At 45.4% G+C, this 284,509-nt stretch overlaps 8 protein-coding genes and 3 long non-coding RNA genes across 34 annotated transcripts in view; 8 read left to right on the top strand and 3 right to left on the bottom strand.

Moving 5' to 3' along the window:
* RASGRF1 (Ras protein specific guanine nucleotide releasing factor 1) overlaps positions 1-15,527 on the top strand; it is a 59,353-nt gene extending 43,826 nt beyond the window's left edge. The window contains exons 16-27 of the mRNA XM_083713071.1: positions 222-347; positions 734-904; positions 2,598-2,704; positions 3,099-3,211; positions 4,119-4,179; positions 5,727-5,830; positions 6,180-6,264; positions 9,286-9,483; positions 10,839-10,918; positions 12,744-12,861; positions 13,104-13,172; positions 14,004-15,527. Of these exons, the coding sequence (XP_083569197.1) occupies positions 222-347; positions 734-904; positions 2,598-2,704; positions 3,099-3,211; positions 4,119-4,179; positions 5,727-5,830; positions 6,180-6,264; positions 9,286-9,483; positions 10,839-10,918; positions 12,744-12,861; positions 13,104-13,172; positions 14,004-14,096 (1,325 nt within the window). The 3' untranslated portion in view covers positions 14,097-15,527. The remainder of the gene's footprint in view (positions 1-221; positions 348-733; positions 905-2,597; positions 2,705-3,098; positions 3,212-4,118; positions 4,180-5,726; positions 5,831-6,179; positions 6,265-9,285; positions 9,484-10,838; positions 10,919-12,743; positions 12,862-13,103; positions 13,173-14,003) is intronic.
* Positions 15,528-18,515: 2,988 nt separating this feature from the next.
* Positions 18,516-40,157, top strand: CTSH (cathepsin H). 2 transcript variants are annotated; one of them, XR_014558047.1, is made up of 13 exons: positions 18,560-18,724; positions 25,020-25,051; positions 26,613-26,718; positions 26,814-26,884; positions 30,113-30,217; positions 30,974-31,060; positions 32,456-32,511; positions 33,158-33,239; positions 33,337-33,405; positions 34,048-34,154; positions 35,283-35,408; positions 37,434-40,008; positions 40,055-40,157. XR_014558047.1 is itself a non-coding variant. In XM_083713265.1 (12 exons), exons 1-12 carry the CDS (start codon positions 18,646-18,648, stop codon positions 37,507-37,509), a joined length of 996 nt encoding a protein of 331 aa, XP_083569391.1. In that variant the 5' UTR covers positions 18,516-18,645; the 3' UTR covers positions 37,510-40,157. The 2 variants fall into 2 exon arrangements, 1 of the variants encoding a protein (XP_083569391.1); XM_083713265.1 differs by having other exon boundaries at positions 18,516-18,724; positions 37,434-40,157.
* LOC310831512 (uncharacterized protein) lies at positions 19,121-21,974 on the top strand (the record flags this gene model as incomplete). Its single annotated transcript, XM_083712124.1, has 3 exons — positions 19,121-19,130; positions 19,746-20,530; positions 21,432-21,974. 3 exons carry the CDS (start codon positions 19,121-19,123, stop codon positions 21,468-21,470), a joined length of 834 nt encoding a protein of 277 aa, XP_083568250.1. The 3' UTR covers positions 21,471-21,974.
* A 159-nt stretch (positions 40,158-40,316) lies between the features above and the next one.
* On the top strand, positions 40,317-58,455 carry BLM (BLM RecQ like helicase). Of its 3 annotated transcripts, none has more exons than XM_083710801.1 (22): positions 40,317-40,468; positions 41,847-41,962; positions 42,751-43,460; positions 44,168-44,333; positions 44,567-44,676; positions 45,083-45,215; positions 45,952-46,649; positions 47,505-47,696; positions 48,779-48,897; positions 49,796-49,909; positions 50,914-51,012; positions 51,118-51,266; positions 52,280-52,386; positions 52,784-52,944; positions 53,270-53,465; positions 54,314-54,504; positions 54,843-54,978; positions 55,469-55,668; positions 55,944-56,139; positions 56,824-56,946; positions 57,377-57,575; positions 58,200-58,455. In XM_083710801.1, the coding sequence occupies exons 2-22, from the start codon at positions 41,865-41,867 to the stop codon at positions 58,354-58,356; spliced, it is 4,254 nt and encodes a 1,417-aa protein (XP_083566927.1). In that variant the 5' UTR covers positions 40,317-40,468; positions 41,847-41,864; the 3' UTR covers positions 58,357-58,455. The 3 variants fall into 3 exon arrangements, with proteins under 3 accessions (XP_083566927.1, XP_083566926.1, XP_083566928.1); XM_083710800.1 differs by having other exon boundaries at positions 45,952-46,673; XM_083710802.1 differs by lacking the exons at positions 40,317-40,468; positions 41,847-41,962 and having other exon boundaries at positions 43,325-43,460; positions 44,173-44,333; positions 45,952-46,673.
* A 3,700-nt stretch (positions 58,456-62,155) lies between these two features.
* WDR76 (WD repeat domain 76) lies at positions 62,156-91,774 on the top strand. 4 transcript variants are annotated; one of them, XM_083713142.1, is made up of 15 exons: positions 62,157-62,572; positions 64,866-65,225; positions 65,360-65,455; positions 66,418-66,473; positions 67,355-67,481; positions 68,283-68,384; positions 68,486-68,529; positions 68,615-68,768; positions 69,328-69,483; positions 70,419-70,636; positions 72,754-72,906; positions 73,568-73,621; positions 73,961-74,161; positions 90,567-90,663; positions 91,680-91,774. In XM_083713142.1, exons 1-14 carry the CDS (start codon positions 62,486-62,488, stop codon positions 90,589-90,591), a joined length of 1,833 nt encoding a protein of 610 aa, XP_083569268.1. In that variant the 5' UTR covers positions 62,157-62,485; the 3' UTR covers positions 90,592-90,663; positions 91,680-91,774. The 4 variants fall into 4 exon arrangements, with proteins under 4 accessions (XP_083569267.1, XP_083569268.1, XP_083569266.1 ...); XM_083713140.1 differs by lacking the exons at positions 90,567-90,663; positions 91,680-91,774 and adding an exon at positions 76,126-76,386; XM_083713141.1 differs by lacking the exons at positions 90,567-90,663; positions 91,680-91,774 and having other exon boundaries at positions 62,156-62,572; positions 73,961-74,796.
* On the bottom strand, positions 75,009-203,208 carry FRMD5 (FERM domain containing 5). 7 transcript variants are annotated; one of them, XM_083713158.1, is made up of 15 exons: positions 202,808-203,208; positions 102,948-103,052; positions 101,482-101,524; positions 99,873-99,951; positions 93,823-93,920; positions 93,137-93,260; positions 92,297-92,384; positions 88,722-88,810; positions 84,983-85,046; positions 84,253-84,344; positions 82,274-82,348; positions 81,195-81,263; positions 80,676-80,782; positions 78,038-78,390; positions 75,009-77,858 (listed from the first exon to the last, which is right to left on the bottom strand). In XM_083713158.1, the coding sequence occupies exons 1-15, from the start codon at positions 202,907-202,909 to the stop codon at positions 77,811-77,813; spliced, it is 1,536 nt and encodes a 511-aa protein (XP_083569284.1). In that variant the 5' UTR covers positions 202,910-203,208; the 3' UTR covers positions 75,009-77,810. The 7 variants fall into 7 exon arrangements, with proteins under 7 accessions (XP_083569284.1, XP_083569285.1, XP_083569288.1 ...); XM_083713159.1 differs by having other exon boundaries at positions 84,998-85,046; XM_083713162.1 differs by adding an exon at positions 85,666-85,726 and having other exon boundaries at positions 75,009-78,390; positions 202,808-203,068.
* A 6,661-nt stretch (positions 203,209-209,869) lies between these two features.
* Positions 209,870-213,511, top strand: LOC310830953. Its single transcript, XR_014557713.1, has 3 exons — positions 209,870-210,413; positions 210,447-212,018; positions 213,399-213,511. It is a non-coding gene; the product is annotated as an uncharacterized lncRNA (long non-coding RNA).
* Positions 213,512-217,241: 3,730 nt separating this feature from the next.
* Positions 217,242-235,996, top strand: GOLM2 (golgi membrane protein 2). 9 transcript variants are annotated; one of them, XR_014558039.1, is made up of 12 exons: positions 217,281-217,447; positions 218,582-218,954; positions 222,352-222,406; positions 223,756-223,858; positions 224,961-225,051; positions 225,774-225,921; positions 226,235-226,315; positions 227,164-227,259; positions 228,478-228,636; positions 232,159-232,326; positions 234,289-234,482; positions 235,153-235,996. XR_014558039.1 is itself a non-coding variant. In XM_083713212.1 (11 exons), the coding sequence occupies exons 2-11, from the start codon at positions 218,628-218,630 to the stop codon at positions 234,357-234,359; spliced, it is 1,299 nt and encodes a 432-aa protein (XP_083569338.1). In that variant the 5' UTR covers positions 217,242-217,447; positions 218,582-218,627; the 3' UTR covers positions 234,360-235,996. The 9 variants fall into 9 exon arrangements, 5 of the variants coding, with proteins under 5 accessions (XP_083569338.1, XP_083569341.1, XP_083569340.1 ...); XR_014558040.1 differs by adding an exon at positions 233,258-233,316 and having other exon boundaries at positions 234,289-235,996; XR_014558041.1 differs by adding an exon at positions 233,258-233,316 and having other exon boundaries at positions 217,302-217,869; positions 234,289-235,996.
* On the bottom strand, positions 223,752-225,063 carry LOC310831986. Its single transcript, XR_014558090.1, has 2 exons — positions 224,933-225,063; positions 223,752-224,828 (listed from the first exon to the last, which is right to left on the bottom strand). It is a non-coding gene; the product is annotated as an uncharacterized lncRNA (long non-coding RNA).
* LOC310831963 lies at positions 233,029-241,153 on the bottom strand. Of its 2 annotated transcripts, none has more exons than XR_014558065.1 (3): positions 241,018-241,153; positions 240,448-240,680; positions 233,029-237,213 (listed from the first exon to the last, which is right to left on the bottom strand). It is a non-coding gene; the product is annotated as an uncharacterized lncRNA (long non-coding RNA). The 2 variants fall into 2 exon arrangements; XR_014558066.1 differs by lacking the exon at positions 233,029-237,213 and adding an exon at positions 237,382-238,765.
* A 505-nt stretch (positions 241,154-241,658) lies between these two features.
* Positions 241,659-281,340, top strand: CTDSPL2 (CTD small phosphatase like 2). Of its 3 annotated transcripts, XM_083713200.1 has the most exons (16): positions 241,840-242,116; positions 247,799-247,976; positions 254,536-254,741; positions 259,878-259,921; positions 260,314-260,521; positions 262,815-262,953; positions 264,897-265,046; positions 265,271-265,486; positions 266,874-266,952; positions 268,085-268,196; positions 268,405-268,491; positions 273,532-273,594; positions 273,682-273,761; positions 276,090-276,216; positions 276,982-277,077; positions 278,537-281,340. In XM_083713200.1, exons 3-16 carry the CDS (start codon positions 254,712-254,714, stop codon positions 278,600-278,602), a joined length of 1,497 nt encoding a protein of 498 aa, XP_083569326.1. In that variant the 5' UTR covers positions 241,840-242,116; positions 247,799-247,976; positions 254,536-254,711; the 3' UTR covers positions 278,603-281,340. The 3 variants fall into 3 exon arrangements, with proteins under 3 accessions (XP_083569327.1, XP_083569328.1, XP_083569326.1); XM_083713202.1 differs by lacking the exons at positions 254,536-254,741; positions 259,878-259,921 and having other exon boundaries at positions 241,740-242,116; XM_083713201.1 differs by lacking the exons at positions 247,799-247,976; positions 254,536-254,741; positions 259,878-259,921 and having other exon boundaries at positions 241,659-242,116.
* Positions 281,341-284,509: the final 3,169 nt, after the last annotated feature.

Raw genomic sequence — 284,509 nt, 5'->3', positions numbered from 1 at the left:
AAGGGGGTAATAAAATTGTAGAACTGTAGGATCATCTAGTCCAACCCCCTGCAATGCAGGTATCACAGCTAAAGAATCCCTGGCAGGTGGCCATCCAACCTTCCAGTCATAGAGGCTCCACCACCTTCCAATGCAGTCCATTCCACTGTCGAGCGGCTCTTGCCATCAGAAAGGTCTTTTGAGTGAAATCCTTAAGTAATGCCTCTGCTTGCTCCAACCAGGCCCAGAGACGTCTGTCCGAGAAGAGTCTGACATGGATCCCAACCAGAGTGATGAGGCAGAAACGGAGACCTCGCCAACCAAATCGCCCACGACCCCAAAACTGGTCAAAGGCAAAAACTCCTCAGGTAATGCTAGCAGCCACTGAGAGCCCTCTCCTCCATGAATTTGTCCGGTCTTCATCCAAAACCATCCAAGTGGGTGGCCTTCACTGTCTCCTGCGGAAGTGAGTTCCACAGTTTACCTATGTGTTGTATGAAGGAGGACTTCCTGTTGTATAATATGGTGATGAACATCAGCTCTCAGCCACGCCTTTCTGAACACCATTGCACAGACCACTTGAGAGAGGCTGTTGACTCTTGTCGATGAGTGTTTGCCAGTGCAGTTCCTGGGGAAGGATCTGGCCCTCTCTGAGTCTCCTTTAACAGCCAGCAAGTGGGGAAGGAGCCCTTGGGGAGTGTTTCATGCCAGAGGAAAGCTCACTGCGAATTTTCTCTCCCCCTTCCTGATGCAGAATTCCCTTTGTTCTCCTACAACAATGGGGTTGTGATGACATCCTGCCGGGAGCTAGACAACACTCGCAGTGCCCTCTCGGCTGCTTCAGCCTTTGCCATCGCAACCGCAGGCGCCAACGAGGGCACGCCAACCAAAGAGAAGTACAGGAGGATGTCCCTTGCCAGTGCAGGTGAGAGGATGGGGATTCCTCCCCTTCTTGGGGGCCCCACCCCATTTTCTCTGCAGAAAGAAGAGGCCATGGGGACACTTTGCAAAAGCCTCATTGCTTTGCATACTCCCTTTGCAGGGTTTGTATCCTGAAACGTAGGGCATAAACACTTGCATTGTGCTGCTGAGGGATTTATTTATTTAATATTTGTATATCACTATTATCATGCTTGTGTGTGTTTTTCACAACACACCAGTCTCTAAGCAGAGTGAGGTTCTAGGCGCTTACCCAGAATTTGTGTTTGCTTTGGAATGAAGTACAGCGGAAATTGTGGTGTCTTTATGATATATGGTTTATTTACACATATATACAACCTGAGCCTGTGATGGATGGGTTCACAACATTAATACCCCAAGACAGTCTTGCTTTTCCTATAGCTACAGCCATGGATTCCCACAGAAGTCAGGCATGGCTCTTTCTCTCTGCCTTTGCAACCTGCCCGCTTCCTCCAGCTTCTAGCTCACATAACTCAGCTCTCAACTCTGGCCTTTTGCCTTTCTAACTGGCAGCCAGTTGAGGGAGTAGAGTCCACCCTTTTTCTATCTAGCACAGAACCATTCCCTTTGTTTCCTTAATGGCTCATTTCATCACCAGGAAGCTCGACTGGCTATTCCAGGACTTAGACAGGCCTTGACATACAGCCTATTCCCCACCCCGTGCCCCCAAGCTATACATATACTGTATTTTCCCGTGTATTGGACAAGGTTTTTTGACTCAAAAATCACATCAAAAAACTGGGGTCACCCAATACATGGACAGTGGCATGGGGATGTGTGGAGAAGCTGTGCGCCACCAGCCAGCTTGTTGGTGGGAGCGCAACTTCCCCCAATGCAGCTGTGTGCGGCGGGTGATCCCTGGATCATTTTCCGCATGGCAGCATCACAGGAGGTTGTGCTCCTGGGAGCGCAACTTCCCCCAATGCTGCTGCATGTGGGAAACGATCTAGGGAGTGTTTCCTGCCCACAGCTGCTGGGGGGGGGAGAGAGGCTTAACAACTTTGGGCCATCTCCCCTCATTTTCCTAAAATTGAGTCCCTCAAAATGGGGGGGGGGGGACGACTTATACAAGGGGGTGTCCTATAGATGGAAAAATACGGTATATGCTGTTTCAGCAATAAAAACATAAAACCATACAATAAAAACCATATACAGTGGTACCTCGGGTTAAGTACTTAATTCGTTCCTGAGGTCTGTTCTTAACCTGAATCTGTTCTTAACCTGAAGCACCACTTTAGCTAATGGGGCCTCCCACTGCCGCCGCACCGCCGGAACATGATTTCTGTTCTCATCCTGAAGCAAAGTTCTTAATCTAAGGTACTATTTCTGGGTTAGCGGAGTCTGTAACCTGAAGCATCTGTAACCCGAGGTACCACTGTATAAAAAAGTAAAAGCAGACATCAATTAACCATTGTGGGAGGATGTAGTCTTAAACTGGATGGAACAGAAAAGTTTTCAGCTGGCATTTAAAAGTTGGCACAGAGGTTGCCTGCTAAATCTCAACATCTGGGAGAACTTGCTGGGTCTTAGAAGGCAGGGTCTGGGCAACCCTCCTGACCTCCCAGCTAAGTTGGAGCTTATTCTCCCAGGCATCCCTGCATGGCCTCTTCCCCTCCCCTGCTCTGAAGCTGACTTGGCCTCCTCTGTGCTCCTTCCAGGCTTCCCCCCTGACCAAAGGAATGGCGACAAGGAGTTTGTGATCAGGAGGGCAGCGACCAACCGGGTCCTCAATGTCCTGAGACACTGGGTCTCCAAGCACTCCCAGGTATGCTGCTCCCAGAACAAGTGGAGGCAGAAAGTTGCACTGGTAGCAGTTTAATTAATTCAACGAGATGGATGAACTTGGTCCAGTGATTCCAGCTTCTCAAAGTCTGATAATCATTCACACCTCCTGCTACCCCCTTGCCTTTTGGTGTTCCCCATAGATAACCCCACCGTCCTCCAGGGGGCAATGCCACCTACTTTGGGAGCTGCTGCTCTGACTTGTGAAAATGCAGAATTGATATAGAGGCTGGTTTTTTAAACTACCGGTAATTCTTAGAGTAGATTCATTGAAATGAGTGAACAGGACTAAGTTAGGCCCATTAATTTCAATAGGTATACTTTGAATGTAGCTTAGTCGATTAACACCCAAACATTTCTATTTTTCTTTTTTGCAGGATTTTGAAACAAACGATGAACTGAAGTGCAAAGTGATCAGCTTTCTGGAGGAAGTCATCCATGACCCAGAACTGCTGACACAAGAGAGGAAGGCGGCAGCCAATATCATCAGGCAAGTTACCCTCCTGCAGATCTGTGGTTGGCTGGCAAATGAGCTGGGCCAAGAGCAGGGCCGAATCCCTGGCCACCCGACTCTTATCCACTCCCACACTCAGTGTGGTGTGGGTAAGACTGAGGGTGCTTATAGCCCAGGGTACAGTTAAGCATTAAGACAATGGGCTGGGCTGGGCCTGTGAGTCGGCAGTTGCCACCACTTAAACTAAAGCAGCTAGAGGGTTCTTCATGGTAGTTCCTCAGAAGTTGGTGGATGCAGTGGCGTAGCGTGGGGGGTGCAGGGGGGGCCAGCCGCACCGGGCGCAACATCTGGGGGTTAGGGTAAGGGGGTGCAAATCCACGGGTTAGGGGGCACAAATCCACGGGTTAGGGGGCACAAATTACTTGCCTTGCCCCGGGTGCTGACAACCCACACTACGCCACTGGGTGGATGAACTACCAAGAGGGCCCTCTCCCTTCTTTTCACTGGTAGCTGCTTAGGTAGGTCTAGGTGGTGGCAACTGGTGGCCCATAGGAAGTAGCCCAGGGGAGGGCCTTCTCTGTGGCAGCCCCTCAATTGCGCAATTCCCTTTCCACAGAGGTGCATCTGAAACCTTCATTATACAGCTTCCAGGGAATGCTGAAGATGCACCTCTTGATGCTGGCCTTTGCCATTTGAGATGTGTATTTTCAGGACCCACCTCATCCCTGTGACTACAATTTGTTTTAGTTTCTGGATCATAAATTGCTGTAATCCACCTGCTGAAGGGTTGACAGTACATTATTATTTTAAAAGAGAGGGAGTGATGCTTTACCTAGGCTTTTCCACCTCGATGCAAATAGGCTTCAGCGGGGAAGCAATGAAAATCTCCCATGTGCTTTGGGCTCTTATATTCCAATGCTGCCATTTTTCTCTTGCACCTCAGGACCTTGACTCAGGAGGACCCTGGAGACAATCAGATCACACTGGAAGAGATCCTGCAAATGGTAATTGTCCTCCCACAATTTCTGTCCTCTCGCAACTGGATCGCAACAAAGAGCTGTGCTTATTTTGTATTTCCCTTCTGCCTTTATTTCCCTCTGATCCCTTTGTGTTTTGTGGGAAAGAGATGCTTTCATCGCCCACTAGTGAGCATTTCACAACCCAACATAAATTACGAGAGCCTGCTGGGCTTTTTCTAAGTGTCTTTGGGTGGTTTTTGTGTAACTCCCTGGTCGTCATGCAAAATGGGGCCATTTTAAGGATATGCCTGCTTGCACCAGTGAGTCAATGCTGGAAGTTTTGGGGCAAAATTATTCAACAGCCACTTTAGAAATGAAGCAGAGAACAGGAATGTCCCTCCTGGATGGCAAGTGGGCTGCCTGCCCAGGAGTCAAGTGGCTTATCCGGGAACATCCTGCACTTTTCTCAGCAAAAAGGAAAAGGGAGTGAGGGCTTTCTAGTCCAGAGCCCCACTGAAGACAAAACCACTTTGGGAAATTCCTCCAAAGAGAAGAGCAGAACAGAGCAGGTGTCACATTACTTTGCAAGAAAGCAGAGTAGCAGGAGGCATTTTTATCTGCGCAGGAAGTTCCTGCTTTACCTTGATCCATCTAGGCCAGGGATGACCAAACTTGGCCCTTCAGCTGTTTTGGGACTACAATTCCCATCATCCCTGACCACTGGTCCTGTTAGCTTGGGGTGATGGGAGCTGTAGTCCCAAAACAGCTGGAGGACCAAGTTTGGCCACCACTGATCTAGGCCATATTGTTGACACTGACTGTCAGCAGCCCTCCAGGCAGGGAGTCTATCCTCACCTTTACCTGGAGAAGCCAGGGTTTGAACCTGTGATTCTGTGAAGGGAAAGCAGATGCTCCACCACTGAGCTAGATCCCTTCCCCTTCTTGTGTGTGCAAAGAGGCAAAACTGGTGCAGAGTGCCAAGCATTTGAGGAGCCCCTTGGAGTGCAGGCTTGAGGCTGCATGGAGTGCAGAGTGGCATTCCCCGCCCCCCTGCACGTCAACAAACTTCTAAGGTAGGGCTGCCATACATCCGGACATTACCAGGATTTCAAAGGAGGAACTGACATCCAGGGGAGAGAGGATCCTCAGCATGAAGCAGGCCTCTGCAGTCCAAGCTCAGCACTACTGTCATGCTGCCTCTTGTTCCAAGATGTAGATGCTGCCACTCTGTGGCACCTGTAACAGTGCCGGTTCTGTGAATCGAAGCAGTGGAATGGGCATATTTAGGGTAAGGCAATTTGTAGGTATCGCCCGCCTGGCCTCCAATGTCAACAGGCCTCAGGGTGAGCCCTCTGTGACTCTAGCTGGTGCTCACAACACACACACACACACACACACACACACACACACGTGCACATATGCATAGATGCTCACCCCATTGAAGAAGAGGCTGAGCAAGGCCTGGGAGGAAAAGGGACCTCCCCATAGTAGCTCTCTGAGTCTTTGCTTGCTACCAGCAGATTCTGCACGTGTTGTCTTTGCTTCCATTGAGGGGCTTAAATAAATGCTGGGGCTGTCTTCTTTCTCTCCAGGCTGCGGGAGTCAAGGCGGAGCCCTTTGAAAACCACTCTGCTTTGGAAATCGCAGAGCAGATGACTTTGCTGGATCACCTGGTCTTCAAAACCATCCCTTATGAGTGAGTCACAAAGAGGCTTCTGTTTTCCTCCTTTCCATCTCTGGCATGTATGGAGAAGGCAATATTTATTTATTTCATTTCATTTCATTATTTCATTTCTCTTCTTTGCCTGTTTCTCCAAAGAGCTCAAGGTGGCATACATGTTTCCCTGCCCCCCTTTTAATCCCCACGACATCCCTGTGAGGTAGGTTAGGATCCCAATCCTAGGCTCAGATCCTGCTGGCTGGTTTCCCATGGGGACATCTGGGTAGCCACTGTGAGAACAGGATGCTGGACTAGATTTGGCCGTTTGGCCTGATCCAGCAGGCTCTTCTAGCATTTTTATATTCTTGCCACTTTACATTTTCAGAGAGTTCTTTGGGCAAGGCTGGATGAAGTTGGAGAAGAATGAGAGGACTCCGTACATCATGAAGAACACCAAGCACTTCAATGATGTGAGTTCGGTCTCTAGGGCTCTGAACAGCTTTGGAGGAGCCCAGATGCAAGAGGGACTGCTCCCAATTTGGGGAAGAGGGAGCGGTATCGCATAGCATTGCAGTCAGTGGGTGGCCGGGCTGGGGAGGTCCTTGTTCCTAGATCTGCCTCTGTGGTATAGTGGTTAAGAGTGGTGGACTCGTAATCTGGTAATCTGGTGAACCGGGTTTGCGTCTCCACTCCTCCACATGCAGCTGCTGGGTGACCTTGGGCTAGTCACACTTCTCTGAAGTCTCTCAGCCTCACTCACCTCACAGAGTGTTTGTTGTGGGGGAGGAAGGGAAAGGAGAATGTTAGCCGCTTTGAGACTCCTGAAGGGGAGTGAAAGGCGGGATATCAAGTCCAAACTCCTCCTTCTCCTCCTGTGAGAATCTGGACCTGCTCTCCTTTTCAGAAGGAAAGCACTCAGGCAGAATTTGACTTTGGCAGGATTTCAGAGGGTCTGCTTGACATGGAATGGCTGGAAAGCTTTGATGTTTGTTCAGCAGATGACCAACTGGTCAAACCAGTCTCCAGAACCACCACCCTCCCTCTCTCTTCTAAATAGCATTAGCACTTGTGGATTACAGTCAAAGTTTTCTCCTGACGTGCCGGAAATGCACATGTGGTTGGAAAGGGCAGAGGCAGATGCAGGGGGCAGGGCAGGGATTGTTAAAACTGAGGCCAGGTGAAAATCTAATGCAGAAATACAGATGGCCATAATGATAGCATGATCATTTCAACCTCCCAGAATTCTCTGAAACTGACCTTACCACTTCGAACTGAGGCTGCCATGTTTAAACTGTTTGGGAGAACCCCAAAGCTTGCCACACTTTGTGACACTTTCCTCCTTTGTCCTGATAAAAGGTATTATTATCCTACTGAAGACTGAAGCTCCACCCCCCCTTATTGACCTCCCTTTTTATGCTGAATTACAGTTCACCAAGAGGTTCAGGGCAGATAAAAGAAAGTCCTCCTTCACGCAATACATAGTTAGACTGTGGAACTCACTCCCACAGGAGGAGCTGATGGCCACCAACCTAGATGGCTTTAAAAGAGGGTGAGGCAAATTTGTCAAGGAAAGGGCTATTGATGCCAACCAGCCATGCTAACTCTGCCTCCACAGTTGGAGGCAATTGCTGGAAAGGGAGAGTGCTCCTGTGCTCTGGCCCTCCTTGCTGGTTTCCCATAGGCATCTGGTTGGTCTCTGTGAGAACAGAAAGCTGAAATAGATAGGGTATTGGCCTGATCCAGTAGGCTTTTGTTCTCTTCTTATGTTCCAAGCTATTTTTTGTGGATGGAAACAGGACAGAGGTTTTTATAACATGATGTGTGTAGTAGTAGTAGTAGTAGTAGTAGTAGTAGTAGTAGTAGTAATTTATTTATACCCTGTCCATCTGGCTGGGTTTCTCCAGCTACTTTGGGTGGCTCCCAACAGAATATTAAAAACACGGTAAAACATCTAACATTAAAAACTTTCCTAAACAGGGCTGCCTTCAGATGTCTTCTGAAAGTCAGATAGTTATTTATTTCCTTGACATCTGATGGGAGGACGTTCCACAGGGTGGGCACCACTACCAAGAAGGCCCTCTGCCTGGTTTCCTGTAACCTCACTTCTTGCAAACTGCCAGAAGGCCCTCAGAGCTGAGCGATGGGGGTGGAGACGTTCCTTCAGGTATACTGGGCCGAGGCCATTTAGGGCTTAAAGGTCAGCACCAACACTTTGAATTGTGCTCGGAAACATGCTGGGAGTCAATGTAGGTCTTTCAGGACCAGTGTTATATGGTCTCGGTAGCCACTCCCAGTCACCAGTCTAGCTGCCGCATTCTACATTAGTTGTAGTTTCCGGGTCACCTTCACAGGTAGCCCACTTAAAGCGCATTGCAGTAGTCCAAGCGGAAGATAACTAAAGCATGTACAACTCTGGTGAGACAGTCTGTGGGCAGGTAGGGTCTAAGCCTGCGTACCAGATGGAGCCGGTAGACAGCTACTCCGGACGCAGAACTGACCTGCACCTCCATGAACAGCTGTGAGTCCAAAATGACTCCCAGGCTGCACACCTGGTCCTTCAGTGCCAGGATGTCTGTTCATCTGGGCACTGTTCATAACGTCATTATCCCCATCTGTACTTTCCTGTGTCTCATTTCTTTCTGACCTCCCTATTTACAATCCTGTGTAAGTGTGTGTAGATAGTTAGGTAGCAATAGACCTGCAACTCTGGATAAGACTTCATGCACCTGCTGAAAAAAACAACAACCTTATGCCATAATGAATTTGTAAGTCAGCTGAAGCAAAACAGCAACCAAGGTTCCTGCGGCACCTTAAAGACGAACATGGAAAACATATGGATTTCAAACTCTTTACCCATCTTAGTTACAGATAGATGTGCAGTAAAGGTAAAGGGACTCCTGACCATTAGGTCCAGTTGTAACTCTGGGGTTGCGTGCTCATCTCGCTCTATAGGCTGAGGGAGCCGGCGTTTGTTCGCAGACAGCTTCCGGGTCATGTGGCCAGCATGACTAAGCCGCTTCTGGCGAACCAGAGCAGTGCACGGAAACGCCGTTTACCTTCCCGCCGGAGCGATACCTATTTATCTACTTGCACTTTGACATGCTTTCAAATTGCTAGGTTGGCAGAAACTTGGACAGAGCAACGGGAGCTCACCCCGCTGCAGGGATTCGTACCGCCGACCTTCTGATCGGCAAGTCCTAGGCTCTGTGGTTTAACCCACAGCACCACCCGTGTCCCAAGATGTCCAGTAGGAGGCAGCAAAAATATGTAGCGAAACCTTGGCGACCTCAGGCTTTAGGAGCCAGCCTTGCGGACAAGTTCTGTGAACTCAGAGCCCTGTCAAGTCCATGCATGTGCCCCTGAGATAAAAGTACATTTGGTTTCCTGTCCTCATCTTTTTGTGCTTGAGCTTAGGGCTCTGTGATCCTTTTCAATGGCACACAGGCGGTCCTGATGACCGCCGGGCTGTGCGGCTCCTCTCCCTTCTGCAGATCAGCAACCTGATCGCCTCCGAGATCCTCCACAACGAGGACATCACCGCCAGGGTGAGCGCCATCGAAAAGTGGGTGGCCGTGGCCGACATCTGCCGCTGCTTGCACAACTACAACGCGGTCCTTGAGATCACCTCGGCCTTCAACCGCAGTGCCATCTTCCGCTTGAAGAAGACATGGATGAAGGTGTCCAAGCAGGTGGGTACGCCAGCAGGGAGCATGAGGCAAGGCTCTGGGGTCACTTTGGACTTGTAGAATTGTATAGTTGGAAGGGACTCCCAGGGGTCATCTAGACCCTGCAATGCAGGAACTGCAGCTAAAGAATCCCTGAAATGTTCGAGAGTTGTAGCAGTAGTAAATAATAATATAAGTAAATAATTGTGGGGTATTTTTTAATTTAAATGCATATGCTCAGCATAAAATCAGTAAAATCAGTGCAATAACAAACACAGTTTACAATATCTATGAAATCATTCAGGGGAAAGGGTTGTGGCTGAGCATCTGCTTTGCATGGAGAGGGTCAAATATTCAGTTCCTGGTGGCATGCCCAGGTAGGGACGGGAGCCCCCCCCCCCCCCGCAAAACAAGAACTTTGAAAGGCCATGGCTGCCAGTCAGTGTAAAGCTAGATTGGTCTGACTTGGTAGCTTCTGAGAATGCAGATTCCTTCAGAATCATGAGAACTGGGCACCGAAACACCCAGCCCAGCACAATGACTGGCTTTGTTTGATCTTTGACTTCTGCTGCATGCCAGTCTATGTGCAGAGGCGCATGCTAGCTGTGGAGTGCTGAGATTTTTTTACTATGTAGCCACCCCCCTCCTTCTCCCCCAGCCACAGCAGAGAGATTTGCTTGGCCTGTTCTCTACATCTCTTGCTTCCTCCTTTCATCCAGAACTCCCCTGCCAGACCACTTAGGAGGCTCAGTTTCCTTCTTTGCTGTGGAACTGAGACCTGGCATTCTTCCCGCAGATACTTATCATACGCTCAGATGGTTCCTCACAACACAAAAGTGCAGCCAAACCAGATGGAGCAGATTTCTTGCTCAGCTTCAGTTTCTGCAGAGGATTCACATAAAGAATATGTTAAGCTGGAACCTCTGTGGTCTGAAGGCAATTTCACAAGTGACCTCCACTCCGTTTTTGAACTTCTGTGTTGCCTTCAGCCCAGTTGTCTCTATTAGGCAACTTAGCTGTGATTCCAGCATTGCAGGGGGTTGGACTAGATGACCCTTGGAGCCCCTTCCAACTCTTACAATTCTATGATTCTAGGGTTGCAAGATGGGATTATTTGGTACAATTAATTGACCGAAGCTTCCCTGGCCAACTGATAATTTGCCCCACTTCCTGTTTTTGATTCCAGACTACTTTTTGAATTCGCTGGGCCTGCCTCTTCACCATGTTGACCAAAGCGCCCATTTGATTTTCAGTAGCTCAGAAGCAGATCCTTGGTATCATTCCCCAAAAAGGCGCCCCCCCACCCCCCACCCCAGCCTGGATTCTTCTTTCTTCCTTAACCAGAGTCTGCACTTTGTGCCTTATGTCTTTCTTTTCAGACGAAAGCTTTGATTGACAAGCTGCAGCGCCTGGTGTCTTCGGAAGGCCGCTTCAAGAATCTGAGGGAGGCCCTGAAAAAGTAAGTGACTGGCAGCAGAGCTCGTCTGCCTGGGGGTGGTGCCCATCATGCCTTTGTTTGCAGAATGTGAGACCTTGCGTGGCGTCTGAGGTATGTGCATGCGCACACAGAATGACAAAGCATGGCACACCTGTGAGCACCTCCAGTAAGTGCTCCTTCCTGCTAGGTATTTGGCTGATATTGCCAGGACCTGAGAAAGATCAGCTCTCTTTATTTATTTATTTATTTATTTATTTATTTATTTATTTAGACCAGATGTCAAAGAGAACAACAACTACCAGACTTTTAAAAGACATCTGAAGGCAGCCCTGTTTAGGGAAGCTTTTAATGTTTGATGTATTACAGTATTTTAATATATTTTTTGGGAAGCAGCCCAGAGTGGCTGGGGAAGCCCAGCCAGATGGGCGGGGTATAAATAATAAATTATTATTATTATTATTATTATTATTATTATTATTATTATTATTATTATATTCCACATTTTTCCTCCAAGGAGCTCCAGGTGGCTCACCTGGTCCTCCCCTTCCTCGTTTAACCCCCTAGACAACCCTGCAAGGTAGGCTAGGCTGAGAGGGAGAGTGGCTGGCTCCCAAGGTCACCCAAGTGAGCTTCATGGTTGAGTGGGGATTTGAACCCTGATCACCCAGGTCTTAGTCCTCACAACAGCCCTGGAAGGTAGGGATGTGAGCCTTGGTTTCTCCCAGGTCTTAGTTTGACACTAACCACTGCACAGCACTGTCATTTGCTGCTCAAAGCCTCAGCCGAGGAGGAAGAGCCACCCAGAAGCCCTCCTTCCAAGGAGGCTGAAGGTATCAAGGGTCGGGTCTCCAAAGGCCCAGGTCTGGAAATGTGGAGCTGAAGGGAAGAACTCCCATAGCACACTCCATGAGTGAGGAGTTGCTCTGGTGGAGATGGTGGGTGGCATGCTGCACAGCTGGGCCTCCAGCCCCTGGGACTTTGCACGCCCCTCGTGAGCAAGGGGAAGGGAAACCAGCTAATTAACCAGGCGTGAGAGACTGTGAAAGGGAAGAGGCCCTTCAGAGGGCAGAGAGGAATGCTTTGGCCTCTGCACTGAATGCAGAGAATCTCAGAGGTTCCAGAGTTCCAAGACATTCCTATTTGCACAAGGGAGAGGGGTCTGCGAAGCTGGAGACTTATTCATACTTGATGTGAAGGACTACACTGGAAAGTATGGCATGGAAACAGGGAAAGTTTTTGTCCCTCTTTTGTAAGACTAGAACTGGCGGGCATCCAATGAAGGGGAATGTTGGATGATTCAAGACAGATAATAGGAATCCCTTCTTCCCACATTGCATAATTAGGCTAAGGAGTTCACTCAGGTGGCAGTGGTGCCTTTCAACCTGGATGGCTTAAAAAGAGGATTGGACAAAGTCATGGAGGAGGAGAGGGCTATTGATGGCCACTGGCTCTGCCTCCACGTCTAGAGGCAGCAATGCTTCTGAATACCAGTTGCTGTAAGCCGCAGGAGAGGGGAGGACTCTTGTGTCCGAATCTTGCTTGCCAGTTTCCCACAGGCATCCAGTTGGCTTCTGTGAGAACAGGATGCTGGACTAGATGGGTCATTGACCTGATCCATCAGACCCTCCTTATGTTCTTAAGTACCAGACTTGATGTGAGGGTGACACAAAAGCTCTCCCTGCAGGGAGTAATCTGTGGTGACGGTTTATGAACCCATCTAAGCTGACATGGAGTGAGGAAAGTGCCTGTATGAACTGTGGCCAAAGAGGAAACTCAGGAAAAAGAGAGATTGGATCCTGTCTGAGGGTGCCCATCACATAAGTGGGACTTCTTTTCTCCCTTCCAGCTGCGATCCACCCTGCGTCCCATATCTAGGGATGTACCTGACAGACCTGGCCTTCATTGAGGAGGGCACCCCCAATTACACTGAAGACGGCCTTGTGAATTTTTCCAAAATGAGGATGGTAAGTTTCCTGGCACAGTGCTTTTTGGCAGGGAGAAAGGGCAAATCATAAGGTGGTTTCATAAGTCTGATCAGATGTCAAGAATAGCCTGACGAAAGGATAGTCCGTGAAGATGTGAACCACCTGATTACGCCACCCACCAGCATCAGGCTCTTTTATTTCATGAGCTTTGAGTGTTTCCCCAACAACTTTTATTCCCGGGAGCACAAACATAAGCACCAATTTGTTTTCTTTCTGCACAGATCTCCCATATCATCCGAGAGATCAGGCAGTTCCAGCAGACAGCCTACAAAATTGAGCATCAGGCAAAGGTAACTTCACCGCAGACCCTTTCGGGGGGGTCAGGCTTGTCCCTTGCACCCACTGCCCAGAGGTGAGGGTGTCAGAGAGCTCGTTTGAAAGCAGCCTTCTCCACCCTAGAATCCTCCAAATGTTTTGGAGGACATCTTCCTCTAGCATGGACATGGTGGCTGCAGTTGATGGGAGCTGTGGTTCAAAACATCTGGAGGGCACTAGGTTGGGGAAGACTGTTTGGATAAAAACAATGGCTGTAGCTTGAGATCCACCTTGCTGGCTTCCTATATATGAGTGGCCCCTGCGAGAACAGGATATATTCCTGAATAATTGTTCCTAGGTAACCGTTGCTGAGGAAGGTACTTATAACTTCATGGAGGAGAGGGCTATCAATGGCTACTAGCCAAGATGAATGCTATGTTCTGCCTCCACAGCTGGAGGAAACAATGTTTCTGATACTTCCTACAAAACTAGCTCCCATAAAGGGAGAGAAACTATAAGCAGAGGTAGTCTGCTTCTGAATAGCAGTTGCTGGAAACTGCAGGGGAGGAGAGACGCTATTGCACTCAAATCCTGCTTGTGGGATTCCCGCAACCATCTGGTTGGCCACTGTGAGAACAGGATGCTGGGTTAGACGGTCCTGATCCAGCAGGTGCTTCTTCTGAGGCCATTAAGAAACCCTATGGTTAGTTTGTTGCACGGTATCCCAAGACCAACAGATCTGTTCCCAGCCATCTGACAACAGGCTCACAGCACTGGGCTCTCTCCCCTTGGGTCCAGAGGGAGCAGCATTGACCCCTCGCTGCCTCCCTTTCCTTCACCCTCTCTCTGTTTTCTTTCTCTTCCAGGTCACCCAGTACCTCCTGGACCAGTCCTTTGTGATGGACGAGGAGGGTCTTTACGAGGCCTCGCTCCAGATAGAGCCAAAGCTGCCCACCTGAGCCCAGAGTGGCAGCAGCCCCCTGGGGGCCCTTCCCTGTACACCATGTACCATATTGTACATAGCAGCTGTTTGTTTCTTTTGGGAACCCTCAGTTGACTTCCTCGTATGTGCTTCTCCAAGACCCCACCACCACCACCACCCCTCTCCTTGTCTTTAGAATCTGACTAGCCACCGTTTGTCCTGGGGAGTCTGGCATAGACCACTTTGTTGACTGCAGTCCTGGTTCCTATTCAGCTATGTTCTCTTTGTTGTTGATTCTTTGCGTGCGTGCACTGGGGGCGGGGGGAGGGACGGAGGGGGTGGCAGCCGGGAAAGCCACCCATGGGGGCATGTGGGGCATTGCACAAGGGAGCCCCTCCTTACCTGAGGAACAGCTGCCTGCTTTCCAGGCCTCTGCAATCTGGGCACGGCCTTCCATTTTGCCGGGAGGGGGGCTACGGAACACACACACTCACTCCGAGTCATTTCGGACGGCAACCGCTAAGTCCCCCAATACAAGTCATGTAATAAGGGAAAGCAAATCCTTGAGGACGCATTTCACTGAGCAGCGGCAGGAGCAGAGAGCGCCAAGGGGACTCTGACCTCCTGTTGCCAAGGAGATAAGAGAGGCTTGAAGGAGAATCCGACCCGCTGGTGGTCAACTGGGCAAAGCAGGCTTGATAGGTAAAGATGGTGGCTCTCTTCAATGAGGCCAAGGTGGAGCAGTAGGGTTTGGGTGACAGAGTAGGAAGGAGACAGGCAGACAGGTCTCCCCTGGGGAACAGGTACTCTTGGTGCAAGAGGACTCCCTTTTGTGGGGGTGCTGTCTGTCCCCACATAAATGGGTAGGGAAGCAGGGCAGGGAGGAGACAACCACCATTTGGGTTTCCTGCCTCAGGCACCCAGGTGGCTTGGGCCAGCCACAAGAGGAAGACAGACAGAGACCAACCATATCTTTGAACCTTCCTGCTTCATCGCCCTCCTGAGAGGCTCTGTGTGAATTTCGCTCCTCCGTCCGTAGACTTTAGTGACTCTTCTTAGTAACATAATGTAGAATTAGAGAGGGGAGGGGAGGGGGGAGGGGAATGGCCAAGTGTTTTTATTACATATACTGTAATCCTGTCTAACCACTTGCTAGCAGGACTACAGTAATGTACTGCTTATTCTGTGAATATTATCACGTATTTTTTACATTGTACAGGATATAAGCCCAGGTGAATTTTTGAGTGGCAGGCATGCTCCACAGTAACGGAAAAACCAGAAGAAGAAAAAACAAAACAAAACCTTTTGCTGTAAGCAATACCTATTGGTATGAGAATTCTCTTTCAAGACCTAAAATATTTCGACTTACAGCTTGTTTGTTTGGGAAAAGGAAAAAATTTCCATTTTTGTAAAAATATATGTTTCCTGATTACCTCTTGCTAATAAATCTATTCTATCTCAGGGTGAACAGTGGCTTTGCAAAGGTGTATTTTGGACCCATCAGAGGGAGCTGTTTGGGATGGGCAAGTTTAAGCAGGGGAGCTTGCCTAGTTCATCAGAAAAGCCTGGTTAAGACCCCCAAAATATGGCTAAGCAGAAGGTCACCTGAGAGGAGGACGGTCTGCAGGAACTCTATGGGAAGACAGGGAGCAGTAACTGTCGTAACCCATCAATCACCAGTTACCAGCCATGCAGCAAAGCTGGGGCCATATTTCCTTATGGCAGAGGTTTTCAACCTTTTTGAGTCCATGGCTCCCTTGGCCAACTCTCTTCTTTCTGCGGCAGCCCTGTGGGGCTCAGGAGCCCAGTTATGTCACCCCTTGCTAGCAGAGCTGACAGCTTCTCATCCTTTCTTCAACATCCTCCCTTATGGAGTGTTCCCTCAACCTCCTCTCTTCTCCCCTCTCCTTGAAAGTCCTCTGGGCAGACGCTGCTTCTGCCCCTGGTCTCTGAGCTGCCCCTCCCTGCCCCAAAGAAACATGCCTCTCCATACTGCCCCACAGGGGCCTGGGACTTGTCAGCCCATTCCCAACAGCAAGGGCTGGCGGACTGGCTGACTAGACTGCCCTGCCCATCTGCTTGCTTACTCCAAGGCCGCCTCAGCTCCTGGCAACCAGCACCCCTTGGCCAGCCCCAGAGGCACAATTCACCCGCAGAGCTTGTAGCCAGGTCTGCTGCAACAAACCGCTGTGTAAGCCTTTGGAAGGCAGAGACATGAGAGGGGATTAGAGGCGGGAGGGAAGGAAAGAAAGAGGGACAGAGGCCGGTGTTGCCTGCGGCACCCCTGACCATCCTTCAAGGCACCTCAGGGTGCCACAGCACCCTGGCTGAATACCACTGCCTTATGGGTAACCTTCCAAGGCTCTCATCCCAGATGTGGGCGGGGCCAGAGGCAAAGGTGGGTGGTGCAATTAATGGAAATACTTCCTTCCTTCACTAGATCACTTTCTGCACACAGTTGCACATCCCTCTCTATCTTCCATCCAGATAAGCATGAGGCATTGTTTATTTTATTGCTCATTGTACTCCATTTATATCCTGCCCTTCCTCCTGAAGGAGCCCAGGGCAGCAGACACAGCAATTGTTTGTTTGTGTGTGTGTGGTTTGAGAGCAAGCATGGTGTAGTGGTTAGAGCATCAGGCTACAACCTGGGAGACCAGAGTTCAAATCCCCACTTGACCATGATACTCACTGGGTGACCTTCAGCCAGTCACTGCCTGTCAGTCTAACCTGTTGTGGGGATTAAATGAGGTAGGGAGGAGCCATCTACATCACCTTGAGCTCCTTGGAGAAAAAGATGTGATATAAAAAAAATTATGTCTCTCTCTGTGTGTGATTAAAAACCTAAAAACCCTATAAAAACATCCTAAAAAGTTAGAAACTATGGGTGGAATTCAACTGTGCTTACAAATGTTCTGCCTGCATAAGCATGTCAGGTTGCTAGAGGGAACTGTCCCCCTTCTGCCATGTACTGTTCTGGAGGTTCTCCCAAGCTGCCCATCGAGTCATTTTTTTTGGGGGGGGGGGGAATGGAAAAAGGGAAAGCTCTATTGCATAAGCAGAGGCCATTTCACTCAAGTTTGTTAGGTGAATTCCACCCACTATCTCAACGGATGATCTCAGGGTAACAGGACCAGTGTCCTTCAGCCACCACATTCAGCCGGGTAAATATGAATGCGTTTAAATTCCTCCTCAAAGTCAATAATGATGCTGGCAGATGCAATCTTGCCAGGGAAGGCATTCCAAAAACAGGGAGCCACCATGGAAAAGGCCCTGTCCCAGGTCAACGCCAACCAGATGGCACCACCAGTGAAACCTCACCTGCTGGTAATCAAAGGGTCTGAGATGGTTGATATCAGAATTCAAAGACACATGTTCCATCCCACCAAAAACACTTGAGGTTTGAAGGGATGTGGCCTGCGGAGAGTTCCAGGGGCCCAACAGAGGGGCTGGGGGGGGCTACACCTGGGATTTCCCCTGCGTAAGGGGGACTTCGACTGAGATGAATCGTTTGACTGGGATCAATCCCAATGGGAGAGGCAAGAAGGCCCTGGCAGCCAAAGGGATGAGTTGCTCTAACCTTCTGGTCCTGGCTGGGTTGATGGGAGTTGCAACTCCAAACAACGTGAGGGCAACAGGTTGGGGCAGGCTGGAGGTAAGCTGGGGCAGTAGTAGTAGAAGAAAACAGGGAGGGAGTCCAAGCTTGAAAACAAGTGGTCCAATTGGGTTCTCACTCTGCTTCTGCCCCCACCACTGAAATGCAATGTGGTGTAGTGGTGAGAGTCTTGGACCAGGTTTTAAATCACCACTTGCCCATTAAGCTCATGGGGGCAGGCACTGCATTTCCCAGCCTAACCTACCTCATAGGCAGTGCTATTTTTATGGACACAGAGGTGCCGGAACTCACCATGAACACCTGTCTTATTCACTTACAATGGCAATGGTGCGAGAACTGTTCTGGCTAGTTCCCCCTGGAAAAAAAAAACCCCTGCTCCCAGGGGTGCTGTGAACATAAGAAGAGGCTGCTGGATCAGGCCAGTTGCCTATCTGGTTCAGCATCCGTCTTCCACAGTGGCCAACCAGATGTCTGTGGGAAACCTGCGAACAGGATCTGAGCACAAGAGAACTCTCCACTTCTGTGGTTTCCAGCCATCACTGCCTCCAGAGTTTAACTTTGCGCTGCGTATGGGCCACGTGGGGATTAAATGAGATTGGGGAGATGCAGGTCCACCACCTTGAGCTCTTTGAAGAAGAATGGTGGATAAAGAAAGAAAGAGGGAGAGAGAGAGAGAGAGAGAGAGAGAGAGAAAGAAAGAAAGAAAGAAAGAAAGAAAGAAAGAAAGAAAGAGACTCCTTCTTGACAGCCTCCTTGGAAGCACCTGCTCTTTGTTGGGAGAGCAGCGGCGTTGCCTCTGAGCGCGGGCAGAGTGCGCCTCTCGCCTTCCCTGGCCACGGGCTGGAAGGGGCCGGCCTCTCCTCCTTCTCTGCCCTCCCTGGAGGCGGCCACTGCTGCTGCTGCTCCTCCTCCTCCCCGCCGGCGTCCCGAGGCAAGCAGTCCGACTCCGGCCGTCTCCACCGCGGGCGAGATGCGGGCGCAGCTGCTGCCGCTGTTCCTGCTTGCGGTGTTCTTCGCGCTCGGCTCCTGCCTGCTCAGCCACCAGGAAGGTACCGCGGAGCGCGAGCGCGGGGGGGGGGGGGCACGAGAGAGGGAGCCAGGACCCCTCCCCCAAGAGGAGGAGGGGGGAGGAGCCGCTGACGATTTGTGGGGGGCTCCGAAGGGGGCGGCTGGCGCAAGAAGCGCACCTCTATCTGGGGGAGTGAAAGAAAAACGGGGACGTAGGAGCCTCCGCGCCTGGCCCCGTTTCTCCCCACGCCACATTCCCTTTCGCTTTCACTACTTCGCCCTCGGAGGGTTTGGCCAGGAGCGCGCGTGTCCTCAGGCGCCCGCAGAAAAATGGAGGCGACTAGTGGGAGAGCAGTCAGAGTGCGCCTGCCTCCCCCCGCTCAGAGTTTTGTGTTTTTATCTTGTATTTTATGCTGTGAACCCCCCGAGATCTCCGGATGAAGGGCGGTATACAAATTTAATAAATAAGGGATTATTCATTATGTTATGTACTGAGTCGAATAGGATCCAAACTGCAGCAGTCTGATTGGTCCTAGAACAATAGGATCCAAAAGGCAGCAGTCTGATTGGTCCTAGAACAATAGGATTCAGAATGCAGCAGTCGGATTGGTCCTAGAACAATGCAGCAGTATGATTGGTTGGCAGGAACCACCCAATCATGCTCCAGATTTAAGTGAATCCACAACCTGATTGGCTTACAGTAGAATTCCGGAATTAGCCAATCATGTGCAGCCCATTGTGTAAATAATGTATATAAAGCAGATACCTTGAGGGGACTTTCATTCATTCCTCCTCACCACTATGAGCTGAATAAAGAGCATGAAATCACTTTGCGACTCTGAGTATATCTCACTGGCGACGAAGGTGGGATCCCGCTGAGCTGACTGCCACACACAGCACCGCAGCACCGCCACCTGCCGCACCGCTGCCTCGCACCGTGTATCCAGGCTTCAGCTCCGGGACACAAGGAACTCAGAATGGCAACCGACAGCAGCTTCTCGCCGTTCAACCCAGCAACGGGAGACTGGGAAGCGTACGCCTCCCGTTTCACTTTCCTCCTAGAAGCCAAAGGGGTCACCGATGAAGAAGACGCCAAGAAGAGGGCGATATTCTTCAGCGTCTGCGGAGAGGAGACGTTTGAAATCGCCCGGGCTCTCCTTGCGCCTGAAGACGTCGCTACTGTTCCATACAAAACAATAATGGAACAGCTGAAGGGGCACTTTTCGCCGCAACCCTCAGTGGTGGCTCGTCGAAATGCCTTCTATGCAAAGCGGCAAGCCCCTGGGGAAACCATAACTGGGTTTGTGACCTCTCTCCGCCAAGCCGCCCGGTTCTGCAACTTCTCAGAGCTGGAGAACATGCTTCGTGACCGCCTCGTCGGTGGCCTGAGGGATGAGAAACTGCAACAACGACTCTACGCTAAGAAGGACCTAACGTTCCAGGTCGCTCTGGAGGAGGCCCTGGCAACGGAAGCTGCCAAGAGGTCGACGCAAGAGGCACGGCCGAGCCTGCCATCCCAACCGAGGGTCCACCATGAAGACCTCACTGACGACTCAGGATCTGACAGGGAGGAGGTGCACCGAGTACAGCAGCGCACTCAAGCAGCCCACATACCACAGCTGCCTCGACGAGAAGGAGGGAACTGCGCAAGCTGCGGGGAAACTCACGAGAGGAGGACCTGCCGTTTCCGCAATGCAGAGTGCAGGCAGTGCAGAAAATTGGGACACATCGCCCGGGTGTGTCGGGCTCGGCCCACCCGACGCCAGGCATCAGATGACCAATCCAAGAGCCCCAGGTCCCGGGGCCCAACGCACCAAGGCAACTCGACGGAGCTCACGGACTTCCAGGTATACCAGTTGCCCTACCCCAACATAGAGAAAATTTATGTAGAGGTACGGATAGAGGGGGCCCCATGCCGCATGGAGCTTGACACGGGTTCAAATCTATCCATAATCTCGGCAAGGACCTTAAGGAAACTGTGTCCTACTGGGGGTCCCAAACTCAGGGCGGCCCCATTCACCCTCCGGGACTTCCAGAAACGTAAGGTCCCCACAATGGGGGTGGGGACCTTCAGGGTGCAATACCGAGGGCGGACGCGGCAACTGGACTTGCTTGTGGTCAAGGGCCCCTACATTAGCTTACTGGGATTGGCATGGTTTGGACCACTGGGACTAGCCATCACCGGAGTGAACCACACTACCTTACAAGTGGATGTGGACGCTATATGCAAGGAATTTCCAGGGGTTTTCGATGGGAAATTGGGACAGTATACGGGCCCCCCCATTGCTCTACAGCTTGACCCCGCAGTACGACCAGTCAGGCTCAAGGCCCGCCGGGTCCCGTTCGCCCTGAAACCACGTATAGACGAGGAATTGGACCGGCTAGTGGAGCAAGGAGTGCTGGAGCCGGTGCCTAATGCCCCCTGGGAAACCCCAATCGTCACACCCGTCAAGCCTAATGGTTCGGTCCGCATCTGCGCAGACTACAAATGTACTATAAACAAGGCCCTCACGGCCCATGCATACCCAGTGCCAGTGGTCAGCCATGTCCTTGCTACCCTGGCTGGGTCGAAAATTTTTGGCAAGCTGGACTTGGCCCAAGCATATCAACAGCTGCCAGTAGATGAGGCCACAGCAGAGGCACAGACGATTGTGACGCACAGAGGAGCGTTCAGGGTAAAGCGGCTGCAATTCGGTGTCAGCGTGGCACCAGGCATATTCCAGAATCTAATGGACTCGCTCCTTAAAGGGATTCCTGGCGTCACCCCCTTCTTCGATGATGTGTTGATTGCCGGGCCCACACCAGAGGAGTTTGAGGACCGCCTCCGCACCGTTCTGCACCGTTTCCAGACAGCGGGTCTCAAGGTGAAGCGGGAAAAATGTCTACTAGGAGTGCCTCAGGTGGACTTTCTGGGATTTATGGTGGACGCAGAAGGGGTCCACCCGACTGGGGACAAGGTACGGGCCATTTGTGATGCCCCAGCGCCCAAGAGCAAGACTGAACTTCAGGCCTTCTTGGGACTATTGAACTTTTACCATTCCTTCCTTCCCCACAAGGCGGCGGTAGCGGAGCCCCTACACAGACTCCTGGACAAGCGGGCCCCTTGGGTGTGGGGCCAGCGCCAGGAGGCCGCATTCCAGGCAGTCAAGGACTTGCTTGTCTCAAACTCGGTCTTGGCACACTTTGACGAGAGGCTGCCGGTGGTGCTAGCATGCGACGCCTCGCCCTATGGCATTGGCGCTGTCCTGGGACACCAACTCCCGGATGGGAGAGAGGTACCGGTGGCATACTTTTCCCAGACACTCAACGCAACCGAGCGGAACTACTCACAAATCGACAAGGAGGGTCTGGCAATTGTGAAGGGAGTAAAAAAATTCCATGATTTCTTGTACGGGCGGCCCTTCACCGTGGTGACTGACCACAAACCGTTGCTTGGCTTGTTTGCCCCCGAAAAGCAGACCCCCCAAGTGCTGTCTCCTCGTGTCCTCAGGTGGTCAATTTTCCTTGCCAGCTACCAGTATGCGCTGATTCACCGCCCGGGGAAGGCAATGGGCCATGCGGACGCCCTCAGCAGGCTACCACTACCGGAAACAGGCCCCGACCCAGCACCTGCACAAGAGGTTATGAGCCTGGAGCTGCTTCCCGACCGCCCCATTCAGGCACAAGAAGTGGCACACCACTCCAAGAAAGATAGGGTCATCTCCCGGGTCCTGGACTGGGTGTGGAGGGGATGGCCCAGCAGCAGGCCTGGGCCAGAATTCGCTGGCTACACAACCCGCAAACATGAACTGTCGGCCCACAAGGGGTGCCTGTTATGGGGAAGCAGGGTTGTTGTTCCCCAGCCCCTCCGCAAAAGGGTCCTCACAGCCCTACATGAGACACACCCAGGGGTAGTAAGAATGAAGGCCCTTGCCAGGAGTTATGTGTGGTGGCCGGGGATCGACGGAGAGATAGAGGCCTGGGTCAAACACTGCCAGGCCTGCCAAGAATCCCGCCCAGATCCCCCAAGGGCCCCAGTCCAGTCCTGGGAGTCCGCCCGAGCACCATGGTCACGCCTGCATGTGGACTTCGCTGGCCCCTTTCAGGGGAAAACATTCTTCATAGTGGTGGACTCCTACACCAAATGGCTGGAAGTCGCACTGGTACCGTCCACTTCTACGTCCGCAGCCATCCGGGTACTACGCAGGCTGTTTGCAACCCACGGGCTCCCTGACACTCTCGTCTCAGACAACGGGACTGCATTTACGTCAGGAGAATTCCAAACCTTCACAGCGCAGAACGCCATCCGCCACATCCGTTCGGCGCCATTCCACCCTGCCACCAATGGCCAAGCAGAACGCATGGTGCGGACCACCAAGGACACCCTTCGCCGCATGACGCAAGGGGATTGGGAGTACCGCCTTGCCACATTCCTCCTAGCACAGCACAGCACCCCCAGCTCAACGACTGGCCGGAGCCCCGCTGAACTACTAATGGGTCGGCGCCTTGCAATCAGATTGGACCGCCTTCACCCCGATAGAGCTCAGGATGAGGTAGTGGTGGGGGAAGGCAGGAACCCCCGGACCTTCGAGGCCCAGGACCCAGTGTACGCAAAGAATTTTGGGGCAGGCCCAGCATGGGTACCTGCCACAGTCACCAGGGTCACTGGCCCTGTGTCGTACGAGGTGCTAACGGATGGAGGGCAATGCTGGCGCCGCCACTGCGACCAGATACGGCGACGATTCCCGGGAGAAACCCAGGAGGAGGAAAGGGCAGAGGAGTCCCAAGGGAACAGTGGGGCAGTGAGGCCCATAGAGCAGCAGGGGCCAGCAGGAGAGGCAGAATCAGTAAATACAGAGAGGACCCGTGAGGCCGAAAGGACACCGGAACCAGAACCACGACTGAGCGAGCCGGTTGCGCCAGACCAAACAGCCCCATCACAGCCAGCATCCTTGGAACACGAGCCAGAACCTGAACACCGGACCAGGGAACACCACAGGCCGCAACGGACACGTAGGCCGCCAGCGTACCTTGAGGACTATGAATGCGACCTCCCGGGCAGGACTGGAACTTAGAGGGGAGGGGTGTTATGTACTGAGTCGAATAGGATCCAAACTGCAGCAGTCTGATTGGTCCTAGAACAATAGGATCCAAAAGGCAGCAGTCTGATTGGTCCTAGAACAATAGGATTCAGAATGCAGCAGTCGGATTGGTCCTAGAACAATGCAGCAGTATGATTGGTTGGCAGGAACCACCCAATCATGCTCCAGATTTAAGTGAATCCACAACCTGATTGGCTTACAGTAGAATTCCGGAATTAGCCAATCATGTGCAGCCCATTGTGTAAATAATGTATATAAAGCAGATACCTTGAGGGGACTTTCATTCATTCCTCCTCACCACTATGAGCTGAATAAAGAGCATGAAATCACTTTGCGACTCTGAGTATATTTCACATTATTATACTATTATCTTCTCTGCCTCCCTTCACCGGCTGGGATGGCAGGAACTTGAGTGGGTGGTCACCATATTCCTGGGCGAGGGGTGTGCGGAGGTGCAGCTTGCTTCTGTGCATAATGTGCGGTGTAGTGGTTAGAGTGTCGGACTAGGGACCTGTGTGAGCAGGGTTCAAATCCCTGCACAGCCATGAAGCTCACTAGGTGACCTTGGGCCTGACCGACCTCATAGGGTTGTGTGAGGATAAAGTAGTTATGCTTGCTATCTTGAGATCCTGGCAACAGAGGCAGGATATACAGGGTGAGTCTTTTAAAAGAGGCCCCGTGGAACATGTGTACGGTACAGTGGTACCTCGGGTTAAAAAGTTAATTCGTTCTGGAGGTCCGTTCTTAACCTGAAACTGTCCTTAATCTGAGGCACCACTTTAGGTAATGGGATCTCCCGCAGCCGCTGCACCACTGCCACATGATTTCTGTTCTCATCCTGAAGCAAAGTTCTTAACCCAAGTTACTATTTCTGGGTTAGCAGAGTCTGTAACCTGAAGCGTCTGTAACCCGAGGTACCACTGTACTCTGTATCCACCGGGCCTCTTTTAAAGGACTCAGCCTGTAAATGCTAATAATAAGATGTGAAACAGAATCTTGCTAATTAGTCGCTTAGGGTAGCATTTAATACACATCCAGGAAAGCAGATGACTTCCGCCAAAGACTTCAGGGAACTGTCATTTGTTAAGGCTGTTACAGCCCATATCTCTGTAAAGGGGAAACTACCATTCCCAGGATTCTTTGGGAGACGTTCGGTGGCTTAATGGGGAGTTGGATGTGCATTAAATGTATGGTGCGGATCTGCCCTTTCTTTTCTAAAAGTCTCTTGTTTGTCTTTTTCTTCTTCCCTCAACAGAGGAATTTCTCTTCAAGACATGGATGTCTCAGGTAAGGCCCTCCTGGCCATTCATAAGCCGCCACTCCCCCAAAGTTAGGTATAACCCCCTATGCTCAAGGCCTGTTTCACTTTCCCTTGGCCTGGTTCCACTGGAAGGGACTTTCCTGCTGGACTTTCAAGGGAGAGTGGGAGGGAAGAGAGCAAGTGCCGCCTTCATCTCCCTCCCGAGGGATTTTTTAGGTCTTTCTCAAAAAGTGCTGGATTCAGAGAGTCACTTTGAATTAAATTGGAACTAATGGGAAATATCTCCACAAGAGTCAGCATTTTGCATAACTGTCTTCCAAACAGCCACCTCCTTTTGTCACCTTTCAGCATGCAGTAAAAGGCAGCTCATTTCCTTCCCTCCAGGAAGCACCTCACCCTTCCTATTCAATCCCCCAGGGAGGGTGGCCTAAGCTGTGTGTGTTTTTTTCCACACAGGTGCCTGCCTGCCTGCCTGCCTGGAAACAAAGGTGCAAAGCCATGCAGCCCCAGTGAGCCAGTTGCTAGGTCTGAAATGATGACAAACTGGTTTCTGAGCATCTCTCTTTATTATTATTATTTTTATTATTATTATTATTATTATTAATAATAATAATAATAATAATAATAATAATAAATACTTAGGGTATACTGTTATTCATAAAAATATATCTAGAGTTATACATATAGCCATGCAATAAAAACTGAAATTTTAGATTTTTTGAGCATGTGGCCAAGAAGACTCCATGCCAAATTACAGGACCAGCTCAGGCAATCAGTGGCCTTTTAAACTGGGTTGGGGCGGGGTTATTGGTTTTGTTTGTTATTATGGTTTTTATTTTGCAATCTGCCCTGTGATCTTTGGATGAAGGACAGTATAGAAATTTAATAATAGTAGTAATAGTGGTTGTAGTCATTTAGTCGTGTCCGACTCTTCGTGATCCCATGGACCAGAGCACGCCAGGCACTCCTGTCCTCCACCGCCTCCCGCAGCTTGGTCAGACTCATGTTTGTTGCTTCGAGAACACTGTCCAACCAGCTGGTCCTCTGTCGTCCCCTTCTCCTTGTGCACTCCATCTTTCCCAACATCAGGGTCTTTTCCAGGGAATCTTCTCTTCTCATGAGGTGGCCAAAGTATTGGAGCCTCAGCTTCAGGATCTGTCCTTCCAGTGAGCACTCAGGGCTGATTTCCTTCAGAATGTATGGGTCTGATCTTCTTGCAGTCCATGAGACTCTCAAGAGTCTCCTCCAGCACCATAATTCAAAAGCATCAATTCTTTGGCGATCAGCCTTCTTGATACATAGTAGTAGTGGTACTAAATGGAATAAATGATGCCTGAAGAGCTGCAGGTTCACCACCTGCATCACAGCAGGCAGATTATGCCTTGGTCTCTTACCAGCCACCAGTTCCCATGTCTCAGTTCCATGACTGAAATGGATACTTGCAGATTGAAGTGGGGTTGGGGACTTCCAAAGAAGGTGCGGTTTGTGAGCAAGGGAGGGGGAGGCACTTCTCTGTTCTAAATCTGCCCAGGGTTGCACTTTCACTTCTGCGTCCTGCAGCTGCTGTGTCCTTCCTCTCTCCCACAGAACAACAAGCAGTACGGCCTGGAGGAGTATCAGCGGCGCTTTCAGATCTTCCTTAGTAACAAGCAGAAGATTGAGAAGCACAATGCTGGGAATCATACCTTCCAAAGTACGGACCCTGCTCTTGAGATACCTTTTAAAAGAGGGCAAGGTTGACTGCAGACCTGGCTTCACAACTCCCTCTTCTCTCTCTCCTTTCCTCAGTGGGTCTGAACCAGTTTGCCGACATGACATTTGCTGAATTCAGGAAAAAGTATCTCTGGCGCGAACCCCAGGTAAATGCGCCTTCCTGCCATTTCCCTCCCCACCCCACCACCCCCATCATACAAGGAATGCTTGGGGGCTCACCATGCAATCCTGGGCTTGCGTCCTTGCCATGTTCTCTATTGCACATGTCTTTCGGAAGTCACAGGTGTGCGTCCTTCAGACGTAACCCTTAAGCATGCTTGTGCAAGAGAGAAATCCTTTCATGGATTGACAGTGTGCCTTGGCCCCAGAGAATGCATCTAAGAAAGTTCAAAATCCAGGAAGCCAGACCCACACACAAAGCCTGGGATTGAATGCCAGTGCATCTGTTTATTGCAGCAGGTGGCGGGAGGGGTGGGGGTGGAGATTCAGTTTCACAGCAAGCAATGCACTGCAGCATACCAACAGAAATTTATTGTTGTACTTATCATTATTATGTTTATTTATTTATATCCTGCCTTTGCCCCAGAATGGGACTCCAGGTGGCATACCCAAATTAAAGCAACACAGATAAAATGCCAAAAGCTAAAAACATATAACATATAATAGTTAAAAAGTAATTCAACTCCAAAAGAATTAAAAATATATAAAAAACAAATATACAAAAATGCAAATAGTATAAACAGCACAGCAATACAGTTGTACTTGGATCCCGAACACCTTGCAAGTCGAACGTTTTGGCTCCCGAACACAGCAAACCTGGAAGTGACTGTTCTAGTTTGCAAACTATTTTTGGAAGCTGAACGTCCGCTGGGGCTTCTGCTGCTTCCGATTGGCTGCAGGAGCTTCCTGCAGCCAATCAGAAGCTGTGCTTTGGTTTCCAAACATTTTGGAAGTCGAATGGACTTCCAGAACAGATTCTGTTCGACTTTCAAGGTACGAGTGTATTGAAACCCTTTCCTTTTAAAAGCAGTCCTTTACCAAAGCCTGTCAAAATAAAACAGTCTTCCCCTGCTGGCGGAATGGCAACCAGGAGGAAGCCAGTCTAGTTTCCCTAAGAAAGGAGTTCAAAAGCCTGGGAGCAGTCACTGACAGAGCCCTCTCCCATGTCACCACCAAGCATGCCTCTGAGGGTGGCAGGACTAAGGGAAAGGCCTACTCCAAAGATCTCAGAGCCCAGGCAGCTTTGTATGGGAGCAGATGATCCTTCAGACAGCTTGGGCCCATGCCAAATAGGGCTTAATAGGTCCTAACTTGTGCCTTTTGCACCAGCGTTGAAGCAGTGATTCTTCAACATCAACTGGTGTTCAACAAAAGAGGTTTAAAGACTCTCTCAAGGCAAATCTTTAAAAATGTAGTATAAACGCACACCGACAACTGGGAAACGCTGGCCTGCGAGCGCTCCAGTTGGAGAACAGCCTTTACCAAAGGCGTCATGGGCTTTGAAGATGCTCAAACTCAGGACACAAGGGAGAAGCACACTAAGAGGAAGGCACACTTGGCAATCCACACTGTGATCAACTCCCACCCGGAAACCTATGTCCCTACTGTGGAAGGACGTGTGGATCCAGAATTGGCCTCCACAGTGACTTACGGACTCATTGTTAAAACCGTGTTTATGGAAGACAATCTTACTTGGCTACAAGTGATCGCCAAAAAGAAGACTGTGCTCTTCTACTTTCACAACCGTATAGAAAGAATAAATTCTCAGAAGAGCGGGAAAAACACATTGTCTTAAAGAAAAAGGAAGGAAGAACATCAGTTTGGTGCGAAGCTCTAGAAGATATAACAGAGCTTAAAATTTACCTGTCACAGCTGGAACAATAGTGGGTGTGTGCGTGCTGTATTTAATTTTTTAATTTCATAAAATTCATATATAGACAGTTAAAATGACTATTTAAAGCATACAGTAAATTAAAATTATCAGGGATAAACTAAACACAGATTAGAACACAGATCAACATTGAGCATACCTGGATAGGCTTTCCTAAATAAAAAATTACAGCAAAATTACAGTCAATTGGCAGGGAGTTCCAAAGTGTACAGTATGTGCTAAAAGACTTGAGTTTTTACACCTCTCTTTCCGAAGGATAAACATTGGACTTAGTATTTATATGGCCCCTTTTCAGGTGGTCAGTGTTAAATTGTGGGTGAACATATCAGACGACACAGCGATTCTTCAAACAGCTCTTGTTTATTCACAGGTTAGAACTGAACTGAACTGAAGGGTTCAGCCGGCCTGCTTATATAGAGCTCCACTAGAACGCAACAGTAACCACTTTCTGTAACTATCCAATCACTGAATGTCACTTTCAATCCCTTATTTGCATATGTGGACCTGAGTGAAAACTATCTACAGTCTCCCCCTGCTGGCCCGGGGTGAGAACTTCAGTTCATAACAGCCATAGTGATTCACTTATACTATCTCAAGCCTGAAATTAAAGGTGATGCTGAATTAGCAAGGACCCAACACCCAGGGTTTCAGGAGGTTCCTTCACCTCCGCATACCACATCCACGTGCCAGGGGATCCCATGGACCAGGCAGGTGCTGTATGGGGAGTGGCCGAGCACCCAGTTTAAATATGGAGTACTGCATTTTGAGAACACATTATTACCCAAATTGCATTCAAGTTCTGAAAATAGAGCTCTAACCGTCTAAAAATAAGACATCCTGGAAACACACAAAGTCTGGAGGAGGAAGACAGCGTGTTTTAAATAGAGGCTTTAAAAATATTTTCCTGTAAGCAATAAAATTCTGGGGTTGTGTTTTGTTTTTTCAAAAATAGGGACTTGAGCAGTTTTATTTCATTGCCTTATTTTTGCTCTGTAATGCACTGAAAGTGAAAAATATTTTTGTAAACCCTGGAATCGGAAAAAACAGGCTAGCCAACTTACTTGTGAATTTTACTCTCAAGTCATTATTGCAATTCCCAGTAGGCTTATTTTACATATAATGAGTGTAGTCCCTTCTATGGAAGGTAATAAAAAGAATAATAAGAGAATACTGTAATAAAAACAAGGGAAAATATATGGAGAAGGGTTGCTAAGCGTCATATGGTGAATTCAGGTTGGTGGTGGTGTCTGATACTATTTTGCTCCTGCAGCTGATGTGAGGCTGCAGGTGGGAGATGGTGGCTTGCAGAGGTGGCAATTGAGCCAGAGACTCCTCTGGCCTCAAAGCCCCTGTTCTTATTTGATATGCCACAGCAGATTGTGGCCAACCAGCCTGGCAACACTCACCACTTGTGCCTCAAGGGCTTCTGTGTCTGAAGAAGGTCAGCTGCCAGCTGAGTGAAGGGCTCTCTTGTTGTTTCCAGAACTGCTCAGCCACCATTGGCAACTTCATCAGCCGTGGTGGGGCATGTCCAAAAACCATAGACTGGAGGAAGAAAGGAAATTTTGTGACACCTGTGAAAAATCAGGTAAGGAACTGATCCTGAAGGCCACTCTCCCGCCCTCAACTGTTGGTCCCACAGAGCAATTGAAAATATGTTTCCACTGGAGGCCCAAAAGGGTTTTAAATGTAATTCCAGTTGTGGGCTTGTGTTTTCTTAAGGATTTTGCTGAAAGGGATAGTGTTACAGATATAAACGTGGTTTGCACATAACAGCTCAGTGTTATGCATAAACTATAGTTTCTCTACTGCCAACAAACCATGACCTGAAGCCATGGTTTGATGTCAACTTAAGACCTTGGGTTTAACCTTGGGCTTGGTGTTACATGTGAATGTAGCCCCTTTCCTTAACTATGGCTTGTTTGGCTCCCCTACCCCAGATGCTCACCGAACTACAAAGGCACAAGTTGCTGGAAAACAAGCTGTGAGGAACAAAACGTGGTTGGTTTGACTATCTGTGGCACAGCTTTTGGTTTGTTGAACAAACCATGGGTTAGAATTAGGTGTGAAACCAGGCCACTGTGCCTTCCTTTACCTGTGGGAAACGAGTTGTTGCTTTTTCTCATGCCTTCCCCTTCCTTCTTGTTATTTTTGAATTTACTAACTTGCTCTGTATGTTGTATATTTATATGACCAATGAGCTGTATTTTGATGTTCTGAATGTTTGCTGTAAGCTGCTTTGGGTGCAACTTATTGTGGAAAAGCGCCATATGTAAGTAAACTCAGTCAACCAGTCTTCTTCCTTCCTTCCTTCCATCCATCTGACTTCTCCCTCCTCCTCAAGGGTCCCTGTGGCAGTTGCTGGACTTTCTCAACCACTGGGTGCTTGGAGTCTGCTATTGCCATTGCAACAGGAAAGCTACTGGACCTGGTAAGGCTCCCCTGTTGAACTCTGGCCTTGTTGAACTCTGGCCTATCTGGTTCCCTCTGTTCCATGTCTGTGTGGCCTGTGTTAACCTCATGAAAGTCTAGGCCACATCCGGGTTAAGAAAAAGTGGCTTGCCTCTTCAGAACCAAGTGGAGACAAAAGGACTGGGCATCCACGGCAGCAAAAAGGGAATGTCAGAAGCTCAACATGCATTTAGAGTAGCTGAAAGCAGCAAAGCTCATGTACGCGCAGGAACACACAGTCAAAAAGCTGAAGGTCTTGCTCAAGGAGATTTGTCCACAGCCAGAGGCAGGCGTTACAAGTTAATTAACAGTTAATTCTCTAACTTGTAATGCCTGTTCCCTTTCGGGAGCCTCCCTCTGGCTGTGGACAAATCTCCCTGAGCAAGAAAAACATCTGGAGGGCCGCGTTTGCCTATGCCTGGATTAATTGAATGCAGGTTTTAGAAGGGACAGGCTTCCACTTCCTACTTTAAGGTGCAGGCCAATTTACCTGGAAACCAGGGATTGAAGAAACCCTTCTCAGGCTGTAGTTAATGTAATCTTTCTATAAGGTGTGACCGAAAAGTTCGGTGAATGGTCACAGAAATCGGACAGCAAGAAATATTTGAACCTACAACCTTACAGGCCTTCAAAGTAGCCCCCCTCTGATACAATGCACCATTGACAACGTTCGTTGGAAACTTCTGGAGAAGTCCTCTTTTTGTACTGCTTTTAGTTCCCTCGTCACAGCAGCTTGGACATGTGAAATGTTGGGAAATCTGTGCCCTTTCAGTGCAGATTTCAGTTTTGGAAAAAGAGAGAAATCCAGTGGGGCCAGATTGGGAGAATATGGAGGGTGGGACAACTCAGTAATGATTTCATGTGGAATATGTCATCATTTGGACGGAGAAATGCCGATCCCATATCAATAACTCATGAACTCTATCGTTGCCGCCGTTCTGCTTGTCGACGGTCTGCCAGACTGAGGGTCATCTTCAATGGTTTGCCGCCCTTCACAGAAATGCTTAAACCACTCATACACTGTCTTTTGAGTTACAGCTTCATCTCCGTACACAATTGTGAGCATTTTGTGGGTTTCCAGTGCCGACTGTATGTTTGAATATTTCTCGCTGTCCGATTTCTGTGACCATTCATCAAACTTTCCGGTCAAACATTGTGTATTTATAGTACTGAATTTTTTTTGTATGTTCTTATATTTGCTACTGTCCTGTTTTATTATGTTACTATAACATTGTTTTTGCACTGTTTTGATTTTGAAATGCATTCCTGTTTTCTTTGTTGTAAGCTGTTATGAGCTTATTTATTATTTTTTTGTGTGAAAAGGCAGTACACAAATAAAATTATAAATGAATACAGGAGTGTCTCCCTCCCCCAGGCTGAACAGCAACTGGTTGACTGTGCTCAGGCCTTCAACAACCATGGATGTAGTGGGTAAGTTCAAGGTGTTACTATTAGTATATAAAGCCCTTAACAAGTTAGTACAAGTTTACATGCGTTACCACTTTACCTCATATACACCCACTCAACCCACTTTGGTTGGCGGAACTGACACTGGTGCCAAGTAACTTGTTCTGCGTTTGTAATATTCATTCTTTTAGTGTGCCAGCACCTACACTTTGGAACTCACTGCCTCTTGATATCATTGGACATTTTTCGGTGCCAGCTGAAATCATTTTTGTTTAGATCAGCCTATTTAGACATTTAAAACATTGATGCAAGTCTTAATCTGTTTTTTAGTCTCTTTGTAATTTAACTTCCTGAAAGTGTTAAATTATTGTTAATTTTTCTTATGGTTTTGTCTTTTCTGTAAACTGCTTTGGGGATTTTCACAATCGAGCTGCATATAATTTTTATGGATTCTTATGAAAGATACGTAAGTAGCAGCATCTGGGAGACAACCCCCCCCCCCAAAAAAATCTTCTGAGTAATCTCAGCCCTTCCTTATCATAGTAATACCTTCAAACTCAGTGTTCCATCCCCTGCATCTCCCTTCCCACAACCTTCCTCAATCTCCACAGCAAGAGAGTAACTCAGAATGAGCAGGCTGATTTGTGCTGTTGTGTCTCTGCCTCCCCAGGGGACTCCCTAGCCAGGCATTTGAATACATCCTGTACAACAAAGGGCTGATGGGGGAGGATGACTACCCATACACCGCACAGGTATTGTTGCTAGGATTAGGACTGCAGAGTAGAAGAGGGCAGGCACTGCCCTCCACAATGAGCCATCTCTAATGGGCCTCCCTTGTCTCATGCACAGAACGGGACCTGCAAATTCCAAGGTCAGAAGGCCATTGCATTCGTCAAAAAAGTCGTCAACATTACGCTGGTGAGTGACTCCTCCTGCCATGCATTTTGCTTTTCCCAAGAGGTGAAAATAAAATGTAACTGAAATTCTACTGGACGTTTGAACTTGTCCGGCCCCTTCTTAGAAAGAGGGGTAACAGTAAACGGAAAACACCTGGCTGTGGGTGGCGGATTGCTAGTACTTTCCTACTTTGCACATCTTCTCTGGCCCTTAAGGAATGGGTCCCGAGTCTCACCACTGTTTGCTTTGTGTCCTGGGGAGTCCCTCCTCAGCCTTTGCTGAGCCAGGGCCAAGCATTGCATATTAAGACAGAGACAGAGAAAAGAAAGGACTTATTCACGCAGCACATAGTTAAACTCTGGAACTCCCACAGGAGGCAGTGATGCCCACCAACTTGGATGGCTTTAAAAGAGGATAAGACAAATTCATAGAGGAGAGGGCTATCAATGGCTATGCTCTGCCTCCACTGTTGGGGGCATCATTGCTTCTGAATACTAGTTGCTGGAAGCCACTAGAGGGAGGGGTGCTCTTGTGCTCAAATCCTGCTTGTGGGTTTCCCACAGGAATCTGGTTGGCTTATGTGATAACAGGATGTTGGACTAGATGTGCCCCTGGCCTGATTCAGCAGGCTCTTCTTATGCTCCTATGACTCTCTCCTTCCAGAATGATGAGCAAGGCATGGTGGAAGCTGTTGGGAGGTACAATCCATTGAGCTTTGCCTTTGAAGTGACAGACGACTTTATGTTATACACGAAAGGTGTTTACACCAGGTGAATATACTGAGCTGTGAACAAGGCAGTGTGTGTGCAATGGGACTGGTTTATAGATAATGCCAAGGGTCATTGTCATGGCCCCGTAGCTCATCTTGCATCTTTCAGGGCATGTTAGCATTTGTGTGGTTGCTCCATGAGGACTCGGTGTTTGTCGAGCAAAGAAGGGAGAGCAGGAAAAGATGCTTGACTTTTCATCTGCTCTCATACCTGGGTTACTTCAGTCTGTTCTGATTTGGTCAGATGACCTCACCTGGAGACTGCTGAAGCCATCAGGGTCAAGGGTCCACCAGCCTTTTCTCACCCACCCACCCCAGTCTGGGACCCTTATAAGGCAAAGATGTTGCTTCATATCCTTGTCTTCTCTCTTAACATTTTTGTAAGGAAAGTTCTTTGCCTTTTTGGCAGGAACATGAATGTGTTTGGTTTTAATTACTGTTGAAATGTTTTCTGTTTCTGTTGAAATGAATCTGTATCACGTCTGTATTTGCATTGTTGTATTAGAGCTGCCTTGGGAAAGCAGTATATACTGTAAATAAAACAGTAATTTAGCAGAACACTTTTGGGCATTCCAGTTTGAGAAGTACCTTGGCACCCTGGGATGATGTGTCCAGAGGAGAGCAAGTCAGGGCCTGGAGACCAAACCCTAGGAGGAAAGGTGGCAGGAGAAGTTGGGTATTTTTGCATGATGGGGTCTAATAATCTGAAGGGCTGTTAATATATAGAAGGGCTCTTACATAGGTAGGGGTCAGGGAAGGGGAACCTTTGGCCCTCCAGACGTTGTTGATAAAAAGTGATTGGAGTTGCACTCAGGCCACAAGATCCCCATCCTTGATGGACCACATTAGTTTTCTCTTGTTCCAGAGGTACAACCCAGAGCAACACGGTCAAATTGCAAGAACAAGTACTGAGATCGAACACTAGGAAGCCTCAGTCTTGATGGTCTGAGCTGCTGGACAGCGCAAGGGGCTGTCTTCGAAGGTGGTGGGCTCTCTTTCATGGGAGGGTTTTAAGCAAAAACTGCATGGCCCCTCCTCTCATGGATTCTGCAAGCGTAGGTTTCCTGGACAGTAGGTTCCATATTCAACACACAGTAATTTTTTTAAAAAAATTGTTTTCTTTCTACAGCAAACACTGTGAGAAAACTCCAGACAAAGTGAATCATGCTGTCCTGGCTGTAGGCTATGGAGAGGAGAATGGCCTTCTGTACTGGATTGTCAAAAATTCCTGGGGCCCCTCGTGGGGCATGGATGGGTAAAGTATTCCTTTTTAGTCTCTGAAACCACCTCCTTTGCTACAGACTCTCTAAGATGCTAAGATCTGCTGAAGATGGCCTTTTGGTAACTCCTTTGCCTTCAGAGGCATAGGGTGGTGGTGGCGGCGGCCCAAGAGATTGCCTTCTCTGTGGTGGCCCCTAAGCTGTGGAATGCTCTTCCCACAGTGGTTTGTCTGGCACCTTCATTATACAGCTTCTGGTTGTTTTAAATGGTTTTTAAGACTTCAACCCGCTCTGGTACCTTAGGGTGAAGGACAGATAATAAAATTATTATTATTAATAAACCAACCTTTGCGAACTTGGTGCTGTCCAGATGTTTTGGGTTACAATTCCCATCAGCCCCAGCTGGCTGGTGGGAGTTGTAGTCAGAAATATATAGCTAGACTCAATGGCCGTTTCGGGATTCTTAGCTGATTCTCTGGCACCATCTAGTGGCTTGCTTCAGGGCTGAGGATAATAATATCAAGAATTAGGTCGCCAATTCCATCCATAGAAAGCCCACAAAGGATCCTCCCTGCCAGCTCTCATTAGACTCGATCAGGCCATAAATATTAAAGATTTACTTGGGCATCATGAAAACCCCGCCCCTTCTCCAAAATCTGATTTATAATGCAAAAGATTCTTTGGAGTTTGTTGTAACATCTTAATCCTGCCTATGCACATGTGTCTATGTCGTCCAGGAGCATCATTGTTGTTGTTAAAATTTTCATTCTCATTAGACAGCTGGGATATGGGGCAAAAGAGAGTTTGGGGCTGGCAGCATCAGCTCGCGAAACTTCTAGGCTAGATTACTGCAGTGTGTTGTATGTTGGGCTGCCTTTGAAGACTGTTTGATGCTAGTACAGAATGCAGTGGCCAGACTACCAGTTGGGGCTAGGCTGGTTTGAACATAGAGCAATTCTGGCCTGGGTTCACTGACTGATCATTTGTTTCTGAGCCCAATTCCAAAGTGCTGGTTTTGAACCACAAAGCATTGCAGGGCTTGTGGTTCCAGTACCTTAAGGACCCTATTTCCCTATATGAACCTATCCAGCCAGACCCTCAGATTAACATCAGAGGCCTTTCTCTGTGTGTAGTGACCCATCAATTGCAGAATACCTTCCCCTGAGGCCCCTCTGGCACCAATTTTGTTATCCTTCCAGCACCAGGCAAAGATGGGTTTATTTTCTCAGGTATTTGGACAGCGCTAATGGTCTGGCTTTTGGACATCTATTTTTGGTACTCAGCCTTGTGGTAATGGGGTGGTTATTTTGCTGACTGGTTTTTGTGGAAGAACACTGTTGTATATTTGTTTCATTTTAATGGCTTTTTAATGCATAGTGTTCTGCTGTTAGGTCTGTAAATTGCCTTGAGACTCCTTTGTGTGAAGTGAGACACTTAATAAATTGAACTAATCTAATCAAGAGAAGCACCATCCTTCAAACTGCTTCTCATGGTCAGGGTGCATCAGGCCAATTTTCTAGGAAAGCCTCAAGCATTCCAAGACACACCTTGTCAAACAGAGTCTTAGGAACGTAGGGAGCTGCCTTAGACCAAGGGCTTGTCCACACTTCCACTTGTCCTGTGCCTAGAACGTATGGGTCTGAACAGTTTTGCTTTTGCTTCGATGGTTTTCTCCCTGGAAAACCAGCTCTCCACCTCTAAATCGGAGCAAACATTAATTCGGAGAAAACCCGATTGATGTTTCCTCCGATTCAGAGGTAAAGATTGTGTTTTCTCAGGGGAAAGCTGCAGGACAAACAGAAGTCTGGATGAGCCCCAAGTCAGAACACTGGTCCATCTAGCCCAGTGTTGTCTGCACTGATTGGCAGTGCCTCTTCAGGGTTTTAGACAGGGAGCCTTTCCTAGCCCTACCTGAAGATGCCATTGGGGATTGAACCTGAGACGTTATGCAAGCAGAAGCTCTACCCCTGAGCCACAGCCCTACCTGCAAAAAGGGGTTTTGTGTACTTTCCTCTCTGATAAGGCAACGCCTATGAATGAAAACCTGTTTTCTCTTTTAGATACTTCTATATTGAACGTGGAAAGAACATGTGTGGCCTTGCTGACTGTGCATCCTTCCCAGTCCCTCTTGTCTAAAGCTGTTCTGGATTTTGGTGCCAGAGAACTGGTAGTGATGGGTCACTATGCTGAAAATTGAAGCTGGAATGAAGTTCATCGAAGCCAAGAAGCGGGGCAATTTATCTTGTAATGGATTTTCAAGCACACAACTCCTCTACATGTGTGTCTGATACTGTGAAAAAGTTTTTGACCCAAGTTGCTGCACTTTCCTAGTTCCCTGTATATCTTGTTTTTCTAGCACAGTTGCTCACCTTATCCAAAATCATGCTCCTTTTCTTAAGATTTCTTGATTCCCTACCATTCCCCTTGCACGTGCTCAGGGCAACTCACACAATCATAAAAATCCAGCACTAAAACCAAGAGTAAAATCACAGTTTGCAACAAAATCCAGTAAAAATTAATGTATCACAGCCAGCAATAATTTAGGTAGGCCAATTGCACTTATGTTCTGTAGGCAATCGGACAACTTTTTAACTACTGTCTGAACACAGACCAACTGAAACAAGGTGGGGAAAACAAGTTCCCTAACTGGGGGTCGTGTGTACCTTTTACACCCTTAGATAACTTGTTGTTGGGCTCATTGTTTTGTCTCTGTGTGTCCCAACTCCACTTTTTCTGCTTTCCAGAAACACCTGTTAGTGACTGACTTGAAATCTGTTCTCTCCCTTTCAGCAACCTCAGTGAGGCCTCAACCCATATGCCAAGAAATGCTGAGTTCTGACCAATTACCGTACTTTACACTATTGTTGGTTATCAGCTGCTTTCCCACACTGCTGCCCCCCTCCCCACCACAAGGGTTGAGTGTCTTTCTAGTGCCTTTCTAGTAAATTCAGCTGGCATGTGGTATAATGCTCTGGAAGCCTTAGAGCATGGGTCAGCAAACTTTCTCAGCTGGGGGCCGGTCCACTGTCCCTCAGACCTTGTGGGGGACTGGACTATATTTTAGGGGGGAAATGAATGAATTCCTATGCCCCACAAATAACCCAGAGATGCATTTTAAATAAAAGCACACATTCTACCCATGTAAAAACACCAGGCAGGCCACACAAATAACCCAGAGATGCATTTTAAATAAAAGGACATATTCTACTCATGTAAAAACATGTTGAGTGCCAGATTTAGAAGGTGATTGGGCGGATGCTTACCCATGCCTTAGAGCAGGCATGGCCAAACTTGGCCCTCCAGATATTTTGGGACTACAACTCCCATCATCCCTAGCTAACAGGACCAGTGGTAAGGGATGGTGGGATTCAAAAAGCTTGGTTTTCTCATTCAGCTCAAGCTGCTTCGTATCTCCCAGTTCCCAGAATTTTGCACAGCTTTTGTTATCAGAATCCTACAATAAGAAGCCTTTGTGGAAGAGCTGGCTTGATTTTAAACCAATCTGTTATACAGATTAGCAAGGGGGGCACTTTTACAGCCCTCCCCTTGAGCAAGGGATCGCCTTGTTGATCACAAAAAGAACAAAACCCAGACAAGGCTGAATTTTTCTTTATTGTTCTCTTTGCAAGTGAGAGTCTCTTTCCACCCATGCCCCCAATGCAAGGGAGGTGAGAATTCTAGAACAAAATGAGAAACAACTTTAAAATACTTTAGAAATAGTCCCGCCCCTTAGCTAAGACCAATCAAAACCGTAATTCAAACATCACAGACGTGGGTTGTACATGTAAATCAGATCATGTTCAGGGTGTTGTGTTTATTCAACATTTTTACAAGTCTGTCGCTCAAGAGTTTTGAACAATACCTGCTAATTGCTTTTCCAGGCCAAGCATCTTATTGAAAAGGTGAAAACCTTGATGTCAGAGATTATTGACACATACTGGCCCCATTCAAGTACAGTATTTTCTTTTGACATGTTTAATTGAGTGCTTGCAAGTGTAAAGATTTGTGGGCTGTGAAGGAGTGATTTTATCTAGAACTTCCTGCAACCAGTTTGGAGGGGTCTCACAGTTCAACTTGAGGCTGAAGATTGCCTTGCTCTTGCTCTGATGATTTGCCTGGTTCATGTTTTATCTGTACACCTATTCCTGAGCACATTTATGTACATATAACCCAATTTTGTATAACAAGTGGTAATATCTTTGCACAGATTGTTTTTAAAATTACAGTATTTGAACTGTTCTGCTTGAATTCGGAAACTCCTGTATGGTGTTAATATTGTAATGCTGAAGAAATCTTTAAGATGTTGGCTTATTTGAAATAATCAGTTGCCTTTTACACAGTTTATTTACATTAATCCTGTGTTTAAGCCCATAGCAATAAAATCATGGGCTCCTGTAGGTGATGATGATGATCGTCATAGTCTTAGCCAAGTAAAACAATAGAAATGCTTAACTAACTTACCAATCACATCCGTTCTTCCCCCTGCCCTCAAGAAAGTCTTGCCTCCCCCAACAAAAATCTTGGCTACACCCATGAAGATGGCAGAGCCCCCTTGTTCCTTTAACAGTCCTAATGAAGTGCAAATTCCCGGAAGCTTTTCTGTCCTCTTTGCTAAAACACTGCATCAGGGATCTTGTAATCTGCATCTTGTAATCTGCCCTTGGTTTGCGGGGGGGGGGAGGGGCGGGATGTTAACAGTTTCTTTGCATTTAAAAGCCTGATTATTTTTGTAAGGATGATGTTTCTAGTTTTGACAAATAAAGGCTCATTGGATTAATAATAATTTTAAAAATGCTGGTCTTGAATTTGTTCTGGGGGCGCCGGATCTGCATCAGAATGAATTAGCCGGGGGAAATGAGGTTGGGGCGGGGGGAGCTCCTTGGGCGGAGCCATTTCCCCGACCCGCAAAGGCCCGGAGGTGTCCTTTTCCCACCGGACCTTCTGCGGGCGCTGTACATGACGTCACTTCCTTTGCAGCCGGGAAGGAGCTATTCCTTAGCCAATAGGATACTCGGGAGGCTGAGAAGGCGCTAAATGCGAAGAGGAGGGAAGAGGGAGCGAGGCGACTGCGGCGAGAGCCGCTTCTGCGGTGAAGGTAGGTCCTTGGGAGCGGTGAAGTCGTGCGGGGAGAGGGGGTTCCACGCGGACCGATGTATTGCAGGGGGTTGGACCTGATCATCCATTGGGCTCCTTTCGATTCTGCGAGAGGCCGCCTGCTGCTGGACGACCCCCAGGGCTCCCGCCCCACTGCAAGCAGAGCTGGGGGGGGGGGGGGGAGCTGCGCTGGCAAGCGCAGACTGGGATTGGGAGGGCGGCGCACGGAGCTGCTGTGCTGCTGGCAGTGCCGGATTTACGTATAAGCTAAACAAGCTATAGCTTGGGGGGCCCAAAAAAAATTAAAGGAAAAAATGGATATACATTTCCAAAACATAAGATAAAAATCAAATAAACAACAGCAACAGTGTTTTGTGTTGTCTAGGCTCCTGTGATGTAAATAATGGGCCCTGCCTGCTAACCTTTCGTTATGTGCAAATGGCTTTAGATACCTATTAGGTCCATAAATTACCATATAGCATATATTCAACACAAAAAACAGCAACAATTTGTTGTTGACAAAGGACAGCTGGACATATAAAGGGCCCCATTACCTTCAGTAGCTTAGGCCTCATCAAACCTAAATCCGGCCCTGGCTCCTGGCGCCATTGGCTGCCAGGCATCTCACTGGAACATGGGCAGCTGCTTCCTGCCGAGTCAGGCCATTGGCCCTTCTAGCTCAGCGCTGCCCACACTGACTGGCAGCGAGAGTTTCTCCGGGGTTTGAGGCAGGGAGGCCTCCCTGGAAATGCCGTTGGGGTTGTGGTGATTGTGGTTGTTATGTTGTGGCTGTTGCTGGGGTTATTGTTGTTACCTGCATTTATATACCACCTTTTTCTCCAAGGGGCTTGGGGCAGTTTGCACGCAAAGCAGGCATGCTGTTGCCGAGCTATTATGGTCCTTCGTCAGATCGTATTGGGATCATCTTCAACAGATATTCCCCTGCCTTTGGTGCTGCGGCAGATGGACTACCTGAAGCTGCCTTATTCTCCTAGAGCATCTAAGCTGGCAGTCAGAAGTCCTCCAAGGTCTATGGGAGAATCTTTCTCCCATCTTTTAATCTAGCAATGGCCTTATTATAAGTAAAGCAGGCACTCTGCCGCATAACTGGAGCCCTTCAGGAAAGCTTGAATGGGAATCTCAGCACCTTTGAACTGGCTAGTGATTACAATTGCTGGGGCATTTGTCTAGCTCAGCTTTGCTGGTTTTGCTTTGGATACCATTGTCAAAACAGAGGCTCAAGCTCCTGCTTCTGCCTAGAGTGGGGAACATGACTCCCCTTAAAGTCATTTTCAACTTTTTATTGACCAAAGTTTATTTTTGCTTATGATACTTATGTATTTCAAGTGTGTGGGTTTTGTTTGTTTTCTCTCCCCCAGCCTACTTAAAAAAACAGAATGGCAGCCGTTCCTCAGAATAACCTGCAGAAGCAGCTTGCACTTCATTCAGCCAAAGCCCCTCTAAAAAACCTGGCGCCTCTCAAACCCAAGACTATGTAAGTATTGCGCGCCCCCCCCCAGCATCTCAAACTGAACATCATCAAAAAGTGGCAATCAATATTTACCAGATATTGAGCATGTACTAGACATTAATGATAGTTACTTGGGGAAATATTTATTTTCCTCTTGACATAACATGGAAAATACCTTAAGAACTGCATAAAAATAAGGGGGAAAGTAACACTCTCTCTCTCTCTCTCTCTCTCTCTCTCTCTCTCTCTCACACACACACACACACCAAAAAAAAAAGTGAGTGATGTATACAAAATCCTTTTACAAATTTAAAAAATAGGAGTCCCGGAAATTTTGGGTAAATGTAAAACACATTTAAAGGTAATTTCTGTCTAATTTCAGGTGTTAGTAATGCTTAGAAATAGTTAATGAGCAACATGTTTGGGAATTTAAATACATGGCTTGAAATGAAATGAAAGGCTAATTTTTAAAAAAATCTGGGCATGCTCACTTTCCTGGTCCAATTATCTGTTTCCTGGTACATACTGTATATTGATTGTTATCTTTCAAGATACTTTGGTCCACTGTAAACATGAATACTAATTTGCTGTTTAAAATTTAAACAGAATAAGTGATAAGAAACTGAATGCCAAAATGAGACTAAAATTAAATCTCTCTCTCTCTCTCTCTCTCTCTCTCTCTCTCTCTTTTGCAATGTATGTATATAGTATTCAAGCATGTGTTTGAAAGCAGAGGAAAATACCCCTGCCTAAAGAATGCAGGACTTGATGAATCACTCAAAGTCTAAATAAACTGTTTGGCTCTTTTGTAGGGGATTTACATTCAAAAAGAAAACCTCTCTTGATAACTGTACACCAGTAAAATATTTAGCTGGAACAAAGGATTTGACCTTAAAAGAGAAGGATGCTAACTCTTCCTTGACAAATCCAAGTGTGTCAAAGGATAAGCAAATGAGAATCAGTGAAGTTTTTGCAACAACATTGAAAAAGCAGGAAGGAAAGCACAATTATCCAAATGAGCAATGTCGAGATGTTCTGGATTGTTTCCAGTCTTCTGTAAAAGAAAGTGGCGTGGGCAGCAAACCAGATGATCATCAGCTCCTGAAATCAGACCATAATTCTTCATACAATTCAGTTATTAATATTGATGATGTCTGGGATGACACTGATGACTTTGAAATATCTGGTCCACGAAAGGTATGCTCAAAGCGGCCTGGTTCCTTTTCAGACACCCAGTCTGTAAAAGCTAGGAAGGCTCCAAAAAACCATAGTCCCATCCCCAGTAAGTCATTAAAGGCAGATGGCATGGAAAAAGCTAACCAAGAATGTAATGGACCCTCTGTGCGTGAGAAGAACAAAATACAGATGTTTGACAAGGAACCAGATCCTGTTGGAAGCCAGTATGTCATTTGCCTTGATTCTCCCACACCCAGCCCTTGTGAAAGCTTTGTAAGTGAAAATCTTCAAGAGGAGAAGCCTGTGGAAAGTCCCTTTGGTGACAAAAAGGAAGAGCATTTGAAAGGTAAATGGCTTTCTTTCTAGTCAAGTCTATTAATACTATTATTTATTTTAAATGTTTATATAGCGTCCTTTGTCCAAGATCTCCATCTGAGTAACAAAGAATCATTAAACCACCCAATACAGAATAAGCCATAAAACTGCATATACTAGTTCATTTTCACATCATGAAAACAGATGTACAGTGGTACCTCGTGTTAAGTACTTAATTCGTTCCGGAGGTCTGTTCTTAACCTGAAACTGTTCTTAACCTGAAGCACCACTTTAGTTAATGGGGCCTCCTGCTGCCGCTGCACCGCTGAAGCCTGATTTCTGTTCTTATCCTGAAGCAAAGTTCTTAACCTGAAGCACTATTTCTGGGTTAGGTTAGCAGAGTGTGTAACCTAAAGCGTATGTAACCCGAGGTACCACTGTATTCAGTCAGTTATCAAATGCTTTCTAGCACATAGTTCGCTAAATATAAAGGAGCAAGGAGTTTTAAAACTGGGGTCCCACCATGGAGAAGGCCCATCTCCATCTGGGATACAGCACCCAAAGTTGGGGGGGTTTTTTGCAGGGGGGATAGGTGGCTGGGTTTTTAAGTTGTGTCTGTTAGATTTTTTTCTGGGTGGATTTTATGTATTACTGGGTGGGTTTTATTGATTTTTTAAATTGTCCTCAGTGTGTTTTAAAACTGTTGTTAGTCAAATATTCTTACTGCTTGTTTTAAAGCACAGAATGACGCTGACTTCAACCTAAATGAAAGTGAGGAACCAGATGAAGTGTGGAATGATCCAGCTATGTATGATGCGTTTGAGGATGAAAACTACGTAGACTGCATACCACCCTCTCCAGAGGAAGAAATACCTTCTTCTGCATCCTCTTTGAAAAGCATTAGGTATGATGGAAATGATAAGTCCACAACTTGGTTCTTTACCAGGACCATCTCTGGTAGAAGTAGCCCGGGTAGGATGGTGAAATCATGGATCTGGAGTTTTTTCATCAGTGAATGACCAAAATGCTGGTGGAACAAATAAGCTTAGTAAGAAGTGTTTTCTAGCTGATGCGAAAAACTTTATTCATAGCAGTGTATTTATACGGGATGACTTAACGACTTCTTTTTAATGTTAGGTATGTTTCCAGAGAAGCTGCTGTTGAGAAAACACTGGCCCTTGAAAGTTTGAAAAGCAGCCTTCCAGACTTTGGAGAAACCGCCCATGGAAACAGTGATAGGCAGGAAGGTAAAATAACTCCTCCTGAAGGGGCTTCACCTGCTTGCTTTCAGAAAGTGCAGACCTCATTGTGGTCTTCAGATACAGACCTGTCTGCAGCTGTGTACCTGACTAAATCACAGGACTGGGTAGTAAGTGCTTCAGCTTCTGTTAAGGTTTTGCAATGTGACTTCAGGTTTTTTAAAAAAACACCTATGAACTGTGTAGTGGGCATGTTTTCCTGTAAAACTTCCTTTGTTTCCCTTTGAATTACAAACATGCTTAAATTCCACTGAAGTCAGAATGAACTACTAGCACATGGGTAGTCCAAGGATTAGAGAATCTTAAGGACTTCCTTGAAAAAGCAGGTCATTTTTAAAGTTGCTGGTAGATTATGACTAAAGTGGTGCTTTAACCTTACTGTGTTTCATTTCAGAAAAGCATTCACTTTTGGGACGGTCTCTCTACAGTGTGATGGAAGACATCTGCAAGCTGGTGGATTCCATTCCAGAATGGGAGCTGAAGTCTTTGTCATGTGGAAAGGAGCTCCTTCAGCATAGAGATCGCAGGTCTGTCTTGAGATGCCACTGACCCAGAGTGTGTTCACAGGCTCTGTTTATCTCTTGTGTCTCTGAGATAAATAGGTAAAGGTAAAGGGTCCCCTGACCATTAGCTCCAGTCGTGACCGACTCTGGGGTTGTGGCGCACATCTCGCTTTATTGGCCGAGAGAGCCAGCGTACAGCTTCCGGGTCATGTGGCCAGCATGACTAAGCCGCTTCTGGCGAACCAGAGCAGCACACGGAAACACCGTTTACCTTCCCGCCGGAGCAGTACCTATTTATCTACTTGCACTTTGATGTGCTTTTGAACTGCTAGGTTGGCAGGAGTAGGGACTGAGCAACAGGAGCTCACCCTGTCGCGGGGATTCGAACCGCCGACCTGAACGGCAAGTCCTAGGCTCTGTGGTTTAACCCACAGCGCCACCACTGTCCCTTCTGAGATAAATACTCTCAAGAAATCTTGGTCTGGCAATTGAGGCAAGTTTATATCAAATTTTATGGTAAGCAAAGGTATCTTTATCTGGCTCTTTGGCTGTTAACCAGACCTATAAAGAAGTTGAAATAAGAGGAGACTGAGAGAAGATATGATAGCCATCTTCAAATATCTAAATGGCTGTCACATGGAGTAAGCTTGTTTTTGTTGAGATCCTTGCATTGCAGGAGGTTGGACTAGATCACCCTTGGGGTCCCTTCCAACTCTGTGATTCTGTGTATTAATAGTGCATATTTTTTCTTTATTTCCAGAAGAAAACTCTTAAAGAATGGCACTAATGGAAGTAGAAAGGACAGTGGCATATCTTTGGATGAAAATTGCAAACTTTATTCTGGACATGAAAGATCTATGGATGGTGGTGTTTCTTTTCAACTGGGAAAAATTTCTGCCACTGACCCTTGTAGGGAATTGTTCATGTCTAGACAACCTTCCCCAAAGGTTGCACCCCAGCATAACTTTCATTCAACCCCCTCCTTTGTACCAAGGACTCAAGACTCCAGTAATGCTGACGTGTCAGTTTTTTCCAAGACTTTTGCTATGGACAGTAGCATCTCGGAAAATGCAGGATTGTCTCTTTCTAAAAGAGGAGTAGATGAAAGAATCTCCTCTCTGAACTGTTCCATCAGAAACCCAAGGACAGAATGGGGAGAAAAGGGTTGGCTGTTTTCAAAGGGGAATCAAGACCAAGAGAAACTCACTCTACTTCAAAATAATTTGAGAGAGAATTCCTCAGCAACAGAGAATGTGGCCTTTGATGATGATTTTGATATTGATGACTTTGATGAGTTGGACAATGTAATAAACACTTCAGCTTTACAGCCACCTAGTACTTGCTACCAGCGTGCTGAGGAAGCACAGCCTGCCAAATCATTCCTGGAAAAAAGCTCCCTTACAGCTCAGGGAAATGGTCATTTTTCAAATCCTATTTTTCCCAGAGCAAACTGCCAAGGTGCGCCTGCCAAGAGCTGCTTGGGTAAATTATGCTAATTCTCTGTCACAGAAGCTAGTTGTGCCAGGGAGCTATTGTGTAGAGAGTAATTAACTAATCTGACACATTGCTTGAGTTGCAATGGGAATACTATTCATTGCTTCACCACAGTCACTTGGTAGCAGCTTTGCTTTTCCTTCACGAGGTCACACTTTTGTCACTGCATTTCAGAGTTCTGAAATACTTTGGGAAATGTGACACGCACACACACACACACACACACATGATTTTTCTTCTGTACCGATACCAAATTCTGCTGTAGGGAGTTTATAGCATTTTTCTTTTCAAACAGCAGGAATTTGCTCTCACATTAACTTGAGCAGTGAAGTTCTCTGGTTTTGCTTTGTGGTTATGCTGCTGCTGCTGCTGCTTTTGCTGCTTTTGTGGTGGTTAGGGCTGCTGTTGTGAAATGTCAGCTTTGCTGCCAGACACTGTTTTGTTTCGGAGATAAATTTTGAAAAGATTCACTGGGTCATGTTCAAAGTGAGAGTTAAGCAGGTGCCAAACTCTGCTGTTTTAAATAGCGGGGACCAAAATTGCTTTCATGTGTGAATCAATTACATTCAGTGAGACCAGAACCATGACTTTAAGTTGAGATTTCACAGGGTCCTATAGTTATATTATTAAGGAATCCAGGATAACTTCCAGCTCTTGGTTTTGCATTGCCAGCAGTTGAGGATCACACTCCACCTATCCAGCCACACTAGTATACTTATAATTATGCAAAATGAGTTAAGAGTAAGCTGTTGATATCCTACAGGGCACATACAAAAACAAAGCAATTGTTATTTATTCTAGTAACCTGTTTTCTTCTAGATCCACAGGTTAAAAATCCACCTTCCAGAAATCCATTGCTAGAGCACTTCAGAGGCTTAGCATTTCCCCATTCTAACGAAATGATGAAGATATTTCACAAAAGATTTGGTCTGCATCACTTCCGGACAAATCAGCTTGAAGCTATCAATGCTGCCCTGTTGGGCGAAGACTGCTTCATCTTAATGCCCACAGGTGTGTGATGGCAAGGGTGCCTGCCAACCTCATGTGGTCTAGGGGGCTAGTCTGGCAACCTGGGAGGTTTCAGAAGGCGTGCAATGAGTAAAAAGGTGTGGGAGACTCCTGGCAAATGACCTTTTGCCTCCTGAGGTGATGAAGTGCCACAACCTTTTATTGTGTATGTCAGCAAAGTGAAAGGTGCTGTCCTTAAGGACACACAATGTGCATTTGTATAGCAAAGTTGAAGACTGACAAACAGGTTGTGGGGAGATCTGGATCATAGTGGAGGTGTGGGGTTTGCTAAATGAAGGGTGGATTGATTTAAATCACTGAATATAATCCATGAGTTGAATCATTACTTGTACCCGACCCATCTGACTGGGTTGCCCCAGCCACTCTGGGTGTCTTCTAACAGAATATAAACAAGTTGCTAATATTTTCTAAGCAGGCATGCTTTCCCACTGGCTCTAACGATTAAGCATGCTGCTTTGGAACTGGTTAGAGACTTTATGTGACCTAGACAAAGACATGGATGAGGGGCTATCGGGGGCTACTACCCACGATGCCTGTGCTCTGACTCCACAGTTGAAGGCTGCAATGCTTCTGAATACCAGTTGCCGGAAACCACAAGAGAGGAGAGTGCTCTTGTGCTTTGGATCCTGCTTGCGGGTTTCCCAGAAGAGGCATCTAGTTGGCCACTGTGAGAACAGAATGCTGGACTTGATGGGGCCCCCTTTGGCCTGATCAAGCACAACTCTTCTGATGTTCTGATGTAGACAGTGTAGCAACTCTTAAAGCATGACATAATGAGAATTTTCGATTAAAAAATAAAAAACACTGTCTGACAAAAGTTACCAGAACTAAAATTCCTAATGCATCGATCATAAAACCTGTACTTAAATTGTGTTTGCAGTGACCCATTCTTAGCAGGAGTTGGAGGAGTGCAGAAAGTAATTTTTAAACCCAGATTGAAAATTTGTTGAAATATTCTAGGGTGGAGGTTTCTGGCTTTTGCTAAATCTCATCTGGACAACCTGCATTTGCTTACTGCCCAGGCAAGCTTTCCAACTAATCCTTGGTTTTTTCCCTTCCCATAGGAGGTGGGAAGAGCTTATGCTACCAGCTACCAGCTTGCGTTTCAGCGGGAGTCACCATTGTGATCTCCCCCTTGAGGTCACTGATAGTGGATCAGGTTCAGAAGCTAACATCAATGGATGTGAGTTCAACCCCATGGTTTTCTCATTGATTCTTTGCATGAGGAGAGTTGTCTGCATCTTTATTAGTCGTGACCGATTCTGCTCTTTGCTCTGGGGTATGACTTCATGCAAATTAGAAACTTCCGTTCTTTATTTCCAATATTTGGGCATTGCTATTCAGATTCAAGTTGATCCAAAGTTTGGGAGCTCAGCACCATAGCAGGCAAGGAAGGGAGCATGGACATACATTTAGACCTACCGTATTTTTCGCACCATAGGGCGCACCGGACCATAGGGCACACCCAGTTTTAAGGGGGGGAAATCAAGAAAAAAAATATTCCCCCCCCCCAGCCCCAAAGAGCAACGTACAGGCTGCACACAACCTCTCCCTGCCGGAGGGGTTGCGCACAGCTATGGAAGAAGGCAAGGCAGCGAGCGGGATGGATCCCGCTCGCTGTTTTGGCTTCCCCTTTAGCCCCGTGCAGCCTCTCCCTGCCAGAGGGGTTGTGCGCGGCTATGGCACAAGCCTGCATTCGCTCCATAGGACGCACACACATTTCCCCTCAATTTTTGGAGGGGAAAAACTGCATCCAATAGAGCGAAAAATACGATACATCACGGAAGTTAGTACTTTATTTGTGTGTACTGTTTTTTACTTACTGTAGATAATAGTGTAAAACGAGTGTTGAATTCACCAATCCATTTGCTGTTGCATCTGTTTCGTCTATCAGTGGTAGAACACCTGCTTTGCATGCAGAAGATCCCTGATTCAATCTAGGGCTGGGAGAGAACCATATCTGAAATCCCAGAGAGCCGCTGCCAGTCTTTGTAGATAATAGTAAACGGACTAATAGATATGACTCGGGAACACAGGGAGCTACTTTATACTGAGTGCAAACAGCTCCTCTTCTGTCATAGATTCCAGCAACTCACCTGACAGGTGACAAGACTGATGCTGAAGCATCCAGAATCTACATGCAGCTGTCGAAGAAAGACCCCATTATAAAACTCCTCTATGTTACTCCAGAGAAGGTTTGTATAAGGTCTAAGCACCATCAGCATTGGGTTTTATCATATATAGGATACAGCCCCCTAGGCAAAGGAAGCCAGCAGGTTTGGATGGAGGAGAGCTAGGCTTCCATCCCGGCTCAGACATGAACTCTGTTTGCATGACTAGAGCAGGCCTCTGCTTATCAATGGTGTAGAAAAATTGGGGTTTAGTTTTTTTGCTGCACAACTCCCCAAGGGACTGAGACTCCCGAGTTCATGATTGGTCAGAGATGAATGGATGGAGGCAAGGATCTAAAGAAAGCAAAGCAGATCCTTATTTATTTTTTTGCAACAGCGTTCCCTCCCCTCCCCGCAAAGGAGGTAAAAGAGACCAAGAGCAAAGAAAAAGCATCCCTTTTTAAAGGGCTGCATTTTGGCCCCTTTACAAACCAGAAATTACATCACACACAAGGTGGGGCTACAGTGGCTCAGGCAGGTCAAGGTGTGACATTCCTGAGGATATAGCAAATTTTACATAGCTCCAGACGCAGTTTATGCAAAATATTAGCATTTGATGAGACAATCAGGATGCCCAGCAGACATCCCTCAGTGCAGAGCATTTTGGCAAACCATGACAATTAACACAAAGGAGGTTCATAGATTTGGGAAAGGAATCCCTTCAGGAACTTTCCCTGGTTGCTATCTGCCTATGTGTTCTCGGGCAAGAGGGATTATGGAGGACTCGAATTACACAGTTATAAATGATTTTATACAATGTCCCATAGGAAATTCAAGTTGTCCTTGTTTTAACAGGCTAGAATGAAAGTATACTGGTTCTCCAAGCTATTTCTCTCAAGGTATTTTCCAAATGTTGAAGGATTGGTTTTCTGTGGACTGGGTGTCTGCTATATGTGCACCCTAAATTTTACAACACCAGGTCTATCTGAAGTGGTGGATGAGGGCAAAGGAATTTGCTATGTGTGAATATACAGTGATAGCAATTCTCCACTAAAGTTTCTGGATCCTTGGGTGTGGGTCTTCCTTAGGTCTGCTCGAGTGGCCGGCTGATGTCAACCCTGGAGAATCTCTATGAGCGGAAGCTGTTGGCGCGCTTTGTGATTGACGAGGCACACTGCGTTAGTCAGGTGACCTTCTCTTTTTTTTGGAAATGTCAGAGGTTGGTGAACCAGCTGAACCCTTGCATTGATCTGTAAGCAAATTAACTTTTTTAAAAAAAATCTTTTGACTAGTGGGGCCATGACTTCCGCCAAGACTACAAGCGGCTGAATATGCTTCGTAAGAAATTTGCTTCCATTCCTATGATGGCTCTTACTGCCACCGCAAACGCAAGGGTGCAAAAGGACGTCCTGAATCAGCTGGAGATGCTGAAGCCACAGGTGTAAGTTTGATCTACACCAGGAATTCTCCAGCTTACTATACCCAGTGGCCCACATGAGATTGCTGAAAACTACCGAGGCCCAAAATGGTGGTGAAGGGCAGGCAGCATTAAAATGGTGGCTAGTGGCATTTGCTGTGTCTGGCACAATCAGCTGGCAATTGCTGACATCTTTTTCTAAGTGATATCTAATCAGTCTTTGGAAATTCTCTGGCACAGCCTTTAGCTCATGAAAAGGAGTTCCATAGGTCAGCTTTCCTCAAGCTACCTGCAGGCATATGTTCTGGAGGTATTGTGACTCAGCCTTCCCATTTTTGTCAGAATTCAGTCCCATTTTAGCCGGATAGAGAAGGCCTTTTATTTTTATATTTTCCTTGCCCTGTCCCCAAGCATCCCAGAAGTTTTTTTTTTAATCCCATCTCCTATAATATCTCCCCCCTATTTTCCTTTCACACTCAGCTTGAATCTTCTCCCCACCCCACAAGCCCCAGCCACTAGTTTTTCATCCTTTTGGCCTACCGTATTTTTCGCCCCCTACGGCGCACCGGCCCATAGGGCGCACCTAGTTTTTTTTTGGGGGGGGAATAAAGAAAAAAAATTATTTCCCCCCCAGGCATGGGGCTGAGGAAGCCCGAGCTTCCCCCGACCCCAGCCCCCAGAACAGGCAGCTCTCCGCAAGCCGTGGGAGCCCGGCGGGAAGCGGGGCTCCCACGGCTTGCGGAAAGCTGCCCGAAGCCCGGGATGTGCAGCGCTGCGCTCCCCGGGTTTCGGGCTGCAGGCTGCTGTGCGCAAGCCTAGGGAGCCCTGCGGGAACTCCCACGGGCTCCCCAGGCTTGCGGATATCTGCCCTAAGCCTGGAGAGCGAGAGGGGTTGGTGCTGGAGTGTCCAGCCCAGATGCTATGGCATGGTGGGGGCACTGGTGGCTTTTCTTAAGATACCATTTAGGATACACATATCCTTTAGCAATTTACTGTTTTTTAAAAAAGAAAAAATTCTTGTGATGGATATTTTCCAGGTTTAGTATGAGCTTTAACAGGCGCAACCTGAAATACGATGTTTTGCCCAAGAAGCCCAAAAGTGTTGCGCTGGACTGCTTGGATTGGATCCGAAAATACCACCCAAGTGAGTTTAGTTCCTTTCCTTCCTCTGGCAGGATTTATTCGTGTGAATCGAGGCTTTTTCAAAGAATGAAAGAATTGTAGAGTCATGGCCCCACTAGTCAAGGGCCCCCTGAGGGTCATCTAGTCCAGCCCCCTGCAATGCCGGAATCTCAACTAAAGCATCCATGACAGGTGGCCACCCAACCTTTGCTTAAAAAGCTCCAATGAAGGAGAGGCCACCACCTTCCAACGGATTCCGTTCCACTATCAAACAGCTACCACTTGTCAGAAAGTTCTTCAGTTCTGTGAAATGCAGCTCAGAGGGGTGTGCGACTTCCGCTGTCACTTTTAATTTACTTTATTTGAGAGGACTGAATACTCCAGCTCCCATATTTTGCCTGTTTTTTCTTTTTCTTTAGATGACTCTGGGATAATTTATTGCCTCTCCCGATACGAATGTGACTCGGTTGCCAGCACTTTGCAGAGCTCTGGCCTTTCTGCACTTGCCTATCATGCTGGTCTCACGGACAGCACCAGAGACCATGTGCAGCAGAAGTGGATTAATCAGGACGGGTGTCAGGTAAAGGAGACGAAACTGTAGAAGGTGCTGATATCACACACAAGTAGAAATATTAAAAACGAACATAGGGTGTAGCCATCACAGATCTAAATGGTTGTTAGCTCCTGTGGCAAAACAAATGGCCCCGTCTGTTTAGCTGGTCAGTTTTCTGCGGCCTTTCTCAATGGATTTGTGTGTGTGTTCCTCTTTACACTCCTTGAGGTGAGCTGGAAGTCGATCAGAGTATCAAGCCAGAAAGCACTGTGTCAGTTCAGTGTATAAAGTGTGTTTGTGTTGCACTGCTTGCCCTTGGCAGTATGCAAATCCTGTTTTTGTTCTCTTCCAGATTATATGTGCAACCATTGCTTTCGGCATGGGGATTGATAAACCTGATGTGCGCTTTGTGATCCATGCCTCTCTTCCTAAATCTGTTGAAGGTTACTATCAGGAGTCGGGCAGAGCTGGGCGTGATGGAGAAATTTCTCACTGCCTGCTCTTCTACACCTATAGTGATGTCAACAGGCTGAGAAGACTCATATTTAGTAAGCATTTCTTTGCGACATCTCAAATCTTGTGACCACAATCATGCAAGAATGGGCTTAAATGTGTGTGTGTGGGGGGGGGTAATTTTATAATTGTTGTCAAAGAACAGTGTTAGCAGCCCACTTCAGCCATCATGGCTATAAAACATAGAAGCACCGCCTGCAATAGAATGACTTGGTGTTTGCCTCTCAAGTTTTAGGCTTTAAGTGTTTTCATTTAGGTTGCTTGGAACAAGCAGTGTGCAGCATCTAGCCATAGGAGACTAAAAATACTGTAAACTTCCTGAAGAATTCCTTTCTCATAAACTTCTCAATTTTTACAGTGGTGCCTCGCAAGACGAAATTAATCCGTTCCGCGTGTCTCTTCGTCTAGCGGTTTTTTCGTCATGCGAAGCAAGCCCATTGAGGGCTTAGCGGATTAGCGCTATTAGCGGCTTTTAGCAGATAAGCAGATAAGCGGCTTAGCGGCTTAGAAAAAGGGGGGGAGGAAAAAAACCCCGCAGGAACTCGCAAGACATTTTCGTCTTGCGAAGCAAGCCCATAGGAAATTCGTTTTGCGAAGCACCTCCAAAATGGAAAGCCCTTTCGTCTAGCGGGTTTTCCGTCTTGCGAGGCATTCGTCTTGCGGGGCACCACTGTATATGGAAAAAATGCTGCAGTGTCTCATTCCTTTCTCTTCTGTGTATCCTACTAAAAAAGGTTGAAACCCAGCTCACAAACTTAAAGTTTGAACCTTTTGGCTTCTTCTTCATACATGTCTGTAAATTATTGGTCAGAAGGAAAAGCAATCTCTCGCTCTGTGTGTTATGCTCCATAATAAGTCAAAAGGTGCATTATTTGAATTTCAGTGGAAAAAGATGGGAACAGCCACACACGGCAGACACATTTCAACAATCTCTACAGCATGGTCCATTACTGTGAGAATATCGTGGAGTGCCGGAGAGTACAGCTGCTGGCCTACTTTGGGGAAACAGGCTTCAACTCTAGGTTTTGCAAGGAACACCCTGAAGTCAGTTGTGACAACTGCAGCAGGAAGCAGGTAAGCCTGTTCTGCTTCTTAACTCTTCAAAATGTGTTATCTCTTTGGAGGTTAGAACACATGTATTTCTGGTAGCAGCTGGGCAGGAGTGATTTTTGGGCTGAAGAAACTAAGGATTGCAACTTGCGGACAATGACTTCCAGCTGTTTTCTTCAATGTATGACTTGTTTTTTTCTTGTATTTCCTTCAGATTAATCTCTCAAATTTAAACTAACACTTCACTTAGCTTGTATATCTTGAGTTTGGAACGGTATCCAAATTGGGGCCAATACTGTATTGTCAACAGCCAGGTGTAGTGCAACAAATCAATCTTTCCTCCTCAAAACTGTTTTTGTTAGGATTATAAACCACGGAACGTGACAGAAGATGTGAAAAACATTGTTAGGTTTGTTCAGGAGCATTGTGGCGAGAAGCGAGTAAGAAGGAATAACACAGGGAGGTACACCTTGAATATGATGATTGACATTTTCTTGGGTAAGTTGCAGTGTATGCTGTCAACACTCAGTGTTGGATTTGTTTCTTGATCACTGGTTCCCAAAGTGGGTGGTACCAGCTCCTGGAGGGCGGGGGATTACCCAGGGGAGTGCTAAGAGGCAAGGGGGAGGCAGAGAGGTATCACTGGTATCACTGTATTAATTTAATCAATTTTGTCAAATTAATTAAAAAGTTTTAATTGGATTTTGAACAAATGTGCAATTAGTTGTTACTGTTTTGACTTCTGTTATCTTCCTTAGTGGGTCATGTATGTTAAATAATAAGAAATATTCCTTATATAATTTTCTGGTGAGTGAGAAGTAGCTAGCCAACCTCCCATGTGGTTTTGGTTCATTTTGCCATCTGGCCTTGGTCATGAGAGGGAAGGTGGTTAAATCACTTGTGAGTTCTCACTCTGGGGATTCTTGTGCTGAAGCATCTTTCCTTCTTTTGCCTTTATCAAGAAGACACACTGTCTTTTTCTGTACAGGTACAAAGAGTGCCAAGATTCAGTCTGGCCTGTTTGGAAAAGGAGCGGCCTACTCACGCCATAATGCTGAGCGACTCTTTAGGAAACTGGTACTGGACAAGATTCTAGAGGAAGACCTTTACATCACTGCTAATGACCAAGCAGTTGCATATGTCCAGATTGGTGAGAAAGCTTATGCTGTGCTGAATGGATCTCTGCAGGTGTGTAAGAGCTAAATTCATCTACTTGCCTAAAGTGTCATGCCCTGTCTCCTCCTCAAGTAGGTGTTAGAAGCTTGGAGCCACCCAGGAAAATAGTTAAGAAAATCTCAAGGTCTTGCAGAGAATGGCTGAAAAAGGAGATGCTCCTTTTCCTCTAATGGGTGCCTTCATCCTCTTCCTCTGTTGCTGTCATAGTCTCAAGCTGTATAGAAGGAAACTGCACATCTTAGTTTCAGTTGTACATTAGTGAGATTTTCTTCTGTTGCTTCCTTCAGGTAGAGTTCCATGAAACTGAAAGTGCCAGCAGCATTCGCAAGCACCAAAGGGCATCAGTGATCAAAATTTCCCAGCGGGAAGAGATGGTTAAGAAATGTCTCTCAGAACTCACAGATGTCTGCAAAAACCTTGGGAAAGCGTTTGATGTCCATTACTTCAATGTTTTTAACACTGCCACGCTTAAAAGAATTGCAGGTAATGTTGGTGCTTATGGAGAAACGGTTCAAGTCTGTGTCTGTGAATGAAGCACAGTACCGCATGCACAATTTCAACCTTGTGTGGTTGAAAGCCAGCCAGCTGAAATCCTGGAAATTAATTGCATGCAAGCTCCTTTTACGCTACATTTCATGGCGTGGAAAGAGCTTTTAAGCTCTCAGACTTCCTTACTCAGCTGGCCCAGCAAGATTTTGTGAGAGCGTTCCAGAGCCCAGTAAGCTAAGCTTGAGCTTAAAACTACTCTGCCTTGCTTGGAAGGTGTAAGGATGATCATGCAGGGGTGATCCCAAGGGAGTGGTTCAGGTGTATGTGTTTTTGCATATATGCACCATCCCCAGAGCATATCCCCCACGCAAGACGTGGTTGTACTGTACCTCTTTCCCTCTGTGATATTCCTTGTGTCTGCCAGGTGGCATGGCTTGCATGGGAATTTCAGAACAACTCTCTTAATAGCAGAACTGAAAGATTTTGCTGTGCTCTTTTTGTATGAAGATAGAAAGCAAATGGACTGTTCTGCTTGTAAAAGAAGTCACCGCCTTGTGTGGTGATCAATCTTTTCAACAAGAAAAAATGTTCAGCATATGTATCCTTGTCCCTGCTTATACCAGACATTCACAGATGTCAGGCCATTTTAAAGATCTGTTTTTCTTTCCTGGTCTCCAGAGACACTGTCTCCAGACCCTGCAGTTCTGCTTCAGATTGATGGTGTTACAGAGGACAAGTTAGAGAAGTATGGAGCAGAAATCATTGAAGTGCTGCAGAAGTATTATGAATGGACACTGCCAGGTATTGTGTGACTTCATTTTCCGGTTATGCACGTTATTTATTTATAAGTGTAGTCTCTTCAGTTATTGTTTTTCTCTGCATGATTACCATTGGAACGAGGAACTCCTTGGGGAGCCCTTTATATGAAATGGCTTTTTAATGCAATCTCGGTCACTTCAGTCATGATGATGATACTCCCTCCCACCCCGCAATGGAAGCAACTCAAACCATGCCAGCAGCCATTTATGCAGACGGCTCAAATATTCCTTTTTCAGTGACAGTGGTGCAAATGGCACTGTCACCCTGAAGTGTTTTTCAGACCAGCAATTCTCTTGCTTTACATCATAACACTGCCTGTGCTAAAGGGAAGCAGAGAAGCTGCAGGGTTATGGTCTGTGTTTGGCAACATCCAAAGCCACAGGATTAAAGACACCTGGGTCTGTTTCAACAGCGGAAAACAAGCCTCTTTCGGCTACAGAAGCTGACGCTGAAAGAAATTCCAGTACTGATGAAGCAGAGGAGGAGCTGCATACAACATCTGCCTATTTCCACAACAGACCCAACAAGGGAAGGAAGAGGAAAAAGCCTCAGTTCTTCAGAGAATCAAAGAAGAAAATGAGGTCTGGAGGCCAGCAGGCTCGTTCTAAAGGGTATGGCTGTTTGTTTTGTAATCCTTCGGTAGCAAGTAAGCCAGATATAACAATGGGATTAAAGCCCTTCTACAGTGCCAGTTAAGAACACTTTTGCAGTAAAATAACTTTTATTGTGAAGACATCACAATGAGTGAGGAGCACATTGCCATAGTAGCAACATGGAATCACTTAATTTTAAGCCATTCCAAAAAATCATGACTGACAAAGCTGTGATGCCAGCCTGGAAGTGCTGTCCCTTTCAGGGCGTCCTTGTGGAACACAGCAATTCCCACCTTACTTATGTGTAAGGCTGGGTGTGTAGGGCTGGATGAAATGGACAAAAACAATTAGGAGAACTCTAAGTACCTAGAAGAGGGATGTGCTGGTGCTAAAGGGTTAGTGTCTCAGTAGTGAGGTCAAGAGCCCCAATGCCAAACTGAAATCACATTGGTATTCTGGTCTCCTCCTTATAACTGTACAAATGAAACATTTGGCCAAAATGCAGAGCAGAAATGTTGGAGGTGGTTTTTTAGGGATTTAAATCTTATAAGGCTCTTGAAACAACAGATAAAGTATATATGCATGTTTACAAAATTATTGGGGCCAATGACCTATTCTATATTTCCCTTTCTAATTTTCCAGGGGTTACAGAACTGGCAAGAAGGCATCATCTAACTCCAAAAGTTCCACATCTTACATTCCTCCTGCCAAGCCAGGAATTGGCAAAAGGCCTGCAATTATGGCACCACCAAAACCACAAAGCAGACAATACCTTAAACCTTCGTTCTCACTTTTGTAATATCCTTAGAGACTTTTTAATTTCTATGGAAGCTGTTTAACTAATTTTTTATTGAGGTATAACACTCATGCCTAATGTTAATAAATACATTTGCTTGAACCATACTGTGAGAGCTTCTAGCAAGGCACCTTGTGAGCCACGCTAATAGAGTGTTTGGTGGTATATAAATCCTCTGGTCCCCATTTCCCCAAATAGCTTGCTGACTTCAGTATTTTATTCTGAACATTTTGTCCATGAGAGATGGAGAACTTCATGCATTTGTGGATCACGCCACATCTATTTCATTTTACTTTGTATGTTTAAAACATTCAAAGCAGCCCACTGATAGGTAATGAAGCATGAGACTATTTTATTCCTAGTGGTAAGAAACCTTGCAAAATGTATGTTAGCAGACAAACTTCTGGTCTGAACAGCTGTGAAGACTAGAGTTTTGAAATTTGTCTTTGCAGAACTTTTTACACAGACGACAAGAATTAAATATATGAATACAAACTCTTGAAGAAAAAACCCCAATGTTATTAACTGATTAATAGGACCAGTAACTTCATGTAGTATTAGCTGAGGCTTGCATGTTTTGGGTAGGTGTACTGAACACATCCCAAGGCCTTCCTCACTCCCAGGTTTAGCCCTCAGGGCCTGTCTGAGAAAGCCTCCTTCAACCTCTCCAAAATATTTCTCAGGATGCTTGCCAGGGTTCCCATCTGCCTTAACCTGCTCCACATGGATTCTGCCACAGTGCAGAGCTGATCAATGCTCAGTTCCCTCTCTAGGTTTTCAAAATGATCCTTTGATTATATCAAAGAGCAAGATGAATCCTCCAAAATGTGGACTCCATTATTCTGTGGCTGCAAGTAGTGTGTGAGATCTGTGTGGAGTTTCTCTCTCCCCCCAAATTTGTAAGCCAAATTTGTAACTGAATTGGTACTCAATTCAGTTAACACTAAAATACAAAATAATAATAATATTAATAATAATAATATATTTATGCCCCACCCATCTGGCTGGGTTTCCCCATTAAATATAGCCTCATTAACCACATGACTAGAGGTATTAAACACATTTTTTGCTAGGATATCTCAAGTAAGTGTTCTAGAACAGGTAAATGCACTTAAAATGCTCCAAACCAATGGCTGCCAAACACCTAAGGTCTAATATTTATGTGACAATAAACAAATTGGTCATTTTACCTAAGTAAATTTGAACTTCTGGGTCACCATATCAAAAAGGCTGGGAACCACTAGTCCAGATGAATTCTAATGTACTGCAGATTTCACTGTGCAGCTGTACAAGCTAAGCTGCATCCCTCAGCTTGTCAGCATTAACCTACCTGGCTAGCAGCTGTTCAACTAGTTATCTTAAAATATCTTTTTAAGTTACACTCCTGCAAACATGGCAGGTGTTCTGTAAGCTGTCACGATAAGAACCCCCTTCCTGTGTTGTGTCAGGCCTTTCAGAACAAATGCATATGAATGCAAATACTGATGCTGTCTTTTTGTAAGTAATGAGAACACGAGTCTTGTCACAGTATATTAAGATATACATGTTACCTGAAGAGCCAAGCAAACAAAATTAATTTAAACATTAATCTGCAGAAACATCAAAGCATGTTGGTGACAAGTAAAGGTGGAAAATCTCTTTTGAAGGGATGGCAGGCTTGATGCCATCCCACTCGGCAGAATACTTGGAAAAAAATGTGTAAAATGTATAGTTTTAGCATTGAGTTCATAGCTCACTCTAGCCTGGACATCCAAATCTGAAATACAGCAGTATTGCATATTGCCATTCCTCACTGCTCAGGTTATTGTATATTGCAATCCTAGTTGCTTGCAATCCTAGTTGGCAAAGCCACCCCCTGGCTCCCCAGGAGGCTTATTCTTGCCCTATTTTACCACCATAACCTTTCTTCATGTGCTGCCAAACTCCAGCACCTTGTAACTGGTGCACAGGTGCAAAGAAGATGAGGTTCCAAGCCGAAGTTTGTGGGAGCCATTTCTGGTTGCATTCTTCCAGGGCAAGCAGGATGCATGCTGTCATAAGAAAAACTGCTCCCTTTCCCTTATGGGATATTCTGGAACTCGTATAGAGTCCTTAAGTGGGTTCCCTATCGGTAGGAGAAAATAACAGAGGCCAACCAGAGTATATTGAGAAGCAAAGAGGATGGTAAGCCTGACTTTTATTCAAGGAACTGTTGCAATAGGGTCCCCACTCACCACATGCAGGAGGGAGAACCCTGAACAATGGTGCACAAGCAGTTTTTTGAAATTGCCCACCCTGTAGCCCAAGACCACCACCCCTCAAAACATCATACATACATCACAGAAGGAGGTGGCCTATGGCAAAAATCCTGTCTGCTAGGATACTTGCTAATGGTTACTGATTGCATTACCTGGGCAGTCTCTTGCCATTCTTTTGTGATGGTTAATACTTAGTTCCTCAATCCGGGGCACAGGCTCACCCTATTCATACACAGATATGCCCTTAAAGCAGGATTTGTCAGTCCCATTTGCCTCCCCTTACTGCAGAGGAATATTTGAGGTCATTGTGAAGGACCCTTCCTTTGTTTTTTCCTTATCTGATACTAGGAGCATCAGAGATGCTGCAAGGAGTCAAAACGGCAGTAAAAGTTTATTTTGTCATGACAAAAATGGTACAGACAAGCGTTTGCCCGATGTCTGCCCCCCCCCCCTGGGCGTGCCAGCCATTTATACCCTGTAGAATGGACAGTTATCTGATTTCCGAGAAAACACATGTTTTACAAGAAATGCCATAAAAATTAGGTTTCGTTTTTCCATATTTGGATCAATTTCCTTATTTCACGTATTTCCAGCCCCTCCTTCCTCCTGTTTCAGCCTCCCTCCCTCTGGGGTTACAATAACACCCATTCAACCTTGCTCTTATCTCTACCCACCTAAGCCAGACATTCCTGAGAGAGGCCTATTTTCACTGTAACATCTAAAGCCTTGTTCTGGCTGGTGTAAAAACCTCCCCCCCCCCCCCCTTAGGGATAACATGAGAGAGGAAAAAATCCCTCAAAGATTTTTTGGGATCATATATAGAACAATATTTTAATGGCCCTTCACTTGGGAGAGTCAAAATGGCTTCAGGGTTGCTCTCCCATACTATTTCAGACACATGGTTCATATATGCAGATATGTGTGCATTTATGAATATTCTATATTTGAGACCTTAAAATTCTTATAGCCAAGGAGATAAACCTGGCATTGCTATTCATTCTCTCTCCACCCCACCCCCCCAATAGCTGCCACATGGACTTTTTAAAGTGGATGTCTGAGCCCCAGACTTTACCTTTTGCAAGACTTCCTGTGCCTTTTCAAAGCTGTTTGAGTAAAGTCTCTCCATATCTGTTCTTGAGGCAAGGCTGCTCATTCACTTGGGGAGACCCAAGTTCAAATCCCTCCTCCCCCACTCAGCCATGAAGCTCACTGGGTGACTGGGCCAGTCACTGCCTTTCAGCCTCACCTACCTCACAGGGTTGGTGTAGGGATAAAATGGGAAGAGAATTATGTATACTGCCTTGAGTTCCTTGGAGGAAAAGCGAGATAAAAATGCAATAAATGAACAAACAAAACTATACGCTTTAAGGGTCTAGTGGTGTGCATGTGCTTTTTTATTTTTTACAACCAGGTGGTATATAAATTTTATTAATAATAAATACGCAAAGTCAAAATGGGCCGAGTGTTTCCTCCCTGTACCTCTGCGTAGCAGCAACCAGCTCTCTCGCCCGCTTTGTGCCCAAAAGGCTGAAGCAAGAATGGCGGCATTTTTACTTATTTGGGGGTGTACGGTATGTGAGGGAGGGAGGAATGTCCCACATTTTAGCGAGGTGCTGCATTTGCAGGTGGCTTTTCAGCGTTTGACTCGTCTTTCGTTGCAACCCGCTTCGAATTTACACAGCATGGATTGGAATTTAAAAAATAAATAAATAACCACAACGGGCGCGCAAGGTTTTAGGAGTAGCCCTAGGCCAGAAGGCAGTAAAGGCGGGAAGCGACACAGCTGAGCGGGTCACGAGGAAGAGGAGGAGGAGGAGCAGAATTGGCGCCTTTTCCCCGCCCCGCGCGGAGCCCAGGAAGCTGCTTCAGCGCGCGGGAAAGGAAGGGAAGCCAGGATGAGTGAGCCGGCCGGCATGGAGACGGAGCGGATAGTGGTCGAGGAGGAGAAAGAAGCGGCGGCTTTGATCCAGCAGCTGGAGCAGGTGGGTTTTTGTGCCTACCTGCCTGTCCTACCTTACAAGGAGGCGGGGAGGGAAGCGAGGTGGCGGGAGGCTCCGCGGGCGCGGCGGGCTTAAAATAGGCGCCGGCCGCTTTTAAAATGGAAGCCCCACCTCAGTCGCCCTAATGAAAGCGCTGCTCCTCGTGAGGCTCCTGTGGCGAAGGCGGCTTCCTTGCTATTCGTAGTAGGCGGCTCCCAATGGACATGCTGGAATTAACACTCTTAAAATTGGCCATGTCTGCTTTCATTTCAGCGGGTCGCCTCTGAGTTGCACTCAGCTTGGGCCCAAATTAATCAGTTCATCAGTTGCAGGAGGTTTATTCTTGAGCAACGGTGCATAGGCAGGGACTCAAGGCCTGTTCCTGTTTCAGCTGCTGCAGGGGTCCCTGCCAGGTCCAGCCTCTTGGGGCCGCCTCATCAGCATGAAGGTGAAGCTTTTTAGCCACTGCGCGCTCCAAAATTAAGCACTGAAGGACACTGGGAAGGCTTGGGGCGCTTTTTGGGTTCAAGAGAATGGGGAGAAAATTATGTTCCAAACCCTGGAATTTCACAGGAGTTAAGTCACTCCAGAAGAAGATGTTGGAGCACTCCAAATAATTTGTTCCTGGTAGTGTAATTACTGAGTTTTGTGCTGGTTGCTGCAGTGCACCCCTAATCACTATTATTGTGTAAGTAATAAAGTTATTGTATAATCTTAGAAAGTTGTATAATCTTGGGAGGGGTGTGGCTGTGACTATCACGAGGGAACCCATACTTCTAAATTTGCCACGATGCTGCACTTAAGTAGCACTAGTATTGGATTATTATTACTTCTTACCTGCTCTTCACTGTGAGGGTCCTGGGTGGGTTACAAGAATCTGAAAATAAGATATTCAAAACAAAGCAGGTTGCAATCAAGAGAAAACTCCTAAAATACATGGATATCTCAAGTGTTGGGGGTGGGTAAAGAGGTCGGTGTTCACTTGGGGCTCACTGGCAGGGACAGTACCAAGTTTTGTTGCGGCAGCCTTCCTGGCTGATGTGATAATCATAGAATCAGAGTTGGAAGGGTCCCTGAGGATCATCTAGTCCAAACACCCTGTAATGCAGAAATATGCAGCTGTCCCTTACGGGGATCAAACCTGCAACCTTGGCATTATCAGCACCACACTAACCAACTGAGCTGTGGGCTTTCGCGCCCTCTTTCCAAGGCACCAGTGGGGAGTTCTGCAGGTTTTGCATTTGAGCCCAGCCACAAACTTTGGCCTCAGAGGGCTGGCTTGGGATGACAAACTAGTGAGAGGGCCCAGGATGGACACAGGCAGCTACCCACCCACATGGATGGATCCCAGAGTCTGTAAATAAACAAAATATATGCACTGCTTGAGCATAATAAAATCTCTTTAGTGGTTTACAATGCAATGTTGCACCTTGTTGCAAGGGTCCCTATGGGTATACTGTTTAAAGAAGACCATGCAGATGGACCTGTGGTACAATGTGTGGCCTTCCCCAGCCAGTGGTTCTCCAAATGTTTTGGACTGAAACTTCCATCGGCCCAGCCAGAATGTGCTCTCTGAGTGAGATTGACTGGAGTTGTAGTCCAAAACATCTGGAGGGCGCCAATTTTGTGTGTGTGTGGCATTCCTGCTCCCCAGTATTAGATGTTTGTTCTCTGTGAGCTCTTAATGCAGGCATAGGCGAACTCTGGCCCTCCAGATGTTTGTAGTGAAAATACAAAATTAGGGGATTATTAGCTAACTCTTTATTTATACTGCATGTTTTTTCAAATCAACACCCCAAGTGTTTGACGGTGATTACATTTTACATGCATTTCAGGTCAGCGTTCATTTCCCCAATTGCAGCTGAGCATAAGTACCAACTCCTAGGGGCTTAGGTTACCCCCTAATAAAATATTTGAGAGGGCTGCTTCCCAAAAAAGTTGAGGAAGATTGCCATTCAAATGGGGGGGCATGTGCTGCATCATGTGATCAGTTATGTGGGGTGGGGCTCCCCTCCCCCCCCCCAAGTTGGTACTCCTGCAGCTGAGAACACCGTATCAGAATTTTAGAAGGCAGAATACATTTTTTAAAAAGTGTGCTTTGGAATGGAGTGAATCACTAGTGATATGACGATCTGGAGTAGAAAACAATTCTCAAATGACAGACAAACTTAAAACATTTCTGCTAATGGATTTCACGTAACTCCCAGTACAAGTTCATTGGGAATGTGTTGCAATAATAAATCAATAGATAAGGAATAGATAATTGGCTTTTTTTTTATTTCTTACACATCTTCAGGAGACAACACCCACTGAAAATCCGACCACATGTCTCCCCAGAAGCCCTGTGAAGAGTAAGACTTTGACAAAACAAATTAGAATTCTTCTCACGCCTGTGTCAGCCACATGTGGAGAACACAACAAGCATTTGCCTCAGAAACGTTTGTTAGAGCAATTTTCCAGCTGTGAGGAGTCTTTCGGTAAAGAACCCAAAGCCAAGAAAATCTGTAGTGATTATTCAAGTCCAGAAACGAGGGCTATATCTCATGGAGTAAGCGAGGTAGTCTTCAACACGGATTCTCACAGATGTGGTTCAGTTGTAGAAGCTGTCAGCAGTGATTTGGAGACAGATGGGGATTCCGAGAGTGACAGAAATGATGTAAGTGTCTCTTAATTTGGTGAGGAAAATAACTGCTTATATACTGTGCTTAGAATTACATGTAAGATATGGCTTAAAATTTCAACTCCTGTGAATATTTTGAAACATAATTGCTTGCTTGCTTGTTATTGCAGGAGGAAGTCTCAACACAACTATCAGCTTATGAGAGGAAAAGACTGAAGAACATAACAGAAAATGCCAAATTTTTTGCTTCCCTGAAGCTGTTTGAGGTTTGTTGGAATGTCTTCTGGATTAGAACAGCAAGTTCTAATACTTGGGGTGCAGCCTTGGAAATACCAACCTGGAAGTAACGCCCATTGAACTCAATGGGTCTTACTTCGGAATAGGATTACGCTGTTGATCTTGGTCTTCATCATGACTTTAGCCATATTTTAAAGTGGTATAATTTACTTGAGAATCAGTGTTTGAAACTCCTATTGTTCTAGGCGCGACAGGGAATTCCATTAGTGCAAGCAGTTTCTGAGCTTTGGGCGCAGTACTGCGCCTAAGATTTCAGATTAAAACTGCAGAGTGGAAGGAAAGGAGGACCTTTTTCTGCCTCCTCACTTCCAGCTACTCTTGGAGAAGAGATCCTCTTAAGAGTATTAGGGGGTGGGCAGGAGAAGGACTAGGTCATGTGAAAAATGAACATATTTTAGCTGCAGTTCATTGATTTTCAGCTTTGTATTCTTGTTATAAAAAGCGCACCTAGACATTCCGTTGTTGCGCCCATAGCCTAGGTTTAAGGTGCCATTTAGCTCCTAGCTTTCATATATCAGTTTCTAACACTGCAGTGGTTCCATAGCTAATAGTTAATACAGCAAACATCAGGGCCTTCCAAACATTTCCAGTAAGTCATAAAACAGAATGGGTGGCATTCAGTTATGTTTTGCCAAATTTTACCATTCAAACTGAAGTGAATGGACCTACCTTAGTTATGTTCATTAATTTTAGTGTGTCTACTTTGAGATAAACTTAGTTGAGTACCACTCAACAAAACAGTAACAACAGTTGACATCAGTAAAGGGTATTGCTAAAGCCAAATGCAACAGAAATAAAAATACCTCAGAGGTTAAAAGCCTAGGGAAATAAAAAGATAAATGTGGGATATAAATGTAGTAAATTGAAGCAGAAACAATAATTTTGAAATTTTACATTCTATGCATCTGATCTTACTCTCTCACATTTTAAGTCAGCAGCAAGTCTTCGTAATATGACAGCCAGAGTGCAGTCTCCGAAAATACAAAGGTAAAACTACATACCCATTCATTATGGTTAAATATTTTGGCAATTTCCCCCCTTTCCCTCTTTATGCCATGACAGTACCTAAATCTACTTAACTAATTAATACTGAGAGCTGAACTCCTGCTGGTTGGCTATTGGGAATTCTTCCCTGCTGTATTATATGTGAAAGAAAATATCATTTTAAAAGTAGTACAGTGGTACCTTGGTTTAAGAACAGCCCTGTTTAAGAACTATTTGGTTTATGAACTCCGCAAAACCAGAAATAGTGTCTCAGTCTAAGTCTAAAAACGGAGTCCAAACAGTGGAAGGGCACTGGTGGCGGGAGGCCTCACCTCAGTTTAAGAATGGTTTTGGTTTAAAAATGGACTTCCGGAACGGATTAAGTTTGTAAACCAAGGTACCACTGTATTTGGGTTAATAATGTCATGGCTATGGCAGTAGGAGAATATGCAGTTGCTCCGTCACCTCCTCCTCTGCCTTGTTTTAGCATGTGGGACTCCAGTTTTACTCTTGGCAAGTGAGAGGGGGAGAAGTGGAGTAGCAACATAATGTTTGCTATTTTGGAGCATTGACAGCTTCGTTGCATTTTTGCTGTTTCATTTCTAAAGTACTCTGGGAATTTCATTGCAAACCGAATGGCAAGCTATGGGTTATATTAAATGTACAGAGGGACAAACAAGCAAGGTCTCCAGGTTGTAATTTTGCAACCATTGTGGTGTCTGACGGAGGCAGATAGAAAAATATGATGGAGGGAAATGGAAAGCAATAACAGAAAATGCAGAATAATCTAAAGGAAGAAATTAAGGCTAAATCTGTAGTGGCATGAATGAGGAACACTTGAAACCCTGCAAGGACTTAATGGAGAAATTATGTTGTCTCCGTAGAATTAAACATTCCAAGGCAAAAACTGAGACAACTCGTCGAAGATCGATGCGCTTGCAAAAAGTGGATCCACTGAGCATTCCCCTGCCAGAAGCACAAGCACATCCAGAACCTTCAGTTGACGAATATGTAAGCTGACAGATACAAAGGGAAAGGGCTTTATCTTCAAGTGCTCTCACTGAAATAGCCAAACTTGACTTTGCAAGAGTATTTCGTTCATTCATTGTATTTGTATGCTGATTTTCCACAAAAAAATCACGCTCAAAGCAGCTTACAACAAAGAAATAGGGCTGCATTTCAAACAAACACTACAAAAAAAATCAGAATAACATAACGAAACAGTAACATAGCAGTGATTTCATAATATAGCAACTATTTTATGATGGCATAGCAAAGCAATAGCAAATATAATAGATATAACAAGATCCCTTAAACAACATGCAGCTTCCAGTGTAGCAAAAATGGCAGGGAAGCTTCACAATTTCACGTAAGTTCTAGAAACACCCCTCCCATGATTTTGCTCACAGTCCTCCTGCAGCCACTTGCAAGGCATTTTACTCTGAAACGTGAGGGGTTGCTGAGAGAGCTTTTCTGCTGTCTGGCACTGTAGTTTGGTCTGAGCATCCTTAGACTTCTTTGGTTCCTCATGGATCAAGTGTATAGTTGCTTCAAACAAGTCTTAAGAACTTGGCTTTGCGAAAATAATTTGGGTTGGTGAATAAAGTGGAAAGATTGATTGGGATGTGGGAGAATAAATATTAATGTTATCATTAAAAGTCAAAGTTTAAAAAAATGAAAATACAATTTTAAAAATTGAAAAGTATTATTATTTCATAATTAAGTTGCTCTCTGTTATTTACTGTGGGGTGCACTGATGAGCAAGTTATAAAGCAAGCCAGTGATATTTTGTACCATTTCCTCTCTTGAAAGCCTCCTTTGCCACCTGGACCGCTTCAGATGATACCCATAGATCAAGAGGAAGGAAATGATGTAACTGAAGGTTTTCTGAATATGTGGGCAAAAATAAGTCAGGTATCATTGTTTTGACATGTAGTGAGCCTAAATACTTTTTTTAAAAAAATAATTCAATATCTGCATGGTAAATTCCTTTTGTTTTCCAACCAATTTTACAGGTAAAGCCTAAGGTGATTGAGACACCTACATGTAACTTGGAAAGGTAATTTAAAAACCAGTTTTAACTACACCCCCCTCAAATTCGCTTGGTTTTTGTGGATATTAACATGCTAATGATTTTGTCCCAGTTACCAAGCTCGACTGCGTAAAATGGTCCTCCAAGAAGATTCTGTAGCAAAAGTGGTCCGAAACCGGATTCACTCCGTGGCTATCCATCCATCTGAAAGCAGAACTTTAGTAGCAGCTGGAGACAAGTGGGGACAGATCGGTCTCTGGGATTTGGTAAATAGCTTGTGCTCAATTGTCTTTGCTATCTATTACTGTTTATATCATAGAATCATAGAGTTGGAAGGGACCCCGAGGGTCATCTAGTTCAACCCCCTGCAATGCAGGAATCTCAGCCAATGTATCCAGGACAGATGACCATCCAACCTCTGCTTAAAAAGCTCCAATGAAGGAGCGGTCACCATATTAAAGCGTATTCTAGAAGGGTCAGGCCCTTCTAGTCCGGCATCCTATTCTCAGAGTGGCTAATCAGATTCCCCAATGGGAAGCCCACATGCAGGACTTGAATGTAATAGCAGCACACTCCCCGCTTGTGATTCCCAGCAGCTGGTATCCAGCAACAGTCTGCCTCCAGCACTGGAGGTAATACATTGCCATGGTAGCTTGTAGCCATTGATTGTTTTGTCCCCTGCAAACTTTTCTGGCTCTGTCTTCTAACTGAGAAGGAACTGACCCTCCTGAATGGGAAGGGAACCACACTGTAAGTTCTGTTTCCAATTTCGAAAAGAGAAATTATGAGAAATGTACTAATGCTGTGTCTGTTTGTACTTCTTAGGACAGCGGATTGGAAGATGGAGTACACACCTTTGTTCCCCATAGCCAGCCAGTTAGCTGTATGTATTTTTCTCTGTCTAATCCTGCTCATCTTCTGTCTGTGAGCCACGACGGCACGTTACGACGTGGGGATGTAACCAGAGCGGTCTTTGATGAGGTGAATGTTGGTTGCAACGTTGCATCTATTGCAAGGTCTCAATAAAGATTATTTATTCATTTATTTGATTTCTAATTCACCCTTCACCGTAAGTTCCCAGGGTGAGATACAATCATTAATGGAAAATAGAGTCATAAAAACAGATAAAATAATTAAAATTATAAAATAAAACCATTCCAAATGGAACAGAATAGTATACTGCTGCAATGACTTCTGCTAAATAGTAAAACTTCCATTTTTACTGAAAGAATGGAAGGAAATGTAATAGATTATGTGTTCAAACATTAGCAGAAACGCAACAAAATCGCAATATTCCCTTGTTTAGAATGAGATCCCTTTGGATCTATAATGCAAAATCAGATATGGTATTCCTCCATCTTTCTATCTTGTTCAAGCAGCTCCTCCAAGATGGATGGAAGATGGAAAAGAGCAGCGCTCTCGCTCTCTCCTGTTCACTTCTGTCTCATTAAGGACCACAACATAGTATTACAGCACGTGCTTTACAATCCTTGCACATCCAGAAGAAAAGGGGTGGCCATGATGGGAGGGGGCAGTAATCAAATAGCAGGTGATAGGAATGACCTCAGCCTGAGACCCCAGAGAGCTACTGCCAGTCAGAATAGACAGAACTGGGTTAAGTGGACATACAGTTCCACATAGTACAAGGCAGCGTCCTGTTGTTTTTATCCATTGCTACAGGCAGAATTCAGTTTCTTAGTCAGGATTTTTAACTCTGTACATTTGGAAATCTTGTCTGTCTGCAAGTGTGCTTGTAGTAATTGGCAAAGAGGATTGAGGAAACCATGGTGTGGCAGCCAGAGAAGCACCCTACAGTTGTAGGGTATCCTACAGCTATTGAGATATATCAGCATAAAATTGGTAATTCAAAATAGGTTTAGACTTCACCTAAAAGTAAACCTCTTTCTCATTCTCAGGTGTACAGAAATGAAGAGGACAACCTTTCCTCATTTGATTTCTTGGCTGCAGATGCCTCTACTCTGATAGTGGGAATGTGGGATGGAGAGGTAGCTGTAGTAGATCAGAGAACGCCAGGAGCTTCCGCTGAGCTTTTTGTAGAACTTAATTCGAAGACGACAAGGACCATCCATACCAACCCACTCAGCAGACATTATTTCGTAGCTGCTGGAGCAGGGTAGGTACAAGCTGTGATACGTGATTGCTTGTTGCAGTACATTAGGAATTTGGAGCCCAGAAATCAAAGAGATGTGATGCTAGTAAGTGAATAGAGGCCTCCTCTTGGGACCGGAGTCCCAATAGATTCTTCCCAAGCCTAAGACCTCTGGACATTCTCTAAATTTAGGGGAGGGGGGACTCTGAAGAGATTACAGTGGTACCTCGGGTTACATACGCTTCAGGTTACAGACTCTGCTAACCCAGAAATAGTGCTTCAGGTTAAGAACTTTGCTTCAGGATGAGAACAGAAATCATGCTCCGGTGGCGTGGCGGCAGCAGGAGGCCCCATTAGCTAAAGCAGTGCTTCAGGTTAAGAACAGTTTCATGTTAAGAATGGACCTCCGGAACGAATTAAGTACTTAACCTGAGGTACCACTGAATAGTATTGCTATACAAAACTCCTGGTCACAGCCATTGACTAAAATCCTAAGTAGTTTTGCTTTCCTGTGCCCTTTAAAATTCATTTCCACCCCAAAAGAAGTGTCCTGCACAAATTATAGCATTGCATACATTGTTTCCCTGTTTTTAATTTACAGAGAAAACAGACCTGTGATAAAAGATTGCATAAACTTACAGATTTTATGTGGGGCACAGAGAGAACTTCACATGCTCCAAGATGATGAATGCTTTTCAGAGATTACAGAAAGAGCAAACCTTTCTGTAAGAGCAAGCTTATTTTTATCTCCACATTCTTCAGTGGAGGGGGATATCCTGATGAGGACACCCCCCTCCCCCAAGGAATGCGGAGCCATTAGACTCTCTGTCCCCTCCTTTGGAGAATTCAGTTTTTGGAGGAAGAGAGGAGCTCATTTAACACAGCGGTAGATAAAAACTCTTCACTTCGTTCGAGCCCTGGATAAACAGAAGCAAAATTTCCCAATCTCAGCCTTGGCAGAGGGAGAAAAATATGGGAAGGCCCTAGGACCCCGTGGTTGCAGGGGAGCCTAAATGGCCATGGAAATTAGGAGTTACATGAGAGGAGGTGATGTCAGAGAGCTCTACCCACCATGCTAGCTGGCGTCACAATCTCTTGAGGAACTCCTTGCGACCTCACAGAACCCTAGGGTCCCATGGAACCCTGGTTGAGAAAAGCTGTAGCAGACAGTTGAGAGTAGTAGCTTTTCTCCCTCCCTTACTTCAAAACTTTTTTTAAAGTTTTGGTACTTCCTTTTGCTTTCCCTGTGTTTTCATTTCCCGTGGATGGCTAATTGCAGTGAGAGAAAGGAAAAGGAGAAAAGCGACTGTCGCCAAAGAAGGGCAATGCACCCACCCACACTGCACACTTGGGGACCAGTGAATCCCCCAGCCAGGACTGGTACTCATCCCACCTCCACACCCTGAAGCAAAGAGGGAGCAGCACCTTGGACTGCTGTGGATCTTGATCCAGCAGACTCCTGGCCTTGAGAACATAGCATAGGCAGAAACAGTGCTCCCCTTTGAGCCAGAAAGTGGGCACCAATTCAGAGATGGGTTCTGCGGAACCTTAGGCGTGAGGTCTCCTCTGAGCATCTGCTAATTCATCCACAATGGGAGGAGGAAGTGAGTGTATATGCTGAGCAGCTCCCCTTAACCCCCTGATCTCTCTCATAGGAGGAAACTTGTTTCACTCAGAATCCGTACCAGTGTATTAAGACACTTTTATATACTTACAATATCAAGAACATAAAATCAAACAGATCTGCAGTTTACAGGCCAAAAGGGAAACAGGCACACGCAGGGAGATGCCATGATTTTTCCCTTCCCCACATAATTATTGTCTCAATTGTAAGCAAACAATGGAATCGTCCTCAAATTCTGTTATTCCCCCCCACCCCCATATTGATACAGTGGTTTCTCATTTTCTTAAGTGCAGTTTGTCCCAGTATTTTGTTTGACACCTGCAGGGTTTTATGCTTTCAATGTCCTTTTCCCCTTGATGTGTGAGGAGCTCTTGCCACCACAAGAGACAGGAAGTCTAATAGATTAGCTATGCCTGGATAGTCCATTGGGAGGAGATGTCCCATTCAGGACACCCTGCTAGCCACTGAAGAAGAGACACCCAGGATGAAAGTCTTAACGTTTCCATTTATGCCGCAGGGATGTTGATATTTACGATGTTCGGCACCTGAAGGCGAGTGGCAGCAAGCCCGTGGTCTCTCTTGCTGGGCACACCAAGAGTGTTGCTTCTGCTTATTTTTCACCTTTGACTGGCAACAGGGTGCTGACTACCTGTGCTGATGATACATTGAGGTATGAGTGGGAAGGGAGCTGGCTTTTGTATTAACAATTTCCTCCTGTGAAAGTCCTTTTTCACAGATAACTGAATTTGCTGCCCTGAGACTTGGCTGTGGCCCGTGGCTTATATGGCGTCAGTAGTGGAATTGAGCAAGTTAATAGGACTGTTGAAACATAGGGCTGCTGTAGATCCTACCATGTTCAAAGGCAGGGTGGGAAAGGTTTGGAACTCATGCCTCTTGCTGACCATTGTTGGAAACAAATGTAGGAGACTCTGTGAGAGATGTGTATGGCTGAGTTACGGCAATTAAATATTTTGCATTGAGGTGTGTGGACCCTTATGACCTTTTAAAAAATCTACCTCAAAATATTGCTTGTATTTAGAAATACATAGCATATTTTCACTCGATGACCAGTAGGGAGACACCTTGCAATATAATTGTTTACATAGTCTAAACCAGAGGGTAGGGAGCTAAATGTGGCCCTCAGGATTGTCCTCAGGCAACACACCTTCCTTGAGTGTTTTTGCCTGACTGGATTGTGTCCTTGAACTCTTTGATGTTTCCTGTTGATCCTCATGCTGGATTTGAATAAGTAAGTGAGTAGTTTTGGGGGGGGCTAAATTGAGTATTTAGGGTTGTTGTTTTTTTAAGCCCCAACTTTTTGTCTCTTGCAGGATCTTTGAAACCACATGTATATCATCTTCAGTCCCTGTTCTCACAACTATCAGGTGAGTTAGAATAGGATTTACTCTGGTGCTAAGATTCAAGTTTGATGGAGGGGATTATGAGATCACAGACTCCACAGTGAGCAAACACAATATTTGACTGTAGCAAAGTGGTTTTTCCACTAGAGAGCATGCACATCAGATTTAAGAACCCTGGTTTTCTAGATCAGCCCTCCCCACCTAGTGCCCTCCAGATGCTTTGGACTACAACTCCCCATCAGCCGTAACATCATTCAGTTGGGCTGGCTAGAGCTGCTGGCATGTTGCTGTCCAGAGCAACTGGAAGGCAGCGATGTAGATGAATCTTAACTATTTCTCTCCCCCCTTCCCCTTTCTGAATAGGCATAATAACTACACGGGACGGTGGCTCACAAGGTTCAGAGCTATTTGGGACCCAAAGACGGATGACTGCTTTGTGGTGGGGAGTATGTCTCGACCAAGGCAAATTGAAGCCTTTCATGCAACAGGAGATTTGGTCCATTCCTTCCTCAGTGAAGACTACCTTGGCTCTGTTTGTTCCATCAATGCCTGGCACCCTACCAGGTACATTCTTGCAGGTGGTAACTCTAGTGGCCGCCTCCATGTTTTCAAAGAGTGAAAAAAAAGTTGAAGAGAATGTTGAACCTTCAGGTAACAAAGTGTATGAGTTGCATTTTGGTTGTGTTAGGACTTTTGTCCCTGGTGAAAGACAAATATATTCATTTTCAAAACTTTCTAAGTGATAACAGAAATAAATAAGGCTAGCCTTGTTATTGAAATGCAGTGACTTATTGCAGGCTTCTGCAAGGTTGTTTATGTGAAACTGTTAAATGGTTTCAATATATTTAAGTTCATTCATAATGGCTTAAAAATCTACAGAGCAGGCTGTGTACTAGATCATGTTTAATTCAGAGGTTAATTGCTAACAATTATTCTAAGATCAAAAGGGTGTTTTGGTGTGTATCAAGAGTGGTGAGAAGGCACAGGCTTTCTCTTAACACCCAGTAACTTGAACATAAGCAGCATGTTAATAATGTTTATGCATCATTGCAAGATGGAAAATGCAATTATGTCTGTTGTGTAGTAACACCAGATGGCACCTTACACCAGGGAAGCATTCATAGTAAATAAATCAGTGTTAGACCTGCTCATCATGTTCAACTTTTTTAAAGTATGCACAATAAATGCTTTGGAATCTGTATAGCACCATGTGGTGATTGTACCAAAATCATAGATGATCTGGCAGTAAAAGTATATATATCCAATTTAAGTTTGTTAAGCATTCAAGTTCTGAAAACATTAAGGACAGAGAGGTTGAAAGAAATTTTCCACAGTAGCAGGTAGCACTTCAGGAATTGTCTAAGCAGACATGTCACATGAGCAGAAGCATCAGTTTACTCAACAGAGAACATTTTCATCATAATTAAATATTTATTTAAATTTAAAAATACTTCTATATGGCACCAATGATTTATGCTAACTACATGTTGAATATGTAGAAAAAGGTACATTATTTTGAAGGGAAAATGTAACACAGCATTTGGCACATGAAAGGTTAACGTCTATATTGTTAGGAAAACTAAAATTCACATTTTCAGGTAACTTACTTTCTACTGCTTTTAAATATGCAGTACGCTAGTCCTTATTAAGAGTTTGTTTCCTCTGATACAGCAACCTATGGAAACCACCACAGTTTATACAAATGAGACCAGGAACAACTTAGTAGTAAGTGAAACATGAAACGTAACATGGGGCAAAACAGGAAAAATGACTTTTTTTCAGTTGCCAGCTGGAAAGTTTTCAGGATAAAACATTTGGCAAAAACAAGACACAATCCATTAGGAAGAGGTTCTGCAGTGCAAGCCCCAGAGAAATGAAAGTGCACGGGAGACCTTAACTCTAGGATTGTGGCCAGAATTTTTTAAAAAGTAAAATAACTATCTAAAGCCACCATCAGTATTCATAAGTTGTCCACTTTGAAAATGAAAATGTCCATCGTACAAAATAGTTACAGATAACAGGACAGGTGTGTGGCATGATCAACAATACCAACAATTAAAACATGAAATAAATACTGCATCGTTATCTGGGATGGAGAATGTTAAAATTAAGACTTTTCACTCACTGCATAGAAGCATCGTTTACTACAGACTGAGGTAGGAACACTACACTAGAAGTTAATTTTGTTGCTGTGTTGCATAAAACAGTGTGTATCCTTGTAAAATCTATCCCTTGTATCTTCTTGGCAGGCATTCAAAAGTTTGTTTATGTACCTGTATAAGCAAAAGTGAAAGCCAAAATCTCTCTTGGCTCTTGTGACTTCCAAGCTGGCAGTTGCAGTTAATGGTCAGTAATCAAACAGATCCTTGTAGCACTTCCACGATGTGTTCAAATAACAGGGAATCCTTTTCTAGTGTACCGTACACCCACACCCACACCCCAGTCTGCGTCCAGTAACCTTTGCCAATATTTAGTGTATTGCTAATAGTGTCATTGTGCTCTTTTTTTTCCTAATGATGAATGACCAGCTGTGGGCAGAGTGTAACTGAACTTGGAAAGGAAATCAGTGCTTGAGATTCCCACGCCTATCCACGCACCCTCCCATTGGGCAAGTCCTGGCAGTGCTTCAGTTCTGCGTGAACTTGAAGGGCTTGTGTGCCTGCTGAAAATTGTAGTAGCCAAGTCAGAGACAAGATAAATGAAACCAGCCTCTTGAAATATTTCTGATTTAGATTCCCAAGTGACTTGAAATCTCTCCCTGAGATGAAATAAAACACTTGCCAGTCTGATTTCATTCTCTTGCTCTGCTCATCTTGGTGAGTACTCTCACCATATTTAAAATTTATTGCTCCTTTTACAAATGAGCTGTTATTTCTCAGGCTTTTTAGATTAGACTATCCACATCACAAGACAAAAAGTAAGAAAAAAATTTCTGAATTGCCTTCAGGATGGAAACGTGTGGGTCAGATTGTTCTATGTGTTTTCATTCCAGTGCTACCTCCCCCACGTCCTTAAGTTCTCCATTGTTTTAATGGCACAAGGTAACCCATTTTCCTTCCTCCAGAAGTTATGAATGGGTTAGCTTGATGCTCAAATACCATCCTAAAAACAGCCATAATATTTTGTTTACCACCAGTCACTTTGAATACCACACTATATTCACCTAATTCATAAAGTAAAAAAGACTTGGTTTGCTCGTTAACAAAATAGCATTTTGTTCTTAAAATATATAGGTTGAAACAAGTTTGTTCTTTTGTAGTACAAAAACAAGTACAGCTTTCTGAGGCAAAATGTCTTTCAAAGAAATTGGATATGATCACTACTACTTAATACAGCAAGACTCAGTCAAGTATAATCAAATACATATATTTATTTCCCCCATATACTAACTCTTGCTTTATATGGGGACTTTACTGCTCTAAGAAAAACTGCATTTCTGGGATCCTAAAGGTCAGAAGTTGAAATTCACAAAGGACAGGTTTCTCCTAGTCACACTTTTCAACGCTAGGGGGAAGAATTAGATTTACACCTCATTGCTGCCTCCTTGTCTCGTGCCTTAGCTATTGCTTATAAAGAATTGAGTGTGTTTGGGTGACCGTATGGTGTCAGAACCTTAATCCCCCCTGCCCCCACCTTCAAAATTCCAGATCAAGCCAGAAGTTTGATTGGTAAAATAGCAAGACTATGTTTAAGGTGGTAGTGCTGTACACAGTGGCAGTTTTAATAAAATAATAAAATACTAAAGTTACAACTCAGTAGCACCATTACAAAAGCTCCTGCATAAAATGACGCTGCCTTCTTGAACTAGTGTCCTAGCTGGAGGCTGGCACTTAATGCAATAATCAATAGTAATAAAATAAACTCTCTTTACTTGAAATTTTTGAAATGGCCACCTCTAGGAAAGCTTAAAATTAAACTTGGAAGAGTGCAGAATAATTTAAAAGTTGGAAAGCAAACCAGTTGAAGACACTTCCAGGAAGAGGACGTGTAAAGAAATGGGCATTGTTTGAATCTGGCGCATGTGAGAAAGTCTTATCCCTTTCTTCCGCTTGGAAACAACTCTCCTAGGCCGCTGTTTACTTTGATTCATGAAAGGAGGACTTATTTTATGTGCCGATGGTGCCACGATGTGTCCCATTTTTCTGGGAATGGGTAGCAGGGATCTTCTGCAATCCACCTGGCTAGTTACTAGGAGGAGTCCTGCCTTCAGGTGTCAATGAGTAGGCTGAGCACGGAGCGGATTTTGCAGGCAAACCATCGCCTGAGGGGACAAAAGTATTGATAATGGAATTGTTCAAACTCGGGGGTCTGGCGAATATCACGGAAAAAGGCAATGTCAAGGTCAGACTCGGTAAGGATGATCAGGAGGAGGAGCAAAACAAAGAGGAGCCCACCGGTCACAAGGAGCAAACGGAGGACACTGAAAACAAACTTATTCACCTGTTCTGCTTGGGCTCCGCCACCGCTGCCCACACCCTGGCACAAGGCTCGGAGCTCCCTCCCCAGCTCCTCGGCCTCGGCCACCGTGGGCGTGTTGGCCTCAGACTCCTTTTCTTCCTCTATGCTGCAAGGGGCTCCGTTGATCTGCCTGGAGAGCAGCATCAGCTCAAGGCTCTGCTCAGCTACCGGCGTGGGAAGGACGCTGTCCGAGGGACTGTAGATCTCGTCCGAAATGATGGCCACACGCTCGCTGCTCTCGGCCCGGTAGGCCCGTGAATGCGGCAGGAAGGCATCGCCGTGGGAGGCTGACCGTACCGGGGTGGAGTGGGCACTGTCCCGCAAACACTCAAGCCCTGGAGAGAGGGAGGGAGAGAGGAAGAAAGGGCCTGGCTATGGAGAAAGGTGAGGGGAGTCGCCAACGCATTAGCCAGCCTCAGCATGGAGACACAGAAGTTGGGCTTTCAATATCTACCTTGATAAAATACTGTTTATCCCAAGATCAAGATATCACTGTAAATGGAGCATGCAAGTGAGGGCATGAGGGCAGAAGAATCCTGGAGGAAGTTAACCTTTCCCAACCTAATTCAAAACATTCCTTAGATTCCTCTTAAGTGATTCTGAATGCCAAAAATTCAAGCACAATGCAGGCTTGTGCCTTTTAGTGGTTTGGTGGAAATCGGTTGCATATTCCCAAAATCTGAAACTCCAGAAATTCCCCATCTGTACAATAAGCAAATTTAGGGCATGTTTGTGAACACCTGGAGGCTTCCTGGCTGGATTCTCCTCCCCAAAAGAAAGAAATGGCTGTCACCACACTGAGCAGGCTGAGAGCATCTCTGAAGGCTTTCACATCAATGGCTTCTTCTGTCCTGGCCCAGAGAGCAGACCTAGATCTCATGGCCTTAAATTACAGGTAGATTTTGGTTGGAAACATTTTGATGAAAGGAATGACTCAACAATGGAACCAGTTAGTTGTGTGTTTTAGGAGGAGGGCTGTTATTTGCTGGGCAGCCATGTCTGCAAGGCTAGGTGGTCTACAAAGCCTCTCTGCAGCACCTCTATGATGATAGAATTGGTCACATAAGAAAAGCAGGCCAAAGGGGGGGGGCCTTCTGGTCCAGAATCCTGTTCTCTTAGTATCCAACCAGATGCCTGTTAAGGGACACCTGAAAACAGGACCTGTGTGCAATAGCAGAGCTTATCTCATTTGTGATTCCTGGCAGCTAGTATTCAGGCACATTGCCTTCAGCGCTGGAGGTGGAGCCCAGCATTCATGGCTAGTAGCTTCAATGTTAACCCAACCTTGAGAAGAAGCAACGTGGAGCTAAAACACATGGGGAAAGTGTGGGTGCATGGAGCACCACATGTGATTGCACATAATCTTTACTGCTTACTTGGTGCAGAAGTCGTGGCTTGGGTGAATTTGCAACAGCCCAGACTGCCCTTTAAAGTTCATTTTAGTTACACCTAGGTTAGTGGCAGAGTACACACCATTGCAAACTGTTCACATAGGCCCTAGGGAGTGACACTTTTAAATTGAGGGAATAACTTGCTTAGCTGATAAAATCTGCCAGGTTTTATCCATTGTGGTTGCACAACAGATTAAAAGAAGGCTATCTCAATTCGCAAGTTAAAAATCCAGCATCTTTCTAAAAGGTTCCATCAGCACTAGCATTTCCACCTGCCTGATGGAACCACCTCCTTTCCCACCCTTCTGTATACTGTTCAGGTGGGCAGGGGAGTGGGGGGGCATTGCATTAGCCAGAGCCCTTCATGTTGGATCTCCCATTAGTGGAACTGCTTAGTTGAAGCTGGCCCCACATAAAAACTGCCTTTTTGTAGCCCAAAGGACACTATAGAAACTGGCAGTACACCCCAGAAGCAGCCTCTGGCTTCACCTTGGGTCTTGCTCTTGACACTGACCCAACTTCAGACATTAAACTCCAGAGCTCAGTTTAGCAGGTACAACCATGATGCAGACCGACTCTTAATTTCCTCCATGGGCCCTTGCCAGGGGTCCGCCATTAGCTAGTGTGCTGTGTGTGTAGAAGGGGAGAAACCCTTCCACAGCCATGTGAGAAATTTCATTTAAAAGGGTCAATCTTGCAAGGGATTTTGTCTTCTCCCATTAAGATGCAGGTGGCAAAGCATTTGTAGCAAGCACACAGCATTCTTAAGCCATACACCAGCAGAATAACAATGCATGGAGTTGGCCAGCCCTCCCTGCGGAAATTAGCATAAGTGCATATGAAACGGTCTCCTGTCCTTGCGTTCCATAAATCACTTGAGACAGCTGCTTCCCAATTTGGCCACAAGAGAGTGATACAGTACATACGAAAAGGACTCCGGTGGAAAGGCAAACCTGGCATTTGTGAATGTTTCTTTCATTAAGACTGAAACCGAATTCACATTTAAAATAACACTTCCCGCCCCCGGTAACTACAGTAGTTCCACAAAATAGACTCAGATTCCATTCCGAGAAAGGATTAACAACGGATGAGGAGCTTGTAGCACAAAGACCATCCTAACCGCAAGGGAGGCGAATGTGCAAATGTGCCCTTGGCTTTGTTCAGAAGAGAGATTAAATCTGAAGAGTACTGCAAAGCTACACGAAGTCACCATTGTGTCCAGACCTCACCTTCCATGATAGAGATGTGCACAGCTCTCCTTCGAGTTCTGGGGACGCTGCTTAGCCGTGGCCCATGAGTGATGGAAGGACAGCTACGGCTAGGAACCAGCCCTGCCCTACAGAAAGGAAGCACACAAAACGGTGTTGGGAATGCAGCCGGCATCAGAGGCAAGCCTCCTTAAGATTATGAGCCAAACCCAGGAAATGGCCCCTTCCAGAAAATGCAGGGGTAGAGCAGGAGAACACATCCTGGGTGGATTTTGCAACTAGCAGAGGAACAGTCTGCTTACACTGAGTCAGACCACTTCTTCCTTTAGGCCAGGACTATCTACACTGACTGGTGGCAATGGCTCACCAGCCCAACCTGGAGACTGAATATGGGGCTTTCTGGATGCTTTGCTACTGTGCTATAGATTTTCTATGGGGAAGCTGTGCCCCACTCCCATTTGTTACTGAACTGCAGCCAGCGTGGCTTCTCCCAGGTGAGCCCCACAGCTTGTCTTCCAAGCTGCCTCTGCTGAGCCTTACCTGTGTATTTCTGGAGGCTCCCTCTTGATCTTGGCACTAGACTCCATCACTTCTTTTGCAACTCGGCCACTGAAAGTGGTTGGAGAACAGAAGCCGTGACAATAGCAAGAAACCACCTTTTCCCCCTCCAGGGTTTCTGCCAGCAACTCTTGCCTGCTCTAGACACAGGAATCGGACTTGCTTAAAGCTCAAAAGAAAAGTCATCCTTCCTGGCAGGCCCATTCAGTGAGCAGAAAGGACACCCCCAGTATATTGGCTGTGCTATTTACTTCAAAATGTTATGCTGTTTTCCTTCCCTTGTTGCATGGCCTTGGCTGCAGCACTTTCCTTGCCACCTATTACTGGCTTTTGCTTCTTGGCTGTGCACTAGAGTGCATGGAAGCAGAATTTGGCCCAGCTACAGCAGTCCTTTTATTTCAGATTTTTACTTACTGTATTTATATCCCACCTTTCCTCAAGGCGGCTTTGTGGATATCCCCCAGTTTAACTTTGCAACAACCTTCTGAAGTAGGTTAGGCCGAGAGGCAGTGGCATAGCCCAAGGACACCCAGCATGTCCCATGGACGAGTGAGGGTATCAACCCTGGTCTCCCAGGTCCTACTCTGGCACTTTATAACCACTACACCTCACACTTAAATTCTGGCATACGGCAAAACAGCTCGCTCAGAAAACAAAGGGGAAGGCACCTCTTGAATCGCTGCATTATATTGGGAGCATCAGATGAGCAGCCTTGCCTTAGGAAGGATTCCAACCTCACCCTCTTCCAACTGTTTAGTCAGCACCAGCATTTTAACTTCCCTGATGAAATGATATCCACCACAGCCCCGTGTGCTGTTCTGGGGGTTCTCCTAACCTCCCCCCACAGCCAGTTGTGGGGCAGGGAGAGCAGAGTGGGAGAGAAGCCCTGCTATGCCAGGAGGAGCTCCTATTGCACTGGCAGGGCCAGTTAGTTGGATCTGGCCTGATAATTTTATCTCAAATTCAACACAGCTGAACTTATAACAGACTCGTTCCTCAAGCCACACAGAGGAATCATCCAAGAACATACCCAGTAACTGCTACTTACGGTCATTATTTACCTGTATCGGAACCGACTCCCTTTGAAAAATAGGTTACTGCTGGACACAGTGCGGACTTGGCTTGACTTCTCCAACCTGAAACAAAAAAGCAGGCGTTGGCAGAAGGCCCATAACTTGGGTTTTGGCAGCATTCTGCTGGCAGACTTTATTGGAAATGATGTCAAAGCTCCTGCTCTGGGAGCAGGTAGAGAGATACAAGAAGCCCCTGCGCTCCCCTCGGTTTGGTACCCCTGCCAGTGTCCAAGGTGAACAGTTTTTTAACTCAGCATCTTTACTCCTCCAGAAGCTACTCTTGACTTCCCTCCCCTTTTTTTTGCATTCCAAGTCAAAGCAAAGGGTCTGACATGAGAATATAAAAAGAGCCTGCAGAATCAGGCCAACTACCCTATCTAGTCCAGCATCCTGCTCCCACAGTGGCCAACCAGAACCAGATGCCCCAATGGGAAACTCCCAAAGAGGACCTAACAGCAACTTCCTCCTCCTCAGGCTCCCAGCAACTGACATTCAGAAGCATTGCCGCTTCCAAGTGGCAGAGCACAGCCATCATGACTAGTAGCCACTGCACTTGTTGCCCACCCTGCAGTGCCTCTGCGTGAATTTCAGACTCACGGCCCAGAGAGAGAGGTAACTTAGCTGCAGAGGAGAAAGAGGTGCAAACTGATCCAGAGTGGTAAAGCAAATGCAAAAGTCTCCTTCAGTGAGATCCGCAATGGAACATTATTGGCTAGAAAAACATTCCGCCCAATCTTCCTCACCTAGATGTAACTGGGAGTTCACAGGAGGCTTGGGGTTGACACCTCACTGCTACCAAACTGCTGGAGCTGATCAGCAATCCCAACACTGGTTGGGCTACTTCACTAGGAGGAGGAATGGGCTTGCTTTTTGAATAAGGATACGGTTTCTGGCTGCTTCCACACTGCCACTATTTTGCAGGTACACAAGTAAATTTCAGTCATGTAATTAAAGTGGATTTTGTGCTGTTATAAAGCAAACCCAGCTTCCGAGGGGGGAATGTGGTAAGGAAGGTTATGAGAAAATGCACTGGAAAGTGTGGGTTAAGTGGGACATCACACAGCATCATACTACCTCCATGCAAACCAAGAATGAATGCTCACAGTGGGTGTTGCATAAACTTCCACACACATTTTAGCTCAACAAACAGATTGTCTGGAAGAGCCCCTAGCCTAGAATCTTTAGGAGGGGTGCTTTGGGTGAGGCACTGGTTCTGTATAGAGGGGATCAAGGATAGAACAGAGCGGTCTTAATTGCATCCATCATCTGGTTTCTGGGGATGCATAAGCAGAAGACAATGTACCAGTGCTGCTATTCATCTGGAAAAGAAGCAAAAAGATTTGTGAAGCAAAACGGCAGCTGTGCTTCATGTTAATATAATGAGAAATGAGACGGCCTGATTGCAGCTTACCCAAACAGAACAAAGCAGCACACATTTTCTTGCAGCCCACCGACTACAAGGAAGCACACTAGAGAAAGCAACCTTCTATTTTATAAGCAAAACACCAAATTAGAGGGAGAGAACAAAGGATTCTGTTTGGGGGCTACTAGAGATGAAACGCCTCTTCACAAATAATCCGTGTTTCTGGCCCATTGTTCCTTAGTTACTTCTCAAGCTGGCTGTTCAGTTGCTGGTCAGAAACGTTCTGGGGCCAAGATATTCTTGCAACACCCAGTCAGCCTACACCTTGTCCTAGATCCAAACTGCAGCTAAAAGTGGGGTGGCCTAGGCAGAAGTGAAAAGGAAGCTGGCAGGAAAGCAGGCCTGATCCCTTCCTGCAAGTAGCTTTGTTGTTTTTTTGCAGAAAGGAGGGGGGCAATCCACATTCAGAGCAGCCCCCCCACATACACACAGTTTGCCCAGGCATGTTTCCACACCCACACCCGACACTGTCAGCGGCTGCTGGGAATGATCACAACTGCCCCACGGACAAAATTAATCCTGGGGAAATTTATTTGATGCTTACTTATAAAAGGCTTGATTTTCAATCCCACATTTCCAGAGGTGCTTGCAGGCTTCAGGAGTTGGAGCAAAATATGTCAGAACAATTTTCTTTTCCTGTAGAAAGCCCAGGGGGGAAAAACCCGTAAGGTTAATTCACAAGCTTGGTTCACAGACAGCATGCTCAGTGAGCTAGCTTTAAATGCAAATGCCCCCAATGCTATTTGAACGGAAGAAGGATGGGAAAGCAATTTCCCTGAAGGAGCTGTGGGTTTGCTTTCCATAAATAAATATATGTGGCTCTATAAGCAGCATCACACACTCTGCAAAACCTGGAAGCTCCTCAGCATAAGATGGCGATGGCATGCTACAAGTGGTGGTGCGATTTTTACTTGGGCCGCGTAAACAGTGGATGAGAGTGTAATGCTGTTTGTGAGGAGTCTTGCACAGAAGGCTCTGGCTGTTTGTTTCCACTGTCAGAAATGATGGCAGGATTCGACTTTCCTCCTGGCAATACCAACAGTGCTACCTTTGCAAATGCACCTGACCCTTAAGGATACCTAATAGAAGTTATTATAAGGCCAGTAAGTATTGGATTGAGCATCCTTAAACTTAGCCATGCCTCTCAATATGTGTGGTGCTTCAGGATGGAGTGTGGCCAGAAACAGAGTCAGGAATCCTAAACATTGCATCTCTCTTGGAACAGAGGCAAAAACTATACCTACACAGTTACAGCAACTGAAGAAGGTACTCACCACTTTCTGACTTACATATAAATAGAACGTCTTGCCTTCAAATTTCATTTTTGTCACTTCGTTCCTACAAGCACAAAAAAGGCACTTGTGTAAACCAGAGGACGCAGCCCGCCTCCCATCGCACAGCATTACGAATGCAGAGCCCACACACAGCGTGGAATAGATTCCGGCAAGATGCAGAAATTGAAAAACCAAATTGTTTGCATGAAACGCAAAGTCAAGAAACAAAATGTTTTAGAGGGCAGCAGTTGCAGGAGTTTCAAGTCCAACATTTGCAGTTCATCCAAAGTGTAACATGGTTAGAGAAGAGGACTCCTGGCTCAAAAACAGTGGCTGAGGTGAGAGAGGAATCTCAGCGCAAAAAGGTGAGTCTTAAGTGGGGGGTGTCCAGGAGCCACCTTGCAAACTTTTGCTTTATTAAAACGGGTGCATATCTGGATGAGAATACCAAATGTAAGATAACCACACTTAGCTGATGAGGCCAAAATCTGAGATACAGCAAAAGGATGAGCAACAATGCGACCAGGTCTGGAGCAGAGTCTGGAGGGGCTTTTAGGTGACTGTGCCAATAAACATGGACAATGCAGTTCAATGCAGACAGATGTACAAAATAATACATTTTGGGGCAACAAACCAAATATTGAGAGTACAGATTACATGGAACAGTCATGCAGCGTACTGACCAGGAAAGGGGTTTAGGGGTTATTGTAGAAAAATCCTTGAAGCCATCAGCCCAGTGTGTGGCTGCAGTAAAAAAGGCAAACAGGATACTGGGGTACATCAACAACGGGATACAATACAAAGCAAGAGAAGAAGAAGAAGTGACACTATCTACATTGCATGGACCAGATCACAGCTCTGCTTCTTGTGCCCTGAGCAGCAGGGTGGGGGGTGGGGAAAGGGGCACTCGTGCCCCTTGTGACAAAACATAGTTGAGGATGGGAGGAGCCCCCAACAGGCATGGCAGGGGTCAAAAAAGAATTCATTCTTTTCTGCACTGGGAAATTCAGGAGAGATTATTCTGCATGGAAAACCTACAGGGGCTTTTTTGCAGGGGATGGATTCTCTGATTAGCTATGGGCGTTCTGTACAAAACACCATGGATCATGCTTTCTTACTAGGTAGGTAGATGAAAAACTATCTCATCGGAGGAGGAGGAGGGCAGGAACAAGAATCTTGCATCACTGCATGGCCATTTTTTGGCATGGCAACAGTAGGATTGAAGGTCCAGGTGAAAACTGGTTCATAAAGACATCAGAGCTAACAGGTGAACAATCTGTCTTGGGAATTCCAGATGAAGCATTTTGCATATTTAAAAAACTATAGAAATAATCACAAAGGAAAGATCTTGAGGATACGAACAGTATTGCACATTATTGAATTGCTCCCAGGAATGCTGCTCTTTCTATGTATTGCCCTGCCTAGCTATCTACCTTTGGGGCAAGGACAGTTTTCTGGATGTCTTGGTCCTTTGTAAGGAGAGAAATTTTACCCTGGTGAGTAAATGACTTATTTGGAAATAGCCACTGGTAATTTCAGAGATAACAAAAAACCTGGGCAACTCTGAGCCTTAGTACCCATCGACCAGGTCCCTAATTACCAGGAACTCTCTTAGAGAAACATAATATGCTTTCAATAAGCAAGGGACACAGCTCCTTGGGTTGTGTCCACTGACTGCCAAAGCACATTCCCTCCAGCAGCTAAAATGCAATGCCCACAATCTTTAACCAAGGGGATAAATTCTGGGAAGGATAACTGGTGGAGGGTGGGGAATCCTAAGGCAAAAAGAACAAGTAGGCTTGGGTTTTGCAGAATGACAAGATTTTGGCTTTTCTCTTCCAAAAATGAAGTGTTGTTGCTGCTAGCTCTGAGAGCAATAATGTGGTGCTAATAGGACACAGATTGGGCATACGTCCCAAGTGCGGCATGCTAATGGCTTGCCTAAAGCTTTTCCTGGAACAAAATGCCTAGCAGCCATTTTCACTAGCCATAATAAAGTCTGGAGCGACAGTGTGTAGCTCAAGGCCAAACACAGCTTCCAGGGTTGCAGACAGCCCTCCACAACCTCATTGCACGAGGACACCAGGATTCTCTTCCAGGTACATCAGATTGCCAGTTGCCTAGGTGTGAAACTGCACAGAGCTGGTTATTTACCTGTCACTGAAATACTTAATGTGGTCACCTGTGCACTCACAGCTCAACTTCCTTCCCTACTACAGGTCCTCTGACTTTAGAGGGGATGCCTTGCAAGGAAATGGGTGGGAAGGTGCTAATCCTGCCCCCTTGATAGAAGTGCACATATCAAAAAGTATTGGTGCCCCAACTCCCAGGAAAGAGCTTTGGGATGTTCCTAGAGAATGACAAAAGGCAGGTGAGGAACCCAGAGATAGGTGTAACTGCACAGGTGACCACTCAACACTAGACTGAGAGAAGGTTCACAAATGCAAAGCTACACTTCTGAAAATTCCCCAGATTTTTCAGAACAAAATGCTTGTACGCTACATGTAAAATTAATAGTACCCTTTACATCTCCGCTGTCACAATAAAAAGGCTGACTTGCCACATTGTCTCATATCTGGTTGACTGCCCATTTGCTTTTAACCACATGATCCCCAAGAAGGTCAAGGGAACAGGTAGATTCATGGCAAGTGTCTTCCAATATAATCATGACTTGAGAGAGGCCATCAGGAACACTGTGTCCAGTAGAAGCAGGTGGGACCAAAACCTGCTACCGTATTGGCCCAGATATAAGCTACACTTTCCCCCCAAATTCTGACCATGAAAAGTTAAAGTGTGGCTTAAATTCGCGAGCTTACAAAAATTGGCTTTTATGATATCGCTGCTCAAACAGACATACAGTAAAACGGAACATTTGCCATTTGTGGGTGTGAGTGCCTGTGGAATTTTAAGGGAGTGGCTTATATTTGGATATTGTCTCTCTCCCCCCCCCCCTTAATTTTAAAGGTGCGGCTTATTTGCAGGTGCGGCTTATATTTGGTCCAATCCGGTATATCTGAAATTATTTCCTTGCATTTCAGGTATCACCCCCCACAACTCCCAGCTGTCAGCTCCCTACCCTCTGTACCTATTGCATTGTTTAGCAGGAAACAGCTGCATGCTGGGTTGCTAAGTATTTGTGCCCAGTGGAAGCTGGGTTGTCCATGTAGAGCAAAAGCAGTAGCATGCCTCTCCTCCCACACATGTTCTGGGGACTGCAGTTCTGGCCCCGATTCACCATTTTTAAAGTCACCAGTTTCACTCTCCACTAAGTGAAATGTCTGGGACAAGAATTAGACAGACTGTGTGTGTGTGTGTGTGTGTGTGTGTGTGTGTGTGTGTGTGTGAGTGTGAGTTCCAGCTCAGAAAGTCCTACCCACGTCATGTGTAGAAGCTGTAGAATTTAGTCGTGGGTTCCAGGAGAATGAATGGATGCTAAATCTGACTAGAAGAGGAAGCAAGGAAGACTCAAAACCTGAAGCTCTCACCCCCACCTTAGAAGCAACACCCTGTCAAAACACATCAGTTGGCTGTGAAGGCCTTCCAGCCTCTGGACAAAAGGGGCAGAGCAGAGCAAAAGTGGGATGCCAAGCCAACTAGAAGGTCAGATCCTGTCTTGGTCAGTGGGTCTCTGTTCTGCACCAAAGGGGGTAAATAAGGGGCAATAGGGTGATATCAGATAAAGCTTCCAATGCCGCCCAAAAAGGAATGGTAGAACTGGGGTTTCCAGAGCAGAACTCACCATTTGATGAAGTGGACTCGCTTGTTTCCTTGCAGGACAACAAACCCAAACGGGGTGAAGGCCAAAAAAGCAGCATTTCCAGACACATCCTGCAAGAGAGCAATAACTTCTCGTCACACAGCGCAGAGCCAGTAAGGTTTGCAGGACAACCTCCACTCGCATCTACTGGCACAAGAAGCTGTTGTGTAGGAAAGAGCTGACAAGAGGCCTGTGCTGTGAAAATCTCCTTTTTCAGCAGCAGAGAAATGAATCAGGGACGAAAGCAGATCCCACGTCTCTCCTCTTGAGCATGGGGAGGAGTGGCAAGTTCCTCACCTGCCCTTTCAGAAGATTTAACAGCCTCAGTGCCTTGGATCGTGTTCCTGGTTTCCAAAATAACTTTATCCATCATTTCTTCACATCATTTACTGTATATTAGGTCATATTCTTTGCTCCCTCCAGCCCAGCCAGCCAAGGATCCTGCCCCAGAGTCTAATAACCTCTTGACCACCCTGGAGACAAGTTAACTGCTCTGTTTTTAATAGTTAGAACCTCACGGGAGGTTTTCATACAGAGGTTGGATGGCCATCTGTCAGGAATTCTTTATCTGTGTTTCCTGCATTGAAGCATGGGGTTGGACCAGGTGACCCTCGGGGTTCCTTTCAACTCTGCAATTTTATGATTCTGTATCTTGCAAGTCCCTTTTTGTTCTGATGTCTCTCTAGCCATGAGGCACAACTCTTAAGGCAGGCTGGAGAATTCACACAGGGCCAGCCCAAGAGATTTTGCCACCTGAGGCAAGAACAAAATGGCACCTTCCTCAATTCCAAGCAGGAAAGCCAACCACTCAGGCAGTTGACCTTCAATGTTGGCAACAGGACACCAGAGTGCCACGTGGCACACATCCCTGTAGCGTTTGCCACCCAAGGCAGCTGCCTCCCTTTGCCTCATGGTAGGACTGGCCCTGGATGGAGACATTATTGGGAGCAACCTCAGCCTTTGTCAGAGAAGAACCGGGGCCTCCCTGAGGCTTTCCCTCCAGCTCACCCACTTGCTTGAAGGATGGAGATTGTTAAAGGACAAACCCCCTGGCCTGGAGGTGGGCACTTCTCTGTGGCCTCTCACTAGCCACATTCCCTTCATGACTGAGCAGGCGTGGGAGGGTAGTGTGGGAGGTACTCAATTCCTCAGGCTGAGAGGAAGGTGCCCACAAGGGTTCTGCAGGCTCTTTACTCTTGACCACCAGCCTTCTTGGTCCCAGTATCAGAATGAGGAGCCTGGTCCAGCTCTTTAGATGTTGGCACAGAAAGCCTCAGACTTGGTCCACCCACTTGCCTCTGGCTCCAGACCAGGGCCAGGAACCCACAGGGGTTGTGAGATCAAAAGACTGGCTAGAAAGACACCTTTGAAAAATAAACTGTGATGGGAGAATTCGTATTGTCAGGCTTGTTAGTTGGCTAAAGTGTAATCTGACCCTAGCAGTTGTTTTGGAAGTAGAATGTGCCCAGTTATTTCATGACACCTGATTATCTTCCTGCAATGGGAGAAACTGAGGCTCTTATGCGTTACCTTTTCAAATGTTGAATTTATTTATGAATTAGAGCTAAATTTCTAGCACCATTTGCTATCAAGGTGAGGAAGATGGGCCAGACCTTCAAAACATTAGGTTTTTTCTTAGCAAACAGGTGTCTAGAAGTACCTCTTTAAACCAGCAGCTTCTGCAGCTTTTACTGAATTTCACGGCACAAAATCTTCCTATGATCATGGTAGTGACTGTTTGTCCTATCTCATGCCTATTGCAACACTCTGCAAAGAGATGGTTCCATTAATAATCATTTAATGTACTTCATTTTCTCATCTTTCTAGTGACCTGTGGCCACTACAGAAATGAAAATGAATGTAAAATTTAGATACCTTGAAGTTGAGTCATCTGTCTTTTGCAAGGGAATTCCTCCACGGACATGTAAATAGTGTGTGTGTGTTTTGCGGGGGGGGGGGGGCAATTATGCTAGAATCAGACCAGTGCACAGCTTCCAGCATGCCAAGAAGCAAGTTGGGGGAGTTGGTGGCGATCCTCTGGGCTTGCTACATTGGAGCACACAGCCTACTAAGCACAGACCCCCTCCTCCAGGGCTGATAAGGGGAGTGTGTATGGGGAAAAACTGGTACAAATTACTGGGGCCCAGCAGTCCAGAAGGGGCCCCAACTATCTGGCATATGTTTTATGCAATTCTTAACAAAATACATATTTTGTGTTCAATGCATGCACAATTCTAAATAGCGCCTTTGCAAACTTCTGTTGTGACCTGAGCATTTCTGACTCTCTACGAACAGTTGCACTTTGACAGTACGACAGCGTAGCCTCATCTTATTAAACGCAGTCACATTCGTATGTTTTCATAAGTGCAAATACAACAAAGTTGTTGTGTGGTGCTCATTGCGTTGCGTTAAATGTACAAGTTTAGCGTTCAAAGTGTCTGGTTAGTTCAGCAGCGATGGTCTGGGTGCTTCTATTATTGATAATAGTCATTAAGATCTTAATATTTTCAACGGACACGACTATTACCATATTATTAACATAAAAATGAGATCACACTTTTATTTCACACTCTATGTAAATATTTTTAGCCTGTCTGCCCTTGCTGGGGGGGACCCCACAACCTGCTCTTGGCACCCCTGCCCTCCTCCTCCATTGTGGCAGAACCTGCAGCACCCACTTTGCGTTCATCACACCCCCCCCCCCTCTGAATTGCAGCCACCTTCCACAGAGAGGCATGTCAGGGCCCCCTGGGGATAAATTAGTGCTTTGCCCTGCTCAGCCTAATTAAATGAACTGGTAGTTTCTTCTGCAGATGAAGATCGCTCCCTAGGAGGGCAGCAGTATGAACAGGAAAGGGAGGCATGACACCGGTTAGGGGAAAGTGAAAAGCCATGCAACTTTTGACTGTCTTTGTGCCATTGTTAATATTCTATCCTCAGGCTGATTGCAACTCATTTGCTGAATTGTGGAATGCTTGAATTGTGGGGTATTGTAACATTACACATTATTGCTGGCTGCCCTGAATGCTTGATCAAAGACCAAAAGCAACAACCACCAAGCATAGAAGTTTTACAAAACCATCTCATTGCAAGTCGAAGCTAGAGGGAAAGGGCATCTGCTTTGTATGTGGGACATCCCAGGTCCAGTTCCCGACAGCATCTCCAGGTAAGGTGGAAGAGAATGAAAGACCCCCTGCCTGAAACCCTGGAGAAACCCTGTCAATTGCTATAGATGGTACTGAGTGGGATGGAGGAAGGGTCTGATTCTACTTAAGGCAGCTTCCTATGGTCTCCAAACTGTCCATGGGCTGGTCTCCATTAGTACTGGGCCTAGAGTACTTCCTTCAAAGGAGTATGGATACAGCCACCAAATTGTGGTTTGTTTTACTCTCTGGTTGCATGGCCAACTGGTATGTGTTTGAAGCAGCTACTTCCTCCGTTACTGACCTGCAAGGCCAGTTAACGTCTAGAAAACAGCTCCATGTAGAAGTGACTGAAATCCCACAAGAGATCTCCCTAAGGCACTGCTGAGTGTCGGGGAGGTTGCTGCTTTGTACCTTACATGGATGTGGGTCAACTCCGTACGTCTCCAGGGTCTGGGCTTTCCTTAAAAAGTTTAGCTCTGAAGTAGCTGGTGTCTGACCACTGGAAGAGAGGGGAGGGGAGAGAGAAATGGGGGCAATCAACTTGAATCAAAACATGCCCTGTTTACATTCATAGGTAAAGAAACAAATGCAATGAAGTAGTATACAAATTGTTGAAATGAAATGAGGAGAAAAGGAAGAGTTCACATCTTAGGCATCTGGCGCCTGTTGAATTTCTGCCTGTCCCACAGCTGTTAAAGAACAAGGTGCAACCCTTAGGAAGTCCCAGGGTACCCATCTGGGTTGCTGCCTCGGCCTGACCTCTGTCGTCTGCCTGTGGCCTTTCCCTTTTGCCAGTGTGGGGGTGCCCATCCAAAGTGCATTGGAAGAATCCCAGAATTGTAGAGTTGGAAAGGACCCAAAGGGTCAACTGAGGAATCCCAGCTAGGAGAGTGAGCCCTGCTAGGCCAATTGCATCTAAGACCCTCTGGACTGCTGCAAATGCTTCTGCAAACTGGCCTAATTTTCTTTTATAAAACTTTACTTAGGTCTTCCTGTTCTAGTTATTAACAGCTGGATTTATTATGTTGGGTTTGTTTGATGGTTTTTACTTCATCAGCACATGGCAACTAATAAGCCTAATAAATAAATAAATGAAAATTCCCCCCCCCCCGGCCTAATACCCTCACCCCCAGGCACGTCCCATCTTAGGGCAGATTTGTGTCTGCATGAATTTTCACTGCAGAGTGGATTGCGTACCCACCCCCTGCCCCCAAGTAAGGATCCGGATTAAGCACAGAGCTGGAAGGTCACCTGAGCTCAATCTTGTGGATCTCTGCAATCTTCCTTTCCAGCTTTTCTGAATGCTTGGGAAAGAACTGGAACTTGGAGCTGTAGCCCTCAGGGTGCTTTCCAGGGTCATAGTCGCCAATCTCCGCTGAAGGGCAGAAAAGAGAAAGAGAGAGAGAGAGAGAGAGAGAGAGAGAGAGAGAGAGAGAGAGAGAGAGAATCAGCCACAGGCCCAGTCAAGGGCTGCTCTGTTCCCCTTCAGTATATGGAGCAAGTCAAGTCAAAGAGCACTAAATGCCACAGCCTTCCCCAAGCTGGTGCTCTCAAGAAGAGCCTGGCTGGATCAGGCCATTGACCCATCTAATCCAGCATCCTGTTCTCACAGCGGCCAGCAAGATGCCTGTGGGAAACTCACAAACAGGATTCGACCACAAGAGCACTCTCCCCTCCTGCGGCTTCCAGAAATTGGTATTCAGAAGCATAGCTGCTTCCAGCTGTGCAGGCGGAACATAACATCCATCATGGCTAGTAGCCATCAATATGGGACGTATAGGATTCCAACAATCCCTGCCCTGGATGGCAGAGCAGCCCAGAAGTAGGAGCCCATGACAGCAGCCATATGGCATTCCTATGCGCAGTGCCCTTGTAGATGAAATTATGCCATCAGTACTTATCATGGAAAGCAAATGTACCTTGCCAAAAGGCATTACCTTGAAGGATGTAGGCAGCTAACAGAGCAGCGTCTGATGTCTTGCACAGGAGGCGGCCGTGATAGAGATCTCTTTTGATCTGCAAGAAGACGAGATACCTGACAAGAGAACCACAGCAAACAGGGAGTCAGTGACGCCTCTCATTAGACCCAACCTAGAGTAGCTTCCGCTACGCAGAGGAGCAGAGCTTCATAGCAAGGCCTCTCCCATTTGTTCCACTTGCAGAAATAAAGAACAGAAGGAAGGTTCTCACAGTGGCCAGCCAGATGCCCCCAAAGGGAAGACTGCAATGAGGACTTGGGTGCAACAGCCCTCTCCCCTGCAGGTTTCCAGCAGCTTATAATCGGAAGCATCGCTGTCTCCAACCATGGAGGCAGAGCATAGCTATTGTGGCTTGAAGCCAATGACACCCATACCCCCTTCCATGAATTCATCTGATCTTTTAAAGCCATCCAAAGTTGGTGGCCATGGGAGAAATTTGGGTAGTTAGATCACCTGCCTTTATGCATCTGTACAAAACTCTATTGCCCACTGTGCCTCAGCAATTTGCATATAGATCGCACCAATCTAAGCAGGGCAGTCCAACCTCCCAGACCAAATGGGCTGCAAGAGCACTTTGACAGACAACCCTATAGCTACACACTGAATTAAATTTCCATATCGTAAATTAAAGTGTTTGCAATATAGTTTTTTTAAAAATACACAATGTATTTAATTAAACATATATATTTCAATTGAACAATAGATTTAATTAGATACAAAAACTAATAGATCTAAAACACTTATTTATTAAATAGAGTTAATACGCAAAAAGATGCATGCATTTTTGTTAACAATGCAGACATCAGTGGGATGCCCGAACTAGAGAATTCATCACATGTTGATCAATGTCCGCCTTGAGGTTCGTTGTTGACATCCACAGGCAAATCTTGAGTGAATTGTCTTGCTAAGTTGTTTAGAGTTTTGGACTTTATGAAGTTCATGTTTGAAAATGCTTGTTCACAGACCTACCCCACGCTTCTTGGCATCAAAATTCCTTTCTCTCCCCCACCAATCATTGCACCCCAAAGCTCAGACCTCTCTGTATTGCAAGAAAGAAAGTGAAGTATTCCATACTGAAACAGACACAGACACACCATGCTTCTTCTCTGTACTGGCTGCATCCCAGGAAGCTCCAGTGCTCCAGACCCCTGTCAGCCTGGTGATGCAGCCACGCTTTGAGTGGGCTCGAGAGCACAGCCTGGTGGCTGCACAGAGCTCCTGCAACAGCGGAGGAGGAACAGCAGCCGCAGCAGCAGCTTGCCTTCAGCGGCAGCACACACACTCACTGCTGTCTCTTCCAGCCTGGCTGTGTTGCCCTGGATGAGGTAGAGGGTGGGGAGCTGGAAAGTCACCAAGATTAGCCTCGGGGGGCTCCGTGTTGGACCACCCTGCCTTTGGAAAGAATCTTTCTTTGGGTTCCTATTCTTCAACAACTGGGAGGCAGGACAGTTCTGTGCACAGTTGGATGCACACTGTTCTATTGCTGCACTTTTGCAATGGAATATTGAGCCACACTAGTCAAGGCAGGAGCAAAGGGGGCCCCTAGAGTGTTCGAATCCATTTCCCCAAAGAGCCATTCCTCCTCTGAGCACCTGATTGCTGTCCAACCTTTTCAGAAGCACTGATCACTTTAATTTCATTTGCTTATTAAAATGTGAAGTTTTACTTTGCCCTGGTCCTTGCTTTGCCCTAGTGAAATCAGTGCTCAGTTGTGCCATTTTCCCTTTTGATTTGAAGCGTTCCAGAAAATAAAGAGTTTGCCTGTATCTTTAGCAAGCAGAAATGATCATCTTCAATAAACCCGAATTAAGAAACTCTTGGATTTACTTTCACTGGAGATATTAAGAAATGACATATTTTTCAGCTGAAATGAACTGACTCACCAGCGGCCAGGCAGTTAACCATTTTGATTCCTACTTTCTCATTTGTTACATTCTCTGACTTTCCAACCCAGAAGATTTGAGAGACGACATGAATTAGCTTACAGACATGCCAGCTAAAATTAGGTTTGCCCCCGTTTAAAATCTCCTGGCTATGAAAAGCAGAAATTGCTGGGTTGCAGGGACAGAGAAAGTAATCTAATTCTTCACCTGCACGAGAGAGATATGCCAAGAGAGGGGGCCAAGCAGCCAGAAAATATGTAAAGCCAGATTATCCGGGAGCCAGGGCAGCAACTGGCTCCAGCCCCCACCTGCAGCAACTCAGCCTCTTCCTCTGCAAATTCTGGGATTGCAAGGATTTGTTTTGATGACCTGAAGAGGTTGGGTTTCCATTGCCTCCCCAAATATATTTCTGGATGGTATTTCAATTTGCCTTATTATCTTCGATGACTGTCAAGGCACTGACCTCTGAGCAGTCCTGATTACCATATCAACCATGGACATAATGCCAGCCACACATCCTACTGGCCATTCCACATTCAAATTCAGGCCTAATGGATGCACAATGCAGCAGTTGCTGAAAAAAGCATTTACCATAAAATCTGCAAATCAAGCAGGGCAGCTGTGAGGGTGACTTGGAAGCCTGGGATCCACCCTGGCAGATTCCAAGGAGAAGGGGGTTGTGCACTTTTTCCAAATAAGCACCCAAACTGAGCTGCTACCACCCAGATTGTACCCTGTTATTCTGCACTCGGTTAGGCTTGAAGAACCATCAATTGCAACAGATGAGCAACCATGGTGGACTAAAATGGGTGAGAAGAATGAAAAAAACAAAACTCTGCACTACTTTTTCCAGGTTGCTCGCCTTTTCTCTCTCTCTTTTTTTTGCTGACTAGGTAACAGTTGTGTGGCATCTTGGATGATGCTACTATTGAAGGGAACATCATAGCATCAGTAAAATACTGACAGCCAGAGTGGTGCAGTAGTTAGAATGTCAGACTAGAATTTGAGAGACCAGAGTTCAAATCCCGACTTGGCCATGAAGCTCACTGGGTGGCCTTGGGCCAGTCACTCCCTCTCAGCCTAACCTACTTCACAGGCTTGCTGTGAAGACTAAATGGGGAAGGACAGAACCATGTGTACCACACTGAGCTCCCCCAGATATGTTTTGGTAATCCACAGCCTGCATCCCACTTGGGCTCACCTAGGTAAACTAATCTCCTGGTCCAGTTCCTGATCATGATGAAAGTTGTACACAGCATCATTTTCTTTCTTTCTTTCTTTCTTTCTTTCTTTCTTTCTTTCTTTCTTTCTTTCTTTCTTTCTTTCTTTCTTTCTTTCCTTCCTTCCTTCCTTCCTTCCTTCCTTCCTTCCTTCCTTCCTTCCTTCTTCCTCCCCTTGCTCCTGCCTCATCTCTTATTTACGTGCTCCCTCCCAGCTGTTTGGGTAAAGCAGGACATTATCCCAAAGTACCCAGTAAACTACAAAATAACAGAGATTAGAAATGAATTATGGGCTGTGGGGGCTAGGAAACAGTTGGGAAAGGAAATAAACTCTTTTAATTGGAGCATTGTACAACCATAACCACATTGATTTGCTTCAGTTATAACCTTGAGTCTGTGGAGTTGACTCGTTATGCTTTACTCCCTGTGCCCCTGTGTCACTAGTAGTGAGCAAATTTCAACCCTGATTAGATCCCCAAATTAACCGACCCAAGCCAGAGGTGGACACCGACATACTGTCAATAGCTCAGATCTTCCTGGCAGCTGTTTTGGGGAGGAAAAAGCTAAGCTCATCAACTTCACTGTTCAAGATTCCCCAGGTCCCCTCATCCTTCCATCTGACAATGCATTTACGGACCACCTGAAATGGCCAAAATCCATGTTTTCTACATTTGCACTGGCTGCAAGCTTCCCTAACCAAGCCCCACTTCAGAACAAAATAGGCTTTTGCCTGCTGCTCTGATTCTTGGCAAGGGGGCGGGGGGGGGGGGAAGCAAAGCCAATGTTCCACCTCTGATCATGATGGTGAGCATCTGCAAAAAGCCACCTTCTCAATGCACACAGGTAAAAGACCTTCTTTCCAGAAACTTCCACAAACTTTCCATCTATATGACTTACAGAACCTTGCACTTGCTCAGTGAGCAGTATGTGCAGTCATCAATGAAAACAAAGGAGTAGCAATACAATAGCAGTTCTCTGGTGAGACTCCAAGCACCCCCTCCCGCCCTACAGAAAGGCTGGTTAAAATGAGGATTGAGCATGCTCATATCCCACTAGACAGCCTCAGGGGACTCTCAGGGAGCTTCCAGGCAGATGTTTACTGAGAGATGGGGGCTCCTCATTCATGTAAGGTCTGTTGTTGTTTTTTTACAGCATCTACATGCATAAAAGCGCAGGCCCATGATTCCCTCTGCCACCGCTTTAATCCGGATTGACCCTTTAAAAATATATATCAAAAACTGGTGCGGCAATACTAGAAAAAAATGGGAAACTGAGAAAAACTGGAAAGGACAGAATCCGCCCATCCCTGTTGGGAGGACCACAAATTTGGGAGCCAGGGCAGCTGGCCAAAGCCTCACCCTGAGGCATTCAGTGCTGGACATTTTGCACTGCCAAAATAAATCACTCCCTGTTCCAAAGTATGGCATTCTAATTCTGGACCAAGACCTTAGAGAGTTTAAATCTTGCAAGAGGCTTTTTTTGGAGGAAGAGTCAGGGGAGGCCAGGTGAAGCCGTCCCAGCCCAGTAGAACACTGTGAAATCGGGGAGGGGAGAGCGAGACAGAGAACAGGTGGCCATTATTGATTCATGAGCATCCTGCTTCCCTCCTTCAAGCAAAACCATGACTATTCTTCTTAACATTCTTCTGTCATCTTTTAAGAAGGACATCTGGGCCCCCAGAAACAGTTACAGAACATCACATCTTGCAAATTAATATTAAGTGGCATTCAGGGTTTTTTTTAAAAAAAGGATAGCAAGTGTTGGTGGAGATTGATCAAAAACAAAATTATGCCCTACATTTTTTTGAAAATTCAGAATAGTCTTCTAGATTTTAAAAATACCTGAGATATAAGAGGAGCAGCGAAGAAAGCCTGGCTATGAAACAGAGTGCAGCTTTACAACCCCAGACATGACTTTGTTTCCTGCTATACAAATGAGCAAGAGCTCATCGCCACACACAATTTCTCAGTTTGAGAAGAAGCTAAATCGCTCTTCTCTTACAATCAGAGAAGCTGACTTGGCACAATGGGAGTCTGCAAAGAAATCACAGTGTCCTGACTGTCAAATAACATTTTTTTTTTTTGCGTTCAGGAAAACGGTTAAGTGGATCATCTGCTTCCAAGTCTCCGCAAAGCTCTTTTTCTACAAAATGGCAACATCAGGAAAATCTGGGACTCTGCTTTTGGTGAACCAAACAGCAGTAAATAAAGGTGCCTTGGATGGGAGAGTTGGTTGCTCAGCAGCACAGCACCTGCTTTGTATGCAGAAGGAGCCCCTTTAGGCAGGGCTGGGAAGGTCCCCTGGCTAAAACCCTAGGGGCTTCTAGGGTTGACAGTACTAAGTTAGATGGACCCAAGTTCTGACGGGGTATAGGGCAGATTCTAATGTCTTCACAATGGCTCCATATGCAGACACTTTCTATGTCTTTTGAGTGGTGAGGCAAAGCAAAATGTCCAAGGATCCTCCACAGCCCCACATCACAACCAGCTCCTTTTGTGGCCAGACCTAACAATGTGGGAGGTGTTGGCTTTCTGTTTTGTGCCACTGGGCAGTGCATGGAGTCACAAGACTCTGTTTACATTCCAGAGATTCCAGACTGTTGGAAGTCTCACGGGAGACGGATGTTGACATTACTGGTTTCCTGTTCTTTTGTTCCAGTTGCCTCTCTGCTTTCACAGAGACAGGATGTATATTCCTTTTCTGTCTGCGTAGTTAGAAATAAAGCTCTTAGCAATGTAGCTCATATTTCTCATCCTTCGCTGATGCTTGGATACTCTGCGTAATGAGGGAACGTTCCTCGAGCCTCATCAAAGGCTCAGGTCGTTAATCACCGTCGGAGGGCTTGACCGGAGGAGTAGCTCAGCTGACGCAAGTTCCGACAGGAGGCACCCCCCCCTTGCCTTACCTGGTGATTTCCTCTTTCAGGGCCGCAGGGTCGGTAGGGTAGAACTTCACCCGGAAGCACATGGTGAACGGAGGCTGTGCTGCAGGAGAGAACGGCATCATGATTAGCATATCAGCTGGAGAATCAACAACAGCCTCCTCCACCACCACCCATGGCCTGTTAGAAGCCTAGAAGCCTATCTCTCCAGGCAAGATCCAGGGACAAGGCACAGCTCAGCAGTCCCCCTAACTCCGTCTTCCCAAACACTACACTCAAATTCCAGTGAGCAAATACACTCTTCCTCCTGGTGCAAGCTCATCGTTGTAATGACCACTCTAGCAGGTCATTGCAACAACTCTGTACTAAGAAAGAGCACTTATTTCCTCCTCCCCATCAATCCGCTTTCCTTTTGCACCATAACTCTTCAACTGTAAGTCAGAGGGCTTAGGGTTTCTTTTCGCTGATATTTGCAAGCCGCTCTGGGAAAAACCTAGGCTGGGAACTGGACACCCAAAAAGATGTCTAATGAGGAAACTGAATGGCTGAAACTAGAGGTGAAGCTTATGATGAGGAACTTGCCCTTGAATGCACATACAATTCATGGCCACATGTGCAGAAGAAATAATGAGCCTTCTGTGCAGCAAAGTGATGTTATTAGGAAGAGACAGGTTTGTTTGGAGTTTGTGGGTTTAAAAAAACACCAATACAGGAAAAAGTCAAGTCGAATAATGCATGGTGTGAGAAGTGGAATCAACTAGTTCCTTAGAAGCAAGTGTGGTAGCTCCTAGAGTCCAAAGGTGCTTAGAAAACACCAGGAATGTTTGATGTCCCATGAGGACATTCCTGCACAAGGAGAGTCCCAAAGGTGGATCCAGGCCAATGGCCCATCTAGTCCAGCATCCTGTTCTCACAATGGCCAAACAGATGCCCATCATGGGAAATCTGCAAGCAGGATCCGAGCACAAGAGTCCTCTCCCCTCCTGTGGTTTTCAGCAACTGGTATTCAGAAGCGTTACTGCCTCCAACTCTGGAGACACAGCATAGGCATTGTGGCTAGTAGCCATCCAAAGCCCTCTCCTCCAGGAATTGGTCTAATCCTCTTTTAGAGACATCCAACTTGGTGGCCATCGCTGCCTCCTGAGGGAGGGAGTTGCATACATTAACTGTGTGCTGCATAAAGACATACTACCTTTTATGTGCTTCATGAAGAAGTTATTTCTTTTATCTGCTCCAAATCTTCCTACATTCAGCTTCACTGGATGTCCATGAGTTCTAATCTTATGAGACAGAGTAAAACCTTTCTCTATCCGTTTTCTCCATACCATGCCTAACTATAAACGTCTACCATGTTACCTATCATTTGCCTTTTCTCTGAACGAAAAAGTTCCAAATGCTGCAAGCTTTCTTCATAGGGAAGTCACTCCATGACCAGTGCAGAAGCTTTTTGCTCCTATTTTATTTTAGTAATTCAACAAAATGTAAATACAACTTGATTGCAATAAAACCTCAAAAACACTTTGCAACTAAAAGACATGCCACCCCAACCCCCTTGGCAGAATCGAAAGCTGCTCCCTCCATCACATCAGGGGCTGTTTCACTGTCTCGGCTCTCTTAAGGAGGCAATACTTACATCGCATTTGCTTCACAACAGACTTTGTGAATTCCAACCAGTGCTGAAATGAAGAAGAAATCAGTTTTCAAAAGGAGGGGAAGCAAAGCACAAGCTACAAAACCTGTGGGGTGGGCCTCATGCACACAAGCAAACTGGATTACAAAGGGTCCTGACTTAGATGGACCAGGGCGAGTTTCAGGGGCAGTCTTACTGGGATGTTTTGGTTGGTCATTGTATTGTTTTAAAGAGGCAGCCTGCAACTTGGATTGGAGGAACGGCCAAGGGGAAAAGATGCACAGCTTTGCATGGCCACCTCACTGGATCTCTTAGAAGATCAGCAGCCTTTGGCTCCCCAGCTACTACCTACAGTAGCAGCAACCACTCCATCAGGCTGCAACAGAAGAAAGGAAGCAGGACCACTCCACTGGCTTTGCTGAGAGACCAGCTGTGTCCGGTTCTTCCTCTCCCTCAGCTGTCACTATCGGCAGTTCTTTCATCAGGCCGCCATAGAGGGAGAGAAGGGAAACAGGGCCACTGTATCAGTTCTGCTTAGAGACCAGCTCCTTTTGGCTCCTTCCCTCCCTCCCTGAACTGTGTCCATCCCAACTGGAACCACTATGAGACTTTTAAAAATCAGTGATTAAGTTTATTGGTTTTTCCTCTTCCCTCCTCATCTCATTTTCCTTTCATATCACATCTTTTAGATTGAAAGCCTGAAGGCAGGGTCTGTCTCATTTCTTACTGATTTGCTATTGGGAGCCTTTTTGAATGCAGAGCTAAGTAAAACACTTTAAATAAATAAGCACACAAACCTTTTCCGCATGGGCAATTTTTTCCTGTTTGAAATGAGATCCCTTCAACTGTTTTTCCACCCATGAAAGCAAAGATGCAATTATCTTTTTCCCCCACTGCTGCCAAAGCAGCTTAGGGGATTTTAAGTAGGAAATTGTCCAGTGAGGGTGGGGGGTACAGTATGCATCCTCTCTGATCAAATGTGCAGCAATCCCAGGGCTGCTTTTCATTTAAAAATAACAAGTTGGGTGACTTGGAAGAAAGGTGAGATATAAATGTAATTAATAATATAAACCCTGACAACTAAGTCAAGCAATGGGAAGGGTCCCTGCACAGGGGAAAACAGAACTGGAAAAACCAAAGCCAGCCTCAACCAACCCCAACCCCCAACCCCCACAGTCAGGAAGCAGGAGTTGGGGCTGTATCCACATTTTGCATTCTCTCTCTGGAGTGAAGGGCTGGCTCACAGTTGAATGGCAGGAAACCAAGAAGCCCCATGATGCAGAGCAAGGAGGTCAGATTTTGCACCCTGAATAAATTTTGCAAAGCCAGCCAATTTGCATAGAGTGCTTTTGCTTCTGCATAATTTATTTGTTCTGCTTTCACTGCAGCACCAGGCCTTGCTAACTCCCACTCCAAGCTTTGAAGCCTGACCAAGCTGGACCCGCTGGGGCCTTTTCCACAGGACTCACCCGTTGCTTGTCGGGGTCCACGTAGCGGATCCCAAAGTAGTCCTTCTCCAGCAGGTTCAGGTGATGGCAAAGGAGGTCGAAGAGGTACTGCCCTTTTGCATCTCTCTGCAAAACAAAGGAAGGACCCTGATCAGAGCGGGAACAATAGCCACCACCGTGGCTGTTACCAAATGGCCTGAACACAGACTCCTCATGAACCAGGAAGGGCTCAGTGACAGAGCATCTGCCTTGCATACAGATGGTCCCAGGTTTAATCCTCAGCATCTCCAGGTAGGACAGGGAAAGAATCCTGCCTGAAACCCTGGAGAGCCACTGGCAGTCAGTGTAGATGATCCAGAGCTAGGTGGACCAAAGGTCTGACTCAGCATAAGGCAGCTTCCTATGACATGTGGAATCACCAAGATATGTGGATAAGGGAACACGAAAGCATGAGTCCCACCCCAGGGCACCTGGGCTTATGAAAGGGACCCTGGACCTCCAACAGCTTTTGCTAAAGCCAGGTTGGAACCCTCTGAGGCACCTTCACTGCTTCCCTGGGCTAAACCAGCCATATCAGACCATTGTTTGGCCAGGGACACCTCTCCTGGTAAATCCCACCTTGTGCTGAAGCAACCTCTTGCACATAGGCGGAACGATCTTCTGAACAGATCTGGAACTGGCAACAGACAACTAATTACACAAATCTATAGAATCGAGGGAGATCAGTGCTTAAACTACAAATGTCAGGTTTACTGTTTTCCAGCAGGTAAAGAAAGGGATAAATGCACTGCTGATGGTGGAGCATTTGACAGCAATGCCAATATATCCAACCTCCAGGCTCTGCAAAATCCTCATCCTTCCCAGAAGACCCACTGGGTGGATAAATGACCTCTTCCATCTCCTTAATTCTACAATACCCACTTACTGCTTTCCCCTCTACTGTCCGCTGCCATGTTTGGCATCTCTCCTCCACCCGCCTCTTGCCCACCAGACGTAGAGCTCTCCTTCCGGCAGAGACCACATCACTCCTCGTCTTCTCTGCAATGCCAAACACTCAATCCCTGTTAAGCAGGCCAGCCATTGAACAGATTTGGTTGGCACTGTCTATACCTTTTAGACAACAGGGAGCTATTGTGGTGCTCTCCAGATATTGTTGGACTACAGCCCCCATAATTTCTGACCAATGACCCATCTAGTCCTGTTCTCACTGTGGCCAAACAGAGAGCCCTGTGGGAAACCCGCAAGCAGGATTTGAGCACAAGACACTCTTCCTTCCTGCAGTTTCCACCAACTAGTATTCAGAGGCAGTTCTGCCTCCAACTGTTGGAGTAGAACATAACTATCATGGCTAGAAGCTATCAATAGTGCTCTCCTCCATGAATTTGTGTAATCCTCTTTTTAAAGCCATCCTAGTTGGTGGCCATCGCTGCCTGCTGTGGGAGGGAGTTCCATAGTTTTAACTATGAGCAACATGAAGGAGGGGTGGGACGCGGGTGGCGCTGTGGGTTAAAGCCTCAGCGCCTAGGGCTTGCCGATCGAAAGGTCGGTGGTTCGAATCCCCGCGGCGGGGTGCGCTCCCGTTGCTCGGTATGAGCGCCTGCCAACCTAGCAGTTCGAAAGCACCCCCGGGTGCAAGTAGATAAATAGGGACCGCTTACTGGCGGGAAGGTAAACGGCGTTTCCGTGTGCAGCTCTGGCTCGCCAGAGCAGCGGTCACGCTGGCCACGTGACCCGGAAGTGTCTCCGGACAGCGCTGGCCCCTGGCCTCTTGAGTGAGATGGGCGCACAACCCCAGAGTCTGTCAAGACTGGCCCGTACGGGCAGGGGTACCTTTACCTTTAACATGAAGGAGGACTTTCTTTTATCTATCCTGAATCTTCCAATATTCAGCTTCACTGGATGTCCATAAGTTCATGTTGGGAGAGAGCGACAAACACGTTTCTCAACCCACTCCCTCCATGCCATGCACCGTTTTATAAACTTCTATCTTGCGTGTCTTTTAGCTAAACTAGAATGTCCCAAAGGCTGCAACCTTTCTTCATAGGGGATTTGCTCCACCCCTTAATCATTTTGGTTGCCCTTATCTGATCCTTTCCCAACTCTACAATAGCATTAAGCTCCCACCAACTCTGTCTAGATGAGAGACATCCCAGTTTTATGAGCAACCACGGAAGGTAGGAGGGCAACCCATTGCCAACCCCCTCCCTGGCCCTTGCAGGGCCCCCAGTGTGGGCGCCTCTCCCTGCTGCTGTTGGGGAATCTGGGAGCAGCTCCTTCCTGCTCCTCCCGGCTCCCTTCAGGGCGCCCTCGACAACGTCCCTGCAAGGCGGAGAGTGCAGCAGACCAAGATAAAGATTGAGTTTAATTTCAAGCTCTGTTAGGAATATTCACTGTTGCCAGAAGGAAGGAAGGAGAAATGAAAGGAGGAAGATCAGCTGGGGAAGAGGCAGCCTTGCCAAGAGGCCACCAATACTAAGTTTGGCACTTCACACACCTTCAGAGCTGCCTGTTTAGGTGTGTGTGTGTGTGTGTGTGTGTGTGTGTGTGTGTGTGTGTGGACAGCAGCACCCCCCTCCCTTTTGAACTCATGACCTCAGGTCCCTGGTAAAGGAAGCCCAAATCTACAACCAACCATTTAGCACAGGGGAAGGAAAGGAAAACTTTTTCAACCTGAGCGCCACATTCCCTTCCAGGCAGTCTTCTGGGGGCCACATACCAGAGGCAAAAACAGGCAGAGAAATGCTGCCTTTGGCCCATCATAAAAATATAAGAAGAGCTCCGATGGATCAGGCCAATGGCCTTTCTAGTCTGCTTCAGTTTCTAACTTGGACCAGTTCTTACGGAGAATTGCAGCCCTGAGCCCAGCTTGTTGGCTCCCTCCATCCTGTGCCCGCCTGCCATCCAGGAAATCCTGTATTTTCCAAGCAATTTATGGTGTTCTATTAAATCATTCCAGTGATTCACAGCCAAGTTAAAATGCCATCCTATGCACATCCAGGGGAGTTAGGTGCATTCGACAACCACAGTTTCTCTGCAGCAGCGAAGTCCAAACAAAATCCTCTTTGGAAACCTGTTTGGGATACTTTTGAGTGCTTTGTGTCGGGAAGCTCCAAATGCCCTTTCAATGAGGCCAAGGGAAGACAGAAAATACAGCTTGCGTCTGCAGCCAGTGGACTGATTAATTGTGCTAATTGATTGATTAATGCACTTGGCCCGGCTTCCTTTGGGTTCAGCATCTAGCAAGATCCTCAGGCCAGAATCCTCCCCATGATTCCTCTGTGCACATGCAGGAATGTGCTGTCTTCATGAAGTCCAGGATCTCCAAAGATCATGCCCCCCCCTGCCTTCTCTTAGTGCTTATAAAAGCAGAAGGGCACTGGTTGGCTGCTGTGACAGAATGTGCCAAGACAGAATGTGGGGCTGATGACCTGATAGAGATCTAATCCTCCTTCTTTCACACAGCACATGCTGGGATGAGGAGGTGTTGGCTGGCTTGGTGGCATCCATGCCTCCCCTCCTTCTTGCACATGGACTGAGCAACTGGGCTGTAAGTGATCAAACAGCCTCCAGCCATGGTGAGTTGTGCCATGTGACTTTGGAGCCCCCCGTGGCTTGGGCCACAGCTGCTTTTCCAGGGTCTCTGCCGCTAAATGTCACTGCATCTGGAATCGTCAACAAGCCCTGCCTGGATTCTGGCTGCCGCTGCAATGACAAGCTTGATTCCGCTATGTTCCCATTTTGCTCGCTGAGAGAGCTGACCTTTTGCAAACAACTCTCCAAGCTTCGCAAAGGCCACCACGACTGCAAGGAGAAGCAGGAGGGTGCATGGTGGTGTGGAAACCGGCTGAGGGCTAAGCTAGACCTCTGGGCCAGGCTAGCTTCCTCTAGCCAATGCTCATGGCCAAAATGTGCTCAACAAAACACAGACAATGCACACAGCACCTGCACTCTTGGAGCTGTGAAAGCTGCAGCCCCCTAAAAACCAGCAAAATATGTCCTTAGCGAAATCAAAGGGAAGCTGCAGCTGCCTCAGGAGGACAGGAGAGGAGGCTGCTCCTTGGCTGCAAGAATTTGATCATCAGGAACATGGCCTCTGCCCTGCTTCCCACCCGCAGGCATCACACAGCCCTAGGCAAATTGCTCTCCTTCACTGCTCCAGTCTTTGCCTTCAAAGACAAGATTGTTATCCAGCACTCAGCAGCACTGACAGGAGTCAAACGCAGCAAGGCTTGGGGGGGTATATCAATAGCCCTCTAGATAGCCTCAACACCCCCCAGGCCTCAGCCAGCAGGGCCACACCAGAAGTTGCAAGGTTCCCTGTCCCTGGATGCATGGACCTGCTTCTCTACTGTTGCTCTGACCATTTGCTGCAGAGAAAGAGATCTTGCCCGAGAATTTCCGTTCTTTAAAAGCAATTATGAGAAAGAAAAGGAGACATTTTAAAGTTCATACATCTCGTTCCTTTGAGCCACTAATAATATCCAGCTGAACCAATATCCTAGAATCAAAGGGCTAGCCTTGCCTTTGAAAACCCACCAAGACTTGGAACAAGGGTACCTAAAAGATGGCTGGTTCCCCAATCAGCTCAGGTGGCTGCAGGGTTTTCAAAGGAGGCTTATCTGCGGTGGCCTCAATTGTGGGACCCTTTCCCCAAGGAAGCTCACCTGGTCCCTAGGGTCCCTTCCAACTCAACTGTTCTACAATTCTTTGCAAGCTGACCTGGAAGCGTCTTTGAAGAGGAAGGCAGAGTTGTGCAGGAAAAAGGAGCCACAAGGGCTCGCCTCTTTCAACAGAACCACATTTCTGAGGTTTCTATATGTAGGGGAAGGAAACGTCTGTGCTGCTGTCTCACTCCTTGCAGCATCGCTGGAACCAGAGGACTGTGTGCTGTTGTCAAAGCAGCCTCTCCCCCCCTCCCCTCACACACACGGACATCTCTGTTTATGTACATCAATCCCTTCATTGAAAACCGTCTGATGGTTTGGTTCAAGAGGCTTTGTTAGAACAAGACACCCATTTTCTTTTTTGACACATGATGTGGAACCTTGGGGTTGTTGGATCAATCAAAGATTAAGCCGTGAATCACCACCTTGCCTCCACTTACTCCCCTTCACGGATGAGCAGCCCCTAATGGGCACCACACTCTTTTACAACGGCACCTTACGCCACGTGCAATGTGGTTGCGTGTTATCATGGAGGCAATGAAGCAGGCATCCTGCCAGAGATCACAAAGACAGCCTTCCGAAGCACATGCTGAAGCTTAGCAGGGGCTGCTTAATGCTGCTACACAAATGTATGGTGCGGCTGCATTTGGAATATGGTGCACAGTTCTGGTCGCCCCAGGATATTGTAGAGATGGGAAAGGCTTTAAGAGTAATTTAAACGATCAAGGGGATGGAATGACTCCCCTATGAAGAAAAGTTGCAGCTTTTAGGATTTCTTTTTTTTAAGTTTAGAGAAAAGGCATGTAAGAGGTGACATTATAGAAGTTGAATGATAATGATGATGATGATGATAATCAGTGCCTCCCCCCCCCCCCGGCGGTACTCAAGGGTACACAGTACTGGCACCTTTTTTCCCTAGAAGAAAAGCACTGATAATGTTATTTGTACCCCACTCAACCTAGATGGCTTTAAAAGAGAATTGAACAAATACATGGAGGAGAGGGCAATCGATGCCTTTCTTTCTTTCTTTCTTTCTTTCTTTCTTTCTTTCTTTCTTTCTTTCTTTCTTCTTTCTTTACTTATTTACCGTAATTTAATTTAATGAAATGGCATCTCCGCCCGATTGTAAAATCAAACAAACCTCACAATAGTATACAAAAATACAAAAATAAAACAACTATTTAAAGCATTCAAAAAGAATTAAAAATCAGTGATAAACTAAAAACAGATTAAAACACACACCCACATTCTGCGTATCTGGGTAGGCATGTCTATAGAAAAATATGTTTTTAGCAGGTGGCAACAAGAGTCCAACAGAAACACTTGCCTGATTTCAATAGGCAGGGACTTCCGAAGTGTTAAGTACTTCCCTATGAAAATATCGATTTATTACAAATGCAGAACGGGTATCATGCGGCACCTGTAATAGAGCCGGTTCCACATGAATGGCATAGATGTATAAGATCATGAACAGTGTGGAGGAAATAGATAGTATTATGAGACAGCAAGAAAAATTCTCAGAGGCCAGAGGGGTCATCTAGCAATGGAGCAGACATGCTCAGGAGGTGATGGCGTTTCCTTCACTGGGGATATTTAAGCAGAGATTCGACAGCATCTGTCAAGGATGCTGTAGTTCCATATTGAGCAAGGAGGGTGGACAGGATCCTCCAAGATCCCTTGGGACATTGTTTTTTATCTTGCCATGACTAATGGTAACGTTTCCCATTATTTCTGCATGCAGACAGCAAGATCGCAGGAAGCGGAGGAAAAGCAAACGTTTGCAACTTCTTGAAAATTTGATCTAAAGTTATAATGCAGAACTTTATGCTTCATTCAATAGAGAACTCGCTCTCGCTCTCGCTCTCTCTCTCTCTCTGCTTGGGCAGCCATGCAAAGCCTGAAAGCTGGATTCTTCTGATATTGTTGCAGCAACTTTAAATAGTATTTTACTGTAGTGACAGCAAATGCTGCTAATAACCCAGGAAGGCACCAGAGGCTGCAGGATTTCCAATTGAAACAGACACTAGCAGGCAGCAGCCCGTACTCTCTTCTCCATCCTGCTTCAATGTTTCTTAAAAGGATTTGCAGGGGGAAGATGCTCGGAGTTCATCCTGATGCCTGCAAGATGTTTTCCATTTCAATTTCAAAAGAGAAAACATCACAGAAAACAAGTCAAGCCACATCCTGCTGAATTGCAGAGAAATGAGGTTCCAGTGTCAAAAAGCAAACACTGATATGCATAAAATTGTTTCCTCTTTGATCTCCCTAACTTGAATTAAACAGGTTTTAAATTAATCATTAAGAATGTGTCCTCCAAGGAATTCTCTGCATTCTTATGAAAGTAACAACTTGAAAAGGTAGGCAAGTCCCTTCCAGAGATCCAGATTAGGAGGTTTTTGGGATCGCTGTTTTTCATCCTACCAAAATGAGATTTCCATCTGTCTTAGTTGTTTGGTTGCTCTCTTAACTTGAGTGTTAAGTCCTTTGCAATTTGGAAACTGGGACTGGAAAAAAGGAAGGCGTTTGCTTTCCCATTGTTATGTCAGTTCAAAAGTGGCTCAATAAGCACCACCAGTCTTTCAGAAATCCCTGACACAACGTTTCCACATAAATTGTAAGCAGGGACCAAGCAGGCAAACTCATTCCAGAGCACTGATGCTGCCTCTGGGCACCAACTGGGGGTAAGGGGTGGTCTCCATCCATTTGCATCCTTTGCTGTTGCACCTGAGCACCAGGAGCTGGCTTAGCAGCAGAGCAAACCAAGAGGGTTGTTGAAAATGGGTATTTCTCAGCTTTGCAACCATTTCCAAAACCCTTCATTTGCAAATGCTCCACGACAGTGCAAAATGCAGGTGTTTTCAATCATTTGCAACTTCCCCTTTGCAAACAGACCGTTACTATTTGCGTTTCAAATCCGCTTCCTCTACATATTCCTGAGATTATTATTTTTTATCATTTTGGGTTGGCACAATAAAAGCAAACCACTCTGCCTGCTTCTGATCTCCAGTCCTTGGGGAATAATGCAGGAGCCACTCTTGACTGAACACTGGATAATAGACACGTCTCCACTAGGAACACCAGCCTGTGTGTGCAAATGCGCACAGACTGCCTGCATGGATCAGAGAGGAGCTTGACCCTGTGGGTTTCATTTTATTGACAACCAGCTCCAAGGAAGCAGCTGCTCTAAGATAATCATCTGGAAAGAGCAGCTCACTTCAGACACTGCTTTGTTTCCAAAAAGCCCATCCTTGCGACAGTGGGGATATTTCTTGCAACTGGGATTCTGGCAAGGCCTCGGTCAGGAATGGGGAACCTGTTTCAACTCCAAAGCCACATTCCCTCATGGGTAGACGTCTGGCGGTGTGGGAGTGTGGTGAATGGGCAGGTAGAGCAATGAATGATGTGACTGTTCCCTTTGTACAAATGGCTTTGCAAAGCTCAGAGGTACCTACATGAACTCAGACAACCCTTTCTCTGTCTACCCAGGCAAACACAACAACAACAACATTTATACCCTGCCCATCTGCCTGGGTTTCCCCAGTCACTCTGGGTGGCTTACAACACAGTGGTACCTCAGGTTACATACGCTTCAGGTTACATACTCCACTAACCCAGAAATAGTGCTTCAGGTTAAGAACTTTGCTTCAGGATGAGAACAGAAATTATGCTCCTGCGGCGTGGCGGCAGCAGGAGGCCCCATTAGCTAAAGTGGTGCTTCAGGTTAAGAACAGTTTCAAGTTAAGAATGGACCTCCGGAACAAATTAAGTACTTATCCCGAGGTACCACTGTACAGATAAAAACATATTAAAATGTCAAACATTAAAAACTTCCTGATACAGGGCAGCCTTCTAAAAGTTCTGTAGTTCTATATCTCCTTGACATCTGATGGGAGGCTGTTCCACTCCGAGGGCAGTACTGCCAAGAAGGCCCTCTGCCTGGTTCCCTGTAACTTCACTTATCGCAGTGAGGGAACCACCAGAAGACCCTTGGAGGTGGACCTCAATGCTTTTCAGCATCTTATTTCTTGTCATTTGAACCCCTTGGTTTGGATCCTACCCTCTGGAGCAGCAGAAAACATGCTTTCTTGGAGGGGGTGGGGAGTTCTCTTTTGCTTCCCTTTTTAGGATATGCTGGGTACAATCTTCCCTGCACAGGTTTTCAGGCAAGGAAGATGGCATTAATATTCCTCACTGCAACTCAATTGTTCTTTAGATATAAAAGAGAAATTAATGAGATTCTGGCTGGTGTCACAGTGGTATTTATGTAATTACTTTTGATAATGCCGCCAGCTTCAGGCAGTTGGGGATGAGATCTCCTAATCAGCCCTCTGCAAGCGAATGACACCATCCAGCCCAGGCAATTGGGAGGCTCTGTTAGTCACCAAGCCATTCTGCAAAGGTGCTGGTTGGTTAAACCACTGGCAAGATCCCCGTGCAAATACCATTGTTTCCCCCCTCAATTTTGCCAAATTGGTTTGTTCCATCACAGCAGCAGCAGCCTGGCTCATTCATTGCCTTGCACTTCACTGTGTGTTAAGTGACTGAAGAGGACATGCCTAGGCGCAGGTGAGGACAAAGGGAGCCCAGCTGACGGCACCACCTTCTAGGCTGAAAAAATCAGCCTTGCCAGTCCTCATAGAATCATAGAATCATAGAGTTGGAAGAGACCACAAGGGCCATCAAGTCCAACCCCCTGCCAAGCAGGAAACACCATCAGAGCACTCCTGACATATGGTTGTCAAGCCTCTGCTTAAAGACCTCCAAAGAAGGAGACTCCACCACACTCCTTGGCAGCAAATTCCACTGTCGAACAGCTCTTACTGTCAGGAAGTTCTTCCTAATGTTTAGGTGGAATCTTCTTTCTTGTCATTTGGATCCATTGCTCTGTGTCCGCTTCTCTGGAGCAGCAGAAAACAACCTTTCTCCCTCCTCTATGTGACATCCTTTTATATATTTGAACATGGCTATCATATCACCCCTTAACCTCCTCTTCTCCAGGGTAAACATGCCCAGCTCCCTTAGCCGTTCTTCGTAAGGCATCGTTTCCAGGCCTTTGACCATTTTGGCTGCCCTCTTCTGGACACGTTCCAGTTTGTCAGTGTCCTTCTTGAACTGTGGTGCCCAGAACTGGACACAGTACTCCAGGTGAGGTCTGACCAGAGCAGAATACAGTGGCACTATTACTTCCCTTGATCTAGATGCTATACTCCTATTGATGCAGCCCAGAGTCACAAGCAACGTGATTGGGATTGGGCAGACAGTTCAGTTATTAGAGAACGAGACTCTACAATTCTATGATACCAAATCTGTTTTTTGGAGGCAGCAATGCTGGGTACCAGTTGCTGGAAACCACAGGAAAGGAGTGGGTTCTTGTGCTTGAAACCTTGCTTGTGGAATTCCCACAGGCATCTGGTTGACCACTTTGAGAGCAGGATGCTGGACAGGATGGGCCACTGGCCTGATCCAGCAACTGCTGCTCATGTTGATGCTGTTTTTGAGTTTTACAGACAAAGGCTGTGGAGTTATTCATGGGTGGTTTGCAGGAGCCTCTCCCATTCTGCTACCCTCCAGATGCATTGCTCTCAGGTCCTGCACGTGGGCTTCTCATCTTAAGAAGGTCTGCTATGACAAGAGAACCTCCATGCCCAGAGACAGTCTACCTCTTAATACCATACGATGGAAAACTGCTGTTGGAGAGCTGCTGTTGCTTGTGGGCTTCCCATTGCAGTATCTGGTTTGCCACTGTGAGAAGAGGAAGCAGAACTAGATGGGCTCCTTTCGGCCTCATCCTGCAGCTTCAGGGCGCTACTTACATAATCACTACTCTTGCTATGCTTACCGATCTGCTCAGAAAGTCAAGGGAGGGAAGGGTGCAAAGTTTCTTGAATCTTTAATCTCAACTTTTAAGTGGTGATCTTGACATATTTGAGGCAAATACATTTTGAGGCTAATTCCTTTTTCCTCTCTAATCCTCCTTCCTGTTAACTGACATTTTAATCTCTCCCTTCAAGGCTCATTATGGGAGGTCTTTTTTCTCCATATGTTTATATAAGCCCGCAGGAAGAGAACTTACTTAAGAGAAATGAGCTTCAAGTGCCTCTTGGTTCCTTAAGCCCCAAATTAGAGTCTTTATCTCTTTAAATTTTAATTCGTGCGCTGGATTTCAAAAGTCTTTCATCTGCCTTCACCCTCTCACCAGGTGCTCTCAGTGGGACAGATTCCCATTTCCAACTTTTCTCTTGCTCATTTGGGCAAATGTCAACCCTCCACTTTGTTCTTGGACTCTTCTCCATCCTCCCCCCACCCCCCAAAAAAGAATTCTGGGAGTTGTAGTTTTGTAAAGGTGCTTAGCATTGTTAGGAGACCCCTATTCCCCTTCCAGAGCTACAATTCCCAGAGTTCCCTGGGAAGAAGGCTTGATTGTTAAACTGCTCTGGGAGAAGAATAGGGATCTCCCAGCAACTCTCTGCACCCTTAACAAGCTACAACTCCCATAATTCTTTGGGGGAAGCCATGACTGTTTAAAGTGGTGTCATAGTGATATTAGGACAGGTAAGATTGTTTTTGTATACAACCACGGCTGCCAGGATGTTCTTTGCCCAGAGGTGGAAAGAGGACACTGTCCCAACAAAGGCAGAAAAACAAGTAAAGTTAATGGACTATGCAGAAATGGCAAAACTTACGGGAAGATTAAGAATTCAAGAAGAAAGAACTTTCAACAAAGAATGGGGGAGACATTATTAAAAAATATATTGTAAACATTTCAATACATTAGCAGGATTAATTTAAAATCTAGTGGTTAAAAAGTGACTTTGGAAGACTTACAAAGAGTGATAAACAAAAGGTGCTAAGGAAGAGATACCGTTTTTGCAAATGTTTGTATAGGGAACCAAGGAAGGGGAGGAGGGAAGTCTAAACAAACTACGTATGCAATCGTATTTGACGATTATTGCTGTCAATTTGAAAAACAAAATTTATTTTTAAAATAATTAAAAATAAAGTGGTGTCATAGTGCTTTAAATGTACGGTGCGAATGTGGTGTTGGTCTAAGGCAACTTCCTGTGTTCAAGTTCTTAAAAACTAAGAAGATCCCTGCTGGATCAGGCCCATGGTCCATCTAGTCCAGCCTCCTGTCCTCTTAGTGGCTGACCAGATACCCCAATGGGAAACACTCAAGCAGGATTTGAGCACAAGACCCCTCTTTCCTCCTTGGTTTCCAGCAACTGGTATTCAGAAGCATTGCTTCCTCCAGCTGTGGTGGCAGAGCACAGCCATCATGGCTAGTGGCCATCGATAGCCCTCTCCTCCTCCATGAATTTGTCCAATCCTCTTTTAAGGGCATCCAAGTTGGTGGCCTCCTGTGGGAGCGAGTTCTAGAGTTTAACATTTCGCAGTGAGTGAAGAGGCAGTCCAGGTCTCCTTCCTTCTCTGCCCCCAAAGCCATCAGAGTTGGAGAAAAAGCCCTAACCAGCTTGTTACTACGGCACCTCCTCCAAAACAAAGGAGAAACCCAGGAGCGCTGAGCTCATTTGCCCCCGAGCCCAGGGTGCGTCAATCCCTCTGCCGTCGTGGCCATCTGTTTCCTGCTCCTCCGTGGCTCCCAATTAAGGACACGCCGGAGACACGTTTGTGCCGCCAGAACAAGCCACTTAGCACCATTCAAATATTCATAATGAACGGGGCGCAGAGGAATGCTTCAGAATGCATTTTTTAAAAAGACAACATTGCGCTCGGCAGAAGCTGCAGGAGCCTCCAGGCAGCCTCCCGCGGAACAAGCCAGGCAACGGAGGATGTGTCAGGAAAGCAGAGTTCCTGCCATGAAGGACTTTAATAAGGAATCCGTCAGCGCTGGGGAAAGAGATGCTCCTTCCACCCCCTGGTATTTGTGTCCCATTACCCACACTTGGGTTATTTGTCTGGATAAGGCAGGCCTGCTGTGCTGGGGATTGGCATCACCGCAGGCCACTGCAACTTCTGGCATTGAGGAGTTATGAGAAGAGGAAGGAGCGGGAGCAGCTCAGAGAAAATCCAAATTCCCATTTAGATCCTTCGCTCTCTTGGTTGCAGGAAGGAAGCACAGGTCGCCGCGACCCCATTATTACAGAAAATTGAGTTATTAATACATGCAGGAACCTAATAGCCGAGGAGTGGAAATCTGCCCCCCCAGCAACATCTCCAAACCAGAGGCTGCCTAATTTTTAAAAACAATTATCTAGAAAAGGGATGTCGCTTTCTTTCCTCTCCACGTTAATTAAACGGTGGGGCAAGACCAGCCTCCCTCCACTTACAAGGAGTCAGATCTAAAGGCCTGCAGATAACCAGCTCGCTTTCTGCAAAAAAATCCATCATTTGGGGATTTCAGGCCAAACCTTCTCCATCAAAACAGGACACGGGGGCTAAATCAGGGCTGTCACATTTGAACATGCAGCTTCAGGTCTTGAGTGAAGGAAGTGCAATCCCAACACACAGGCAGGAAAAATGAACAAGGCTGATTTCTGAAAAATCCGACTGCTAGCAGAGAAACAACTGAATTGAACTTCAGGTGCCCCTGTGAGAGTCTGTCTCGTTCTTGGTTAATTCCACAAAGTGCCTCTGAGGTTGAGGCTGTCACATTTGAACCATTGCGCGAGGAGCCTCTACCAGACATATAAATACAACATCTGCCCATCATAACCACCTAAGGAGAGGCTGCTGGGATCAGGCCAATGGCCCATCTAGTCCAGCATCCTGTTCTCACAGTGGCCAACCAAATGCCCCAATAGGAAACCCACAAGCAGGATTTGACCACAAGAGCACTCTCCCCTCCTGCGGCTTCCAGTCATTGGCATTCTGAAGCATTGCTGCCTCCAACTTAGTTAGTAGTAATTGATATCCCTCCTCTCCATGAAGTTGATGCTAGTTCAACTATATCCTAGGAAATTTATGGACGTGATGGTTTAGCATTGATGTATTCAATCACCGTTACTCTCTTATTGCAGAAATCTAGATCCAAACAAGGCACTTCTTGCTTTGAAGTCCACAGATGCCTCTCCTTTGAAGGCTCCCATTTTTTGCCTGGAGGAGAGCAGCAGAGTACAGGGTGACTCTCTGCTTAGCATCTGCATAGCCTCTGCCTTGGCATAATTCCACTTGCAACCACTGCAAACGCTCAAAGGAATACCTATGAGCTGGTGTCCGTGGCGTTGTCACAGCAATCAATTTTCCAGAGTTGTCTGTATGATTCAACAGAGCGATTGTCTGATGAACACAAGACCCACGGAATACTCAGGTAATACAAAACCAATTCCACCGCTCATTCACCTCACCAGTTATTGTGGCAGCTATTATTTATTTATTATTATTATTTTGATTTCTTCATTGAAGAAATGTTGGAGGGTATGTTCTCGAAGCTACAAACATGAATCTGACCAAACTGCGGGAGGCAGTGGAAGACAGGAGTGCCTAGCATGCTCTGGTCCATGGGGTCATGAAGAGTCGGACACGACTAAACGTCTAAACAACAACATGGAATCACAGCTATGACATTTCCCAAAATAAAGACTTCTCAGAACAGCTCACAATCATGGAATCCTGGTGTTTAATCAAAATACCTTTTCATGCAATTCGCCCCTGCTGTTCTGTTTCCTGCCTTCTGGAGCAACAGAAATGAGGTCCATCACCTTTGTGAGAGTCCTCCTATATGTGATGACTATTTTGCCTCCTCATCTCAAAATGCCCAACTTCTCCTGCCACCTTTCCTCCTAGGATTTGACCCTTCAGCCTCCTCACCATCTCTGATGCTCTCCCGTTTGGAAACATCCAAAGGCACCAATATCCTTAAAGAGGAATGCCTAGAAGTGGACCCAGCACATCAGGTGAAGTCCAACCAAAGTAGAACACAATGAGGCCATGACTTCTGACCTTCTGGATAATATACTTCTTGTTGATGTAGCCCAGAATCACACTAGCTCTTTGTTGCAGCTGTACCACATAGCTGGCTCATGTTCAATTTGTCGTCTACTAAAACCCCAGGTCTTTTCCCATTTTTTAAAATCAAGGAAGGTGCCCCTGATCTTGCCTCGTGAAAAGGAGGATTTTACATTTATACTGGTTGAAATCCATTTGGTTGGCTTTGGCACAGTTCCCCCATCCTGTTGTCTGTTAAGGGTGCTGGTAACTGCAGCTCTGTGAGCGCTCTCTCTCAGGTTTCTTTGGGAAAAACCATGTGCTCTAAATGTGTGTGATAGCACATGGTCGCTGCCTAAAGTCAAGCTAATTTGGTCTCAATAGGAATGAGACAGAAAATCTGAGTTCCAGCTGAAAGGATGCATGCTTAGGTTAAAGCTAAGCATCCCTCTCTCTTGGGTCTGGGCAAAAAATAGTAAACCAGGTCGCTTAAGTTAAAGTGTTAACCATAAAACTGTAGATTTTGGAAGGAACCCTAAGGGTCTTCTAGTCCAACCCTCTACAATGCAGGAATCTCAGCTGAAAGATTCCCTGGAGATTCACCTCTATTTAATTCACCTCTATTTAAAAGCCCCCAACGAAGGCAAGTACTCCGGCTTCTAAAATAGTCTGTGCCACTGTCAAGGAGCTCTTACCATCAGATAGGCCTTCCTAATCAAAACAACACCGTCTTTGCTCCCATGGCTCCCAAACAAGCCCCATCCTTCACATTTCACAAGCGTGGCCAAAGCTTTGCACCTTTGCCTACACAGCCTTGCACTTTCCAATGCCAACATGGAGGAGCAGAGAAGTGCCTTGGGCTGGATGTTTGCTGTCCTCCCCGGACTGCACAGCCTCATAAAATAATGACTCTCCTAATAAGGTGCATTTGCTGCAGTGATAAGTGGAGCCAGGCGTCTTTGCTTGCGCTCCTGATTGGAGAGGACAATAAGCTCTAATCAGCATAGACCTATTTTTTCCCTGCGTAATCTTCCAAAGCAGTTTATGGGAAGATTTTCGCTCCTTCGCTCCACTTCCAGACACAGCCTCCTCCTCTCCCCCCCCCCCGCCTCAATTAACATGTTTCAAATTTTAAAATCTTGGCTCTTGGAGTTGGAGAGGCAGCAACAGCACAGATCCCCGCCACCCTGATGTAGGAAGGAGCAGGGGTCTATTTCCCATCAGCAACAGGAGCAACCCTCAAAATGCATTATTTTAGCAGTTGCTCTTTTACCATGGGACGCGGGTGGCGCTGTGGGTTAAACCACAGAGCCTAGGGCTTGCCGATCAGAAGGTGCGTGGTTCGAATCCCCGTGACAGGGTGAGCTCCCATTGCTCGGTTCCTGCTCCTGCCCACCTAGCAGTTTGAAAGCACCTCAAAGTGCAAGTAGATAAATAGGTATCGCTCCAGCGGGACGGTAAACGGCGTTTCCGTGTGCTGCTCTGGTTCGCCAGAAGTGGCTTAGTCATGCTGGCCACATGACCTGGAAGCTGTATGCCGGCTCCCTCGGCCAATAAAGCGAGATGAGCGCCGCAACCCCAGAGTCAGTCACGACTGGACCTAATGGTCAGGGGTCCCTTTACCTTTACCTATTTTGCCATGGCCCATGATGGGTGAACTCCAGGCCATCACATCTCGTTTCAGGGGGCTGGACTAGTTGACCTTTGGGATTCCTTCCAACTCTACAGAGTTCTATGATTCAGTGGTCATAGAAGGATTTTTATAGCCACTGGGAAGCAGCTCCTTTGAGCTGAAGAAGAATCAGGGTGGGCTGAATCTGACCCCCCCTCCAGTGGGCCAGGTTTGAAAGGTGGGTGGGGCTGCACACCTGTCAATCACCTGACACCACAATGACCACAAGTGGCCCATTTTTGCCTGGGCAGAGTGAGATCAAGCATGGTGCTTTGCAGGCATCTCCAGTCAGCTGGTGATCAGTGCTTGTAAAGCTCCTTTCAACCCAGCTGCCTCTCTACAAGCCCCACGCATAGCAGCAGATATAGGGCAGGTGGGTGTATCTTGGCCAAAGGGAACCTAAGTGATGTGGTTACCGTCCTTAAAGAGATGTGACTTTCCTCTTTTTAAAAGCTGGCACCAGAGGGCTTTGTCCACAGCTGGAGAGCTAACAGGGTGTTTTTTTTAATCCTAACACTTCAAAAAGGTCAGCCTCTTTTCCTGGCCTTGACCCCCTCTGTTTCTGCTTGCAGGGTGTGTTGGTTCTAAGGGTTCGTGAAGCTGTGATTAGCTGTGATCCCTGCATTGGAGGGGGTTGGACTTGATGACTGCCTTATGTCGTTTCTAACTCTAGGTAAAGGTAAAAGTGTAAAGGAACCCCTGACCATTAGGTCCAGTCGTGGCCGACTCTGGGGTTGCGGCACTCATCTCGCTTTATTGGCCGAGGGAGCCGGCGTACAGCTACCGGGTCATGTGGCCAGCATGTGGCGAACCAGAGCAGTGCACGGAAACGCCGTTTACCTTCCTGCCAGAGTGGTACCTATTTATCTACTTGTACTGCGTGCTTTCGAACTGCTAGGTTGGCAGGAGCAGGGACCAAGCAACGGGAGCTCAGCCCGTTGCGGGGATTTGAACCACCGACCTTCTGATCGGCAAGTCCTAGGTTCTGTGGTTTAACCCACAGCGCCACCCGCACCCCTTTTCTAACTCTAGAATTGTTTTATTCTTTATTGTGGACAGTTCCTCACAGCACCAGCCACAAATTGAGCTGCTGTCGTACAGGGCAGGGGGTGGGACTGGGAGGCTCTCCTCCGTCCTCCTTAGCTGTTTACCAAGGATCATTTCTGCATGGAGTAATTTCAACCTCATATTTTTCGTTTGTGCAAATACATCTCCCCAAATACCACAATGCACATGCCCGCCTTGTCTTGTGGAAAGGGCACATGGATGTACTGTATATGTTGTAATAGCCTGGGGCCTTCCAGATGTTTGGGACAACAACTCCCACCAATCCCAACCAGCAGAGCTGAACGATGCTGAGGCTGATGGGAGGAGTCCAAAGCATCTGGAGGGAACCAGCCTGAGGAAGACCCAGCCCACAACTGAACAGACCTGGCTGAAATAAAGCCGAGAGAGGCCAGGTTTTGAGGACACATCTCAGGGAAAGAGTTCCATAGCTGTGGAAGAAGAGTTTTGGATTTGATATCCCGCTTTATCACTACCCGAAGGAGTCTCAAAGCGGCTCACAATTTCCTTTCCCTTCCTCCCCCACAACAAACATGCTGTGAGGTGAGTGGGGCTGAGAGACTTCAAGAAGTGTGAGTAGCCCAAGGTCACCCAGCAGCTGCATGTGGAGGAGGAGGGAAGTGAACCTGGTTCACCAGATTACGAGACTACCGCTCTTAACCACTACACCACACTGGATTTGAGGAATCATGAGGGAGAAGGTACTTATTAGGGCAGCCTTCCTCCACTTGGCACCACATGTTTTGGACTACAGGTCCCATCAGCCTAGGCTGCCTGGGGCTGATGGGAGTTGTAGTTCAAAACATCTGGGGGGTGCCAGGTGGAGAGAGGTTGGTGTGCTTCATGGGCAGAACAAATCCTGCCCCAGGCAGCTTCTTACCAAATGAATAAAACAGCACAACAAAACACCCCCAGTGGACAAAGGCTGGAAGCCCAGATAAGGCATTAAGGCACTTGGCAAAACGGGGGGAAATGAGGCAAAGAATAAACACTTCCTGCACCCGAGTGAGCCTCTCGTGCAAACACAAAGCATCTTGCAGCACCTTAAAAGAGGAGCAAAGGGAGCGTTCTGGAAATGGGGAGGCCTTGTCAGCAGAAATGGCTGCCTGAGACATAGCCAAGGGTGGCTGGAAGGAGGAAGGGGGCCGGCAGGATTCGTGACCAGAGGAGAGAGACGGTGGAGGAGGACTGGAAAAAATTTAAAACTTATCTTGAAAATTGTTGTAAAATTCCGCAATGATAGATGCCAGGGGACAGGATGTAGAGAATTACAGCTGGCAAAAAACTAACTTTTAAGAAAAGTTCTTAAAGGATCTCAATTATAAAAAATTGGACAAAGAATTGCTAAAAAACTTTTTAAAATAAGGATGCAGTGAAGGGGAGGTCTGGGGAAGTCGTTTTGTGTTTTTATGTGTTGTGTTTTGTTTATGTTTCTTATGTTGTAAAATTAATAAAAATTATTTGGGGGGAAAAAAGGAAGGAGGAAGGGGGATGGGGCCTGATCCTATACCCACCAAGGAGCAGCCTGCAAATCTCCCTCCTAGGAGAAAGTCCTCAGGAGCCCTCGCAGGATCATGAGCTCCTGTGTCATGAGCAAACCAAATACATGTGTCCTCAAAGACTCTCTGCTTTGCACTGCATCTTTGAAAAGGAAAGAATCGTTAAGCGCCCCCATGTGCAAAAGGAAGGTTCCATCAAAATGAGGGGGGATGGGGAATAGATGAGAAGAAGAAAACCTCCAGCCAGAAAGCGGCCACCTGATGGGAAATAAGTCATCGTACACCAGGCAAACAAGGGGGAAATGAAGGAATCACATAGTACATAGGCTTTTTTTTAAAAAAGACTTCTTCAGCAGAGTTCAGGCATCCTCAGAATCCCACCTGCAGCCTTCCTCTGATGCAGCTGCACCCCCTGAAACCAGGACCATGGCATCTCCACTCGCCTTCAGAGGCTCACAGACAGTGTCGCAGCTCAGAAAATGCAACCAGGGAAGTATGCTGGCCAGGAAAGGAGGCAGGATCCAGCCCTGGACTTTCCCAGCCCCTCAAATCAAAGAAAGGGTAGAGAGAGAAAGGGGCATCAAGGAAATAACCCCACCACCACTCAAGTCATATTCAGAGGAGACCCATTGAAACGAATGCATCTGAGTCAGTTGTGTTCATTAATTTCAATGGATCTACTCTGAAAGGGATTAACACTGGACACAACCCCTTGGTTTCAACACTGCTTTAGGCTGGGCTGCAACTCTTACTCAGGAGTAAGTCCTACTGTGGGACTTGCTTCTGAGTTTGTTTATGATTGTTAATTAATATTGTTTTGTGGATTATGAGTGATGTAATGCTTTGTGAACTTTATGGCTTTTCTTGTGGTTGTGCTGTGGTTTTTAATGTTTTAATAGTGTTTATTTAGGACTTGTTAATTATTTCATATAAAGTATGTTGCAATTGTGATGTTCTACTATATTATTTATTGTATGTAAGCCGCTTTGTGACTCATGTGAGTGAAAAGCAGCATAGAAATAGAATGAATGAAACCGAAATATACTTGGAGTCGAGAGTGGATTTCATGCTCTTTATTTAGCTCATAGTGGTGAGGAGGAATGGAAGTTCCCCCAGAATGTCTGTTTTATATACATTATTTACACAATGGGCCCCATGTGATTGGCTAATTCCAGGATTCTCCTATAGGCCAATCAGGTTGTGGATTCACTTCCACCTGGAGCTGGATTGGGTGGTTCCTGCGGACCAATCATATTGCTCCATTGTTCTAGGACCAATCAGACTGCTGCATTTTGGATCCTATTCAACTGTTATGTACTAACAGAAACACACACCTGGCCCTCAGAACTCTCCCCATGCCCCGCCCTTCATGCAGGATACATGGATGAGAGTGTAGAAACCAGCCTATAGCACAAAGGCAAAATTTACATTTGTTGCTCCACTTCCTTTTGCCTCGGTCCGCATCAGCCATTGGCACGTGGCCCCCAGAAGGTTGCCCAGATGGAAATGCGGCCCCTGGAATGAAAAAGGCTCCCATTCTTGTAGTGTCGCATTGTTTAAAACCATTTTTATGCTGTGCTATTATTGTGGGCTGCTCTGGGCTCCCTTTGGGGAAGGAGGAGCGCCAGCTACAACCGTGAAACCAGACAGAGCTCTCTCCTGTGGCTCCTCCCCTCAGAGCGATGCTTGAGGATGGTGGCCTTGCTTCCGCCGGCGCTATTTGTCCCCATGTGCTTTTAGGGTCCTTTGATATCATTTTAATCATTCTGATTGCTGCTTTAATGTTTTATTGCTGCTTTGATGTTTTAATTATGGAAGCCGTCTATAAAAACCCTTTAAATGCAGAATAAAAATGACTGTATTCATTTATTTAATGGAAAATAGCTGTTGGTAGACCTTTTCTGCGTGGATCTGGCACTTAAATGGGGGCAGGAGTCAGACTGTCAGCAGTGAAACTGTTCCTTTAAAGGATTTTTTGTCTTCTTCCCTATTTTAAATATTGATTATATTTTTATGGGCTTCTTTTTACTTGCAAACCCATCCTGCGATAATGGAAGTGGTGAAGTACAACCAACCAATCAAGGAAGCCATTTAGGTCTTTGGCAAGTGTGATTTCCTGAGGCAGCAAGTTCCACAAGTTAACTCTGAAATGCCAGAAAGTTCTTCTCTTTGTCTGTTCTCAACCTCCTTAGCCCATAAACTTCTCAGTGACCGAGAGTCCTTCTATTAGGAGGGTGTGGGTGGATACAAACCTTTCTACGATGTTCCTGGAGACAATATATAGCTATTATTATTAACAGCCATTGATAGCCTTATTCTCCTTGAATTTGTTTAAGCACCTTTCAAAGCTGCCCATGGTGGCAGCTATTAATACATGCAGGGGCTATATAGGATTTCAGACAGGGAGTTTCCCCCAGCTCTACCTTGAGATGCCATCAGAGACTGAACCTGTGACCTTCTGGATGCAAAGCAGATGTTCTACGCTTCCCCTCACGCCAGATCATTTATGAACATGTTCCAACTCATGGCTCCCTACTGCTGGGCTGAACTTCTGAAAATCCTAAAGTCTAGCCTAGAAGGGAGTTAACGTAGGCACGGGTAGGTAAACTACGGCCCGGGGGTGTGTGTCTCGGAATCAGCATGTTTCTACATGAGTAGAATGTGTGCTTTTATTTAAAATGCATCTCTGGGTTATTTGTGGGGCATAGGAATTCATTCATCATCCCCCCCCCCCAAATATAGTCTGGCCCCCCACAAGGTTTGAGGGACAATGGACCAGCCCCCTGCTGAAAAAGTTTGCTGACGCCTGGTAGAGGGAACAAAGTCCTTCTGGGTGTTTAATAAGAGGAAGTTGCATGACTTAAAACAGGTGCTTTTTGGTATGGCAAAATGTTCTAAAAAGGTGCGCAGCAGCTCTCTGCTTGCCATCTCAAGGAGGTTCCTGCTTTGCCTGCAGGGTTTAACATTTCAAAACAAGAATTCATTTATATGTTTTTTTTCTTTTTTTGTTGTTGTTCCCATTAGGGACTCGACACACACACAAATCTTGCTGAAGTAATGTTGAATTTTCGCATTAATTTCTCCTTCCTCCTTGATCCCCTCCTTAACTTATCAAAGCCATGAAACAGGACTCCCTTTCCCACCCAAAGCTGTGAGATGAAGAAGAGTTGGAGATGGCTGAAAATGGAGGCACAGCACCGCTGAAACAAGGTCAGGGTGCCCTTTTTGCCAGAGACATAATCAATGCAGGCAAAGAAAAAACAGTGTGGGATGGAGTGGTAAGTGTTGAATTACTATGACCTGGGAGACCCTGACCATTAGGTCCAGTCGTGACCGACTCTGGGGTTGCAGCGCTCATCTCGCTTTATTAGCCAAGGGAGCCGGCGTACAGCTTCCGGGTCATGTGGCCAGCATGACTAAGCCTCTTCTGGCGAACCAGAGCAGCGCACGGAAACGCCATTTACCTTCCCGCCGGAGCGGCACCTATTTATCTACTTGTGCTTTGACGTGCTTTCAAATTGCTAGGTTGGCAGGAGCAGGGAGCGAGCAACGGGAGCTCACCCCGTCATGGGGATTCGAACCGCCGACCTTCTGATCGGCAAGTCCTAGGCTCTGTAGTTTAACACACAGCGCCACCCACATCCCTAGGACCTGGGAGAACCAGGGTTCAAATCCTCACTTGGCCACGAGGCTCACCGGGTGACCTTCTGCCACTCACCCCCTCCCAGCTTAACCTACCTCGCAGGGTTGTTGTGGGGATTAAATTAAATGGGGCAGAACCATGTGCACCACCTGGAGCTCCTTGGAGAAGAGGTGGGATATTAACACAATATGTAAAATAAAAAATGAACGGCACAGCTAGGTGGCAGTGAGAGAATATTGCAGAGGCAGGATTTTAATCTAGTAAGGAGTAAGGAGTAAGGAACGCAATCGGAGATGGAGGCGGCATTTCCAGGGGAGGAAACCCACTCATTTCTCCAAGTCACCACTTCCCTGCTGCTTCCTCTCTTCCAGAACCTGTATGCATTGGATTATTCAAGGTGGAGTTGTGGGGCAGACAGTCTCCAGGGCCTGGCTAATTCAATTGCGCACATCCATTCATGCAAGGTGTGCGCAATCACCCCGGGGCCTAAAGGAACCAAAGCTTGTGGCTTGGTGGCGCATGGTGTCGCTCCACACAGCCTCCCTGCACCTGAAATCACACAACCCGACAGCTATATTCGTGACACACGCCTCCTGTTTCCAGTTTCCCATTTATCAGCTGAGCACCTGTAATCAGAGACCATCCAACTGCCATTAAATAAATTAGTCTTCTCAGGCACAGATATGCAGAAATGCTCCCCCAGCCACGAGCATTTTACAACAGCCCTTTCAAGGTGCGCTCCCTGAAATTTCCTGTTGCATGAAGGGACCTAGTCTCCCTGCCTGTCTCTCCCGCTCCCCATTCTGGCCTTAAAACTTCTCATTCCCAGGTTTCATCTTGTTGTACTCTCCCATTGCACTGCTAAAGGGTCTCTAACTGCTCCAAGTGAAAGCCACTGTCCCGCTTGATGTGACCTAGAGAACAGCTGCTGTTCCAGGGATGCAGAGAGATTAACTCTGTGCCTGATTTGCTCTGAATTCGAGGTGGAGTAAGAGGCACCTAGGTCTGAACTCCAACACAAGAACATAAGAAGAGCCTGCTGGATCAAGCCAGTGGCCCATCTAGGACAGCATCTTGTGCTCACAGTGGCCAACCAGATGCCCTTATGGGAAATCTGCAAGCAGGATTTCAGCACAAGAACAATCCTCCCCTCCTGCAGTTTTCAGAAACTGGTTTTCAGAAGCATCACTGCCTCCAGTTGCAGAGGCAGCACATAGCTATCATGGATGGCAGCCACCAATAGCCCTCTCCTCCATGAATTTATTTAATCCTCTCTTTTAAAGCCATCCAGCTTGGTGGCCATCACTGCCTCCTGTGGAAGGGAGTTCCATAGTTTAACAATGCACTGCATGGACATGGGCTTTCTTTTATCCACATCTCAGGTTCCTCTTTGCCAGCCGACTCCCAGCCAGCCCTCTTTCCAAGCCCAGCCATGACCGTACTGATGATCCCTTTGAAAAGAATGCTTTTTTTTGCGGATAATCGGAACACACTTTCGCCTAATTAGAAAGGTATGTGGCGCTCTCTGCTGGTCAAGGTGGGGAGGAGCAACCAAAGGAATTACTAAAATTAAAATGGAAAATGCATTTGCTTCTGGAAGGAAGGGCTCAGCCCCATCGGTCTACCCCTTTCAGCATGATGCACTTCCTTGGAATAATCTGAAATGTAAGGTGTGAAGAATGGAGGTAGGGGTGCTCAGGACAGTCTCCCATACTCCCTCCCTTACCCAACTGCAACACAACAGCCCTGCAGTGCTGCTAGTTGAGTCTTATTCTCCAGTACCTGCTGCCACCGCCCCCTTTTTGTCACCCACAACCCCAGAACCAAAGGGGGGGAAACTGGGGCTGCATCAAAGCGCTTAATTTGAAAAGGCTCTGAGACCGTGCACCCGGCACACAAATTACTGGGGAATGCAGGGCCAGCTCCCAGCTGCCTTATCCTGGTCCAATTTCAAAGCATCTTGTTTGATTCCCTGGCAGACCCCTGCTAAACTACCTAAAACCCAAGAACTCTGAGGCCAAAGCACTCTGCATTTCCCGGACAGTTCCCTTATAAGTCACTCAGGGCGGAAAGGCAGCCCACACTCCCTACACTCTCCAAGATGTGGGAATAATGTGCTGGTCCCTTGCAACTCTGACCCTTCATTTTCAGGAGCATGGAGCCCAAGCATCTAGGCATGCAGATTCTGAGGCTGGAAGGTGCGCACATTTCAGTGGTGAAACCGTGGAACTTAACTTGAACTAAATAGTAGGGTAGTAGAGCTGAAAATAATGCCAATATATTTAACATCCGGCAGACAAGTCTAAAAAGCCTGGGACACAAATTTTCACAACCCTCTAGCAGCTATGGTAGCTCATAGACCAGAAGTAATGTATTTAGCGTTAACTCTGAAAGTGTATACTTGATTCTGACCAAACTAAGCCTCCTAGAGCAAAATATACATCAGAGAGAGTGCAAATCAAACTTGGAAGTTGGGAGTTTTTCAGCTGAAAAGTTTTAATTCCCAGGAGACGTGTGTGTGTGTGTCTAGTGCTATTTTTGTCTTACTTAGTCTGAAAATCTCCGCCAGCTGCTAGACAATAGACACACACATGTGGCCAACTCTTGACCTTCATGAGGAGAACTGTCAGATCAGAATGAACTTCTGAGAAAATCTGATCGAGGGGATGGTTATTTGGACTGACAGTCACAAGAACCAGAAGCAGCTTGGTATTTCCATGGGACTCGTGCAAAACACAAATCCTGTTTCTGGGGGAAATTAGCAAAACAAGGGCAAAAATTTCATCATCACAAAGAGATCAATCTTGTCTTCCATGTACTTTACAGAAGACACTACCCTTTACAATCAAGGAGGAAAGGGGGATGCTATAAATAACTGAATCCTGTTTATTACAGGAAAAAAATGCTATCCACTCATTCATCACACCCGAGTGATGTGCTATCTTAGCACCTATGCTAATCCCCACAATGGTGAAACAATCTCTCCGGTCTATAAACCCCTATTTTCCATTCATTTCAATAAAGGCCTCACTAAGGAATTTTGTCAACCCCTCTTTCTGTGGAAATCCTGAGTGTTTCATGAAGTGAAAAAATTCCTGTTGTTTTTTTTCAATCTTTCAGCGAATACCCCAATGTGAGTATTTAACTTTCCTTTCCCTCCAAATCTCTTATTTCAGGTTTTGGAAACAGTGTCAGCGTTCAGCAACCAAAACACCCTCCATTTCCAAATAATTCCCATCAGCCACTGTGTTAATTTGTCTCATCTCATTTTAAAGTGAGTTTCTATCATCAGCCTGTCCTGCAGCAGGGAGTTCCGCCAATTAATTAAGTATATGCTGTGAAAAGAAGTCCTCCTCTCTGACTGTCCAGAATGCCTCAGCACCACTGGCATCCACAAGGATGAGACAGAGAGAAAAATGGATCTCTCCCCTCTTTCTCCACACAAGGCATAATTGTATACAGTGGTACCTCATGTTATGTACTTAATCCGTTCCAGAGGTCCGTTTGTAACAGGAAACCGCTCGTAACATGAGGCGAGCTTTCGCTAATGGCGCTTCCAGCTGCTGCTGTGCCGCCGAAGCGCGACTTCCACATGCATCTCAGGGCAAAGGTTGCAACAAGGGGCATCTACTTCTGGGTTAGCGGAGCGCGTAACCTGCAGCATTCGTAAGGGGGACAGTATGAAACACGAGGTAGCACTGTAAATGTATGTCATGTCCCCACTGAAGTAACCTTTTTGTAAACTGAAAACAGGTAAACAGGTTCCTTTCCTTGTCAGATTACACACACCATTTAGAGGGCACTTTCCCACATTCCCTTCCAGTTCTACAATATAAAATTTAACAACAACAACAACAACCCACCCGCCTGGCTGGGTTACCCCAGTCACTATGGGTGGCTTCCAACACATATAAAAACATAATAAAACATCAAACATTAAAAACTTTTCAATACAGGGTTGCCTTCAGGTGTCTTATACAAAAGTTGTATTGTTATTTATCTCCTTGACATCTGACAGGAGGGTGTTCCACAGAGTGGATGCCACTACCAAGAAGGCCTCCTGAAGGCCCTCAGAGCTGGGATGGGAAGATCAGAACAGCACACAGTATTCCAAGCAAAGCTACCCCATAGATTTGCATGAAGGCATTTTCAGTCCTTTCCCTAAATTATTCCTAGCATGGAATCTGCCTGGCCATAAGACAAGAGCAGCAGGGAAGCAGGTCTCCTAGGGTGATTTGCCTAAGATGTCGCTGTCTTCCTAGAGCCAAGTGCAAAGGGTCTCATGCCTGTTTCTGTAGGAATCTGCCTTACACCAAGTCAGAACGCCAGTCCATTTAGCTCAATATTGTCTACACTGACTGGCAGCACCACAGCAGGGTTTGGGGCAAGGGACATTCCTAGCTCTAACTGGAGACGCTGTTGAATTTGAACCTGGGATATTCTGCATGCAAAGCAGGGGCTCTACCACTGAGCTACGATGGTTCTACCATTAGAAAGGGTAAGATTATTTTGGTCCGGGTGGCAAAGAGGGTGACTGGCAAGGGCTCAGCCTCCTTTCCCCAGACAGACCCTTTTTAACATGAAAGCAGGAACTATTATCCCATAGGCAGATGGAGGATTCTGACATCAAGTCTCTGCAGCCTCACTCCATGAACAGAGCAAGTGGAGAGTTCTGGGGTTGGAAGGAAATGACTCCATCTCACTTAACGCAGCCCGCAGGGGTAAACTCAGCAACCCTTGTCCTATTCCAGAGGCGTATAATGAAGTGCCCAATCCATGCTAACCCCATTGCAGCCATGGCCTCTTGGCCGTCAATGTCTCTCGCTGGAATAATCTAATTGCTTACATTTGGTACTAGACTCTATTCAAGGGAATCATCAATCTGAGGACATAGGCAGCTGAGTACAATAAGAGATTTTTGCTTTGCTACATACTAGGCTCCAAAAGGCACCTGCTTGGGGGGTGGGGCAAGAGGGGGCCACCAGCCTTGATCTCACACAAAATGCAGTTTGGTGATCCTCAAATGCATCCCAGTTGACTCTTTCTTAGTTGGGAGAAGCCAACAGATCTAGGCAAAAGCAAATGCCCCAAAGCTGCAAAATAATCGCCTTCTGCAATATTTGCAAAAATGCTTTGGTGGTTGGCGAAAGCCGCAATGCCAGAGCATGCAGCTTAAACCGCTGAGCCTAGCCTAGCCCAGCCCAGGCCTCCAACTCCAATTACATTTGTGGCTTTGCTTTTAACAGCAGCAAATACAGCTCACCAACAACCTTTTCTGCAGGACTCAAAATGTGCCCAGACGGGGCCAACCCAAACTGCCTGCAGGATGGAAATAATTAGCAGAGCTGCACGCTCTGTGGTTTTCTCAATCGCCTCAACCATAAAATGGGAGCAATTAGAACCCAGGCCCATTGGGGATTGTCGGAAGGGGAGGAGGAAGACGCTTCTCCGGGCTGCAAAGCAGGAATGGAAATAGAAGCAACTTTTGTTCTCTGTCGATAGCAAAGTCCATTTTCTGACTCTCCTCCAGCCCTCCAGTATAACCACCCTCCACAAACAAGGGCTAAAATGCATTGCAAATCCCATTACGTTAAGTGAGGAGAGGTCAGCCCCTTCAATTACTGCAAGGTTTTTAGCTGGGTGATAAAGTGTTCCAGGGAGAGATGACAGCGATGCCTTTGGAGCCTCCTCCACCGAGAAGAGCAATCATTTTTGTGACACACGCACGCACAGTCCAGCGCAGCAGAGGCTGCCCAGCTCACAGACACAGTGCTCAGCCATCCCAACACGTCTCCACCAGAAGGATGCTAATGGGACACAATCTCCGCTCTGTGCTCTGAGGCTCCTGTGCTGCTCAATGGCAGCTTTGTGCCTCCTCGCTTGTGCTTCTGATATTTGGAGCCTGCCCTTGCAAATCCTACCCTGCTGCTGCAGGAGAAGAGCTGTGAGCAATCTCATATGTGCATCATTTTATTTGTAAGCCACTTTCCCACAAAAAATATCATGCTCATAGCGGCTTACAGCAAACGGAGCAGGAAAGTATTTCAAAAGCAACCTTGCAAAACAATTTCATAACAGTCCAGTAGCAAATGGAACATACCAAACATAAATTACCTTGTTATCTAACAGCAACCATATTCAACAGCAAGGGCCACCCTTTTCCTTTAAAAAAAAAAAACCTAGCAATGATGTTGCTCACTGTCTTCTCTCATCATGGTAAATCTATAAAGCCCCCTTGTTCTTTTTGGTCTTGAATGCTGGATGCTCCATGTAATCTTACATTTATGGTTACTGAAACATTGCTTTCTGTATGTTATTATATTTGCTATTGTGTTTTGCTATGTTGTTGGGAAATTGGCATTCCTGTTTTCTTTGTCGTAAGCTGCTTGGAGCACAGTGTGTGTGTGTAGAAAAGCAGCATACATATAAAACAAATGAATGCATTTTAAGCAAGGCAGGGAAAGGGCAGTTTGCAACCTAACCCAAAAAATTCTGTTGCAAAAAATCAGAATGGGGGCCTGATTGTAAGGCTGCCCACAGGGCTGCCCACTCTTCTCCCAATAGCCAAATGATGCTCCTTCATGCCCACTCTCTCGGTGTGGCCATGGCTGTTCCTGGAGTAGAAGCCACCTTCTTGGGGAAAACATCCTTCCAGGCCACTGCCCCTCAACCTGGTGCCCTGCAGAAGTTTTGGACTACAGCTCCCATCAGTCCCAGCCAGCACAGCTGTCCAAAACCATCTGGAGGGCACCAGCATGGGGAAGGATGGACTGGGGCATCTCACAGCTTTTCTACTCCTGTGCCAAGGCCAAGTTCAGGCTCTGTCTCTGAGTGCCACCAGCCTGGTCTCCACGTTGCCATTCCCCCATTCTTCTGATCAGCCACTCTGAGGACAACCCTGTTCACACACTTTTGTGGACTCTGCAGCCAGGGTGCTCTCACTGCTGGCTTGGGAAAGAGTGTGTACACATCTGCCAAATCCATATTGTTGTGGTTTTGGCATAGGGGGTGGTGGTTAAGTCTGAATGTGGGCCTGAGTCTCTTCCCATTCTTGGGTTCCTGTAACCATGGGGCTAGAGCAGGCATAGGCAAACTTGGCCCTCCAGATGTTTTGGGACTACAACTCCCATCATCCCTAGCTAACAGGTCCAGTGGTCAGGGATGATGGGAATTGTAGTCCCAAAACATCTGGAGGGCAAAGTTTGCCTATGCCTGGGCTAGAGGGTATGAGAGCACGTTTGCCAGAATAATCCCTTTGCCTAGCAATAGTTTTGGGCCAGCTAGTCATGGAAGAGAATCATAGGATTGTCTAGATTAAAGGGACCAGGAGTGTCATCTGGTCCAGTCCTCTGCAATGCACCATGTTAAGCACCATGTTAACCAAAGAAGTTTTCCCAAATCAGCTTTGATCCGGATAACTGTGCACATAGCCCTAGTTTCAAGTTGGCTCAGCTCAAGAGGAAGCATGAAGGACAGCCAGCCAGATGTGAGACCCATCCCAAGAGGACTATTCCAAAGAGAGTGGAAGCCTTCCTTTTAGGGGTAATTGGATCAGAAGCACCAAAGAATCGAATGAACTTATTTTTGCATGCGACCACTGCAGCGAGGACATTATATGCCCAAACATGGCAAAACGATGGAATACCTATGAAAGAGGAGTAGCAGGTGAAATTGATGGAATACGTCAAATTAGCAAGTTTAACCAGTAAAATTAGAGAACAAGATGAGATAATTTTAAAGGAGGATTTGAAACTGTTCGTAGATTATTATTTTTTTTAAAAAATCCTATTGTATGTTAAAATGCTAGGCGGTTTGGAGTAAGTGCAGCAGTAAAAGCTATTTTGAGAATAAGATGGATGAAAGATGGAATAGAATAATTATAATACGCAGCAGCAATCGATAATTTGAGGAAACCATGGAAGGGTGGAAGGGAAGTTGATCATTAAGGGAATATATATTGGAACTGTTTGACTAATTGTATTGTATTTTTGGAAAATATATAAAGAAAGCTTTTTTAAAAAAAGAAGCGTGAAACCCATTCCAGAGCTCATTTCTGTTTTCTGTTAAAAAAGCCTTTCTTGCAAGATTCAAGATCTCAAGCCTGTTTCTTGCATAGGAACCCTGTGCTCCTACAGGGCTGCTCTTGCTTGTTGCAGCTCCTAACATGTTCAGGTATGAGTCAGACCTCTCCGTGTGTTGCAGAAGGAAGATGCACAGAGCTGAGTTCTGGGGATTTTGCTGCTTTATGGTCGTATACCAAATGTTTGGGGGACGCGGGTGGCGCTGTGGGTTAAACCACAGAGCCTAGGACTTGCCAATCAAAAGGTCGGCGGTTCGAATCCCCCTCACGGGGTGAGCTCCCATTGCTCGGTCCCAGCTCCTGCCAACCTAGCAGTTCAAAAGCACATCAAAGTGCAAGTAGATAGGTACCGCTCCGGCGGGAAGGTAAACAGTGTTTCCGTGTGCTGCTCTGGTTTGCCAGAAACGGCTTAGTCATGCTGGCCACATGACCAGGAAGCTGTACGTTGGCTACCTCGGCCAATAAAGCGAGATGAGCGCCGCAACCCCAGAGTCGGCTACAACTGGACCTAATGGTCAGGGGTCTTTGCTTGTTGCAGCTCCTAACGTGTTTGAGTGCCTGTGATCTGCACACTTAACTCCCTCTAACCCCTATGGCTTCCCCAGGTAATGCTTAAATCTTCCGTGCATAGACAGACATAACAGGGAAGAGCTGCAGCACAGGGGGAGAGCATCTGCTGGGCATGTAGAAGGCCCCAGATTCATTCCCCAATGGCATCTCCAGGTACATAAGTCTGGGAGAGAACCTTGCCTGAAACCTTGGAGAGCTGCTGCCAGTCAGTGTGATCAATACTGAGTTAGATGGACCAATAGTTTGACTCAGTAGAAGGCAGCTTCCTATATCCCCATGTCCTGTGTTCAATCTCTGGGCCACTTCTGGTTTGAACAACACTTTGCCTAACAAAGATCCAGCAGCGTAGCAAAGAAGAGCGGGACTTGGAGGTCCACACCTTCTCAAAGAGGGTGCCATGCTGGCATAGACAGGGTGGGTGGGGAGTCTAATTAGCTTCGCAATCCTCCCTCGGGTCTCTCTGGCTGAGATCAAGGCGCTCACATGTTCAGAGGGCTCCACAGAGAAGCCTGACTCTTGCTCTTTGCAAACACTCAAATTAGAACTGACAGGAAAACAGAGGCAAGATCAGGAGCTGCCCAGGGATGCTTACAGAGTTGCACTACTCCCTTGGGAGCGCAAGGGGGGCACCTGCTGGCCACGGGGGGCGGGGAGGGAAGCTGACCTGACAAGCAGCAATCAGGTCACAGAACATCACGAGGGTCATAATTGTGTCCGGCTTGCAAGGAGGCCATTTCTGTACAAGGGGATCCCATCTTTTAAAAACCAAATCAAGGCTGTTTTTCAGCTTTACTTCCACCTGAGGGTTAAAGTTTCCTAAATTGGCAAAAATGCATGCAGAAGGTCGGCGGTTCGAATCCCCGCGACGGGGTGAGCTCCCGTGGCTCGGTCCCTGCTCCTGCCAACCTAGTAGTTCGAAAGCACATCAAAGTGCAAGTAGATAAATAGGTACCGCTCCAGCGGGAAGGTAAACGGTGTTTCCATGTGCTGCTCTGGTTTGCCAGAAGCGGCTTAGTCATGCTGGCCACATGACCCAGAAGCTGTCTGCCGGCTCCCTCAGCCAATAAAGCGAGATGAGTGCCGCAACCCCAGAGTCAGCCACGACTGGACCTAATGGTCAGGGGTCCCTTTACCTTTACGTTTTACAGTATGGTTGCTACATGGTTGGAATTAGGGATGTTTCCAAAATTCTCCTCATGCATATTCCGGTATTTCAGAATTACCTGATCCAGTTTCCAAAGAGGAACAGATGTGTTTGCAATTTTTTCCCATTTTTATTTCCAAATGTGTGCAAAGCACTTTGTACACATTCCTTGGGCTTGAGAACCGCATTGCAAAATTCAGAGAAGTGTGAATTTCAAAGGGCGGCTGTGTTTTGCTGTTTAGGGATTGTTTCAGAAAGTTTTTGAGTTAGGTAGGCTTGCCTTTCAATGCGAACTGAATTGAATCCGTACCACTTCCATGCCGCAATCAATCCCTAGCCACCGGCACATGGCAATACAGTCAGAAGCTACAAAAAAAGCCCAAATCCACTTCCCCTGGGCTTGTGCTGGAAGCATAAAGCCATTTTTAAAAATTCATTTTGTGGGACTGCAGAGAAATTAAAAGGCACAGGGTGGATGCAGTTGAAAATGGGAAAGATATAACAGGATGGAAATTACCAACAGAACCGACAGTTTTGCTTTCAGGGAAACCCTGTGATGTGAATCAGATTAAGAACTTCAAAATGACAGGCAAGATGCTGACTGTAGCCCAGTATTGGAAGGAAAGCAAATATATGGCAGAGGATTTTCGTATACAAAACAAGCTGACTGCAACAGACTTTTGGGGGCAGAGGGAAATCTAAATCAATCCAGGGCATTTAGGAATGCTGGCACAGCTTTATAAAGCCCCAGTAACAGAAATACCAATTATGAAAATGTTAAGCGGGAGGAATTAAAATGTAATTTAAGGACTTCAGAAAAACCAGACAATACCTTGTTTTGGTTTTTTGAATTGCTGATCACCAGGGACCGCTAAGTTGTTGTTTTAAAGCAAGGTTCATGACTGCATAACTTTTTGGATTTAAGTTATGATGATCTGCAATTTAATGCATAGTTATACTTCATGTAAGAATGATTATTTGATTACTCAAATCAGCTCTTAAGACTACGATAATTATATTATGTCTTGGTTAATTTTATACACTGCCCTTGGCCCAAAAGGCACCCAAAGCAGTGAAAAATACAGTAAATCAATCGAAACCATTTCAAACAGCAAAGCCACCAAAATACCCACCGATTACACTAGATACACATTCATGAGCTGCCTCTGTGTTCCCACCAGTATCAACCTAATAATGCAATCCTACTTCTGTCTGCTGAGAAGTAGGTCCTATTGAATTCAATGGGGCTTACTCCCAGGAAAGTCAGGTTAGGGACTGCAGCCTTAGACATGCTTCCTTAATACTGATTTTGCTGTGTACTTCCTTTGTATACCCAGTTCCTTAGTTTTAATAAGGCAATCCACCATACAGCCATACTGTCTGGGGCCAATGTGCACTGTAGTCCAAAACATCTGGGGGGCACCCAGTTGGGAAGGCTGGTCTATGCTCTCCCTTGCTTTTTTCCAGTGCCCTTAAATGCAGACAATTTAAAGCATACTAGAACCCAGGTAGGAAATGCTACAATTTGCAAGATTCAAATGATAAGGGGGGCATTCATAAGGTTTGGGATATGCTACCCTCCACACACCCCTAAATACATTTTTACCGTGTGAAATCTCTAGCCAAACTTCTTGTTTCAATAAACAAAAAGCAGAGGCAGCAGTGCTTCTGAATACTGGTTGCTGGAAACCACAGGAGGAAAGGGGACTCTTGTGTTCAGCTCCTGCTTGCTGGCTTCTTCCCACTGTGGCATCTGGCTGGTCCCTGTGAGAACAGGGTGCTGGACAAGATGGGCCATTGGCCTGATCCATCAGACTCTTCTTGTGCTTTCTGCTGCAAGGACACAGGATCTACCAAGTCAGCCCATTGGCGGTCCCATCTAGCTTAGTACTGTCTCCAGGGTTTCATGCCAAGAGTCTCTCCCAGCCATTCATGGAGATGCCAGCGGGGACTGAACCTGTGAGCTTCTGCAAGCAAGGCAGGTGCTCTTCCCCTGAGCTACGTGGGTCCTTCCTCCCAAAGGACCTTGCACTCTAAATGTAGATATTGAGCAACGGAGGAGGAGGCGGCATCCGTGAGAGGGGAGGAGGGAGAGGGGGCACCATGTTGGTGCTCTCAGTGAGGCAGATATGAGCAAAAGGGACAGCAAAGGAGAAGAGCTGGGATTCATTTTGAAAAGGCCCTTTTGGAAATTAGGTCTGCACGGATTCCTTCATCAGTTTTAAAGTTAGGCACAAAAAGAAGGTTAGGCCTCGGGGAGAGTGTCCCATCCAATAACAGCTCCAGCGAGCCCCAGAATTGCCGCAACCATTTCCCTCTCCTTTCTCAGAGAGATGCCAGATTGGGCAACTCAAAGGGAGCTATATTTATCCCCTCTGCTATGATCCAGGCACTAGGAAGATCCTGCTCTCATCCATGCTCTGAAGGTAGGTGTCGGACCCAATTTTGTTTGCCTGAAAAGAGTGACATAATTTGCCGCAATAGGATCAAAAATGTCACCCCAATCTCAGCTGAAGAGCGGCAACTCTGCCGTCTTCCACAGAGCCTGTTTTCCCTGAGCCTCCTGGCTGCATCAGGCCGGCCGGCCGCTTATCCGCCCTGGCACTGTGTTCAAGGAGCCACAGATTTGCCATCTCCTAAAGGCGCCACTCGATGCCATCATCCAGCCCTGGGCCTTCTGAAATCCAGCCCCCTCTTCCATCCAACCCAAGATGTACGTAATGCTGCACCTCACAGGTCACTGGCCCATATCAGGGGTGTCTCATGGCTCCCACCAATTTTCCTGAGACAGGAGAAGAGTCAACAGAGCCGCTGGAGAGGAAGCGAAGGTGGCACACCTGTGAGTCTGCCTTGAGATGGCAGGGCCCATTTTGAGAAATTAATGGCAAATCTAAGCAACTCGGCCACAAGAGCTTTGGGAAATCCAAAGGGGCACTAAGGGGGACCATGTTAGGAAGACGACATAGAAATCTCAATGGCTTCCACTCACAAAGGAGCAAGTGGCAGGTGAGGTGTCAGCTCAGCCCAGCTGCAGAAGCTATGTTCTTTGCCACAATCAAATTTCACCCTCATTTGGAGCCAATCTGAGAACATCTTCGTGCTGGGTGAAACTGCATACTCTATAACGTTAGGCAGGAAGCCTGAAGCCCATGGCAGGTCTTGAACTGGCAGCCTCAGGGACTAATGAAAGGAACATTCTGTGAATCAGTGGAGGCTAGTTCATGAGGGCTAACGACTCACTGCCACACCATAAAAACCTACATCTCCTCTGTTGTGTCATGGTCAGTGACTACTGAACCTAACTGGGCCCCTTTAAATGAAGAGGCTTCTCTCATCAAAAGCAGAGCCAGCTATTGAGACAATGCTGCTGCTACAATATAAGGCACACTCTGAGGCTGGCTAGTGCTGAAGCAACATCTGAGCTCTCCTATCAGGAAGTCTCTAGTTTGAATGAGTCATGGAGCTGTCCAGGGTACCACTGAATCATCACATCAGTACAGTTGAGGCTCAAATTCAAAACAGCACAGGGTCCAATGTAGGAAATGCTGCAACAGACATCATTCTAATAGCAAGGTGGCAGAACTAACTAGAAATGTGAATCATGTATGTGGATCCTGGTGACTTAAGACGCCCGCCCACTGCATGCATTGAAAGAATTGTTTGAGGAGAGTTTTGGAGGCATGTGAGCAAGTGCCACCACAATACTTCCCTGCATGACCTGCTTTTAAAACAGTGCTTTGCTTCAATATCCCAATGATCTTGGTTGGGGGGGGGGGGTTAGGTTGTATTTTATTTTGCTTTTTAAATTCTATTTTCAATCTTATTCTCTACTTCAGTTTACTTTTTTGGTGAAAGCATCTCCTTTTCTAGAAACACGGGCTATACATTTGTAAATTAATAATGCACAACTAGGCTGCATGCTTAACTTGTTTTTATAGCGCTGTTTCTGTTTTTATCTCTGTTTTTATGATACATTCATCCATTTATTGTCTACTCTAAGGACCCTGGGTGGGTTACAGAATTGAAACACAATATTAAAAACAGTTTTAAACAACTTAACAATTGCAGAAATAAGGTGGGCCTGGAAAATGTACCCCCCCCCCCGCCCAAGTGTCAAAAGCCAGGGTCGAGAGGTGCATAGTCAGCATTCTCTAGAAGCTGTACAGTGAAGATGCCAGAAAGTCTCTGTGGGGTAGGGCATTCCACAGCTTAGGGGCCACCACAGAGAAGGCCCTCTCCTGGGCTACTGCCACCCACTGCCTCAGAGTGGAGGGACAACCAAGAAGGCCCATTCTGCCAATTTTCAAAATAAAAATAAAAAAATCAAGCTGTTTAAAAAGGTGTTTGAATAAATGCTAGAATTCTGAGCAGACTTGTGGATTGGCTTTGTGTTCTGTTCTTGGGAGCAGTGGTGGGATTTCAGCTCAGCTGAGAGCACCACCTCCATTGACCCTTTGGGCTGAAAGGGCTCACCTGGGCTTCAAATGGCCCTAGCCATCAAAGAGAAGGAGAAACAGAAAGCAGTTCAGACCATCATTTCCCATCCAAAGCAATTCCTTGGCAGGAAGCATATTGCAGCAACAATACATTATGATAAGTGCTTTTGTGCTACATGAATAGGACAGCTGTGGCTCTTCCTCAGTGGGCCCGTTTCACGGATAACAACAGCACAGACCGTTTCGAGGAAGGAACCAGGAAGAGAGACTGGTGTTTGTCTGCTTAATGACGCAAGTGCTGTTTTGTCAGCTCTACCTGGCTGCAACATCCCACCTTCTGTTGAAGAAAAGGGGGGGGGGCTGTTGCCCAACTGGTGTTCTTCTGTAGGTATAAAAGAGTTCAGATCCAGCCTGTAAAAACCCACATGCTAATGTTTAGAAACACACTTAGGAGTCCCTCCTCTTATCTTCTTATTCTCACAGTATGATGGCATCTTATGGAATGGGTTCTGTTCCAAGGGTTTTGCATGTACGTGAATATGGTGCAGACCCAAAGCCTTAGAGCCGTTCCACAGCTAGCAGGTGAAGAGGGCAGAGAGAATCCCCAGCACCCAGAGAACACATGTTCTGTGCAGGCCTTGTCTGCCTTTCCCCCGCCCCGCCCCTGAGCCCAGCAAGATGGAGAGCTTAAAAGCTTTTCGTGCCAGGTCTGCTTGGGTTACTTTGTTGGGAAAGAGCTTGGTCCAACTAGTTCAGTGTAGTCTACCCTGACTGGCAGCAGCTCCCCAGGATTTCATGCATGGCCTTTCTCCCAACCCTACCTGGAGATGCCAGGGATTTACGGTAACCTTCTGCTTGCAAGACAGATGATGTACCCTTGAGCCATGGCCCTTCCCCAATTATGAGCTATGGTTCATCTCACCAGTGCTGGCCTTGTACCTCCCTTGTGAAAATGATTTTTGGGAAACAAATCATTTCACCGTTAGTACAAAGAGCTGGCGAATCCAAGCCAATTTCTGGGAGCAAAAAAACACAACAGGCTCCTGTCCTACATGGCAATCAGTTAACGCACCAGTATCTGTTCCAGGCTAAGATGCTTCAGTGACCTTGCTAATTTAACATCTCTCCACCCAGCAGAGTTCAACTTCTAGGTCTCTGGAAAGGCAGCAGCATTTGCCTGGAGGAGAAACCCCATGGAATGTCTGCCTCTTGCTCCCAGGAAACTCAGCGGTGGCCTGCCCTGGATTTTGTACGTGTGTGTGTCTGTGTGTGTGTGTGTGTGTGTGTGTGAGTGAGAGAGAGAGAGAGAGAAAGAGAAATACTTAGGAAGATGATTTAAAGTGCTAATTACCCTACAAACACCACTCCAAAGAATAATTAGAGCAAATTGAACTGGTGGGAAGAGGGCACAGGAGACTGGGAGAGGGAACTGTGGCTTGTGGTATTTCACATGCTATTGATCAGCCAGAGTGGAGAGCAGAGCAGCTCAGAGAGGGAAGGAAAAGGGCACCTCTAGGTCTCGAGTCAGTCATTTGCACCTATTTTTGCCAACTTCTGCAACCCAGGCTCCTCTGTGTCAATCAGCCTGCGCCAGCCAGGTGCTGAGTTTAAGCTGCTGGATCAGGGCAGTGGACCACCTAATCCCCACTTCTCACACTGGCCACACAGATGCCTCTTCTGGGAGGCCCACCAGCAACTTCAGAGGCGTTTACTGCCTCCAGCAGTAGAAAAAAGAACAGACATAAAATCAGACCATTTAGTCTGATTGGCCCAATGGGCCATTTAGTCCAGCATTCTTTTCTCACAGTAGCCAGCCTGTGGGAAACTGGCAAGCAGGATTTGAGCCCAAGTGCCCTCTCCCCTCCTGCAACTTCCAGTAACTGGTATTCAGAAGCATTGCTGCCTCCAGCAAGGCAGAGGCATAGTCATCGTTCCCCGTAGTTGCTGATAGCTTTATCATCCTCCATGAATTTGTCCAATCCTCCTTTAAAGCCATCCATGTTGGTGGTCACCACTGCCTCCTGTGGGAGGGAGTTCCGCAGTTTAACTATGCTCTGCATGAAACTTCCTACAAGACATTGAGGCCAGTAGCCATTCCATGAATTTGTCTATTCAGGGAAGGTGACAAACCTGGACAGCCACACTTCGGCGTTCGGGTGCTTCCTAATAATGGAGGGAACTAAAAAATCAACACCAGAGAAAATGGCTTGTGTGGAAACAGCTGAAGGGAACATCACAAGTCTTGGAGAGGCCACATCAGAGGAAATATGCCAAGCAAATACCCACTCCCTCCAGGGGCCCCAGACCACTGCTTTTCTTAATTTATTTTACTTATTCCATTTCTATCCCTCTTCCTTCCACAAAGTAAACATCTCCCCTTCTCCATCTTATTCTCAGAACAACCTTGTGAGGTAGGCTATGCTGAGTGGCTAACCTAAGATCACACACAAAGCTTCATGGCCAAGTGGGGATTTGAACCCTGGTCTCCTAGGTTCTAGTCTAACACCCTAACCACTGCAACACATGGGCTTCTAGACAGCAAAGGAAAAGTCTGGGTCTCAAATCATCATCAATAATATTTATACGCTGCTTAATATGCAAAATCCCTGGCGGTTTACACAAAACACAGTAAGGTAGCTTAAAAAAGAAAAAGGGAAATGAATATGCAACATTTAAAACCAGAAACACAAATACATCAATAAAAATAGGAGCCATCAATAAAACATTCAGTTAAATATCAATAAATAATGAAACAGAACAATGTGATGAATCTTATGCGTCCTGGAATGCCTGCTTAAGTGAGACTTTAGGAGGTTTTTAAAGCCAACCAGATTCTGCCTCATGAACAGCACACAGAAGGGTGTTTGACCACTGACCACGTGGACTGGGGCAGATGAGAGTCCAACAATAGCTGGAGTGCCACAGGTTCTCTATTCCTGGTTTAAAAGATACACCGAATATCAGGATGAGAGGGGGCTCTCAGACAAGGGATCCTCCATGGAACCTCTTAACCCGTAAGAAATGGGCATGCAATTCTTTCCCAGTCCCAGTTTTCCATACAAAGTGAGAATCGTGCCTGTAGCCAGACATTTTATGGGTGATCATTGCAGGGCAGCTGGAACATTAGCTGGAGTAGTCCAACACCTTTGCTTCATTGTGTTAAATACTAACATGTAAAATGTAAAAAAAAAAGGGGGGGTTAGTGCTTCTCTGTTATTCCAAAGAACATCCATGATACTTCCTGTTTTCAGAGATGGGAGGAACCAACTAAAGCCAAATTTAGCCTTGCCAAATGACATCCAAAGTGGTGAGGAAGCTGTGGAGTGTAAAAGACGACCAACAATTTTGTAGCTGCACAGGCAACAGGTAAGGAAAGCAACCATCAGGCTGAGACGCACAGGTGAAGCATGGTAGCTAATCAGAACATGTGTAGAAGAATAAGCCTTGCTGAAGGACAACCAGCATGGCCTGGCAAATGGAAGCCCTGTCTCACTAACCTATTAGACAGGGTATTTAGGAAAGAAGAGGAAGCCTTTGCAGCCACCAGTGAGAAACTGAGTCAGGGGATTCAGAGCCATCATCTCCCCAATACACTATTTTAAACACACACACTGGTTAACTTTTGCCAAGAGGCTTCCCCACGTTGCTGCAACTATATGTTTAGTGTTCAATTAGCATACTGTAAGCCGCTTTAGGCACAATCAGTATAAAAGTGGCATACAAAGAACATTTTGTTGCCTCTCCAGTTTCTACATGGTTCCACATTTCAAGGTGTGTTTTTTTGTTGTTGCTGTTGACCATTCAAGCTGGAAAACTGGGTTTATCCCACCCAATCTACTTGCCTTTCTCTCATGAGACCTGATGCAGCGAATTACGTTGCTAGCTAGAAATTCATTAGTATACATTGTCAGCAACAGCAGAACCCACTTCATGCATATGGATGGGATTTCTCTAAGGGGGAAAGTATTTTCAGCTGCATTGACGTTTAAAATCCCCGTCCCGCCTCCAAAGCACTGATTTTGCAGCAAACAGGTCATGTTCACAGAATGGAAGATGGCAGGATCCCCACGGATGTGCTCTACAGGGAGCTGGCTTCAGGCACCAGGCCCATTGGCAGACCAACTCTGCAAGACAAGAGTGTCTGCAGACAAGACATGACGGCTAGCAGCATCAACCATGCCACGTGGGGATCCCTTGCAGGTGACCACAGTGCATGGAGACAATCAGGTTGTGCATTATTATTATTATTATTATTATTATTATTATTTCTATCCCGCCCATCTGGCTGGGTTTCCCCAGCCACTCTGGGCAGCTTCCAACAGAACATTAAAAACAGAATAAAACTTCAAGCATTAAAAACTTCCCTGAAGAGGGCTGCCTTCAGATGTCTTCTAAAAGTTGGATAGTTGTTTATTTCCTTGACATCTGATGGGAGGGTGTTCCACAGGATGGGCGCCACCACCGAGAAGTACACCACCCTGTAGCTTCGTTTCTCACAGTGAGGGAACCACCAGAAGGCCCTTGGTGCTGGACCTCAGTGTCCGGGCTGAACGATGGGGGTGGAGACGCTCCTTCAGGTATACTGGGCTGAGCCATTTAGGGCTTTAAAGGCCAGCACCAATACTTTGAATTTTGCTCGGAAATGTACTGGGAGCCAATGTAGGTCTTTCAGGACCGATGTTATATAGTCTCGGTAGCGGCCACTCCCAGTCATCCATAGCAGTAATCAGAGGATGAATGGCTGCTGGGAGGAGAACAGAGAGAAGAAACCCCATGGTGCATTTGCAGCAGCACAACCTGATGCCTTCGTCTGCCCAGCTGCAACAAAACATGTCTTTTCCTATGGCCACAGCAGGCACTGTAACTTCAATAGTTTGAGACTTCACTCCCCAAAAGGTGCACTCCTCCATTGCCTCCCGAGACAGACGGATGCCAACAGGTCACTTGGTCAGTCACAGAGTCTGGCCTGATCTGGAAGCTACAAGAGGAGAGAGTGCTCTTATGCTTGGATCCTGCTCGTGGGTTTCCCATTGAGACATCTGGTTGGCCACTGTGACACCAGGATGCTGGACTAGATGGGTCCTTGGCCTGATCCACAGCCTCTTCTTAGGTCCCCATCACCGCAGCCATCCTGGCTCTCACCTGAAACTTTGCAGCAATGGATCTGCACCTCAAAAAGCAGAGCTCATCAACCAAGACGACCCATCAGTTCAATTCCAAATCCAACCAAATCCCTGGAAACAGAAATGCTACATAATCTCCAGGGAACAAGGGAGAGCAGCAGCCGAGTCAAAGAAACCCCAAGTCATCCTTTTTGCTTTTTACTCACTACGTCAAAAAAACCTCCTTGTTATTTCTAATCTCATTTTGGCTTTTGGTTTTTTTCTGATATTCTCTCAATGTATTTTTTTTTATTTCAGGGATTTATTATGCTCCCTTTTTTGATGAAATCCTCCCTGAAGCAGCTTATGTTTTAAAATACAGGCTTCATATACAGTGAGGGGGGAAAGTATTTGATCCCCTGCTAAATTTGCCCGTTTGCTCTCTGACAAAGAAATGACCAGTCCATAATTTTAATGGTAGGTTTATTATAGCTGTGAGAGACAGAATACAGGTACTGTAACGAGCTGGAATCACAGGTAAGACCTCTCCCTTACAGCAGGTGCTTCTAATCTCAGCTCCTTACATACAGTGAAGATACCAGGTAGCCTGATATCTGGCTGGTTGATAGGGGACCAAATACTTATTTCACTCATTATAATGCACATCAATCTCTGACTTTTGTCTTCTGGGTTTCTGGGGGTTTTCCTGTTGTTATTCTGTCTCTCCCAGCTACAATTAACCTACCATTAAAATTATGGACTGGTCATTTCTTCATCAGAGGGCAAACGGGCAAATTTAGCAAGGCATCAAATACTTTTCCCCCTCACTGTAACTTTTTAAAAACACATAATCAACAATGAGCAACATGAAAACCAACAGCACAGAACAACAACTTAGCCAGCTACTCTTCATTCTGTTCCAATCAAAAGTTTTCCAGGAAAGCTTAATTTTTAAAGTCCTCTTAACACTCACTTCCCATAATTGCAAGGCTGCCACTATGAAGACTCACGTTGCATTGTCCTGAACTCCTGCCCTACCTTGTGGTATGTCAAGTCCCCAGTCCAGAATCAATCCACATGTTTAAACAGAGCACAATCCCACTGAGAGCCATCAGCATAAAGAGCTGAGCAGACACAGCCCCTCACCTCTGCTTCCTGTTCTACTTTGCCTGCTGATTGCAGCATCTGGGCTTAATGAGGCAGGTGACCATCACCTGTTCCAAGCCATCTCCAGCTGAGGAATCACACACCCCTCCTCCCAGAGCTAGCAAGCCCCACCTGGTCAGCTAGGGAGCTGGGCTGGGATCCTTGCCTGCCTCAGCCTCCTGGAGCACCCTGCCTGCTGCTCCCTATACCTAAGAGCCCACAGTGTTTGGAGAGACAGGGGCTTCTCTGGTGATGGGTCCTGCTGCTCTGGTTCATGTGCACTGACCTCCATCCCCTTGCCAGCCTCTGTCACCTTGTGAGTACTTCCTACACCAACCTCTCCTTCCCTATCCCCAGGCATACTGGTGTGTCCCAGTCCCAGCTCTGCCCCCCCCCCAATCCTCTTCCTCCTCCCAGTTGTCCTGCCAGTTCATGACATGCATGTGCTCCCCAGTCTAATGGAATCAAATGAACTCCAAAATGATCAAAGGGATGGAGTAACTCCTCTATTGTTTGTTTGTAGAAAATGTGAGTAAGAGGCAACATGACAGAAGTGTATAAAATGATGTGGGGAAAATGGGTGGAGAAAAGCTTTTCTTCCTCTCATCTTGTTTAGTCGTTTAGTCATGTCCGACCCCATGGACCAGAGCACGCCAGGCACTCCTGTCTTCCACTGCCTCCCGCAGTTTGGTCAAAGTCATGCTGCTAGCTTTGAGAACACTGTCCAACCATCTCGTCCTCTGTCGTCCCCTTCTCCTTGTGCCCTCCATCTTTCCCAACATCAGGGTCTTTTCCAGGGAGTCTTCTCTTCTCATGAGGTGGCCAAAGTATTGGAGCCTCAGCTTCAGGGTCTGTCCTTCCAGTGAGCATTCTTCCTCTCTAAAAACCCCAAAAACTCATGGGCATCCAACAAAGCTGAACATCAGAAGATTCAGGACAGGCAAAAGAAGATCCTTGTTGACACAGTGCATAGTTAAACTATGCGACTCACTCCCCAAAGGAGGCTTTTTAAAAAGGCTTTGACAAATCCATGAAGGAGAGGGCTACTGATGGCTACTAGCCACAGTGGCTATGATCTGTCACCGTGGTTGGAGGCAGCAATGCTTTTGAATACCAGTTGCTGGAAACTGTAAGAAGGCAGAATTGCTGTAGCACTCAAGTCCTGCTTGCAGGTTTCCTAGGAGCATCTGGTTGGTCACTGTGAGAACAGGATGCTGGACTAGGTGGGCCATTGCCTCATATGTTCCCCACTAAAGCAGGCTTTATTCTGAGCTAGATCTTAATGGATGAGTAGGACCACATGACTGTAGGTGAGGCTTTGAGTAACCTGGTTCCAGGTTGTTTGGGGTCTTAAAGGTAACAGCAATCAACAATTTGACTTGGGCTAGAAAATGGTAACCAGCACAATGGATACAAAATGGGTGTAGCACGTTCTGACCACCATCTGGATCACCTTCTATAACTGTGAAAGATTCCAGACCCCCTTCAAAGAAAGCCCTACACGAGTTCATGGGCAACTGAGACGAGAACCAACTTGTCTTGATAGTCTGGTGCATCAGCTGTGGCCCTACGCAGATCAAGGACCCTCCCAGGCAGTGATGAGTACAGCAGCATCACCAAATGGCAAACATGACCCATTAAGGAGGGTGCAGCCCTGACAAAGACAAATTGACCACAACCATCCAGGATTACCATTCCTCCACCTTGCCTTGTTTAAACGTCAGCTTGCTTCCCATCATCCAACCCAAAATGGCCCCCAAGCACAGGCTTAGAAGTCCCACAGACTCCCTGGGATGCACAGATGGAAAAGAAAAGGCAGAGTGGAGTGTCATCTGCATAGAACATATGAGCCTCCTGCGTCAGGCCAATGGCCCCATCTAGTCTAGCATCCTGTTCTCACATTGGCCAGCCAGCTGCCCTAATGGGAAGCCCAGAAACAGGACCCCAAGCACTCCAGGCCCCTTCCAAGCCTACAGTTCTATGGCTGTGTCTCATTTCCATTATCCAAAAGGAAGCATCGTTGTTCAATGCATATACAAACAGATTTTGAACAGGTATTCTGCTGTCTGCCTTTCCTTTTTGTTTTTAATGGAGGCAAATGGTTTTGTTTTGCTTTCTGCTTGGATTCCAAAATGACAGGCACATGAAAGGCAGGAAGATCACAGAGCGGGAACGTTGAGCTTCGTGTCGCCACGCTGTTCGACGAGGAACGCCAAGTGTCCTTCATGGATTTTTAATGAGGATTTTCCAAAACACAGTAAAGATCTGTTCTCGTAAGCGCATCTGGGCTGACATCACTGATGCTGTTAATTGTCCAACCCCAGCGAGCGCAGAGGAAAGGAAAGCACAGGATTTGGGTTTCTTAGCCCTCTGATGGTGCTGCCTTCTGTGTGATAGGCACATTGGTGTAGGAGGCACTTCAGAGCACACCTGGTGGTGCAGGCTGTCTTCAGAAGGAGAGAAGTGGCAGGCAGGGAGATGGGAAAAGTCGGGCACTGAGTCAGACTGCATTCAGGAAAGGAGTATTGGAGCTTCAAAATCACCTGTACGCCGTATCTCCTGGAAAGCTGGAGAAGTGAGCTTGGGAAACATTAGACTGGAACTGCTAGTCTTCAGCCACATTACTGAAGTTTTCCTCACTTCCCCGATTGGCGCTCTCCCATTCCAAGAGTCCCCAAGGGCCACTGTGATCTCACAGGGTCAAAATGACTTTGAGCTTCCAATGAAGCCCAGTCAGTGGTGAGGTGGTCTGGAGTCACAGGAGCGGGATGGGCTGGAGGCCTGTTACTATTTCTGCAGCAGGGTCCCTGTCCCCAGTGCCCAAGAGTTTCTCAATCAGCATGAAAATGGGGCCTTTTTAGCCACAGTGTACTCCAAAATCAAGCACTGAGGAACACTGAAAAGACAAGGTGTTTCAGTTCAAGAAAACAGGTTGCAAGTTCTATTAGGTGTGATGCAATTTCACAGAAAACACAACTTGGGTCACCCTGATATAAGATGCAGGAGCACTGCAAGTCATTTGTTCCTGTTTGTGCATCGGAAATTGCAGATCTAGCTGAAGGGCAACACACACAAGGTCTGACTTATCAATTGTTATTATTATACAATAATTGTATAATCTTAGAAGGCTGTATATCATAGAATTGTAGAGATGGAAGGGACCCAAAGGGTCATCTTGTCCAACCTCCTGCAATGCAGGAATCACAGATAAAGGATGACGGACAGATGGCCATCCAACCTCACCTTAAAAACCTCCAATGAAGGAGAGTCCACCACCTTTGAAGGTGGCCCATTCCACTGCTGAATGGCTCTAAACTCAGGAAGTTCTGAATTGATTTTAGAATGTATTTTAATTAATTGACTGTGTAATTTTATGCACACTGTGCTATTTTTACTTATTCTTAGCTGCTCTGAGCCCGGCTTTGGCCGGGGAGGGCGGGATACAAATAAAAAAATATTATTATTATTTATTATTATTCCTATCATTTAGTAGGAATTTTCTTTCTTGCCGTTTGAATCCATTGGTTCAAGTCCTTCCCTCTGGAGCAGAAGAAACCAAGCTTGTTCCATCTTCCATGTGACAGCCCTTCAGGTATTTTAAGGTATTCGTTCCAAAAATTTCTGTGCATTTCCCCATCACATTCCAAATCCTAAAAAGTGAGGTGTTTTTTGTTTGTTTGTTTTAAAAAAGCAAGTGGTCCATTTTGTCCACTAGAACTCATGGACAAACAACGAAGCTGAATGTTGGAAGATGCGCGGCAGATTAAGAAAGTCCTTCTTCACACTACACATAGATAAACTACAGAACTCTCTCACAGGAGGCAGTGACGGCCACCAACCCAGTTGGGCTTTAAAAGAGGATGAGACTGATTCATGGAGGGAGAGGGATATCAATGGCTCTTAGCCACAATGGCTATGCTCTGCCTCCACACAAGGCAGCAGCAATGCTTGCTGGAAGCCAAAGCAGCAGAGAGTGCTGTTGTGCTTGCATCCTGCTTACGGGCTTCCCACTGGGGTGTCGCGAGAACAGGATGCTGGACTAGATGGGTCATTGGCCTGATCCAGCAGTCTCTTCTCGTGCTCTTATGCCAGCATGGAGGCTGCTCCTTCTGCTGATTCTGCTGTTAAAGAATCTCACCCCCCCCAAGGCATTTGATTCCCCAGAATTTATTACCATCCCCTCCCTCGCTGCATAATTATTGCCCGTTTTATGTTGCAAGGTGACAAATGCAGCATAACAGGAAGCCTCTGTGGCTGAATCCAAAGAACGCCTGGCAGTCCAAAGCTGCCAGCAAAGGATTTGAAAGGCCAGCATCCCTCCTACAGAGGCAGTATTTAATCCTCCGACAGCAATTTCTTCAAAAATTATTTCTGTATTGCAGAACAAGCAGTGCCTTTCTTTTTTATCTTTTGGGTGGAAATGGGGGGGGGCGGGGAGAGAGAGAGAGAGAGAGAGAGAGAGAGAGAGAGAGAGAGAGAAGGGAAGAACTACTGAAAAATCTCCATCTGATCAGTAAGGATCAGTTCAAAGGATGTCGCCCATTACAAACTGGCTCGAGCCCAGGCTGCCCAGCAATGCCCATATATTTAAGCATGGATCTGGCCCAGTTATGGAGAAAGAGGGGTGGTCAGGGCTCCCAGCTCTGTCTCCAGTATTAACTCCACTGCATATTCCAAATGGGAAACCCAGCCACAGTTTGCATAACAAGGACAAAAAAGGATGGGGGGGGGGGAAGGCTCAAAGAAAATATTTTCCCATGCCAATTTGGAAACAGGTTATTCTTCAGCAAGCCATTCCAGCCACTTTTCTGATGTTGTCTAAAAAGAAGCCAACGCAACCAGAAAGACTTAGACCCCCTGCTGATTTTGTATTCTTAAACATGTAGCTGAAACTCATAAAACTTTGGAAGCGGCAGAGGAATCCCAAAAAGAAACCCAAAATATAAGGAAAGGAGGATCTAATGATGCCTGAAAACAAAATCCAGCACACTTGGAGAAATCGTTCCTCCTGATTTGAAGGTAATGAGCCTCTGTGTTGATGCCTGGCACCAATTATACAGAGCCCTCTAAGCCTAGCCTGATTTGCACTATCAAGAGCAAATCCGTGCTAAGACACCATATACGGCAGAACAAACACCTCTTTCCCAGTCGGATGTCCCTGGACCGGCAGCTGTGCTCATTTCGCCATCCCTGACCCCGACATCCGGGCACATGCCGCCGCTGGCAATCCAGATCTTCACTTTTCCCATTAGACAAAAAAAAAATCCCCAAAGCCTAACCAAATATATTGCTCCTAAAGGCACCCCCAGCTCACCCTTCCTTTCACCCACAAGTTTGCTAATGAAAAGAAAAAGTCATGATCAGCAGAAAACAGAGGCACTTTTCTTACGAATGAGGATTATTGTGTGTGTTTTTTAAGACACCACCTTCCCATTATTCTGCAACTTGGCCAGAAATAGAGAGAAGCATCAGCTGGCATCTCAGTATGAGATCAAATGAGGAAGCATCGCTGAACCTCAGACTTGAGGTTCTCTTTTCTCATCTTCTTCCTAAACCTCCAGCAAAAGCACAAGAGACTTGGAAAGGCAGTGGAAGAAGACGATGCTCCCATCTTTCGGGGGGGGGGGGACAACTCTGGAGAATGCCCACAACACCATGGCAGCAGAGAAGGACCAGGCAGGGATGAATGTTGGGGCAAATAAAAGAAAGTGCTTAATAATAAATTTATTCCTCTTCGGGCTTCTTCATGCACCGCATTAGCTAAGCTATGGAATACGCTACCAGAGGAGGCGGTGATAGCCACCAACTTGGACAGCTTTAAAAGGGATTAGAAAAACTCACAGCAGAGACAGCTATTGATGTTCTGCCTCCATAGTCCGAGGCAGCAATGCTTCTAAATTTCAGTTGCTGGAAACTAGGGGGGGCGGGAAGAGAGAGAGCTCTTGTGCTCAAATCCTGCTTGTGGGGTTCAGTCACAGTGAGAACATGATGCTGGACTGCATGGGCCATTTGCCTGATCCAGCAGGCTATTCTTACATTCTTATGACGCACCCCCACTCAGGTAAAATGGTAAAGGGACCCCTGACCATTAGGTCCAGTCGTGGCTGACTGGGGTTGCGGCGCTCATCTTGCTTTATTGGCCCAGGGAGCCAGCGTGCAGCTTCCGGGTCATGTGGCCAGCAGGACTAAGCCGCTTCTGGTGAACCACACGAAAACGCTGTTTACCTTCCCACCGGAGTGATACCTACTTGTACTTTGACGTGTTCTCGAACTGCTAGGTTGGCAGGAGCAGGGACCGAGCAACGGGAGCTCACCCCATCGTGGGGATTCGAACCGTCGACCTTCTGATCGGCAAATTCTAGGCTCTGTGGTTTAACCCACAGTGCCACCCATGTCCCTTACCCCCACTTAGAGATACCCACTAATTAAGCCAAGCAGAGGACCCAAGTTTTTTCTCCCCCAGGGTCCCCATGGCCCTCAAAGAACAGCCCCATTTTTACTCTTACCCCATATACACCCACTCAACTGCTTCAATCAGCGGAACTGCCACTGTTCTGGGTGCCACATAACCCATTCCACATTTGTATGAAATTGGTCTTTTAGTGTGGAGGCAACTACACTTTGGAACTCCCTGCATATTGATACCAAGCAGGTGCCTTCGTTGTAGTCTTTTTGATGCCTGCTAAAAGCATGCATTAGACAAGCTTTCCCAGATATTGAGAGTTTTAATATGTTTTTAGTCTATTGTTATTTTAACTTTTTGAAAAGTTTGAATTAATGTTAATTTTCCTTATTGGTGATTTTATTGTTTTAACCCCACCTCCCACCCCCGAAACCACTTTGAGGGTTTTGGGTTTTGTTTTGTTTTTACAATCAAGCGGTGCATAAATTTTATGAAATGAATAAATAAATACTCCATATTCTGCCCCCACCCCAGTGAACCTGGAACAGCAATAACATGCTTGTCTCCTTGCTTGACGGAGCAGTGAGGGTTCTTCTGGAAGAATGAGTGGGCAAGGTGGAAACCAAGGATGTGGTGTTTGCTGCCAACCAGCTACTCATGGAGACTCCTGCTTGTGTTTGGACTCGGCAGCCAAAGGTAATCTGAACATAATCAAGGGATGGGTGAAGGTCGTTGTGCTGTCTGGGCTACGCAAAACAAAAGTCAGCACACAGCCGCTGCCAGCCAGAGGCCACAACAGGATGTCCTCTCCTCCTCAGATGACCTCCATACAGCATCACTTCGCAATGTGACCATCCTGGGGGCACAGAATCCAGCTTAGGCCTGGCAGAGACTGGTTGTTGTTTTTTTGTAGCTCCATGTCACATTTTGGAGCATAATCTGAAGCATCCAAGCATGAGCTCCTTTGTGCCCAAAGTGTCCCGAAAGCCACTTCCAACAGTGAAGGAAAATGAGATCTCATCGTCACAACAGGGCTGCCATCTCCCTCAGCCCCAGGAGATCTTTCAGCAGCCTCATGGCAGGCAGAAATTCAACTAATGCAGCTTCCCTTCACACCTCACTGGGTGCAGTGTTGTTTTGCTTTCACAACTCCCCTACAACTTCCACATCACCTGCATTATTGATATTATTTTGGCACCAGGAATCCCTGCAGAGCCTTCCCAAGCCCAAGGCCTGGGAGACAGAGAGGCCTTGCCTGTTCCTGTGTTCAGGTTCACTGCGCAGGCCTTTTCCTCCAGCACTAACATCCTTTGTCACAGAAGGTGACCTTGCAAGACTTTCTCACAGGTGCTGGAAAAATACAAGGGAAGGCAGTGCAAGTTGGGTGCCTCTGGCATATTTTTACACAGGAGAACGGGACTTCCAAAGCCAATTCACTGTCCACAATGACATAAGGACCCGGCATAGCTCAGGTGGTAGGGCATGAGACTTTTAACCTCTGGGTCATGGGTTCGAGCCCCACATTGGGCAAAAAGATTCCTGCATTGCAGGAGGTTGTTCTAGATGTTCCTTGGGATCCCTTCTACAATTCTGTGATTCTCTGATTAGAAGAGTATGCTGGATCAGGCCCACCTAGCCCAGCATCCTATTCCCACAGTGGCCAACCAGATGCCCATAGGAAACCCACAAGCAGAATCCCAGCACAATAGCCCTCTCCCTTCCTGCGGCTTCCAGCAACTGGTATTCAGAAGCATTGCTGCCTCCAATTGTGGAAACAGAGCATAGCTACCATGACTAGTAGTCATTGATAGCCCCCTACTCCATAGATGTGTCTAAATCTCTTTTAAAGTATAGTTACCAGACGTCCCCGTTTCCTGGGGACAGTGTCCTGGATTTACAAATCTGTCCCCGGACAAAAATCCGTTCCTGGAATGTCCCCGGATTTCATTTAATGTCCCTGGATTTATATTTTAAGTGTTGTAGATTTATTACTAGGGAATGAATGCTGCGTGAATGGTTCAACGGCACAAGACACACCATATGGGGACTTCCAGCAAGGCAAAATGGCGGGCGCCACGGCAGCAAGAAGCTCCTGAAGCCAGCCAGAGCCAACTGTGCTACCAGGCTGGCTCCGGGCTGCTGCCACTGCTGCTGCCACTGCCACTGCCAAGGGGGAATTGGGGGTGCGTCAACTGGGGGAACTGCTGTCCTCCACCCACCCCGTGACCCAAATCAAGCCGGGAGCAAGAGCACCCGGCCGACTGCCCAGCAGTACTCGGGGGCCAGGAAAGCCCTGAAGCCGACGCAGGGAGAAAGAGGAGACGAGAAGGAGAAGGAAGAGAGAGAGGGAGGGAGGAAGGAGAAAAAAGAGGGGAGCCCTGACCCTGCCAAGTCACCGCTGAGGAGAAGAGGTAGAGCACAGGGAAGCCAAGAACACATGGCCGAGTCCAGGCCCAACCTGAGCCTACTCCACGGTGGCTAGCGCTCCAAGAGAGCAGGCCAGGGCCCAGAGGAAGGCTGCGCGACAGAGGAGACAGAGGAAAGATACCTTTTATTTGGAAAAAATCTGGTAACCTTACTTAAAAGCCATCTAGGTTGGTGGCCATTCCCTGCCTCTTGCAAGAGCGAGTTCCATAGTTTAAGCTCCGGCACTTGCCCAGGTGCTTCGTGGCCCAGGGCTAGAGCCCAGCTCTGACCCAAGAACTGTCTTAATCAACCCAGATGTGAAAGAGGGCACAGATGCCTGCAGCACCATCAGAGCGTGGGTTGCCTTGCACTGTTTTTAGTCTGTGAGGGGCTAACACCGAGCGCAGGAGAAAGCAGGCACGCGATGCCTCTACTTGCCACCCAGCATGATCCTGGCTGCCTTTGAACTTGACTTCAACCATCATGAAGCTCGCAGGGCCCCACCTCACACCCCCTTGGAGGTGCAGAGAGGCGAAGATCATTACTAAGCCTTCATGACAATATGGAAATTCACTGCCATCAGCGACGGAAAGGGTTGCCAGCCGTGCCAGAGTAGGTTCCTGCCTGCACCCGGCTGCCGCAGAAGGACTTTGGGAGACAGCTCGGAGTATTTTTATGCTGCTGTGACAAACATGCTCAAACATGTCACTTTGCTTCACGTCACGCAAAGGTCCATGAATAAACTCTGGGCCCCATCCAAGGTTATGCAGCCATCTGTATCCTCAGAAGAGCAGCCAGCCTGTGGGCATCATCAGTGAACCAAATCCCTGGACCCATCTCCCCCCCTTCCCTTGCCCACATCCCCTGGTTGTCACTTTTCTGAGCTTAACAGTAGACTGAACCCGTCAGGACAGAGCTGTCTTCCTTCCTCTATAAACTAACTCCCAGCCCAAAATGCCCCCCCCCCAAGAAAATTAAAATGGGGGGAAAGTCCTGCTTTCCTTTTTGCAAAAAAGAACAGTGGCTTCTTCTATATAAGATATGGAATATGTGATTTATCTATTTCAATAGTAATTATACTCTGTCTGCTGCCAAGAGAGAGTCAGTGTGGTGTCATGGTTAGATGAGGACCCAGAGGACCAGGGTTCAAATCCCCACTTGGCCCTGAAGCTTGCTGAGTGATCTTGGGCCAGTCATTCACTCTCAGCCTAACCCACCTCACAGGATTGTTGTGGGAATTAAATGAGAAGCTAGAGAAATTTGTATGAGATCTTTGAAATGCAATAAATGAGCCAAATAAAATTGTAGAAAAACACTGTTAAGGATAACAGTGGTGGTGTAAATATACAGAGGCAAGGCTTTTACAATCTCATCGTTATGATTTTAAAAGGGGCCAAAAAAATTATTAAATAAAGGTGTCTAGGAGGAGAGAAATTGTCACAATGTTGATGAACACACTATGCGTGCCCCCCGCCCCCAAAATTAGCTATAAGACGGAAAGAGGGGCCAGCCCTTGTGTGATTTGTGGGGTGTGTATGTGTGTGTAGCAGACCATGCAGGGTTTGTGTGTGAGCACACATCTCTTACTTTCTATTTTTAACTGCCTGATGTTCTCAGCTGTCAAAACCTGCTCATCTCTGTGAAACAGACAGGAGAGCCAGATGTTGCCCTTTGAAAGATGTAAAACTGAAATAAAAAATTACTGAAGTTGAAGCATTGTGGGATCTCCATCATGGGACCTGCCCTCACTGACCCTCTTCCATCCCCTTCACCTGCCTGGTGCTTCCATGTTTGCTAAAGCAGAATCAGAAGCTCACCTGGCCTAGGTCCACTGCTTCCTGCCAACGGCATTGCACAGCGAGGCTTTGGGATCTGCACCTTGACATGCCATCCCCTGTGAAACGGATGCCCAGAGCTTGGCTGAGATGCGACTTCTGTACCTGTCAAGCAAATTATCACCTGCTCTAACTTTCAAGCACAAGTAGGCCCCCTCTGTCTAGGTTCCTTTTAAATCCATCTGCACTCTCCAAAGTCCTGCTCAATGATCCCAGAGAAAAGACACTGGTACCACTTTAACCACCGCAGAATCACAGAAGGGACCCAAAGTGTCACCTAGTCCAACCCCTGCAAATGCAGGAATCATGGCTTCCCCCAAAAAACCCTGGAAACTGTGGTTTGTTAAGGGCACTGGGAACTGTAGTTCTGTGACAACAACTCTCTGCCCCCTTAACTAACTACAATTCCCAGTATTCTTTAAGGGAAACCATGACTGTTAAAATTGGGGTAAGAGTGCTTTAAACGTATTGTCAAAACAAAAAAAAAAATCCTTCCAGTAGCACCTTAAAGACCAACTAAGTCAGTTCTTGGTATGAGCTTTCGTGTGCATGCACACTTCTTCAGATACACTGAAACAGAAGTTACCAGACCCTTCTATATAGTGAGAAGGTGGGGAGGGGTATTACTCAGAAGGGTGGTGGGAATGGGTGATTGGCAGATAGCTGTGATGAGGCCCCACAAAGGGGAAGAGGGAAGTCCAGGAGATTCTTTGGAATCTTGTCTTTATGTTGTATGTTGGACATGTGATTGTAAAAATTTAATCTGAAAACCAAATAAATAAATTTATCAAAGTCATCCAGGTTGGTAGCTTTCTCTACATACTGTGGCAGCAAATTGCAGAGTTTAAAAAGGCTATGCATGAAGAAATTATTCCTTCTGTGTGTCCTGAATTTCCTAACATTCGGCTTCACTGGATGACCCCGCTGAGTTCTGGTATTATGAAAGATGTTTGTCTTCACCGTCGAAGATGTAAGGCGGATGCCCAAGTCTGCCCTGACATTTTCGGGCAGCAAGTCCAAAGAACTGAGGCAGGTGGCAGTGATAAGCGATGTTCCAAGTCTTACCAATTAAAATTAACAAGTCACCAGGTCCAGGTGGCATCCGCCCAAGAATTCTTAAAGAGCTCATATGTGAAATTGCTGATCTTCTAACAAAAATATGTAACTTGTCCCTAAGATTGGCTTCTGTACCTGAAAACTAGAAAGTGTTCAATGCTATTTCATTTTTTTTAAAAAAGAAAGGGATCCAAGGTTGATCCAAGAAATTGCAGGCCAATTAACTTAATGTCTGTTCTGGGAAAATAGAAAGCATTACAAAAATTAAGAGAAGAACAAGCCTTGCTGAAGCAAAACCAGCATGGTTTCCAAAAGGGTAAGTCTTGTATAAGTAAATGTGTAGATTTATTTTTGTGTATCAATAAGTCTGTGGATAGGGGTGATTCTATGCAGACTGTGTACTTGGACTGACAAAGGCCCTCAGCAAAGATTCCTGAGCAAACTTAACACTCATGGGGTAAGACGAAGGGCTTTCTTATGGACTGGTTAAAGAACAGGAAGCAGGGAGTAGGAATGAATGGGCAGTTTTCACAATGCTATGGGAAAGGGAGTCCCCCAATGAATGGCTCTGGGACCAGTGCTTTTTTAACTTGTCCGGAAATGCTATTAGGCAAAACTGAAATGCACGCTATTATGGAAATGAATTTGCATGCTGACTTTTTAAACCAATCAATCAATCAATCAATCAATCACAAACCTCTGCAGAATTGTGGTGCGCTGATCTTAGGTTTGGGGAAATGCGTAATCAAGACGCTGACACTGGCAGATTTGTCCATCACCCAAAGATTTCTTGAGCTGAGCCTGTCTCATACCTTATTAGTCTCGACAGAACAGAGCAGCCAGCCCACAATTCAGGCCTTACTACCCAAGCCCTGTCCTCCATACTCAGCCACTTCCATGAGGGTGGGGAGAGGTCCAAGAAGGCCTCAGGTGGCAGCTTGGAAATGCAAGAATGGACTCCAGGCTTGGCTGCCTCTTCATGAAGGAACGACAGCAGGATTTGCATTTGCTCAGAAAATATGGGAGAGCCCACAGCCTAAAAGTCCCCAGCTTGGTTCTTTTCCCTCACAGTTCCAATTATGATGATATATTTGACTATCGATTTGCTACGAATGGTTCGCCTTGTGTTTTAGTCTCATTTAAATTTCCACCTTGAGCAACTCAATGAATTAAAAACTCTGGGAGAGAGAGAGAGAGAGAAGCCCTTGTTTTTTTGCAACAAGGCACAGACTTCTGCTGTGCAAAGCATTTATCAGCCCCATCAAAAGCTGAAGCTGCACCAAGGAAGGGGAGGGGGAGGAGCTTCCTCACCAGCTGCGTCAAAAGAAATGCAGCAAAAACTTTAAATCAATTACTTGGATTGGAGAAAGATGCAGCAGAAAGAACGGGGCCCCCTGGAAACAAAGGGAATACCTCCACTGAGTGGGTGACTGGGTGTTGGGGGGTATTAATGGGTGCTGCACAAATGGTAACATGCAGTCTGGATTAAAAATAATAAATTCAAAAGCCCTCCCCATACAGATCTTCTCTCTCTCTCTCTCTCTCTCTCTCTCCATCCCCCCCAATCTCCCCAACTTCATCTCAGATGCTGCAGTTTCCTGGGAGGAGGAGACAAAACGACTCTTCCCCCCACCGCTTTGCCTTCCAGCTTCTGAAGCTCCTCAACAAACAAAAAGCAGCATTTTGTCAGGTAGGGAACAAGGTAACCTCAACCCTCACAAGGATCCAGATCTTGGCAGCACTTTTATGTCTCACAGCGTGCTTTGAAAAACACATTGGATTTTCCCAAGGAGTGAAAAATAAAACAAAACAAATCTGTATTAACAGACAGCTCGAGATTTCTGCTGACGAACCAGCGAGACTCTTCGCACACGGGCTTTTCAAAGGCGCCGTTTTGGACAAGTCAAAACTGCTACTCTTTCGCACACAAGGACGCGATGTGTTAAGGAGAGGCACCAGTAGTAATTGCTGCAAATATTTCAAGCACAAACAGCCCTTTATTCTTGCCAGAATCTGTATCTCTTTCTCACTCATTCGCCACCAGTGACATACCAAAAAACCTGCCTAGATCAGTGTTCATCAACCTTTGCTGACAGGGATGCAGGCAGTTGTAGTGCTTGGAGACCCAGGGTGGAAGAATTCTGGGCTGGATGGCATTCAGGTCCCCTGCAATGCTCACAGCAAGCTCGCTAACACTGTGACAGATGGCTGGTCCATTTAGCTCAGTGTTGTCTAAAGTGACCAATAGCAGCTCTCTGGGGTTCCAAAGCAGGGGACATTCCTGCTGGATACTGAACCTGGGAGATTTTCCATGCAAGACGATGCTCCACCACCAGGAAATGGCCCCTTTGCTGGTGTGGATCTGGCTCAGCTGGGCTACTGTCATTCTGACACAACCAAGACTCAACGCCACATCCTTCTGCTGTCCAGTCTGCTTGGGCACACATCAGACCTTGTCTACGTCAAGGTGTCCTGCTCCGCTGGCCATGCATTCCCTCTTTTGGCCAAAAAAAGGGGGGGCCTCCCTGGTGACCTGCTCACCTGCCACCTGCCTCATTTCCCTGCCAGCTCAGAAAAGTCTCCGATTCCTCATTCATTTCTCTCTTCCAATTTATGCATCTCGCTGCCTGAGCTGAGTTAGGCCCATTCATCAGTTCTGCAGCTGGTCTTTGCTTCATCACAAAGGGCAGATCATCACAAGAAGAGAAGCAGTAGCAACACCAGACCCTGCGACAGCCACATGGAATCTTGAAAGACACACACAGCTACCAAAACTAAGCCACTCCCCAAAATAAGCCACCCCCAGTGAAGTAGATGACTGCTCTTGAAAGCTCCAGCGACAGTAAGCATGTTACCCGTTAGAGCAGGCTTCCCCAACAAGTGCCTTCCAGCTGTTTTGGACCACATCTTCCATCTGCCCCAGCTAACGTTGCCACCTTTGTTCTGGCAAAATACAGGACAGGGCGGTGCGGTCGAGGGACGATATTTTTTCCAATCTGGTGCCGAAGTGACTTCAGAATAATCCATTACAATCTATTGCAGCCCAACAGGATGGCTCATCTGAAATTTGTCACACATGCTCACAGGCACAACATTTTATAAATCTGTCTGTGCTTGCCTATCCGGAGCTTAATTACATGACATTTCACACACACTTTCAAACACATGTATTTCGAGAGGATCGCAGACTTGGCAGAGAGAGAGACAGAGAGAGAGAGAGTGAGAGAGAGAGAGAGAGAGAGAGAGAGAGAGAGAGACAGAGAGAGAGAGACAGAGAAGACCTGAAACACAGGACTAAACTGCATCAATACATGACATAGCATCTTACATTGAAATACAGGACAATCCTGTATGATAAAAAAAGGTAAAAGGTGATGGACCCCTGGATGGTAAAGTCCAGTCAAAGGTGACTATGGGGTGCGACGCTCATCTTGCTTTCAGGCCGAAGGAGCCAGCGTTTGTCTACAGACAGCTTTCCGGATCATTTGGCCAGCATGACTAAACCACTTTTGGCGCAACGGAACACCATGACAGAAACCAGAGCGCATGGAAACGCTGTTTACATTCCCCCCGCAGTGGTACCTATTTATCTACTTGCACTGGCATACTTTCGAACTGCTAGGTTGGCCGAAGATGGGACAGAGCAACAGGAGCTCATCCTGTTGCGTGGATTCGAACCGCTGATCATCCAATCAGCAAGCCCATGAGGCTCAGTGGTTTAGACCACAGCGCCACCCACTCCCAGGACAGGTGGCAACCCTAGCCCCAGCTAGCAACATCTGAAGGGTATCAGAATGGGGAAAGCTGCTTTGGAGAGCCACAAGATCCTTTCTATCTAGCCAAAACCACCATTTTGTAAGGTGACCTGTGACTTAAACACTTTGGAAATTGAGGCAGACTTCCAAAGAGGTACATAAACAACATTTTTTTTTCCTTTATGTTTGTCAAACACAAGCCTGACTGCTGCACAGAAAATCATTCTGAAGCTCAAGGCAGTCTAGAGAGAATCTCACTGGATTTGATATCCGTAAGGGAGAAAAGCTTGCTGTAAAAGGGCAAGATTTGACACTCAGAACCGAATACCACAGGGCTATAGTTTAATGACAGAGGCTGAGAGCACACACAGTGCTGGGCACAAGATGATCAAGGGTCTGCAAACCAAGTCCCATGAGGAATGGTTGAGGGAGCTGGGGGCCTTTAGCCTAGAGTGGAGAAGACTGAGAGGTGATATGACAGCCACTTTCAAATATCTGAAGGGCTGTCACATGGATGATGGAGCAAGCTTGCTTTCTGCTGCTCCAGAGGGCAGGACTTGAAGCAATGGATTCAAATGATAAGAAAGGAGATTCCGACACAACATTAGGAAGAACTTTCTGAAGGAAAGAGCTGTTTGACAGTGGAAAGGACTCAGAAGGTGCTGGCCTCTCCTTCACTGGAGGCACACTGGAAAAAACCCAACAACCAGAAACCTGAACCTTTTCACAGTAGAGAAGGAGGAGGATGGCCTGACACTTGGTTTTGCTGTGACCCCTCCTGCCCATCTATGATGACCTGCCCCCGCTCACCCAACTTCATGACAGCACACTGCTCCTGCCACAGGGTGAGCAATCGTGTTGGCAAGGCAGAGGCACACACACAGAGGCTTAGCTGTGGAAATCAAATATGGCCACAGGGAAATATTCCCGTCTGCTGCGACTACACTCAGCAGCTGGAGTTTACACAGAGTCTTATTCAATAAAGATGACAGCAACCATTTCTGTGCCTTGGTCTGAAAAAAGAAGCAGAGAGGGAGGGAGAAAAATGTGTCTCGCTTGCTTTTATTCACCAGGTGCTTCTGTTCAGGGGGAGGACGAGTTCCAACAGGAAGTGAGCAACTAGCCCAAGCCAGGAAGGGAAGCCAACGGGGGGAGCAGTCTCAATTCGAGTCACTATGAACAAGAACGCAGAGCCCTTTCTTCTAAATGGGAGGTGAGCAACCACTCCTTCCTTGGAACATGTTAACTGACTCGACCAGAAGCTGTCTAGTCAGTTTCACAGCTTTACTGTCTTTTCTGGGACTAGGGAAAGCAGATGCAATTAAGAATAATTAACAGGTTTCTCCGTCACTCCAAGAATGATGCTATCCTGTTAAGTCTTGGGGCTAGGCTACCCAGAGGGCCATCTCATGAAAACATAAGAAGAGCCTGCTGGATCAGGCCAGTGGTCCATCTAGTCATAAAATCATTGAATTGTAGAGTTGGAAAGGAGCCCAAGAGTTATCTAGTCCAACCCCCTGCAATGCAGGGATTGCAGCTAAAGAATCCCTTACAGATAGCCATCTAACCTCTGTTTAAAAACCTCCACTGAAAATGAGTCCACTGCAATTGGCCACCACTAAATAATTGGCCACCACTAAATTAGATGCAATTAGGATGATAAAGGTGATTGAGGAAAAATCATAAACCTTTGGGAGAATTATTAGATTATATTCTAAATGAATGGGACACAATAATGTAAACAAGATGATAAATTGCGGGCAAGATTTGACAATGATGCAAGTGGGAGCGGGAGACGTGAGGGAGTCCAAAGAACTTAAGAAACTATGTTATGATATATGTTATCATTATATTTGCATTTATGTTTAAAAATCTTAATAAAAATATATTTAAAGAAAATGAAAATGAGTCCACTGCCTTCTAAGGGATTCTGTTCCACTGTCAAACAGCTCTTACCACTGGAAAGTTCTTCCTAATGTTGAGCTGGATTCTCCTTTCTTATAATTTGAATCCTTTGGTTCAGATACCGCCCTCTGGAGCAGCAGAAAACAAGCTTACTGTATCATCCAAGTGAAATACCTTTAGAAATTTGAAGGCGGCTATCCTGTCACATATCAGTCTTTTCTTCTCCAGGCGGAGCATACCCCAATCCTTCAATTGTCCCTCACAAGGCTTGGTTTCCAGACCCTTGATCATCTCGGTCACCCTTCTCTGCTCATGTTTCCAGCCTGTCAATATTGTTCTTAAGCTGTGGGGCCCAGAACTGGCCACTAGGCTCCAGTTTGGGCCTGGCCATGTTCTTTCCCTATCCAGCCATGGAAGGATGAAGCACCATCAGCCACAGTAGAACAGCATTACCTAAAGCAGCAGCAAGATGTTGCCTAGGGAAACACCGTATTTTTTGCTCTATAAGACTCACTTTTTCCCTCCTAGAAAGTAAGGGGAAATGTGTGTGCATCTTATGCAGCGAATGCAGGCTGTGCAGCTATCCCAGAAGCCAGAACAGCAAGAGGGATTGCTGCTTTCACTGCGCAGCGATCCCTCTTGCTGTTCTGGCTTCTGAGATTCAGAATTTTTTTTTCTTGTTTTCCTCCTCCAAAAACTAGGTGCGTCTTGTGGTCTGGTGCTTCTTATAGAGCGAAAAATACGGTATTCTCTCCCTCTCCAAAATCAGTCGGAGGAAGATGATCTGCAGATCTAAAACACCAATGGGCACATCCGTAACTTTTGAGACTTCTTAATTTAAGCAGTACCGACCAGCAGCAAATCCGCAGACCCAGCCCTGTAGCCATGGAAACATAAGCTAACACAAATTTTAAAAGTACAATTTTTTAAAAAAATGATCTGAGTTCTGATTTTTGATTGAGAAATCTGCAGGGGCACAATGTTGTTGAAAAGCTGGCACACCCTATTTATCATGCATCATTATTGTCTTTTTAATGAGCTCTCTAGGAAACCCTGAAGTACGTTGCCAGAATGGACGAGAGCGAAGGAAGGAACATTTGGGGAGCTCAGTGCTTCGGCTCGCCAGTTATTCCCTCATCTCGGTCTGATTAACAATTGATAACCAAGGCCTTTACAAACAACACATTTGGGGTCTGTTTTTGTGCCATTTCCTCCCCTGCCTAGGCATTTGATGTGTTGGTCGTAACAAGATCCATACAAGATCATGGTGTACGTTAACACGCTGAACATGGAAACTCTCTCTCTCTCTCTCTCTCTCTCACACACACACACACACACCACTACCCCTGATCAACTCTTCTCATCAGGCCTCGGGCACACAAAGAACAAATATCCCTACCTGCGCGCACTATACTGTATGTGGAAGAATCACCACAATCAGCTACTCTGCTGTTATGACATGGGCCAAAAGAAGCATGAGGCACTGTGGGTGCCATGTCTACATTTATGTAGACTGTAGGTTTATAAACATGGAATCTGCTGCTGCTGTTGCTGTATTTATATTTATATTAATATTTATATCCGGCCTTTTCCCAGCCCAGAACTCAAAGTGGGTTACACAGACAAAGAAAACATAGAAAAGATGATTACTAAATGTAATTAAACCCCAAAGGAATTAAAATAGTGTAAAAAGAGCCATTAAAAACACCGATAATAACAATAAAAATGACCCTTTCCTCAAAAACAGTCAGTTCCCAAAGGCCTGTCAGTGTAGAAACGCCATCAAATGCCAGCAGAAGGGCAGCAAGGAGGGAGCCAGTATGGCTTCTCTAGGGAGGGAGTTCAAGAATCTGGGCACAGCCCCATTTTACAGCGAACACCAGAGTGCATACGAGTGTCCATCTCTTTGGTACTCAGGTGCCCACTTTGAGCCCTGGACCTTGAAGTGAGCTAATGCCAAGTTGAAGCAGAGGAGAAACAGTTTAGGGTCTGCCTCAGTCTTGGGCTTACCAAGGAGAATGCCCTCCACCCCACAATCTTTCATGAAAACCAAGCCAAATGAGCATTTGCATATTGCAACCCCTTGAAGAAAAGTGGCTCGGCACAATCAGACTCCCTCCTGAAGACAACAGAGAAGTTCTGGCAGAGAAGAGACAAAGGCTCCAATCTGTGGAATCTATAACTCATTTCATAAGCCGACCTTGAGGACTCACTAAGGTCGTTCCCTGGACTCCTGGCCATTGGCCCAAAGAGAGAGTTGCTCTTTGCCTGCCCTCTTGCAGTTGTTTTGTCATTCTGGTTTGTTCTGTTTGCTACTCATGCTGACTCCCCACAGAGCAGAAAAGCAGCGACTTAACTGCCCCAGCCTCAACCAAAATCACCACCATTGGCTCCCAGGTCTTACAGAGATTGCTGGATGATTTTGAAGAGCACCAGTGCCATCTCAAGGCTTTCTAACAGCCTGGCTAAACAGGAGGCTGCACTTTGGCTCCCAAGATTTTGAGCTGAAATGCATTCGGCAAGGACTTCTGAACAAGGCGTAATGGTAATTACGTGGGGTTTTTTATTTTTATTTTTTAAATGTTAGAAGGAAGGAAAGGAAGAGACATATTACCCAAGGGAGAGGGGGAAAGAAATGGTTTTAAAGTGTCAAGCAAACTATTATCTACAGAGGAATGGGAGCAGCCCAACCTTTTAGTGGCCTTTTCTGATCATGATAGTCACTCGGTGCTGCCTGCTAATAATTCATTTTTCACTATGGCAACATACGAATTCTCCAAAAGAGCCTGTCACAAATACTTGAAATTTTTGAAAAGAAATAATCACTAACTGCAGAGGCAGTTTAGTCAGAAGGCCTTGACAGGAGGTTGTTTTTTTTAAAGCCAAACACATTTTGTCTTTCCTGTGATAGCCGTGATCCAAGAGACCCCCACATGCCAGACTGGAAGGCAGCCCTGGCAAACAGTTAGTACGTTTTTGTTTTTGTTTTTAAGTGTACTAGGCATGCACCATCTCAAACAGGTCTTCACGGCACATTGTTTGCAGAGAGTATGCTGGGCTAGGGCTGCAAGCAAGATTGAGCCCTGAACCAGGCTCAAATGTCCTATCAGCCATGAACGCACAAGGTGGCCTTTGGTACCTCTCCTGTAAGCCATTCCACATTATTCTTGTTGTAGACTACTGAGATAATGGACTTGCAGGACTTTGAACAATCCAAACCACAGTGGCTGCTATGCTTAGAATTATTATTTCGCAGGTGCCAAAATTACAGCCCCAGAAGCTCTGTGTTGTGGCACTAAAGCAGGAATCCTTGAAGGAATCTCCAGTCGCTGGCTGAACCTTGGAGAAGATGGATCCACTTTTTGGTTCATCCCATGTAAAACCAGAAGCACCAGAGCCCACATCTCCACCCATGAACTCCAAGGAGACAACTTGGCCACCAGACTCCAGCGATGGGTCCATAGACTCCTTAGAGGACCAGGAGAGCCCTGAGGATCTACCCCAACTTCTTGGAACTCCAAGGACTCATATAAGTCAACAGCTGTGAAGGAAGGTACTGGCTCCTTAATGGGAAAATGAAATATTTGGGGAGTCAATGAATACATAGCTCAGGCTAGAAAGATCTGCCAGTTGTTCCCAGACGCTGCTGAAACAATTTGTATGCTCTGCCTCAGCTTCAGGGCCTCTATCCATGGTCCTGAAACCTACAACTACTTCCCTCTCCAAGGTGCTGATCTCACCTTTCTGTCCGCATGGAGTCCTGGGACTCCTGGGCTCCCCCTTGCTTGAGCCATCACATCTCTGTGGCACTGGGCATCCCCATGGATAAGGTAGGGGTGCCATATGTCTGGAATTTCCAAGACATATCTGGGATTTGGCTGTCAAAACTTCAGATTTTGCCCAAAAAGCTCAACAACGTTTTGAAATATGGTAACTCTAGGATAAGGATGCCCTAAGTTATATCAGGAAAAAAGCACCCCTTAGTGACCATACTAGAACATCTGCCTGGTTGGCAAAGACTGTCCTATAACTTTATGGCAATAGTATTAGGACTTAAGGAGAGACAACAGTCAATCACTGGAAGGAAATCACTGGACCACCCACTACCACCAAGAGGTTTCTAGATGGAGGAACAGCCTTTCTAAACCTTTGCAAATATGCAAAAAAAAAAAAAAAAAAAAAAAAAACAACACAGCTGCCTCTACTGACTTTTTTCTTGCCTGGCAGGGGTGGGGTGGCTATTTTCAAAGTCAGGCTCCTGGCTCCAGTGGAACCAATTTGGTAGTGGAAAGCTCTGACCTCTGTCCTGGGCTCTGCCTCTTCTCAGAAAAGAAATGGCCCAATTCAGAGAACGTTTGTTCCAGGGTCAGCACTAAAAGCCAGAGACTCCCAGATTAGTGTCCGGGCTAGGAAAAATGGCAAAAATAATTGGATACTTGAACTGCAAATGCATTCCTGCATACATATCTGCCCTGAAAATTTGGCTGAGCACTCAGCATAATGGAAGGATCAGACCTTTGTTCCAACGGCTCTCGCAGGAGGCCACGCTCAGGAGCGGTCTCTGGCCTGTGTGTGTATGTGTGACTTAAATGGTTGCCAAAGCCTTTCAAGAGCCAAAACCCATTTGCAAACGGAGCACAGGGATCCCCTCTCCATTTCAGCATGAAACCAGCTCCAGCTTTTAGTTATTTCACTGCACATTTTTACGGGCAGGAAGATGATCAGTCGGTTTTCATAATTCCATCAAATCGACGCAAACCTCTGGTGATCAGCCTTATTCATCCAGCCTCATGATTTAACTGATGCTGGTGCTTCCACGCACTTGGGCTGTGCAAGAGGATGCCACATCAGCCTTGGCTGTGTTGCTGGGGAACATGATGCACATCCACCAATGGCAGAGCCCCCAAAGACAAAGCAGCTGAAGTCTCTGAAAGCCACCAGCTGGCCTGTGCGTGAGGAGGGGGAAAGGAGGAAGCAGTAAGGTAGAGTTTTTTGTTTAAAAAACCACCCCAGTCTAACTGGCATGAAAGCTTCAAGGGGATGACTTGGTGGAATTCCAATATCTGAGGCTGGAGAGGAGGGGAGGATCTCTTTGCGTGGCTGCTAGGAAGGGGTGTGTGCGTAAATCTGGCATAAGCAGTCGTGTGCGCATCAGAGTGAAAAGGCCTTTTGTGCCACACACTGGAGTGTTTTGTCCATCAGCCAGTGGTCTTTGCAGAAGAAGTGCTGCTCCAGAGAACCGGCCAAGGCTGATGTCAACCGAGGTCATCCGTCACTCACAGGAAAGCTGCTCATGACTGAGCAGCAGACATCGTTGGGTGATGGGGTGTGCATTTTTCACACTTCGTCATGTTTCATTTCAGAACAAGGCTTTCACTGCCCTCTTTCTGGCACACTTAAAGGGGCGCAGCTCCTCACGCAGGACACAGCCACCCCCAGGAACAGTAGGAACAACAACAGGCATACATTGCAATGAGTAAGTGGAGATAGTGGACGTGAGAAGGGTTTTGGCAGCACGGCTGGATAGGGAAAGTCCTGAAGGCCATCTTGTATCATCACAGAGAACATCAGCACCCACTGATTGTTGCAACTGGCTAAAACATCTAAGCAATATCTGCACGCTGCTATTGGCTTCTAGGGCACTCAGAGTAGTTTTGCAACATTTATTTCTTACATTTATATCCCTTCTTTCCTCCAGGGAACTACCTACTTCTCTTCCTACCAATTTTTAATCTTCACAACAACCCTGTGAGGTAGGTTAGGTTGAGAGCAGTGTTAGAAACTCAGGTATATAAGCTAGGCACCAAATGGCTCCTTAAACCAGGGTTACAGTTGCCAAAACAGAACGGTGAGTTTGTGGACCAGACGGCTCGGAAGTTGTATTTTTCAATATGACTTTTTGATTCCTGAAATTCATTTGGATTGTGCAAATAAAACACAGCTGATAGAATTCTATGGGATGTGTTATTAGTGTGTGAAAACGGGCAAGAGTCAAGGCTCCCCAGCCATGCACCTCCAGATGGTGGAGAAATCAGGTGCCATCCTGGCGCATGGGCATCTTCACTTGGTCGCAAGTGGCCGATGGCCAGGTGCAAAATGCACCTGTTACCTGGCAATTTCGAATGCTGGTTGAGAGTGGCTGATGGCTCTGCTCTGCCTCCACGGTGGGAGGCAGTAATGCTTCAGAATACCAGTTTCTGGAAACCACAGGAGGGCTCTTGGGCTCAAATGCTGCTTGCTGATTTCCCAAAGGCATCTGGCTGGCCACTGTGAGGATGCTGGGCTAGATGGGCCACTGGCCTGATCCAGCAGGCTCTTCTTAAGTTCTTCGTAACCCCCATTTGGAATTTGTTAACACTTTGAAAGCCCAAAGCAGAGCAAAGCACATGCCCAAACATTTCCTAGATCTCTGCGATCACGAACAGTTCATTTAGCCAGATCAGAACCAGGATCTCCCAGAAGTCCAATGCGGGTGCTTTTAACATGATAGGACTAGCCTTGGGAGTGTCTTTTGACTCTTCCTTGTCCCATTCGCTTTGCCCCAGAAAATGGAAATAAGTGTGGCTTCCTTCCGGACTTGCTCGTTTTCTGACCCATTAATTGGGACTTATTTCCATGCCTTGTTTCTCGCGGCTTGGCTGGTGGGGTGGGGGTGGGGAGTCACATGGGCTGCCATGCTACGCCACTTGTCCTGGTGATGTCCATTAGCTGTAATGAAAAGCTACATCTCCATTACTTCCTATTAGAACTAAGTGGGTGTTTAACTTGGTTACTTTGCAATGGGAGGAAGCAACTTCCCCTTTGGGATCAACAGCCACAAGCAAGCTGAGTTTATATCCAACACCAGTGGTTTCCAGATGTTTTTGGGCCACCCCCTTGGTTCCATAAACGTATCCCTATTGCTTCCTACCCTATGAAAAACATAGTTCAGAATAGCAGTTTGCACAACCCACGGAATAAGATAGCAACACAATAAAATTCAAAACAGTAATCATGAACTGCACATTTATTCAAAATCCAATCAAAACTAAGTAGTTCAATTAACTAAACAAAATTGATCCAGTGATACCAGTTTCTCAAAGTTTGACAGTCATTTATACTTCCAGTTCCCCCTTCCATCTCCTTGCCGCTTAGCGTAATGTCACCACCCCCCCAAGGGGGCAACACCACCCTCTCTGGCAACCTCTTCTCTACAACTTTGCTCCAATAAACTCAGAAAGGTATTGTATTTACCCAAATCTAATGTGCCATCAAATCAAGTGCGCACCTCAATTTTCAAAGCCTTGAAAACAAAAAAGTATTTGCTGGTGAATGTAAACGCGCCATCAAATCTAATGTGCACCCTAATTTTTGTGACGTAATTTGGCCCAAGATGGTGTGCATTACATTTGAGTAAATACGGTATGTGTGAGCCTTCTCCCCGCCTCCACTTTATCCTCAGATCAACACTGTGAGGTGCTGAGAGATCAAAGTCACCCAGTGAGATTTGTGTCAATCTGAACCTGGCCTCTCCATTCCTAATCCAATATTTGGACCACTAGACCACACTAGCTCTCAGCACCATCTGGTGTGATCGAACCAGGAGGCGACTCTTTTTTTCCATGGGTGGGTGAGAGACTTATGCAAGATTCCACTCATGTCCTGCCCTCTCTCACAAATCTCTCCTGCGCCTCTAACACTGGGGTCACCAGTGCCCTACTACTGGCACCCACAAAAGTTATGCACTCCCAGGGCTGGACTTTGGTGGTCTTTCATAATATGAGACCCCATGGATAACCTAAGTGTGAGAGTGCATATGTGAAGACACACTATCTCTGTGAACAAGGATGCATGACCAGGTGGTGCCGGAACTCCCTCAAAATTCCACATGCGCTCGCAAGGTCTCTAAATGCTGGTGACCCCTGAGCTAACATCTCCCTCTCCAGAATCTTTCACACCACACTGCTGCTTTATCGAAACTGCACTTCCCCAAAGTGCTCCCAAGAGGACAGGGATATTATTTTTAGTTCTCACTCTATTTTTGTTTCGGAATCGGCTACAATGTTGACCCAACATCCAGCGCTAATGGTGAGAAGTAACTGCTGAACCTTCCCCCCCCCCCCCTTCTAGCAACAGGCTGGGCTGCTCCAGGTACCACCAACCAGACTCCCCCCGCCCCGTCTATCATGGAGGGCTTAGAAATGGCTGCTTTGAGGAAGGTGGGGTGTTGGTTTTTCAAAGGATAATGTTGATTCCGTGCTCCCTCCTCCATCAGCATCTAAAGAGCAGCTACCTAGGACTTGCCGATCAAAAGGTCGGCGGTTCGAATCCCCACAACGGGGTGAGCTCCCGGTTGCTCGGTCCCAGCTCCTGCCAACCTAGCAGTTCGAAAGCATGTCAAAGTGCAAGTAGATAAATAGGTACCGCTCCAGCGGGAAGGTAACCAGCATTTCCGTGCACTGCTCTGGTTTGCCACAAGCAGCTTAGTCATGCTGGCCACATGACCCGGAAGCTGTATGCCGGCTCCCTTGGCCAGTAAAGCAAGATGAGCACCGCAACCCCAGAGTCGTCTACGACTGGACCTAATGGTCAGGGGTCCCTTTACCTTTTTACCTTTTCAGTACAGGATTTTCAACGTTAGTAGGCAAAACCCAACAAGGGCCCTAGGTTAGGGACCTTGGCACACTTAGGGATAGCCAAAGTGGTAGTTAAGAAGAGAAGCCTGATGGATCAGTCCATTCACCCATTTAGTCCAGCATCGTCATCTCACCAGATGCCCATTATGGGAAACCTGCAAGCAGGATTTGGGCACCAGAGCCCTCTCCCCTCCTGTGGCTTCCAGCACCCAGGCCATACGCATTCTCTGTTCAGAAAGCAGGTCCTCCCCAGCGCAGGTCACCTCTGTATGTGCAGAATGAGTGTCAAAGGCTTCCTACACACTACAACCTACAAGCAGGGCATCTTCTTAATTGGACATAAGGACATAAGAAGAGCCTGCTGGATCAGGCCAATGGCCCATCGAGTCCAGCATCCTGTTCTCACAGGGGGCAACCGGATGCCTGTGGGAAACCTGCAAAGAGGATTCAAGGACAAGAGCCCTCTCCTCTCCTGTGGTTTCCAGCAACTGGTATTCAGAAGCATTGCTGGCTCTGAATGTGGAGGCAGAGCAAAGTCGTCATGGCTAGCCATCACTTGTAGCCATGAATTTGTCCAATCCTCTTTTAAAACCCATGCAAGCTAATGGCCACCACTGCCTCCTGTGGAAGCGAGTTCCAGGTCAACAACATTTAGCAAAGCAACCACAGATTATGGGCTCGATGTGAATTAAGGAATATGAATATTTCCATTTGGGAATTCGGGTTTTCGAAGGATTTGAAAATTGGGGAAGAACAGGGGCAGCCAAGGGAAAAGAAAGAAAAGCAGAGGTTGGCAGATGGGCAATAGGAAGCATATCAAGGAGAGGGGACAGACTGGCTTCATCACAGATGGAACAGTCTCTGTGTCCTGCTGTGTCCAGAGAAAGAGAGAGAAGAGATGAAGGAGGCAAAACTTAAATGTAGTCCAGACAAGAATGGCTCGTCCACTGAAGTTCCATCTCTCCTGCCCTGGAATATCTGCCCTGCCCAGGCCCATTCTGGTTTCAGACACTGCCTAAAACTTGGTCATCTTTCAGAACTGAGGACTAGGAACTTTTAAAAACAAAATTCTAAGAATCCCAGATTCAGCTCTTCCATGGAACAGAGCTGTTCACAGGTTTAGGAAAGCGAGGAACATCCACTGTGTTTTTCCATCACCTTATAGACAGTTGAAGACTGTTTTATTTTAATTGGCCTTTAAGAAGTGACTGATTTTTAAGGAAAGGGCTTTATAACAGTGCTGTGTTTATCTGCATTTTAAGAGATTTTTAAATATTGTTTTAATTCTATTACCGTTTATTTTTAATGATGATCTTTTATATGTTTTCAGCTGTTTATATCTTATCTGCCTTGTTTTAATGTGTGTCCAGGGATAAAAATAATAAAAATTAATAATAATAATAAAAATAATAAAAAAATAGCAAGAGCAACCAGTAACTCTGCTGCATCTGTAATACAAGAATATCACAAAGGCTTTGGGGCTGAAAAGATCTATCTCGGAACGTAACGGTACAGAACATTTCTATTTTGCCAATGCCAGGAAATCTGAAACGGAGATTTCAGCTCCTGCCAGCTCCTGCCGCAGCTTCAAACTCTTTTCCCCGCATATCGGCAGCCATGGGGGCACCTGGGGGAGAGCGGAGTGGCGGCTGTTTTGCTGCACAGGCACTGGAGATGGCCAATAAATCTCTCTCCGGAAAAGGCTGCTGCAGCAGCAAGTCTGGCAAGGATCCTCCTGGAGGCCCAGCCCAATAACTGGGCCAATCCCTGCAAGGAGCACCCAACCAAGGCTGCCCAGGAAGAAGGAAGGGAGAAAGCAGAGCAACAGTGGACTTGGATGATGCTGATAGTGATATGCATGGGGACGGGTTGGCAGGGGGAGGAATCCAGTCTGGCTCCCATATTAAATGCAAACCTAACTCAAATTCACGCTGCCCTAAACAACGCTTGAACCAATATGCAGCTACCTTTCCAAACCATCCCTTCTCCACATTTTTTTTGCAATGCAGTTCTCCAACCAACAATTGTGTGCAAAAAAGGGAGGAAAGCATCTATTAGGGGGAAATGTCCATAAGAATGCACATTAGTGGAAACAAACAAAAATGCATTTTGCTAAGGGAAATGGCATGCAAAAATGTGCGCACTGGGCAAAACTGCATTTAAAAAGTGAATATTCATTCTTATGACACTTGAAACCAAAGAGTCTGTCGGTTGGGGATGGAAGGAAGGGATTTAGTTTTGTTTCAGTTAGTCAGCTTATTTTTTTATAGTGGTTCTGTGTATTGTTCGCTTGCTGAGTGAGGGAAGTGTAATGCAATTGTACAGAGGAACAGATAGCTTCCTCTGTTTATATATTTACTTATTATTGAAAACCTAATAATATTTAAAGGTGAATATCGAAAGAAAACGGCACTAAAATTCGCTGTTGTTTAAATTGCAAACTGATGCAGAAATGTGGCAAAACATAGAACAGAAAAATGAAGAAATGAGAGAAACTGAAATTGACAGATCCATCCATCCCTAGTTGACAGGCAACCAAATATGACACTCCAGGTATTTAAAAGCATCTCTCAGAGATATTTGTGTACAGGAACCTGAGGCCACCAGGGGCAAGTAAAACAATAAACCCAGCAAAGTGCAGAATGCAGAGCTGAAGCCGCCACAAATCAATCTCTGAGAAAGAAGAAAGATGGAGAAGCAGAGTGGTCTGGCAACTGGAGCTGAAAAAAGAGGTGTTGGAGGGGGGGAGCTCTCCAAGGGGGGGGGTGGAATTGACACAATTAACCAAGCTAGGCTCCTGCTATCAGCAGGAGAAGTTGTTTAAGGGCTGTTCTTACAAGAAAGCAGTTAGGGGGCTTTTACAGCACCCCAAAACCTGTTGGAGACCCCAAGTAGAAGACCAAAGAAAAGGGGGTCAGTGTGGCTCATACCACCTCAACCTGATCCAAGGGGAAAGGTGGGCTTGGGCCAGGCATGTCTGCAGGGTGCTTTAAGGGGGATGAAACTGCATGTAAAATGTTTTCTCGCAGGAGTGTTATCAGTCTCCAGCGACCTTCATTCAAGGCATGTACTGGGAACCCCCAAACCCCTCACTACTTAGAGATAGGGGTCAGCTAACAATACTTGGGTCTACAGCAGCTGCAGTCAGCTGTTAAGCTCCTCCCCTTCTATTCCAGTATGCATTAAGCCAGGGTCAGCAAACTTTTTCAGCAGGAGGCCGGTCCACTGTCCCTCAGACCTTGTGGGAGGCCAGACTATATTTGGGGGGCAGGATGAACGAATTCCTATGCCCCACAAATAACCCAGAGATGCATTTTAAATAAAAGGACACATTCTACTCATGTAAAAGCACACTGATTCCCGGACCGTCCGCGGGCCGGATTTAGAAGGCGATTGGGCCAGATCTGGCCCCCGGGCCTTAGTTTGCCTACCCATGCATTAAGTAGTTATAAGTGATGCCATCTGCATGCCAGGCTGGAATCAGAGATGGCTTTTACGTTGCTAATTTGCAGTTTAGCTTAGTTTTCAATTACAGAAAATCTGCACCATACAGAGAATTTTTCTTTTCTTCTCCTCCCAAACTAAAATGCATCCTTTGTTGCATCCTAGAGGGACCAAAATCCCCTTTTAACCTTGCTGCATGAGTCTTCTCAGACAAAACATTTAAGACTTGTTTCAAGTCCTCCGCCCACCCAGTCCCTGGCTCTCTGCAAAGACGTAAACGGGGTCTCTTTAAAAGGAGTTTCCCAGTAGACTATTCCAAAATCTCCAAACGCACACAGGCGCACGTACCCAGGCGGAGAGGGCCCTTTCGGTGTGCATGACGCACTGGATGCTGATTACATACCGAACATTCCTGACCTTTACAAAAAAAAAAAATCCTCAAGGACATTTCCTCACTTGTGTCAAAGTCATTTGCCTGATTAGATAATTGAGTCATCTTTCATGGTGCTGTTTCTGGTCGTTCTCAAATTTCTAAGCTACACCTTCCACTTCCAGCTCCCCCCACACACACACCTTAAGACACATTAAAGGTACCTTGCAAGGAGATTGCTGCAGAAATGATGCCAAATTCAAAAGCATTAAAGCCATCATTTGGCTAAGGTCTCGCTTACGTTGGCTCCCAGAACTGTTGAGGGGAGGAAAGAGAAGAACTAGTGTTCACTTGAGGACAGGCCATAGTTCAATGGTAGAGCAGCAATTCACTTTAATCTACAGATAGGGCTGGAAGAGACCCCTGTATGAAACCCTAGAGAGCAACCTCTAGCCTGTGTAGACAATGTTGAGCCTAATGGACTCCTCATAAGGCAGCTTGCTATGTTCCTAAGAAAGTCAGATAGGAAAGTAGGAAGAGGCTGCTGGATCACGCCAATGGTCCACCTAGTCCAGCATCCTGTTCTCACAGGGGCCAACCAGATGCCCGGAGGCAACCCACAAGCAACACCTGAGCCCAAGAGCCCTCTCCCCACCTGTGTTTTCCAGCAACCAGCATTCAGAAGCATTGCTGCCTCAGCTGTGGAGTCTGAGCATAGCCATCAGCAGCCCTCTCCTCCACGAATTTGTCCAATCCTCTCTTAAAGGCATCCAAGTCAGTGGCCATCCTGTGGAAGAGAGTTCCATAGCTTAACTATGTGTTGTGTGACAAAGGATTTCCTTTAACTCTCCTGAATCTTCCAACATTCAGCCTCATTGGTTGTCCATAACTTCTAGTGTTATGAGACAGGAAGAATCAATCCACTTTCTCCAGGACATGCATATTTTATAAACCTCTTATCATGTCATTAAAAACACACCTCATTATGTCCGGCTGTAACTTTACAAGCTACAGTGGTGTTCACGTAAGGCAGCAGATTCCAAAACATAACAGAATTTTGCTTCTGTGAATTCTGGACTCCCTTGCTGGCTCACTGTGAGAGGCAGAATTGTGCCTTTTCCTAGCAGTACCTTTGCTGATAAGGGAAAGTAATTTCCATCAGCCGCTATCTCCCAGATCCCTTTCACTCAAGCAAAGTTCCCTAGAGTTTAAAAGCGGAAATCAAGTCTCCGGTTTGCGTTTCAGAACCCGCATGAAGGTGCTTCTAACTAAAGCAGTCCGGAGATGGAAGAGGATGTCATGACAACTTAGGTCACTGAGGAAGATTTGAGGGTGATTGGTTTTATTCAGCAACAGGTAGCAGGAGCCATGTATGACTGTGCCCAGGGCTAGCCTACTCAGAGTAGACCCGCTCAAATTAATTAGCATGGCTACCTTAGGTCTTTCAATGGGTCTCCTCTAAGTATAACTTCATTGGATCCAACTCTTAGATTCTAACTTGCACCCCCATAATAAATAGCAAGCATAATGTTGGGGTGTTCATCTTTTAATAGGGTGCCCCCATTTACGCATTTTTCACCTGTGGCCTCCCTGGATTATCTGGGGGGGGCAGGGGGTCATATGGCCCCTGGTTGGGAAACACTGAACTAGATGACCCTTTGGATCTCTTCCAACTCTAGGATACTAGGATTGTTCAAAGTAACTCTGGCTTATTCCACCTTCCTCTTTGATTGGAAGAACTGCTGCAATGTTCCTTCCCTGCAGTCCTTCAGTCTGAAGGACACTGAAAATCTCAAGCTGGGCATTCACTTTTTATAGGGCATCTATTGACAACGGGTGCGCTTCCGCTGCTCGGTCCCAGCGCCTGCCAACCTAGCAGTTCGAAAGCACCCCCGGGTGCAAGTAGATAAATAGGGACCGCTTACCAGCGGGAAGGTAAACGGCGTTTCCGTGTGCGGCTCTGGCTCGCCAGAGCAGCGATGTCACGCTGGCCACGTGACCCGGAAGTGTCTCCGGACAGCGCTGGCCCCTGGCCTCTTAAGTGAGATGGGTGCACAACCCCAGAGTCTGTCAAGACTGGCCCTATTTATCTACTTGCACCCGGAGGTGCTTTCGAACTGCTAGGTTGGCAGGCGCTGGGACCGAGCAGCGGGAGCGCACCCCGCCGCAGGGATTCGAACCGCCGACCTTTCGATCAGCAAGTCCTAGGCGCTGAGGCTTTAACCCACAGCGCCACCTGCGTCCCACGGGCAGGGGTACCTTTACCTTTATTTGACATTGTCATTCTGCTGATCCACAGGGATCAGCAGAATGACCCACACCTTCTCAGACAGATCATGGCCCAAGCAAAGGAAGTTAAGTAGTCCAAGCAGTCAGGAAGGAGAGGAGAGGCAGGATCAGCACCTTTGAGAGGGACCCTGGTGTGGGTTTCAGGACCATGGCTAGCAACCCTGCAGCTAAGGCTGAGCTTGCAAGTTGTTTTAGCACTGCACTGTCCTAAGGTGAAACTGGAAGGTCTTTATAGATAGGGATAGGTATTCGTTGATTAAATGTCCTACTCCCCGGAAGCTGAACATGGCTGGTTAAAGAGCTGGTGCCTTCCTCTGAAGCTGCTGGCTTCTTCTTGAGGCATTCACGGTGTAAGAAGATCTCCGTGTTCTCCTGAGGAGTCTGGGGACCAGTCATCCGTATCATAGTGGAATTCTCTCCTTATGGTTCAGAGAGGACATGCAAGCTCTGGTGACCATGGCTCCACATGCGATGGAGCAGGGAGGGGACTCCGTCCTCTCCTCAGGGCTGCTGACATCAGAGGCTCTCCCTCCAGTAATTCCTGGTATGAGGCCACGACAGTTCACGGAATTAAGGTCACCCTGCATTTCCTCCATGGCTCTTCCACCTTTCCCATCTGCCCTGAGAAATTCAAATTAATTAAAAAAAAGAGTGGAAGAGGAGTGCAGTCTCCCATCTTCATTTTGAGCTTTATTTATTTAATTTAGAGCTTTATTCAGAGCTGCAATTTTGACCCCTGAAATGACATAAGGGAGACAGCCATGCTCTTTTACTTCTATTCTTGAGCAATTGTTTGCCATTTTTACTTCCACCTTTGCAATCTGGGGTGTGTGCATTTTAATTACTCTGCTTGATTGTTCTAATTGTCGTTTGCTTTCTTATGAACATTATGACCAGTTGGGTTTTAAGGAAACTCCACACACACACACACACACACACACACACACCAAACTCCACTTCCCACCCCATCCCCCCTTAATGGAAGGGAGAGGGGATGACCTTTTGAGTTTGGGAGAGTGCAAAAGAGTATGCCATTATTTCTTTTATTTAACAAAATGTATCTGTTGCTTGACTACAAACAGAATCTCTAAGTGATTTGCAAAATGTGTTATAGAATCCACATACTTGCAGAAGGTTTCTCCCTGCTAGCAACCTGAAGTTAATGTCACCTCATCCAGTATGTTTCTCTGATAATCCCATTAAGATGAAATAGTCTGGAGACAAAACCTGGAGGATTGCTGGATCTGTTACACCAGGGCAAAGCAACAGCCACATTTAAATAGCTAAGAGTCCAGAAGAGTCATGCTTGTGTGGGAGAGTGTGAATGAACATCTAGGTGTGTGTGGAGTGTGAATGTGAATGTGGAACAGAAAGAAGAGAGGTTCCTCTCCATCTGAAGCCTGCTTCCCTATGCTACCACTATTCTATCCTTTTCAAAATATCCCAAATTTCTAGAACACCCCTCTCACCCCCCCAAAAAAAACCCAGTCTAAAGGAGCAGGGCAAATGACACAACAGCACACCCGTTGCACTCCTTAATTGAACACCATTTGAACTCTGTTAGCTGGTGCAGACTTCAACTTCCCCCGGGAAGAGAGAGGCTTGTAGATGCGGTTTCTCCTGAAATCTGCCTGCAATGAATCAATAGGAATGATTTCAGGACAAACCATATGCCAGAATTAGTGGGATCCTCTTGCCCAAGAGTCTCGGGTTGTAGCACCAAGACCGCACCAAGCTGGGTCAAAAAAATCTGAGGTTCTTCACGTTCCCAAGGAGCAGAGCAATGTGCAAAAACACCTCGGTCCTTGCCCTCGCGATGGCTGCCTTGTCAGGGGGAAAGAGTGGCCAGCCGGTCTCTGGAAAGCATGGAGGACCCAGCCAACCTCCAGCTCCCTGGCAAGGTTCATGGAACCAGTAATGACAAGTGGGAGGCTGCCAAGGTGCAGTCAGCCAACCGGCTGAGATTGCTAGGAAAAGGAGGCCTCCTTGCACCAGCAGATAAAGCTTGGCAAGCCCTCTGGTTCTGCTCCTCAGAAGGCTGCTGGGAGGCCAGCATAGGAAGCTGCCTTATACCAAGTCAGACCACTGGGCCTTCTAGCAGCAGCTCTCCAGGATTACAGAAAGAGAGTCTCTCCCTGCCCTACCTGGAGATGCTGGGTATTGAACCTGGGGATTTCTGCATGCAAAACAGATGCTCAACCACTGAGCCACAGCATTGCCCTGATATGCTCACAGAAAGACCACAGAATGCTTACAGCACATTGTAATGCCTGTGTGCTGGTCCCGGGGGCCAACTGAGAGGCGAGGTCCGAGTCCAGTCTGAGCTCGATGGTGCAATATGAAGGCAGTCCGTCAACGTAGAAGCTGGGTGCAGGGCAGGGCGTCGGATGAGGCCAGGAGCTCCGGCAGGGAAGCAGGTCAGGGATCAGGCTGGAACTGACAACCAACGATGTTGCTCCCACAACTTGGGACTGGGCCTAGCTGGCTTTTATCTTCCCCGAGGCATAGGGTGGCTCCGATCCTCAGGTGACTCGCCTCTCCTGGCCTGGAGGCGAGCACTCCTCCTGCAGGAACTTAGTTCCCTCCACCTCTCTGCCCTGAGCCTCTGCAGCTCAGGAGAGGCTGGAGGGTTACCAGACCCAGAGGCAACCTCAGCTTCCTCTGACGGGGCTGAGAGTGGAGCACCTGCAGGCAATGGGCCCTCCATCCCCTCAGGAGCCAGAGCAGACTCAGCTGGTGCCTGCACCTGAGGTGAGGGCCCTTCAGGCTCATGCCTCAGCCCCGGCTCAGCTAGTTCTGGAGGTGGGGAATCCTGTGCAGGCTGGGATTCCTCAGGTTCAGCATCCAAATCTGATTCCCAGGCCATCACAACCTGGTTCATTGACAGATAAACACAGAGAGCATAAGTGGAAACTGGGGCCAGGTGACCCAACGTAGGACCAGGAACCCAGGAACTCAAGAGCCAGCCCTGTAGTCTTGACAATCAGGCATTTTCTTGCAGGCTACACCATTTGCAGGACACCAAACTCACTGTAAGGAGCACTGTGTCTTTGTAATTGACTACAGTAGGTGTGTGTTTGTAACCTGGGGGAGCTGCAGGTGTCCCTTCTCTTGCGAGGGTTTGTCATCAGGCACTCTAATGGTGCATCCAGGTGTGGACTTCCAGGATGGGTGGCTGTGAAATTCCGACCTAGACTGGAGTCCCAGGATCCATCCCCTGGAAGTAGCATTGCAAAAGGTGACAGGGCTTTGGCAAACAGCTCCATCTTTGGGGCCACACAAGGGCAAACAGAGAAAGTAAGTCAAGCCAACACTACTGGCCTTATATTTATACCCTGTCTTTTTCCTCCAAGGAGCTCAAGGTGGTATACACGGTTCTCCCCCTCCTCATTTAAACCCTCATAACAGTCCTGTGAGGTAGGTTAGGCTGAGAGGCAGTGACTGGCCCAAGATCACCCAGGAAGCTTCATGGCCAAGTGGGGGTTTGAACCCTGGTCTTCCAAGTCCAAATCTGGCACTCTAACCCCTATATCATACCCTATAGCACAATATGCTCTTGGCATGTTCCTAAAGTATCTTGCGAGCAGTTAGCATGCCTGGGAGTCTCTCCCGCATGACTCCTTCCTTCTGCTAAAGGAACAGATGCAACTAAATGGTCATTTTTAAGTCAATGGCACCAATAGCCACAACCCATCCAAAGAGAAGCTTCAGCATCCTTGCTTGGCTGGCTCCCTACACGTCTGCAGGCAGATGCAAGAATTGCTCGCAATTTTCGTAGCAGGAGAGGTGGCTCACTTGCCTACCACAAACACACAAAATGAAAAGAGGCAAACCGCTCCACTCCCCCCCCCCCGCTAACTTTGAAACAATGCAATTTTCAAGGAAACTTGCACAAAGCTTGTTAGCCTCGTGATGAGTCAATCAGCTCCCCATCACAGAATTTCCCAGGGATTCGGTGGCAAGACCTCCTGGCCTTCAACCTAGACCTGCGGGCACGTCTCCCTATCGTGTGGAAGGCAAGAGACCTGTCATAAGAGTGGAGGGGCAAGTCATGAGAAGAGCAAGGCCTTCTCCAGGAGCCTCCTGCTGTTCTCTGTCCTTCCATCTCTCCCCAAGGAGGGCTGCCATAAAGCTGACGTTCCATTTTCAGCAGAGAAACAAAAACAAACTTCAAGCCACCCTGAAGCAGCTAACTCTCCCCTCTCACCCCAAAACCCCTCCTTCTTCAGCTGCTGAGAAGAAAATTGCTTTCTGATCCAAGAGTCCCTTAAGGCTCAGCGCTCCGAGCCTCAAAGGCCCCTCCTAGGAGAACATGCCCAGTCCAATCTTTCACTCTCGGCTCCAAGCACCAGGCAGCCACCTGGGCATCCCTCCCGGAGCAGCAGCACCAGCCTCAGGGCAACGGGGAAGCTCAGAGATGCACGGGTGGGCTTAGGCACATTGGCATGCAAAAGCAGCTCTAAAGCCCAAGCCAGGCTGTTCCCTGCAGGAAGGAATGCAGCTTTGGATTTCACCTGGATTGGATTTCACATCTCCACCCTAGAACTTGGGGGCATCCAAGGAAGCTGAACGTTGGAAGATTCGGGGGAGATAAATAAAGAGGACTTTTTAAAGCAGCACAAATTGTGGAAACCCGCTCCCACAGGAGGCAAGGATGGCCACCAACTTGGATGGCTTTAAAGGGGGATTGGACAAATTGGAGGGATATAGATGGTTACTAGCCACGGTGGCTATGCTCTGCCTGTGCTGTCAGAGGCACTAATGCTTCTCAATACCAGTTGCTGTTATCTGAAGGAGAGGAGAAGGCTCTTGTACTCCAATCCTGCTTGCCATTTTTGCATAGGCTTCTGGCTGGCCACAGTGAGAACAGGATGCTGGCCTTACATGGGGCACTGGCCTGTTCCAACAGACCTATTTTTCTATTCTTGTGTACCGCCTGCCACTGTTTTGAATCCAAGACTTGCCCTCCTTTCTCAGATCCTTCATTAGAGCCATCACACACAAACACACCCCCGACCCTCTCCTGCCCCCTTTATCTCTCTGGCTCTGACTTCCTTCACTCTGTTCATGTAACTCTTGAGACCTGCACTTCACACTCAGGAAAATTACCAGACAAACCCAATTTAGTATTTGCAGAGACTTGAAAAATTGGAGGCTCACCCAGAGCCCTGGCAATTATCTCTTGCTTTCAACAAAGCTAAGCAGCCAAGCGTTGGGGGGAGGGAGTGTGTGGGGGAATCCATGCATATTTGCCTCATGCTTGGCTTCCTACTCTCCACACACACACACACACACACACACCAGGCTGGAAGTGACCATAAGCCTCCAGTTCATCCCCTTATCCCCATGAAAGGGAGAGAGTGGTGCCTTTGGCTCCAGAGGGCATCGCCTGGGCAATACGGCATTCATCCCCCCCCCCCCCCGTCCCCGTTCCCATAGCAATGGTGGGCCTTGCAAAGGTCAGCTCCTTGTTTCTTAAAAGACCCGCAAAACAAAGGCAAAAGGGAAACCTTAAAGATTCCCTCATGGGGTCAACGTGCTGACACCCCATTCAACACACAGATTTGCACATCCCGTAGTCTTGTCTGAAAGATCAACTGGAAATCTTTTATTCACCCTCCCCGCTTGCAAAACAGAAACCATTTCTCCTGGTTTAAATCCAAGTCAGGCAACCCATTTTTTTGTGAGTGAGATCCACAGAATCTTAGAAACAAGGAGTCATCTAGTCCAACACCCTGCAATGAAGGAATCACAGCTGAAGTCACTGGATCAGGCCCAGCCATGTGGGCACAACGCAGCTCCCCACACCTTCCCCTGTGTCACAGAGTCAGATTTTAGCTGAGATGTGAAAATCAGATCTGGCACAAAAGTTTTTCTGGAGGTGTATAACTCTGCTCTTCACTGAAACGATCCTTTCCTTTTCTCTGGCCGGAAGGGTGAGTTAGAAATGCTGAAGCCCTTGGGTAAAGGGAAGAAAGCAGGGTGGGAGACTCTTGTTCACAGTAACACTGCATCCGTTTCCTCTTGGAGTCATATCCTCTTAAGCCCCCTCTTCCACAGCAGAAAGGGGTGGCTGCTGGATCTACTCAGCAAGCAGACTTCAGGCTTGCAGGGCCTGATGTTTCGGTAAATTGGACACCAAGATCCACCCAAAAAACAAGGACTACATACTCTTAGGATTAGAGAACACAAGTGCCTCTGAGCACATGCCAGCCCTCAGAGAGAGACCACAGCATGGTACTCAATGCTAGTCCAACTCACAGTAGACCCAATGAAATTAATCGCAGGTTGGACTGGATGACCCTTTAGGTCCCTTCCAACTCAACAGTTCTATTACTCTAAAACACATGGCTTAATCAATTTTAATGGGTCTACTCTGAGTAGGATTTAGCTGACTACAACCCACAGTTCCGCTGCACTAAGTTCCACTCTTGGTTTTTGCCGTAAGCTTTGCTCAACTCAGCAGCCTAATTTAGAAGGCGGCTTTTCGTTGTTGCCCTTGTTGAACAACTTGAGAGTGCTCTTGTGCTTGAACCCTGTTTGAGGGTTTCCCATTGGGGCACCTGGTTGCCTAGTGTGAGAACAGGATGCTGGACTAGATGGGCCAGGGGCCTGATCCAGCAGGCTCTCCTCATGTTCTCATGAAGTTCTGCTCTTATAATAACCAGAGGGAAACCAAATATTCCAAATGAATTAATTCAAATCAGTTTACAGGGGAAGCCCCACAAACAAAACACAACAAATGAGACCAGCCTTCAGCACCCTGGCGCCTTCAAAATGTTTTGGACTACAACTCCCATCAGCTCCAGTCAGGGTGGCCATATGGTGCTGGGGCTGATGGGAAAAGGGACCCCTGACCATTAGGTCCAGTCGTGGCCGACTCTGGGGTTGTGGCACTCATCTCGCTTTATTGGCCGAGGGAGCCGGCGTACAGCTTCCGGGTCATATGGCCAGCATGACTAAGCCGCTTCTGGCGAACCAGAGCAGCGCACGGAAACGCCGTTTACCTTCCCGCCGGAGCGGTATCTATTTATCTACTTGCACTTTGATGTGCTTTCGAACTACTAGGTTGGCAGGAGCAGGGACCGAGCCACGGGAGCTCACCCCATCGCCGGGATTCGAACCGTCGACCTTCTGATCGGCAAGTCCTAGGCTCTGTAGTTTAATCCACAGTGCCACCCGTGTCCCTTAGGGGCTGATGGGAACCGAACTTCAAAACATCTGAAGGGTGCAAGGTTGGCAAAGGATGGGAGAGGCAGTCCTTTTTTGTAAAATGAAAAAAATGTTCTACACCACAGTTCTCTCTGCTGCTCCACTCTTGCTTTCTGAACCAATTTGAAGCCAGAGCCTACGCAATTGCACAGGCTTGAGAGTTGCAACACGTTTAAAGTTTAAACATATTGTTGCTCACTTGGAGCTTTTGGGCAAGTTCCAAATCTAAATTGGTTCAGGAACTTCAAACAAACAACACAAAACCCAAACTAAAATATTAAAACAGGAAAGGTAGGGGAACCAAAACACAGCAATCATAATCTGAGTCCCGATGCAAAATGTAAGCAAACTTTGTCCTTATTCCAATTATTACGCTGCGAGGAATTTCCTTGGATAATTCCACCGATCAGCCTGTTACATGATATGAAAGGCTGCTCTTCAGATTGTGCAACCAAAGTTCTTTTATTTGTCGAAAGAAACAAACCTGTGGTATTAACAAGTCCTCATTTTCACTCCTGCATGACAGTTACAGAACTCCATCCTCAGAGGATGCTTTACCCAAAAGCAACGTTGCAAATAACTGCCAAACAGAACATCTCCGGAAATGGCAGGCAGGAAAAAATAATATAGATGAAGTCCCTGTTTGTAGGGATGTATCTGGAATGTACTTAAAGGCAGTCTTTTATTAGCACTTTATTTATAGGTGCTACAAAGCACCTGCTAAAACTCTGGCTAACTGAGATGTGGAAGGAAGTGTCTACAATACCATTAGAATTCACACACTGCTCTCGGAACAGTTGCTGAGAAAAGCCACAACCCAACACTGCCTCTAGGGCAGCTTCTGCCAACCTAAAGAAACTTGATCTTAATGAAATCTATTAACACTCACTCAGGGCAGGAATGAACAAGGGGGTTGTCTTAATATGAGAACATAAGAAGAGCCGGGTGGATCAGGCCAATGGCCCATCTGGTCCAGCATCCTGTTCTCACAGAGGCCAACCAGATGCCTCAATGGGAAACCAACAAGCAGGATTCAAGCACAAGAGCCTTCTCCCCTCCTGCAGTTTTCATCAACTGGTAGCAGAAGTACTGCTGCCTCTGACTTATCCAAGTTATCCAATATTTCACTGGTTGGAAAAGTCAAGAGTCCACGGGAAATGCCAATGAACCTTCAGAAGGGAGTTGCTGCCATGGGCATGATGTGTACAGTATAATGAACTGAATAGAGCAAAAGATTATGAGTCATGGGGGTGTGGAGAGCGTGTGCATGAACTTAACAGTGCTTAGTTCATTTTTTGGGTTGCTATTTTGTTAACGTTCTTAATCTTGTTTTATAGATTATAAATGCTGTATTGATTTGGTAATCTTATAATATGACATTTGCTTTAATCGGTTTAGCTTACAGTGTTACCTTGGTTCTTAAACTTAATCTGTTCCAGAAGTCCGTTCCAAAACCAAAGTGTTCCAAAACCAAGGCATGCTTTCCCATAGAAAGTAATGCAAAATGGATTAATCCGTTCCAGACTTTAAAAACAACCCCTAAAAAAAGCAATGTAACATGAATTTTACTATCTAACGAAATCATTGATCCATAAAATGAAAGCAATAAACAATGTACTGCAGTTACACAATCAATCAATCAATCAATCAATCAATCAGTAGCTGAACTGGGTTCAACACAATCACAAAAAAAGAGCGCCACAAAAACGCAAAATAAATAGCAAAAACAGACAGACCTCAGTGTAACACTCAAAACAGAAATGTGGCACTCAAATCAGAAGTGTAATACTCAAATCGTCAGTGTAACACCCAAAACGGAAGTGTGACATTCAAATTGGAAGTGTAACACCCAAAACGGAGCACATTCAGCTTCCAAAAAACGTTCACAAACCGGAACACTTACTTCCAGGTTTGCAGTGTTCGGGTTCCAATTTGTTTGAGAACCAAGGCATTTGAGAACCAAGGTACCACTGTATTTTTTTAGCTGTTGCTTTGTTAACAGAGGTTCATAGATTGCACTTGTTTCACTGAGTATTTTTTAATTATTCTAGATGATTTATGCTGCATTTGTGATGTTATAGTTATTTATTGTTTGTAATCCACTTTGGGATTCATGTGAATGAAAAGAGACACAGAAACATGGTAAGATTCCCATACTGAGTTGCTTTAACCTACCCACCCAACGTCACATCCCACCCCCAGGAGCTTCTCTGCTTTGCCACTGCTCCTGGCCAAGTCGCTAGGCAAAAGAGATCCTGAGATTCATACCTTAATGCTATTTTAGCTCCCTGGCTTTTGGCCACAAAGGCATCATCCACAAAAGCCAGCCATGGCCGCTGATGGAGAAGGCGGCTTTGGAAAATGTGCTACTATCTCTGTTGAATCAGTACGCACACAGAGAGGGAGCAATCTTATAAAAGATCAGAGTGTCGGAAAATTGCAGCTGGCGAAGAATCTGCAACAGAAATGTCACATGGAGAAAGACTGCAAGATGCTGATCGTCTCGAAAGTGTGCTTGATGCATGCAGGCTGGGCACTCACTTCATTATGTGCTTGTAACAGCACACATACCTCATGCTCATCTTGGGACAGGTAGATGCAGGAAGCAGGTCCAACCAACCTACCAGCTGCAGGTACCACTTGGCATGCTCTGCCAACCCAACATAGTACCATATTTCTCAGTGTATAACACACCCCCATGTATAAGACTCCAAATAGAGAAAATGGGGGGAGATTGCCCCCGTCTATAAGACGACCCCCACTTTTTAGCATTAATTTTAAAGAAAAAAAAACCCTAGCCTTATACACGGAAAAATACGGTAAGTCCCAAAAGCCAGATCTACACTGTCAATGTGAGATATGGATTCCTTGTAGCACATCAAGTCAATAATAGGATTTGCCACTTCCGAAGCATCCTGTTGAAAATCATTAACTTAAAATAAAAATATTGCTATCTATCCTGTACCCAGAATACTGTATAAATAACTCATATTGAACCAGTGTGTAAAATGTTTGGTCTCCAAGTCCACAAGAATCAATAGGAAGCTATCCATGCCCACCCCTTCATTTACACTCAAGAGTGCTTCGTTTCCCAAGCCCTGTATTTCAGCTTTAAAACTGATTTTTTTTGTTTTTGTTTTACATAATTTGTCTCTAGCTTACAGGCTGCAGATTGACAGGTGAGCCATGTCCTTCCCTGAGGGAGAGCAGCATAGCCCTGGACCAGAAATGGTCCAATGCAGAGTCCTCCTACAACAGGAATCCAGAGGAGGAGCTGGATCGACTCCCTAGTCCTTCCCATGTAAATCCAATGGCAACACAGGCCATATCACATCCCTTAAACTCCGACTCCAGACTCCAATGACTGGACCACAGATTCCCGGGGATATCAAAAGTGCCCTGCAGGAAAAGTCAGCGGCCCATTGGTGGTCAAAGCCAACCCCCAGGGACCTGGGTCTTCCACCTTGCCTCCTGAGTCCAGAGCTCTGCCTGTTGCTCCAAGACAATGCAGAGTCTGTTTGGTGTAGTGGTTAGAGTCTTGGACTAGGACCTGGGAGTTGAGAGTTCAAAACCCCACTGGGTGACCTTGGGCCAGTCACTGCTGCTCAGCATAGCCTTCCTCACAGGGTTGTTGTGAGGATTACATGTGGAAGAGGAGAACCATGTACAGGCAGCTCCTCATTTGCATGGGGGTTGCGTTCTGGGCATTCACAAGTGTCAGTGAAGCACACATAAGTCCGCCCTGCCCCTGTTCTGTTCTGCCCTGTCCTGCCCCCCATTCTGCCCTCTTCTGGGTCCAAAATGACCCATGCGTCAGCAGTTGCATATCAATCAAACATGCGCAAAATGGTTGCCATTTGTGCACCACCTTGAGTTCCTTAGAGGAATATAAATGCAATAAATAATAAAATCAATACAGCTTGGATTTTGTGCCTATCTGCAGGACTGCTAACCATTGTCCGGAACAAGCACTTTGGTCCTTATCCAAGGTCCTGACCTTGTCTTGCCAGGCGATCCATTGCAGAACCTCAGGCCTGTCGGCCCCCACCTTGGCGTACGTGGCCTGAGAACCCAATATGCTTTTTGGGAGTGTCAACCCGAAAAACTTCAACTCCAGCTGTTGAGAACTGGCCTCTGAGATAGATTGGGGCAGCGGTCTCCATCCAGATGTTTTGAATCACGACTGCCATCAGCCCCAGCCAGCACAGCCAGACCCTCATCAGCCCCAGCATAATACAGCTGTGTTGACTGGGGCTGCTATCCGAAACATCTGGAGGGCACCAAGTTGGGGGAGGTTGGGTGAGCTCAAGTTGCTCTGCCCTCTCTCCCTCTGCTCAGAGAATCTTTCCAACCAGATGCACAGAATTAAAATGGATACCAGACTTGCAATGAGACCATCAGTTAATACCAAGGACTGGCTGTTGAGTAAAGGAGGAAGCAGAATCCATCGCTCCAGGAATGAAAATGACTTTTTACATAAGATGGCATTCCAGAGAGGGAACTTGAGCCAGCTAAGACCAGTGGCCAAAAGGCAGAGACAGAGAAGAACCTGAATAGAAGGACTGGCACTCTCTCTCTCTCTCTCTCTCTCCCTCCCTTCCCAGTTGAGAAAAGGAACAAACTCTGAACAAGGAACAAGCTCTCTAGTCTGGGTGCCAGAGGAAAGCCACTCTGGCAAAGACAAATAAGGAGCTGGTTTTGCAGGCACTCTGCTGCCTTGTCTAGCCTTGATGGTGTGTTTCTTCCAGAACCAAGGCCTAGGGACCGAAGCATGCAAAAGATATCCGTGGACAACCATCAGTCATGCAGAGAGGGAGAACTAGAATATAAGAGGAGCCTGCTGTATCAGGTCAAAGATGGTGCATCTAGACCGGCATCCTATTCTCTCAGTGGCCAGCTAGATGCCCCAGCAGGAATCCCACAAACAGAATTTGAATTGAGAGCCTCTCATTCTGTGGTTTCCAGCAACTGGTATTCAGAAGCATAGGCATTGTGGCTAGCAGCCATTGACAACCCTCTCCTCCAGGAATTTGTCTAATCCTCTTTTAGAGACATCCATGTTGGTAGGCTTTACTGTGGGAGGGAGTTCCACACAGTATAAGAAACTCAAATATATCCTCTTATTATGAAATAGCACCTTAAACCTAGGTTGCAGTCACCATAAGATAAAGGTAAAGGGACCCCTGACTATTAGGTCCAGTCGTGACCGACTCTGAGGTTGCGGTGCTCATCTCGCTTTAGTGACCGAGGGAGCCGGCGTACAGCTTCTGGGTCATGTGGCCAGCATGACTAAGCTGCTTCTGGCGAACCAGAGCAGTGCACGGAAACGCTGTTTACCTTCCTGCCGGAGCGGTACCAATTTATCTACTTGCACTTTGACGTGCTTTCGAACTGCTAGGTTGGCAGGAGCATGGACCAAGCAACGGGAGCTCACCCCGTCGCGGGGATTCGAACTGCCGACGTTCTGATCAGCAAGTCCTAGGCTCTGTGGTTTAACCCACAGCGCCACTCGCGTCCCACATTCCTCTAGGTAGCCGGAACCAAAAGGCTGAGCAGTACTGTTGGGAGGCCTCACTCTCCAGGTGCATCCAAAACGGAGTGGGAGAGAGCCCGCCTCCTCTTCCCAGGCCACCTGCTTTAGGGAACCCATTCCTCCAGCTGGGTTTTGAGAGCCTGCCTGTGTACGTGTGTGTCCCACTTTCCCAGCCTCTGCCTTCAGTGACCAGCTGGCAAAAAGCCCCCTTAAGATGTGGGTGGCATGCCTTGAGACCGGCCTCCTCCTTGGCTTAATAGGAAGTGGCATCCGTCAAAGCATCTTGGTAATCTGTGTGATAGTTTCACTCGGGACAGCAGCTAGGCTGGAATAATGTTTGCATGTCACTCTGTAAACTTTGTAATTTGAATGACAAGCCACTATATCTCTTGGAGGGAAAGATGGATGCACATGACTCTATGCTCAAGAAAGAGGCAACCCAGAAACTATGCAGGGTTAAGAGACGCCCAGATGTGAAGTCTCCTCTGGGGCAGAAGCGCCCCGATGAAACCCCTTTAGGAAAGGAAGTGGGGAGAACAGAGCGAGGCCACTGCCCCAAACTCTGCCCTTGACCTTCCCAATGCTTCTGTCACAGGGTGGCGCTGGACCCAACTGTGTAATTGCAGGAATCAGAAGAAAGTAATTTCTGCAGAGACTTCTGGAGTTCTTTATGAACAGCAAGCTAGAAGTTTTATCCAGCTATTACTCAAAGAGGATCCATTGAAATTAATGGACCTAGGTTAGTCTGGGTCATCATTTGAAATGCATCTGCTGTAAAGGTTGGTTGAAAACAACCCAAAATGTTCAGTCCCAGGTGCTGCCCCATGGAAGATGCAGCAAATTTGGTTTCTGCTGCTCCAGAGGGAAAGAACCCAAACGAATAGATTCAAATGATAAGAAAGGAGATTCGACTCAACATCAACAACTTTCTGACAGTAGAAGCTGTTCCACAGTGGAATGGACTCTCTTGGAAAGTGGTGGACTCTCCTTCACTAGAGGTTTTTAAACAGAGGTTGGGTGGTCATCTGTCAGGGACTCCTGAGCTGTGATCCCGGCATTGCAGGAGGTTGGACTAGATGACTCTTGGGGTCCCTTCAAACTCTACAATTCTATGATTCCATGACTATAAAACAGCCTTTCCCGGCATCTTAGGGGCCTCTCAGGCTGAACAGAAGCAATGGGCATCATGCAAATACAAATGTCAGTTGGAATCAGAAGGTGCCAACTCAACTGAGCAGCACACAATCAGCCATGAGATTCTCTGCTCCAATAAAAAGAGAGTCCAAGTTTCACTGAGCGGGGAAACAAAAGGAGACTGTGAGCATTCAAGCCTCAGGCAGAGCTGGCACAAGGGCGCTCCTTGCATCGATACAAAGCCACAAGTGGAAGAAATGTTGTGTAAAAGGACAGCACAATGCCCAGAATGCAGCTGTGCAACCACGGAGCAAGTAGAAAGAGCAGCGGGGTGGGTGGGTGGGTGTGGAATTGCAAGGGGGTTGTTGCAGCATGGAGCAGAATGCTGGCCACACCAGCAAGACCTTTGGCACCAGTGCAGCGCCAGTTTGCAAGTACATCCAAAGGCAAGAGCCAGCACCCAACAGAACCTGTACCTGAGCTTGCATCTTTCCTTCTCCCTCCTGATCCATTTTTCTTCTCGTGTCATGTCTTTTTAAATTGTAAGACCGAGGGCAAAGATGGTCTTCTTTTTGGAACGATCTGTATCCTGCCCCCAGAGTCGTCTTCTTCTTCTTCTTTTTTTTAAAGCCAAAGAATGGGACAAAATATATTTAAATAAATAAGTCAGCTTGCAACCCGGGAAAGGGGAAGAGAAAAGTCATTTCTAACCAGCCTCTTCAAGATCATTCTCATCCGGATAAAACTAGCTTTTGAGGCTGTGGCATATGCACCACAACTCTGACTGACCAAGCGGCCCCTCCAACTGAGTGGTTTTCTTGCAGGTGTATTCTGCAACATATAATTATTGACAGAAGGATAGTGCATTAGTGGAAGATTTACCCTGGACAGTTCATGTGTCATTCCATTTGACAGCCTCCCCTATTGAGCCATTTGCGCTGCCTCCGCCTACCTGCCACATTCATCCGCCACCCAACCAAGCACACTAATGGCAACTTCCATTTTAAGAAGATTTCCACTGGGACAAAACACTAGGGATCCAAACCACCCCAACTCTGAGCAAAAAGAAACAAACCCCAAGCCATCTGATTATTTTTGTGAACTGTTTTAAAGTGCTTTTGCTGGCGATCCAAATGAGTCATTTTTGTCCCTTCTGTTTGGAATCCAATATCTTCCAAACAACTTGTGACACTTAAAATTATTCCATTAACAAACAAGTGCTCTGTTTTTAAACAAAGCCAAGTTTCTACTTCTCATGCTTGCGTGGGCTTGTTTATGACTACTGTATATTAAAAAAAAACCAAAATAAAAATTCAGTCGAGGTTGACACTGTCCAAGCTGCTGTTAACATCATGATCTCCTACCTATTCACCCCTGACTTCCTTAAAAAGTCCCTCCGCTGGAGGTACAGATTCCAACTAGTGCCTCACAAGGTTGTTGCAAAAATAAAATGAGTTGGGGGCCATTTATACCACTTTGAATTACAGGAGAGGTAGGCTATAAATGCAATTGAGCAGTGGTTCCCAAAGGGGCAGTGGGATTACCTAGGGGGGTGCACTAAGAGGTCAGGTGGAGGCAGGGGGTGCTGGAGGCATAAATGACTCCTAGACTTTCAAAAGATTGTATATTGCATCAAGGTCATCGATTTTGTCGAATTAAACTAAACAGCTTTCCTTGGACTTTGAATAAAGGTGCAATTAATTGTTTTGAGTTTTACTGTGTTATTATCTTCTTTGCTGGGTGCGTAACAAACCACTATTCTGAATCATGCTTTTTATAGAGCACTGGGGATGAGCTTATGGAGTCAGGGGTGGGAGCAGGCAGGGCCCCCCAAAAAGTTTGGGAACCGCTACAATCAGTGGCGTAGCGTGGGGGGTGCAGGGGGGGCTGGCTGCACCGGGCGCAACATCTGGGGGTTAGGGTTAGGGGGCGCAAATCCACGGGTTAGGGGGCGCAAATCCACGGGTTAGGGGGCGCAAATCCACGGGTTAGGGGGCGCAAATTACTTGCCTTGCGCCGGGTGCTGACAACCCACGCTACGCCACTGGCTACAATAGATAAAATTAATAATGTGATAGTTATCTTTGCGGCACAAAGGATGAATAGATGCATTTACTGCTTGTTCCTGGCATGCTCCAGTTCCACTAGGTTTGACTCTGGAAGAGACTGATGGGCAACGCTGCCTGCCCTTGGCTCAGCGGCTCTCAGCCCAGCGGCTCTACTGTGGTGGACCTGAAACCCTGCTCAGGAGCTGTGAGTCTCTCCTGGTGCAGCGGGAAGAGCAGCAGCGGACTCCCATTTATAACAAGTGACAGCTCCTTCTCCGCAGTTCCTCAGACCTGCAAGCCTGGCCATTCCACGAGCCTTCTCCCTGCGATAATTTAATTTCCTATTCTGAGGAGACAGCGGCGGAAACAAAGACGACAGACTCGCCTCTTAATGAGGTCACACCATGCATATCCTTGCTGCATCCTCCTGGTTCTGGGTTTCCTCCGGGACTGGCCTATATAAGGCTAAAATAGAATCACAAGGCTGTCATGAACCCAATGGCCACCTAGACCAACTTCCTGCAGAGAAGGCGGAATTTGCAAAAAAGCAAACAAAGACATTGGGCACCAAATTCAGGCTCACCTGGTTCCTGCGAATAAGCCTAATTCTCTGTGGCTCCATGGCTAGAAACCCAAATCTGATCTGTACCTGAGGACTAACAGCTTGAGGGATCTAACACTTCATAGCAGGATGGGAAACCTGTGGCCCTCCCAATGTTGCTGGATGCCACACCACGGGCCATGCTGGCTGGGGTTGATGGGAGTCAGAGGGTATCAGCTGACTCTCACTTGTGAAGGCTCGTGTTAGCGCATAGGTAGAGCATTTGCTTTGAATGCAGAAGGTCCCAGGTTCAATCCCTAGCACCTCCTTTTCAGTGTTCAAAATTCCCCAGGTGCATTTTGCTACTAGCATGGGTCCAGTTGTGACTACAGTGGTACCTCGGGTTAAGTACATAATTCGTTCTGGAGGTCCGTACTTAACCTGAAACTGTTCTTAACCTGAAGCACTACTTTAGCTAATGGGGCCTCCTGCTGCCGCCGCACCGCCAAAGCATGATTTCTGTTCTCATCCTGAAGCAAAGTTCTTAACCCCAAGCACTATTTCTGGGTTAGCGGAGTCTGTAACCTGAAGCGTATGTAACCCGAGGTACCACTGTACGTGGATATTTCTGAGCACCGGGTTGGTGACTGATATTTTCATCGAGGCAGCTGACTGGTGAACAGCAAAAGACAAGCGTCTTGTGCTTCTGTGCTGCAGCACGAATCATGGACCCCTTTGCTGGGCATCTTGTCCTCCATCATCACATCAAGGAAAGTACCGGTAAGTGTAGGGCTGAGCACAGATACATTTGACTGTGCTGCAACCTTTCCACAGCCCACCCAAATGGAACCAAAAAACAACCGTTTAAAAACCTCTGCCTTGGTCCATAATTAATACCATTTGGAGCCTAGCTTATATATCTGAGTTCCTAACTCTGCACCTCTTAAGGCTGGGAAATGCACCCTCCCCCCCCCCCCCATCTAAAACCCTGTAGAGCTGCAGCCAGTCTGTGCAGACAACACAAAGCTTAGATGGACTTGGCAAAAGGCAGCTACCAGCAAACCAGACTCTGGGACTGAGGGATCTGAGATCTCGTCAACAAAACACCCCATCATTACCACCACCAAGGCGGCCTTTCACAGGAAAGAGTTACATTCGCATAGCCTGAAATTGGCCCATTCTTCCCATCCCTTATGAAAGACCCCAAGCGAGCTCACTGCTGCCTTCAGTAAGCAGAAGGCCAGTTCCAAAATCACAGGGAGTCTGGCATCGGGAACGAAACAGCAGATGGCATCTCAAAATGCCCTGTGATGGAACACGCATTCCCAACTAATCGAGAACATCGCCTGTGTTCAAAGCATCCACTCTAAGCACCAGAGTCAATAGCACCGGAAGGCCGAATTTCTGGTATGAGAAAATTCATGTTCGATGTATGTGCATAAGCAGCAGGTAACAAATAGGCCAATGAACGAAGTGAGGAGCTTGTCTGTGTTCCTGGGGATAGCAAACAGGATAGAGGTGTACCTTCAGAGGTATTAATTCTCAAGGCAAAGAAAGAATTAGCCATAGGTGAATTAACCCTGACTGAATTCAGAACGGAGCTCAGAATGGAGCTACGTTACTGTCTAAACAAGGCTATGCACATGCTCCTGTTTACTCTGCATCCAGTGGACTCCCGTTGCTGGTTTGGGAAGAGGTGTGCCCATGGTGTCAGCCACAATCCTCATTAATCCTGTCATTTCTGATTAAATACTGCATTTGGACACATTTCCCCTCCAAATTGGGGAAAGGAATGACCTAGGCTCTTTTTCTGAGTCCAGTTCCAAATCTGGGAACCCGTTATTCTCCTAATGATTGATTTATTTAATGCATCCCCCCCCCCACTCCTCTGTTGAAAAAGACTCTCAGAACAGCTTGCAAAGCTAAATAGTAACACAACCATTGCTTCCAGACTTAACAATTTAGAAAAGGCAAAAAAGGAAAGGGAGTTGGGAGTGAAGAGGGAAAAGAAACTAACTCAGGCACTGGATCTTAGTTACATATTTGGTTTGCTTTCAATAATCAAAACACCTTCTCAGGAGTGGCTGAGATGCTGAATTTTCAGGGTGGGACCTCAGACTTCCTGGGCGTAGCAGAAATCTGCTTGCAACTTGTTAGTACTTCCCTGAACAGTAAGGATCAAGGTGGTCTAAATGACGGACACATACACCTCCCACACACAGAGCAGATGGAGCTGCTGCTGGATGCTCACAGTTCAAGACAGGCCTTACTGAGCCATCAAAAAAGACACTGGATAGGCTTTCCTAAACAAAAATCTTTTTAGCAGGCACCAAAAAAGAGTGTAGCAAAGACATTTGCCTGAGATCAACAGGCAGGGAGTTCCAAAGTTGCAATGCAAGTGAGAGTTACTGACCCAATTGGGTGGGGTCTTCGCCTTCAGGAGCCTCACTGGAATCTGCGGGTGCCTCACCATTCCTCCTCGTGCCAGGAAACACTCAGGAGGGGCCCAGATGACACCCCCCACCCCAGAGCAGATGATCCTGTTGGAAAGCGGAAAGCTCAGCTGTTCCCACAATCCGGACTTATACCCCTGTGAAGCCTAGACCCCCTCCACCTCTACAATCTCTCTCCTGAAAAAAAATGTGTTTACTGGGGCTTGTTACTCAAGAGATGCTCTAGGTCAGCCTTTCTCAACCTGTGGGTCCCCAGATGTTGTTGAACTACAACTCCCATCACCTCTAGCTAGCAAGGTCGGAGCTCAGGGATGATGGGAGTTGTAGTCCAGCAACATCTGGGGACCCACAGGTTCAGAACCACTGCTCTAGGTGAAGGAGGAAGATGTGTGTGTGGGGGTGAGGCTTCCTTAGAGAAACCTTATCGTATCACCAATTCGACTCGAGGGAGAGGGAGTTGCTGAACAGAGAAAGCTTTTCTTTTAAGACAGAGAAGACTGGGGGGGGGGGCAAAAGGCTCCCCTCCCATCAAAGGAGAGTCTTTGGAGCATAGAAGTGGCTGTCATCAGCATCACCAGCAAGAAATGTAATAGAAAAGGGGCCCAGAACCTGCTAATGTTGACCGTAATCCCCCACTGAATTCTCCTATAAACTGAGCACTTCAGAGTGAACAGCCTCCTCCGGGCGATACGATGGTGCGTTATGCAAACTCATGGATTCCCCTGCTCATTTTAGAACTCCGGAAAACGACATAGAAGGCTGCCTTCAAACTGAGTCAGACCCTTGGGTCCATCTAGCTCTGGCAGCAGTTCTCCAGGGTTTCATACTGGGAAACCCTCCCAGTCTTACCAGAAGATGCTACCGCAGAATGAACCTGGAACCTTCAGCATGCAAAGCGGATGGTCTGCCATGGAGCCACAGGCCTTCCTCAGTCTAAAACATGGACAGGGCTCAGAAGGCAACTTGCTCGACTGCCGGTGATAAGAATGGCATGAGAGGGTTGGGTGAGCATGCTTGCCCCCACAGACCCCCACCTATGTGCTTTTACTTAACCCACCATCATCATAACACCTGAAGAGGGCTTATTGTAGAACTGCAGACTTGTAGAGTCACCTATTCCAGCCCCTTGCAATGCAGGAAGCAGAGCAAAAGAATCCCTGACAGATAGCCACGCAGCCTCTGCTTTGCAGGCATAGGCAAACTCCGGCCCTCCAGATGTTTGGGACTACAATTCCCACCATCCCCGACCACTGGTTCTGTTAGCTAGGGATGATGGGAATTGTAGTCCCAAACATCTGGAGGGCCGGAGTTTGCCTATGCCTGTTCTAACGTTTCTCTTTTCTTGCAGTCCATTGGTTCGGGTCCTACCCACACCCTACCAAACCATGCTGAGAGCTGCATGGTGTGCACAGCACCTGCAGCTCTATGCACAGGGTGACCTATTGCACTATCCCCTTTGCTGACGTCCTTTAAAAGCAACCCCTCCAAACATTATCGGTGAAAATGCTTCGGAATAAATGAACAAACAGTGATTTTTAGTTACAGTGCTTGTACGTGATCAACAGTCAATTCGGCACTGGTGGTTGCAGATTGTTGTTTTGATTGTTGAAAGTGCAGAGAGGGCCTCCGAGGTCTGCTCCCAGGCAGTAGCCTCTCCAGAGGGAGCCCCAGAACATCCGCGGTTATTTGCTGTGCAAGAGTGTCAGCATCACAGCGAGGCAGGTTGGTGGGAGGCTGATGGAGAGACAGCTGCTGCCCATCCACTTCCAATGACACAACTCTCTCTTTGGGGTCTCGGGGTCCTGCCTCTGGAAGGTGGAAGAACAGAGGTGTCCGTGGTTCAGGCTGCATTCAAGGGCAGTCAGGATGAGTGATGGGGATTTTTCATTTTTCTTGCATTAGGAGAGCAGGTCATTAAAATGTAAGAACATGAGAGAAATTCACTTTTGGAAAGGGGGAAAATGAATCAGGGATAATTTATTAATGGGGTTATTTTGGGAGGGTCCAGGATGAAAATTAACTCTTTAGGATTAAATCCAATCTAAAATTAAATCCAACTGAGAAGGGAAATTAATCTGAAAAGAGAGGAGACAGAATTATGCAGTTTGAAACAACCACAAGGGTCATCCAGTCCAACCCTCTGCAATGCAGGAATATTTTCTTAAATGAGCATATTCTTAAATGAAAGCAGAGCAGCAGTAGCAGCATGGTTCAGGGTTTGGGCTCTTGCGCCACACAGGAAGCTGCCTTATACCAAGCCAGACCCATTGGTCCATCCAACTCAGTGTTGGCTACACTGACCGGCAGCAGCTCTCCAGGATATAAGGCAGGGGACAGTCCCATCAGTTTGACACTGATTTCAGAAAGAACACATCAAATGCCCATTTTCCACAACAGAGTGCAAGCCAAAACTGCATTTTGGATAACGTCATGTGAACACGGGTTAAAAGCCCAGCCCCAGAAACGCAGTGAGTGTCCAGTCAATGAGGGGGTGAACACAGCCGCAGTAAACAGGGAAGGAATCCCAGGAGAAATAGAATTATTTTACCCATTCATCCGCTGCAAAGTCGGGCTCTACGATTCTCATCTCTCTCCCCTCAACTTTGGGTAGAGTTGAAGTGAGGCATGGTGGGAGCGGTCCTTGGAAGCGGTGAGGCTTGGAGCCCCCCAACCAGCCATCGGCATGGATTTATGCCTGAAATCATCCCACCCAAAAGGTTCCTTACGATGCAACAAGACTCTTCACTGGCTTTGCTACAACACAGACCAGCACAGCCACCCCTCTAAAAATAATCCAATGTGGTACCTGGATTTATTCTCCATCACAGGTCAGGCACAAACCAGAACTCTCCCACTGCCAGTTTTTCAGGAGCCCCCCAGAAGTGCTGATGGATTCATATCCACCCTTATCTGGAAGGCTACTGGGTCTTTCTGACAAGCGGGACGGAACCCCTCCCTCAAAGGCAAATGCTCCCCAGCACAAAAAGGGACAGGCACTTCAGATGGGCTCTGCTGTCTTTTGAATCCACTACCCAATCAAAACACAGCACAGCCATGAGTATGGACAGATCATTTATACAAATCATTTCAACTAAATCTCCAACAGTGAGTGTTCAAATATATCTTCTGTCTTGGAAAACTATTATTCTTCGCTTGACTTAATTAAAACAGTATGAGGGACAAGAAAGTGCATATACCTGCATACATATTTTTAAAAAGTCAAAATGGTGCATATAGGTTTTTTTTTTTTTAAAAATGCTCTTGAAACCAAATCCCTGAACCCAAGTAAGTGGATTCGGCATTTTCCAAAGGAATGACCTTCAGAACTCACTCTCGGTTTGCAAGACTGCACACCGAGCAGGCAGCAATTCCTCTCGATTGTGAAACATTACCCATCACCATTGTGCATACAGATGTCCATTTCTCACAGCCTGCAAATGCTTTTGCTCAGACCGAGCATGCGAAAAACAGGGTTCACAATCTTTCACTCTCTCGCCCTGATCCACGCAAACAGACAGACGCAGATGTGACTGCAGCCACCCAGGTGGCCAGAGGAACACCAGCTAATCATTTCTATCCTCAGTGCAGCGGAACCACCAGAACCAAGCAATTGGATCACACACTGGATGAAGCACAAGAGGTAGAAATCTCCATCCACTGCAAAAGGTGGCTTCAATTTTCCTTCCCCACCAGAAGCCAAAACCAAAACATTATATGCCGTGTGGCCCCCACCTTGCAACCTTGTTCATCCACTTCATATACCTGATAGACATTCTATCCCAGATTAAGCATACACAAAAGTCAATTGGGGTTAAACAGAAGGAGTCAGTTGTCATCTGAAGAGTGTGGCAGAAAAGAGATCCACAGAACAAAGAAACCAGCATCTGTTAATGCCCACCCCCCTCTGGTTACAGGCAAGAATATTGTGTCCCAAAACTCTTCCTTGTAGCAAATAAGCCAACAATGTATTGTAGATGTCTACATGCAATATCGAGACACAGATACACATCCTAGGGGGCTTTGCAATACTTGGCATTACCAATGCACAGAGAAAGCCAGAGGAAAATTAGGCTGCAGTGCACTCCTACCTACAAATTAGCCCCTGTGAACATAGCAGGTCTTACTTCCAAGGCAACGTGGATTGCATTATTAGAAGCAGCTGGAGTGATGCATGAATTACACATTCAGCCCCAAACCTTGCCAGCCTTCGCTCCTGCTCACACATTGCAGCAGTAGCAGCAGCTGCTGCTACTACGAGCTTGGCAAGACCCACATTCGTTCAGAAGAGTCCAAGGAGGAAGCTGCCTTCAGTCCACCTGGGCTCTCACTTGAAATGGCACATCAGCTTTTGGAAACGCACAGGGGACGCAGCCCCCTCCCTCTGCTGAGCAATGTGTGGATCACTGAGGGTGCTGTGATTAAGCCACATCCAGGCCTTTGTGCTCACAACAGACAATGTGGAAAGAGAAATGCCACCTAAGAAAAATTAATGCACATCCTTAGGGGTAAAACAGACACGCGCTGACAATGCAACATGTCAACAAAAAGCGGGAGAGGAAAGAACAGAGCAGAGTGTGTAAAGAGAGACTTTCTCCGGCATGGGTGGCCTTCCTCCAGTGACCTTGAAGAGAATGTGCCCAATTACCTTTACAGATCACCTGAGCAGGTGCTTCAATGTCTCCCCCTCTCTCCAGATCTCCTACCTAGGACAATGTTATTCCATTACTGATCAAGCACAACGTGAGAAGTGGACCATTTGCTTCAAGTGAAAACCGAAAAAGTGTCTAGTCCTCAAGGATTGGGGGGGGGGATCATGGGGAAAGCTCTGGCTAGATCAACAAAAGCCTACAAAGTAAAGTAGGTGTCAGTGGGAATTATATGGATTCTAGAATAAACAGTGGGTCCAGGGGAGTCTGAAAAAGGGCCCCCGTGAGATTTAATGCCTCCGTGTAATGGAGAGGAACTACCGAGCCCACCCTGGGCTAGGGGGGCCCCTCAGCCTCTCGGCTGCTGCCCATAAGTCTTAATGATCTTGGCCCTCCTCCCCTCTGCCCAAGATGATGGCAATGCAAACAGAAAGAGTTCACCGAGCATCCCCATTAAAGAAAAATAAGATGCATCCAACCCCATTAAAGGCGAAAGAATTGTGGGCACGTCGTTATCTCTCCTAAGAAGATCTGCCACTCTCGGGAGCTAGCCAGCCGGGGGTGTTTTCAGGCTCTTTGCTGCACCCAATTAAGGAGCCCGCCCTGCTGGAAGCCAGGAGGGGCCCCCAAAGGGAGAGAGGGTGCTCCATGCCCCGCTCTCTGGAGACGAAAGAGGTCGCCCCCCTCTTGCCCAGATTTTCGCCGGTCCCAGGCTAAGTCCCCAAGAGGTCTGTGCTCTCCAGGCACCTATGGGCGCCCCTCTTCTCTCGGGCGCTCTGCCCTTTCTCTACCACCCCGGGTCTGCTGGGTCTCCCTTGCAGCTCCTTTCCCACCCTTGGGGAGACGGAACACCGACGGGTGGGGGAGACACCACCTCCCCGCACCCCACCCCCTTTTAGCCAAAAAGGCACGGAGCTTTGCAGCCGAGGCGGAATTCTCTCCCCGCCCCCCTTTTGGTGCAACGCCAGCCCGGAGGGCGCCCCGAGAGAGAGAGAAAGAAAGCGAGGCAGGGAGCGCGCGGCTCCTTCGCCTGGATGGCGGCGGCGGCGGTGGCAGGAGAGCTACAGGTCTCGCCTCCGCTTTGTTCTGCGCCGCCGCCGCCGGCTGCAAAGTTAGCGCTGCCAGCGGGGAAGTTGCGCCGCTCTGCCCGCCGGCGAGCTGGGCAAGGCGGGCGGAAGAACGGATGGGGATCCCCGCTGCCTCCCCGACGGCTGGGGCAGAAGGCAAGCGGGCTCGTCGGGACGCGGGTGCCAGGAAAGGCGGCGGCGTTGGCGATCCTATCCTCCCCCCCACTCGGTCGGTCAGTCGGTCTCCCGGCGCTGGGACGCACCTGGATGGTGCAGGAGTACTCGCTGTCGTCCAGGAGGCGGACGGTGCAGCTGTAGTCGCGCTCCAGGCTCCTGCTGCTGCCGCTCATCAGCCGGCTGAGCATCTTTGCCTGCCGGCAGCCCGGCCACCAGGAGGAGGAGGAGCTGCTGCGGGGAGGCGGCGCGGCTCCGCGGGCCGGCAAGCGGGCCTCTCACATGGTGGGCGCCTGCCTTTGGCCGCCGCCGCCGCCGCCGCCGCTGCTTCTGCCGCCGCCTCCTCCTCCTCCTCGCCTCCTCCTCCTCCTCCTCCTCCTCCTCGCGTTCCGTCTGCACAAAGCCCGGCCGGGAGTAGGCGGGCGCGAGGCTGGAGCGGTGCAGCGGCGTCGGGCGCAGCGAGGGAGAGGCGGGAAGGTTGCGCCAGGGCGGCCGTCGACCGCGGCAAAGGCCAATCCCAGCGCCGCAACGCGTCTGACGGGCTTCGGCGCCGACCAATAGGGCGCCGCCTGGGCGGGTCGCTCTTGGACGACTCCTCCTCGCGCCCACCGCCGGCGCTGCGTTTGCAGTTGCTGCTGCTTCTCCTGCTGCGGGTGACCAGGGCGCGCGGCACCCGCAGTTATTGCAGCAGCGACGACGGCGGTGTCTACAAGCGCTCCGGTGCAGCAGCAGGATCCACCCCCCCCGAGAAGACTGCAGGCCGGGAGAGTCCCGGGTTTTTGCTGCAGGGGGGCCCGGCCGGTAGCTTGCCTGCGAGGCAGAGCGCTTCTCCAGGGCACTGCCGAGAGCTCGCCTCTTGTTGCCTTTGGCCTCGACCCTCCACGGGTCCCGGTACAAAGGAGGGGGCGGGGTAGAAAAGGCAGGCATGTGCTCAGAGGAACGGGGGCGGGGGAGGCAACCTCCAAGGGAGAACAACCCAAGGGGGGGGGGCGGAAGACTTCCTCCTCTGCAGGAAGGCTCCGGGGAAAGACGGGCATCTGGGGATTCAGGGCCAGTTAAAGATGGGACATGCTTCTGGCCAGCAATAACAAAGCCTCTCTGCGTTTTTGCCACAAGGCCACAAACCTTCAAAAGCGGGTGAAAATTAACCAGACAGGCCTGCTGTGATGGGGAGAAGCGACGGCTCGAACCCGAGCCCCCAACGCCCGTCTGTAAATTTCATCCAATTCCGTCAAAAGGGAAGGGGGAGTAATAGCCGTTGTTTTTCGTTTTAATTCCCCTAAGAGTGAACAGAGAGGAAGAGATCTTTGGTTTTCCCGAACTGGTACATCAGAGCTGAACTGGAAAGCCTCCAAGTTGTTCCAAGCCTAGTCAGACTGTTTCCTAAACCATCCAATTGGGGGCTGAATTATCTTCCGGCTGGTGCACTCTCCCAATTTAAATTCATTCCTGAGTATCTGATCTGTTGTTTTGTAAATTCGTTTTGGACCTGTGGGATCACTTATACATCGAATAGAAGAATTTGGAGCTGTCAGCCTAATCTTCCTCTTCACCTAGAGTTTCAGCTCTTAAGTGCTCAAAGTGATCTCATATATATATATATATATATATATATATGCAGGTTTTGGTGTCCTCGGGTGTCTTCCCGTGTAAAAGTTGGGGTGTCTAGGCGACGTTTCGACGAGGTCTCACTCGTCATCTTCAGGCTGGTGCTTTCGGCTTCTTGTTACTGGAACAGAGCGGGATCTCAATGTTTGAGTTCCTATAAATACTGTAGAGGGGGTGTGGTGTCTAGCCTCCAATGTTCTGGGCAGAGAGGAAGTTCCCAGGCTAGTGTGCCTTTTCTTCTTTTGTTCCTTAATTACTTGAGAGATACCTTGAGTGATTTCTTGAGTGATATCCTGAGTACCACTTAGGTGGGTCATTAGGTGTGGATTAGTTGCTAAAGTCTTTGTGTCTTGACCTCTTGAACTTTGTGAAGAGTTTTCCTGAGAAGATGGCTGTATTGCACTTAGTTGTGCTTTGGCTTGGCTTCGTGTATAGGGGCGAGCTGTGGTTTTGTGGCTTGTGTCAGCCAGATCTGTGTAGGGATTGCAGGGGGGTGCAGCATCCGGAGGTGCCACCATGGACTGGCTACTGGATGGTGTCAGTAATTCATCTGTGGAGAGGGTCTGGGTTTGGGTCTGGTGTGGTTGATTGGTGTTGGCGTTCTGTGTGCCTCTGGATCTGGTGTCAGTTTTTGTGGGGAGGGCTAATTTCCAGATGTCTGGCAAGCGGGATGTGTCGTCACGCTTGTTCATGTTGTGAGGGTGTTTCTCTATCTCGATGGCTTCCATGATTATTCTCTTGTGGTGATGTTCCGTGTTAAAGAGCAATTTGGAATCTGCAAAATTAATTTCGTGTCCTGTTTCTTTCATGTGTTGGAAAAGAGAGGAAGTTTTTTCTTCTTTTTTGACGGCATTCTTGTGTTCTGCGATACGTGCATTTATTCGTCTGTTTGTTTGTCCAATGTACGTGGCTGGGCAGACTTTGCAGGGTATTTCATAGATCCCTTGGTTTTCCAACTGGATTTTATCCTTGGGGTTTCTGAGGATATTGGCTATTTTTTGGTTGGTGCAAAAGGCTGTTTTGATATTGTGTTTATGGAGGATTTTGCTAATTTTATCTGTAGTGCCCTTGATATAAGGAAGGAGGGCCATGCCATTGTTTTCTTCTGTGTCTTGGTTTTTGGGGGGTGTTTCCTTTTGGATTAGCTTCGTAATCCTGTTTTGCTGGTATCCATTGGCAATTAACACATTTGAGAGATTCTGTAACTCAGTTGTCAAGTGGTCTTTGTCAGCCAGGCGTTTGGTTCTGGAGATGAGAGTCTTGGCTACGGAGTTTATTTGTGCAGGGTGGTGGTGTGATTGTGCATGTAAGTAGCGGTTGGTGTGTTTTTTTTTCTGGTAGATAGTGTGTCCTAGGGAGCCATCAGGTTTTTTGTAGATTAGGACGTCAAGGAAGGGAAGTTGGTTGTTGGCTTCTATTTCCATAGTGAATTGTATTTTGGGGTGTAAGTTGTTGAGATGTGTGAGGAAGCTATCCAGTTTTTCCTTCCCGTGTGGCCAAATTACAAAGGTGTCGTCAACATATCTGAGCCAAAGTTTGGGTTTGTGTTCTGACTTGTCTAAAGCATTGGTTTCAAAGTGTTCCATGTACAGGTTTGCGATGACCGGTGAGAGGGGTGATCCCATAGGTGCTCCTTCTATCTGTTTGTATCTTTGTCCATTGTGGATGAAGTACGTGTTGGTTAGGCAGTGGTTGGTCAGGTCCAAGATGTATTCGGGGGGATTGTATTTGTTTTGAATAGCTGTCAAGGCTTCATTAATGGGCACTTGTGTGAAGAGAGATACAACATCGAAGCTCACAAGTAGGTCATTAGGATGTAGGTTTTGCTTCTTTATTGTTTCTATGAACTGGAAGGAGTTTGGTACGTGTGAAGAGATGGATTCTGCATAGGGCTGAAGTTGCTTGGCGAGAAATTTAGCGAGATTTTGTAGAGGTGAGCCTGGGAACTTCCTCTCTGCCCAGAACATTGGAGGCTAGACACCACACCCCCTCTACAGTATTTATAGGAACTCAAACATTGAGATCCCGCTCGGTTCCAGTAACAAGAAGCCGAAAGCACCAGCCTGAAGATGACGAGTGAGACCTCGTCGAAACGTCGCCTAGACACCCCAACTTTTACACGGGAAGACACCCGAGGACACCAAAACCTGCATTCCTGTACCCGTGAAAATCTACGAAAGCATATATATATATATATATATATATATTTGAGTCATGCTAGAACATGGCATCAGGCCCTGAATTTTAATGCTGAAAGGGGGATCCCCAATTATAACGAATGCCCAAATGTTTGACAGCTTGCTTGTGAAAGGGCATGGAGTCCCCTTGAGAAATATTGATACAGGTGTGTTTTTATACAATAGTGGTCACAGCTTCACGAGTTCATAATGTATTGTTGGTTTAACAATACACACAAATCTGACTGTAATACAATAAAGTACAATATATTAAATAAAAGCAGCAATTAAAATGCAATTAAAATCAATATGAATATTTAATGCAGACATGCTATAGTTCACCTAAATAAAGTTTGTCAATCACAGTTTTGGGACCCCTTGGCTTACATACATATAATCAGAAAGTTCTGTCTATAATGATAATATCACACTTTAAATAATACAGAAACAATCATCCAGTTATCACTTCAGGTCACATTGAGTTAAAGTTTACAGCTGGATATCTAGAAATTTCAAATTCCAATACTGTAGTTTATAAATGAACTCCATCATTTGATACATCTATCATCAGCTCATCCTCCTCTGACAGCAGTGTACATTTAAGTTTGTAAAAAACTATATTTCAGATTTTCATGTACTGTTACATTATATCTGATTAACTGCTATCACCAACTTTGCTGGAATTAATGTGAAAGCGAGTTCTTAAATCTGTCTTCCAAACAATACCTTTTAGGCTACCAAGGAACATTTACTTTTGGTCTAAAGCTGTATTAGATCTAATTATATCACTGATAAGATTCAAGATTTCCTGCCAAAAGGGCTTGTCTCTTGATTCTAGTGCTCTGAAGCAGCCATCCTGATCATTGGCTAGCCATGTACATGCACATACAGGAACATCAGTTTTGTTCCTGGGACAAGCACAAACATCTGAAGAGTCGGATTGTTGGAGAATTTCAGCAGAAAAGAACAGAAATTAACTGTGTCTGTTTTTTCGTCCCATGTCTGGAATGGAAATCAATCCAGTCAATACAATCAGTATTCACTGTTGCTTTCAGTTCACAAATGGTACCTACTACACCCATTTCCACTGCATTCCATTTGCATTTAAATGATGTGGAATGACATAACTGTAATTAATTACACAGAATTTTGCCACAGCCAGCAGCAAGACGGATAATGTAGTTTTCATTGGAAGCTAAACTGCAGTGGAATGGAAACACCACTTCATGCGAAAGACATGGGGCAGAATGGAAACCGATGCTTTATTACGCAAGAGAATTCATCTTTTATTTGTGTCAAGTATACTGTGTTTTCTGTAGTGGTGTGTGTTCATAGAGTTGGATCTAGAAGCCCTGCTAAACATTTTTGTTCTGTATGAGGCAAGAGAGTCCCTCAGTGGTCGAGTAAGCAAATTCAGTCATAGCTTGAGGCTAGTCACAGCACCAAGGCTGGCCTTCTCCTCCTTCCACTGTGTGGCAACATCACAGCATTTGACAAGCACTGGATTTAATTTGCATTTCAGCTAAACTACTCCTGGCATTCCTTGCTTTGAACTCTGCTCGAATCTTCCAGTGTCTGATTTCAAAGACCCAGTTGGAATGGATGTCTTCCCAGCAGCTCACGCACAGCATGGCTCCATGCACACTGAATGCACATTCAAGCTTTTACCTGTTGCATTGCTTTATCAGATCAACAAAGCAGGGAATTTGACGGGGGGGGGGGGCGCGCGGCAGTGGCCTACCATGACTTTTCATGATATAGTGATTTACTTTGGATCAACTGATAGGTTTAAAAGGCAAAATATCAATTAGCTAAACGGATTTCATTGGAGCCTAGGTTGCATCCTTATCAGAACACTAAGCAACTGAATTTTGTCACCAAGCTTGAAACCTGTCCGAAAGAGCTGGGGAAAGGCTCCAAGATGCTGTCTCAAATTTCCTTTACTATTCAAATTTTGTGAAGAAAAAGCTGCCTTTTACCAATCTGGCTTTTAAATAATGCCAGTTATTACATTTATATACAACCTTTCCTTCAAGGAGCTCAAAGTGGCAGACATAGTTCTCTACATCTTAACTTCACAACAACCCAATGTGGTGGGTTAGGCTGAGAGAGTGACTGGCCCAGGGTCACTCTGAGGGATTTGAACTCTGCTCTCCCAGGTGCTCATCTGACACTCTAACCACTACACCACACTGACACCTTACAGTAAAAAGTCAACATGTCAGTTCTGTTAGCAGCACTTTGTTGTCTCCCCACCCACCCAGCAACCAATTAGCAACAAGAAAGACACTCATGAATCTCAGAATAAGATGGCATGTTTTGAGTGTGACTTGAAAAGAGTATGGTTGATTCTTTGGGGTAACCAAGTAAATAAATGCTGCAGTCTTCCTTTTGGTATTCCTCACTCTCATTCCTACTTTCTTGGTAAGCAAAACACTCAGTGGAAAGGTGTATTTGCTGCTACCTGTACACATAAAACCTTTCACACTTCCTCACACACAATCTAGGAAGATTCAGTATATGGCAATTTTCCAATAAAAACATGGTTATAAATAACTTGATGCAGACCGTTTGAGGGGGCTGAAGTATTACCAGAACTTGATATGGTCAAGGAAGAAGTGCCTTTTTTCTAAGACAGCATCCATCACTCACTGCAAAGGAACTCGGGCTTTCTGTACTCCCAAGGTGAAACAAGTAAGCGAGCAAGCCCATCCTCATTTTCTTCATTATCTGCATTCCTGGATATGTGCATTTGGAGCCTGGAGGACCAAAGCGCAAACATGAAAACACTTAAGATTTAAGATGGCAGTTCTATAGGATACAGCCAAGTCATTTTGGGGAGGACCTGATGATGCAGCTGCTTCAAACAGTATATCCAGTGGTCCCATTTTGTCACAAGCACAACCTTCTGTCTGAACAAAAGGTGCCATTTGTTGGCATTTCATGCAAGCCTGAACCAGATGTTTCAACTTGGCATTAACCAATCATAGAACTGTAGTGTTGGAAAGGACCCTGAGAATAATCTAGTCCAACCAGCTGCACTGCAGGAATATGCAGCTGTCCCATACAGGGATCGAACCTGCAACCTTGGTGTTATCAGTAATCATGAGCTTCCTTCTTTGTTTTCATTAAGAGAAATGCAATCCCTTAGGAACAGTGGAAGAAAAATGATAAAGTATTAGAAGGAAGTTGGTAATAGAAAAGAATTTGATATATAATGCATTGGAAGAGTTTGAATAAAAACACAGTGGCGGTGAGGGTGGGAAGTAAATACATGAAACAATGGCACTATTTAATTAAAATCTAATTTGGAAAAAAAATCCATAAAACTATATTGGAGAAGTGCAATCCCACATTTGCTTATAATTATTCCCACCCTTCAATTTTTTGCATCTTTTCACACAGCCCTTTGGAACTGTCCTCTGCATGCCATACGATGATTGGATTATCAGGGCACCACCACCATGGCTTTTCATGTGCCATCTGTTTGAGGTTTCAAATGATAAAACCTTCATAAAATGACTGGCAATTCTGGCCAAATTTTCAGCTGTTTGGTTGGCTTGCTGTTCAGTAGTTTACTCCATACCCCAAGGCACAAAGACCCTTATGCGTCTCCCAACCACCTGCATCTGCTTTAATAAAAACTGGCCAGCTTAGGTAAGACAGTAGCATAAGCGTTCTTAAGAACACCTGCAGTTTTTGATAAGTTTGAGTTTCTTTCTGCTTCTGCCAGTTACTGGCAGTGTGTAAAAAAAAATGTGCAGTGTGCAGGGCTCTACATGTCTCACTGAAAATGGGCTGCTGTTCTTTGTATATTGCATTTAGCAAGGAAAGTGCAGATTGTTCACTCGTTTCCACTTACCTGCAGCAGAACAGCCTGGCTCTGTCATTTTGGGTTTCATTCAAGTCTGTTGTGGGGTTCTACTCCTTTTGAGTCAGGAAGCCTCCTGAAGTCTTACAGACACTCATTCTGTTCTTTCCATCTTCCAAGTATTATATGCTGCTCCATAGACCCATGAGGACCAATTATACCATTGGATGCACAGTTTTTCATACCATCCTCATAATCTACTAGTTACAAGCATTTATTTCCTCTTTCTTCAAATCTGAAAAATAAACAGCTACTGATCTCTTGTGTAATAATAAAGTTATATTTTGAGCTACTGGGATTTAAAAGAATGTAGGCGCCTTTTCTTTTGCTTTGCTAAATTTTACCTAATGACAGGGGCATGAACTCAGTAGATTTAGAATCATGGCTAATATACAGCAGCCAAAAAGAAGTACACACAAACACAGTTATTAAAGATGATGTCTTACAAAAGCAAAACTCAGGAAGTGACCTGAAAATTAACTTGTTTATTTTCACTGTCTTGAACTATAAACAACATGAGTGAGCCTCTGCAAAAGAGAAGAGCAATGCAAATGCCCCGAGTGTCAGGCAAGATTCAGACAGAAATGAAAGGACATGAGTGGACTGCTGAATCTTGCTGACTGGCAGTATAAGAATAAACCTTTCAAACAGACCTGAATCTGCATTGTTCTCAGATGTCAAACTGCCTCAGCTCATATGGTCATGGCTTGGGACAGTTAGACCAGGTTAACCAGGCAGCCAGGGAAGCAAATACAATCCCAGAGCAAGGATATAGTTCAGTGTCTATACAAATCAAATAAAAGATTAAGTTATCAGAATAGCCACACCAAATAATAAACATCATCTACAGTATGTTTGGAAGTTTTTTCTTATTGGGCATGTAGACTGAACCACAAACTAAAACTAATAAGGGGTTAAGGTGATGACCTCTGGTGGGATACAAATTCAATAAAAAAGTAAGAAAAAGATGTTTGTGGAAGGGGGGTGGATCCTGAGAGGTTGGTGGGAACCCAGGTAGCTGGTGTGGGGCAGGGGTATCTGGATCCAGTGATCTGCTGTGTTGTAAACAAAATCTGCCCTTATTCCCTTCTGGGGGACACAAGAGCCATTATAGAGCCCTTTGTAGGTTCTCCATCAGTAGGAGAAAATAACAGAGGCCAACCAGAGAATATTGAGAAGCAGAGCAGCTAGTAAGGCAGATCTTTATTGAACTGTTGCAACAGGGTGCTCCCCTCACACGCAGGAGAAAGGAGGACCCAGAACAAAGGTGTGCCTGCCCTTATATAGACATTTTAAATTGCCTTCCCCGGAGCTCAAGACCACCCCTCCATACATCACACATGCATCACAGAAGGGGTGTAACCCAAGACCACCACCCACAAACATCATACCTACATCACAGAAAAGGCGGTCTACAACAGGAATTTGAATGTTGTTGTTTTTCCTGTCTGCCAGGTTATCTGATTGCCTTTCCTGGCAGTCTGGCCATTCCTTTGAGATGGTGATTACCCAATTCCTGAGACAACGGGAAGGTTCCCTCACCCCCTCCCTCCTTGCAGAGAAAACATTTGGTCAGTTTGGGAGTCAAAACGATTTCAGGACTGTCTTCCTGTGCTGCTCCAGACATGTGGTCCACATATCTATGTACGTGCTTAGTTGGTACATTTATGAACATTTATTTTATATATATATATAATAAATGTTCATAAATGTACCAACTAAGCACGTATGTGGACCACATGTCTGGAGCAGCACAGGAAGACAGTCCTGAAATCGTTTTGACTCCCAAACTGACCAAATGTGTATATATATATAAGACCTTATTTTTTTTATTACAGCTGGAAGAGGGGTACTCTCTTTGCTCCTCTGAGACTCCAGGTTTGATGCCTGTGCAGGGCTGAACCGTGACAATAACATGTCAGCCATGTTGAAGGTGACTGTTGCAAGGAGTAGTAGATAGCAAAATAAAAATGCAGTAATGAAACTGGGACAGTGGGAAGTGAAATAACATTGTGATAAGTGTTTCAACAAGGCGATATACCGGTGAACAAAAGGTGGAAGCTGAACAGATACTTTACAGATAATATGCAGGCAGGGTGTCTCTAGCTTTGTTTGCTCCTTCCCTCCTCCCTCCTAACTGATAAGAAATGAAGAGAGTACAGCGGTACCTCAGGTTACAGACGCTTCAGGTTACAGACTCCACTAACCCAGAAATAGTACCTTGGGTTAAGAACTTTGCTTCAGGATGAGAACAGAAATCGTGCTCTGGCGGCATAGCAGCAGCAGGAGGCGGCCCCATTAGCTAAAGTGGTGCTTCAGGTTAAGAACAGTTTCAGGTTAAGAACAGACCTCCGGAACAAATTAAGTACTTAACCCGAGGTACCACTGTACCCCTCACACAAACCAGCAAACTCACCATATCTTTCCACAGTGTTGGCCAACACTGACTTAAGAGCTCAGCTACTGTAATTATGCAGAGCCTTAATCAATAACAAGATGAAAGATGAAAAAATCTTTTTAAATAATTCCAGTGGCACCTTAAAAATCAACTAAATATAAACTTTCAAGGTATGAGCTAGCTTTTTTGCTTGCTTGCTTGCCCTCCCTCCTTTTGGTCAAAATGGAGATACTGGTGGGATGAGGGCTTTTGGGGGGCCCTTCTGTGGGGGTGGGGGTGAATGGACGGGAGATGATTTAGTTGGCTGCCTTATGCTGAAAAGGGAGGTTAGGTACTGTGCAAGAATGATGGGGAGGGTGTTTTTCAGTAAGCGGTGAAAGCAAATGCATGTCTACTCACAAGCAAACCCTACTGAATTCATTGGGGTTTACTCCCAGGAAAGTAGAAGTTTAGTTGAACTCAGTGGGGCTTATGCATGCAGATTCCACTTAGACCTCTGAGTGGGGAAGCAGATACAACTTGACTAGTAAATCACTTAAACATAAATTAGTTGAAAATATATTAAATATAATATATGGAAGTTTATCTAATATTTTAATTAAATCTACCACTTCCTTACATTTTAGGCCCTCCACCGCTGCAGGGAGCCTCGTCAAGACCCTCTGCTGGCACGGGGAAGAGCGGTGCAGCCTCCGCCGCTGCAGGGAGGTATGGTTTGCCCCCGCAGGCCCAGCAAGACCCTCCGCCACCAGAGATATATTATATTTAGCTGGTGATATATTGTGGTTGAAAACCAGATATCGCCCAGTCCTAGTACAGGCCATGGGGGGAGGGGAACGGGGAGAACAGACCCTCTTCCTCCAAAGCCCTCTGTACTTGCCAGAAGATATAGGGGAAAGGGAATTTGTGGAAACCACAAATAAGAGATTAGCTGGTGAGAACTTGTGGTAGAATAGACCCTTCCGCCAGCTACTGAAAACTCTTTTATTGTAATAGGCTTTTGCAGCCTGAATGTTTTTTTAAAGAAATGGGCATTTAAATAGCACTGTGCTGTTTTTACTATTTGTGTTTTAATAGATCTGTTTGTATATTGTTTAATTCTATAATAGTTCAATTACTTTTGAATTATTATCTTTTATACGGTTTTATCCTTCAGCATTTTATCTATGTTGTTTTAATTTGTGTAAGTCTTCTTGAGTCCTGATCTGGGGAAAAGGTGGGATATAAATAAATAGTAATAGACTGCTCATAGAAGAGGGGGAGGCACAAAATCAAGAAGGCTGAATAGCTTGGAGAAGAAAATGGGGTACATTGGTTTAGTACTTGTCAAAATTAGAAGGCATCCAAGCAAAGCTACACACAAACATCTTCTACATAATTTAGCACACATTGCCACAATTTTTGACAAAAGTCAAATGGAAATCACTAAGCAGACTTTAGGACAAACATTTTAATTGCTTTAAATAACACTGGGGTGGAAACTCGGTCATGCATACTTTTTTTCTTTTGTCCAGAAGGCAGGACTAAGGGGTGGAAATTGCGGGGAAGCCGATTTTGGGAAAACATGGGGAGACAGTCTCTAATGATACAAGCTGTTTGCCTCAGGAAGTGTGGGCTCTCCTTTGCTGAAGGTATTTAAGAGCCAGGAACTTCTGGCAAAGTTAAGGACATGCCACAGCACTGTACAGACCTTTATGTTTATCATGTCCAGGAAGTGTTGCCAACTGGAAACTGAAGTCTTTTGGGCATTAGTTTAACAGTGTCCCTGCCCATAATCCGTTATTCCTAGATCCATATAAAGATTCACTTCAGAGTGGCTGAAGCTGTCATCAAGGATGGCATCACATGGGGCCAGCTTCCTCACTCCCTTTCCTTGCCCAGCAGATGGTGCCCAAGCCCCATGCAGACAAACACAGAGCAAGCCTTCAACAATGGTGTTTTCGAAATGTGAAATAAGATAGGGACCCAGGGAGCTGGCTTTTGCGAAGTCAGACCAGTGGTCCATCTACCTCAGGGTTCAGCAACCTTTTTCAACCATGGACCGGTCCACCGTCCCTCAGACCATGTGGTGGGCCGGACTATATTTTGAAAAAAAATATGAACGAATTCCTATGCCCCACAAATAACCCAGAGATGCATTCTAAATAAAAGCACACATTTACCATATGTAAAAACACCAGGCAGGCCCCTCAAATAACCCAGAGGTGTATTTTAAATAAAAGCACACATTCTACTCATGTAAAAACACGCCGATTCCCGGACCGTCCACGGGCCGGATTGAGAAGGCGATTGGACCGCATCCGGCCCCCGGGCCTTAGGTTGCCAACCCCTGATCTACCTCATCTACTCTGACTGGCAGCAACTCTCCAGGATTTCAGGCAGGAGACATTTCCAGTCTTACCCAGAGACTGAATCTGGAGCATTGCATGGAAAGAGGAAATATATTCACAATGCCACCTATGATTAATCAGGTTTCAACAGCCAAAGAAATCCTATGTTTCATGTGCCACCGGCTCCAGCACAAATTACTGTGAATGCACAGCTGTACACTGACATCTCTAGGCAAAAATGGTTTTAGATTTTCAGGCAAGCCTGAAAATTTTTTAAAAACAAGCATCAGTAACTCCCTTTAAATCCATATCAGCAAACAGAAAGGAACTCACTTGGTACCTAACACCACGTAAACTGGTGCTGCTATGTCCAGGAACCTCACCAAAATGCTGGAGAGGCTGCACCTCCTTAGGCACATACCTCCATATCTGGTGGGAATGCCCCCAAACCCAACTCTTTTGGATACCAATCGTACAAGAAATAAGCAAAACAACTAAACAGGTACTAGAAGTCAGCCCAGAACTGGCCCTACTGAACACACTATAAAGAGCTCATAATCCACCTACTCTCCAGAAACATCATAGCCAGTCACTGGAAGGACCTGTCAGGAATAAACATGGAACACTGGTATCAAGTAGTATGGGAAACAGCATTACTAGAAAAGCTAACCAATAGATTGTAACTGATACGGGGACAAATAGAAGAGGACGTCTTCACTCTGGTATGGCTCCCCTTTATCATATACACAGCCCAACAAGACAACATGAACCCACCGACATCACACAATTCAATATGAAAATTCCTTCCAGTAGCACCTTAGAGACCAACTAAGTTTGTTATTGGTATGTGAAGAAGTGTGCATGCACACGAAAGCTCATACCAATAACAAACTTAGTTGGTCTCTAAGGTGCTACTGGAAGGATTTTTTTTATTTTATTTCGACTACAGCAGACCAACACGGCTATCTACCTGTAACCAGAACAATTCAATATGGTTAACTTAACCCAACAACCCCCTCACATTCGCACAAACAAATCCAACTGCAGCCAACCAAAGACAATCAACCACACCCAAGGCCACCCCAACCTCTCTCACCACCAAGGAAATGTATAGAAAGAGAACCAACCCAAGTGAGAGCTGACACAAAAACCCCATGCATACACTAAGTAAAAGAAAATAAACTTTAGCGCCCCATCCTCTCTCCTGCCCCCCCCCTTTCCTCCCAACCCTATGCTGCATATAACAAACACCAATGTCTCAGGGCAAATGTAACTGATCTGTAGAAAACACAACCTGAAGAAAGAGACAATGCATGTGCTTTTGTAAACGAGGAAAATCTTTAATAAAAATTGTTTTTTGTTATTTAAAAAAAAGCAGCAGCAATGAGCGCACAATGCAAGAGAAAAGGCAAGCGACTAATGATTTTTATTTTTGAAATTTATTTTTGAAATTTTAAACTAGGACATCTCTCCTCCCTGTAGCCCTGTAAGTACCTGGCTGGGAGGCACCTGGCGCATCTGGATAGGGACGGCAGCTCCATTTCTGAACCGGGGACTGCAGTGCCACCGACTCCCGCCCTCTCTTTGCCCCATTATCAGCAGCGAGGCTCCTCTGTAGCTGGTCAAAGCCCGCCCCGGGCTCGTCCACACAGTCCTTCATTCCCCCGCCCCGCACCCCTCAACTGACTCTTCCCCGCTCAATTAAGAAACTCAAACCAACCCAGAAGGACACCATCCCAGGATCAAAATGGGTTTGTCGAAGGGAGGGGAACCCAAGTCGCGCCGCCGCTGGCGGTTCCTCGTCCCCCATCTCGCGGCGCTGTGGGAACCCGCCTCCAGACAGACCTCGGAGCTCCGCCGCGGGGGTACTCTGGGCCACCGGACGAACAGGCGGCAGCACCAATTCAGACTGTGATTAACCATCGGGGCCTCCCCTACCCGTGTGGGCACCTCATTGAGGCGGCGGCGCGTCTGGTGTGAAGGGCGCCCTTCCTCGGCCCCCCTTTGCCTGAGAGGCCTCCCGCCAGCAGCCGAATAGGCCTGATCATTTTTCTATCCGCGCCCGGCCACACTGCCGCTTCATCTCCTCAGGGACGGCTCTTGCTCTCCCCGTCGGGCAAGACGGAAGCCTCGCGAGACCTGGAGCGGGAACGGGGAGGGAGGGGGGAACCTGCGCTGCTTCAACAGTTCTCGCGAGAAGCGGCTCCACGGCGACAGGAACGCGAATACGGAAGTGGCGGCGGCGGCGCCGCTGCATCGGAAGGCGAAGACGGTTGGAAGGCGAGGGGGGAAAGGCCAGGAGAGGCGGAGGCGCGCGTGGCGCGGTGGCCGGGGGAGCAGAGGAGGTAGAGCGGCGCCACCCCCACCCCCGGATAGTGGGATGGGCCTCTTCCTCCCGCAGCAGCCCCTCCTTCTCCCCTCTCGGCGGGGACGCGACCTCGCGGGGCTCCTCGCTCGGCCTCTCTCGCGCTCCTGCAGAGGCGGCCCGAATGAGAGAAGCCTGGGCAGCTACAGCTGCTATTCTTTGCACGGCGGGCCTGGAGCTGGGGAAAAGGGGTGCGGTGGAGGGGGGCGACGTTGGCTAATAGCACCTCCCCCACCCGCGGCCAAGAGGACTCGACGGGGGGGGGGGGTTAGACTGTAGAGGGGTAGGGAGATGCGGCCAGCACAGCAACGGAGACAATTCGGAGGAAGCTCTTGCACGCAACGCTGAACCAGCCCCCTCCCCTCCACGATCCCCTCCCCTACCTATCTTCCCGCACCAAAGGTGGGTGCAGTGTTCGGCTTTGCAGATGCAGAGCATGGTTTAGACTGAGCTTAGGACCTGGGTGCTGTACGGGCTTTCCCCCTCTTTCCCTCCTGCCCTGAAAAGTGGGAGAGGGTCCATCGTCTGGCCTCACTTTTGGTTTTTGTGACGGTTTCTATGTTGCCTTTATTGACTTGGCTTTCTCTAGTCCAGTGGTTGCCAAACTCGGTCCTCCAGATGTTTTGGGACTACAATTCCCATCATCCCTGACCATTGGTTCTGTAAGCTAGGGATGATGGGAGTTGTAGTCCCAAAACATCTGGAGGGCCGAGTTTGGCAACCACTGCGCCTAGTCTAAACTTTATTTTAAACTGCTCTCATAACCATGGCATACAGAAGAAAGAACAAGCTAGGCAGTCCCCTCTCCATGCACTGGCAAGCCACTACAGTAACCTGTGTGCAGACTGAAAAAAGTCAAATTTCAGAATCATCCTTCTATTTTATTAAGAGCTGGTTTTGGAAATTAGGAGGTAGTTGCCTTCTCTCCTATGTTAAATAAATGCTTTAGATTATTTCCCAGTATGCCTTAAGATTTGTATACATGCAATGGAAGCTGAACACAGCTCAGTCAATGATTCTGTGTATTCCCATTTTTTATATTTTGTTTCTGAAAAGTTGGTGGGGTTTTTGTTTTCTTTCTCTACTTGTGCTGACTTGGGTACTTTCTTTCCAGGTAGGTGCAGTGAGAAGCTGAAGCGCCCCCCTCCCCAGCCTCCCCCATGGTGGGGTTTGGGGCCAACCGGAGGGGGGGCCGTCTCCCTTCGTTCCTCTTTGTTGCCTTGCTGCTAGTCATTGCCGTCCTTGCCTTCAATTACTGGACTACCTCATCCCGCCAAACGGTCCTGCAGGAGGAGGTGGCAGAGTTGCAGGGCCAGGCCAAGCGCAGTGATGTTGCCAGGGGGCGCTTGGAGAAGAGGAACTCTGAGCTCTTGCTCCAGGGGGAGCTGCACAAGAAACAGCTGGAGCAGAAGGAAGCTGAGCACAGCCAGCTGAGCAACCAACTGCAAGCCAGGGAAGGCCAGATAAGGAAGTGTGAAGAGAGCAGGGTGAGGTGGCATTGCATATGATGGTTGCTTGTGTCTATTTTATGCTGTCTAGTACTGTATATTCCAAACAGCATGTCCGAAACTAACTGGTCGCCAGCTGCCTTTTGTGAGAGCAAGGGCAGCTGTTATCAACCATTGAGCTTCTAGCTTCCCCATTCCGAGCTACTCCCATGAAGCCTTTTGATAAGCTGAAGAGGCTCCATTGTGGTACCTTTTGCCTATGTAAAAATTTTTCATGTGGTTTCAGCCCACCCCACCCCCCATCTCTCCCTCTGCCTCTCCCTTTTCTTCACTGTTTAATGAGGCATGTTTTCAGTTTTCAGCTTTGCTTTCTGTTCCTAGATAGGAGAGGGGTGGTGGATTCCCCTTCTCATCTTATTTCAGAAGAGAAGGGGTGTGTATGGGTGTGCTTTTAAGCAAAATGAGCTTTGTTTTGGGGGAGGGAGGAAGGGGGGTGAAATCAAGGAAGAGTGGGGAGGTTGCTTTGTTGTTGTTGTTGTGACAAGTTTACTTCCTTCTGCTTGTGGGCATTCCTTTCTTTTTTACATAATGGTTTGGGACCTCCTCTCTTCCCCCAACCCCCATTATTCAGGAGGAATATTATGGCATTTTAAAGACGTAACACATTTAAGCCCACTTTGTCAGACTGCTGAATGCATCTTATGAAGGCAACTGTAGCCTACAAATGCTTGTTTATATCGCAGAAGTCTGATAGCTTGTTGCTTTATTGTGTTGAATCTCTTAAGACTGGAGTCCCATTAGCTGTATTTACACAAGAAAACACTCTTGAGTAGACATGGCATCCATCAAGGGAGAGAAAAAAGATGGTGCTTACATTAATCTTTCAATGTTTCAAAAGATTCTCAGATTCTAGGTTTTCAAAGGAAGGTTTGCAAAATGCATTAACGTTTACAGAGTTGGTTTGCCTTGGTAAATGTGGCATCCCAGATACCCAGAACTTTTCATTTACAGAATTTTGAAGGCTGAGATGTACAGGCAGTCCTGCAAAAAAAAATGTTCTTTTTGTGGAGGAGTAAATCATGGCTGGGAGTAAGGAGCCAATTTGTCCAAATGTCTCTAAAGCCTTGGTTTTCATAGATTATTCCCTATTCCCAGGATGTGTCAGAGCACTTCATTGTTCCAGCTGCCAACACTTTCATTGTGTGATCACATAGAAATAATTATGTGGCAGCAGAATGCTTTATCAATCAAGGCCATATTCCAAATGTGAATGCCTGGGTAGTACATTAATATCTGACCTCCAGGTACAAATGGTATTGAAGGTCAGAAGTAGTAGTCCTGGGATTAACATTGCAGCCTAATTAATGTAAGGCAGGCATGTTCAACATGCAGATTGCGACCTACTGGTAGATCATGGGGTGTCCCAGGTTGATCACCGCCAACCCCCCCAAAAAAGCTCAATAACTCTGGTCCATCCTCCAATGACAATGGGTAGGTCATTGCCAGTTTTTTTTTAATACTGTGAGTAGATCTCAGTCTCTTGGAAGTTGGACATCCCTGATGTAAGGTAATGCTTGTTAAATCATATTGACATAGCAACTAATGTGCAGGCACTCTAGGTGGGGAGGCTGATTACCATGACCTTTTTGGGACCAGAATGATGTGTGACTTCCTGCAAGAGTGACAGGAGAAGTGTGACTCTGTGATCCTCCTGGATATGCAGCACCTTTTGAAACTGTTGAGCACAGAAAACTGGCTCTTTGGGTTGGGAGTGCAGTGGTTCCTCTCCTCTTTTCAGGAGCGGAAGGTAGCCTTGGGAGACTTCTGATGGATCCCATGGCAGTTGATCTGTGGAGTCCCTCAGGGTTCCATTCTGCCCACAATGCTACTAGCCATGCAGATTCTCAGCCAATGTCTGGCCACTGTAATAGGCTGGATGAGGGGGAATAACTTAAAGGTGACTTCGAATAAGATGATGATGCTGTGGCTTGGTGGTTTCTGAGTTCATGAATTAGCACAGGGCAGTCTAACTTTTCATACCAAGTGGGCTGCAAGAGTACTTCAACATGAAACCTGCTGGCCGCATACTGTGCGGGTGGGGTGGGGTGCATGCCCAAAATCTTATGCCCCCCGCAGCCCTCACATTGCCTTCCCAAAGCTGGGAAAGTTCTCACCAGGATTTGAGAAGAAGGTGGGAGGACTCTAGGAACCTGCCAGAGCCTTCACACCTCCTTTCCAAAGCCCAGCACCTCTGCCTGGGCTTTGGGAAGGCAGCATGAAAACAGTTGGGGAGGGCATAAAATGTTGCTGATGGATGGCTCTTGTGCCACATATTGGACCATACTGAATTAGGAGAACAACCTATTCTTGGTGGGGTTCAATTCCCTTGAAGGAGTAGGTACAGATTCTTAAGGGGTACCTCTGGATACATATCTCTTACTGGAGACAAAACTATGCTCAGTATTGTGCAGTGGCTTTGCTCACCTTTGGCTGTTCCTGGACAGGGTTAGTTTAGCCACAATGATCTGTGTTCTGATAACTTCTTGTCTGGACTACTGTAATGCAGTAGTCATTACAGTATGTGGAGCTACCTTTGAATACTATGGTACTTGGGAATTGCAGCCTGTGCAAAATATGGTTTTCCATTGTTTGAGTGGGTCCATCAGCCAGAGTGATTGTTACTCAGGTTCTCAAGGAACTTTCTGCAGTGGCTGCCAGTACATTTACAAGTCAAATCCAAGGTTTTTCAGATGATGTATAAAATCTTGATATGCCTTGGGACTTAAAATCTTGAGGGAGTCTCTCTCTGTCTCTGTCCTTGCGTGGGAGATTGGTTGGGGCAGGGGGCTCCTTAGCATCCCACCACTAGCTTCTGCGCACTTCACTGGGATGTGGGGTTGTCCTTTTCTGTTGTAGTATCTGTTTGTAGGAAGGGACGCCCCAGAATTTGGTTGATACCTTCACTGCTGCCTTTTAGATGCTTGGTTGAAAATGCAGCTTTTAGTACAATAGTGCCACTCACACTGGCAAATATTTCAACTGCTGTTTCTACGATTTGTTGTTCTTGTTGTTGCGTATGTTTGGTTTCATGCAATATTATTGTTACCTTCCCAGAGATCTGTGAAAGTGGGGCAGAATATAAATGAATAAAAAAATTCATTGATTAATCTGCATTCTAAGGAAACATTGAAGTGGTATTCTTAAAACAATCATTCCCCCCCCCCCCGAATTTGAATGGCTACTGGGGTCAAAGTAAAAAATGTTGCTTCTTGTTGTCTTGAAGTGTAAATGGATTGGGAAGCCTTTGTTGAAACTTTAGGCTATTTAATAAGCTCAGTTTTTCATCAAAGTCTTGTTTACCATGATCATTTTGATATTAACTGTATAGTCATAATATGACCACTAATTTGCACAATATATTTTTCCTCCTTTTCAGATTAAGCTTCAGAACAACATATCATACCAAATGGCAGACATACATCGCTTAAAGGGTAAGGAGTCAAAAGAAAGGAAAAGCATGCAGCAGTTAAACCTACTAATTCTGAGAGCAGTATAAAGAAAGTATACTGGTAGCAAAGTAGCAACCGGTGATGTGAATTATTTGGAGAATTGTGAATTGGAAAAGTTTCTGGTGCCCTAGAGATCTAATTTAGAAGATTTATTTTACTTGTATTGGTAAGCAAAGCTTAAAATTTTGCAACTGTCAAGTTTTCCTAATATTCTTCCTCTTGACATGAGCTAGAGCCTTTCTTTAAAAAATAACATGCTGTGTTCGTTTATCTGGCACAGAAGGGCCATTGCCTCGCTTGCCATTATCCCTTTTCTGTTCCTGCCTCAAAGATGAGAGCACAAGTTCTGTTTTGCTACAAATTCTGCAAATGTACCCTCAAATGTCTCATAGACCTTAGATATGCAGCAGTGTATTGGTTTTTAAAGGGAGAGTTGAAGTTATAGCATAGGCAGTGACTTCTATCAGTTGTACAGCCATGTGCTATAACATTAAAATAATTTAAAGTCCTCTGGTGGAGATCTTACATTGCTATAAGTCAAAGAATTGCTTTGTTTATGCAACAACACACCACTGTAGTATGGTCTCTAATATGGCTGATTACCGCTGGTAATCTTCTTACACTGCTTTGTCAGGTGAAGTTGCAAAGTCATGTTCTCACAGAATGGAAGTAATGTGAAATAAATAACATTATTTCAAACCCTTTCCAACACTGATATTTGTTCATGTATAAAGGGTGCTGGAGAGTAAATGGCAATGCTTTACAAAGATAGATGCACATGCAGACCCAAGTTAAATCCCCATACATCCATGATGTTGATTGGGTGATCTTGGACCCTAATCTACATTAAAGTGTTGTGAAGATAAAGGGGGAGGGGAAAGAAATATGTACACTCCTCTGAGGTTGAATGATGGGCAGGATGTCAATAAATAAGTGCTGTGGCTCCTTGGGCCCTAACATTATAGTTTGCAAGATGTAGTAGCTGTAAGAGTCTGCTTTACTAAAACACAAGCATAAGATACTAAAAATCGAATGTGGCATCACTGAGACCGTATTATGCCGCGAAGACTCCAGAAAGAAAACTAACACCTCTTTCACACACACACACACACACACACACACACACACACACGTTTTCTTCTATTTTGTAATCAGGTTCCTAAACAGTTATATTTTAGGTTTCGTATCACTTGTCCAAGACATTAGCGTATACAGAATATTCTATTTTAGCAGTGGAAAAATAACAATTTCCCAATTTGTGAGGGAAAGTTGCATTTAAGTTATGAAGGCATTATTTTTCTAACCATCTTGACTTTTACACTTTGCCTTAGAACAACTCGCAGAGTTGCGTCAAGAATTTATTCGTCAAGAGGACCAGCTTCATGAATATAGGAACAACAATACACAACTTCTGAAAAGGTTGGAGTATGAAAGGTGAGCATAGTAATATATAAATCTGAACTGATACCAATGTATTCTAATAATACAGAGTTCTGCAGAGTATTTCCAGCTTAGCTGTGCCGTGAACTTTCAGATCAAAGTGGGAGTCCTGCTTTTGACATCAGCGTCCTATATGCAGAAGGAGTTAGAAGAAAAGCATATTTTAGGACAGCTGTGATAGGATAGTGCCCTTTCTGCTCTCACTGAAAAGGAGACTAGTGAAACTTCATGATTTTGAGTTGCTTGCTAAAAGAAGCAAAAGAAATGGTTCTCAGAACCCGTTAATCAAGGTATCCAAGGTAGAATTCCTGAGGGATGGCAATCTCTGCACCAAAAATGTATTGATTATCCTACAGCACCATCAGTCATCACAGTGGAGGGTGCCTCAGAGTTTGTTATGTTATGTAGAATGGAGGGGGAGCCAATTCCATGTTCCATTTCCTGACTCAGGCAAGGAACAAGCAAACACAGTGGTTTGATAGGGAAAGGTCTGACAGGAGATTTCAATTCTTGTGGCACTTATTCATAGAATCATAGTTGGAAAGGACCCTCCAAGGGTCATCTAGTTCAACCCCCTGCAGTGCTGGAATCTTGAAACCATACCAGTCCCTGCTTAACTTTGCAAATGTGCTAGCAATTTTATTGCCGTTCATGTGTCCATAAGGAGAGTCATCTTAATTTAGAACTCAAGTCTTAGTAGAGGTTGCAACTCTTTCCTTTGCAAAGAGCATCCATAATATTGTGGTAGAGCATCTGCTTTGTTTGTAGAAGATATGAGCTTCAGTCCTTGGCATCTTCACTTAAAAGGATCTAAGGATCTGTGGACTTCTGTCATCAACTCCAGGATTCTATGATCTTGGGAAATACCCCTCTTGCCTTAGAATTTAGAGAAACACTACCAGCTGGTGTTGATGGCTGATGCTATGCTAGATGGACCGAAAGACCAGATTCATACATTCAGTGCCTTGCAAGGGAAAGAGATACTGTTTTGTTCCAGAAACAAATAGTACTTGGCGGAGAGCATATAAAACATGTGTCAATCTTGAGCCAAGTTATAAAATTTGTTACCTCTGTTGTACATTATCTGTTCTGCCAGTTTTCAGTGTGGACATCAGATCAAAGAACTGAGGATGCAGCATGAAGAAAATATGAGAAAGTTAGAGGAGCAAGTTACACAAGACCAAAAGGTACATCATCTAAATGCTCAGTTGTTTAAGTCGGTGAAGGGCCATAGCTGAGGGGTAGAGACAGCATCTTCCTTAGATGCAGGAGGTCCCAGGTTTAACCCCCAGCATCTCCAGGTAGTGCTGGGAATGTCCAAGAAGGTTTCTTCATATGTTCCTATCATTTTTTTATGGACACTTCAGAATGGTTTGAAATACCATTTTCCTTTGGTAATTTCCTCTCTAGTTACTCATTAAGAGAAGAGTCAGGATCTAACCCAGGCGTAGGCCCTCGGCCCTCCAGATGTTTTGGGACTACAATTCCCATCATTCCTGACCTGTTAGCTAGGGATCATGGGAGTTGTAGGGCCGAGTTTGCCTATGCCTGATCTAACCAGCTTTTGCACCACTTGGTAATGGATAGAGGATTGCTTTGCATCCTACCCTTCACTGCTTGCTACATGATTCTAGGATGGGTTGCCAGCACCCCTGTTGCCATTATAATAATCATAATAATAAAAAAATTATTATTTTTACGCCGCCCATCTGGCGTAGATCAGTTCTATCCATAAATTTGATGTTAGACTTTGTTATGAGAAAAGAACAAAGCTTGGTTGAGATAGAAGTAGAAGTGTATTTCCATTGACAACAGACTGAATCATCCTAATGGAGTGACAAAGCACACAGGATGTCTAATTCAAATGTGAACGAATGTGTTTCATAGTTGGTTCTTTATATTTTTGCAGCAGGCTGCACACAGAAGCCAGTCCAGTAAGGATATTGAGAGCAACCTGAGCAATAATCCAACAATATTGAAGACAACGCAACAATTGGATGAAAAGAATGTAATTAGGAATGAAACACCTTCCATCAACAATATCTCAGATGGCAAAGGTCTGTCTAGTACAATTGTGGGTCATATCACTATGTACCTCTTAAGTGTCTTGGGAGAATGCAGAGTACCTGGCTGGCTAGGAACTCCTCAGCCTTGAGGCACAGATCTGGTGCCATTTTTACCATTGGCCAGCAGTGAAGTCTTGGAGAGAGTTGCCTGCCTTTGCAGCTAGCTCACTGAGGGAGATGTATTGCTTTATGTTCAGCAACTATGATCTACTACCTCTAGTCCAGTCCCTGTAACAATTCTGAATCCACTTAGAACTTAAAAGTAAGCAGCAGTAAGGAGAGAAATTTCTTCTTGTCTTGACAGAGAAAATGAAACCAGGAGATGATGCAGGCATGCCTGGGATAGAAGAGAATGACGCTGCTAAAGCTGAAGATACACTCACTGGTTAGCAAAGCTATATATATTTTACCACTACTACTACTATTTCTAAGTAATCTAAAATCTATTATTTTTGATAATTCTGAAATACATATTTCCTCCCTCAGCAGTTTGTGTGTTTTTTTAGATAGGTTACTGATTTCAACTCCAGAGAAAGGGCTAGCTATGTCAGATTTCAGTTTGTTGCCAAAGGTAACCAAGGTAGTTTACAAGGGGACTTGCCTGAAGGGGGGTGAAGTGCTATTGGCTTAAGCAGTTATCAGATGTGAAATAAAAAGACAGATGCTGCACCAGAATCTCTGGATTCCCTGTTGTCTTGATTCTTAGTATAAACTAGAAGAATTAGTTGCCACTGATTCTTGCTCATCAATTAGAAGTATAAATAGGGAGAGGGAGCTTTCTTCTTCTTTTTTTTTGCAACCCTGCAAAATTGCACTTAACTCTTCTCGGCATGTGAATGCTAGCAAATGCTGCCCTGACAAAACCTTTCAAACTGGTGAAAGCACAAACTTCTGTTATAGTATACTGGATTCTGGCCCTTGCAGGAAAGCCCCTGCTTCTGTATAGCTTATCTTGAAAATAGAGAAGAGCTTCTGGCAACAACTGCATTTGTACCAATCTTGGTTCACTTGTCAGAAATCAGCCCTTTGCAGAACATATAATAATAATAATAATAATAATAATAATAATAATATTTATACCCTGCCCATCTGGCTAGGTTTCCCCAGCCACTCTGGGCGGCTTCCAACAGAACATATCAGTTCTCTTTTTGAACAGTGCGCTCAGTGGTTGCCTTAGGATGTGCCATTGGTATTAGTAGATCAGTGAGTCATGGTGTGATTTTGTTTGTTTAGCTTTGAAGAAGCCACTTGTTTCAGCTTCTCAGAATGAACCTCAACCCAATGGAAATCTTCCAACAGAAAAGCCTCATGCTCCAAATCTGGCTCAAGGTAAGAAGTCCCTGGTGTATCTTTAAAACACGAGTAAATATTCTCCTTCAGTGAAGGGCGTTCTAAAGCAGGTTATCCCTCACTCTCTTATGGCGGAATGAGGTCACCAGTTCTTCCCCAGCCTGCTAAGAGTCAACGGGGAGGACCGCCGGCTCCCTCAGCCAATAAAGCAAGATGAGCGCCGCAACCCCAGAGTCGTCTGCGACTGGTCCTAATGGTCAGGAGTCCCTTTACCTTTAAGTTATACGTACAGTAGACTTGTTGAAATAAATGGTCTTAAGAGAAAAAAAGTTGTTCTCAGTCTGGCCTCTCCTTTAGTCTTTATGCAGAGCCAAGGTGAATGTGATCTAAAACTTATTTAGGAGTGTTTAAAACCACCACCTTCCTTCTCTGTTTCTCAAGTTTAGCAAAGACATTACAAAGCAGACATTATTTAGGAATTAGAGGCGTGAAGGTATACATGTGGGGAGCTTTTATTTGTAAGGGAACAGAGAGGCGATAATCACCAGAGAGTGGAAGTGAGAAGCAAATACTGACAAGGTTAATTTAACTTGTAAAAGGGCTGAAGTTAATCCAGTTTGTTCCCAATGTGGGGCGGGGGCAATTTGATTTTTAGGGGGGGGCATTCAAGAATGGGTTATTAACAGTGAATGGGCTTTTAGGCTGCCTCCACTTGAATAGGAGTTCAATTTTTGAATAATAAGAATTATATGTCCCGGGGGATGGGGGGGTGTCAGGATTTTAAAGATACTTAGGTGGGGCATGGCCAAAAAAAGGTTGGAAACCACTGCTGTCCCCACACCATGCATTAAATTAAAGAATGGACAAAGTGGTTTGAGTGACACAAGTGGTCACTAGACTTGGTAAGAAAGTAACGTCCAGGCATGGAGAAAGCCTGATGCTTCCAATGATGTATTTGCAGCATTCCTCTTAAGCTTTTAAAAGAAGTGTGACCAAAGTATCAATAGCCGATAATGGATGACGCTCCTTCTTCCCCTTTCTCTGCCTTGACTACTGAGAAAATGAAAGCACAGGTGTCAGCAATGTTTGGAGAAAAATCCGTCATGAGGTTTAAAACACAAACACACACACACACACACACACACCCCCCACAGGATCCCTTGCCCTTCAAAAAGGACTTAATTCATAAGCTGCTTTTCCTTGTGCCTGAACTGTGCAAATAGTCAAAGTGCTTTAATTGTTTTTGTGCGCTTCCAGGTGTAAACAGTAACCAGGATGGAAATGCTGACATCATAAAGCAGATCCCACCAAATCCTCTTCAGCATTTGATTCCTGATCACGTCCTAGATAATCAGAAAGCTGAAAAAGAACATTTAAAAAAGGACAGAATCAGTGACTTCCAAAGAATGAAGCAAAGTAAGTTAATCAGACCCTTGCTCATAATTCTGACTCAGACCCTCACTCATAATTGAAGCAACACATTAAAACCGAAGTGTGGATTTTTTAGATGAGTTAATATTCAGGTAATGTTAATAACACCAGATCTTGTGGGGGTGGGGAGCTTTAGCTGTGCCCTCTTCACTACCATTCTCACTTTCACTCAGTCTGAGCACTCTGGTAATTTTGAGGATGTGTTTGATCAATAGAAAAGAACGGGACAATAGGTCACATTTCCATTGTGAGGCACTGTGAATATGAGCAGCTTTAGATAGGTACAACTTTCAGAATCAAGCTTGATTCCAAACTTTCCTTCCTTGAATTCTTGTGGCTTGTTATAAATAGGAACTTAGTATGCTTAAAATGTTGCTTAGTTCCAAAAGTGTTGCCTACTTTTTGGGGGGGCAATTTTGAGGGTTTAAGGTTCATTTTCACCATATTATGAAAACATCTAATTTCAATTATTTCATTGTGTTAAACCTAGAAATAGACTGTCTTAGGCTGCAAATCCTGTTACAGTTAGTGGAGCATAGACTTCTGTTTGGGCAGGTATAAGACTGCACTGTTAAACAGTTTAATAAACTCATGGATCCCTTTATTTTCATAGTGCTTAACAATTTTGAATGGCTCAGAAACTGATAAATCCATGCAATGCAAGCTATATTCTAACGCTTTTCCTCAAGTTAGGAATTGCTTGCATCATTGAGGGTTTGCTTTAATATACCTCTTGGAAATTAAAAATAGCTGAGCTCTGGTCTTGTAATGCAGAAAAATGGAACTTTTCATGAGTATCTTCTGTAGCTTTAAGTGAAGCATGGTCAGTTTGCCTTGACATATTTGTTTTAAAACTTCTGTATCCCGCCTTAAAGCCCAAGTTGGAAAACAAACGCGAGCCAATATTACAGAACCACTTCTGTAACAGAGTGAAAGATTACAAAGATTACCAAGTAGACTAGCCAGTCTTAAAATTACTGTCACAAGTGAGATCTGCAACAAAAACGTTGCCGCATGGCATGCGTCATGTCTGCCTCCAGGGCTTTCTATTTTTTCCTCCCTTCCTGATGGTTTTTCAGTGATGTTTTTTGTCCTTCTACAAGCCTTTGGGTTTCCCCTCACTCTTATATGTGGATGGTGCCGTTTTGCTTACATAAGGATCCAGAATGTTCCATAAAACTTCAAGAATAGGGGGAATGGTGCCCCAAACTCCCACAGCATAGTTGAAATGACAAACTGAATTGACTCGTCTTTGCCATGCTGCAGAACACCATTGAAGATAGTGCAAGGTAGGCTCCCTCATGAAGGTACATAGGTAATGAAGAAGGTGCTGTATGGCTAGAGTCAAATGTATGGTTAGAGTTAATGGGACACACAACAGTATCATCACCAGCTCTTTGAAATGGTCCTGGAAATAAATTAAAACCTAGTGGAGCTGTTTCAGCAACCTAGTGGAGCTGCTTACACCTGATTGTTGTACCCTGGGCCAGTTGAATATATAGTATTTCAATATATAGTATTTGTTGCTCAGATTCTATTTGTTGAAGATTACAGTTATGGCTGTCTGGTTTCTCCCACCATATTTGGTATGCGTATTCTTCCCCAAACCACACCCCTGTATGGACATAGAATGTGAAACTGTATTGCTATGTAAGGGTCTCAAAGTAATGCCCGCCTATGCAACTTAGCAAGATTGTTGTGTTTGAAAACCGCCTTGGGCTTATAATCTCTTTAGACAGATGCAAATAATTCAAGCGATTCCAGGAACTTTCCACTATATTGATTTCAATTTATTAAATGCTTCCTATAAAATATTTCTAAGCAATTTTAACTATTCAAAACAATAATAAAAAGTGATTTTAACTTTTAGACATGGGAACTTCAGAGTTCTCCTGTGTGGCTGAATGGTAATTGAATAATTTTTGAAATAACTTTAAAATAACCACAACAAATGCTAGGGATATTGCCATAGACCAAGCCAGGGCTGAGGAACCGGATCCACTTTGAAGACCAGATCCTGATCTGTTCCCTCCATCTGCCGGTCATTTTGGCAGGTGGATCATGTCAAATGACACCCAGTGATTCAAAGTTCAAGCCACAGGGTCATCTCCAACTCTAGTGTTATAGTCCCATAACTCTAAGAGATGAGCTTCTGCCTGCTGCCTTTCCAAGAGCAAGCAGGTGCTTATCGCTGATCTTAGCATTGTGATGCTTAATGCTATGAGTAGAGATAAGAGACCACTCCTCCCCAATCCAAACATAGCACTTTGTAATCTCGGGCCAGATTCAGAGGCCTGGCGGGCCAAAGATTCTCCACTTTGTACCCCCAAGTACAAACATGTTTTATATGAGCATGAATTCCTCAGTGCACCTGTTGGCACATCTGGCTCTGAGCAGATTATCTGACAAGGAAGCATTTAAAATTTCTCAAATTACTTTTAAAATTGCTTCATAGTTTAGCTGTGGCTCTGGAAATGAACTCTTGAGCCTTCATTTTTTTCAGATCTGCAACGTTGGGCAGGCATTTAGGAAATAAGCTGTAAATTATTTTCATTTTATGAAGCTTCTAATTGTTTGCTTCAGTCGTGCTTAGCTGTAATCTTTCAAGATATAGAAAACAGATGAAGAGTGACAGTGTACCTGGAGAACTCTCAATCGTTGAAGTCTTTACTTGCCACTGTTCATTTCATATGGAAGATTTAATTGAACTTTATTTGCTTGCAGCTTATTGTCAACTCTCTGCTGTAGTCCGTATTTCCGACACTCAAGTGTGTGTGTGTTTATCTTAGCTGTTTAGCTCAAGTGTTCAGTTTGTAAATATTGTTATTGGAAAACATCAAAGGCCTATGCAAGTTTTCATCTTCTGGAAATATCAGTAGCCTTCTTTTGCAGAATCTTACATGGCTGAAAGATAAACTTTGTGTTGGGCTCAGACCTTTGCCCAGAGCTGACTCTTCCTCTACTACTAGCATGACACTGAATCTTACTTTTTGCTCAGGCGTATAGTGTGAGATGTATTCTTTTCTTTGGTTTAATCTATATTTCACTGTGTAGAACTACTTTTCCATTTTTAAAAAGTTTCTAAAGCTTTGAAAAATTCAGATTAGAAAATAGTTACATTAAAGGCTATAATATACAAACGATTATAAAGCTCAGATATTGTCAAAGCAACCAAAATATTTTGGTAAAGTTTCATTAATACAAGATGCTCACTTATTCCAAAAAGGCAGTTGCCTTCTTTTGAGGCAAGTGTTTTGTGTCTTAGATATAAAACACTGGAGATTTTAAGGGGCTAGAGATTATAATGAAAGGTCATAAAATTTAGTGCTCTGAAGTTCCAGGCAGAAGGATTTTTTCTCAATTTATAGTGCTGCAAGGATTATTTGCAACCACTTTTAAACACTTTTCTGAGTTCAGATTCCTTCCTGCTTCTCTTTACTCCGCTTTTTTCTCTCCCCCTCCCCTTCATCCTGGCCTCTGACTATAAATCCTTTGCCTACTTCACAGGCCGGTTCTTTGATGAGAATGAGTCCCCTGTTGATCCGCAACATGGCTCTAAACTGGCGGATTATAATGGGGATGATGGGAACGTGGGTGAGTATGAGGCAGACAAGCAGGCTGAGCTGGCCTACAATGAGGAAGAGGATGGTGATGGTGGTGAAGAAGACGTCCAAGGTGAGCTTGGGCCTTGTCTCCATCCCATTCATGTGATTCCCTCACTTGAGAACCATGCTGCAGTGGTGTAGAGTTCCACTATTTAGCTGCTTAGAAAGGTCCTGCTGTGAATAGACAGCTGAATTTTGATTGTGTCATCTTCTAGCAGTTCAGCTTTTGAAATAACTCTAGAACTTGAAGCAATTTCTAATTGGTAGTAAATATGGTTTTTTCCCAGTAGTCTTGAATTTGTACCAGAGGGAGTCAAGGGTACTGTGGTGAAGCTGGTTCTTGCCTATGCAGGGCATGATAAAACCATTCTTGAAGGTGCTGCTACGTTTTCCTCCTTATTGCCATGGACTAACATGGTGGCTGTCCTGGAATTAATTTGTGCGTCTAGCTATTAGGAAAGCATGCGGATCTGGCATAGGCCCAAAGCTGAATCTGTAGCCATCACTGTTGTGAATAACTATAGCTATCTGGAATGTTCTTATGCCTTACTAATATACATAATCGGTGGACCTCCATGGTGCATTTCTGTTGCTTCCAATACCTAAGGTGTTCTCATGCATGCTCTCATCTTGCACTTGGCATATGCCTTGGTCTATCACCCTCTTTTACCTGTTTGCTTCCATTGCTTGTGTGTATGGTGTGGTATTGCTTCCAAACCCTAAACTGCCTCTACCAACTTGAAGAACAAAGTAACATATAGTAAAAAAAAAATGTACTGCAGAAGACTCTAGAAATCAGTAAGAAATAGCTTCCACAGTTCAGTTTTCCAAATCACATTACGGCCCAAACTGGTATTCATGTTAACTAAACCCCTTTTCTCTCTTTGCCCTGCCCTCCCCGGAATACAGCAGTTTTTCCATTCATTTCAAGGGCTCTTGTGGAGACATCCTCTCATTAAATTATGAAATGTGAAATACAAATTTATTCTGCATCTTCCCAGGATAAGATGTTATCATTTTCCAAAACTTCATTCTTGACACTGGTGTTCTAATCTTCTAGGTCAGTTGAAATTCTTTTGAATTGGCCTGCCTGCAAGTGCCATAGAATTTTAAGAGGGTGTTTTTGTTTAGTTTGGAATGAGGTGCTGCTGGCATTTCTTTAAAAATACACTTTTTTCCTATCAGGGAAGTTGGTAGGTCTAGCACACATTAAGTGACAGAACAACTTCTATTAACTTACAATCACATTGTAAGCATAATTGTATGTGAGATTAATCTGTTGGGAGACCATAAGAGAAAATGATATTAGTAGTCTCTAAATACACTCCCGTCTGAATCCCCTCATGTAAGTATTGGGTGATAATGAAGTTCAAAACAAACTAAGTGCTGTCCTTCAAAACACTATATTTGTGTGCAGATTATATTGCAGCTCTTTTTATGCCTCTTGTACCTATGAACAGCATTCATCCACAGCAGTTGATTGTGGGAGGGTTACTTCTGGTTGGATGGACTCTGCCTTTGTGTGCCTAGCAGCAGGGTTTCAGACTGGGTGTGCATGTGTAAGATGTCTTAAGGTAAAGCTACTGTTCAATTAATTCTAGTATTCTGTAAAAGTCTAGAGGGATATGGAGAAACCAGTTCAGAATCAGTACAGCTAAATAATTTACTCATCCTACCAAGCCAAAGCAGTGGGTAACCTGCAGGTTGGTTTGCTCACAAGCTCCTGTGAATCCTCCTTGGGATTGTGTTGTGTATAAAATGATACGGATACGATGGGAAAGAGCGAATAGGAAGGAAAACAGTGGTTCAAAGCAGAAAGTTTACAGAAATGCAGACCTCTAGAACAAAGGATTTTAAATAATTGTTTCTCTTAGTAAAGCATCTTACATACAAAAATTCTGGATATGCACACTTCACACACCCACAATTTATATGGAAAGGCAGTGAATCATTTGTTCTCAACACATGGTCCTGTGGGTTTCAGAGAACTTACTTAAAAAATTTAATGTTGGTTTGCTTCCTTTGATTCCAGATGATGAGGAAAGAGAGCTTCAAATGGATATTGCAGACTACGGAAAACCACACTTCAACGATGTACTTTAAATTCCAAATTACCTTTATCTGAGGGATTCTGCAAGAGGAAAAAAATCGCAACCGATTTTTCAGTATTTACAGTAAGAGACACTGAAAAGAATGACAGCAAAAAGTTAACAGTGGAAGGAAAAGGTAAAATGCTGTGTATATGTATATAGTTGTACTTATTTCGCAAATGAACAGAACCAGAGATGGTTTGTTCTTTTAGGAGATGCTTAATAACCTGAAACTACGCAAAGTTGGGTGCACCTGGCTCTTTATTGGACTGGGCAGTAAGACTGTTCCTTACCTGTAACCTTTGAAATAATAGCTAACATTGCAAAATAACTTAGGTCAACATGTTTCTGAAACTAAGCCACTTTGTAAACTGGAGAACTTTGTACAGTTTGTATCTTATATATGAATTACTTCATTGCAGGAATAACTGTACAGATGGGACACTCTTTGATACCACAATGTATTTAACCCATGCAAGGAAATTATTCATTTCTCTTACTGTTGTGACTTGCATTTTAGAGACTACATTTCATTTTGAGAAAGTTGACTGAAAATGTGTTTGTGTTTTATGAAAGAACTTTCCTTACTATAACTAAGGAAGGTCTGTGTGATACATACTACATTAATTCTATATGAGACAATATTGTTAACTCTAGGAGAGTGACTAAAGTTATCCATAGTAAAAATGCAGCAACAGTGTAGTAATTTTATAGGATAATTACCAGAGTTTAAATCTGCAAAACCTACAACCAGTATTTCCAACACATAAAAGCTATAAATATTTTATTTGCCTTTGTTTTTACAGCAGTGATTTCAATCTTATGCAATAATAGCCGAATGTAATGGAGAGTGGCTAAAAGTGCAATCTCATCAGTTTCTTCATTCATTCCTGTCTGAACCTCTGATGTGTTTCAGAATTGGAGTCATGCTCAGTTTGTTTCAACTTCAGTGCTGTAGTATGGATTACTCAAAACGCTGGGCATGTTCTATGTTCTTGCGGTTTTGTACTGTGTTTTTGTGTAAGAGGTCTTACTTTGTTTTTTTGTTTTTCCGAAGTTCACAGAAATGGTTATGCCCGAACTTTCCAAAGTTCACAGAAATGGTTATGCCCATCTATATCCTGAGCAACAAGTTATTAACCCTAGTTATCAACAAGGGCTACTGTGAATAAAGAATTTAGGTCCTATGACAGGGTTGATTGTGCTTTATGATTTCTGCTGTACTCAGGTTATTGGTCTCTTTGGTAAGTTAAAGTTAATTTGCAGTAATTTAATTAACAATTTGCATTGAATAAAAAGGAGAGATCTGTTTAAGACTTCCCTTAGAACAGTGTTTATTTCTGACAACAAATATGGAAGTTTGTGCTTGGGCACTTCTCAAGCACACAAACCTGGACACATGAGTGGTGACTGTTCGTCTTAGTTTTATTTTCAAGCTGTAAAACTTACAAGGCTGAACCTGCCTTAGAGGTAGTTTCTCTCCCCCTCTCCCTGCCACCATTCCTAACACCTCTTTCTCCATAAGTCTTCAGTGTTGTACTTTGTGAATTGACCAAAATGTGTCTGCCCTAAATTAGGTGTAATTTTATTAGGATTTTGCTGTTGACATCCAAAATTTAATAGGTTCTAATAAAACTGAATGCAGTTTTAGTGCTTGTCTTTGTGTCCTTTCAAGCATCCAGTGAAGGAGGGCAGTGTGTTCCAGGGATGTGCTGCTCTCCATTCTATGAACCTGGTCAGCCTCACAAGCTGTCCATGGATAAATTTTTATGATGCACTCAAGGCATAAGTCATGCTTCTGACCTTTTGGCATAAAAGACTGCCTTCCCCAACATGGTGCCTCTAGAAGGTTTGGATTTCAATTTCTATAAGCTCTAGTCAGCCAGAGGCTGAAAGTTGTAGTCCAGAACAGCTGGAGAGCACCAGGTTTGGGAAGGTTGGTATAAGTGCTGGTTCCTGAAAAGGGGGAATTGAGGCTGGCAGACAGACAAAAATCTGTATCTGAACAGAGATTGATTTCAGCTTTAAGTCCCATACTAATTAACACATTATTTGGTAGTCTCATGTTTAAAGAACATCAGTTATGGGTTTCAGTTTGATTGCAGTAAATCCCAAGTAATGCTGCTTCACACAAAGAATTTCACTATGCAAAGTACTTAGGTGTAGGAAAATTATCATACAGCAAAATGCACACTTGTGCAAGTGCATCGAGACTAAAGGCACTGTGCTCCTCCTGTGGTCCATCTGCTGCTACCATTGGCATGCTACCTGGGCCTAAGCCATTGTTTGGTTTAGCATTATCTCTGAACCTGGGCTATTGGTTTTTCTGGAGTAAGAGAAACCCCAAGCCCAGGTTTGAACATCAATCTATGTCAAACCCATGGTTCAGTCCTGGGTAGCACAACAGCAATATTTGCTCCAAAAATCTACTCTTCTTGCTAAACTGTGCTTCAGCTTGTAGACATGCAGTCTTAACATTTATTTAGAGTACTTGCTTTCCAGTTTACAGTTCAGAGCGCCTCTTAAAGCCGTTTATTAAAAAATTCTCAAAATTAAAATCACACTGTAATCTAGACAGGATGGCACGGTACTTGTGTGAAACAGATTATTCAGCCCTTGTCCTTCTCTGGTGTCTGAGCAAGCAGCAGCTCCTTCCAAAGTATTTTTAGGCAAAGGTGGGGCTGAGCAGCTAGGTCTTACTCAGCCCATGTTGGAAGCAGTCTTCCCTTGCTAGCAGGTGGCAGTTGCCAGGAAACAGCTCCTTTTGAGGCAAGGCAAGGGGGCTATACAGCTATATGTTGCTCAGGCTCTGACAAAAGTAGTCTTCCCTTGCTGGCAGTTGCCAGGCAACAATTGTGTAAAGCAGCCTGTCAGGGAAGAAGTAGAGAAACTGCATGTTGTTCCAGAAAACTGAGCTTTCTTCAGCAATTGCAAACTATTGGGACGGGGGGAGGGAGATCATATAAAGCAGACATGGACCAAACTGACAGTCTTGCTACAGCAATGCAACTGAGCTTGTACAAGGTAAGCACAAATCTAACTCTTCTCCTGTACATGTTTCTTGGTCTTTAAATTAATGGGCAGGAACACAGCCACCCTCACACTGCTAATTTGAATCTGCACTGGACGTACAAAAAAGGTGATGTGTTAAATTGTCATAACTGCCTCTGTCCTGTAGGCATCCTTTTCTTAAAGCAACATGTTTGCTGCCTGTGGTGCAATTTGAGTATCTAAACAGCACATGCTTGCTGTACACAATTCCATGCATGTGAGATTGAAGAGGGAAGGGTTTGTGTAAAAATAAATATTTGAAAGCATCCACTTGTATTTCCTTCCAAACAAGCAATCTAAAAGCTGCAAGCTTGTGTTGGGGCTGTTTTCCAAAATGAGTGGTTTACACATCCACCAACTTATGTGTGATGCCATTACCATGGAAACAGGTACCAGCTTGACACAAATAATGCTGCACCATTTGAGGTGCTTCCAATCCAACTGTGGCTTGCCTTAAGAGCCACATCTTGATTTGAAACCTGCAGCCCTAATATGCTAGAATAAAAAGTTTAAAAAGCATTTTGCTTTCTGCAGCGATCAAAAAGCTTTGTCGTAAAGCACCTGGTAATAAGCATACCAAATCAAATTCTTAATGTCTGCTTTATAAATAGCAATGGCATTGCCCTATGCAATGATATGTTTTAAACAGGGTAATCTCAGAAAGCAACTCACCCAGCCAACTTGAAAGCTTTGCATAATTTTGGATTAGGTTCTTTTATGCACAGTGGAAATGTTTTGAGTGCTAAGCCAGGACACATTGTTGCTCTAGGCAATCCAGACGTTGTGCCCCATAATCCACTATAAATTTGGATTTTATCATCTGGTTATGGCCTACTGCTTTTATCATTTTACTTATTTTAAGTCTGAAGTAGAGGATACCATGGGAGTTTTATGCTGAAGGGCATTTTATAAGCTGTTTGTTGTATAAATAAATATTGTTTCAAATGGCCCATAAACATATAATTTATTGAACAGCAGAATGCATGTTATGAAATCCATGGACCAGGCCTATTGATGCTCTAATAAGCACCCTCTTCTACACTTTTATAGTTGAAACAAGGCATGATAAGGCTTGTGGAAAGTCTGGGCAGCAGCTTCTTGGGTGGTTTCTTCAATCTCATTCTTCCAAAAACCACAAAGCAGATCCCAACATGACAGCTTCCCTGCATCCCGGTTTATAAACAAAACCAGTTTTCTCTCACAAACAGCTTTTCTGAACAATCCAAACCCAGAGAAGCGTGCCAAAGAGTAGCCTCCAGGCACAGCAATCAGCAATGCCACCCTCATCCCCATCAAATCTTCTCACATCTGCCAGGCCTTTAAGCTCAATTTGATGGTCTTATCTTCAAAGGTGCGGTCTCCCTCTCTCTGCCAACAGTACAAGAATTATGATGTAGAAGTTGGTTAATAGTTCACAGTTCCTTATTTGCACAGAAGTTTGAAACAGCTGAAACAGAAAACTTAAAAGTTTTGGTCTATCCTTACCATGACTTACAGACTCTCTTTCGATAACATCATTGTTCTCCAATTCAAACTGTTGTCTTGGTGCAACCCTTGTATAGAGGCACAGTGACCCCAAATGACAATAAATAATAAGGAAATACACCATAATAAGCTTTGACTTACGCCAAATTATACATCCAAATTTCAAGAGGAGTGTTGTCTATAAAAAGTATGTCTAGCTCAATGTCTCTTCAGCATAGTGCAAGGTCAAATGTGACCTACCACCAATGTATATAGAAAAGAATAAGGAACTGGGCATGTACACTGCAAAAACAAGATTTAGGCCACACCTCCAGTAAAGTATTTATAAAAGGCATTTAATTATGCCTAATTCAATGCTTACTGGGCATAGTGCAGTGCTGAATGCAACAACCCTATGCCAATAATAGCCACAATATGTACTTTGGCCCACCACATCCACAGCATCAAGATAGTGTCCTTTATGAAATGGTACTGAATTGGATTAGGGAGCCAAAATATGTCCCCCCAAAAAAGAAGGAGCTAAGACTGCACACTCTAAAATAACCTTTGGTCTACCACCAATCATACACCCATGCATCCAGCATTTGGATAGCATTGAATCACATTCACCCCAATGCATTCCTTAGGCACAGACATTTTCAAGTGCTAGTACCCTCCTCACTCAGACAATCCCAGTTCCTTTTTTCTGCTACTGATGGTGCCCAGCACATTTGAGCTTTTGTAGGCATCAAGCTGCCACTTCTGACAGTTTGCTGCACCCAAATGCTGTTCTGGGCAGGGCATAGTTAAATGCCTTTCCACATACCTGGAGGTGTGAAATTTAAGATTTGGGGTGTGCACTGCCCAAATTATTTTTTTGTTATTGCCATTGGAGGTCTTCACCCACTTGGTAGTATTCAGCAAACAGAGCAATTTTGATGGAGAAAACTATTGGGACTCTTGGAGGCGATAGCCTGTCACTCATGGAGATATACAATACATGATAGACAAAAGCTTATTCAGGTTCAGGGCCAGATAAACTTTAGTTCTCTTTTTTAAAAAAAGTTTTCTGCTTGAAGTGTGCTTTGAACTTTAATGCAAGTAAGGAACTGGTAACTAGTAACCAACTTAAGCACTATACAAATATTGAATTATAATAAAAAATGTCAAGTATTCTGATACTGGAGTAAGGGAATGCAGGCAGGGATTCACTAAACTGAATGCTTTCTGTCATTATGTGACTGGTAAAGCTATAAAAGATCAGCCAGAGAGTTCTTCCCCTGATTATATTGTTGTGATGATGTTTTAACTAACAGTCAGATATTTTGTTGGACGGGTGGCTGCTCATTACCAAGTGAGCAACTGACACTATGCTTTGGGGATAAAATCAGTCAAAATCTTGATACACATGTTTTTGGCTATGATGGTGATTTTCTGTGGACTCGACTGAAAAGTAAAATGGATGGACTTTCACAAGATGTATTTGGCCACTGTTAGCTTGGAGGTCTTGCAACTCTGCTACCTTGAAAACAGATAGCACCTTGCTGAGCAGACACATCCAGCTAGAGATGTAACAAAGGACTCACCTCAATATGAAATCACAATGCAGGATACCTTTGCACTTCATAAGGAGTACAAACAAAATGTGTGTCTGGAAAAAACAAAAAGGCCTGTTTCCCCAGGAATGCATTGTTTTAGGCAGTTTAACTGAAGAAGCCCCTTCAAAGGTTTCAGGAAGGCCACTGTGAGGTCAGCGCTTTGATTCAGTGGTATACAAGTCCATCTCAATCCGCTAGGTGGCAGAGCCAGAAGCAGCATCCTTTGGGAAGGTGAAACACAGGAAAGTCCACTTAAGCACCTTGTTTATGGATATCACTTAGTCACCTTTCCATGAATGGGGAAAAAATACTCATTGCATTAAGTACTACCAAATGTAACGGGATTAGCAGTCACGTAAATATAACTAGATATGTAGCCTCTTAAGGCAGATTATACATTTTAAAAGTGACAAAATTAATTAGTTGCAGGGATTGTGACTTCTGCAACCGTTATGCAAAAATCCATCAAATATTTTTGTGGGCCCTTCTCTCTTTTAAACATTTCCTTGCCTTGGAGCTGCAGTACCTATGAAGTTGCTGGAAAAACAACAGCCTTACCTGCCAACTACACCTGTTGGATTTGCTCTATGCCGCCTTGTCCAAACGCCCTAGGCAGCGAACAGGATCTCGCTGTCGATGGACCTGTTTCTTGCTGATCTTTTCTGTAGCTGCTCGTCTTCGAAATCAACGCAATCATTCCTCATTCTCCGACGGGCGGGAAAATTTAAACACGCACACACGAAGAAATTGCTTCAGCAAGTCCGAAAAAAAGGGAAAATCCTCCCCGCCGCCCCCTTCAGTCCTTTCGGAGCGCCTCCAAAGGGGCGAGCGGCCCCTACGGTAGCTGTGGCCCGCGGGTCCAGAGTGTGTCCAGGGACGTGCCTTTGCGGTCCCTGTCCTGGCGCCGGCTGCCTCCCCCGGCCGGGGTGGTCCTGCTGCCTCTCGCTCGCCAGTCCATCGGCGCTGGGCGGCCTCCCGCAGACAGCAAAAGCAGCCGCTCCCTCCCTGGAGGCGAGGCTTGTGCGAGTGGAGGAAGTTCGCCCGAGCATGTGCAGAGTGCCTTGGCGGCGGCAGCGACCAGAATGCATTTCTCTGGGAAACGCAGGACCCCACCAGCGCGAGCTGCCTGAGGGCGCCTTCTTCTCCTTCTCCTCAGCCGGCTGCTCTCCTCCCTTTTCCCTCTTCCTCTCACAGCCGGAGAACCGATTCCCCTCAGGAACCGCTCCTCCCGCCCGCAGGGCTAGCCTGGCGTTCGCGCGCGGACTGCGCCTGCGCAGTAACTGCGACGGCCCAGGCAGGCAAGCAAAGCGCCTCCTCCCTCTCTCCGTCGCTCTCTCGCTGCTGCCCCCTCCTTCCTCCTCCTCCTCCCGTCATCATCCGGGTCCTTCCGTGCGGTGCAGCAGGTCGGTAGGCGGGAAATGGCGACTGGCCGCTGCCGGGGCTGCTGAGCGGCTACGGAGCCCCCGGCGGCGGCGGCGGTGCTGCTTCGTGCGACCAAGGTGGCGGGGGGCCCGGCCCTGCCGCCGGGGTAGCCGGACACCTGACGGACAGCAGAGACGACCAAGGCGACGACGAAGGCGGCGGGAGAAGTGAGGGACGTCCCCCTTCGCCACAGCCGCCGCCTCCTCACCCCCTCATCTCTCTCAGCGCCTCACAGGTAACCGCCGCCGCGACGCCGCCCTGGGCGACTTCTGAGGGGACAGGGAAGGCAGCGGGAGGAGGCGGGGAGCGCAGCGGGCCCCTCAGCTGCCGCCGAGGGGGAAGGGAGAGAGGAAGGAGGGGTCTCCGGGCTCGCCCCCCTCCCTGGTCGGGCCTAGGCCGGAGGGGAGGGGCGAGGGGGGTCCTTCGCGCCCGAGTGACTCACGAGGCGAGCGCGGGAGGGGGGCGGGCGAGTGAGTAAACGAGCGAGCGGGAGCTTCTCTCCCTCTCCGCGCTCGCCTTCCCGCCCGCGCTGCTCCTCCTCCGGGGTGGGCTCTCTCTCTCTCTCTCTCTCTCTTTCTCTCTCTGTGTGTCTGTGTATCTACTCGCGAGTTGGATTTGTTTTGGGGGCGCCGCAGAAGGAGGAGCAGCAGCACCCGAACGAGGCACTTGCGTCCTCTCTCTCTGCCTGCCTGCCTGCATGCTTGCGAGTGGGACTGGCGCTGAGAGCTCCACTCGCGCACGCCTCCAGCTTGTGGTCAGGCCCTAGACGAGCGTGTTGGAGTGGGGCGGGGGAGAGAGGGAGATTGCCCCAGAGCATGTGCAAAGCCTCAACAAGAGCAGGCAGGCAAGCAGAATAGATCCTTAGGCGTTGTTGGACTCTTGTGTTGGATGAAGATTGGAAGGCCCTGGGGCTAGATGCCCCAGGCACTCCCCACCCCCCATAGTAACACTGACCTTCTTGCCTGGGATTTGTGGCTGGGGATTAGCCATTGAACACACATGCGAAGCCTGCTTGTCATGCAAAATGTCCCAGGTTCAGTTCCCAGTCACATCTCAGGTGGGATTGGGATGGTCTCTTGCATGCCACCCTGGAAAGTCACTGCTCCCTGTCTGTGTGGGCAGGTGGTCCAGTGGTTTGACTTTGTATCAAACAGCTTCTTATGCTCTGTGCCTAAGCACTTGATACGCAACCAGGTGTGGGACTTGTCATGCTGAGGAGTGTATTGTGGATCTGCTGCTTAATATGGAAGGTATATTAATATATGCATTTTGGGCTCCTTTTAAAAAAAGAGCTCCAGGCAACATTTATAATTTTAGCTTCTCAACAGCCCTGTGAGGAGGGTTAAGTTGAGACAGGGTAACTGGCCCAAGGTCACCCAAGGAGCTTCACTGAGTGGTGGAATTGAACCTGGGTCTCCCCACTCAGAATCTGACATAACATTTTTGTGAGTCATTTGGAATTTATTCAGGCATGGGAAGCTCCTTTAAGCCATGTATTATACTCCTGGTCTGTGGTTGCCCTTCATCTCTCTAATTGTTTATTAGGAATGTCCAATGTGGGGCTACCCAGTGTTCCTTTTTAATGTATTTGTTGAGACTGTGGGGAGAGGTTATTGTCTTGGCCATAGAATTAAGCTCAAATCCTTAGGGACTTGTGGCATGTTCTAAGCTAAGGGGCCATACCTCTGCTAGGGTAGGACAATTTTTGAGTGCTCACAATGGCACTGAAGAATGTGCCCAGGCAACCAAGTACCTGCCAGTGATGCTTTGGATGTGGCTTTGTCTGCCAAACACATACCAAGGATAAAGCAATTGGGGGTCCTTTGATAGGAAAAGTGAGACAATATTTCATTGAACTCAAGTAGCTAAGCTATTATTATGGAGATAAAGAGTATTCACAGCAATCAGTACAACAATATATGGTTTATGGGGACTGGGAGTCAAGTGGTATGTTTTACTCATCCATCAGCGGCATCAAAATAGTAGGAATTATCAGATTGTGTTGCTGAACAAATGTATACAACTCTGCACTGAGGCTGCCTGTTGCTCTCAGTATTTGGGCAATTAAATCTGAATGAATGTAGTTACCTGTTTGGCATCAGTAGTGCTTCACCTGCCCATGGCTTGTGGTGGAAATAGTATCAAAGCACAGTGCTTGAATGTGCCTGCCAAATTCAAAACTAATAATACTCCCAAGTGCTGAGTTTCTAATACGGGAGTTTACAACTCCAACTTTGTTTATGGATTCACTTTCTTATTATTGCTATTTATATAACACTGTCAGTGCCTGTGGTGCTTTAGGGAGACATGCCCTGAGGAGCTTACAATCTAAAATTTGATACATTGAGAACAGGGGAAGGGCAGGTGAGATAAACGGGGAAGGAATAAGCGGTTGTTGCAATGGCTTAAGCTTGGTTGCAGGTTTAATTTCAGCCGGGCAACCTGGTGTTTTCCAGAAGTTTTGTACCACAGCTCTCTTTTTTTGTTATAGTCCAAAACAACCAGAAGGGCACCCAGTTGCTGAAGAACACTATAGGACATAGGAACAAGGGAGCCAAATCAAAGGCCTCATGAAAAATAAATCTTTGAGAAATTTGAAGAAAGTGGCATCTCTTGTTGATATATGAGTACAGCACTAGTTTGACTCCTGTTTTCCCTAGAAGGTTGTGAGCATTAATTACTGCTAGCTTGTATTGAACAAAAATAGTAATATTTATTTCCAATCTATTACAAAGGGCTGGTGCTGCAAAGGTTAATTATTAGTGTAAACAAAGGGCTTTGAATGGAAAATGGCCCACAGAAATGAAACAGTTAAGTTACTGGTTTAATTTAATGGTAGCCCTGTGAAGTATGATAGTTGTATCTCATCTGCACATGAAAGAATGGAGGTACCGAACACCTGTGATGCTTTAATAAATGTTGTACATGGGTGACAGAAGAATGAACACCCTTGAGTGCTACTTTTCCTGTCTGTAATAAAGCATTGCCTAAATAGAAAACAAACTTCATTTCAGTGAAATGGGCATATTCTTTCTTCTCCTGAGCTTCCACTTTTGCATCAGAAAATTACTTTTTTGGGGGGCTTTTCAGATTTTCAAATTAGTTTTGGGGGCTTTTCAGATTTTGGCTAGGTTTATTAGTCAGCCACAATTTGTAGTCCCTGGTTAACCAAATTTGCTGTGCATCCCAAAGGGGTGTGTGTGTGAGAAAGAGGTGAGTGTGAGTGTGGGTAGTCATTGGAATGTGTAGCAGTTGTTGGAGCCCCTTGTGTGGCATCTGCCTACTGTAAAGCTCTTCCTCCTGCCCCAACAATTAAAGATAGGGAAATGGCAAGGATCTAGTCCCGTCTTGGGGTGGAGATGGGAAGTTAGGTAGGGTCAAATGTTGGGTGAGGGCAGAACAAGGGGCGTGAGAAGAATAGAGCCATAAGGTTTTCCGAGGATGAGGGTGTAGGTGTGGGCAAATTGGGGAATGGTCAGTGTTTGAAACTCCCATTGTTCTAGGCGCATTTGCGACATGGAATTTCATTAGTGCAAGCAGTTTCTGAGCTCTGGGCGCAGTACTGTGCCTAAGATTTCAGATTTAAACTGCAGAGTGGAAGGAAAGGAGGACATTTTTCTGCCTCCCCACTTCCAGCTACTCTCTGAAGACTGGAGAAGAGACCCTCTTAAGAATATTAGGGGGTGGGCAGGGGAAGGACTAGATCATGTAAAAAATTAACATAATATTTTATCTGCAGTTTATTCATTTTCAGCTTTGTATTCTTGTTATAAAAAAGTACACTAGACATTCTGTTGTTGCACCCATAACCTAGGTTTAAGGTGCCATTTAGCTTAAGGTTACCAGATGTCCTGGTTTCCTGGAGACAGTCCCCAGATTTACAAATCAGTCCCCTGACAAAATCCATATATTTAGTGAGAAGTTGAAAAGTGTCCCCGGATTCATTGAAAAAAAATCTGGTAACCTTAATTTGGCTCCTAGCTTTCATATCTCAGTTTCTAACACTGGAAATGGCCTTATACTAGAGCAGATCATTTGCCCATCTAGCCCATTATTATGCTTTGATTGACAGTGGCTGTCCAGGATCACAGGCAGAGTCCTTTCTCTATCATTTGATGTGGTCCTTTTAACAGGAGATAAAGTTATACCTCTTCTTGCGAACGCTTCATGTTGCGTTTTTTCGGGTTAAGCATGTGGCAAACCCAGAAGTGTTCACTTCTGGGTTTCTCTGCATGCGCAGAAGCGTTCTGCGCAAAAGCTCTCTATCGCGCTTCACACATGTGCAGAAGCGCTGCTCTGGTTACGGACTTTTTGGGGGGCAAACGGCACCCCAGAACGGATCGTGTTCCCAACCAGAGATACCACTGTACAGTGGTATGTCAGGTTAAGAACTTAATTCGTTCTGCAGGTCCGTTCTTAACCTGAAACTGTTCTTAACCTGAGGTACCACTTTAGCTAATGGGGTCTCCCACTGCCACTGCGTCGCCGCTACGTGATTTCTGTTCTCATCCTGAAGTAAAGTTCTTAGCCTGAGGTACTATTTCTGCGTTAGCGGAGTCTTCAACCTGAAGCGTCTGTAACCCGAAGTACCACTGTACTAGCGATTGACCCTGGGACCTTTTGCAAACAAAGCAGGAGCACTGCTCCTTGAGGTGTAGCTCCTCCCCTGAAGTAAAGCAGGAGGTGAGCTGGGGCCCTTTCCAGAGGGCATGGGGCATATGTCCCCTGCAAACTGGCAGCTGGATGGTTAGTGATGCTACTTCCTTGTTTGCTTCCACATGGTGTCTTGTTTCCTAGCTGAGCACATTCTCTGGGACATGCAGGATTTGTTTGTTTTGTTAATAAGAGTTTGTAAGCCACCTTTCTGTATTTGATGCCCAGGGCAGCTAACAGCCACCCTGATGTATCTTGCCTGCCTGCTTAATTGGTTTTAGTGGGTCTACTCTGAGTAGAACCCCTATGTGGCATCATTGCTCTGATACATCCCATTTTATTGCCATTATTTAGTGGTGAGTGGTTTCTCCTTGCAGGTGGAGTGTGGTTCTGGTTTATGAAATTCTTTGCTGCTCCAATGTTTTTCAAATTTTGTGAATCCCCACCTCATTGGGTTGCATCCACTCAACAAATCTTTCCTCTTCTTCACATAGCATCTCATTGCCAACCCGAGCCTATTGGAGTCAGGGACTCCATTCCCAAGCCTCTCCCTGCCAGATTCCATTTAGGATACAATGAGGCTCCACTGATAAATCTACTGCATTACAGTTTCAAACGTCTTATTCCACATCCCAATTTGAGAGAGACCATTTCCCTTTTCCTGTAGAAGCCTGGTAATGTATTTGTCTTGTCCTGTTATTTTAGTTGTGGGTTTTGAAAACCAGGAGCAGCTTCAGTTTTTTCAATTCAAATCTTGTACATGAAAAGAGAAATGATACTGGGTATGTACTGCTTGCAAATATATTGAAACAAAGTTGTCATTCCTCAGAGTAACACTTGTGGTGCCAAAGTTTATAATTGGCAGGGCAGGTGTGATCTCATATTTTCAATATACTGTACCTGCAATAGTTTGCATTTTACTGGTTTTCAGTGGTAGACCATGAGGAAGCTTCTTTCTCACATATTTAATGACTTTAAGGTGTTTGCACACCAGGACTAAGTAATTTATAGGAAAGCATATTTCTACATTGCTAGGTAGACATTAAACTTTATGTGAAGTATGTGGAAGATCCTTCAGAATGGTCAGTGTGTGCATGCACAGTGAATTCATTGGATGATTGAAACAGATACATTGTTTCTGTTTCAAGATTATGCAGACTTGTTTGAAATGTGCATACAATATTAATCGGTAAACAGTATAAATTTGTTGTTGGATATATGTAAACAAACTTTCCTGGCCTCATATTTGGCTTGTCGTTTTCAGCAGTTCCATGACACTTCAGTCTTCCAAATGTTAGTCTCCTCTGGAGCAGGTCTGGAAAAATAACTCAACAACCCAGAAACCTGAACAAAGTATTCAAGAAGGGCCATCAGAGTTTGCAGCATGAAACCCTTTGATACCTAGGTGTCCAGGCACCCTGGAAATTTCCAGACCCATTTCTGTGAGTGGCTTTTCTCAAGCAGCATGTGACCTAATTGAATGGATATATATATGTAGGGAAGGAAATAAAAACACAGTCCCAAACGAATAGTCTTGCATTGTCATTATTATTGAGTGGCTCTCTCAAATTCAGTATAGCTTATGGTAACATTTTGGGTGAGCTTTCTTCATGTTTGGTGAAGAAATACAAACTCTGAAAATGAGGAAATAAGTTTCAAATTACGGTTGTTAAGTCTGACCTGTGCATGAGATTACAAAGTTGTTCTTCCAGATTTATGGCTTTGTGACTGATCCCTTTTCTTTTCTTTTCTCTTCTCTTCTCTTCTCTCCCCCCACCCCCCATGTTGCTCCTTATTGCTATTCACTGGCTTTGAACTTCATGTTTGTGCCTATGGTAGGAATAAACAGTTTTGTTTTTTTACCCAGGCTATCTCAGGCTGCCCTCTCAATATGCACATCAGTTTCTCATCCCAGTGCATTAACTAAGAAACTAGCAAAAGGAAGTAAGGTGTGTAAGAATGAAAATTTTGATAGAGCTTTCCATGAAGTTAATGTGGAAGGGAGGGATTAAAAATCATTTTGCCATGTCTTCCTGTATCATGAATGGATAAGGTGCATTAGGTGGTGCCTGCCAAGTCCTCTATTTACACTTACATTAGGAATGAGGAAATCAAAGAGCTCTTTGCCTGTGCTCTAGCTTGGGTGAAGCCAATGTTACTGTCCTTTCAGCCTTTCCCTCTGGTAAAAAATGATAAAAAAAATATTTGCCAGAGACTACAGAGCATTTCTCAACCAGACTTCTGAATTTGGATAGCATTGGCTTTCATAAGATGTTTCTTCTTGGGGTCTAGGAGAATCTACTAAGTTTGTTTCATTTGGGGGCAATGGTGTTTTATTCTTTAAATATATTTAAATGCTTTTTGGGGGCACCACATAGGACCCCCAAGGAAGCTCACAAAACATAATATAATTACAATCCAAAAATAAAATAATCAGTTTAAACAAACACCAGAAAACCAAAATAGCATCTTGATAAACCATTACTTCGGAGATTGGATCACATCAAACATATGTCTGAACACAACAAAACCGGGAAAGTGGTAGTGGGGGTGGCAGCACTGAATTGGCTTCCCAAGGGGGACATCACCAAGAAGGCCTTGTCCTTCATACTCACCGGATATATCTTATATATACAACAATTTCCACAATTTTGGTGGTTTCCTCAACAACTTTTGGGGTGTTATGGTTTTTACTTTTTGAAATATGGCAACCCTAATATAGGGGTTTAAAAGTAACCAAGTTTGGGCTTGGAATTGTATTCGGAGCACTGTGGATTGAAGTAACAACAGAGTTGCATGCTCCGAGTAATGGACCCCTGTCAACAGCAGGATGAAACATTTTGAGTCAACTGTAATGACAAGACATATAATTAAAATGGCAGTCCTGCATACAGCACATTGCAGCAGTCCGACCTTGATGTATGATATCTTGTGTGATCAGCTATATGAAACAGAATGATACGAGTGTCATGATCACTGTATTGCAATTAATTATCAGTTATGTAGCAATATATTCTACTTCTGAATTGCTAATATAAATGCTGTTGTAGACTTAAATGGGGAAGCAATTTAGTAAAAATACTTATTTTAATTACAATGGTGCCTCGGGTTACATACGCTTCAGGTTACATACGCTTCAGGTTACAGACTCCGCTAACCCAGAAATATTGCTTCAGGTTAAGAACTTTGCTTCAGGATAAGAACAGAAATCGTGCTCCGGCGGCGCAGCAGCAGCAGGAGGCCCCATTAGCTAAAGTGGTGCTTCAGGTTAAGAACAGTTTCAGGTTAAGTACGGACCTCCGGAACGAATTAAGTACTTAACCCGAGGTACCACTGTATTAATATATCATGCATTTAATCCAAATTGAACCTTTAGGATCATAAATAATTTACTTGTTGAGAGAACCATACACTTTGTCATTTAAAAAAAATATATATATTCCACCTTTCCAACTACAGTAGAGGTCTTCAAAACATTTTACACAATAAAAGCAAATAAAAACAAACAGCCATCATATTAAAATGCAGTGGTGACATTGAATGTCCTATATGCTACATCAATAAGTACAGTGGTACCTCGGGTTAAGAACTTAATTCGTTCTGGAGGTCCATTCTTAACCTGAAACTGTTCTTAACCTGAGGTACCACTGTATTGGAGAGAATTGGAGGTACTCTTTAGCCTCATTTGGATATCACACTAACCAATGATGTAGTGTTTTGTGAATGAGCCTCAGTCTCATATATTCCTCCCTCCTTTGGTGTGGATGTGTGGAGGAAATGGGAAGCTTTTGTTCTGTTTCTAACTGCAGCTGGGCAAACTGGGTAGTCTTAACTATGGTTTACTGAAACTAGTCAACTTCATGCTATGGTTTATTGAAAATGGAAGTGACGGCAGCAGATCTCTTCATGACCACACTGGGGACGGGAGGTTTGTTCACATAATGTTAAGACATAGTCCAAATGAGGCCTTTGTATATCTTTTGGGGGGAAATGCTCATTTCATTAGAAAATTGTTGTGCCACAATTTCAGTTTAATTTTAGATCTTTGAATGTGTGAAAACAAAACATGTATCTTCTTCTTTTGCCCTCCCCACACTGTTTTCATTTAGTTCGGCTTGACTCCCAAGGAAATAGTTACGAGCAGAATAGATGCCATGTGTAAATAATAACTTTTCTATATTGCATTTTGACAAGTTAGACCAATATAGTTATTGTGTTTAAGAAGAGGCAAGTCTGATTCAGGCATATACATTTTTCATGATGTACTTTGTACGAATACAAAGTAGTATTCCTACAATTATTTTAGACTGTGTGCTTTCAATGGTCCTTATTTAATCAGTGACTTAGCTTTTAATACAAAATTCCATTAGGCTGCAGTATTAAGTGTGTTTATTTGGAAACTAGTTTTAATGAAATTAGTAGGAATTATGACCAGCAACCAGTTGAGCTGAGTCAAATTAATGTTATGCTGTGTGATCTCGAGGACAAGTTGCTCGATGTCTTTGGGCCTGAGGGTTCATTCTTACACTATGTTTTTGTTTTGGATAGATATGCATTCATTGTAGTGTTAACATATTATTTAAAAAATTTTGTCACTTTCTACAGAACAGTTAGGACAACAAGCTATGAGGTTTAAACATGACCTTGAAGAAAGTTACATATATGATTGCCAGAGGATAATGGTCCCCCCCCCCCCCCGCCAAAATAGATGTAGCTTCTGAAAAGATCCCTAATCCTAGTTTTGTGCCCCCTTTGTGCCCTTTCTTGATCATTGAATAATTATTACTGGTCATGGAAGGTAACTGAATAATTATTACTGGTCATGGAAGCTGGAAGCTGCGGGGCTCCCATAACATCTCTATATATCTTTCCTAGCTTATATTTTGTAAGAGTTATTTCACTTCAGTAATGTGAAATAACTACTTCCTTATTTAATCTAAAAAATGTTCGTGTATCTTTTATTTCACACTGCATAGTATGGTAGGTACTGTCCAATAATTACTTCATAGGCTGCATTTACACATTTTACAAGACTGCAAATGGGCAGCTCGTCGGTACATGTAAACCACCAAATGTTTCTTGCCAGTTGGTTTTTTTTTTTTAAACTTTTCTTTTGCCCCTACACACTGCCGAAGGCCCAGTCATTTTCCCTATTTCCTTGAATGTTTGACTCTCCTAGAGCAGCTTCTGGCAGAGGCTCACCCCCAGACACCATCCTACGTGTGTAAGCCAGCCTGCTCTAGCTCCCAAATAGCTGTGTGTCAGGCTGTGGGGGTGCATTATTATGATAAGGAGGGCAGCACAAGGAGGGAAGAGCTAACCCTACCCTCCTGGTACATATTCACTGACCACTTACTGGTGCATGTGAGTTCAAAATTGTTGGCCACTCCTGCACTTAACTGTGGTTTAGCATGATGTGCATGAGGTGGGATGAACCTCGGCCTTCTGCATCGTTCTCTCCTTTCTGCTGCCTTATCACAGCATGGAAAACAATTTTGACTGTTTTGTTTCACTGTCCCTGAATCTCAGCTTCTTGTTGTTTGGCTTATGTTTTATAGCAAGCTCCTGCCAGTTTTAGAACAAGCTAATTCCAAACCATGGGTTATGAAGTTGTCTTGTTAAACTAACCAGAGTTTTTTGTCATAAGATTCAGGGAGAGTGAAGCAAAATGCAGTCTGAGTAATTTTCCAGGCCATGTGGGCTAATGATGCCACTGTTGGGATTGTTCCATCTTGTGCACATCATGCTAAAGCAGGGGCGGGGAGGCTTTTTCAGCCTGAGGGCCACATTCTCTTGTGGAAAAAATTGTAGGGTCTGGATGCCAGAGGCAAAAGTAGGTGGGGCAAAGGATGCTACTCTTTCCTTTGTAGAGTAGGCTACATTCCAGCCATACAAAGTCAGAGGTTTCTACAAGTGTCTCTTCCCACCCCTTCACATATTTTCATCCATGCAATCACAGTTCAAGGACACATTCCAGCCAATCAAACACTTGAGGAGACTACAGAAATAGGGCTTGTGAGAGGTGTGGCTTGAGAAGAAGGGGTGTGGCTAGAGACTCGATAGAGGGGGCTCCATTTTGCACCTAAACCTTAGGTTCCCCAAACGTGTGCTAGACCATGGTTATAGCCTTATGAACATTGCCACTGAGTCATATGAGACAGGTAATTAGTAATCCCATTTCACATTTAAAATATAGTTTGAAAGGAGTATAATTTATTTGGCTTGGTCAAAGTCATCTAAAAAGTTGATGATTAGGCATAGATTGGAAATGTGTTTGATGGTTTTTTTTAATTTGCCATTTTTATAGTCTGCCTTTGCTGAAAGATCCCAGAGTAGAAATACATAAAATCAAAGTTAAGTAGTAATATCAAAACAGGCCAACATGAATTCCATACAACAAAATGACAGCAGCCCTGAAAGTCCAATCCAGTGTACCACAGGCCTTTTTAAAGTGCCCAGAAATGGACTTAAAATTCCAGATGAGGTGTGAATAATGCAGAATAAAGTGGAACTGTTGCTTCTTGTTATTTGGAAACTGTGGTTCGATTAATGCAGCCTAAAATCACAGTAGGCCTTTTGCAGCCTTTTCATATGTGCTGTTTCCAAGCAGGGTACAGTGGTACCTCGTGTTATGGACGGGATCCGTTCCAGAGGCCTGTCCGTAATGTGAAATGCCCACAACTCGAAGTGCTGCATCTGCACAGGCACGTGGCGCAATATGGTGCTTCTGCACATGCGCGAAGCAGAATTTGGTGCTTCTGCGCATGCGTGAGTGGCGAAACCCAGAAGTAACCTGTTCCGGTACTTCTGGGTTGCCGCGGGATGTAACATGAAAAGACACAACATGAAGTGGACACAACATAAGGTATGACTGTATCTCCCATCTTATTACTGTTTGTGAATATATGTTTGCTTCACTATGTGCAGAGCTTTGCATTTGTCTCTGATGAATTACATTTTTTAGTTTCCACTCAGTTTTCCCCACAAGTCATGCTACTTTTAGAACTTTGCAGACTGTTTTCTTTTGGGGAGAAGGTGGAGGCAAGATTGATGTAGAATCTGATGGATTACTTAAGATTAATTGGCTTTAGACACCAGGTCTTTTTGCATGGGTGAGCATACTTGTTAAGGAAATGCAAACTTTTTCCACCAGGCCTTTGGCTTTTAATTATCTATGGCCTTGTTGCATAGTGGAATGTTTTAATCTAGCTTTAAAAAAATAAAATTATCTTTTAGACAAGTTTTTTTAAAAAAAAATAATCTGGTTTTAATGTATGTGTTGTGGTTTTTTGCTTAGAATACTTTTTGTGGTTTTTTTGGTCATGTTTGAAAATGATTAATAAATTTAATAAATAATAACATCTAAAGACACCTGGCTCTCCGCCCCGCCACATCATACAGATGACTAATATTATTTAAAAGTGGGTGGAAAGTGGCTGAACATCAGAGGTGGCTGAACATCAGGAAGAATTTTCCAGCAGTAAGAGCTGTTTGACAGTGGAACAGATGCCCCTGAGAGGCGGTGGACTCCCTTTCCTTGGAGGTTGGATGGTCATCTGTCATGTATGAGCTAGCTGAGATTCTTGTATTGCAGTGGGTTCTTTTCAACTCTACAATTCTATGATGCTTCACTACCCTTTGGGGGGGGTAGTGTCTGTAGCTTTTCAATTGGTTACTATTTAAACTACTCCTGTTGTGAAGTGTGTGTGTGTGTGTGTGTGTGTGTGTGTGTGTGTGTGTGATATACATTTTAGCTTTGCAGAGATATGTGATAGCCTTCCTGCATTTCAAGGCCCTACTGTTTATAATTTCCCCCTCTGTATATATAATATTCAAAGAGAACAGTTTTTGTATCTGATGGAAATGGGCTGCAGCCCATGGAAGCTTATATAATAATAAAACTGTTAAGCCTTTAAGTTGCCACAACACTCTGCATTGTCTTTTCCCCAAATTGCTGCCATTTAACAGGTGCTGCTGCCTGTTTTATTTTTCTCCATTCAGTGTGCTGCTGCTGCTGCTGCTGCTGCATGGGAAGAACAAATGCCTGCCTCCAGTAGTAGGCACTCTGGGCATAAGCAAATCTTCAAAAAAGATAAGAGTGGCTTTGTTAAATTTTAGAGGTTATTTAAACTTCCAGTTGATGGTAACAGACAACAACATCACAGAATGAGACTTGAATGAGTTGGACAGGTTTTCATCTCTTTAGAGTAAGGAAATTATTTTTAACATTCTGGTCGGTCACAACAGACTAGACTTATTTTTTATACTTGCACAGTGGGCTAGACATTAACTACCGGTTAGTGTTTGGAGGTTATTATAAATAAATATCCCAAAAGTGATACAAAAAATGAAAAAAAATTCCTTCCAGTAGCACCTTAAAGACCAACTAAGTCAGTTCTTGGTATGAGCTTTCGTGTGCATGCACACTTCTTCAGATATCTTCATTAAAAAGGTAAAGGTACCCCTGACCGTTAACAAAGCCCAGCAAAACCCAGGACAGTGATTCTTGCATTCATTCCGTAAAGATGCTGCAATTCAGATAGCAGCAAGTCCTTGCCTAAGATAACTTTACACTGGCTCCCACACCATTTCAGGATTCTTCCTACTTGTGTGTTGTGTAGTAGGCCAGTTATTCCTTACTTGTTAGCCTACCAAGTGTTAAATAGTAGGCAGAAATAATTACTGGCTGATAAAGCTTATAGTGCAAAAATAAATGCCTGGGAACCACAAAAATCAAGCCAGTTAAGTCTTATAATTACTTTGTTTTGCTTAAAATTACAAACGTGCCTGAGGTAAGCAATTAAAGATGCCAATAAAATTATTATTTAGGGTCATGACTTCCCATGAAAAACCTAAAGGGCACATTCAGGAAGTTTTTAGCAGTCTGGCTATACTACATCAGCTTTGAAACAAGAGGAAAATTACTTCCAAAAATAGGCTTCTGCATGTCCAGTGCTATGGATTATAAATCCAGAGAGCTTAATGTCTCCAGGAGCAGCTGTTTCATTCCAGAATCCCAACAGGAACTGCACAGGTTTTGCTGAAACCTATAAGCCACTAACAGTTCAGTCTTGCACATATCTATTCAAAAGGAAGCCCTGCTGAGTTCATTGGACTTAGGCATTGCAACTTAACAAAGTTTTGTGAATTGTCAGTGCAGGATCTTAAAATTCTTGATGGGGGAGGGGAGAAGTGTACAAGAATATGATAATGTAAAGCTCATCTCAACCCATTTCTTTCTTGTGGAATCATACTTGCTGCTGTCCAAAGTTTTTAATTGTCTAATCATCTTAATGTCAATAGATGGATTAAATCTATTTACATTTGGATATTACAAATAGTGTTTTTGTGGATATTGAAGGAAATATAGATAAATTAGAGTTTAATTAACAGCTTTTTCATCATCACTAGTAGAAAATGCTATGTCGCACTCGTTTTAAATAAAAAGAGTCAAAACGGATTTGGTTTTTAAAATGTCATTCAGTCTTGCACCAACAATTTAAAGCCCTCCTGCTCGCTTCATTGGTTGATGATTGTTCAATTAAATTGATTAATGCTTGAAGCCCTGTTCTTTTCAATTTGATGCAGCTTCAGCACATCCTTTCATTGGCCAAGTCTGGACTTAGACATGAATTGGCATATGGGCAGTTTTTGCTGTGTTTCTGTGTTGTGAAAGTGAGTGAAGCTTACAGTGAAATATGTGTGGTGTTACACTGGAGGTGTACACTAGTGGGACGCAGGTGGCGCTGTGGGTTAAAGCCTCAGCGCCTAGGACTTGCCGATCGAAAGGTCGGCGGTTCGAATCCCTGCGGCGGAGTGCGCTCCCGCTGCTCGGTCCCAGCGCCTGCCAACCTAGCAGTTCGAAAGCACCCCCGGGTGCAAGTAGATAAATAGGGACCGCTTACCAGCGGGAAGGTAAACGGCGTTTCCGTGTGCGGCTCTGGCCCACCAGAGTAGCGATGTCACGCTGGCCACGTGACCCGGAAGTGTCTTCGGACAGCGCTGGCCCCTGGCCTCTTGAGTGAGATGGGCGCACAACCCCAGAGTCTGTCAAGACTGGCCCGTACGGGCAGGGGTACCTTTACCTTTACCTTACACTGGAGGTGTAGCTATTTCCACTTCAAGCAGAAACCATACCACACTTCTTGATATATCACAGGCAGTCTAGATGGCGCTCCAGTTGGGACTATATTTGCCCTTCCAACTCAAACCCATGTTCTTAGGAAAAGCAGGCAGTTTGACTCTATCCTGCCACTGATGTACCTGTAGCATCTGTCAAAATTCATCGAGTGTCATGTTTTAGGGATCAGCTTTGTATGACTTGGCATATTCATAGAAACATTGCTTCATGCCTCCCAATTCCAGCCTCCACACATCTATGCTTGGTGGGCTGAAATACACAATTCTAGAGTGACAGGCAGCAACAGCTGCCAATTACAACACGACTTCCGAACTCCTGCTGATTGATCGGCCTCTTAGAACTCTGCTCAGTGTTTGTGAGACACAAACTGCAAACACATCTGCAGATAAAAAAGGCTTTTCTTGTAATGTTATAGAAGGGGGTGTTAGAGAAAGTATTTTTACTAGTTTGGGTCCAATCTTATAGCCTGTTGAAAAGGATATGTTTCTGAAAGGTGTTCATACTCTTTATAGGAAGGGAATTTCACAGTTGTATATAACAAATAATACTGCATTTACTCTAGTCTAATATGCCATCGAATTTAATGCACGTCTCAATTTTCAAAACCTTGAAACCAAAAAAAGTGTTTGCTGGTGAATGTAAATGTTCCATCGAATCTAATGTGCACCTTAATTTTAACCACGTAATTTGGCCCCAAAAAGTGATCGTTAGATTTGAGTAAATACAGTAGTTCTCTATGTCTTTCATTATATGGAAAAAATATTTTACACATTTCCCTATCCTGATGCAGCTCTCTTTACTGCCATCTGTCACTATCTGATTTTCTAGAGTTGTACAGGTAGCAATGTTTTTTGTTGGTTGCTAGTACGCTGCTCCAAACTTTTGGCAAGCCAAAAAGGAAACCTCCTGTCTAATTATGGAAAGCAGCTCAGATCTGATAGAACCTGGAATTCACTGCACACACTTCACTACTGTGTCTCATACTGTGTCTTATATGCCCGTCATATAACTGTTAAAGGAATAAAACTTCTGTGAGGAATCAATCCCCTTCAGCATGGTGGGCTACCAGTAAATGTCTGAATTGAGTGAACATGTTCCTTTAGCACAAATATTCAATGTTGTGTTGATTCTTCTGTGTTTTGTTTGTGTGCAATTCAAGTCAAAACAGCACTTGTGTTCTGGGTGCATCAGGTAATGGGAAAACAAACTTCTGTCATCAAGAGGATTGTAGGTACCTGTTGCTAAGTCCATTAAGGATATTTATAACTGAGGTTTGATAGCCAGGATGTGAAGTAAGCCAAAGACTCTCTGGCACTAGCAGTCGGCCCAGTTAAATGAACGGCAGCTTAGAGGATAATGCTCATGCTCTCTCAATATAGACACCTAATCTCCCATTCAAAAACATTTACTCTGTGTGCACGTTTGCAGCCTACCTTCTATCGCTTTCTGTAAAGAAGTGCAGTGTTCCCTTTCACACTTTTTGGATAGGGGACTGGTAATATGTTTCCCCTCAGGTTTTCCCCAAACTAAGGATACATTCCAACAAACACCTGGAAGCCTCATTAATTCCAATGGAATTGTTTTGGATAACACTGTCCTGTTGAAACCAATGGGACATTAAAAGACTTGGCATTGCTTGGATCTTGCCCTGTTAATAATATCCTAACAGAATTCCCAAGGCACATTTTATAATTCGGTAATGCACTCTGTTGTTGAGAGACAATGGAGAACGCCTCTGAGAGTTAAATCAAACCACTGTGCTAGCAGCACTGAAGTGACCTCCCTATGGCACAAGCCTTGGCAGTGTGTATGGAGGTCCTGGGCCCAGATGATAAGAATCCCCTTTCTAGCTTGCTGATGTGGTCCAAAGGAAAGCAGAGCAATACGTTTGGCACCACCTTGGTGAAAGCTGAGTGCAGGACCAAACATGGACAAACTACCGCAGAAAGAGCACGATGTACTACTCCTCCCCTAACGCCCCCTCCCCATACACATGCAATAACTGCTTCTTTTAAATTAACTTAAAATTAAAGAGTTTCAGCATGAAACTGTATGCTCATCTTAGCTACTTCAAATGGAACGTAACAATTAAGGCAAGACTACACCTTCGTGTTTCATTTTACCTGGTTAAGATTTCACAGCTCTGTTTATGGGTGGTGATTCTTAGCAGTTTTATTGACATTATACCTAATTAAGGCTTTTATTGTTAGAGACACGAAGAGCCGGACACGACTAAACAACAACCACAATTGTTAGAGAAAATCAGTTCACAGAGTAGTCCTGTGTTTTATAAATGTAGAAGTTGAAGTTATCAACACTGACAAATGGAAACCCATTTACCTAAGCATACTGTTTCCATGATGTAATATTTTTACTGGTTTGTTAACTTTGGCAAAGTTAGATACCTTTCGCACAGGGCGCTTGGAGTTTAACAGACTTGTCTCCCTCCTCATTGTTGTTAGCAGCTTACAAACATTAGTGAAAGCTCACTTCCTCTCCCTCCCTCTGGTGGGCCACACAAACATACTTGTTCCCCAGATGGTAAGCAGAGGATCTGACAGGTTGTGGCTTGCCTCTAGCCATGCAGGAAGTGTGTAGGAGAGCTGGAAATTGATATGGTGTGTGTTCAGGTGCCAGTCACTGAATTACTTTGTACATCCATATTCGCAAAAGGGTAACATATTCCATTTGCCCTCTCAAACATAAGTGTTCAATTAGAATGTGATTAGGACATGGCTGTTTTACACCTTAATTTGCACAGTGATGATGCAGCAAACAAATAAACTGCCTGGTATTTTTCTTTGTGCTCTGCTGGGATAGACTGGGCTTGTCAGTCTGCGTCCTAATGCACATAAATGAGAGAAAATAATTTTTTATTCAGTTCCGTACTTCCATCTCTTGATCATGCTGAACTTATTTTCAGGGAAAAGAGCCAGTAAGACCAATGACCCTGTTCCAGGACAGGGCAGAAAAGTTGCAGGAAGGAGCCTGCCTTGTTTTCTTCAGTGGCTAACTTGTTATGGCAATGGGGAGATGATGGCTTGGAGGAAGTAGAGGATGTAACTGTTAGGTATACTGATCTCTGAGAGTCAGACAGGCCCTATGCCCAAAGTATGGGGTAGGCTTTTCTTTTGTGAGAGTAGAATCATAAACTGCATCCTTTAGATTTCTCAGTGCTGAATGGCTGTCCCTTTCTTGCTAGAATACCTACTCCAGAGCAGCATCCATGAAGAGTCCTGCTGAAAGGCATGTTGAGATTCTGGATAGAAATCTTGCAAATATCCTGAGCATGTGCTAATGTCCCCTTTGAAAATATGGCTCACCTGAATAATGAGATGGGTACCTGACCCCTCAAATTCTCATGTCTTGATCTTGATCAAATAGTGTGTAGGAGACTCAGACATATGTTTTTTATCCAGGAATGGCTGAATTTTCAAATTCCTACATGCCAGCCTTAGCATTTTAGGGAGCTAGAAACCAGTTGTGCATGTGGCTTTTCATTTATTTATTTTAAATAAAATGCTTAAAAAAGAAAACAGTTACCCCAGTTTTGGATTAATTATTGAAAGTGCTATAAAACCATAGATGATTAGTACTTCTTAGGCTTTAGTTAATGTTATGTGCTTGTTCTCTTACAGTTTTACATGTGATACCAACAAAATGAGGCTGAGAACGCGGAAAGCTTCTCAGCAGTCAAATCAAAATCACACGCAGCGTCCACTGAGGGTGAAGAGAAAGTACTCAGATGTAGAAGAGAGCTTACCTGTTGGGGGAGGAAAACCTCAGAAAAATGAAACAGGCTTATTATCTTCAATCAAAAAGTTTATTAAAGGAAGCACCCCAAAGGTAAGCTTCAAATATTTTGATCATGCTAATCTATCTATGGAATATTTATCACCACAGTCTTCCCAAAAGGGATTTACACAAAAAAGTTTTAAAACCACAAAAATTCATAAGAAAAAGAAATGTAAACACAATAGTTGTCTGTGGAATAAGCAGCCTCACATAACCAACATGCTTAAGTCTAATTAATGCATGAAGGGGTTAAGACCATAGAGCAAGCTGTCCTGCCCAGCTTCGCTCAACTTGGAAGGGTCTACCTGAGAAGCTCCCATGTGAAGAGTTTTGAGTTGGTTGCTCCAGCTCAGACTGCATGGCTCTCACAAGCCACTCTTGATTTCCTATACCAGTAACCAAGGAACTTTCACCACTCTGTAACTAAGGTAAGTTTTACTTCCTGTGACTTTTTCTGAATGCTGTATGGAAAAGCACATGAATCTGACATTTGGAGTGTTTATAAGTAAGCCGCTTTTAACTTACCAAATGTGTGGTGTTTTTGTATGCCAGTGGGAAACTTTGGAAAGAAGCCTTTTAAGGGGACAATTTGATACTCACTTTAACTGGCACATTTTAAGGTTCTACAGCTTGTATTTCCACACTTTACTTTGCTGCATGTTTTGTGATTTCAAATCTCTGTTAGGGTTCTCTCACCAAAAGAGTACTTGCCCTAAACTTGGATCTTGGCATCCAGGAATTCTCCTTTATACCTGTATAAATGTTGGACCCTTTGAACCAAAATTGTAAACATGATGCCAGAATAGAAACTGGACCTTACAGAATAAATCTTAACATGTCCACTAAGGCCTGTGTGTGGAGTGGCCCTACCAGTTGTGTTGGTTGGGGCATCTAGTGCTCATATTAGGGATAGCTAGACTGCTACTTCATGAAGGGATAGAGAGATTTCTCAAGGGGATTGGCACAGCAAAGCTAGCATGGCCTTAGAATTCTAGTTGGGGGGGGCAAGCTTCCCATGCAAAATAAGATCCAGTGAGTGGCCTGAAGCTGCAAGGCTACTGGGATAAGCAGGTGGGGAAGCAATCCTAAAGATAGCAAGAAAGCAGACTTGTTAAAGTTCCCTATGAAGGGAATTACAAAAACATGGGGCCACCACTGAAAAGGCTCTGTCCTTGCTATTTCATAAAGCTAATCTCAAGTAGGTTATTATGAGAGCTGTCAGACCTTCATCTAACATGGCTCCAAATGTTTTAGGGATTTAAGGATCAATGCCAGCACATTAAATTGAACCTGGAAATAAACATCAATGTAGTTGGTGTAGGAATGATGTAATGCAAGGACAGGCAACCCCCAATGCAAATGCTAGCAGGAAGGGGCTTCCCTCCTCTCCTGCCTGCCCCCTCCCCCAATCTTCTCTGGAGGGAACTCCCAGAACAGCACACAGTGGGAGAAGAAAAGAGGTCATTTTGTTGATGGAACAATAAGAAGAGTGTGCAGATGAATTCCTCCCAGGGTGCTGGAAAAGTGATTCAGCATGTCTTCTCAGTGATAAGAATGGAAACTTCCTGGGAAATTTCCATCATTCAGGTTGGTGACAATGGAGCAGACTTTAATTGGGATTATCTCAAGAGAGAAAGTTCCTCATCCACCCTATTCTTGTTTCACACAAGAAAGCAGGACATTTTGTAAAAAGCTCATACTTTAGTAGAGCCATGTGTTTCCCAGTAATAACTTTCCACAAAGCTCCAAGCAGTGATTTTGGGAGACTTTTAAAGGCAACATTTTAGGTTGTTAGAGAATTTCAGTTTGTAGTACCTCAAATATAGGTAAAAAAGCAGCCAGTCCTCATACAGGTATTAAAATCTTAGAATACAAGTGTTGAAAAGAAAGAAGTTTGATCCTTCTATTTCTCCCTTCCCTCCTATAGTGTAACAATTTCTATAATTGCATTTTTCTATAGAGCTGTATAAGTACGAGGAATATTTTTTTAAAAAAACTAACAAAGCTTTTGGACTTTGAAGGTTCCAACTTGAGTCTTTGAGCACACACAAGAAACCAACACACCCAACCACACTTTTGTCCCAGGTGGGGATGGGACCTGTGCAGCTTTCACTTGCTTTCAACTGAAGGGCCCCTTTATTTCAGCCTTTTATGACATATTTTCTGCCAAAACAGTCAGAGCTGACTTTTATGAAATGAGAGATGTGGAAACGAAAATGTGGTAGATGCTAACAGTGCCACCACCATGAGCATAAAAGTGAGGATCAGTTTTTTTAAAGGGCATAGAAAGTTTGTTAGTAACCTACATATCAGATAATAAATTGTTTATGTTTTATTCTTTAAGGATGAAAGAGAACATCCTGCAAAGAGGAGTAGAACTGAACGTGATATAGATGACAACTTGATTACATCCACTCCTCGAACAGGAGAAAAACCTAACAAACAGATTTCTCGAGTTAGGCGGAAAAGTCAAGTGAATGGAGGTTTGTAAATATTCTACTCAAGTGACTTCTATGAAGCCTTTGGTCTTTCTACACCATTGAAGTAATTAAGATTTTGTGTCCTGGTTTCATGGAAGAGAAAATTTGAGCCTGCAGTGCCAGGAGTGCACATTGGTTATTGGGCAGCATATAAATATTTAAAACCAACTTATTTGGGTGGTTTAGAAGTAAACCTATTGCCTTTATTGTGTAAAATACATTGCAGTATTTTTTCTTGATGCTTACAGTAGCCCAATCTGACATAAGTCAAAATGGTTGGGTCCTTAGAGAAGTTAGTTTAAGAAAATTCACAGAAGAAAAGTTTGCAGTCCCCTCCTTTCCTCCCTTGTTCCCCCCCCCCAAGTTACTTGTGACCCCCACCCACAGTAGCCTCTGCAGAGTATATTGGTTGGCCATCCTGAACAATATTACAAGGGCAGGGAGGACTCCTGACGGAAGGAAGGGATGGGCTGTGATTTTCATTTTGTTACCATCTTAGGATCCATGCATGGTACGGGAGGATTTCTCCCTCCCACAGCAGCCCCCTGCACAGCATCAAACGTTGTCCAGAGAAGATTTTGGGGGACATTGGGGGCGGGGGTCTGCTGTAGGTAGAAGGTAAAACAAAACCATATTTCCATGAACTTCCTTAATTAAACTTCTCTTAGAATCCAGAATTATTTATTTTGTTAGAAACAAAAGCTAAAAGAGTGTTTTGCCTTACTGAACTAGGGTTTGAAATGTGATGCGTGTCCACTCAAACCTCTTGACAGAGTAGCCAACATGGTGCCCTCCAAATCTTGGGCTACAGCTCCATTGTCCTTGACCATTGGTCATGTTGACTAGAACTGATAGGAGTTGAAGTCCAACAACATATGGAGGGCAGCACGTTGGCTGACCCCACCCCACCCCACCTACACTGTAGTGGTTAATGATGTCTGGCAATGGAGCAGAGCACTCTTGCATAGCTTGTAGCTGCATAGTTAGCAGGATCACCCGCTCCTTTTCCTCCTTCAATGAAACGGGCTATATTGTTTGCACTGGGGATAGTTAATGCTTAACATGCTGAACTGCATTTTTGTTTTACACAAATGGATCACTTAAGAAAAGAAATAAAACAGTATTAGTTTCCCTTAGGAAGGAGAGGATAGTTGGGTGAGTTGGCTGCTCCACTAGGCAATAATATGCAAATTGAGCTGTTCTTACCTTGGGTGGGAGGGAAACTGACCCTTCAGTTCCCTTTCCCTTCCATATTTAAGAAGGCCCTGACAACTGAGTGGACAGAGCCTGCGGGTGGGTGGGTGTCTGACTTTAGTATCTTATCTGATATTCCAGATAGATTATGGTGCAAGCAGCCACTGTGTATTGTTGGATACATGTTGTGAGCAAATAACTGTATCTTTAATAGGGATTTGGTAGTCAGAGGTGACCAATTGTGATGCTGCTTGCTTTACTGCCTTGAAGACTGCAGGCCACAGGATTTGCCTTAATCTCATCAGCTCTATGGGTTTCCTAGATATTGAGTGGCTGTTCTGGTGTTTAATTGCAGGGTTTTTTTTTTTTTTACTGTAAAACAAACGCAGAAACCTCTTGTTCCAGTTTTAAGAGGATTAAACTGCTGAAATAAGTATTTGTTGAACTAAGCATGTGTTTGTATGGATTGAAAATATTGCCTACTGAAATCCTGATAAGAAAGAAAAATATTGCTATTGCTACTCATACGTATTGACTGTGTTTGGATGTAATGCCAGCTCCCCTTTCGCCTCCAGTATGGCTGCAAGGAGAAGTCTGCCTCAGGCAGCAAAATGTGTTGTTCTGGCCCTGGAAATTTACTTGAAGATACTGTGTGACTTGGTCATTCCAACCTATGTAGTAAAAATGACATCAGGAACAATGTGAGCATTGTACAAGACTGTCAAGTCAAATGTTTTGTGTCTGCATTCTAGAAGCTGGAAATTATGAAATGACAAACCAGCATGTTAGGCAAAATGGAAAATTGGAAGATAATCCCACAACCGGCAGCCCTCCACGGACTACTTTACTGGGGACCATATTTTCTCCCGTCTTCAATTTTTTCTCACCAGCAAATAAAAATGGCAAGTATTATGCAAACCTATGTTTAATGTGTTATATACACTTAAAAATAAAATAGCAATTTAGAAAAAGTAATCTCCTGTCTCAATGCTGGGCAAAAGAGAGGTATGTTTTGATTACTCTTTTTTAAAAAAATATTTAAAGATTCTGAAGCTAAAAATGAAATAAGAATGTTAATTCTTACCTAAGTGCAATAGCAATCTGTGAACTGAAAACATCATTTCAGGGACAGCCGGCTCAGACTCTCCGGGGCAAGCTGTTGAAGCTGAAGAAATAGTGAAGCAGCTTGATATGGAGCAGGTGGATGAGATTATCACTAGCACTGCAACTTCAGCCAATGGAGCATCATATACTAGCCAAGCAGTGCAAGTCAGATCAACGATCAACAATGGCTTGGAGGAAGTAGAGGATGTAACTGATCGTGATTTGCCTCCTCTCACTGGTAAGAACCAGGCATATTTTGGTGTGGTTGTTTTTTAAATCTTATGTACATGACTAATTTTGGGGGGTTGGGGGGGTACGCCCTCACTCTTCTGAACCAAATGGCTCAGGGACACAAGATTCTCCATGACCAGCATGGTTGTGCTGTCTGCTACCTGGCTACCTTTCCTTGATTTGTTGGGAAAGAATGATGTCCTAAACTTCCCTTCCTTGAGATACTCCAAGCGTTTCTCTAGCCATGGACTGCAGGAGCAGAGAAGCTTTTATCTGGACTTATTCTGTTGAACAGTGCTCTGCAATTTTGAATGGGAATGGTGCAAATCTAGTTTACCTGAGCATGAATTAACAATCATTGTTATTGTTGTTGTTGTTATTACTGTCATTCTTATTTATCCACCCTTCACACTAAGGTCCCAGGGTGGGTTACAACAATAAAAACACCATGTTGAAAACAGTTGAAAACACCTTACAATCACAGAAAAAATGTGGGTCTTAAAAATGTACAACTCAAATGTCAGAAGCCAGGGGAAAGAGGTATATCTTCTGCCTTCACTGAAAGATATATAATGCCAGGTGCACCTCTGTGAGGAGGGAGTTTCACAACATAGAACTAAATACAGTGGTACCTCTAGTTACAAACTTAATTTGTTCCAGAGGTGAGTTCTTAACCTGAAACTGTACTTAACTAGAGGCGTGCTTTCGCTAATGGGGCCTCTTGCTGCTGCTGCGCCGCCGGCACACGATTTCCGTTCTCGTCCTGGGGCAAAGTTCTCAACTCAAAGTGACGCTTCCAGGTTAGCCGAGTTTGTAACCTGAAGCGTTTGTAACCTGAAATGTTTGTAACCCAAGGTACCACTGTAATTGCATTGAGTGTCTTAGTGCCAAAGAAAGAAAAGAAAACCAAAGGGAATAACTCTTTGGTGGATGAGAGTGTAGCCGAAGAAATAGATGGTGGTTTTTTCTGTCTTACGTTTGTACATTCTAGTTTCAGTGTGTCATTAACTATGCTCTGTTGTAACATTCAAATGAAATTATAGCTGACACTTGAAACTTAGCATTTAAGACTTTAATAGATTGATAAAAGCTGTTATTAGAGGTGAAACTGTTATAAGTAGGACCATTCTGGGGAGGATCCCACTAATTACTTTAGTAGTATTACATTTTTACATATATCCTACCTCTCCCCCACACCAGGACTGATGGAAGCTTACACAGATTAAATAGAACAGACTAAAAAAAATAATCAATCCTTAAAATGTGATCAAATGTAATTTAAGGCAAAAATGGAGACTAGAAATATTTTGATCATTGAATATTCCACTTAGCTGCTAACTGGAGCCTTCCTCCCCTCTTCAGATGAACTAATGAGGAGCTTTTGTGTTTATTAGCACCAGTATCTCCGGACAGTGGTTACTCATCAGCTCATGCGGAAGGTGCCTATGAGGAAGACTGGGAAGTTTTTGATCCGTATGTGTTCATGTTTGATTTCACTTTGTAATTCTAGATAATGACATTTTGAGAAATAAAATACTTTGCCCTCTTAGTTAGCTTTGTGAGTCAGTGTTGAAGACACTTAACAGTACTTAACATTTATTTTGAGCACAATACTGCAGCAGTTCTACAAGCCTCAGTTGTAGAGCCATAGCAGTAAAATCAACATTTATTTATTTGAACCCTCTTTATAATGCTCTTCATCAAAATTGATTTCAGCAGAGTTTACAAACTCAGCTAGTGAGCACTGACAAGTGTATGGCCCAAACTTGGCTGCTGAGAAACAAAGAAGAGGTATTGATGTGCTCAAGGGAACCATATGGTTTGCAGAAATGAAAAGGGGGAAAAAAGGAAAATGTATGGAGGCATTTGAAAAAAAACAACCCAGTGAGGACTGCATGCTTACTGGTCACAGAATTATTGATGTCTGGTGGGGGGGGGTAAACTGGGGGGGGCGGGGTGTAATAGAATAGAATATCTTGGAAGAGAGCCAAGTCAGCTGTCTAGAACCCTGAGCAGGAGCATGCCACGCTGCTGCAACACTTACAGCTCCCACTTAGATACAGGTACTTCCCCATTTGCACATGATCAGCACGTGCATGACTGCTGACAGGCGCACAATTTTCGGCACTGCAAGGGGGTGGAGTAGAATGGGGTGGGTTTATATCATCCCGCTGGTGCTTGCGATGCCTCAGAATGTACCCCCATGTAAATGGGGATCTGCCTGTATGTACATAAAACGTTTATTCAAAAAAAAAAAAAAAAAAAAAGACCTGCTGGTAAAAGAAAAATCAGCAGTCCTTAGTTGTGTGACTAAAAAGGTTTTATCTCAAAACACCTTCATTTGATCCCAAAACATTACAATTGCACACGCACGCCACATCCCATTGAATCATACAGGAAAGTTTTCCAGGGCTTCCCAGATTAGTTATGTGTCTATTTCCATCCTGCATCCAGTGGGGACTGGGATTGCTGAAGATGTCTTCTTACTGCCCTGGTGGTCCATTACATTAGCCTGCCAGGGCTGCTTTCCAAATTTGTCCCAAGAGTTGTAAAGCAGCAGTTGTAATAAATTACCAAACCGTATATTGGTTTGCCTTTCTTCTAGGTACTACTTCATCAAACATGTTCCACCACTAACAGAAGAACAACTTAATCGGAAGCCTGCTCTTCCATTGAAAACGAGAAGCACACCAGAATTTTCTTTAGTTCTAGACTTGGTAAGGAATACATATTGGCATTAGTTATGATAGAAAGGTGTGTGTGTGTGTGTGTGTGTGTGTGTGTGAGAGAGAGAGAGAGAGAGAGAGAGAGAGAGAGAGAGAGAGAGATGTATGCTGTACAAATTGCAGGTGGGAGGGCTTCATTTTCGAGCATACTTTATTTCTACCTGCCTTCTAAGTCATCTCATTTCTTAATTCTTTATAGGATGAAACACTAGTCCACTGTAGTCTAAATGAACTGGAAGATGCTGCACTCACATTTCCAGTCCTTTTCCAAGATGTCATTTACCAGGTAATCAAAACCACGTTCCGGTGAAGTATAAAACTGCTTATATAAATTAAATGGGCAAACACTTGTCATGCACATGGTGTCTTCTTGCCACCCTGGAACATTGGCAATTAAGCAGTATTGATTACATTCTTTGAAATTTTGTCAGGCACGTCCTCAGATATTAGATGTATTGTGACACACTGCTTCTTCCTTGTACACTTGCATACTTTTACACTTCCTTTTCATTTATTTGTAAAGAGCTCAAGCATGAGGAAGCCAGAAGGCTTCCTCTTAGCTGTCTTTCTATGTGGCAGCTTTTCTCCCTGCCAGCAGGTGGAGGCAGGAGTTCTGGAAGCTTAAATAATTTTACTACAGAAGAGCTTAGTGCAGACTTGCTTTTCTGCCTTGCCTGAGTAAAATCGACCCATGCTATTCTGCTCAGAAGGGATTAAAAATACAGACCTGGGAATAACTTGTGCAGATCCATCTCTTCCTTCATAGTTAGGTGCTGCTTGTGTGGCAGGAGTTGCTTTTGTTGATGGAGACTACCAGATTGCTAGCTGTTGGTTGTGCTTCACAACATATTCTTAGCTTCCATCTACTGTGTGTACAACAGTTCGGTCAGTGAAGAACAGAGGAAAGAGGAAGAGTTGGAGGTGTGTTCCAGCAACTGCCAAAAATGCTGCACTCACCCCGGCTGTTGTTCTCAGGTCCCTATTGTGTGATGTACCTGGGAGTAGCAACAGCTTCCCTTCATGTAATTTGCATGATATTGGACTCCTCTGTAGTATCTTTGGAGAATGACACCAGGCACCTTAAATGGACACTTGTCCAGGTATTTTACCCTAATTTTAAAACTTCCATTTTGTCTTTTTGTTCTGTAAAACCTTCCAAAATTCTGAGGCTTAAAATGAGGTATTTCCTTTCCCCAGAAGAAATAATGTTTAGTGACACCAATGTTCAGCTTCCTCTTTAATTAGATAAGTTAGGAAGTTACCTTAGAATATTTTGGATAGTAAAAACAAGAGCTGAAAATTGGCTGATAGCATCATCATCTTTTCTGTGGCTTGCCAATATTACATCTTGCTGAGGACAGCTGAGAAGTAAACACTACTTTATGAGGTTTCTTTATATAAATATTGCTGAAGTGAGTAACAACACATTTGAGTCTAGGGTGGAATAAATGTAGAGTTCCAATTTTACAAACCCCTCCTTGGTTCATGGGCTGGGCTATTGTTTAGGGGGTGTTGTTTGGGGTGGGGTTGTTGTTGCTGTTGCTGTTAAATTGTAAAATCCAAAATAAAAATCCTAAAGTGGAAAGTGTTCAATAGTTTTGATATTTTGTTTAGTGTTTATAACTACTTTTGTTACATTAGTAGTTATGCAATTTTTTAATATGTTGTAAGCTGCCTTGAGCATAGTTTTAAATTTGGAAAGGCGGCATACAAATAAAATGATTGACTGAGTGATTGGTTTCTTGGCAGTCCTTTTCTGCCTAGCACAGGGCTAGCACCATAAAACTTGATTTTTGCAAACTTGGACATTTAGTTAGGAGTTTAGTGACCTCTGTACCTCAAGCTTTGTAATCCTCTATCCACTTATTCCACTGCCAGTCTCATAAAAAGCTCCTCCAGAGTAAGCAAGTTAAGAATTGCAGCTGTAAATGTTCCAGACCTGGTCCTAACCCTTAAGCATTTTGCCTCCCAAGCCAAATGCTCACATATGGAAGTACATTTCATTGCTTTGAGGGGAAACCAGTTTCCAAGTATGCTTGAAATTGCAGTCACGGCCATCTATGGCTATAGATAAACAGAGTTTGCCCCTATGACGCTTGAGTGTCATTTCTTCTATTTTGATATGGGCCCAGTGAATATGGCAAGGAAGTGTGAAGTGTCAGCTTCATAATATTATTGTTAGTCTCTGAAAAACCATTATTCAGTCAAACTCCAAAAGGCAAAAACAATCAAAAGCCTTTTGTGGACCAGAGTCCTCTTTATTTGCTACATAATTTATTTAGAACTAATTTTGTGCAAATGGTCACAATGATGATCAAGTGTTGTAGTGATGTGGTCCATTACTGCAGCCAAGCTTGTGCTTATCTGGGTCCTTTGGTCATCCAGAAGACTTCCTCCAAGATCTTGCTGAAAAGCAGAATGGCAACAAGAGAGACTTTTTTTGTGGTTGTCCCCCATTTCTGGGGTACTTTCTCCAGAGATGCTCCCCTGGCACCAGTCTTTGTGGCAGCAGGCAAATACCTGTCTTTCCTCCCAGGCAGTTTACTATCTTCTTCTCAGTTGGTGCCCTTAATGTTTGTGCCAGGGTAGCTCGATTTTTTTTTAATATTAATGGGGGTTGTGTCCATACTTGAGGAGTGGATTTTGTTATTAGTTTGTTGCTTTGTTAAAAACTTGGTTCTGCTGTATTTATCTTACAGGTTGTATTTGCTTATTTGATGTTTTAAACTATTTTACTGTAAGTCATCAGGAGGTTTTGGGGTTGGTGACTAAAAATTTAATTAATAATAATAGGAAGGAAGGTTCAAGTAGTTACTTAACTGTGCAAAGAATGACTGAGACCATGCAAGTTCACTCTTTTGCTCTCCCCACCCTTTTTAATGATCATCTTCTGTTGATTGCAAAGGCCTGTTGTGACAGTACTGATTCAAGAAGGCAGTATGGGGTTTAAATTCTCTGTCATGTGGACCTTTGGAAGTGGTGATCTGCTTAATTTGTTTCTCAGTGTGGTTTTGAAGGCAAATGAGAGTTGTAAAGCAAGTTGGGCACTGAAAGATACTATAGAATTAAGTATCCTAAAATATAGCAACTGTCTAGAGTTGAAGTTTTTTTAAAGGCCTTGCTCACTCCTTTAGCATTTGTGCTTTTCCCTTAGACAGAGACATATTGATAGCTTGTCTTAAATTATTGACACCAACTGGAAATAATGTGAACCCAAGAACTTTGTCCACTTTGCAGCCAAATATTGTTTATTCTTCTGGATGGAAACCAATTCCTGCATTGCAGGGGGTTGGACTAGATGGCACTTGGGGGTCCCTTCCAACTCCGTGATTCTATGAGTCAGTACTCAGTACACACTTGGGTACTAATAACTTGTATTGGCACTTGCAGAGGTTCTGATGAAGGGATTGTTAATCAGTGAATAAGACTTCTCTTTAGTTCACTAGAGAGCAACCTTCTCATGCTCTTCAGTGTGACTCACCACAGGCACTCAATCCACCCTCACTGCTGAATTTCATCCCCCACCCACCTGAGGGAGCACAATTTGCATGGACTGGAAGGTATTCAGGGAGAGTTATCCCTTCCTCCACATCGCAGTCACTCTTCCCATACCCTGCTAAAGAGCTGTTTGCCAGACTGGGGCATGCTGTTTACATAGGGAGGAAGGCGCCTGGGGATAACTTGGGAACACCAGAACATAGGAAGCTGACTTAGACTTAGACAGTTCGTCTGCTGAACTCAGTATTTTCTCTCCCAGTTGTACCTGGAGATGTTGGGGATTGAACCTGGGACCTTCTGCATACAAAACAGGTGGCCCTTCCCACCATAACTTGCCCCAGGCACCAAAGCAGATGAACAGCAAAGGATCTGCTGCTGTATCTCTTCCATATATTGAGCCCAATTTGCTGCAATGGGTTGCTTTTTAGCTTCATCTAAGGACCACAGGGTGATTTGCAATATAAAAGCACAAAAATACATAACATAGTAACAAACTAAAGCAATACCTCCCACCCCATATAGTTTTAAAGGCCATAGATTGTTTAATTAGCCAAAGGCCTGGGAGAAGGAGAATGTGTTTGCCTGGCACCTAAGATACATAATGAAGGCACCCTTGGGCCCCGGGGTGCACTTCATTCAGCTCTCCTTTTCTCCAGTCCCAGCCAGCACCAGCCTTGCCCACAGGCATGCAGCCGCTAACCACCCACATGTGTCCTTTGTGAGCTAAATGGTGGCACATCCCTGCTTTAAACAGGGATCTTTGCTGAGGAACATTCTTGTGGAAGCTACAGAGTACAGCTAAGGCTTCCATCCTGTACACACTTATGCCAGGAGGGATAGTTTGGCCACAGTAGTACTGCCCTTGCTCACCTTCTAGACTGAACTACACACTCTGTTTTGGGCTGCTCTAGAGGTTGGTTCAGAAATTATAGCTAGTGCAGTATGCTGCACCCCAATTGTTGATGGAACACGGCATATTACACGGATGAAGAAAGCTCTGCACTGGCTGCCAGTACATTATTGAACTAAGCTCAATGTATTATAAAGGTGTATAAACCTAAATGACCTGGGACCAGGTCACCTGAAGGGACTGCCTTATTCCTTATGTACTGTGCTTATCTGGAGAAGCTTTCCTGATTGTCCCAGTTATCCCATACTTTTTTAGTTTCTCCACATACCATGGCTTTCCGTATAGGGGAACTTGCTGAAATAGCATACCAAGGCTTTCAGTAATTTGGAACACTGTTCCAGGCACCTACAATCCTGGTATTTTGTTGCCTGCGGAAAACTTGTTTGTAGAAAATTAATTTGATGCAGTTTTGGTGAGACAAAGTGTTCTGTATTTTATGATTCTATAATTTTAAGATTTTAAAACTTTTATGATGATTTTACTGTACACTGTTTTGATACTTTTTATGTGTTGGTGGTTTATAAATATTCTTATAAATAAAAATAAGATACTGCCTGGTACAATTGCCATTGTATCAAGTGCAAGAGATGATGCTACAAGTTTTTGAGTGAGTTGTAGTAATAGTAATTTTTATTGATTTATCATAAAACATATGGACAAACTAACATACGAACCAAACAATAACTGAGTTGTTTGTTGTTTTGTTTTGTTTTCCAATTATACAAGCAAACAGTAATAAGAATTTTACACCCTCTCTAGCATTACTATTTCTTCTTCAATTACTGAATATAATAAGTATTTTACTGTAAATTTTCACTGCTGTCCACCAACTATAGTTTCAGAAACCCCTGCCATTTGAAGCAAAATGTCCCTATTGTATTCTGTGTATTTTAAAATTGCTTTTTCTTTTTGTTCTAGGTTTATGTGAGATTAAGACCATTCTTCAGAGAATTTTTGGAGCGTATGTCCCAAATCTACGAGGTAAAGGAACTTAATTTGGATCTTGTATGATTATCTTAGCCTTCAGCAGTAGAACAGATAATAACAATGTCCTCCCTTCATTTTCAGATCATTCTTTTTACTGCTTCAAAGAAAGTATATGCAGACAAATTGCTGAACATACTAGACCCCAAAAAGCAACTGGTCAGGTAAGCTTGATGACCAAGTGGTGGCTGTTATTTCTTTTTTAATCAGAATTGCAGCATACACTATTATGATGTACAACCTGAGTGTATTTTAGTTATCATATCTGAATACACATGGAAACACAGATAAAACGCTGAAAACAGGTTATTTTGAAACCTTGGAAACGTTGAACAATACAACAACAAATGGGTGCCTGCAACAGAATGCTGCAGTGTCTCCTCAGGCTCTACTGAGTGCTCATGTTCAGGGTTCCCACCTGCCAGCCATACCTTCCCCAAGTTCTGAGGGGCTCAAGCAGGCCAGTTCGTTCCATTTCTGCCCATCCCAGACTTCCATTTCCTAGTTTTCTTTACCAAATTACGTCAGCGTTCCATAGCAGCTTGCAGTGACCACTGGTGGCATGCTCAGTTCTCATTGGACTCTTATGTTCCGGGGTGGGGGTGGCATTTGCCCTCCTAGGTGGGTCATAAGGAAAGGGTTAAATGAGTGTGAAGTGATTGGCCAGTGGGAACCCAAGGGGAGGAGTTATTGTTGGAGTTGTTTGGAAGTCAGTGGGGAGTTGGAGAAGGAAGAGGGAGGATACGTTTGTGGGTTGGTCTAGTTTTAATGTGAGAGAGTGAGAGGAACTGTTAGGTGGAGTCGGATAGTTGGGATAATCAGTTTGAAGTTGTTAGGAACATGCTTATAAGTTGTTGTTCATGCTTATAAAATAAATTGATTATTTGTTAATGTTAACAACTGTCTGGACTCCATGTGTACCCGAGAGAAACGGGTTGGTGGCAGCGAGGAGGCAATCACAGTGGTGGCACAGGGATCAATAGACTGTCAAACGTCTGGGGACCCTGTGTGATCGCCACAGGATGTTTTTTAAAGTGTTGTATTTCTGCATACTTTAGGGATCACTAAGCATTTTAAAATATTCCTCTTGATTCTCAGTGACCCCATTTTGGCTTCAATTCTCTGTCATCACTCAATCCCCTTGAGTTTGCTATTGGAGGATTTGATTATCCATTTTATTCATATATGTGGTAGCAACTCAGATGGTCTAGTGCAGGGGTGGGAAATCTGTGGGGGCCCTCTGGATGTGGTTGGTTACAGCTCCTACCATCCCTGACCATCATCATCCCTATCCCTGACCATTGATTAGCTGCTGGGGGTGCCAGGAGTTGGAGTCCAGCATCACCTGAAGGGTCCACATGGGAGAAAAATGGGACTACCTGCCAATGAGGTAGCACTTCCTACATATATGAGGGACTGTACTGGTAAATGAAAAATAGGATACTCAGTTGGCCTGGAATGGGGGGTGGGGTAGACTGACTTGCTTGAGTCCCTAGCAGCACCTAGTATCCTGGAAAAATATGTGACTGACTGGAAGTCTTAAGAGAAGCACTCATGTTAATGATGCAACATTTTGTTGCAGGTCCCACTTGTTCCTTCTAATAGTGAACTCATGTGGCTGAGTGCAGACAGAATTGGGCTACTGAGGAACAGGAGGGAGGTATCGGCACGCTTGGGTGAACCCCGAGGTATGCAGAAGTACAAAACATTTTTAAAAGCAAAAAAGAAAAACTCCCAAATGTTTGCTGGGCATGCTCAGTAGTGTCCAGGAGCCACAGAATGTTGAAATATTGGGAAGGAAAAACAGAAACTTGGGGGGAGGGGTCTGTCGGCCTGATAGCGTGTACTATTCTGAAGGAAGACACACTTGGATGTTTGGAACCCTGAAGATGAGCTGTCCTGTTTTATTTATTCATAATATTTATATCCCACACAATAACAAAAGTTCTTTTGGCAGATTATAGTAAAAATTAAATCAATACAAATAAATTAGGCTCAAACATGAAAACTATAACAACATAAGAAGAACAACTGAATTCTCCTGGTGGACTTGTGCGTGAAAGATGGCAGTTGAGGCTTGGCTTTCTTTGGGTTCACTCCAAATGTTACGGGATCATTGTAAAAACACTTCATCATTGCCTGATTTTCTTCCATAGTTAACAGCACAGGTGCTCCATCTCCTGGTCAAATTAATCATTAAGAACACAAGGCCTTGTTTGGTTTTGCGTGATATATATATATGGTAAATATATTGTACTGCAGAGAATTTAAAACCTATTTTTCAGCCAAGAAAAAGCAACCTTTAGCTGTGTTTTTAACATCTATTTTTCAAATAGATATAACACCACACACACCAAAAAACTACCATTTAATAAAAAGACAATTCTTAACATTAAATCCCATGAAAGGGAGGAAATCTTATAAAAAGCAGCATTTGCTTCATATACATTTTTCTCCATGTAATCTGAATGTGTTCTTTTAACCAAATACAGGCATCGACTTTTCCGTGAGCATTGTGTTTGTGTACAAGGAAACTACATAAAGGATTTAAATATCCTTGGTAGAGATCTCTCAAAAACTATTATTATTGACAATTCACCACAAGCCTTTGCCTATCAGGTGAGTGTTTTTTTCTCCGCAGCTGGCTTTGCAGACAAAACAGATGCTAACTAACGTAACTTCATCTGTAGCCTCAGCAAGTAAAAAAGCATGATTTTTGTTTATGCATGTGGGGGCAAGTGCCTAATTCACCACAAAACGTATACGGTATGTTACAATTTGAAGGGCAGTTTGCGACCACAGTATTTCATGATAAATACTGAAAAAGTGTACTTATGTAAAATTATGTGGTTGAATCAGAGTTAGGACTCTGCTGTTGACCTTATCCTGTATTAGTTTTGGTCATGTTAAGAGATTTGCCCTCACACGCCTTCCTGGATTAGGGGCCAGGATGTTTCAGCATTAAGCATGAAATCTCTGGAATGGAGAGGAAACAAAGTGTTGATATGATTCGTTGACAGAAATAGAAGTTGCACTGTATTGATTGTGGCTACAATCTGTAGTAAGGCAAGATGCACTTAATGCACTGAAGTGTCCAACTGCTTTCCCCAGCCTTCTTTCCCACCGTTACAGCTTTTCATATTTGGGAACTGTTGGGCTCATAGGGGAATTGCCAAAAATGAAACTCACAGTAAGATGGCATTGCTACTTGCCTGAACTCGCTTCAGAAATTCTTGTCAATTGACCATATGTCTGGTGTTGGCCTGTTTAATTGCATGTATTTAATTATAATATGCCTTGTGAGCTGAATGAAGGGTGGGTTTAGAAATTTAAATAAAAATATATAAATAATTAAACTTGCCTCTGATATTTTGCTTTTTCTAGCTTTCAAATGGAATTCCTATAGAGAGCTGGTTCATGGATAAAAATGACAATGAGCTCCTAAAATTGATTCCTTTTCTGGAGAAACTTGTAGAAATGGTATGTATTTCAGTGATTAATCTTTTGATAGAATTTTTCCTCTTAAAGCCTGATAGCATTACAAGTGTAGTGGCCCTGTGTTGCTTTCTGGGCATAATTCAGGATGCTGATGTTGATGTAAAAAGCCTTCCCTAAAAAAAACATTGTTTGGGATTCCAGATCATCATGCAGGGTTTGCAAATATTTCTGCACAGTGATTTCAGCACCACTGATCAGCTGATCACGGGCACTTCAAAACACTTAGCAGGGCTGTCTGTAAGGAGCTTTTCCTCTGCTCTTTGCAAGCCCTTTCAACTCCCTGTGGAGTTCAGTTTGGGGAGCTCAGTAGTACAACAAGTCCCATGGTGCTTGAAGTTAGCATATGTCAGCTGATAGTCATTGACTTCTGCTTTCTTGTGGGGTTGGCTGCACTATGGAATTCCTCATGGGGAACTTGGCTTGCTCTAAGTGCCCATTCAGAGGGACGTGGGTGGCGCTGTGGGTTAAACCACAGAGCCTAGGACTTGCTGATCAGAAGGTCGGCGGTTCAAATCCCCGCGACGGGGTGAGCTCCTGTTGCTTGGTCCCTGCTCCTGCCAACCTAGCAGTTCGAAAGCACGTCAAAGTGCTGGTACATAAATAGGTGCCGCTCCAGCGGAACAGTAAATGGCGTTTCCGTGCGCTGCTCTGGTTCACCAGAAGCAGCTTAGTCATGCTGGCCACATGACCCGGAAGCTGTACGCCGACTCCCTCAGCCAGTAAAGTGAGATGAGTGCCACAAGCCCAGAGTCGGCCACAACTGGACCTAATGATGAGGGGTCCCTTTACCTTTAGCTTTTTAAGTGCCCATTCACCAATTGGTGGTGGTAGCAATCAGGCGTGCACTTCTAAGGTTTGGCACTTTGTGCACCTGCCCCACACCTGATGCTGCATGTCTCATTAGGTGTGGGGCAGGTTGATGTGGTTTGGGAATAAGAAGCTAGAGCAGAGGCGGGGAACCTCTAGCCTGCCTGGCTTAATGTGGCCCAGCACAGGTTCCAATTTGGCACATGGGTTGGTGGTTCCCCGTTCCTGCTATAGCTTCTGCATTAGTAAATGTAAAGTCTGCCAAAGCTCAAGGATGAACGCTTTCAGGAGGCCGAGCAATGTGGAATTTTGCAGAGGATGGCTAGATTAGTGGAGCTGCCTTGAGTCTCTGGAATTGGGTTGGAGAGGAACAACAGCAAAATCATTCGCTGGATTTTACATGCATGCAAGAAGTCAGTGTACTTGGAAATTCTGCATAGAAGTAGGTTTAGGCATAACATTTGAATAAAAGGGAATTGTGGAAAACTGCAGGTGAGCAGTTGAAAATTAGAATCTCTGTTGACATCTTTTCTTCTGCTGTGATGGAGAACTACTCTGCACTTACAAGTGGAGCGCTGTTTCTTACATGTGAGACATGGAAGTTACTGGTTTTTCCTTCCTTGCTTCTTTTTAGAATGAAGATGTTCGACCTCACATCAGAGACAGATTTCGCTTGCACGACTTACTACCCCCTGACTAAACACCAATGCTTTGCCAGGTAGCTGAAGGAGAAGAAAATGCAGGACCTTTTTTTTTCTTTTCATTTTGGACTAAAACAAAAACATTGCCATTACTGTTGAAATTTTTGCATTTTTGTACCCTGTCTCGCTTTTCTTATCTCTGGTGCCCAACAATAATCAAGGGTTACAGAAGAACTTTATATAATAATATTCGCCAAATGGAATCCATACAGTAGGTAGGCTAGAACAGAAGCGTCTTTAGAACTAGTGCAACTCCAATAATTTTTTTTATGTACAGGACATCTGCCGTTTTTAAAGAATTCTGTTTCTGCCACCAGCAGTTTGACCTATAAACACACACACAGGATTTTATGAAATAACAGAGATTGAAAATGGACTCTTTTTCTTTTCTCTCTGTTCGGTGCTCTCTAAGTGGGTTTATAGCCACTTCGTGTTACTTTTAAGATTCTCATTTCAACAGGAATGGCCAGTAAATGTTTTTTTTTTTCCTGTTAAGGTTTATAACCTTCTTACATTTTTGACTTGTATTAGAGTTTAGAATTTCATTATGCATTCCTTTTAGTTGAGGCGGCTTCATAGTTTTTCTGGGAATAGCCAAGTTTTATTAGTTTTTTATTATACAATTGAATGGCCATTTTCCTGCTTTGACTGCCTGAATACTGTATATTTGTTTAAAAATATCTAGTTTTATTCCATGTAAGTTTCATTTAGAAATCTGCGTTTAAATATATATTTTTTGTTTCTGTAATATTCTACTGTAGTGGAAATCTTTTCAAAAAAAATCAAGAGACTGGCTAGATAAGAAAAAATATAAGAATTACTAATATTCAGAATATTTAAACCATTGTGATGGCATGTACTCTGGACAGAGATGATCTATTGTGGTGGTGCAAATGGCTGATGGACAAGGATCAATACCTCAGAGTCTACTGTGCATAATACAAGTCCTTGGGGAGAGCTTGCTTGGTCTAATGCAATTCAGTTACTTCTGCCTTCAGTGTCCTCCAAGAATGAAGTATTGTGGAGAGCAGTTCAGTATTTGAAACTGTATTGCGTGGGTTGGTGTCTCTGCTATGCAGCTTGTTACAATCAACGCTAAACTTCTTGCCTAGCAGGGACAGGGCCACCACAGTAACTGTGCATAACCCTGTGGTTCAGTACACTCCTTTGCCACCAGTGCAGCTGATATGCTATCAGAGTGGTTTTCTATGCTATATGGAAATGGTTTTCAAGCCTTGGTTCTCTAATGCAGCTTGTACAAAGAGGCTGATATTTTTTTAATGGAGTGTAATCTCCTTTTTAGGAGGCTTTTTATGGAAGGGAAAAATTTGTAAAAGTTAGTAAGCTTTGCCTCTAAACTGCATTGACATGCCATAGGCTCGGGCTGTTTTTGTGTAAAGGGTGTTGCAGAATGGCACTTTTTCTAAAGAGAAGTTTGATATTTTGTATGCTTGTTAAAGAAAGTACAGTATTGGAAATTAAAGGTGGACAACTGATAATTGAGAAGTATGTCAATTAATTTTTTATGTATATTACCTGTTTACTTGTACAATTTTATTGTACAAATTACACGCAGCTTCATTTTCAAATGAGTCCTTAAAATAAGGAAAATCTTTTTAGGAAAACATTTAATTTTTGTATTTTTTGATTTTAAAAGGCATGAGTTATATCAACTTTTTCCAATGTATTAATGAAGATTTTAACTTTTCATCAGGTTGAGTGTTTTCTTACTATATTATCTGTTGTATATGTAGCTAGCACATTGTGTCACTGAACTGTTAAAAAAAAGTAAGCATGTAGAGCAAGCCTGCTTTGTGGAAAATCATTATTCATTTGAAACAAAATTTTGGTGGATTTTCTGCAGAAAGAAAGAAAGAAAAAGAAAGAAAGAAAGGCATTTGCTATCTAGAATGCTAAAGGTATTTTGCTTGCAGGAAAATTATACAAATTCATTTTAATGAGAATCTCTGAAATGTATTTATCTTTAGGGCATCTGAACATCTTTATGCTGTTTGTCTTAACGTCTTTATTGAAATAAAATGTACATAATGTTACTAATTTTATATATATATATATATAAATGTGTATATACATATATATGTATGTATACTAGATTATATATATATATGTATATGTATATTAATATATATATACATATATAATTATAAATGTGTATGTGTTTGCAGAGAAGTGACCCCTGTAACCACTCCCTTCCTGTTTTGCTAAAAATAGGGATATAGATACATTTGATTTTGAAAATGTTAAGTTTTAAATTTCCCACATATTTTTTTTTTAAGGAAAAGATACATCTAGTGATAACCAAGAAACACTCCCTTATTGCTCCTACCAATGCTAGCAACCCACAGCAGTTTTTCCCAGTGATCTCTAGGAAGAGGCATCCCAAGCACACTCTTTCTGTTCACACTTGGATACAGAAGTTGACCGAGGAGGCTTTGCAGGGACACCTGCCCAGGCTGAGTTTCTTCAGCTTGATAGAAGCACCAGCTAAAAGTGGGGTGACAGCAGCACGATAATGGCAGCTGCGATGGGAGCAAAATGTACCTGCCTCGGTGGAAGGTAGGTACAGAGAGATTCTTTATTTTCTGCAGTTCACAAATAAGTGAGTAGAACCTCCTCCCGACCAAATAAATAGTTGGACATTTTTTGGTGACTTAAAGAAAAACTGTACAGCATTTTCTTTAGAGTACCTTTCTGAAGCATTTGTGCATTTCCATTTTTTTCCCATTACAAACCCCACTGCTTTTCGTGAAGCTGACACAGTGCATATTACCAACCTACCTGTTCTGTGATGTCTGATCACTGAAAAGAGAAAAGAAGAAAGAATGTGAGCTTTTACAACAACGATTATTAGAAATTGTAGGGAAATCTACAGTCCTACCTAGGACAGCTAAATCAACCATTGCAGGCTGCTCTGTAAATACATATTAAAGTATCATTTTGTAAGTTGGTGCAAGTCTGATTTTTAATTCCCATTGTCCCTTTTCAGTGGAAATGTAAAAATGCTACTATGGTTATTGTAAATGTCATATGGTGTTGCGATTTCATTCTTTTGGCATGATTGGGTTGTTTTTTCTTGAATTTGGAATAACTAAACAAGGTAGTATGGGAAGGTCTTCCTTTTGTTATTGAGAACAAATCATCTAGGCCAAATGCATTTTGAGAACTATCATTGAAAAAAGGCAAAGGACACAAACTTGTATTCCATCACTTACTCCAGCTGAATTCCTACTTGCATAAAGAAAATTCCAAAGTTCTTCAGATTTTCCTCATCTGTCACCCCCACCCTTTTTAGCAAAAGCACCCATCCTTGATGTGATTTTTAAAAGCCCTATCATCAAACCAGATGATTCTTTTCCAAATGGACAGGCAGACACAGCTTAAAGCTGCTGCCTCCTTTTATGTTCCATGTGCTCAGCAATCCCTGTTTCCATTCTCTTAGAGGTAAAGCTACAGCTGTAGTTATGGTTTGCCAAGTCAGACATTGTGCCATGGCCTAGTTAGCACAAGCCATGGTGTCTGAGTCCGATTGCTGCAAAGTGTGCTTGATCAATTCAGCCCAAACCATAATTAAGCTTCCTCAACTACAGTTTGGTGTGGCTGTTGAGCCGTATCAAGTTCTAATCTGCTAATAATTATTTTAAGAGCACTTTTACTTTGCAGGGTTTAGTCTGGGTTTGGCTATCACAACAAGCTGCTGCTACTTTGTATTCATGAAGATTTGAGCACTTTCAGATCAGTGTCTTAATTCTTCATTCACTGGCTGTCATGTTTTGCATCCTTTTGTAAACTGGTTTCTGATGCTCAATGTGAGTCATTTGTTCATTTTTTTGTGCCTTTAAAAAACCAGGTAATTATGAATATAGTTTATGATCGACCAATCACATACTGTATTCAAATATACAGACTATTAAAATAAAAATAAGAAAGCAGCCATAGATTGTCTAAAGCAAATCACAATATTTAGGCATTTTGCAAATGGCTTAGTAATTTAAAAAAGAACCCTTCAATGAAATGATCAGTAGAGACTCTGAATGTTACCTTGAGAAGGACTGTGTAATAGGACACACCAGTTTTTCTAGCTCCCTGATGAAAACTGTTTAACAAGAATATATGACACTACCCCACTGTTTAATTATTACAAGGGCATAATATGTTATTTCTACTATACATTTCCTTTATTTTAAGTTTCTTTTTCAAGGATTTTGCATGCATAATATGGCTGACACTGGCTTGTGGGTTAGAGGTGAACAGCAAGAAAGAACTTAAAACCTAAAGCAAAACCTACTAACCCCTAAGCAGCAAATGACAGTCCTTCCTGAACGGCTTAGGATATTGAATTCCGTCACTCAAGTAAAGATCAGAAATGGGGCAGCAAGTCATCTGGCAACACCTAACCACAACTCCAGCTTTTTAAAAAAGAATGAAATCCTAACAAAGCTTTTCTAAAGTTAACAAGTATGCAGCGATTTTTAAATAGTAAAAATTAGATCTATTATCTTACGTACATCTCCATAGGTTTGTGGATCTCTGCTATTATTATTATTATTTGCTTATATGGGTTGCCCCAACCACTCTGGGCAGCTCCCAACAAAAAATAGTAAAAACATAATACAGCGTCACAAACTAAAAACTTCCCAAGTGCTTGGTTTGAGCATGCTCAAGACATCAGGTTTCCTAACAAATGCAGCTTTAAGTTAAATTAAATCTTTATCTTCTTCTCCTAGAAGTAATTCACACACAAAGGAGATTTACTCTTTTTAAATACAAAAGGGGTGGTGAGGCAAACTTGGGTTTGTTTTTTGTTAGAACTTAACACAACCTCTGGGACGCGGGTGGCGCTGTGGGTTAAACCACAGAGACTAGGACTTGCTGATCAGAAGGTCAGCGGTTCAAATCCCCGCAATGGGGTGAACTCCTGTTGTAAGGTGCCAGCTCCTGCCCACCTAGCAGTTCGAAAGCACGTCAAAGTGCAAGTAGATAAATAGGTACCGCTCCAGCGGGAAGGTATACAGCATTTCCATGCGCTGCTCTGGTTCGCCAGAAGCGGCTTAGTCATGCCAGCCACATGACCCGGAAGCTGAATGCCAGCTCCCTCGGCCAGTAAAGCAAGATGAGCGCCGCAACTCCAGAGTCGGCCATGACTGGACCTAATGGTCAGGGATCCCTTTACCTTTAACACAACCTCTGCTAGAGTGGTGCCTTCAAATGATTTGGACCATTAACTCACATCAGCCCCCTGGTCAGCAAAAGATGCCCTGAGCCAAGCTGAATCAAAGAATCTCAAAACCCATCCAGTGGCAAAAAGCAGAGAAAGCCCAGGCAAAACTGATGAGAGTTGTAGTCCAAAACACCTTGAGGGCACCAGGTTGGTGAAAGCTGCTGCTGGTCATTTGGCAAGCTACCTGCTATTGACTTCCCTAAAGTGCTTCTCGTTGTTTATAGGCAAGCTTTTCAGAGGCACTTGAGAAACAAGGTTGGACTAGATTACTCTTCGGCTCCCTTCCAGCTCTACCAATCCTGATTCCCAGCGACCTGGAGGCTGCTAACTGCCTATCTGTCCCTTTTGCTTGCAGCATCCAGGACAGGCCTAATGTATTCTGCAGTCTCCTGTCCGGCTCCTACAAAACTGATCACACAATCTGAAACGTGCATGTGCTTAGAGTGCTTTAAAAACCTCTGCAGATTCTCAGAGCTGCCAGATGTAACTCAGTCTTGACTGCTGATTAGAGCTGAGCAAGGAGGTGGCAGGGCGCCCTCTAGAGTTAAAGGTGGGAATTTTGCCTGTTGCAAAGTCCTGAGGCTCAGAGAGCTCCCACTTCAGTCACAACAGTTCAAAGCAAAAAATAAAGGAGGCAGGTATACTTGCCCAGGCATGGTTGCCACTG

This window comes from Podarcis gaigeae (genome assembly GCF_964106915.1).
Source record: "Podarcis gaigeae genome assembly, chromosome: 14".
In the NCBI taxonomy this organism is placed as follows: Eukaryota; Metazoa; Chordata; class Lepidosauria; order Squamata; family Lacertidae; genus Podarcis; species Podarcis gaigeae.
This window is presented reverse-complemented; position numbering and strand designations above follow the sequence as displayed.

Excerpts from the sequence above, each read along its gene's own strand:
- FRMD5 (XM_083713156.1), bottom strand. The coding sequence starts at position 202,909 with ATGCTCAGCCGGCTGATGAGCGGCAGCAGCAGGAGCCTGGAGCGCGAC. Across the intron at positions 101,525-102,947 it reads TGGACCCCGACAAGCAACGG|CACTGGTTGGAATTCACAAA; the intron begins GTGAGTCCTGTG and ends TCTTCATTTCAG. Across the intron at positions 81,264-82,273 it reads GGGAGTCGGTTCCGATACAG|TGGCCGAGTTGCAAAAGAAG; the intron begins GTAAATAATGAC and ends AACCACTTTCAG.
- WDR76 (XM_083713141.1), top strand. The coding sequence starts at position 62,486 with ATGAGTGAGCCGGCCGGCATGGAGACGGAGCGGATAGTGGTCGAGGAG. Across the intron at positions 65,456-66,417 it reads CTTCCCTGAAGCTGTTTGAG|TCAGCAGCAAGTCTTCGTAA; the intron begins GTTTGTTGGAAT and ends TCACATTTTAAG. Across the intron at positions 68,769-69,327 it reads AGATCGGTCTCTGGGATTTG|GACAGCGGATTGGAAGATGG; the intron begins GTAAATAGCTTG and ends TGTACTTCTTAG.
- GOLM2 (XM_083713212.1), top strand. The coding sequence starts at position 218,628 with ATGGTGGGGTTTGGGGCCAACCGGAGGGGGGGCCGTCTCCCTTCGTTC. Across the intron at positions 222,407-223,755 it reads AGACATACATCGCTTAAAGG|AACAACTCGCAGAGTTGCGT; the intron begins GTAAGGAGTCAA and ends ACTTTGCCTTAG. Across the intron at positions 227,260-228,477 it reads TGCTCCAAATCTGGCTCAAG|GTGTAAACAGTAACCAGGAT; the intron begins GTAAGAAGTCCC and ends GTGCGCTTCCAG.
- CTDSPL2 (XM_083713200.1), top strand. The coding sequence starts at position 254,712 with ATGAGTTGGACAGGTTTTCATCTCTTTAGA. Across the intron at positions 273,595-273,681 it reads GTATGTCCCAAATCTACGAG|ATCATTCTTTTTACTGCTTC; the intron begins GTAAAGGAACTT and ends CTTCATTTTCAG. Across the intron at positions 276,217-276,981 it reads CACAAGCCTTTGCCTATCAG|CTTTCAAATGGAATTCCTAT; the intron begins GTGAGTGTTTTT and ends TGCTTTTTCTAG.
- BLM (XM_083710800.1), top strand. The coding sequence starts at position 41,865 with ATGGCAGCCGTTCCTCAGAATAACCTGCAGAAGCAGCTTGCACTTCAT. Across the intron at positions 43,461-44,167 it reads AAAGGAAGAGCATTTGAAAG|CACAGAATGACGCTGACTTC; the intron begins GTAAATGGCTTT and ends CTTGTTTTAAAG. Across the intron at positions 49,910-50,913 it reads TCTATGTTACTCCAGAGAAG|GTCTGCTCGAGTGGCCGGCT; the intron begins GTTTGTATAAGG and ends GGTCTTCCTTAG.
- CTSH (XM_083713265.1), top strand. The coding sequence starts at position 18,646 with ATGCGGGCGCAGCTGCTGCCGCTGTTCCTGCTTGCGGTGTTCTTCGCG. Across the intron at positions 26,719-26,813 it reads TGGGAATCATACCTTCCAAA|TGGGTCTGAACCAGTTTGCC; the intron begins GTACGGACCCTG and ends TCCTTTCCTCAG. Across the intron at positions 35,409-37,433 it reads CCCTCGTGGGGCATGGATGG|ATACTTCTATATTGAACGTG; the intron begins GTAAAGTATTCC and ends TTTCTCTTTTAG.